The sequence below is a fragment of the Pelophylax lessonae genome, assembly GCF_965119305.1.
Source record: "Pelophylax lessonae genome assembly, chromosome: 4".
NCBI classification, from domain to species: Eukaryota; Metazoa; Chordata; class Amphibia; order Anura; family Ranidae; genus Pelophylax; species Pelophylax lessonae.
In genome coordinates this window covers 124979355-125267712 of record NC_138771.1, presented here as the reverse complement: position 1 = coordinate 125267712, position 288358 = coordinate 124979355, and the positions used below count along the sequence as shown (strand labels likewise).

Genomic DNA, 288358 nt, shown 5'->3' with positions numbered 1-288358 from the left:
ACCTGACCACGGCTTCTTTTGGGAGCCTTGACCTTTGAACGGCTTGCCCTTATAGTGCGCCCGACAAGCCCGAAAGGACCCCGGAGAGGGCCGAAAAGAATCATGCTTCTTACCAGGAGCCACCATAGCCTTGTGGGATTGGGGCAAGAGCGTGCTCTTACCACCCGTGACCCCCTTTATCAGTGTATCCAAGGATTCTCCAAAAAGGCGAGATCCATCATAGGGCAGATTGGTCCACAGACCAACAATGCAACCAAACCAGGCGGCGAGACAATACCGCCACACTGTGTACACGTGCAGCCAATGGTACTATATCCACGTCCGCATCACACAAATACATGACACCCTGATGGATTTGATCCACCATATCCAATGTCGCCGGTGAGGCCGAATCAGCCACCAGGACGCGTCTAAGCACCTGCGTCCAACTCGCGACAGCCTGGGCTGCCAGAAGAGAAGCAAATAGAGCTTTTAGCATAGAACCCGCAATAGAATAAGTATGACGGGCAAAAGACTCCAGCCTCCTGTCCATGGCATCCCGGAACACCGGGGCATCCTCTGCAGGAATCGCAGCGGACTTATTCAAAACCGCTACCGCGTGATCCACCGGAGGCGGTACACACCACCTCTCATCAGAAGCGGGCGTGAAAGGATAACGCAGCTGAACCTACTTGGCACAGCAAAAAGCTTGCGTATAGTGCGCCATTGTCCCTTAACAGCGCGCTGAAAATCATCAGTGCAGGGAAAGACCTGCGATGTCTGGCGTCTTTTCTGAGTCCCCCAAGCTGCCAGGGCAGCAGGAGGACATGGCTCATCCTGCAAACGCAGTTCAATAGAAGCAACCAATTCATCCATGAGTGCAAGCTCTTCAGACGAGCCAGGGGGAGAATTATCAACCCCTTTAACCTCAGCCTCCACCTCGGACCCCACAAGATCCCGGGAGGAACGGGACCCCGATAAGGAGACCCCAGCCATAGAAGCCCCATCACCATCACCCTCTGAACCAGAGGAAATTGAAAACTCCGGGCCGTTTTGTGGATTGAGCAGCCATAAGCATTTTCACCTGAGCAGCAAGGTTAGCCACAACCTCAGCCAAATCCCCCCCTGGGGGAGGAAAACAGCAGTCCCTTGGCCTCCCACCAAGTGGCAGGAGATTTGCTTCCCTGAGAATCCATTGCCCCCAAACAATATGCTGGAGAATAAAGGGTTAACTGCCCCTTTAACAAGCGCGGCGAGCGCAGCCCACCACACTCACACACTAGTACAAGAAGACCCCCACAGGGATAAAAAGCTCAACTCAGGCAAGGAAATAGGGATAGAGAGGATAAAAACCTGGATAGACCACTGCTGCTGCCTCGATCGGTGCGCCCAGGGAAAAGGAATGATGCAACTCAGGGCGCTCTATCAAAGCCTATGGAAGGCTACAAGAAAATGGCCGCCTGCAGTGTTAACATGCGGCCGGAGCGAGCGCAGCCAAAATGGCACAGTTTGGCGCCGAAAACGCCGCTCCTCCACCTCAGTGAAGTGAAAAAAACACACCACAGTATAGTAAAACATGGCGGACCGCCGCAGCGGTCGCTGTAATGTGCCCCAAACACGATATAATCATGCCCCACAGCACACAGCCTTTCACACATTCACAGTCTGACACAGATAGTGCAGCACAGCCCCCCCTCCTTGCAGCCCACAGCATGCAGCCAGAGAGATAGGGACCTTAACAGTGTGAACACAGGCAGGGTTACACAGTCCAAGACTGACACCCCCCAAACAGACAGGTCCCCACACAAATACACTTACCTCCTAGATGGCGTGGGGAACCCGCACAGGCGAACAAGCCACTGCACATGTGACAGGGAGAGTCGCATCCAGGACGCAGCAAAACTGGGGTTAAGAAACCGCACAGCGTCCAGTGAGGTAGCCACCTCACCATAGCATCCCTGCACCGAACAGGGATGGGTCGTTCATTGTGCCAGGAGCGTTACTTGACTGAACGCTTGAAGGCAGGCTGGGAAGCCACTGACCCACAACCTGCGACCAGGGGGATCAGCCCGAGACCCAGCCCGCACGAATCCTCTTCATCAGAAGAACTAACTAATGCTGACAAAAATAACAGCTAAGTAAAGAGAAAAAAAACAAAAATCAAAAAAGAATAGAGAAAGGCTGAGACAAAATGCCCCAGCATAGAGACATCCAGCTACTCCTGACAAGCTAGACATTGAAACTGAGGTATGAAACAGGAAGCAGGAGGGTATAGACTGAGGGGACCACCCCCTGGGGTGTGGATATGTTAAAAGCTTTAATATTGACATTCTGTTGCCTAGCTACTCCTACGGAGCAAAGTCTAATACCCCATTGTGACGAATATGAAGATGGCGGCAACTGTCGGAGGACGTAAGAGAAAAATGTGTTCCATGCTTGTCGGCGGTTTTAATTCCGGGAATAGAAAAAAACTAGCAGGCAGAAGTTTTCGGGGGAATGGTCGTTACAACCTGAGATCTTTGAATTGATCTGCCAACACTGGGGGGTCCCGGATGTAGATCTGTAGGCACCCAGGTTCAACAACAAGTTGAAAAAGATTGTGTCCAGGAACAGGAACCCACTCACAGTAGGAGTGGATGCCTTGGTGACTCCTTGGGAAGAGTATTCCCTGATCTATGTTTTTCTTCCGGGTCAGCTGCTGCTGAGTCTTCAAGAGAGGGTAAATCAGTAATCCTGGTGGCTCCAGCATGGCTCAGGAGGTTTTGGTACGCACAAATTCTAAAGTTTGGAAGGCCTTGGGTTCTTCCACTGCATTCGGAACTACTCTCTCAGGGTTTGATATTCCACCCTGCTTTACAGTCTCTAATTTTTAACGCCTGGATCTTGAAGGAGCAGGGTATATCTGGCCCTGCGAACTCTTCCCTGATAAACGCTAGAGGCATTTATTACAGAGTCTGGAAGTCTTACATTTCTTGGTGTGAGGCCAGGAAATGGCATCCCCGTAATTATATTGGTAGAGTTCTAGCCTTCTTCCAAGTAGGGGAAGAAAGCAGCTACTGCATTTGACCTGCTATACATTACATTCTTTTGCGTACAGTCCTATTAAGGTGTACTGGAACTGCAGGTTGAACACAGCCCTTTCTTGTGCATTTCACATTTGAATGCACATGTTTGAGTAGTGTTACGCTTGAATGGAAAAAGCTACATTGAACAAGACCACCCATCTACACAATCCTTCAATTCATATGAAACAGTTTCTACCATTATAGTCAATGGCACAATTCATGTGCCTAACGGTTAGTGACAAGGTCTTGCTGTATATTTGCGTAAAACAAGGCATCTCACCTTATCCTCATTGTAAGCAGTGCTAAATTCTGAACTGACAAACAGTATGTTCTCTGGTTTCAGATCTGTGTGAGTCAGCTTGTTGTCATGTAGAACTGCAAAATAAAAAAACATATACACATTTTCAAACATAGCTAAGTAAATTGAATTCATCTTAGAACAATACCAGTGCTTATCTTGAAACCGTCTTTAAAGAAAACTTGTGATGAGAGGAATATGTGGATTAAAATTTCTGATCAATCCTTGTACAAATGCTATTCGTTGTGCTGCAATACTAAGTATATTCAAAGCAAGTATTTTATTGAAAACTTACATTTCACCGCGTTGCAAACCTGGTAGGCTATGTGCCGAATCTGACAGAGTGGATATGGCAGAAAGTCGTTTTCCTTCTGGAAATCAAATGTGCTTTTCCCCAGCAGCTCAAATGCAATACACATGTGTCCATGGTACTCAAACCAATCCCGCATTAACACGCACATGCTGGGGGCAGAGAGACAAAGTAAGGCAATGCATAAAATTAAGAACAGGTGCAGTAGTGGACCTAGCTGCCTACAAACTATGATTGTCATTTTATAACAAACACTTCAAAGGTTAGTGTGAAGCGTAATTCCACCTTTGCAACCAATTTGAGATAACTTGAGATACTTGATTTTCCACATTTCCCCTCATAGCACAGTGATCTCCAAAATGCGACCGGGGGCCAGGTGTGGCCCTTCGCTTGCCTTTATCAGACCCTTGGGACACTATTTCTTCTACAACAATAATGGGGCATAATTTATGTCACTGATAACAATATGGCACTATCTCTACCATGACCCCAATAGGGCACTATGACTCCCACTATTCTTGCCACTTATACTGAGGCATTCTTTACTCCCATTGATGCCAGAACTTTTTCTCCTCACACTGGCCACAGTCCAGCCCCCTCAAAGAACTGTAAACTGGCCCTTTGAGAGTTTGGAGACCCTTCACATAGCATAAAATAAGCAAACCTATATACAGCCCCCCACACTTTATTTGCTGAAAAATCCTATTTAGCTTGGCTCTTCGATGAAATGTTTAGGAGGTTGAAGAGATATGTTTAAAATTATTTACCCAGTGTACTGTGCTGGCAAATCATCAGTTATACACTAGGTGTGAACACGTCTGAATATATTGCCCTGACAGATATCAAGGCCCTAATGGTACACTGTATGGTAATGTACTTCAAATTGTCCCTAAAGTGTCACCATTGAACTTAAGGTGTAATCTGAATATTAAGACTTTATATAATAAAATGTGCCTGCTTATATTCTTTTTTACCTTGGTTGGCTTTACTTTGTCCAAGCACCAGCTAAAAGTATCAGGACACTTGCCTACTCATCCTCAACTGCACACTTGGAAAATGGGAGAGTCAGACAACTAGCAGGGTTCAAATGATCAATTGTCTTAGCAATGGAATTTTCCATAACATTATCCTGAGGGATTCCAGAGATTACTTGTAAAGCTCACCTTCAGTTACAATTCTTATTTACTTTCTGAATAGATTGGAGAAGGATTAGAATGTGAAACCAAAACAAAAAATGAGGGGAAATGGGAGGAATCATGAGGACAGAAAGGCCCACCTTAAAGAGGTTGCACCCTTTCCCCACCCAAATCCCAAAAAGCATTTAAGAAATATTTTCTCATCACCTTCTGCTCCGACGCTTGCCAGCACTGCAGCCCTGAAAGGCATTTTAGGAAGTTGATATTTCTGGGAGTGTCGGAGGTCATCCTTACACTAATCTCTACAACACTGCAAAACTCAGCATGGGTCAAAGGAAAAAATAATGGCAAGGGGACTGTATCAGACACTACGAGTGTTGACAGCCGAGAGGCTTTTCCAAGGATGCAGTGCTGGAATGGAGGAGAAGTAGGAGAAATGCGCTGCTGGAGACACCAGTATACACCTGAAATAACAGATTAAAGATAATGGCTGATAAACTATAAGGAGAATGTTCCAATAGGATTTAAAATGCATCACCTAAAACAGAGAATGGATTACAAATAGGAAGGTTTGGAGCCACCTTAGGTTTGAGATGGATCTTGTAGTTTAGTTAATCTGTAGATTTATGGCCAAAAAGCCTTTATTCATAATGCACTGCATAGCCCTTGTCTGTGTGTTAACATGGGTCAATAAATCGATACAAGACAGCCCTCTCAAAAACATACAGATACAGAATACTTTATTAACCCCAAAGGGAAATTGTTGCGAGACAGAGACAAGATCACAACAATGAACAGAACAAGATACAAAAACAATAAAATTACCAACAGCGGCCATTAGCACCAAATAAAACAAATTAAAACTACACTACAAATAAAACCATCTACACAAAAATAAAATACAACATAGAATAAATAACAGATTAAATTAACAAAAAAAATCTAATTACCAAATGCAATATTACACCACTTGCTAGAACATTTCCCCAAATATTAATTACCAAAAACCAACATGCTATAAAAACTTAAAATCCTGATCACAAACCAGAATTAAATCTTCACCTCCAGCCCTCCCAGAGAAGAATTATATAGCTTGATGGCCACAGGCAAAAATTATTTCCTGTGTCGCATCGGTGTTGTAAAAAATCACTGATGGTACTTCACAGACTGTACAGCATATTGTGGAGTGGGTGGGAGTTGTCAAAGGTTGAACATACCTTGAACAACATTCTGCTCTCCAAAAAACTGTTGTTAACCACCTCCTTCTCAACTCTTTTCTGACACTTCACTCCTACATGTAAAAATCGTTTTTGCTAGAAAATTACTTAGAATCCCCAAACATTATACAGGCGGTCCCCGGGTTACAAACATCTGACATAAAAACGACTTCTACTTACAAACGGAGGGAGACAACAGGAAGTGAGAGGAAATCTACCCCTAGGAAGAGAAATTCACTCCTGTAAGTCATCATGGGAAAAAGGTGTCTCCAGAGAAGCTTCATCACCAATCCTCATTTCCACAACTTAAAATTTTCAAAATCCAATTGTCACAGGGACAGAAAGTGCGGTTAAATCTTCTAAACGGGCACAGGCAGGAAATTAAACATTACAGGGGTGGTAACCCTTCTCTATGCTATCCAAAAAAGATGTAAAAATTATTTTTTTGGCTGGAACTACACTTGAAAAATGTACCTGTTCCGACTTACAAATTCAACTGAACAAACCTACAGACCCTCATCTTGTTTGTAACCCGGGGACTACCTGTTATATATATATATATATATATATATATATACATACATATACACACACACACACATATACATACATACACACACACACACACACACACACACACACACACACATATATACACACACACACACACACACACACACACATACACAGTACAGACCAAAAGTTTGGACCCACCTTCTCAAAGAGTTTTCTTTATTTTCATGACTGAATGAAAATTGTAGAGTCACACTTCAAGAGGTAGTCACCTGAAATGGTTTTCACTTCACAGGTGTTCCCTGTTAGGTTTAATAAGTGTGATTTCTTGCCTTATAAATGGGGTTGGGACCATCAGTTGTGTTATGCAGAAGTCAGGTGGATACACAGCTGATAATCCTACTGAATAGACTGTTAGAATCAGGGCTGTCTTTAACACAGGGCAAAAGGGGCAGCTGCCCTGGGTCTAGTCATTGTTGTGGGGCCCAAAGCAGCTGCCCCTTGAGCCCCCAAATAGTTGATAAGTGGATTCAAGAGGGCCCAAGAAAATTTTTGCCCAGGGTCCAATCAAGAATAAAGACGGCCCTGGTTAGAATTTGTATTATAGCAAGAAAAAAGCAGCCAAGTACAGGAAAACGAGTGGCAGAAGAGACTTGTTTGGGCTAAAGAACACAAGGAATGGACATTAGACCAGTGGAAATCTGTGCTTTGGTCTGATGAGTCCAAATTTGAGATCTTTGGTTCCAACCACCGTGTCTTTGTGTGACGCAGAAAAGGTGAACGGATGGAGTCTACATGCCTGTTTCCCACCGTGAAGCATGGAGGAGGAGGTGTGATGGTGTGGGGGTGCTTTGCTGGTGAAACTGTTGGGGATTTATTCAAAATTGAAGGCATACTGAACCAGCATGGCTACCACAGCATCTTGCAGCGGCATGCTATTGCATCCGGTTTGCGTTTAGTTGGACCATCATTTATTTTTCAACAGGACAATGACCCCAAACACACCTCCAGGCTGTGTAAGGGCTATTTGACCAAGAAGGAGAGTGATGGGGTGCTGCGCCAGATGACCTGGCCTCCACAGTCACCGGACCTGAACCCAATCCAGATGGTTTGGGGTGAGCTGGACCGCAGAGTGAAGGCAAAAGGGCCAACAAGTGCTAAGCATCTCTGGGAACTCCTTCAGGACTGTTGGTAGACCATTTCAGGTGACTACCTCTTAAAGCTCATCAAGAGAATGCCAAGAGTGTGCAAAGCAGTAATCAAAGCAAAAGGTGGCTACTTTGAAGAACCTAGAATATGACATTTTCAGTTGTTTCACACTTTTTTGTTATGTATATTTCCACGTGTTAATTCATAGATAGATTATATATATATATATCTCTATCACACACACATACAGTGCCTTGCGAAAGTATTCGGCCCCCTTGAACTTTGCGACCTTTTGCCACATTTCAGGCTTCGAACATAAAGATATAAAACAAATTTTTTTGTGAAGACTCAACAAATGGGACACAATCATGAAGTGGAACAAAATTTATTGGATATTTCAAACTAACAAATAAAAAACTGAAAAATTGGGCGTGCAAAATTATTCAGCCCCTTTACTTCAGTGCAGCAAACTCTCCCCAGAAGTTCTGCGAGGATCTCTGAATGATCCAATGTTGACCTAAATGACTAATGATGATAAATAGAATCCACCTGTGTGTAATCAAGACTCCGTATAAATGCACCTGCACTGTGATAGTCTCAGAGGTCCGTTTAAAGCGCAGAGAGCATCATGAAGAACAAGGAACACACCAGACAGGTCTGAGATACTGTTGTGGAGAAGTTTAAAGCCGGATTTGGATACAAAACTATTTCCCAAGCTTTAAACATCCCAAGGAGCACTGTGCAAGCGATAATATTGAAATGGGAGTATCAGACCACTGCAAATCTACGAAGACCTGGCCGTCCCTCTAAACTTTCAGCTCATACAAGGAGAAGACTGATCAGAGATGCAGCCAAGAGGCCCATGATCACTCTGGATGAACTGCAGAGATCTACAGCTGAGGTGGGAGACTCTGTCCATAGGACAACAATCAGTCGTATACTGCACAAATCTGGCCCTTATGGAAGAGTGGCAAGAAGAAAGCCATTTCTTAAAGATATCCATAAAAAAAGTGTAGTTTAAAGTTTGTCACAAGCCACCTGGGAGACACACCAAACATGTGTAAGAAGGGGCTCTGGTCAGATGAAACCAAAATCAAACTTTTTGGCAACAATGCAAAACGTTATGTTTGGCGTAAAAGCAACACAGCTCATCACCCTGAACACACCATCCCCACTGTCAAACATGGTGGTGGCAGCATCATGGTTTGGGCCTGCTTTTCTTCAGCAGGGACAGGGAAGATGGTTAAAATTGATGGGAAGATGGATGGAGCCAAATACAGGACCATTCTGGAAGAAAACCTGATGGAGTCTGCAAAAGACCTGAGACTGGGACGGAGATTTGTCTTCCAACAAGACAATGATCCAAAACATAAAGCAACATCTACAATGGAATGGTTCACAAATAAACATAGCCAGGTGTTAGAATGGCCAAGTCAAAGTCCAGACCTGAATCCAAACAAGAATCTGTGGAAAGAACTGAAAACTGCTGTTCCATCCAACCTTACTGAGCTTGAGCTGTTTTGCAAGGAGGAATGGGCAAAAATCTCGATGTGCAAAACGGATAGACACATACCCCAAGCGACTTACAGCTGTAATCGCAGCAAAAGGTCGCGCTACAAATATTAACTTAAGGGGGCTGAATAATAATTTTGCACGCCCAATTTTTCAGTTTTTTATTTGTTAAAAAAGTTTGAAATATCCAATAAATTTCGTTCCACTTCATGATTGTGTCCCACTTATTGATTCTTCACAAAAAAATTATAGTTCTATATCTTTATGTTTGAAGCCTGAAATGTGGCAAAAGGTCGCAAAGTTCAAGGGGGCTGAATACTTTCGCAAGGCACTGTACATACATATATACACACTATATTATATATATATATATATATATATACACATACTTATATATTTTATTTAGCAGAGAACCTATAGAATATAATGGTGTGTGTTGCAATTTTTTATGTCACATGGTATTTGCGCAGATAGATACCCAACATGTCACGCTTTAAAATTGCATCTGCCCGTGGAATGGCGGCAAACTACGGCTCTTAAAAATCTCCATAGGCGATGCTTTAAACACCTTTACAGGTTACCAGTTTAAAGTTGCACAGAAGGTCAGGTGCTAGAATTATTGCTCTCACTTTGACGTTCGTGACAATACCTCACGTGTGGTGCGATCACCATTTACATATGCGTGCGGGAGTAACGTATGAATTCGCATTTGTGTGCAAGCATGGTGGGACGGTGTGTGTTAAAAAACGATTTTTGACATACTGTAAAATTAATTTCTCGGATGTTCATTGATGGACACAGATCCTGTCACCCCTCTGGAGTTATAATTCTCCTAACACTGCTTGTAGCAAAACTGAGTGACTATAGCAGGGAGGAGTATACCCCCTGGGACTGCCCATGGGTGTAACCAGAAGGTTTTTTTCTGCCTAGTGTCCTACTCCTTTAGGGGGCAGTATAACCCAATGGTCAAGAATGACAAGATCTGTGTCCGTCGAACTCAGAGAAATGGATTTTACGGTATGTACAAAAATCTAATTTTCGCTTTCGTTCGATGGACACAGCGCTCCATAAATCATGCAATAGGGGATCCTGTGAGCACTAATCACTGAGTGTGAAAAAGTGAATATATTATAGAAAGTGCTGCGCAGTGTGCCTAAAGGTGAACATGAAATTGTGAACTGAGAAATAAAATAAATCATAGATGGGACAAAAATGTCAAACAATGCAAATTTGTGCTCAATCGCTAAAGCATATATGAAAACAATTGTGAAGGGTTCCTTCCAAAAATTGTGAACGAAGTGAAATATATAGATAAATGAATAAACTTAATTATTAAAACATAGATGGGACAATAGTAAATCAAACAATGCAACTTCATGCGATTAGGCGCTAGACATATGCCGGTTTTCGGTAATTCGATATATCGCGGTATTGCATAGCCACGGTATTGTTATTGTGGCATTTTTAAAATACCGAGTTTCTCTGTCAAGTCTGCCTGACTTGTGAATTGATACATTTCAGTGAGCTGGATGACTCATTCACTCACACAGCTAATGCCTATCAGCATTAAAGTCTCCTAACTATAAACAAAAATGATTACATTTGTATCTTTTCCTTCCCTCTGCCAGGGAGAAAGGAAGTTTAACCTCTTAAAGACTGGATCTTTTTCTGACACTTGTTGCTTGCAAGTTAAAATCAGTTTTTTTTTTTGCTAGAAAAGTACTTAGAACCCCCAAACATTTTATATATTTTTTTAGCAGAGACCCTACAGAATAAAATGGCGATTGTTGTAATATTTTATGTCACACTGTATTTGCGCAGCAGTCTTTCAAACGCAATGATTAGACTTTAATGAATAAAAAAAAAAAAAAAAAAACGTAACAGTAAAGTTATCCCAATTATTTTTTTTTGTTACACAGAGAATCGTGAGAGAATCGTGATCTTTATTCCAAGCTAAAAAATCGCGATTCTCATTTTGGCCAGAATCGTGCAGGTCTAATATACACACACACACACACACACGCATAGCAGCCCACATTACATTATTATATAGCCATCAAGCAGTGTCTGGCCTACCTGGTGATGACTGGTCCTGGCGCTCTGATCCGATGGCCTGGTCTTTAAAGGGGCAAATCCTTGCGATCCAGAAGTGGTTAAACCTACAGGAGGACCGGTGTTTTTATCTATTAATGACTTTACTATTGCTTTAGGCCTGGTTCACATGTATGCGGGTTGGTGGTTCACATGTATGCGGGTTGGCGGCCCACATTTGCACAGGCATAGCAGCCCATTGATTTGAACGGGCTGCTATGCCCTCATTTTCCACAGAAAAAAGGTGCATGCAGCATTTTTTTAAAATTCAGTGGCCTTGAAATCCATCCTGCTTTTGCACCATGCGACTAACCTGCAGTTCCTGCTCTGGCAAGCTTTCTGCATTTTTTGTATACGTGGGCACGGCATTTAAAAATAAACAGTTTGCGTGTGCAGCAACGGCAGGTAAGTCGCATGGTGCAAAAGGATGGATTTCATGGCCACTGCATATTTTTAAATTCTGCATGCACCTTTTTTCAGCTGAAAACGCAGGCATAGCAGCTCAAGCCCATTCACATCAATGGGCTGCTATGCCTGTGCAAATGTGGGCCCCCAACCCGCATACATGTGAACCGCCAACCCGCATACATGTGAACCACCAACCCGCATACATGTGAACCAGGCCTAAAGCAATAGTAAAGTCATTAATAGATAAAAACACCGGTCCTCCTGTAGGTTTAACCAATTAATGACTTTACTATTGCTTTAGGCCTGGTTCACATGTATGCGGGTTGGGGGCCCACATTTGCACAGGCATAGCAGCCCATTGATGTGAATGGGCTTGAGCTGCTATGCCTGCGTTTTCAGCTGAAAAAAGGTGCATGCAGAATTTAAAAAAAATGCAGGGGCCATGAAATCCATCCTTCTTTTGCACCATGCGACTTACCTGCCGTTGCTGCACACGCAAACTGTTTTTAAATGCCGTGCCCACGTATACAAAAAATGCAGAAAGCTTGCCAGAGCAGGAACTGCAGGTTAGTCGCATGGTGCAAAAGCAGGATGGATTTCAAGGCCACTGAATTTAAAAAAAAATACTGCATGCACCTTTTTTCTGCGGAAAATTAGGGCATAGCAGCCCGCTCAAATCAATGGGCTGCTATGCCTGTGCAAATGTGGGCCGCCAACCCGCATACATGTGAACCGCCAACCCGCATACATGTGAACCAGGCCTAAAGCAATAGTAATGTAATTTATAAACAACACCTCCTTCAGGTTTAACCACTTCTTGACCACAAGGATTTGCCCTCTTAATGACCAGGCCATCGGATCGGAGCCGAGCGCCAGGACCAGTTATCACCAGTTAGGCCAGACACTGCTTGATGACCTATTTTAGGCCTGGTTCACAGAGTCTGTACTGACTGACTATATAATAATGTGCAAAAGTGAACCAAAGCCCCTAAATTCAGCAATGAAATTGAAGTGAGGTGGAAATTTAATAATTTAAATTTAATAATAGAATACCGTGATAATACCGTATACCGTGGCAAAACCTTAATCAATTAATCGCAGCATGAAAATCTGATACCGTCACAAGCCTATTAGGCGCTAAATCACTGCAGCATATATGAAATCAAATGTGAAGAGTCCTTTCCAAAAATGACTAATCAAGACTGTCCCAATCACCAGTGATGGATTGTGATACAAAAATATAATAGCGGCTTGTCAAGTGAGTCACCTCCACTCTCGTGACCCCCAAAGGGTGGGTACTTACCTCACTGAATGTGACCTTGCAATTAAGCTTGGTCCAAATATACAGATATACCCTCTCAGGGTTGTGATGTACAATCTCCTTTGTTCCTTGTTCGAACCAGACTCCCAATATTAGGTGTATAACATCAGCTGTTCTCTCGTGTAGGAGATAAAACAGACATCCATAGTGCAAACATCTTATGAAAACGACTTTATTAAAATAATGAATTCCACTCACATGCTATGGGTGCTAGAGTGCACCACTATTCATGCAGAGTAAGTTCAAATGGCATAGGATGACGGATGGCCGAGCATGCACCCGTTTCTGTACGATCCAATGCTCGTCTGGCCCCTCCCCTACAATTGACGACAAGGGACTACGTGCCTTCCTTAGGGGGATCCCCCATGCCATTTGAACATACTCTCCATGAATAGAGTGGTGCACTCTAGCAACCATAGCATGTGAGTGGAATTCATTATTTTAATAAAGTCATTTTTATCAGATGTTATTTGCACTATGAATGCATGTTTTTTTCCCCTAAACAAGCGAACAGCTGATGTTATACACCCCATATTGGGAGTCTGGTTTCGAACAAGAACAAAGGAGATTGTACATGACAACCCGTGAGGGTATATCTGCATATTTGGACCAAGCTTAATTGCAAGGTCACATTCAGTGAGGTGAGCACCCACCCTTTGGGGGTCAGGAGAGTAGAAGCGATGCACTTGACAAGCCGCTATTATATGTTCGAATCACAATCCATCACTGGTGATTGGGGCTATTCATTTTTGGAAAGGACTCTTCAAATTTGATTCCATATATGCTTCAGTGATTTAGCACCTAATCGCATGAAGTTGCACTGTTTAATTTACTATTGTCCCATCTAGGTTTTATTACATTTAGTTATTCATTTATTTATCTACATAGTTCACAATTTTTGGAAGGAACCCTTCACAATTGTTCAATTATGATTTAACGATTAAGCACTTATCGCACAAATAAACAAAAAAGTAAACAAAAAAAGGTGTCTCTGCGCTATGGATGTGATGATCAAACCCAAAGTGCTTCTGCTCAAAAAATTCTAATATTTTAAATAGCAAAGGTGACAGTTTATTGGCCAGTCTCAGATATGGCTTTTTCTTTGACACTCTTGACTAGAAGGCCGGCATCCTGGAGTCGCCCATTTACTGTGGACGTTGAGACTGGTGTTTTGCGGGTACCATTTTTTTTCAAAATTCTTTATTAAGAAAGAAACATACAAGCATACCACATACCAACAACAGGTACGACCAAATTACAGGTATAGTGAGCTGATAAATTATAGACAATTCAGACAGCATTTCAAAAGGTACCAACATAGCACTAAATCTATAGAGCACATCAAATGCATAATGTAAACCCTCCGTGAAGCCAACGGCCTAACATTTTAGAGCTGAATAGTGAACAGATAAATTCTTAGGACACATTCAGGGAGACCCCCCCCCACCGGCATCCATCTCATGGCCGGCTACCGGGGAAGGGAGGCCCCCCCAAAGCGCCCCGGCAGACACCAGAGGGCTCACTGGCGGTACGTCCCTCAGTGGGGTGTCGCACTGCATCATTCCAGGAAACTGACTAAACAACCCGATTAGGAGCCAATAATATAATAGCCAATTCCTAGAAGCGGTAAAGAGGCTGAAGAAATAAATGGATTTTTGTAAAATCTTACCGTAAAATCCTTTTCTCTTAGCTCATTGACAGACGTAGTCCTCGGTGATACACCACCTTCGGGTTATGTTGCCTCCACAGGAGCAGGACTAGACAGGAAATTAAAAAGCTCTGGCCACACCCTAGGGGCAGTCCCAGAGGGTATATCCTCTCTCTCTCTGCCTCAGCAAATCAGTTATGTGAAAAAGCAGTCTTTAGAGATTTTAACCCAACCCAACTCAAAAACAGAGGGGGCGGGGACTACGTCTGTCAATGAGCTAAGAGAAAAGGATTTTACGGTAAGATTTTACAAAAATCCATTTTTCTCTAGCGCTCATTGACAGACGTAGTCCTCGGTGATACACCACCTTCGGGACGTCCAAGAGCAGTATCACAAATGAGGGGTGGGAAAATGGAAATCAAATCCCAATCTAGAAGGCCCAACCGGTGCCAACTAGAAGTTTACAATGCTCATCCTTAATGATGAGACTCAACAAAAAAGTGAAAAAAAAAAAAAAAAAAAATTTTTCTAACAGAAAAAAACCCTCGAGGTAGACCACCGGTCTCCTCAAATTGCGGCCTGCAAAACCTTGCGGCCAAATGAGGCATCCGCCGATGCAGTCACATCAATTTTATAGAATTTTGTAAAGGTATGTACCGACGACCAGGTGGCCGCCTTACATACCTGGACCACTGACGCCTGATGGCGAAAGGCCCAGGAAGTACTGAGCGCTCGAGTGGAGTGCGCCCTAACAGGGAACGGAGGACTCTGACCCTTAATAGAATAAAGCCTGTACCACCGTTTGTCTAATCCATTTGGCAATGGTCGCGGCAGATGCAGGCAAACCCTTTCTGGGGCCATCCGTGATCACAAAAAGTGAATCCGTCTTACGGAATGATTCCGTAGCTTTCAGGTCTACCCTGATTGCCCGAACCACATCTAAGGAATGCAACGCATGTTCCCGATGATGCTTGGGCTGAGGACACAAGGAAGGTAGTACAATATCTTCATTCAGATGAAAATCTGAAACCACCTTAGGAAGAAAAGATGGCTTAGGATGAAGTACTACCTTATCCCTATGAATCACTAGGTATGGGGACTGGCATGATAATGCAGCCAGTTCTGACACCCTGCGAGCAGAAGTAATAGCCACCAAGAAGGCCACCTTCTGGGATAAAGTAAGCAAGGGAATCTCCCTGATGTTTTCAAAGGGAGGTTTCTGTAGAACCGACAAAACCAAATTAAGATCCCAGGGCGGTAAGGGCGCGCGGACTGGAGGAGCCAGGTGCCGCACCCCCTGGATGAAATTCCGCACCAAGGACTTGGTAGCTAAAGGTTTCTGAAAGAAGATTGCTAATGCTGAAACTTGACCCTTGATGGTGCTCAAGGCTAGCTTCTGCTCAACCCCTTGTTGCAAAAAGGCCAATATTCGAGTCACCGAATAGGTACGTGGAGGAAATCCTAAAGATTCGCACCACGCAATATAAGTGTTCCATGTGTGATAATAGACCTTGCTGGAAGTCGCTTTCCTTGCTTTAATAAGGGTAGGAATGACTGAAGTAGACAAACCTCTGTCCTTCAGTACTTGGGTCTCAATGGCCAGGCCATTAAACCCAGCGACTGTAAAGCATGATGGTAAATTGGTCCTTGAGACCACAGACACTCCCTGAGACGAAGTTCCCACGGAACGTCTGCGACTAGCATGTCCAAGTCGGCCAGGCCGGCTTGAGGAGGCCAGCCTAGAATTTCTAGGACCACTGGCGCTGATAGAATCTGAACCAGGCGTCCCTAGAGGTATCTGGCCCCGACCATCCGAGAAAGTCTGGTCGTTTTCTGTTCCCACACATTTATCAGATACCTGATTGATATCAGGAAGGGTGATCTTTTCTGGTTGAACCTCAGGGACCGAAGTCACCCGACTAGAGGCTACTTGGCCTTTCTGGTCAACCAGATCCGATTCCTGTGAGGTATAGGGACTAATCTTAGGAAAAGGTAAAGGAAAAGATCTATTCAGGGAACGGTAACTACCGCTTCCTGTAGTACTTAAATGTTGGAAGGGAAGAATCGCACCGGTAGTAGTGGTTGAAGCTCGATCTAATGTCCTGAATACCGGTGAAAACGTCCCCCCACCCTGAAACCGGGTGGGGGCGCACCTTCAGGCTGTGTACTCCTTTGCTTCGGGTTTGGCTGGGTTGGTCCTCTGCTTGTCCGACCAGCCCTTCTTGAACCCTCCTGGAGGAGTCTTGCCTTTCCCGCTAGTACCAGCCGGGCGCCCTTTATGGGCGGTAAAGAAAGGTCCTCGCTTGTTGCGAGGTCCCTTAGCTTTAGCAGCCTGTGGCAAAAAAGTGCTCTTGCCCCCAGTGGCATCCTTGATGATTTCATCTAGGTTGGCCCCAAATAGACGATTCCCCTGAAAAGGGAGATTTGTCAAGGCCTTTTTGGAACCTAGGTCAGCTGACCAGCATTTTAACCACAGCACACGTCTGAGGATCACCGCTGACATAGATGCATGCCCTAATAAGGGAGTAGTGTCCAAGGCTGCGTCACAGATAAACTGTAGCCCTTGTATAATCTGTTCCATCAAATCAGATGTCTCCTGGGGAATATCTTTTCCCCTAAGGTCTTGGCGTACCATTTTCGCCCATTCCGTAAGTGTCTGGGAAACTAGACCAATAACAATTACTGGTCTAAATGCTGACCCTATCAGAGAGAAGATGGTGCGGGACTCTGCTTCCATCTTTTGATCCACCAGATCCTTAAAGGACGAAGTGTCCTCCACTGGGATAACCCGTGGCTTTATTCAGCCTGGAAATAGGTGGATCCACCACTGGTGGTACCGTCCATTTCTTAATGATGGATTCCTCAAACGGATAGCGTCTAGCAATACGCTTGGAAATAGTAAAGGTACGTTTAGAATGCTCCCATTCTCCTTTAATCTGATTACCGAAACATTTGGGTACAGGAAAAACCTTCACCGTTTTGATGGGCTTATTAGTACCAAAAGGAATCTCTGTTTCAGTTGCCTCTGCCGGTAAAGCCTCAAGTTTTAAGGTTTCCTGCACTGCCACAACTAGTGCGTCCACCAATGCTTCTTCCTGAATTATAGCAGGAGAAGAAGCGTCCTCCTCACTGTCTGAGGGGGCTTTACCTGGGATAACAGCCTTTGCAGAGGAACCTGCAACTGCAGTGACCATCTCTGAATCAGAGTCAGAGGTGTCAGATAGTATAGGGGTAGGCGGGGGTCGCTTCCTTGACCCCCGTCCCTGACAGGCCGCCTCCACCCGAGCCACCATAGACTCCAAAATTGCTGTAAATGACTCTACACTCTGTGCACCGGCGGGTCCCGTGGCCCCCTCGAGGGAAACAGGTGGGGGAATATGTGTGGCAGGGTCCATGATAATTCCAGTCACTTCCTGGATAATATAATTCAAAAATAAAAAACTTTTTTTTTTTTTTTTTTCCCAGACCCCCAGCGCCACAAAAAGCCCCTTAGTGTTACCTGCTAGGGATCCCTATCGATCGAGAGAGAGAGAGAGAGAGAGATAGACCCCCAGGCTCACCACTTGATGCTCAGAGTTTAACTGCAACAGGTTACAGCGCTGTCTTGACAAACAGGAAGTCTTTTGGCTGGCTGCCCAGGAAGAAAGGAGGCGGCTCCGCCCCTCTGCACGCCTTCCGGCGCCTCCCCTAGCTCCACGAGGTGTTTGGATCACCTCAAACATGGCCGCCCCCATGCTGGAAACACGAGGCTACGCCAAAATGGCGGCTCGTGCGATCCAGCAAAAAAAATGGCGGCGGCCTGTACTGAATAGCGGTGTGCTGCAGGGCACACAACACTCTCTCTGCATGGGGATTTGGCGTGGTTGGCGGTACCGGCCCTGGCGGACCGCATGGCCATTCGGGAGGTCTGCTAATAGCTGGAGATCTGATTAGGAAGGCAGTCTACATGTCCGTGGCTTCTGACTGGTAGGTAGCTTATTCTTATCACCGTAAGATTCCCAGAATGCCACAGATTATAATCTTTTTAACATGTATACAATTAGATTGTTAGCTCCCAAACCAAGCCTCCTGGCTTTTTGCACATAAAATCACACTCAAAGTAGGAGGATCTGTGTCATTTATAGGATAGAGAGGGACTCTATCTTACCATACAGAGAGGGGCCCGCGTTCACCACAAGACCCGTCAGGGGAAAAGGGGGAACATACTACTCACCATACCGGAACCAGGCGGGCACCAACTCCTGACAGTACCCCTCTCCACCGGGGCGGGAGGGCTGTCGACCGATATGGACGCCGTGACTCATGGTCTTTGGCGTTTCAGCGAGACGTTTAACTCGCGGGGTCAGTCCTTTAATGGGACTTTGTCGCGGCCGACCCAGCGCGGAGCTATGGCCTGCACGCGCTCGTAGGCTGAACTGGGGTGACAACCGGATCTCAACATCCAGCCCGTCGCCCAGTTCAGCTTTCTTGCTTGAAGATCTCACAGGAACACTGGAGAAAAAAAGCTGTCTAAAAAATCCTTTAAGAAAAAAATCTTGCCAGGACCTAAGATCCCAGCAAGGTATCTAGGTCCTTACTCCTAACTAGACAGAAAATAACTGATTTGCTGAGGCAGAGAGAGAGAGGATATACCCTCTGGGACTGCCCCTAGGGTGTGGCCAGAGCTTTTTAATTTCCTGTCTAGTCCTGCTCCTGTGGAGGCAACATAACCCGAAGGTGGTGTATCACCGAGGACTACGTCTGTCAATGAGCGCTAGAGAAATATAGATTGTATGCCTAGAGTCGAGGGAAAGAAGGAGGAGAAATAGAAAAAGAAAAAGAAAAAGAAAAAGAAAAAGAAAAAGAAAAAGAAAAAGAAAAAGAAAAAGAAAAAGAAGAAGAAGAAGAAGGGGGGGGGGGGGGCGGCCAACCCCCGCCCCGCGATCATCAGCGGGGGGGTAAGCAACTCCGTGTATTCTGAAGTATACTTAAATTCATGCCAGTAGAACCAGCGTTTCAGGAACTTGTCTCGTGTACCGTGCTCAGTGGCTACTAGATCTTCCATATCATTGAGGCAGGAAACCTTGCGGAGCCACATAGCTACCGTAGGAGGCTGCGTCTGCTTCCAGGAGCGGGGGGATGCAGCTTTTAGCCGCCGTGAACAGAAGCGGCAGAATTGATTTCCGATAGGACGCCCTCGGATATTCATGATGATGAAGGAGGAAGAGGGCTGGGTCCAGGGTCAGGGGATGGTCTTTTTTTTTTTTTTGGGCAATGCGTAGGACCTCCGTCCAGGATTGTAGACGCGGACATGACCAGAAAACGTGTAGGTAGGTTCCAACCTCTTCCCCACACCTCCAACAAACATCTGGGCAGGTCGGAAACATTCGATGAAGTCTAACTGGGGTATAGTGCCAGCGGGTTAAACACTTATAACCCACCTCCTGATACCGCGAGCAGCGGGAGGTCTGGTACGTGAAGAATAATATCCTCTCGACCTGATGGTCCGTGAAAGATACGTTCAAGTCCCTTTCCCATTTGGCAATAAATGGGGGACGGAAAGATTCGTCCGGTGAGGCCAAAGCCCGGTAGACCAGGGAGACCGTGTGGCGTAGAGGTGAGGTGTCAGAGCACAAATCTTCGAAATACGTGAGCCTTCTCGAAAACAGACGCCGAAGGAAGAGCTTGTAGAAAATGAGCAAGCTGGATCCGTTGCCAAAAGGACAGAGAGGTAAAGGGTGCCGTGGAGTTCATATGGGAGCACGAAATCCAAGCCCCAGCCCTCACAAAGTGTCGAACCTGGTGAACCCCGGCGGTCCTCAGAGATCTAAAACCGGGCTGATCTACCCCGGGCAGGAAGTCCGGGCTATCAATCACCGGGAGGAGAGGCGAAGAAAAGGACGCCAACTGGCCGTTGTGGCACAGACGCCTTCCCACTGCCAGCGTGGAGCCTATGGTCGGGTGGGCATCCAATTCCCTGGGTACAGGGTCTGGGCTCCAAAGGGCGGATTCTAGGGGAGTCCCTACGGACAAACGTTCCAGGCGGACCCACTGCTTCATGGGACCATGGCGGTACCAGTCGACAATGCGAGATAGATGACATGCCTTAATAGTAGAGGACTGCATCTGGCATTGCCATTCCCCCACTTAATTTAGGCATCCGGAGCACCCGACGCGCCAAGCGGGGGGAACCCTTAAGCCACAGGAACTCCCGAAACACCCGGTTCACCCTTCTGAGGAAGGAGGACGGGACCTTGATGGGCAGTGCTTGGAGCACATACAAGAGGCGGGGCATGATGTTCATCTTTATAATATTGCAGCGTCCAAACCAGAAAAAAGTCCCTTGGCGCCACCCTTCTAGATCCTGCTTGATACGAGTCAAAAGAGGTGGGAAATTACATTCGAAGACTTTCTCTGGGCAACTCGGGAGAGATATCCCCAGGTACTTGATATGAGACAGGCCCCATTTAAAAGGAAAGTCAGCCCTAAGAGCCGACAAAGAAGCTGGCAGACCAACCGCTAGCGCCTTAGATTTCGATTGGTTGATTTTATAAAATGACAATTACTCAAAACCGAAATTCTCGCAAGAGATTCGGAAGGGAAGTGAGAGGTTGTGTCAGGAAGAAAAGTAGATCGTCCGCGTATGCCGCCACTTTAGGTGACTCACTGGCACTCACCGACAGTCCGGCTACGTCCGCATTCGCCCTCACCGTCCTCAAAAAAGGTTCTAGAGCGAGAACAAAAATCAACGGGGAAAGGGGGCACCCCGGTCGAGTGCCATTTGTTATGTCGAGGGAGTCCGACAGAGACCCGTTAACCTTCACCCTAGCCGAAGGCCTGGAGTAGATGGCCTTGATCCAGGATAACTGGCGCTCTCCCAGGCCCACATGCTCCATGGTAGCCAAAAGAAAAGTCCCAGCTCACCCGATCGGACGCCTTTTCGGCGTCCGTCAAAAGGACCAGCATAGGGATTCGGCGGCTACTAGCATAATGGATGAGATCAATCGCCTTAGCGGTATTGTCCCGAGCCTCACGGGCAGTAACAAAACCCACTTGATCATCGTGGATCAAGCTTTGCGGGTACCATTTAATGAAGCTGCCAGTTGAGGACCTGTGAGGCGTCTATTTCTCAAACTAGAGACTAATGTACTTGTCCTCTTGCTTAGTTATGCACAGGGGGCCTCCCACTTCTCTTTTTATTCTGCTTAGAGCCCCTTTGTGCTGTTCTCTGAAGAGGGTAGTACACACCGTTGTAGGAAATCTTCAGTGTCTTGGCAATTTCTCGCATGGAATAGCCTTCATTTCTCCGAACAAGGATAGACTGTCGAGCTTCAGAAGAAAGTTCTCTTTTCTGGCCATTTTGAGAGTATAATCGAACCCACAAATGCTGATGCTCTAGATCAGTGGTTCTCAACACCAGTCCTCAGGACCCACTAACAGGCCAGATTTTAAGTACTTGGGGAGATGCAGACTAGAGTACTGCAATCACTGAGCAGCAAATTATATCACCTGTGATGTATTTCAGTTATCTTGCAAACCTGGCCTGTTAGTGGGTCCTGAGGACTGGAGTTGAGAACCACTGCTCTAGATACTCAACTAGCTCAAAGGAAGGCCAATTTTATAGCTTCTCTAATCAGCACAACAGTTTTCAGCAATGCAAACATAATTGCACAAGGGTTTTGTAATCATCAATTAGCCTTTTAAACACGATTAGCTAACACAATGTATCATTAGAACACAGGAGTGATGGTTGCTGGAAATGGGCCTCTGTGCACCTATGTAGATATTCCATTAAAAATCAGCCGTTTCCAGCTAGAATAGTCATTTACTACATTAACAATGTCTAGACTGTATTTCTGATTAATTTAATGTTATCTTCATTGAAAAAAAAAATGTGCTTTTCTTTCACAAATAAGGACATTTCTAAGTGACCCCCAAACCTTTGAACGGAGATATATATATATATATATATATATATATATATATATATATATATATATATATATATATACACACATATACACACATATACATACACACATATACATGCATACATACACACACACACACATACATACATACATATATATATACACACACATACACACTAACAATTTTTTTTCCCACATTTTTTGTAATAACTTTATTGCTATGTTGTTCATCCCTTGTGACAGCATGGGCCATGAAAGGTCCTCTTTATGGAGAGATTTGGGGTCTATTAGACTCCAAATCACTGCTCTGGCCCCCCATACAGCCGATCAGACACGTATCTGTCAGATCGGGTGCTTTCCTGGCCACTAGCGGCCAGGCAAACAAAGGGGCAGAACTGGAAGGGACAAATTATTGGTCACTGTTGGTTTCCAAGGTTACATAGAGGGGGGAACGTCATTAGTTCTGCTCTCTCTGTACAGGGCAGCCATTGCTCCTGACCTCCACGATGGGACTGAAGAGCCCGGGAGAGGGGGCTGGAGGGGGGTGGAGCCCCTTTCTGCCACTCACAGAAGTGATCTAGTGGCTAATTAGCTACTCAGATCACAACTGCATTATAGAGAATCGTCGGGCGAAAAGAATGGTACCGGGATGTCTGTAGGTGCAGATATCATCCCAGTATATCCACTGAAATCCAAGGACATACAAGAACTTCCTGGGGGGGGGGGGGGGGGAGGGGCGGGGGAGTGGTTACAGACTCCAATTCCAATCCAAAAACATCACTGGCCTTGCAAATCAGTTTATTGAGTCACCCTAAGCCTGCTTCCCCAGCATGCCACTGCATACAGGAGAATGCTGACCACCACAGACTCATAAAACATCTTCAGCATCCTTGGGCAGATGTTGAAGGACCTCAGTCTCCTCAAAAAGTAGAAGTGGCTCTGGCCCTTCCTATAGAGCACCTCAGTGTCCTTGCTTCAGTCCAGCTTATTATCTATGTGCAACCCCAGATACTTGTAACTCTACTTCCTCCGCATCCACCCTTGAATGGAGATTGGGATCACTGGTGGCTTCCGCTTTCTGAAATCCACAACCAGCTCCTTTGTCACATTTAGATACAGATGATTATCCTCACACCATGTGACAAAGTTCTCCCAACACAGTTCTATACCCTTTCTCATCCCTGATACATCACACTACCACAGAGTCATTAGAAAACTTGTGGCGATGGCAAGACTGTCTGGTAGCTGAAATCTGTGGTATAGACAGTAAAAAGAAAGGGATAGAGAACTGTCCACTATGGAACCCCAATATTGATGATCACTCTGACACACTGTCTTGCAAGTGCACATACTGCGGTCTTCCTGTCAGGTAATCTACAATCCATGACACAAGGGAAAACATCAACCCGTATTGCTGTTCGCTTCTTGCCCAATAGATCTGGCCTGATTGTATCAAAAGCACTAGAGAAGTAAAAAAACACGACCCTCAGTGCTTGCTGGCTTATCCAGGTGTGCATACATGCGATTTAGCATGAAAATGATAGCATCCTCAACCCCCAGTCTTGGCTGGTATGCAAACACCAAGGGGGTCAAAACATTTACTAACCATGGGTCATAACTGATCTAAAACAAGTCGCTCTAAGGTCTTCATGAAGTGGGAGGTCAAAGCCACTGGTCTATAATCCTTGGAGCCACAAGGATGTGGTATCTTTGGCACAGGGACAAGATAGGACGTCTTCCACAACACAGGAACCTTTTGTAGACTCCGGCTCAGGTTAAAGACCAGCTGAAGGACACTCCCCCCAGCTGGTCTGCACATGCCCTAAGCAGCCAGGGGCCAATTCCATCATGGCCTGCTGATTTTCCTGCCTTAAGTCTCCTCAACTTTATACTCGCCTGATCAGCTGTAAAATAAATTGATGCACTTTCCTGTAAAAGGAGCAGAGTTTTTCTTATAAAATGAACCAACGGAAAAGATATCCAAGAGGGGGGGGGGTTTAAAACATGGATTCCCAGCAACAAAATGGTCTGTGTTGGAACTGGTCAGAGTGAACTGACAAATCTGTCCGGAGGGGTGCCTTAATATACAGTGGATTGCAGTGTGCTGCACTACATACCCTTGTGTATCCCCCCCTGTGTTCAGTTCCCCAGACCCAACTTTCCTTCTTCGGTCTCTTTATTTTTGGCATATCAGCAGCAAGCTTGCTTGCTAGACTCAGTGCCACCCTTTTGAAGCTTTTTTTTTTCTACATTTTTAAAATAATTTTCTAGAGTCCTTTCTTCTTTTATTTTTGGATAGGTTTAATGGGTGGTCAGTCTATTAGGATTTATTATTATTTATGCTTTTTATATCTTCACTATATATTACACACACACACAAATAAATTATATATATATATATATATATATATATATATATATATATATATATATATATATATATATATATATATTTATTTTTTTTTTTTTTTCCAAAGATATATCCATTTAATTTCGTCTAGTCTGGGCCTTTAAAGAGGTAAAGCCATACAATTTTTTTTTTTTTTTTTGCAACCTGTAAGAGAAACACATAACGAGGTAGTATGCATCGCATACTAGCTCATTCTGAAATACCTTAGAACGAGCCCCCGCTGTGCCGCCCGCTTACCTGTATGACGGGCGACATGTCCAGTCGCCCGTCTTCCGGGATCGCACCATCTGATTGACTGGAGCCGCGGTGACGTCACTCCCGCACACGCGTGCAGGAGCCGACAGTCAGGGCACGGGGCTCTGAAGAAACGGCACTAGCGGCCGTTCCTTCAGAGCGCATGCGCCAGTGACGTCACTGGCTGCATGTAAGGTAAATATCTCCTAAACAGTACATTTTTAGGAGATATTTACAGTACCTATAGGTAAGCCTTAATATAGGCTTACCTATAGTTAAAAGTGTCAGAGGAGGGTTTACTTCCTCTTTAAGTCTGAGCTGTGCAGCAAATACTTGTTGCCGATCAGTTGTTAGACCTGCCCTTTGTACAGAGTATGACATTGCATTGCTGTACAATAACTTGCGTGCTTTAAAAAGTTCATAACATTCCCCAACCCATCGCTATAGTGTCAATAAAAGATAGGCATTTCAGTCACTTTACAAAAAAATACTACAATGAGCAGGCCTAACATGAGGGGAAAAATGGTGACCAACACACTCATATCACAGATGATTCACAAGCCAACAAAACATTTTCTACACGGATATCCTCCCAAGCCCTGAGCAGCCAGTTGTCTGCCAGCATTACTAAGGTGCCCTTCCTCTCGGAGGCTGTTCACGGACATTGAGCTGTTCCATGACACCACATACAGCTTTAACATATATCCACACTTTATGGGATTTGTGCATCTTCAAGAAAGTTCTCAAAGCATAATAAAAAGGCCTTCCTTCCTGTACATTCTGTTTTGTACCATTGGTACATTCACCCTTTGACAGAACCTGGCTTCCTTTGCCTCATTTATTTTACAATCGCTTATTAGCCCGACAAAAAAGGAACACATTGAATATCAATTTTTGACTGTAAATTTATTTTAAAATTCCAGATTATAGATTTTGGGCCCTTTCACACGGACGTTCCGCATGTCCGTATATCATCCTATTTTTTTGCGGATGATATACGGACATTTTCATCCTCTCAGTTCTGTTCCGTTTTTTGGAACGGAACAGAACCCTATTTTTGTTCTGTTTAAAAAACAGAACAGATGCAAAATCGGATGTCAGCGGTGTCATCCGCTGACATCCGCAATGCCCATAGACTTACATTAGGTCCGTATATCATCCGCAAACGGATGGGATGATATACGGACATAAGGAGTGGATGACACGTGTCATCCGCTCCGTGAAAAAAAAAAAAGCACCGGAGTGGAAGAAAAAAACCGAACGGCCGTGTGAAAGAGGCCTTTCTGAATGCAGAGGTCTGCAGAATAAAATTGCAGTAATTTTTTTGACATACAATATTTGCAAAACGGTTTATCAAATCTACATTCTCAGAATACACCAACGTGATTTTACTGCACAAAAACAATTGGAAGCCCAATTATTTCATAAAAAAAAAAAAAAAGGATGATGCCATGTCCAGTAAATAGATAATGGTACCCAATTATCAATGGGTGACCCTTTAAAGGACTACCACTTAATAGTATAGCATCATGGACCAAAAATGGATTTCTCTCACTCCGGTGTGCCCAGCGATACCCAATGTGTTGGCCAATCATTTACATACATGCAAGTTTTATTTGTCTGTGTCTAAACACGGGTTACAGAGGTGCTTTTAGTTTTTTTAGTAATAATTTTACACTTTTTTTTTTCCACTTAACACTGATGGCCCCTCTGATCACTCTGGGCAGGCGACAGGCACTTTTTTAGGTGCATGATACCCGTAGGTCGCGTTAAAGTGATCAGGTGGGGCTACAACTGCCCAGATCACTTTTTATAGTAAAGTCAAGAGCTGACTGATAAAATCTAATCAAGCTTGTTTAACCTCTTCAGAAAATAGTTTAAAAATAGATTGGAAGCCTAAACAAAATCACCATTCGGTATTCTAAGCAGATTTTTTAAATTAAAAGGTCTTCACAAGATTGTAAAAAATTCTTACTATTTATTTTCTTGGTCTTGCTCTCGAATCTTCTTTAAGACATTAATCTCTAGCAAAGCTGCCTCCCTGTACTTTTTCACATTACGTATTATTTTAAGAGCCACAGGAGTTTTGCCTCTGAGAAATACAAAAACAGTAAGCAGAATTACCAACAGAACATTCTGACATCTACAGTACTGTGTAAAAGTTTTAGGCAGGTGTGAAGAAATGCTGTAAAGTATGAATCCTTTCAGAAAAACATTACAAAAAACAATTTTAAATGGTTTATTTTTATGAATTTTAAAAATGCAAAGTGAGAAAACAAGGAAAATCAAATCAATTAGTGGGACTACCCTTTGGCTTCAAACCAGCATCAATTCTTACACTTCCACAAAATCAGGGAATTTGTAAGATCAGAGTAATGGTCTATGATTAACCAACTACACCAAGCAGGTGCTAATGGTCATCAATTTCAAATGTAGGTTGAAACGCAATCATTAACTAAAACAAATAGCTGTGTAGGAGGCCTAATACGGATTAAGGAACATCCAAACTCTGCTATTAAGGGGAGGTTGTGAAAGTTTCAAGTCACAGGTCATACGCCATGGCAAGACTGAAAACCGCAACAAGACGCAAGGTAGGTATACTGTATCAGCAAGGTTTCTACCAGGCAAAGATTTCAGTATGTGCTGTTCTAGGGGCGTGGCGTCTGAGTTCTAAGATGGAGGCTTAGAGAGCTCCGCCAGATCGGCTGTTTTCCCCGGCAACACAAGAGCACTTCTACCCCGCAATTAGCAGCAGTAACAGAGGGAGAGGCTCGGGCGACAGTCCAGCATACCGGAGGAAAGAGCCGTCCATTCAGCGGGTGTGTGTGAAAGTGACCTGGTGGCTACACTGCTAATGGATTGTTTCCATATGACAGACAACACTTGGCTTGTCAGGTTTATACACAGTAAGTGAGATGCTTTCTTTTAGGCCTTGTTTCACATGGAGCTCTCAAGGTGTTCCATATCTAGGCATCATCCTCACGGCTTCAGCAGTCTCTCTAATATGCACCAACTATACACCTCTTATTCCATAAGATTAAAAACCATCTCCAACTCATCTCACAGACGGAACTCTCCTGGGTAGGTAGACTTCTGGACTTTAAAATGTTAATTTTACCTCAGATCATATACTACTCTTTAGGGTGCTGCCTATCCTAGTCCCCCAGTCTTACCTCAAATCCCTAACCGGCTTGCTAAACCACTTCATATGGAAGGGTAAGAAACCAAGATGTGCTTAAGCGAACCTAGGCAAACACAAATCCTGTGGGAGTTATGGGAATGATAGACTTACACGATTACCATTGGGCTGCGCTCTTCGATCAATTAAAATTGGTTCCCAAAAGACGTAGAACCACTATGGTTGGATATTGAGTTTGATATCACCTACACCTGATCTCACCTCGTTCCTAATATTTGAAATGTGGAGACTGTGGGATACTACCTCACTGTCGCCACCTATGGCAGCATCGTTGCCAGCATGGAGATACATACTGAAACATTCACAAAACACCAACACGTAGGGAAATACCCCCCATTCCATTGTTAAAAACTATAATACCCTTTTCTGTACACTAAACCACTTCAATTTAAAAACCTACTTAATCTACAAAATGTCCTTTGTGGTGATAAGATCAAACAGTTTAAGGAAGAATTAAGACTTCTGAAAAAGACCAGATTCATCTGTATACGTACTTTACACTTCTTGCCCAAACATCCCATTCCTACACTACCTATCTCACCGGAAGCATGGAACACTCTCCACTCACAAACACCTTTAAGAAAAGGGATATCTATCTTTTATAATATACTACAGGATAAGGCCAATATGAAAAAATTCCACCACTGCTAAAATGGGAGATGGAATTGCACAAATCTTATTCCTTAAAACAGTGGCAAAATGCTATCCAATCAACATAAATTCTCTAAATGTAACAATCACTGGGAAATGATGCTTAAAATCACACACAGATGGCACTATACACCATATAAACTAGCAACATTTTCCCCTAACAAATCCTCTAATTGCTGGCGCAATTGCGGACAAGTGGGCAACCTACTTCATATTATACATATCTGACAAGCTTCTGGAGTCAAGTCTTCCAATTGATCAACAACTTTCTTGCTTGCTTTCTTCGTTCACCTAACCCAGGTCTTGCCATCCTAAACCTAGCAATAGACAGGTACCCAACTCAAATGAGACAAGTAGTAACCCACATATTACTTGCAGCACGCAACACTATCCTCAAAAAATGGAATTCCCAGGATTCTCCTAATTTATCAGAGGTTATAAACATCGTAAACCTCAACTAAAAGGTACGAAACATTACTAGCAATCATTTCACTGAGATGCAACACATTTGACAAATACTGGTTCTGCTGGTCTACAAAAAGTGAAAGAATATCATAATATAACAATATCAGGCTACATTCACTTCACTTATGCATCCATCATATCCATATCCCCTCTATATGGTGTACCAAACCCTTTACACAGTTCTCTCTCCTTCTCTCCCTTTCTTCTTCTTCTCTTCCCTTAACATTTTAACTCCTCTTTCCTTCCTCCCCCCTCTTCCTTGTCTCAATATGTGGCTTAGAACAAGTGAACCTTTATATGGATTACGTTGTCTTCCGCTCACATCACAGTCTGACCCCTAAAGGGGTGATGGAATGTAGAGCAACAATTTACGTACCATGTAGCACAAATTTGTAAAAAAAAAAAAAAAAAAAACTATGTTACTGTTATTTACTTAGGAACAAGGTTCATCTTGAATGTTCTTGTTCGAATTTGTATTCTTTTTTTATTTTCTTTATTATTTTTCAAAAAATAAAAATGTACAGGTACAAAACCAATACAAAAACATCTCATTACAGGTCATTATATTGGCTTTTTTTAAATATCCCCTCCCCCCCCTTATTTCTAGCCCTCCCTCCCTATCCCCTCTCAAACCTTAACATTTCCCTTTTCCCCAATCCATTTGGTATATTCCCTTTTTTTTTTTTTTTTAACTCCGACCATTCTTCCCAGTTATTTTCCAACTCTACTGGTTCATCTTCCCTCCATTCTTTTAGATATTCTAAGGATCTTATTTTTTCAACTCTTTTAACCCAATCTCCTACTGACGGGGCTTCCTCTCTCTGCCAGAATAATGGAATCAGACCCTTTGCAGCATTCATTAAATGGGGAATCAATGAGGCTTTATATTGTTTTACTGAACTCTTAGTTCCATGGAATAGACAATACCAGGGTTCTTCCGGTATCTCTATCTTCGTAATTTTTTTTAATTTGGGCTAGGACCTCCTACCAATATTTTTTTATTTTCGGGCAATCCCACCATAGATGGGTCATAGTGCCAACCTCTAAGCATCCCCTCCAGCAGCATTTAGATTTCTCGGCTTGGTAGTTATGAACTTTATCTGGGGTGTTATACCATCTTGCGATGTACTTATAATTCATTTCCGCTGTGTTTGAGTCTACTGTGGAACCGTGTATTAATCTAAAGCTCTTTGTTAGTTGAAAATCTTTGTTTTGTGCTCCTATTTCCCTCTCCCATTTTTCGATGAAGGGGGGCACCACCGGCAACGCCAAAATCCACCAATACTTTATATATATTTGAGATGTTATTTTCATATTTATCAGAGGCGCAGATCCGCTCAAAAGGGAGTAGATCGTCCTCTGTTATTAAAGGTTTTGGTAGGGAAGTCACAAAATGGCCCAACTGGTAGTACACCTCCACTCATCAATATTCCATTTCTTTTGTTTTAGTTCACCCATTGTGTACAACCTATCCTTGTCCATAATGTCTTTCAATTGTGCATCTTCTTTTATCCAGTTTCCTCCTATTCCTACTTGTCCTAGTGGAAAATAGCTAGTGTTTTTTAAAGAAATCGGTGGTGAATTATATTTCCATTTCTCTTTTTTGTGAATCAAGTCCCAAATTCTGAGAGCTTGGTGTGTGATCATATGTGTGTTTGGATTTAATTTCCTGTAGTGCGGTGGGATCCAAATTATTTTTCCTAATTGTGAACAGCTTATTGTGCATTCTATTCTTACCCAACTCTTCACTTCTTTTTTCCCCATTCTATCACTCATGTGAGGAGCGTCGCTTCGTAGTATTTTTTAAAATCTGGTACCGCTAGGCCCCCTTGTTTTTTACCTTTTATTAATGCTGCATATTGTATTCTAGGTTTGCTTTTTCTCCAGATGAATTTCATTATCAAAGATTTTAAGGCCCTAAAGTAGACTTTGGGAATTGATATTGGTAGCATTTGAAACTTATAAGCTATTTTTGGTAGAATTGCCATTTTTATGATGTTTATCCTTCCTATCCATGATAGCGGCCTATATGAGATTCTATTTAGTTCTGATTTTATTTCATTTATCAGTGGGATGTAATTGACTTTATAAAGTCTATCAGGGTTTGTCGTTAATGTGATTCAGAGGTATTTTAGACCTGGTCTTTTCCATTTAAAAAGGGAATTCTACTTTTAGCCTCTCTTCATCCTGTTTATGTTGATATTCAATATTTCTGACTTAGCTGGTTTAATTTTTAAATTGGAAAGTAGTTCTCCATAGTTTTTTAGAATTGTTATCACATTTGGTAGAGATATCCTGGGTCTAGAGATGTATAGCAAAACATCATCCGCAAAAGCGGCAACTTTGTGTTCCACCTCGCCCACCTCCACTCCTCTAACGTCTGGGCTTTCCCTTATTGTTAACAGGGGTTCTAGTGAGAGTACAAACAACAGGGGGGAAAGTGGGCATCCCTGCCTGGTTCCATTTGACATCCCAAATGGCTCACGTTTATCCTCACCTTGGCGGTAGGATGGCTATATAATGTTCTTATACAGGCCATCATTCTTACTCCAATTCCTAATTCCTCCATCGTTTTTAACATAAATTCCCAACTGACTGTCACATGCTTTTTCAGCATCGATCGACAGTATCAGTCCCTGGGATCCACTCTTAGCCATCCGTTGCGTCAATCGGATTGTTCTTACCCAGTTATCTCTAACCTGTCTTCCAGGAATAAAACCTACCTGGTCGCCATGTACCCATTCTTTCATCAGATTCCTCATCCTTGTTGCCAATATTTTTGCGAAAAGCTTTACGTCAATATTTAAGAGCGAGATGGGTCTATAGCTAGAGCACACGATAGGATCTTTTTCTTTCTTCAGGTGTACCGTGATTGATGCTAGGAAGGCCTCTTTTCTCAAGTCATACGACTGCCCTCGTCCATTGAAATAATCCCTTAATTTGGGTATCAGTAGTTCTTTGAACTTTTTATAGTAGTTCACTATAAACCCATCTGGCCCTGGGCTCTTCCCAGCAGTCATTGTTTTTAATGCTTTTCCCATCTCTTCTTCAGTAATTCGATTTTCTAGATAATCTAGTTTATCTTGTTGTAATTTTGGAAGTTTTGTCTCTCTTAAATCCTGCTAAATTTTTTCAGAATTAACTTTTATTCTTCTCTACCCCCTCCTCAGCTTTGATGTTATAAAGAGTACTCCAGAAACACTTTTGTATTCCTTTTATACTGAATTCAATAAAAAAATAACTGGAAGAAACCAGTGGGACTCAGGTACACCCCATCTACTGTCCAGAGAAGTCTGGCCAGAAGTAGTCTTTATGGAAGAATTGTGGCCAAATGTGGAAACTAGGCTAAGAAGTGACCTAACTATGCACAAAAGCATAGAAACTGGGGGTGCAGAAAAATGCTCTGGACCGAGGAGTCAAAATTTGAAATATTTGGCTGTAGCAGGAGGCTATTTGTTTGCCGAAGGGCTGGAGAGCGGTACAGTAATAAGTGTCCGCAGAAAACAAGCATGGTGTAGGTTCCTTGCAGAAATGCAGCCCCAAACTTTCAGAGTTGAAGGTTTGGTCAGGATCAATGGCGTCTTCAATTTTCAGAAATGCAGGCAGACACTTATCCATCCAGCAGGAAGACCCCACACATACAACCAATGTCATTAAAAACTATCTTCAGTGTAAAGAACAAGGTGTTGTGGAGTGATGGTTTGGCCCTCACGGAGCCCTGATCTAAATATTTTGTCTGTCTAGGATTACATGAAGAGATAAGGGTTTGAAGCAGCTTATATCCACTGAAGATCTGTGGTTAGTTCTCAAAGATGTTTGGAACAAGCTACCTGCCGAGTTCCTTTAAAAACTGTGCAGGTGTACCTAGAAGAACTGATGCTGGTTTAAAGGCAAAGGGCGGTCACACCAAATATTGATTTAATTTTGATTTCTCTTCTGTTCATTTACAAAATTAACTATTTACACTATTTCTGAAAGCATTAGTGAAAAAAATTGACAAAAAAAAAAGTTGAGATCTTTCTGAACAAACCTGTCACGGTCCAGGCACTCTACCACTTTACCAAATGTTCCCTCTCCCAGATTTCCAACAATTTCATCTGGAAGACATAATCAATTATGGATTTCAAACAAAGTAGTAAAAATTAGGTGCTGCAGCAGACCAGACACCTTCTTCACTGCTAGGCAGATTTGCAGAGTCCATCTATTCCATTACTATAAACTGCTGCTGGAAGCATTTACCAACTATTAACTGGCATGCTACTGAAGACCCAAGAAATACAAACTATTACTTTCTCCCCAAAAAAAAGTAGACTTGGAAAAAACACCTCTTTATGTAGGGTGATAGGAAAGGAAAAAGCAAATGCTTGTTGTCTCTATTGCCTTTCAACAAGGGTGGAAATTGTTGTACAAAATCTTCCGCATTTGTACTGTCTGTGTAATGCTTTTTGATAAAACTAACTTAAGTGATTAATGGGAGGCAGGAGACTATTTCCCCAAACAAAGTCATGTATAAGCAAAATTTTTGATATCCAAGGTACCTATAAATTTTAACATACACACACCTTCCCCTTTGTGATATCTGGTGACTATTTGTTTGTGGAAATAGTCTCCTGCCTCCCGCCACTTCAATTATGGATGTTGGTACCGTCTAACAGACTATTTATTCGGAGGCTCACTCATTTTCTAACTTAAATAAAAGCAACTGCTATTGATTACAAATGAATGCATACTGATGCCCTTTCAGTTTGAGATTTTTATTGCTGTCTGTACCCCTATTATGGAGATTCACCCTCTCTATTTGGTTCTGTTTACCATTTTCATTGAAAGTGAAAGTAAAAGTAAAAGTAAAAGAAAATCCCAAATTTTGGGTTGTCCCCAGAAAAGTAATAAAAGGGGGAATATTCCAATGGGGACACTAGTGCTGGTGACTTGGGGGTCCCCCAAAGAATTTCCTTAACTTGAAGGGATTTCTTCTCACTCTCGGCTTGGCTATGGGACAGGAAGTGAAGGTAAATCTCCCCAATGGGACAAAGATGAGGCAAAAATAAACTTTACAGGGGTTATAACCCTCCCTTACTCTACGCAAAATGGAGGGGGGGGGGGGGGGGACTCTGAGGTCTAAAAAGGTGAAGGCTAACCTTAAGCCCTATAGTACCTGCATTAGTCCCAAAATTATAGTCACTGAATAAGATAACCAATATATCTGCTCCGTAGCAGGAGCTCTGCACAGTAGTGAAGGGAATGGTCTGTTTCAAACATATACTGTGCAACAGGCTCTCCATATGCATTAGTCCACCCTGTAGTTCTATAATAGGGAGAGAAACAAAGGGTACAGCTGGGGAGAGTAGAAGGGATAAAGATTTTACGGAAGAGGAGTCAGTACATCTCTCCAGGATGCGATCTCCAGTCCGGCACAACAGGTGCCCTTCTTTGTCATCTTCTACATTCTGGCTGCTCTTAGCACTTCGCTGGCTCTTCTGTAGACCCAACAGCCACAAGGTGTAGTGTCCATTTCCGTTAGAAACCGGGAAGGTGGTTACAATTAGAAGACACAGGTCCAAGTCGGTGTAGATTGAGGAGGTGTGCAGTCATATAAAAACATAGAATGATAGGGGATATTGCAAAGGGAGACGTGCAGGTTAGAGACGGCTCAACACTGAAGCCGATCTGAATTAAAAAGAATAAAAAGTAAAATCTACACAAACTAACCTTTTTTAAAAAATAAATAAATATAAAAGATAAATATACGTGTGTAAATACTGGGACTGACATGCATTACAAGATTTAAAAACTAAATTACACATAACAAAAAAAAGGAAAATGCAAGTGTTAATCCTCAAAATACAGTGCCTGTTTAGCAGTTTCAGGAAATCTCACCTGAACACACCATAGCTCAGGAATTAGGAACAGTAGCATGATTTTGCCGAGCTCGTTGGTGCCCATGCAAACTAAAAATATACCCAGTGAGCAACTGTCTTCTTTGTACAGGTAAAAGGCAGTGCTGATAGCGGATTCTGCTATAGCACAATATTTAAATAATTAAAAATCAGCAATTTTCAATTACTTGTTACTAAATAGCCTTAATGAGATTCTAAAACATGATCTAATTGCACTGTTCCTCATGATGAAATTATGGAAGTATATATTAGTAGTAACTACTTGCTACAAACAGAATTTTTAACTCTAAAATTCACAAAAAAGATTAGTGATTGCATATCACTCACCCATGTCCTCTATACTCACTCACCCATGTCCTCTATACTCACCGAGGAGGAGTAGCTGCCTGACCTAGAGCGGCGTCTGCGAGAGGCTCCATGATGAGGTTTTCCAGTCTTTGTTTTCCCTACTGCATAAGACTGTCTAAAGTAATTTTCACTTTGAGATGACCGACTGCCAGTGACACTAACTTCTCTGGATCCTGTCTTGTAAGACTTCCTCCAACAAGTTTCCCTCCTGAAGATGAAAAAAAATGACCTAGTCACATATGTACCTTCAGAGAAATTACAATCCAATTAGAAAACAGCAGCTGAAATGATAAAACGCAGACAATAAGCTTCTTAGAAGAGAAAGTGGTTAAAATGCTATCCAGTGACGACACAGCAAACCGGTCTGTCTTTTTGTAAAAGCTAATAAAAATTGGTAACAAATAAAATGCCGGCACCTAGGTCCTGCATGTACCTTTAACATCTTCATGAGTCAGAGGTGCTCTGGTATACAAATTCAAATTTTTCCTTAATGAAGTTAAGCTCTATCCTCCCACATCTCACTACTGGTTCATCACTTTGATGGATGGATTCATTGATGAAGAGTGAGGTTACAGAGGTTAAAAAGGCACTGAAACAATTTTATAAAAAAAAAAAAAAAAAAAAAAGATTCTGTGGAGGGCAGAAAAAGAACGGCTCTCATTGTTAAGAAATATAAGCGCTTCCAAGGATGACTCTCCTGCTTTTATATTCAGAGGCTCGCTGGTAGTGAAGCCAGTTTCCAGCTACCCTAGTGACTGCTAAAAAGGTAACTAGCTTTACTGATGGTGGAGCTACAATTTCCTTGATACATGGAATTCCTGGCTGCAATATGAATGCAGTCAATAGATTTAACAGAATCCATCTCCTCTCTACTACATTACCCTCTCATCCACTCCCTCCACTCATTGCTCCCTTTTAAAATTTAGTATAAGTGCCCTCTCTCATTTTGATATTCTCTTTCTTATCCAGCTTACTTACAGTAGACTTCTTACCTTTGCACCCAAAAGGAAGTTCTGATTAAGGCCTCCCCCCCTCTACCACATTCGGCATGTAATTTTTATAAGGGGGGGGGGGGGTGCAGGTACCTAGTTCTGACAGGTACCCACTCCTGCTTAGTATAGACCCCCCCCCCCTCTACACACGCAGCTTTGTGGGACAATTCACAGGTCCCAGAAGACTGCAGGACCATTTACAAAGAGCAGCACGGCCCATGTATGTGCAGCCAGCCTCTCAAACTAAAGATGCCAGAGCCAGGAAACCAGAGACTAGTGAAAAACTAGCCTGGGTGAGGATGGCACTGGACCCCTGGGAAGGGGAGTGTCCTTTGAATAAAAGTCAGCAGCTACAGCATTTGTAGCTGCTAATTTTTTTTTCTACAGTGAAGAACTGCTTTAATATCTTGCTCAGTTTCCACACTTGTTTTCAGCTCAACTGAATAAAAAATGTCCTATTTTGCTGGCCTTGTTCCCATAACACGTCATTAGGCTTAAAGTGGAAGTAAACCGTTTTTGAACTTGTACCCACAGGTAAGCCTAGTGACATCCCTGTCATGTGCTCTGAAGAGACGGCATACTTATGGTGGCCAATCAAAATGCAAAGGAAGCGAAGACCAGGTGAAAATGGAAGCCATGTCAGCGGTGACAGCTCACCGCTGGAGGGCTTTATTCTAAGGCAAGTCCTTCATAATACATACTAGCATATTATGCATTTACCTTGCAGGTAAAAGAAAAACAATAGGCTGATGTTTACTGCTTTAATACATGGTCTTCTTATAATGAATATAGCTATTCTATTACCACAAATAATCAAATTAGTATTGAGTTTATGAATCAGACAAACATTTGCATGCTTTAGATTACAGGATTGTTTTTCTTTATTACGCCATTTTCTCTAACCCTGTATAGGAATGTGGAATTTAGATGTGTCACCTTTTACAACATACTATTTACATAGTTTACTGAGCATAGTAATCAAATACTCAAAATAATTAGTTCCATCCCAGGAATATGTAAAGCAGTGGTGTTCTAAACTCCAAGCTAAAACCTTCTATTTATTGCCCAGGAACAAACTATGCTATTCTGGCCATACGTGAGTGTCAGGGTAAAAGCGCAAGGTCACAACCGATTGAAAAGCTGAGCCACCATCCTTAAATTGGTAAACCTTTGTATATCGAAGGACTATTATGAAGAGAAACACTGTGTACCCCCTGGAACGTGACCTATGTGGTGATCTCCGATGCTCTGGATGTCTATGTCTATCGTTGTGTTCCCAGCTGGGGGACCGTCTCCTTCGTTTCCATTCACGAATCTCTTCAGGACCCTGGAACCTTCTCTTGTGATACATCTGTCAGAAAGCACATTAGGAAAATACACAAAAATGGAAATATATTTGTATTTTGCTCAAAAATAAATTAAAAAAATGGATTTTTGTAAGAGCTTACCATAAAATCCTTTTCTCTGATGTTCATTGACAGACACAGCTCCTAATCTTCATAACCGTTGGGTTATACTGCCTCCTACAAGAGTAGGACACTAGGCAGAAAAAGAATCTGGCTACATTTATGGCCAGTCCTAGGGGATATACTCCCCCCTCCCTGCTATAGGTACTCAGTTTTGTTACAAGCAGTGTCAGAAGAATTACAACTCCACAGAGGGGTGGGTGCTGCGACCGTCAATGAACATCAGAGAAATAGATTTTACGGAAATTCAAAAATCTAATTTTCTCTTTCATTCCATTGACGGACACAGCTCCTTATCTTCATAGCCATTGGGACGTCTGAAAGCAGTGTTAAACATGAGGGGTGGGAACAGCAAGAAAATTCCCCAGGCTAAACAGTAGCCAACCAGGCAACAGAAGCTCAACCAAAACAACTAGAGCCCACCTGGAAAAAAAAAAAAAAAAAAAACACAAACAATACACAGTGAAAGAAAATCAAGTCCTCTAAACAGAAGACTGCAAAACCTTTTGGCCAAAAGAAGCATCCGCAGATGCCAACACATCCACTTTACAGACCTTTGTGAAGTCTGACTTGCAAACCTGCTTCACTGACACCTGACGACAGAAGGCGCAGGAGGCACTGAGCGCCTGGGTAGAGTGCACCTTACAGGGAAAGGGGGAACTTTACTCTTGATTGAATAGGCCTGAATCACCATATGTCTAATTCATCTGGAAATGGTCGCAGAGGAAGCAGACAACCCTTTCCGAGGCCCACCTATTAGAACAAATAGTGAATCCGATTTCCTAAAAGACTCCGTAGCTGCCAGGTACACCCCACTTGCCGGACCACATCCAAGGCATGCAAGGCAATTTCCTTTGGATGTTTCGGCCTGGGACACAGGGAAGGCAACAATGTTTTCATTCAAATGAAAACCAGAGACAACCTTTGGGAGGAAAGACAGGGGCGAGGAACCACCTTCTCTCTGTGAAATACCAAGTAAGGTGGACGGGATAACGCCGCCAATTCAGACACCCTGCGCGCAGAGGCGATAGCCACCAAAAATGCCACCTTCCGAGACAGCGTAAGCAAGGGAATCTCCTGAAGATTCTCAAAAGGAGACTTCTAGAGGACGGAAAGCACAAAATTTAGGTCCCAAGGCAGCAACGGGGTCAGCACTGGAAGAGCCAAATGTTAGACACCCTGAAGAAAGGTATGCACCAGGGAGTGTGTGGCCAAGGGTCGTTGGAATTAGACCGCCAAAGCCTGACACCTGGCCCTTGATAGTACTTAAGGCCAATTTCTGTTAAACCCCCACTCCGTTGAAGGAAGGTCAAAATCCGAGCCACCGAGGAGCGAGTATGGACCCCAAGAGACTCACACCACGCAATGTACGTCTTCCATGTACGATGGTAGATCTTCCTAGACGTAGATTACCAAGCTCTTAGCAGCGTTGGAATCACTGACTCAATGCCAAGCCGTCAAAGCCAGCGACTGTAAAGCAGGATGAAAGATTGATCTTTAGCACAGCAGATCCTCCCTGAGAGGAAGCTTCCGAGGAACGTCGGCGACCAGCCGCACCAGATCAGCATACCAAGCCCGGCGAGGCCAGTCCAGAGCCACTAAGAGGACTGGAATCCCTTCTTCCTCGTTCCTGCATAGAAGTCTTGGCAGAAGCTTGAGAGAAGAGGGAAGGCGTAAATCAGACGATACTGACCCCACGGGGCCACCAGCGCGTAGGTGGCATCCACCAGAGGATCCCTTGACCGAGCCACAAACCTCTGCACCTTTCTCAGACAAAAATAGTTACCGCTGCATGTATCAGAATCCCAAATACTTCACCTTGCAAACTGGTGCTGGCTCTGCAACACAGCAGAGAAAGGAAAAGTTTTGGATGGCTGCACTCCAATGCAAACACCTTTATTGACATAAGTCCATACAGCATAAAAGCATAGGAGACACTTAACAGCGGGTCTCCTATGCTTTTATGCTGTATGGACTTATCGCGTCACTAAAAAGGTGTCTGCATTGGAGTGCGGCCATCCAAACTCTGCACCTTTCTGTTGAGCCCAGACGCCAACAGATCCACCTCCGGAATGCCCCACCGGGAAGACAACTGATGAAACCCCTCCGGATGAAGGGACCACTCCCCTTGGTCCAACGCCTGCCGACTGAGGTAATCCACCTGCCAGTTTTCTACCCAGGGAATGTGTACGGCAGAGAGGGCTGGAACGAACCGTAGAATGTCAGCTACCTCCCGAGCCGCCAGGACACTTTTTGTGCCCCTTGGTGATTGACATAAGTCACAGCTGTGATAATATCCAATTAAATGCGCACTGGACATCCCTGTGGATGATCTGTCCAATGGTCCAGGCACAGTCTGATCGCTCAGAGTTCCAAGACATTGATCGGTAATCTGGACTATTCCAGTGTCCGGATTCCTTGAGCAGAATTTTGGCTGAGCACTCCTCCCCAGCCGGACAGGCTGGCATCTGTGGTGACCACCGTCCAGCCGAAGCCACCAAATTTAAGGACTCCTTTGTTCCACGGCACAGCCGGATCTGATTGCCCAGAGTGTTGTCCCATTACACCAGAATTTCCCTTTGCAGGGACCTCATATGGAACTGTGCAAACAGAACGGCCTAAAAAAGGTAGACACCATCAAGTCCAGCACCCGTATGCAAGTCCGGAGGGATGACCATCTGTTGGACAGTAGGAGAACTTTGCAGCCTGCAATTTCTGGAGTTTGTCCAGAGGAAGGAGCACTCTGGCTAAGGCTGAGTCCAGAGTCAGACCCAGATAGTCCAGTTTTGTGGACGGAACCAGAGAAGACTTCTGAAAATTCAGAATCCAGTCAAACTCCCTCAGAGTTCGTATGGGGATTTCCAGGTTTTCCACCAGAGCAGTAGGGGACTCCGCTCACAGAGGGAGGTCGTCCAAGTAGCCCAGTACCGCGATCCGCCGTTGGCGTAACAACGCTAGCACCGGGGATAACATTTTTGTGAAGACTTGAGGAGCAGAGGCGAGACCAAAGGGTAATGCCACAAACTGATAATGCTTCCTCTCCCATGGCAAAGCGAAAGAAGCCCTGGTGACTGGCACATATTGGAATGTGAAGGTAAGCATCCTTGATGTCGATAGATGCAAGAAAATCCCCCTGATTCAGGGATGCCACCACCGTGTGAATGGACTCCACCCTGAACTTCTGCACCTGCACAAAGCAGTTCAGCGCCTTAAGATCCAGGATTGGACGCACCTTGCCTTCCTTTCTGAGAACTGTAAACAGGTTTGAGTAAAAACCCTGAAAACTTTCTGAAGTCGGAACCGGGACAATCACCCCCTGAAGCAACAGGTCTTGTACAGCCCCAACCAGACCCTGTAAATGGTCCGGGGACAGGCATAAGTTTGAAGGAAAGAAACTTGCTGGGTGACAAAAGTGAAATTCGATCTTGTAGTCGGACCAAACAGTTTTTTGGATCCATTTGTCTCGTACCAGGGAAATCCACAGGTCTGGGAACCAACAAAGACGTCCCCCCAACCCTGACACAGGTAAGGGCGTACCTTCATGCCGAAGGAGCCTTGTCCACGGGTCTAGAGAAGCCCACTCTCAGCTTGCCAGACCAGGTTCATTTGGATCCTCCAGAAGAGGCCCTGAAAGGCTTTGAGTCCTTGTCAGTCAACCCAGAGGGATGACAAAAAAAAAAAAAAACGGATCCTTAAAGGCTGGGGACTCTTCAACTGGAATCATGGTTGCCTTGTTCAATCTGGTAACCGGAGGGTCCACCACCGGTGAACGGTCCACTTCTTAATAAGGTACTTCTCATAGCGGTAATGCCTAGTAAATCGCTTAGGGACCCCAAGGGGACGCTTCGGTTGTCCTCACTCTTTAGCGACAATTCTGTTAAAATAGGATGGGAAAGGAAACACCTTTGCCACTCTGGATGGCTTGTGAGTGCCAAAGGGAACCTGCGCCTCCATCGCAGCTGTGTCCTCCACCTTCAAGGTCTCACGCACAGATTCAATCAATGCTTCCATCATCGCCTTTTTGTGCACGGTTGCAGATGTGGAGGAATTATCCTCACTATCTGAGGAATGCAGGCGAGTGGTCGCAGACCCAGCAGGGTGACCCACTTCCGTGGCATCCAATCAGATTCAGCATCTGATGAGACAGATGAGGCAGGGAGCGCTTTTTGCTAACCCTTCGCCGAAAACCACCTCCACCCGTGACACAATGGACTCCAGGACCACCTTCAAGGTCTCACGCACAGATTCAGTGCTTCCACCAGCGCCTTTTTGTGCACAGCTACAGGAGTGGAGGAATCATCCTCACTATCTGAGAACTCAGGACGGGCCCCGTCCGTGGCGGCTAGATCAAATTCAGAAGCCGAGGAGACAGATGAAGCAGGGGAAAGCGGGGGGGGGGGGGGGGGGACGCTTTTTTCTACCCTGCCGCCCAAAAGCCATCTCCACCCGGGACACAAAGGACTCCAGGACCACCGTCAGTGTATCAATGGAAGGACCCCGAAGCCTCAGAGGGAGTCAGGTGGAGAGATGTGCTACAAAGACTCAATGAGTTACAAGGGGGACCCCACAAAAAAAAGTTTAACAGTGCAAAGGGACAACTCCCACCGCACTGGCAGCACCACCCAGACGAAACAGGCACCTGCAGCCACCAGGATAATCTGCGCTCCCCGTGCGGCGATCAAGAAGTGAAAATATCCAGGAGTCAGCACCAGGGGATGAGGAGGGGCTCCCACTGCTGAAATCTCCTCCCACAGGGCTCCACTGTCATGGCCACCGCTATTTTCAATGGCAAACCACCGCAAAATGGCCGCCGGACTACACAAACCTGGACACCGTGCATAGAAAAAGGCTACCACAAAATGGCAGCCCCGCGCGGCCACAGGAGGGATCCCTAGGCCTCAAGGACAGACCCATGCAGGACAGGGCCTGGCAGGTACAACCCCCCCCCCTCCCCCGCACAGTTAATTGTCTGGCCCCCCCCTTTGCCTTCACAGCACCCTGACCCCACCCTGGGAGATGGACCAGACCAACCACACAGCCCCAGCATAAGTGGGGTGTAGGGTGGGAGACAGATAAAGGGGGGGTGCCTGATGGAAAGGAGGGGAACCCAGGGGTCCGTCTGTCCCAAGGAGGGGCCCATGAAGTTCACCCAAAAACCCTCCTGGGGGAAAGGGGGCAGCTACTCACCATACCCGGAACCAGGCGGGCACCACTCCAGACAGAACCCCTCACCATCTAAATGGAGGTGCTGTCAGCCAGGAGAAATGCTGTGACTCAAGCCGAGACCCAATGGTATGCGACCTCGCAAGGCGTTAACTCGCATGGTAGCGCCCCCCCCACCCCACCCCCGCTCCCTGTCAGGTGGTGGCAGGGCGAAGCTGAGGTCTGCTCATGCTCGCCAGACTGGGGCGACCACTGGATCTAGATTATCCAGCCCGTCGCCCAGTCTGGCAGTTGATTGTAGATCTCGCAGGAAAAAAAATAAACCAGGAGTAAATAAAATTTTTTTTACAGGAACAGAGATCCCAGCAAGAAACTATGTCCTTACTCCTGACTAGTGCCTATAGCAGGGAGTATAACCCCTGGGACTACCCATAGGCAAAGCCAGAATCTTTTTCTGCCTAGTGTCCAACTCCTGTAGGGGGGCAGTATAACCCAATGGTTATGAAGATGATGATCATCAGAGAAATTGATTTTCCGGTAAGTCAAAAATCCCATTTTCTCTTTCATTCATTGACAGACACAGCTCCCCGATCTTCTTGAGCATTGGGATGTCCCAAAGCAGTGTCAAACATGAGGTGTCGGAACAGCAAGAAAAAATTCCCCAGGCTAAACAGTAGCCAACCAGGCAACATTAGCTCAACCAAAACAACTGGAGCCCACCTGAAAAACCTTACACCCACTAAGAGGGAACCCCCTAAACAGCAGCCTTCAAAACCTTGCGGCCAAAAGAGGCATCCGCAGATGCCAACACATCCACTTTATAAAAATTGTGAAAGTGTGCACCGACGACCAAGTAGGTGCCTAGCACACCTGCGTTACTGACGCCTAATGAAGGAAGGCCCAAGAAGCACTAAGCGCCCGCGTAGAGTGCGCCTTCACAGGGAGGGAGGAACTTGACCCTCAATCAAATAAGCCTGAGTCACTGTCTGTCTAATCCATCTAGAAATCAAATAGTGAGTCGGACTTCCTAAAAGACTCGAATAGCCCAAACCACATCCAGGGAATGCAACGCATATTTCTTAGGATGTTTTGGCCTGAGACACAGGGAAGGCAACACAATGTCCTCATTCAGATGCAAATCAGACAACTTTTGGAAGGAACTACGGACAGGGTCGAAGAACCACTTTATCCATGTTGGTCACCAGATAAGGTCATCAAGACAACGCCGCCAATTTCAACACCCTGCACGCAGAGGTGAGTCACCAAAAAGGCCACCTTCTGAGACCACATAAGCAGGAAAATCTCCCAAAAGTTCTAAAAGGGAAGCTTCTGGATAGCTGAAAGCACCAAGGTGAGATCCCAAGGCAGTAGTGGGGACCGCACTGATTGAGTCAAATGTCGAACCCCCTGAACAAAAGTACGCACCAGGGAGTGCGTGGGCAAGGGTCCTTGAAAAAAGACCGCCAAGGCCGACACCTGACCCTTAATGGTGCTCAACCCCCCCATTGAAGGAAGGTCAAGACCCAAGCCACCGAAAAAGAACGAGTGTGAACACCAAGCGAACAAAATGTACGCTTTCCACGTACGATGGCAGATCTTCCTAGGAGTAGACTTCCTAGCCTTCAGTAGTGTGGAAATCACAGACCCAGAAAAACCTCTATCCATCAGCACCTGGCTTTCAACAGGCCAGCAACTGTAAAGCAGGATGGAAGATTGGTCCTTGGGACAGCAGATCCTCCCTGAGAGGTAGTGTTGGGTGTTGGCGACCAGCCATACCAGGTCGGCGTACCAAGACCGACTAGGCCAATCCGGGGCCACTAGAATGGACGGAATTTCTTCTGCCTCGATCATGCGCAAGAGTTATCGGCAGAAGCTTGAAAGGAGGAAAGGCATAAATCAGGAGATACTGGCCCCAGGGGGTCACCAGCGCCTCTGGGGTGTCTGCTAGAGGATCCCGTGACTGTGCCACAAACCTGTTCACCTTCCTGTTGAGCCTTCCTGTTGAGCCGAGACACCAACAGATCCACCTGCGGGGTGCCCCAACTGGGGACAAAGCTTATTAAACCTCCGGGTGAAGGGACCACTCTCCTTGGTCCAATGTCTGCCGACTGAGATAATCCGCCTGCGAACTTTCCAACCCTGGAACGTGTATGGCAGAGAGGGCCGGAACAAATTAATCTGCCCACCGAAGAATGCCGGCTACCCCCAGAGCTGCCAATACCCTACTTGTTCCACCCTGGTGATTGACATAAGCCATGGCATTGTCAGCTTGGATTGGCACTGGACACCCCTGAAGGCGATCCGTCCAGTCATTCAGGCACAGCCTGAATGCTCTGAGTTCCAGGACATTGATCGGCTTTGGACACTTGTCCCATTTGGCCAAGATCTCTCTTTGCAGGGACCTCGTATGGAACTATGCAAAAGGGACTGCCTTTAAGGTAGAAACCAATCAGGCCCAGCACCCTCATGCAAATCCAGAGGGACGACCAACTACTGGACAGCAAGAGATGAAGTACAGCATGCAACTCCTGGAGTTTGTCCAGAGGAAGGAACACTGACTAGAGCAGAGTCAGACCCAGATAGTCCACTTTTTAGGAAGGAACCAGAGCAGACTTGTGAAAATTCAGAAGCCAGACAAACTCACTCAGGGTCCGTATAGTTATGTCCACGTTATCCATCAGAGCAGTAGGAAACACTGCTCACAAGAGAAGGTAGCCCAGCACTGCGAAACCTTGCTGACGTAACAATGCCAGTACCCCAGCCAACAACCTATGTGAAGACCCGAGGAGCAGAGGCGAGACTAAAGGGTAATGCCACAAACGTATAATGCTCCTCTCCCACGGCAAAGCGGAGGAAGCGCTGGCGACATACATATTGGAATGTGTAAGCAAGCGTTCTTGATGTGATGTCGATAAAGACAAGGAAATCTCCCTAACGCCAGGATGCCACCACTGTGCGAACAAACTCCATTCTGAGCTTCTGTACCCGCACAAAGCAGTTCAGGACCTTGAGATCCGGAAATGGACGCACCTTGCCTTCGTTCTTCAGGACCATGAACAGGTTTGAATGAAACCTCTGAAAATGTTTCGGAGTTGGAACCGGAACAATTACCCCTTGAAGTAACAGGTCTTGCACCACTTGCAATCGGCCCAGGGACAAACGCACATAAGAACCTCTCCGGAGGTCAGAACGAAACTCAATCTTGTAGCTGAACTGTATCATCACTTTGTGGACCCACTTGTCTTGCACCATGGAGGTCCACGGGTCCGGAAACCAGCAAAGACATCCCCTCACCCCAGGCACGGCTGAGGGCGCACCTTTATGCAGAAGGAGCCTCGTCTGTAGGTCTGGAGAAACCCGCTTTAGACTTGTCATACCAAGTTCACTTGGATCCTACTGAAGAGATCTTTAAAGGCTTTGAACTCTTTTCAGCAGACCCTGAGGGACTAAAAACCTTCCTGTGAGCGGAAAAGGACGGGCCACATCTACAACGTGGCGATCTTGAAAAGAAAGGTCAGTTCAGGCTTTTTTTTTTTTTTTTTTTTTTTTAAAAGGGACTGGTCCGCAGACCAACATTTAAGCCACAAAACACGGCTAAGGACCACTGCCGAAACAGTCGAGAAATCAGGGGAGCCACATCCAAAGAGGCATCACAGATAAACTGCAGCCCCTGGACCAACTGATCAGCCAGCTCTGCAAAGGCATGGAGGAGCTGCTCATCCTCCAGGTCACGGCATAAAAGCTTAGCCCACTCGGTCAGTTTGTGACACCAGGGCAATGGTGAAGACCGGCCTCAGTGCAGAGCCAGCCACAGTGAACATACTGCGGGCCACAGCCTCTGCCTTTCTGTCAACCGGCCTTAAAAGCCGGCGATTCTTCTACCGCAATCATGGTTGCCCTATTCAACCTGGAAACCGGGGCATCCGCCAGCGGTGGAACAGTCCACTTCTTAGGGAGGGACTCTTCAAATGGGTACCTCATTGCGAAATGCTTGGGGACCACAAAGGGGCGATTTGGACATTCCCACTCTTTTGCAACAAATCTGTCAAAATAGGAAGGAAGCGGAAACACCTTTGCCGCTCTAGACGGCTTGTGAGTGTCAAAGGGAACCAGTGCCTCCACTGCGGCTTCAGCTGCGCCCTCCATTTTTTTTAAAAGTCTCATGCACAGACACAATCCGTGCGTCCACCAGTGCCTTTTCGTGTGCGGCTACAGGAGTGGAGGAATCATCACCATCTGAGAACTCAGGGCGGACCCCGTCCGTGTTGGCCAGATTCAATTCAGATCCGGAAGAGACAGATGCAGGGGAAGGCGAGGGCGCTTTTTACTACCACCTCCATCCAGGAGACAAAGGACTCGAGGACCGCCATTAGTGCATCAATGGATGGTTGGGAGCCGGAGGGCCTCGCAGGCTCTGAGAGGGGGTAAGTTGGAGAAATGTGCTCCAAGAACCCCATGAGGAATAAGAGTACCCTACAAAAAAAAAAAACACTGCTAAGGGACACCCCCACCGTGCTAACACCACACGGTCTCCAGCCACAGAGCCCCCCCCCCCCCCCGATCCTGCAGCAGAGAGGGAGAAAACCCCACCAGGCAGTCACCGGCAGCAACAGGATCAAAGCACTCCACGTGCAGCGTCAAGGAATGAAAGAGGCCCAGGAGCCAGCACCAGGGGACAAGGAGGGGCTCCCACAGCTATAATGGATGCCCCAGAAGGCTCCACAGTAATGGCCACCATTCAATTCCGGACTAACAAAATGGCAAGAGCCCCCCCCCCCGGCCGATCGCCCGCGGTGCACCCCCCCCCCCCCCACATGGCCAGTACAGCACCCTGCCCCAGGAGGTAGCCAGACCACCATACAACCCCAGTATAGGTGGAGGGGGGATGGGGGGGGGGAAATAGATGGCCCACAGGACCATCAGAAACAGGGGGGGGGCCTAACAAGGAGGGGAACCCGGGGTTCCAACCGTCCCAGGGAGGGGCCTGCGTCCACCCCAAAACCCTCCGGGGAGGAGAGATAGCTTCTCACCATACCAGGAACCAAGCGGGCACCACTCCAGACAGACCCTCCTCGCCATCAAAATGGAGGGGGGGGGGGGGGGGGGAGGGCTGTCGGCCAGGAGGAACACTGCAACGCAGGCCAAGGCCTGGTTGTATGCGACCTCGCAAGATGTTTAACTCGCAGGTCAGCCCCCATCAGGTGGGGCTATGTCGCGGCCGACCTAGCGTGGAACTGAGGTCTGCATGCGCTCCCTGGCCAGATTGGGGTGACCACTGAATCTAGATTATCCAGCCCGTTGCCCAGTCCGGCAGTTGATTGTAGATCTCACAGGAAAAAAAAATATCTAAAAGCAAAAATGTTGCCAGGACCAGAGATCCCAGCAAGGAACTAGGTCCTTACTCCTGATTAGGTAGAAAAAAAACTGAGTACCTACAGCAGAGGGGGATTATACCTCCTGGGACTGCCCATAGGCGTAGTCAAGTTCTTTTTCTGCCTAGTGTCCTACTCCTGTAGGGGGCAGAATAACCCAATGGTCAAATATGATCAGCAGCTGTGTCCGTCAACAAAGAGAAAAAAAAAAACTGTACAGGAATTACAGCAGTCAATGACTTACATTAGGCTTACCATTTTCTATTCTAAAACATTTTGTTGTTCAGGTTGCCAATTATGATGCACTATTCATAATAGGACTACTAAGCACAGTCTAAATGCCAACCAATGCTGATAAATTTTGAAAGCTCATTACCGCATTTAAAATGGCCATTATGAATCTTCTTCAAATACATAAACATTTATGCAGTTCACTAGAATGCAACATACGTCCTACACTGCTGACTTTAGGAAAATTTAGGAAAATAAATTTTCCTAAATGACTGAATAAAAGCTCAGCTTCAGGCCAAAACTGTTTTTTAGTTTTGTACAGAGGAGGGGGAAGGGTTAGAACCTTGAACAAATTTATAATGCATTATTTGCCACTGTTGGGGTAGATGACAGATTCTGCCCCCCACCCTTTGGCTGGAGTTAAGTGCCAATACCAGTTAAAACCCATCTCCGGGCAAAAAAAAAAAAAAGTTTTCCCATGCAGTGGGGCTTTGCCTGCACTGCACAGGTCAACTGCTTGTTTTGTCTAGATGTCAGAAGAAAGCTTATACTCACCCGATCCTTTGTTCCACCTGCAAAATGGCGCTCCCCCACTTTTACTGGTCTATGGTGCCTACTCTGGGATGGATGGCGTCAGGAACAGTTTACAACTCAAGGCCGCTGTTTGCTGGGGGTGCCAGACCAGTCTTGTGCTGGGAGAGTCAAAGGATTAGATAGAAAAATCTCCTTGTTCCGCTACCTAGACAAAAACATGCAGTTAACCTGTGCATTGCCCTACTGCATGGGAATACTTTTTTTTACCCGGAGATGGGCTTTAACGTTTAGAAACATACAGCAGTGGAGTTTTTAGGTCCATGGAAGGAAGAGATGAAAGATTCTCTAATTCTTCAAAATAACATTGACTCTATAGGAAGGCCTTAAATATATAAAATGTACACGCAGAGGTATCTGCAGTGACATAGAATAGGTAGAGTGTCTAGAATGATAATTTCTGAAGCACAATTTAGGGCTCAACAACAAAATTCATGGTGTATGTGCTTTCAGGTGGCATTAAAAATAAATGGTGATGCACATAAACACAATTGAGTGATTTTTTTTTCTTCCTTATGACCCATTTAAAATGGATAGGCTACTATAATGTATAATACTTCTGTTATTGCAGCATGTTAGGTTGTAAACAGCAGAGGCAAAAAAAAAAAAAAAAAAAAAATCTCTTTACGTCCAATTAAGCCCCGGTTCACACTTATGCGAGTGCGGGAAGGCTGCGAATCCGCAGCCTGTTCCCGCATCGCACATGCACCCCCGGCAGTTCACACTGCTATATGCGATACGCTGGGGGTGTCAATGTAATCTTAACGACACCCCCAGTTTGATCGCATATCGCAGTGTGATCGTGAAGTTCGCACAGGATCGGATCGCACAAGTGTGAACCGCTGTGCGATCCGATCCTGATGCCGCTGAAAAAAAAAAAAAAGGGTCCCTGTGCGTGTTTGGTGCGGCTGCGGTGCGAATTTAGCCATACAAACTGTATGGCTAAACTCGCACCGCACAGCCGATCGCATGTAATGTCGGAGCAGTGCGCTCCGACATTACATGCGAACCCCGCACACGCACAAGTGTGAACCGGGGCTAAATCATATCTTGATTCTGTTGGGTTAGCCAAGTTACCCCGAGCAAACGTCCTACATCCCAATTCCCTCTAACTAACATTGGATTTAAATATTCTGTAGGCTTGGTAACCATGGCATAATTCTAAACAAATTTTTGATATTTTGCAAAAAATAGAATACAGCTCACATCCTATTATGTGTCATACGCTGCTGAACAAAACAATGAAATTAAATTAAAATACTCAACTGTTCTCACGGTAGAATAAAAAGGAATCTGAACTTCATTCCTCAGCTTGTGTGTTGGTATTTTTTAAATCAACAAATCTAGAAGAGGGAAAAACAGAAGAGATAGGTGAGTAATTTAAATCCACTGAGAGCAAGTTACTGAACACTCCTCTCTCTCCCACTTACACAGTCTTACTTATGATAAAGTATTAGTGTGTCCTTATATGGGAATTAAGAGGGTCATCCACTGCACATTGTAAATCTGAATTCAACGACAACTCAGGATACATGCCCTGTAAACCTAGCAAAGTGTTCAGTGTAAAGGAAGGGGCCTCTTAAAAACAGACTAACAGATCTCAAACATATGTTGGGGTGGTTCATGAAAATAAGAACTATAAATGGCTAGGATAAAACGAACAGGAATTAACTCAGTTAAAGTAGATATAAACTTCCGGAAAAAATATATATATTTTTCAAATCAGGGTATTTACCCTCACTTGGAGTGAAAGCAAATATTTCTATTTCGTCTATTGATAGACACAGCCATATCATTAGAACAAGCATAAAATTGAATGCACCACCTGGAAGAGTAGGACACTAGGTATAACTCAGATCAGAACACATCCCCCTGGCAAGATCCACCCCCTTAACCCCCACCCCATTGGCAACACACATAATCAGTGTTTTTGTCGAAAGCTTAGGAATTAGGTTCTAGAAAACTTTTCCGCGGTTTTCATTTTCAGGAGCATGCACAATACTTAAATTATTTTTTTCATTTTGAGTGTACAGTTACATGCACTGCCTTCCAATGCACTGTGGAAAAATGCAGCATGTCTGCATTTTTCAAACCACACACTGCACAAACATTACGTCAAAGGGGCACATAAGCAATTGTTTTCTTTGTGGCCTTGCGTTTGCTCAGATGCGGGGGTAAAAAAAAAAAAAACTAAGTCACAGCACAGTGTGCATGGGCTTTTACTTTACCCATTCTATTCTACTATTCTTAGGAAAGAATCATTCAATACCTCCTTCCTTTGCTACTTCTAGCAGTAGTAAATTTTAAAAAGATAAAAAAAAAAAAAAAAAACAATTACCTTAGAATGAAGCCCCCCCCCCCCCCCCCCCAGAGGTGTGCCGTCACTGCTGACAGGGCTTCCATCTTTACCGAGTCTATCTTTCAGGTTCGCTAGCTCAGGCTGAGCAGCCAAGCCACAATAATGTCACTTCTGCGCATGAGAGCCATGGCCACAGCACAGTGCTCTGAAGGGAGGACATGGTGTCCCTTCAGAGCGCATTTCCTGGTGACATCCAACGGCTGCAGAAGTAGTGAATTTTTTCTAGATATTCCTTGCAACTAAAGGTAAGCTTACCTATAGGGACAAGTGAGCAAGCACTTAAAAATCTCTATAGGCGACGCTTTAAAATTTTTTACAGGTTACCAGTTTAGAGTTACAGTGGAGGTCTTGGGCTAGAATTGTTGCTCTCTAACGTTCGCGGCGATACCACACATATATGGATTGAACGTCATTTACATATGTACATGTGACGCCCGCATGCGTTCAATACAGTGCAGTATTGAAAACTGCCAGGCCTCCGAGAGTCAGAGAATGCCGGGGACCATTTCAGATACAGCATATCCTTCACACCAGGGCTCGACAAACCCCGGGCGCCAGGTCGCATTTGCGACTAGAATTAGGGACCTGGCGCCTGGGGTGCCCTGCAGGAGGTGTCCTGTCCCTTATGCGCCCCCACCTCCTTCCGGAGTGCACGGACTTCGCGCCGTCCGAAAATTGAGGCCCCGGCTTTTCGGCCTTCTTCTGTGAGATGAGAGAGGCTGGGGAACTGGCGCCCTCTTGTGGTGGCCGGGAGTAATGACTGTTTCCAATGCCTGAAATGCATTCCCATCTCCTTCCTAAGAGGAGATGAGGGAAATTTTTGCAGGCTTCATCTTCCTGTCCAGTTACCTTTGCTTAAAGTTAAGTGGATAGGGAGTGTGGTCATTATTAATTTATCTTTTAAATAAAAAAAATTAAAAAAAATGTATTTTTCTTTTTTCAATTATTATAAAAAAAATTATACATATATATATATAAAAAAAAAAAAAAAAAAAAAAAAAATTTCCCCTCATCGCCATGCCACAGCCGAAGGCCCCTTTCACACGGGCTGTCTGATCAGGTCCGCCTGTCAGTTTTTTAGGCAGACCTGATCGGACCCTTCATTCTCCTCTATGGAGCGGTAATCTGCCGCCATCTGATCCTGTCCGCCAAAAACAGACGGATGGTGGTTCTATTTTCTATCCACCCCATGGATCGGATCAGATGGCATCGGATGGAAAGAGACAGACAGTCTGTTTCCATCCAATTGCGCTATAGAGGAGAGTGGGGTTCTAGTCGTATTTATGTGTAAATTTAGTATCCGTTTTATTAAATAAAGCTTGGTTGTTAGTTTAAAAAAAAAAAAAAAAAAACTGGCTCCTAACTTTTTTAGCTGGCTCCTAGATTTCAGGCAAATTTGTCAAGCCCTGCTTCACACTATGAACCCTTAAAGTGGTTGTAAACCCTCACACATACATACATACCCAGTGAAGTGAACAGCCTCAGATAATACACAGATAAAACAAATCTTCCTACATAAGTTTTACTTGTTTATCTACAGCCCTCTCTTCCCTACAGTGTTAAAATACTTAAATTTGTTAGTATCACAGAGGGGGCGGCCAGGCTGCAGTTAGAATGTGAGAGCTGATTGGAGGAAAGGAACATGCCTTCCCTCCACACAGCAGAAAAAGTGTTCTAAATAGACAAGCTGAGTGCTGAGCTCCCTCCCTGAAATGTTTATCTCATGTGTCAGGAAAACTCAGAAGTGACTCATGCTGATAAAAGAGGAACGAAGCAGCAGAGACAAAAGACACCTAGAGCTCTGGAGAGAGATACGTAAACACTGTAGATATATGTGCTTTGCTCAGATTTCATGATTGAGGTTTACAACCCCTTTAAATCACTTCCCACAAACAGACATACCTGTACATCGGATTGAAGCTGTTGTACCGGGGTGATGCCTGCAGCTGCAACCATCACCCCAGTACGTTTTTTTTTTTTTTTTTTGGAGCCGGCGGTCGTGTTTCTGGAGAGAACAACCGATGCAACTCAGCAGCCGTTCGGCTGTTATCCCAGAAAGTGGGAGGAGACACCCCTCCCGCCGTCTTCCATTGCTCTGCCTTGGTCTCCTGCACGTCTGCCGGCTGTTTGGAGTCCTGAAGGAAGCCGGATTCGGCTTCGTCCGGGTCTCCGATCATGAGTCTTCATCCGATCAGATCCGATTTAAAAAAGTGATAGTATTCAAAAAGGCAGATTTGGGCATTTCGAATACTTTGAAGTGCAGTGGAGGGGTCTGGGGTTCATAAAGAGTACCTGTCACTGCCTATTATGGTCACAAGGGATGTTTACATTTCTTGTGACGGCAATAAAAGTGATCCGTTTTTTTTTTTTTTTAAAGTAAAAATAAATACATTTTTAAAGCGCACCCGTCCCTGTGAGCTCACGCATGAAAGAAAAAAGCATATGCAAGTCGCGTCCGCAAATGAAAACGGTGTTCAAATCACACTCGAGGTATCGCCGCGATCATCAGAGCAAGAGCAATAATTCTAGTAAAAGATCTCCTCTAACTCTAAACTTGTAACCGTTAAACTTTTTTAAAGCATCGCCTATGGAGATTGTTTAAATACCATAGTTTGTCGCCATTCCAGGAGTGTGCGCAATTTTAAACTAACAGGATAGGTATCCATTTACTCGGTGAGACATCTTTCACAATATACAAAAAAATTGGGTTGTTACTATTTAGGTTTTTTTTAAATTCAGTGAAGTGTATTTCTTCCAAAATAATTGCGTTTTTTTCAGTCTTTGAGATATATATATATATATATATATATATATATATATATATATATATATATATATATATATATATATATATATTGCAGTCAATTGAGGTGAAGAGCACTCAGCTGTAAATTAGAGCGTAGCAATCAGACCATATATAACAAAATAAATAAAAAGCCAAAAGGGGATTGCTGCACAAAAAAATCTTTTATTGGAAAAATCCAATTAAACAGACATATCCAAAAGTCAGTCAGAACATGTCCATAATTACAGTTTCGGGCTCAACCGTTAGCGCCCTTCCTCAGATCAGAACATATCTGTTCACAAAGTCTATTCTCATGGTTTAAATACTACATGTTAATTGGAACCACCTGTCACATCAAATTATATTATTCAATCAGTAACATGTTAATTATTCAGCAGGGAAGGAAATATTTTATATAATGTTTGGGGGTTCTAAGTAATTTTCTAGCAAAAAAAAAAATTAATGATTTTAACTTGTAAACGTGTCAGTAATAGGCTTGGTCCTTAGGTGGTTAAAGGGGTTGTAAAGGCAGAAGGTTTTTTTTTTTTATCTTAAAGCAGGCTATGCATTAAGAAAAATGCCTTCTGTGTGCAGCAGCCCCCTTAGGCCCCTCCAATACTGACCTAAGCCCCATCTCGATCCAGGGTGTCCACAGGTGCGTCAGCTGCCCGGGACTCTCTCTCCTGATTGGCTGAGACAGCAGCAGCGCCATTGGCTCCCACTGCTATTTAACTTGATTAGCCAATGGAGGAGAGAGAGGACACAGGGCCAAACAGCAGCTCTGTATCTGAATGGATACATGGATCTGCAGCTTGGCTCAGGTACCCCCATAGCAAGCTGCTTGCTGTGGGGGGGGGGGGCACCCAACAGGAGGAAGGGGCCAGGAGCTCCAGCCAGGTACCTAAGAGGAGGATCCGGGCTGCCTTGTGCAAAACCACTACACAGAGGTGGTAAGTAGAATATGTTTGTTATTTTAATAGAAAAAAAAAATAAAGCTTTACAATCCCTTTAGGCAAGTCATGTCCAAAGTCCGGCCCGTCCTTTAGTTTTATATGGCCCCCTGAGCTGTATGGGGGAATGTAGTGCCTACTGCCACCGCCTTTCTGCATTGTTCTTCAGAAAAGGGTGGACCCGGGGCGCAGAGCAGTGCGCCCTGAGCCCACCAATTGTGTGACAATAGCAAACATTCATTCGCTATTGTCACACGGATCCGCCTCCTGATCCTCCTCATGGCAAATCAGGAAGCGGGTCCGAGACCCGTTTCCTGATTGGCCGAAAGGCGAACAATTGCCATTGGCCAAGGAGGAGGACGACTCGGGAGACGCGGAGGATTGAGGAGAAGCCGCCGCTGCATCAGGTAAGCGCATGCTGGTCTCTCGGCACGCTGTGGGCACTCTGCATTGAAAGGGGGCACGCTGTGGGCACTCTGCATTGAAAGGGGGCACGCTGTGGGCACTCTGCATTGAAAGGGGGCACGCTGTGGGCTAAAGATCACTAACACAGGACTGCTTATGCTCAGTTAGGAAGCCCATCTATAACCCCTGTACACCGACCGCACTAACCGATATGTGCAGCAGCAAGAAGTTGGTCTTAAAAACCCACAAGCTGTACATATGCATCGCTGGACAGGCAATGCTTATGTGCTGGGAGCACGCAGGGACCAAGCTGCTGAAAACTGCTCTCAGTCCAGAGTAAAACATCTGTAGCCGACAGGCAGGACCAGCTTCTGATCATGTGACCATAGTGGCAGCCAATCACTGTGGTCACATGATTGCTGATCCTTCCCTGCTCCCCTGAGCATAAAAATTAAGGAACACCAGGGCGGTGGGAAGGGGTTTACACCAAAGTCTAAAAATATACGTATAATAAGTAAGCATACTCCTCAGAATATGATGCAAAACAGACTGTATTGTTAATCAAAATATAGTACAAAAAGTTCAGAAATGTATCAAACATGATAGATTTGGTGAAAAAAAAAAAAAAAAAAAAAAATTCTACTGGCCTTCTGTAACAGAACTAGGACCAGCAAAAAAGGCCAACTTCTGGGAAAACGTAAGCAGGGGAACCACCCGAAATTTTCAAAGGGAGATTCCTGGATAACTGACAACACAGCAGTAATGGAAACTGCACTGGAGGAACCAAGTGTTGAGCTCCCTGGATAAAAGGTACGCACCAAGAAAAGTGTGGCCAATAGACATTGAAAAAAAAAACGCCAAGACCGAAACCTGGTCCTTGATGGTACTCAAGGCCAGGCGCTGCTCAGCCCCCCCATTGGAGGAAAGCCAAGATCTGAGCCACAGAAAAAGAGCGAGGGAGAACCCCAAAAAACTTAACACCACGCAATGTACGTCTTCCAAATACGATGACAGATCTTCCCAGAGGTAGATTTTATAACCTTTAACAGCGTAGGAATCACTGATTCAGACGCACCTTTATCCTTCAGCACCTTGCTTTCAACAGCCAAGCCGTTAAAACCAGCAACTGTAAAGCAAGATGGAAGACTGGTCATTGAGACAGCAGATCTTCCCTGGAGAGAAAGTCTCCAAAGAGCATCGGTGACCAGCCGTACCAGATCGGCGTACCAAGAGCGGAATCCCTTGCCGCCTCGATCCTGCACAGGAGAGGGGGAAAAGGCAAAAAAAAAAAAAAAAAAAATCAGACGATACTGACGCCACTAATGCATCTACGGTATCGGCCAGGGAATCCCAAGACCATGCCACAAACCTCTGTACCTTCCATGGAATGTGTACCACTGAGAGGGCTGAAACGTTCATTCTGCCCACCTTAGAATGCCGGCTACTTCCCGATCCGCCAGGACACTTCCTGTGCCCCCATGATGACTGACATAGGCCACGGCTGTGGCCTGGTCCAATTTATTTTGTACCGGACACCCCTGAAGACAAATGGTCCAATGATCTAGACAAGGTCTGATCGCTCAGAGTTCCAGTACATTGATCCCCCTGAGCACAAGCTGTGCAGAGAAGGCCTCCCCACTCGGAATGGCTGGCATCCATGGTGACAACCGCCCAGTGAAGGGGGTGGGGGGGGAGAAGGATTTCCCTGTCGAAGTGCCAGAGAACAAAGCCACTTCTAGAGACTGGATTCTTGTCCCAGGTCACCAGTCTTTTTGCAGAGATCTTGTGTGAAACTGTGAAAACAGAATGGCCTCGAAGGTAGACGCCATCCGGCCCAGCACCAGCAGGCAAGCCTGGAGGGATGACAGTCTGCTGGACAACAGAAGCTGAATTGCTTCCTACAATATCTGGAGTTTTTCAAGAGGAAGCAATACTCTGGCTGAGGCCGAATACACCCTCATAGTCCAATTTTGTGGACAGAACCAGAGCAGACTTCTGAAGGTTCAGAATCCAACCAAACTCCCTCAGAGATCGCAGAGTAATCTCCAAGGTGTCCATCAGAGCAGCCGGAGACTCCGCTCGCAGATCGTCCAGGTACCCCAGTACCATGATCCCCCGCTAACGAAACAATGCTAGCACCAGGGCCAACACTTTGTGAAGACCTGAGGAGTGGAGGCAAGACCTAAGGTAAACACTACAAACTAATATTTCTCCTCGCCCACAGCAAAGCGGAGGACACGCTGGTGACCGGCACATATTGGAATGTGAAAGTAGGCGTCCTTGATGTCGATAGAAGCAAGAAAATCCCCAGATGTAGGGACACCACTACTGTGCGAATGGACTCCATTCGGAACTTCTGTACCCGCACAAAGCACTTTAGCGCCTTGAGGTCCAGAATTGGACGTACCTTGCCTTCCGTCCAGGGAAATGTAAACAGGTTTGAGTAAAACCCCTGAATACATTCTTTAGTCGGAACCGGGAGAATCACCCCATGAAGTAACAAGTCTTGCACTGCCCCAAAGTGACCCTGTAAGTGATCTGCGGACAAGTGCAGGTTGAAAGGGAAGAACCTTTCTGCAGGAAAAGACTGAAATGTGATCTTGTAGCTGGACTGAATGACTTTGTGGACCCACTTGACCTGTACCAGAGAGAGGTCCACAGATCCGGAAATCAGCAAAGACATTCCCCCACCCCAGATACAAGTGAGGGCGCCTCTTCATGCAGGAAGCCTTGTCCGCGGGCCTGGAAGAGCCCCTCGTGGCTTGCCAGACCAGGTCCTCTTGGAACCTCCGGGGAAGGTTCTTAAGGACTTTTATCCCTAGAGACAAAAAAGCCTCTTATGAGCCAAGAAGAATGGCCCACGTCTACAATGGGGCTCCTTGCTCTCAGTAGCCTGCGGAAGAAGATTACTCCTCCCCCCGTGAGACCCTTAATGATGTCATCCAAGGAAGCTCCAAACAAAGGGGCGATCAGATAAGGCCTTCTTAGAAGTCTGGTCCGCAGACCAGCATGGTCATCCAGATAAGACGCCGAAGGACCACTGCTGATACAGACAGCCTAAAATCAAAGGAGCTGCTCCGCAAAGGCAGGGGGAGAGCCTTCACTCTCCTATCAACTGGATCTTTAAAAAAGCCAAGGACTCCTCAACCGAAATTAAGGTAGCTTTATTTAACCTGGAAATCGGCGAGTACACTACAGGTGGGACTGTCCACTTTTTAAGCAGGGAATCCTTATAAGGATACTGCATAGCAAAATGCTTAGGGACCACAAGAGTGTGTTTTGAACAACCCCACTGTTATATGACAATGTTGTCAAAGTAAGCAGGAAAGGGGAACACCCCCGCCACAGTGGAGGACCTGTGGTGCCAAAAGAGACCGGCGCCCCCAACGCAGCATCTCCATGTTTAAATTTCACTCTAACACAATCAGTGCATCCACCAGCGCCTTCCATGCACAGCTAGAGAAGCAGAGGAAACATCCCCCACTGTCTGAGCACTCAGTTTGTGCAGACGCAGACTCAGTAGGGTGACTCGTGTCCGCAAGATTCAGGACAGATGAGGCAAGGGAGGGTGGTGTACGCTATATAATAAAAGGACACCCAGAAAAACAATCAGGGGAGGGCCGCCGACTGCAATCCTGCAAAGGGGGGGGGGGGGGTGCTGACCCAGGGTCCACGAATGGATCACCCCTACTGGACCCTGCGTTAAAAAAAAAAAAAAAAAAGGGGGGGGGGTTCACCCTTCAAGCCCCTCCAGAGGCCTCCATAGAGGCTCAAATAATAGGAAATAAAGATAGGAAAAAATCCATTTAAAAAAGGAAAGAAAATTGCCAGGACAGGAGATCCCAGCAAGAACTAGGTCCTTACTGCTAACCAGGCAGAAAAGTGCCTATAGCTGGATGTGGATGTATGCTAGTGATCAACCGATAGATATTTTGGTCATCGGATATCGATATCGGCCCATATTTTCGGACATATAAAAAAAAAAAATTTATTCTAAAAAGGTACTCCTTGTGGAGGGATCTGGGGGTCTAAAAGACCCCAAACCCCTCCTCGGCACTGAAAAGCATTCAAAACGCCAAGTTCGGCTGTTTTGAATGCTGTCCGGGAATGTGTACAGCAGAGAGGGCTGGAATGAACCGTCCTGTCCACCTTAGAATGCCGCCTACCTCCAGAGCTGCCAGGACACTTCTTGTGCTCCCTTGGTGATTGACATAAGCCATGGCCGTGGCATTGTCCGATTGAATGCACACTGGATAACCCTGAAAACTCTCCCACAGCAAAGCGAAAAAAAAACTCTGGTGACTGGCACATATTGGAATGTGAAGGTAGGCATCCTTGAAATCGATAGAGGCGAGGAAATCCCCCTCACACAGGGGATGCCACCACAATGCAAATTGACTCCATTCTGAACTTCTGTACCCGCACAAAGCAGTTTAGCGCCTCGAGGTCCAGGATTGGAAGCACTTTGCCTTCCTTCCTGGAAACTAAACAGATTTGAGTAAAAACCGTGAAAATGTTCAGAGGTCGGAACCGGGACAATCACCCCTTGAAGGAACAGACCTTACAAGCGGTCTGGGGACAGGCACAAGTTGGAAAGAAAAAAACCTTGCCAGGGGACAAGAACGAAACTATCTTGTAGCCAGAGAAAATGACTTTGTGGACCCACTTGTCTTGCACCGGGGAAGTCCACGAGTCCGAAAAACAGCGAAGACCCCCCCCCCCCCCCACACAGCTGAGGGCGCACCGTCATGCAGAATGAGCCTTGTCCCAGGGTCTAGAGAAGCCCGATCTATGCTGGCAAGCCAGCGTACCAGACCACGTTCATTTGGATCCTCCTGAAGAGGTCCTGAAAGGCTTTGAGCCCTTGTCAGTTGACTGTGAGGGACAAAAAAAAAAAAAAAAAAAATCTGAGCTGAGAAGGAAGGCCCCCGTCTATGGCAAGGTTCCTTGCCCTTAGTAGCCTGCAGAAGAAAGGTACACCTCCCCCTGTGAGACCTTTAATGATGTCATCCAGGGTAGCTCCAAACTGGCGATCTCCTTGGAAAGGAAGATCAGTCAACGCCTTTTTTGAAGTCTGATCTGCAGACCAGCACTTGAGCCAAAAAAAAAAAAAAAACACACACACACCGAAGGACCACTGCCAAAACAGAGGCGAGCCATTAGGGGAGCTGCATCCGAAGAGGCATCACTGATAAACTGCAGCCTCTGGACCAGCTGGTCCACCAGCTCGGCAAAAGGGGGGGGGGGATCAGTTCCCCCTCCAGGTCACGGTGTAGGAGCTTAATCCACTTGGTCAGAGTTTGCGACACTAGGGCAATGATGAATACCGGCCTCATTGCCAAACCAGCCAGAGTGTAAATAGTGTGGGCCATAGTCAGGGTCTCACGCACAGATACAATCAGTGCACCGACCAGCGCCTTTTCGTGCGCGGTCCAAGACCTGAAGGAATCATCCTTCCTATCAGAAGATTCCAGGCGCCTGGTTGCAGACCCAGCAGCGTGACACACAACCGCGGCGACCGAATCAGATTCAGGATCTGACGAGACAGAGGAAGGCAGAGGGGTGCTTTTTGCTAGCCTGTCGCACGAAAGCCACCTCCACCTGGGACACAAGAGACTCCAGGACCACCATCAGTGCATGGATAGATGGATGGTTAGGACCCAGGGGGGCCCCACAGCCTCACAGAGGGGATAAGGTGGGGAAATGTGCTCCAAAGACTCCATGAGTCACCAGGGGGACCCCAGTCACCAGGCACAAAGCAATCCTCAGCAGAGAGGGAAGAGGACCCCACCAGACACACCACCCACAGAAACAGGCACCTGCAGCCACCAGGAGAATCTGAACTACACGTGCAGTGATCAGGAAGTAAAATCGTCCAGGAGTCAGCACCAGGGGATTAGCAGGGTCTCCCACCGCCAAAAATCGCTGCCCACAGGGCTCCACTGTCATGGCAGCAGCTTTTTCTAATGGCAAACCACAAGAAAATGGCCGCCATGAATAGAAACACAGGGTACAACAAAATGGCGGTCCTGCATGGCACCACGAGGCTTACAGGGACCCAGGAGGGAGACCAGGCCTCAAGGACAGATGCAGGCAGGATGGGGAGCCCTGACAGGAGCCGCCACATCCCAGACCCGCCTCCCCACAATCGATTGTCCGGTCCACGACGGCGCACTCCCCGGCCCCCTTCGCAAGTTAGTGCCCTGCCTGCATCCCAGAATAGCCCCAGAGTGGAGGAGGGGGGGGATGAGGGACTTGGCAGGGAGGTGTGTGCCTGCGAAAGGAGGGAAACCCGGGGGTCTGCCCGTCCCAGGGAGGGGCCCACGTCCACCCCAAAACCCTCTGGGGGGGGGGGGGGGGACGACAACACAGCTACTTACTATACCAGGAGCCAGACGGGCACCGATCCAGACAGAACCCCTCTCCATCGAAATGGGGTGCTGTAGTCCAGAAGGAACGCTGCGACACGGGCCGAGACCCAGTCGTATGCGACCTCCCAAGGCGTTTAACTCGCAGGTCAGCCCCCCTGTCAGGTGGGGCTATGTCGTGGCCGACCTTGAGTGGAACGGAGGTGTGCGCCCTCTTGCTGACCAGACCAGGAGGACCACTGGATATAGATTATCCAGCTTGGCGCCCAGTCCAGCAGTTGATTGTAGATCTCACAGGAAAAACCCAGAAGAAAAAAAAATTCTATCTAAAAATTTTTGCCAGGACCAGAGATCCCAGCAAGGAACTAGGTTCTTAGCCCTGACTAGGCAGAAAAAAAAACTGAGTGGCTATAGCAGAGAGAGGGAGTATACCCTCTGGGACTGCTCATGGGTGTAGCCAGAATTCTGCCTAGTGTCCTACTCCCGTAGGGTGCAGTGTAACTCAATAGTTATGAATATCAGGAGCTACGTCTGTTAATAAACGAAAGAGAAATGTATACTTTTAAATTCTATGTATGTCTTCACACTAGTCTGCTGTGCTTCCGTTGTGGTGTTAAAAATTCTGCTTGCTGCATTTTTGTTTAGAAAAAAAAAAAAAAAACACACCAAAAACACATCCGTGTTCCATTTTTGATGCTGTTTTCAGTCACATGACCTATAAAAACACACCATAACTACAGTAAAATCATGGTACAACTGGGGCAAAATCGCAGTGAAATCAGCACCATTTTCGGCTGCCGAAATTTCGATGCATCCCTAGTACCTGTGAATGTGGTTTCATATTAAGATACAAAACTAGAACAAACAACTTGATTCATAGCATACAATTATAGAATGACAATGGATAGAATAATCAGGCAGAAAGATAAAGTCCCATCATATTATATTGCCCAAACTTTAAAAGAAAGTCAAATGTTTGAATGCCATTCGTCCAGTCATCTCTCTATGACGCGCTGAAGTTTGGCTTCAGCGCAGTGTACCTGCAGTTTTTGTGCAGGTAACCTGCGGTTTCCTGTAGACCCATCATAGGGCTGGGCGATAAAACGATACCGATATGTATCGCGATAGTGACATTTTCGATAGCAATAAGACTTTGAACGATAAGTCCGCTCCGACGGGTTTAAGCTTTAAAAATCAGTTTAAGCAGATCCTTTAACGTAGGGATCCTCAAACTACGGCCCTCCAGCTGTTGTGGAACTACACATCCCATGAGGCATTGTAAAACTGACATTCGCAGACATGACTAGGCATGACTGGAATTATAGTTCCTGAACAACTGGAGGGCCATAGTTTGAAGACCCTTGCTTTAAAAGAAGGTAAGTCCAGGCAAAACCTGCTCTGTGCCACATACTAAACCTAATTTATTTAACCCTGTAAAGCAAAGATCGCTGTACTCACCTATTCTGCACCAAGTCCGCTCTTTATCGACAGAAGTTCTGTGAAGGAGAGGACCGACAGCGGATGTGAAATGAATGGGAAGTGACATCACCCATAGACTTACTATGGGAGCTTCCATTGTCGAGTGCCTCTCACGCACTCGCCTCCACGCTGAAGCCCCCGCTGACAGCCCAGCGTAAAACTGGATCGGATGCAGAATAGGCAATAGGATTTTTGCTTTTCAGGGTTAGATACATTAGGCTTAGAATGTGGCACAGAGCAGGTTTAGCGTTAGTTAGGTTTTGCCTGGACATTTCTTTAAAGGTCTTGCAAGTTACAAGGTGGGCCCTACTTGTTTTTCCAGCACATCCCACAGATGCTTGTTTGGATTGAGAGCAACACCTCACATCTATTGTGTTCTTCAAGACATTTTATCAGGCCAAGCCATCTTCTTCCATTGTTCTGTAGTCTGGATCCGATGCTCACGTGCCCAACGTAGGCATTTTTGGCTGTGTACACAGGTCAGAATGGGCACTCTGACCGGTCTGCAGTTACATACACAAATAACTGTGATGCACTGTGTGTTCTGACACCTTGCTACTGGAAACAGCATTAGCTTTTTAAGAAGTTTAATAACTTCAGTACTGGGCACTTTCACCCCCTTCCTGCCGAGGCCAATTTTTTAGCATTTTAAATGACAATTGCCCAGTCATGCAACACTGTACCCAAATGAATTTTTTTTTTTTTTTAAGACCGAGCTTTCTTTTGGTGGTAATGTTTTTCTTAGCCTGTGGGAAAATGCTGCTGACCGGCTCTCCTTTCAGAAGAAAGCCAAAAACCGGTGTAACGTGAGAATTACCTACCCCGTGAGAAAAACCTACCCCTCGTCACTTCCGGCCAGGAACAGCTGAGCAGCGCAGCAGTGCGCATGCTCAGAGCCCCGGATACCTAATGGAAGAGCTGAGGATCAGACTAGTGCGCATGCGCACTAGTCTGAAACGATCTCGGTGTCCGTTAAAAAAACCTACCGACGCGGCGGTGACAAAAAATAGCTGTGCTGCACTATGAGTCATCTCCGCTCCTGTCCCGGTCACTTCCCTGATCTTGGCTAGTAAATATAAAAGCGGCTGGCGGCTCCGTGATTTATCTTTTCATACAGCCGCCGCCGCTTTTATATTTAGTAGCCGAGAGCAGGGAAGTGACCGGGACAGGAGCGGAGATGACTCATAGTGCAGCACAGCTGTTTTAATGTAACTGCTCGCGTTACACAGACTGCCGTGAACCGGAAGTGACGAGGGTAGGTTTTTCTCACGGGTAGGTAATTCTCACGGAACACCGGCATTTCTTTGTTTACATGTGATCAGCTGTGATTTGACACTCATTTTCATCTCATTTGGCCCTGCCCCTTGCTCTCTAATCACTGGCTCTTGCTGCAGTGTTTTAGCCAATGAGCAGCTAAAGAGCTCTGGCTCTTGTGCACATCACTGGATCGGGCTCAGGTACATATTTAGAGGGAGCTATATGCAGAAGGTTTTTACATTATTTCATAGAATCCAGTAAGGTAAAGAACATTCTGCCTTTACAAAAACTTTAATAGAAAGTCAAATGTTTGAATGCCATTCGTCCAGTCATCGCTCTATGACGCGCTTAAGTTTGGCTTCAGCGCAGTGTACCTGCAGTTTTGTGCATGTAACCTGCAGTTTCCTGTAGACTTTAATCAGACCGTGTCCTAGGAGCGTTTTCTGAAAGCGTAATAAAGATGCAGCATGTTTAATTAAGTGCATTTCAGAAAACGCAGGAAAGACGTGGGTCATAATAGATGTCGATGGGTAACCTGCTTGGAAACTGGGAGTACGCCAATACACAGCAGCCCGGGTGTACCACCCTGAAAAAAAAAACAAATAACAAATGGCTGCACGTGACAATGACAACAGTTCAAAAGAAAACACGAAACCAATTCCTCCTGTATGAGGAGATAACAGGGAGGGAGGGGGGGAGTGGAGGAGTTCATAGAGGACAGGAAGTCAGAGGAGCCTCCACACCACCAATACACAACGCTGAGCTACCGGCTCCATATCTCCATACTGAATCACTTAAACCACACAGAGAGTCATACTACCACACGGAGAGCCATAGTTATAGAACCACACGGAGAGCCATAGTCCTCCAGACTGCTAGAGTTTCTCATGGATAGGTAATTCTCACGGAACACCGGCTCCGGCCATTCACAGCCTCCTTCTCGTACTCACCTGAGGTGAAGGGGGAGGTGCACACACCACCGCACCGGCTGCGCTCTCCTCAAACATGACCCGCTCACTCTCTCACCCGAACCGCCAGCGGCCAGCACTGCCACTACGTGACACCGATCTACGATAGCCCCGCCCCGTTGCGCTCTGAGTCTCGGCGGACACTCCCGCTCTGATTGGTTGGACAGGTTCGGCCAAGGAGCACGTGACGTGTACTGGAAGCCAAAATAAGGAAGACGCGCACATGGCGGGAAAGGAGAATGACTCACCTCCGCCGTACAAGGCCGGTTATAGGCGGTGTGTGTGGGGACCGCATTTTTCAAAATGTACGCGAGAGAAGAAGGTGTAAACAGATGGCGCTGCACCAAGGACTACCAATCCCTCTGCTCCAACAATCACCCCCCCCCCACTTCCGTCCATCCAACACATCCCCCTCACCGCCCTCCATCCACCAAATCCCCCTTAATCCACCACATCGCCTTCCATCCACCACATCCCCCCTCAATCCACCAAATCCCCCTCACTTCCCTCCATCCAGCACATCCCCGTCACCGCCCTCCATCCACCACATCCCCCTTAATCCACCACATCGCCTTCCATCCACCACATCCCCCCTCAATCCACCAAATCCCCCTCACCGCCCTCCCCTCCCTCCACCACATCCCCCTCCATCCACCAAATCCCCCCCCACCGCCCTCCATCCACCACATCCCCCTCACCGCCCTCCATCCACCACATCCCCCTCACCGCCCTCCATCCACCACATCCCCCTCACCGCCCTCCATCCACCAAATCCCCCTCACTCCCCTCCATCTACCACATCCCCCTCACCGCCCTCCATCCACCAAATCCCCCTCACTCCCCTCCATCTACCACATCCCCCTCAATCCACCAAATCCCCCTCACCGCCCTCCATCCACCACATCCCCCTCACCGCCCTCCATCCACCACATCCCCCTCACCGCCCTCCATCCACCACATCCCCCTCACCGCCCTCCATCCACCTCCCTGCCTTCCATCCACCACATCCCCCTCCCTCCACCAAATCCCCCTCACCGCCCTCCCCTCCATCCACCACATCCCCCTCGCTCCCCTTCACCCACCACATCCCCCTCTCTCCCCTCCCTCCACCACGTCCCCCTCAATCCACCAAATCCCCCTCACCGCCCTCCCCTCCCTCCACCACATCCCCCTCGCTCCCCTCCCTCCACCACATCCCCCTCAATCCACCAAATCCCCCTCACCGCCCTCCATCCACCACATCCCCCTCACCGCCCTCCATCCACCAAATCCCCCTCACTCCCCTCCATCTACCACATCCCCCTCAATCCACCACATCCCCCTCAGTCCTCTCCATCCACCACATCCCCCTCACCGCCCTCCATCCACCACATCCCCCTCACCGCCCTCCATCCACCTCCCTGCCTTCCATCCACCAAATCCCCCTCACTCCCCTCCATCCATCACATCCCCCTCACTCCCCTCCATCCACCACATCCCCCTCACTCCCCTCCATCCACCACATCCCCCTCACCGCCCTCCATCCACCTCCCTGCCTTCCATCCACCAAATCCCCCTCACTCCCCTCCATCCATCACATCCCCCTCGCTCCCCTCCATCCATTACATCCCCCTCGCTCCTCTCCATCCATTACATCCCCCTCCGCTCCCCTCCATCCACCACATCCCCTCCATCCATCACATCCTCACTCCCCTCCATCCATCACACCCCCCTCGCTCCCCTCCATCCATCACATCCCCCTCGCTCCCCTCCATCCACCACATCTCCCTCGCTCCCCTCCATCCACCACATCCCCCTCGCTCCCCTCCATCCATTACATCCCCCTCGCTCCCCTCCATCCATTACATCCCCCTCGCTCCCCTCCATCCACTACATCCCCCTCGCTCCCCTCCATTCACCACATCCCCATCACTCCCCTCCAGCCACAACATCCCCTCCAGCCACAACATCCCCTCCATCCACCACATCCCCCTCACTCCCCTCCATCCACCACATCCCCCTCAATCCACCAAATCCCCCTCACCGCCCTCCATCCACCACATCCCCCTCACCGCCCTCCATCCACCAAATCCCCCTCACTCCCCTCCATCTACCACATCCCCCTTAATTCACCAAATCCCCCTCACTCCTCTCCATCCACCACATCCCCCTCACCGCCCTCTATCCACCACATCCCCCTCACCGCCCTCCATCCACCACATCCCCCTCATGGCCCTCCATCCACCACATCCCCCTCATGGCCCTCCATCCACCACATCCCCCTCACCGCCCTCCATCCACCACATCCCCCTCACCGCCCTCCATCCACCACATCCCCCCTCACCGCCCTCCATCCACCACATCCCCCCTCACCGCCCTCCATCCACCACATCCCCCTCGCTCCCCTCCATCCACCACATCCCCCTCAATCCACCAAATCCCCCTCACCGCCCTCCATCCACCACATCCCCCTCCCCGCCCTCCATCCACCAAATCCCCCTCACTCCCCTCCATCTACCACATCCCCCTCAATCCACCACATCCCCCTCAGTCCTCTCCATCCACCACATCCCCCTCACCGCCCTCCATCCACCACATCCCCCTCACCGCCCTCCATCCACCACATCCCCCTCACCGCCCTCCATCCACCACATCGCCCTCACTGCCCTCCATCCACCTCCCTGCCTTCCATCCACCAAATCCCCCTCACTCCCCTCCATCCATCACATCCCCCTCACTGCCCTCCATCCACCACATCCCCCTCACCGCCCTCCATCCACCAAATCCCCCTCACTCCCCTCCATCCACCAAATCCCCCTCACTCCCCTCCATCCACCACATCCCCTTCGCTCCCCTTCATCCACCACATCCCCTCCCTCCATCACATCCCCCTTGCTCCCCTCCATCCATCACATCCCCCTCGCTCCCCTCCATCCACCACATCCCCCTCGCTCCCCTCCATCCACCACACCCCCCTCGCTCCCCTCCGTCCACCACATCCCCCTCGCTCCTCTCCATTCACCACATCCCCATCACTCCCCTCCAGCCACCCATCCCCTCCATCCACCACATCCCCCTCACTCCCCTCCATCCACCACATCCCCCCTCACTCCCCTCCATCCACCACATCCCCCCTCACTCCCCTCCATCCACCACATCCCCCTCACTCCCCTCCCTCCACCACATCCCCCTCACTCCCCTCCATCCACCACATCCCCCGCAATCCTCCAAATCCCCCTCACCGTCCTCCATCCACCACATCCCCCTCACCGCCCTCCATCCACCAAATCCCCCTCACTCCCCTCCATCTACCACATCCCCCTCAATTCACCAAATCCCCCTCACTCCTCTCCATCCACCACATCCCCCTCACCGCCCTCTATCCACCACATTCCCCTCACCGCCCTCCATCCACCACATCCCCCTCACCGCCCTCCATCCACCTCACCGCCTTCCATCCACCAAATCCCCCTCACTCCCCTGCATCCATCACATCCCCCTCACCGCCCTCCATCCACCACATCCCCCTCACTCCCCTCCATCCACCACATCCCCCTCACTCCCCTCCATCCACCAAATTACCCTCACTCCCCTCCATCCACCACATCCCCCTCACTCCCCTCCATCCACCACATCCCCCTCGCTCTTCTTCATCCACCACATCCCCCTCGCTCTTCTTCATCCACCACATCCCCCTCGCTCCCCTTCAACCACCACATCCCCCTCGCTCCCCTCCATCCACCGAATCCCCCTCGCTCCCCTCCATCCACCACATCCCCCTCGCTCCCCTCCATCCACCACATCCCCCTCGCTCCCCTCCATCCACCACATCCCCCTCGCTCCCCTCCATCCATCACATCCCCCTCCGCTCCCCTCCATCCACCACATCCCCTCCATCCATCACATCCTCACTCCCCTCCATCCATCACACCCCCCTCGCTCCCCTCCATCCATCACATCCCCCTCGCTCCCCTCCATCCATCACATCCCCCTCGCTCCCCTCCATCCATCACATCCCCCTCGCTCCCCTCCATCCATCACATCCCCCTCGCTCCCCTCCATCCATCACATCCCCCTCGCTCCCCTCCATCCACCACATCCCCCTCGCTCCCCTCCATCCACCACATCTCCCTCGCTCCTCTCCATCCACCACATCCCCCTCGCTCCCCTCCATCTACCACATCCCCCTCGCTCCCCTCCATCCACTACATCCCCCTCGCTCCCCTCCATCCACTACATCCCCCTCGCTCCCCTCCATCCACTACATCCCCCTCGCTCCCCTCCATCCACTACATCCCCCTCGCTCCCCTCCATCCACTACATCCCCCTCGCTCCCCTCCATCCATTACATCCCACTCGCTCCCCTCCATCCATTACATCCCCCTCGTTCCCCTCCATCCATCACATCCCCTCCGCTCCCCTCCATCCATCACATCCCCCTCCGCTCCCCTCCATCCATCACATCCCCTTCCGCTCCCCTCCATCCATCACATCCCCCTCCACTCCCCTCCATCCATCACATCCCCCTCCGCTCCCCTCCATCCCCCTCGCTCCCCTCCATCGATCACATCCCCCTTGCTCCCCTCCATCCATCACATCCCCCTCGCTCCCGTCCATCCATCACATCCCCCTCGCTCCCCTCCATCCACCACATTCCCCTCCATCCACCACATCCCCCTCGCTCCCCTCCATCCACCACATCCCCCTCGCTCCTCTCCATTCACCACATCCCCCTCGCTCCTCTCCATTCACCACATCCCCATCACTCCCCTCCAGCCACAACATCCCCTCCCTCCTCTCCATCCACCACATCCCCCTTACTCCCCTACATCCACCACATCCCCCTCACTTCCTCCATTCCTATCACTTCCCTCCATCCATCACATCCCTATCACTTCCCTCCAACCACCACATCCCCCTTACTCCCCTTCATCCACCTCACTCCCCTCTCCATCCACCACAGCCCCCTCCATTCACCACACCGCCCTCACTCCCCTCCATTCACCACACCCCCCTCACTCCCCTTCATTCACCACACCCCCCTCCATTCACCATATCCCCATCACTCCCCTCCAACCACAAAATCCTGCACACAGACTCGAACATCGGGTGTTCGTGCGTTTGCTGAACACACAAACAAACGTGGCTGTTCGCAGGGTATTCCCCCGCCATAATGCATTGCACAATTGCAGTGCATTAAGTGCTTGTGATTGGCCAAAGCATGCACGTTGATCTGTACGCTTTGGCATATCACAGCACAATGTCCTGTCAGCCACGATTGGCCAAAGGCAGGGTGCCTTTAGCCAATCATGGCTCCGGCTAAGTCCACGCCCCACACTATATAAGGCTGCTTAACATGTAGTGTGTTAAAGGACGAGATAGGAGTGAGATTAGGCAGGTAGTTAGTGGATTGTGCGTTTTATATATTAATAGATAAGCCAGTGTAGTATATATACATATATTAGCTATTGCAGGATATATCAGATAGTGCAATATGTATATATATATATATATATATATATTGTTTTTTTTCCACAGTATCTCACAAAAGTGAGTACACCCCTCACGTTTTTTGTAACTATTTTATTATATCTTTTCATGTGACAACACTGAAGAAATGACACTTTGCTAAAATGTAAAGTAGTGAGTGTACAGCTTGTATAACAGTGTAAATTTGCTGTCCCCTAAAAACAACTCAACACAGCCATTAAAGTATAAACCACTGGCAACCAAAGTGAATACACCCCTAAGTGACAATGTCCAAATTGGGCCCAAAGTGTCAATATTTCGTGTGGCCACCATTATTTTCCAGCACTGCCTTAACCCTCTTGGGCATGAAGTTCACCAGAGCTTCACAGGTTGCCACTGGGGTCCTTTTCCACTCCTTCATGATGACATCACGGAGCTGGTTGATGTTAGAGACCTTGCGCTCATCCACCTTCCGTTTGAGGATGTCCCACAGATGCTCAATAGGGTTTAGGTCTGGAGACATGCTTGGCCAGTCCATCATCTTTACCCTTAGCTTCTTTAGCAAGGCAGTGGTCGTCTTGGAGGTGTGTTTGGGGTCGTTATGTTGGAATACTGCCCTCCGGCCCAGAGGGGATCATACTCTGCTTCAGTATTTCATAGTACATGTTGGCATTCATGGTTCCCTCAATAAACTGTAGCTCCCCAGTGCGGGCAGCACTCATGCAGCCCCAGACCATGACACTCCCGCCACCATGTTTGACTGTAGGCAAGACACACTTGTCTTTGTACTCCTAACCTGGTTGCCACCACACATGTTTGACACCATCTGAACCAAATAAGTTTATCTTGGTCTCATCAGACCACAGGACATGGTTCTAGTAATCCATGTGCTTAGTCTAATTGTCTTCAGCAAACTGTTTGCGGGCTTTCTTATGCATCATGTTTAGAAGAGGCTTCCTTCTGGGATGACAGCCATGCAGACCAATTTGATGCAGTGTCTGGCGTATGGTCTGAGAACTGACAGGTTGACCCCCCACCCCTTCAACCTCTGCAGAAATGCTGGCAGCACTCATATGTCTTTTTCCCAAAGACAATCTCTGGATATGATGCTGAGCAACATGAACTCAACTTCTTTGGTCGACCATGGCGAGGCCTGTTTTTAGTGGAACCTGTCCTGTTAAGCTGCTGTATGGTCTTGGCCACCTTGCTGCAGCTCAGTTTCAGGGTCTTGGCAATCTTATAGCTTAGGCCATCTTTATGTAGAGCAACAATTATTTTTTTAGATCCTCAGAGAGTTCTTTGCCATGAGGAGCCATGTTCACCTTCCGCTGACCAGTATTAGAGAGTGAGAGCGATAACACCAAATTTAACACACCTGCTCCCCATTCACACCTGAGACCTTGTAATACTAACAAGTCACATGACACCCGGTGAGGGAAAATGGCTAATTGGGCCCAATTTGGACATTTTAAACAACTTGGACATTTTAAACAACTTTTGTTGCCAGTGGTTTAGACATTAATGCCTGTATGTTGAGTTATTTTGAGGGAACAGCAAATTTACACTGTTATACAAGCTGTACACTCACTATTCTACATTGTAGGAAAGTGTCATTTCTTCAGTGTTGTCACATGAAAAGATATAATAAAATATGGTATATGCAAAAATATGAGGGGTGTACTCACTCTGGTGATATACTGTGTGTGTGTATATATATATATATATATATATATATATATATATATATATATACAAATCCAAAAAAGTTGGGACACTGTACAGATTTTGAGTAAAAAAGGAATGGACTAATTTACAAATCTCATAAACTTATATTTTATTCACAATATAATATAGATAACATATCAAATGTTGAAAGTGAGACATTTTGAAATATCATGCCAAATATTGGCTCATTTTGGATTTCATGAGAGCTACACATTCCAAAAAAGTTGGGACAGGTAGCAATAAGAGGCCGGAAAAGTTAAATGTACATATAAGGAACAGCTAGAGGACCAATTGGCAACATGATTGGGTAAAAAAGAGACTCTCAGAGTGGCAGTGTCTCTCAGAAGTCAAGATGGGCAGAGGAACACCAATTCCCCAAATGCTGCGGCGAAAAATAGTGGAGCAATATCAGAAGGAAGTTTCTCAGAGAAAAATTTGAAAGAGTTTGGAGTTATCATCATCTACAGTACATAATATTATCCAAAGATTCAGAGAATCTGGAACAATCTCTGTGCGTAAGGGTCAAGGCCAGAAAACCATACTAGATGCCCGTGATCTTCGAGCCCTTAGACGGCACTGCATCACATACAGGAATGCTACTGTAATGGAAATCACAACATGGGCTCAGGAATACTTCCAGAAAACATTGTCGGTGAACACAATCCACCGTGCCATTCGCCGTTGCCGTCTAAAACGTGATAGGCCAAAAAAGAAGCCATATCTAAACATGATCCAGAAGCGCAGGCATTTTCTCTGGGCCAAGGCTCATTTAAAATGGACTGTGGCAAAGTGGAAAACTGTTCTGTGATCAGACAAATCAAAATTTGAAGTTCTTTTTGGAAAACTGGGACGCCATGTCATCCGGACTAAAGAGGACAAGGACAACCCAAGTTGTAATCAGCGCTCAGTTCAGAAACCTGCATCTCTGATGGTATGGGGTTGCATGAGTGCGTGTGACATGGGCAGCTTACACATCTGGAAAGGCACCATCAATGCTGAAAGGTATATCCCAAGTTCTAGAACACAGGTGTCAAACTGGCGGTGCTCCAGCTGTTGCGGAACTACAAATCCCATGGGGCTTTGCAGTTACAAGTATGACTCCCATAGGCAGAGGCATGATGTGATTTGTAGTTCTGCAACAGCTGGAGGGCCGCCAGTTTGACACCCCTGTTCTAGAACAACATATGCTCCCATCCAGACGTTGTCTCTTTCAGGGAAGACCTTGCATTTTCCAACATGACAATGCCAGACCAAATACTGCATCAATTACAACATCATGGCTCAGTTTAAACATTTGATATGTCATCTATGTTGTATTCTGAATAAAATATTGAAATTTGAAACTATATTTCAGCTATTGCAGGATATATCAGCTTGTGCAGTATATTTGTATCAGCTATTGCAGGATACATCAGATAGTGCTGTATATATGTGTATGTATCAGCTATAGCAGGATATATCAGTAGTGCAGTATATATATATATATATATATATATATATATTATTATTATATAGTATTTATATAGCGCCGACAGTTTACGCAGCGCTTTACAACTTGAGGGTAGACAGTACAAATACAATACACTTTAATACAGTAGGAATCAGAGGACCCTGCTTGTTAGAGCTTACAATCTAAGAGGGACAGTCAAGAGATACAAGAGGTAATAACTGTGGGGGATGGGCTGTGGAGAAAATAAGAGTACAGTTGTTAGGTGGTTGCCAGATAGGTTTCTCTGAAGAGATGTGTTTTCAGGGATCGTCTGAAAGTAGACAAAGTTGGAGATAGTCGGACAGATGGGGGTAGAGCATTCCAGAGGATGGGAGAAGCTCGGGAGAAGTCCTGGAGGCGAGCATGGGAAGTGGTTACAAGGGAGCTAGAGAGCAGGAGGTCCTGGGAGGAACGAAGAGAACGAGTTGGTTGGTATTTTGAGACCAGATTAGTGATGTAGCTGGGTGCCAAGTTATGGATGGCTTTGTAGGTTATGGTTAGTAACTTGAATTTAATTCGTTGGTTGAGTGTCAGCCAATGGAGGGATTGGCAAAGAGGGGTAGCAGACACAGAGCGGTTTGCAAGGTGGATGAGCCTGGCAGCAGCGTTCATGATGGACTGAAGGGGGGATAGTCTTTTTAAAGGTAAGCCAATGAGAATGGAGTTGCCGTAATCGAGACGAGAGATGACCAGGGAATAGATTAGAAGCTTTGTGGCATCATTGATTAGGAAGGGACGTATCTTGGAGATGTTGCGGAGGTTGAGGCGGCAAGCTTTGGACAGTGACTGGATGTGTGGCTGAAAGGATAGTTCAGAGTCCAGGATTACACCTAGGACCTTGGCATGGGTGACCGGGTTGATAGTTGTGCCGTTGATGTTGACAGAGAAATCAGGGGAAGAGGACCGTGGGGGAGGAAATACCATGAGCTCGGTTTTGGATAGGTTGAGTTTGAGGAAGTGATGCGACATCCAGGCTGATATGTCTGTTAGTAAGCTGGTGGTGCGTGAGGAGACTGAAGGAGTGAGCTGAGGGGTGGAGAGATAGATTTGGGTGTCATCAGCGTAGAGATGATATTGAAAGCCATGGGAGGCAATCAGCTGACCCAGGGAGGAGGTGTAGATTGAGAAAAGGAGTGGTCCAAGGACAGAACCTTGGGGAACCCCGACAGAGAAAGGAAGAGGAGAGGAGGTAGTAGAGTTGTAAGTAGCACTGCAGGTGCGTTGGGATAGGTAGGATGAGAACCAGTGAAGAATACGGTCACGGAGGCCAAAGGAATGGAGTTTTTTGAGGAGGAGGAGGGGGTGGTCTACTGTGTCAAAGGCAGCAGAGAGGTCCAGGAGGAGTAGTACAGAATAGTGTCCATTGGTGTTAGCAGTTAGTAGGTCGTTTGTGAGTTTAAGCAGAGCAGTTACAGTGGAATGTTGAGGGCGAAATCCAGACTGAAGGGGATCAAGAGGATTGTTCTTAGTCAGATGGTCACTCAGTTGGTTGTAGACCAATCGTTCAAGGAGTTTGGAGGAGAAGGGGAGTAAGGAGATGGGGCATAGATTGTAAAGGTTGGTGGGGTCCAGTGAGGGCTTTTTAAGGATGGGAGTGACTAGCGCGTGTTTTAGAGAATTAGGGAAGATGCCAGAAGAGAGCGAGAGGTTGAAGATGTGAGTCAGAGAGCGCAGAATAGAGTCAGAGGGTGAGCGTAGCATGTGCGAGGGAGCAGGATCCAGAGGGCAGGTGGTTAGATGGGTGATAGATAAAAGTACAGCAACCACTATCCAGCATCCCATTGCAGAAATATAAGAAGTCAATTGTGCCCCATGTACTGTCTGCAGCGAGGTCATGCATCCCACTCTATTGGAAGACTACACGATCCCCCTCCATTGGGGACTGTATGCGCAGACTGGAGGACATCAACAAGATGGAGGACCTAACCCTCACGGCGCTTCATAAGCGAGACAGATACGAAAAGACTTGGGGTTACTGGAATGTGTTTCTCATCTCTGATAGGGGGAAAGCTCTGATGTGCCCTTGAGATTCCACCCAACTGTCGCTCTTAACTGGGGGGGCCTGTCCCGGCGCGGCGCCCACCATCTCCCTGCCCCCTCCCCGTCTATTCCTCCCCCCCTCTTCCCTCTCTTTTCTTTTTTCCCCTTGTTCTTTCTTTTTCTGTATTTCTTTATCACATCCCCCCTCCCTCTCCTCCTTCTCTGCCCTCCACTGGCTTTTCGCCGACATACTGTACGGCTGTTCTACCTTTCATTATGTCTCCTCTAACCATTGAGTGGCGCCATGTGTGCTCCGTCTGTGGGGGCTTGTTTGCTCCCCATACGGTGCCACGTGCATATGACCTTACTGGCTACGGACTGCCATACTCTTCACTGTATTGACTGTTATCTGTTGTTTACGTTGACTGACCCACCGTAGTGGGGCACACTGTGGATGTTTTTTCTTCTGTGGTCTTCTTATGCCTACGAAAGTTTCAATTATGCAATTGCCTTCTTCATGATACTGCCTTTTCTGACGCACCGCCATGCATTGTGAGAAGTTTGTATACTGTGGTTGTTTCATGTGTGACATGTTGTCATCCCTTTTTTGTGTATCTTAATAAACTTCATATTTGAAAAAGTACAGCAACTTCGTTAATACTAGTAGGGTGGAACGAGGGAAGTAATGATTGTACCTGTGGATATGTCGAATGGGACATCAACGCATTCATTAAAAATTCATGAATGCGTTTTTATAGGACCACATATTTTACCTGCTTCTTTAATTTTATTTTTATATTAGGGAATATGAATATGTTTACCCTTTAGAATTATTTTTAATTTAATTTATTTTTATTTTTAATTTATTTTTTAGTCTCTTTTTGGTCGCTCTTTGTATGAATATATGTACATTTCATGTGTTTTATAGTGTCTGGTTTTAACCTAATGTTTTTTTATGTTATGCATTGCTTTGTGAGGGAGTTGTGTGTTTCTCAACCTGTGGTTTGTGCTGCAACCACTAGATGGAGCCTTGGTCTCTGATGCGTTGTGGGTGCACAGCATGTTTAAATTGTGGTTGATTCCATGTAACATAACCCTGATGATGGATTGAGACATCGTTATCTCTTACCACTGTATCATTGTACGTTATAGTGGTGATCGCGTAAAAAGGTCGTAATACCTTTTTACTTTTCTATCTCTGCATCCGGTCGTTGGAGCGCAAGCTGACCACTTCCGGGTGTAGTTGTAAGCCAATGTGTCCGCCTAATTCTGACCGCTATATATGTAGCGTCGTCACCGTGGGACCACACCCCCTTGACGACGTCAATCTCTGACGAAATGCGTCGGGTGGAGCCTACGACGACGCACGCCACACGCGGAGGAGACACGACGGCCATCTTTCCGGTGGGATGCAGCGGCTTCTTACCATCAGAGGAGAGTGACACACAACGCCCAGTACTAGCGGTGATCTTGTAAGTTATTTTTATTGTCTTTGGGCCAAATAAATTGTACAAACAGGCTACACTATGTGGAGGTGTTCTGCTTCTTATTTTTTTGGGCTCTTTGATGAGGATATGAGGATCGCTTGCTAAATGCTGAGGAAATTGAGTGAATGATCCTTTTTTGCTTTGCTGGGAATAAGGAAGTGGAGGAGCCTATCTGCCTGTGACATACACGTTATATGACCTTTGTGATGAGGGTCATGTACATTCGGTAAGAGTCAGTGTGTACTGGTGTTTGGTGGTGGTTCTTTTCCCACTAAGGATTTTCACTCCTACCCGTACAAGGATCTTCACTTATATTGGCCACTTTGGGACGGTGGTTTTCTCTCCTGATTTTATATGAACATTATGTGCAAACATTTTTTTGATTAGCGCCACATTTATATATAACCTGTGGATATGTGTTGGTAAGTGGGGGAGGTTTCTGCACATTGGAGATCTCCTCGCTAATTGTATCTATCTTATTTTTGAAGTGATTGGCGATCTCCGGGGCAGTGAGCTAGTTAGAGGGGGGAGTTGGTGGAGGACAGAGTAGAGAGTTAAAAGTAGAGAAGAGATGACGAGGACTAGAGGAGAATGTTTGGATGAGCGTGGTAAAATAGGTTTGCTTGGCAGTGAGGAGGCAGGAATAATATTTTAGAAGGGCAGATTCATATTTGTTGAAGTCATCCAGGGACTTAGTCTTATGCCACAGGCGCTCAAGAGCGCGGCTACATTTTCTGAGACTTCGGGTGTTGTCTGTTTGCCAGGGTTGTAGGCGTCGGGCTGAATTCTGTGTGTAGTGAGGGTAGCAAGCTTGTCTAGGGAGGATGACAGCGAGCTGTTATAGATGGAAGTGGCTAGGTTGGGGCATGACAAGGGTGATATTTTGTCACATAGATGGTCAGTGGCAGAGTAGAGCATAGAAGGGTTGAGGTGGCGAAGGTTTCTACGGGTAACTGTTAGGCGGTTGGAGGGAGAGGAGGTGGAAGACAGGGAGAGTGCGAAACTAATAAGGTGGTGATCAGAGAGTGGGAGAGGTTTGTTGGAGAGGTTGCAGGGAGTGCATAGACAGGAGAAGACAAGGTCAAGGGTGTTGCCAGTGGAGTGTGCAGAGTTTGAAGTGCATATCACTTGTAGAAAAAATCACATAGAGAAAGAAGCCTTAGGAAAGATGCCCAGCAATGTGCTAACCCCGCAATGTGCTTCCCCTTAAGGGTGCACTAAATTTATACTTGTATATGGGTGTGGGGTGGAAATTGGTTAATTAATCCAGAGTACATATAAGGATGTCTAACAGAGTGGATCTTTCACTTCTAAAGTCAGACTGAAAAGGGGCCTAATCGTAAAGCATTATTTGACACTTCAGAACAACATAAACATCAAGGTAATGCACACGGGGCAACAGATGAAAAAGGGCATATACCAAAAGCACAGATACACACAGAGAGTAAACAGGTTCCAGTTGCAGTTATGGAAGGAGTAATGTACCTCCAGCCATCAAATACGCTACGTTCTTTGCTGTCATTTAAACCCATGTGAGCTAATTTTTGGAGCCTATACAGGCTGACACTTACTTCTGTATACTATGTGAATCCCTAATGTACCTCTAGCCATCAAATACTCTGTTCTTTGCTGTCAGTTAAACCCATGTGGGTTAATTTTTGGGGCCTATACCAGGTAGTGCAGTATATATACATATATCAGCTATTGCAGGATATATCAGATAGTGCAGTATATATACATATATCAGCTATTGCAGGATATATTGGATAGTGCAGTATATATCAGCCATTGTGGTGTATATATCAGCCATTGCAGTGTATATATCAGCCATTGCAGTGTAGTGGAGGGCTGATTTTTATGTTACACAGTGTAGTTTAGTACTGTGCTGTGATTGTAGTGGGGCCACTGAAGTGTATTGTATACAACACGTCAGTGTCACCCCACTGATCCCCTTTTTTATTTCATTGATATATATATTTTTTTCTTTTCAACTTTTTTTTTTTTTTAGCAGCATCAGGTTCTGATGCTGCAATATTAGTACTCCCTCTTCTTTCTCGCAGGTGCTAGTGCATCCTGCGTCAGCAGCAATTTTTTTTTTTTTTGCACAGCAGCACTATTATTATTAAGGGCATAATTGCTGCCCCCTTGTGCATCTCAGACGCTATTCCTTCTGCTCCAGAAGTGGGTGTTTTTGTTGGTGGCGCAGCAGCACTAATAATATTAAGGGCATAATTGCTGTACCCCCTTGTGCATCTCAGGGACTATTACTTCTGCCTCAGCAAGGGTTTTCTTTTTTTTTGGCTTTATTTATTTTTTCTCTATCAATAAAACAAATATAATGAAACGGTTTATAGTGCACCAAGCACAAAAGTATTGCACCCAAGCACCATATTCCCTTTCCACACTCTCACTCTATACTAAAAAGTTATAAACCCCCCCCCCCCCCAAAAAAAAATAAAAGACAATAATAAAACAGTGTACAATGCACTAATCACAAATATGTAGCACCCAAGCATCATATTTCAATCCCACATTCTATAATAAACAGTTAGAAAAAGCCCCACCAAAATCCATATCATGTCCAAAAGGCCAACAAGGAGAGGCAGACGCTCACAGGCTACTATGCTCTGTGTCCTAAATGAAAAGTGGTGGTCACAGACATGGTGCATTCTCTGCAGGCGGGGCACGCTTGTCTTTTTTTTTCCGGTGCTGGCCGTGTTATTGAGCCACAACATGCAGAAGAGTTGGTGGAGTGGATAACTAAGCCGTACTCATCTTCCTCGTCCTCTGTCACACAGGCTCATACTAGATTGTGTGACAGTATCTGTGGCAGTCATTGCTATACCATCATCCCTCTCAGTGCAGGTTTTTGAGAAGACATGAGGTATAGTAGGGGTAGAGATCCCAGATGAGGAGCAAGGTAAAGTATGCTTTTTTTTTATGATGTTGTTCTTTCAGATGCTGTTGCCAATGGACTGCATGGCAGGTCGTCATATGTCTTGTCAAGCATGTGGTGCCCAAGTGGCTGGTGTTCTGGCCATGCTTGATCTGCTTCGGACAAAGATTGCAAACAGCAACGCTGCAGTCTACTGCGCGTGTGGAAAAAAGCCCACACCAATAAACTTTTGGAAGTCAGCAGGGAGTTAGCAGCGCTCTGCGCCTGTGGAGCTCTGTAGTGTGATGTAATAGGGTGGCTGCCCTTAAGGTGGCCCCTGGAGCACATCCTGCCTCTTTGGAGTTGTGCCACCTCCTCCTCCTCACTTTCCTCCTCTATTCTCTCAGGCATCCAAGTACAGTCAGTGACCTCATCATCCCCTTCCTCCTCGTCACTAGAGCAAACTTGGCAATATGCTGCAGCTGTGGCAACATGACTGCTAGTTTCTTGTTCGTCATTTTCACCCCCTCTCTCTAGGGTCACGTTATTGCATTCCTCAACCTAGGAACTACCATCAGAGCATTCAAATTGCTGCGCATCCTCCAGCATCATGTAATTGACACTATGATCAAATAATTCAGGTGACTCCTCCGTGCATGATGGTGAGGCTATGGAAGTAGTAGCTGTAGACAAGGAGCGCGTGGAACAGGTCAGAAAAGTCTGTGGCCATTTTCGGTGGTCATACAATGCCAGTGCTCAGCTATCTGACATTCAACGGGAATTCAGCCTGCCCACCAACCACCTCATTTGTGATATCAGGTGGAACTCCACATTGGCAATTCCTCATGCAGCAGAATGCCATCAATGAGTACCTGTGTGAGTATGGCACAAGGACAGCCTCAGGGGAGGTTGGCTTCTTTTTGCCACGCCAGTGGCTGCTGATAAAGGATGCATGCACTGCCTTGTCACCATTTGAGGAGGCTGCAAGGATTGTGAGCCGCGACGATGAATGCATCAGTGACACTGTCCCTCTAGTCTTCCTGCTGAAGCACATGCTTCATGGAATCATGGACAGGGCATTTGAGGCAGAACAGCGGGAGGAAGAGGAGGACTTCCTTTCTTCACAAGGCCCCCTTTATGCAGATAAAATAGGACCACAAAACACACAGGAGGAGGAGGAGGATTGTGACAGCATAAATGTAGAGGATAACATACAGCAGTCTTCAAGGCATGGTATTCATTCCCCAGAAACCCCAGGAGTTATATATGGCTGGGGAGAGGTTGTTCCTGACAATGTCATCCTTAGTGACCCAGAGGACTCAGAATCTCATGCCTCCTCAAACTTACGCTGCATGGGCTCCCTGATTTTGCAAAGCCTGCGAAAGGACCAGGGTATTTGTGGTATCAAGGAGAGGGATAATTACTGGTTGGCAACCCTTCTTGATCCACGTTACAAGGGTAAAGTTGCAGACCTCATCCTGCCTTTGCAGAGGGAGCGGAGGATGAAACATCTTGAGGACACCTTGAGGAGAAATTTGTGTAACACCTTTTCCAGACACTAGGAGGTTAACATTCTCTGGACATGTTTCTGAGGCATCATTCAGCCACAAGAGGAGCGGTGAAGAAGGTGGCTGCTAACTGATGCCTTTAAACAATTATTTAGTCCTCAGTGCCCAGGGCTGTTAGGTTTAAGCAACCATTGGCAGCGTCCCCATCATATGGTGCAGGATTATCTAGGGGCAAGAGCAGACTTGGAGACCTTTGAAACTGAGCATCCACTGGGTTACTGGGTCTTGAGGATGGACCACTGGCCAGAACTTGCTCAACATGCAATAAAGCTACTGGCCTGTCCTGCTTTCAGTGTGCTTTCCGAACGGACATTCGGTGCTACTGTAGGTTTTGTGATGTATAAAACAGTGCGTCTGTCCACAGACTCTGTTGACCAGCTGACATTTATCAAAATGAATCAGTCCTGGATCAACAGCAGCTATCAAACCCATGATGCTGATGTAACTGATTGCATTTTCTAGGGGTCTGGCATCCCTTGAAGACTGCATATTCTGCCTATCCTATTCCTGAATTTTGATTATGCTAGCTTCCAACAATGTTTTTGGTTTAAGGCACCACCAACACCCATGGCCCAATTTATCTGCACCTGTAGGACAAGTAAATGTGATTTCAATTTTGTATGTAATTTGAACAGCAGGGCCTGTTCCTGTGCCCAGCAAGAGTAACTGCGAGGGTTTGCGGTGTTCAGGCACCACCAACAACCAAGGCCCAATTTATTGCACCTGTATGACAAGTACATGCGATTTGAATTTTGTATCTAATTTTTAACAGCAGGGCCCGTTCCTGCACCCAGCAAGAGTAACTGCGAGGGGTTGCGGTGTTCAGGCACCACCAACAACCCAGGCCCAATTTTTCTGCACCTGTATGACAAGTACATGCGATTTGAATTTTGTATCAAAGTTTTAACAGCAGGGCTCGTTCCTGCACCCTGTGCGTTTTTTTTTTTTTTTTTATAATTTTGGCGTACCAGATCCGAATCCATACCAGACTCGATGGGACTTGGGGGGACTCTACGCCGTTTTTTTCATTTTTTTTATCTGTATTGCCAGGAGCCAACAATACATTACAGCCACGAGGAGGTTTAGATTACATTTTTTCCTTTAGGAATGTTAGTATTGCTGCAGCAGGCTACATACATCGTACAAATGCTCCACTTTACAGGCACATTAAGGGGACCCCCCAGGCACAATATTGAAATTAATTTTTATTTTTTATTGTTTAACTTTAAGCATCATTAAAATCACTGCTCCTGTAAAAACGATCTTTTTTAAAAAATTATTTTGCATTGGTACATGTCCCCCAGAGCAGTACCCGGACCCCCATACACTTTTTTTGGGCAATAACTTGCATTTAAGCCTTTAAAATGGGGACTTTTGATTTTTCAGGTTCAAGTCCCATAGACTTTAATGGAGTTCGAATGTTCGAACAAACTTTTCCCCCATTCTGGTGTGAACCGAACAGGGGGGTGTTCGGCCCATCCCTAACCATTTTGTTCTGAATGCGATATCAGCCACTATATGGCTGAAATCGCATGTGCTGTGCACAGAAATGTGGTGTGAATCACATGCGATGTCTGCAATCGCACCAGTGTGAACCCTGCCTCACTTCTGCATACAAACCAATCTGTTTCCCGATTTTATTGCCTAAGCTTAATTGAATAAGCTTAGGTTAGAAGCTGATTGGTTTCTATGCAGATGTGAGCCTGATTTCGCACACTCTCCAGCTTATCCTCTTCAGTATTAAGTGCACAGCAGGTGAGTACCTGTTTTTAACAATGCTCCCATCTGCCACAGCAGAGGACAAAGGTATGGTGGGAGAGAAGGAGATTTAAACCAAATATTCCCTCCATTATCATGGGGAATGTGACATTTGGCGATTGGGGAGCTAATGGAATTAGTTCAGAGTCAACATAAGTTTAGTTAGTGTAGCATTATGTGTTTTTCGGAAACATGGCTGCACAGAGATGTTCCCAAACACAATGTTTGTAGTTTCCAGATTGTTAGAGTGGAGAGGGTCTGCACAAGCAGTGGTAAGAGGAAGGGAGGGGGTATTGGTATTTTTGTAAACCGTAGATGGTGCAGCCCTGGTCACATAACTAATGAAAGTGTTTGCTGCCCAGATGTAGAATTATTGGTTGTAGGGCTTTGGCCTTATTACTTGCTTAGGGAGATTCTTATATTTTCCAAAGTTGGAAAAATTTTAACCCAAAGTCCAAGAGGAGCTATATTCTCTTTAGATGTATTGCTCAAAGGCATTTTATGCCAGAAATAGGAGGATTTTTCTCTAATAATTTCCGTAAATTGAAAAAAATAGAAGACATTTCTGTATCTTTACGTTCCTTATGGGCAAATTCATTGTAAAAATTGGACATAAGTGAGTCCTAATTCTTACCAGAATAATTTGTCATCTTAGTGAATATCAAACAATCAGAAAAAACTATCAAAAAGAACCCAAGTAATGGTATAAAGAAAAAAGAAGGGGAATGGGTGTCTTCTACCCTAATATGAATAAGGGATGGTACTACCAAAGATACTTGGATAAGTGGCCTGCATCCCGTAATTGTTGAACAACAAAGAAAAAAACCCCTAGGGGGTGGGACTTTTAAGGGCACAAAATGGTACAAGGTGTAAAACAATAGAAAAATATTTAATTCATATAGATAGAATAAACACAGTAAAAAGTCATGCGAATTACAACAAACTAAGAGCGGTTGTACATAGATAACCCAATAATCTGTTTAGTAACAGTGGAGAAACACCCTTTAATGGGTCTTTAACCTGAGGCTGAGTCTCCGAAAGGTTGCTGTGTTGTGGAAGACATCCTGTCTTGTCTCTGTGTCAAAGATACCATGTCCTTGTGGCTCAAAGGATTATAGACTAGTGGCTTTGACCTCCCACATCATGAGGACCTTGGAGAGACTTGTCTTATATCAGTTATAACCAATGGTTAGTAAATGTTTAGACCCCTTGCAGTTTGCATACTAGCCAAGACTGGGGGTTGAGGATGCTATGTTTTTCATGCTAAATTGCATGTACAGTATACACGCCTGGATAAGCCAGAAAGCACTATGAGGGTCATGTTTTTTTTACTTCTCCAGTCCTTTTGATACTATCAGGCCTGATCTCTTGGGCAAGAAGCTAGCAGCAATACAGGTTGATGTTTCCCTTGTCATGGATTGTAGACTATCTGACAGGAAGACCACAGTATTTGCATTTGTAAGACTGTGTGTCAGGTAGGGTGATCATCAATATTGGGTTTCCACAGGGGACAGTTCTTTCTCCCTTTCTTTTTACTATCTATACCACTGATTTCAGCTACCAGACCGTCTTGCCATCTTCAGACGTTTTCTGATGACTCTGTGGTAGTGGAATGTATCAGAGATGGGGAAGAGACTGACTATAGGACTGTGGTGGAGAACTTTCTCACATGGTGTGGGGATAATCATCTGTAACTAAATGTGACAAATAGTTACATAGTAGTTGAGGTTGAATAAAGACAATAGTCCATCCAGTTCAACCTGTGTAGATGCGTGTGGACGTATTAATTTCCCATACCCCTGAATGTTGTGATCTTTGAGATGTACGTCCAAGAGTCTTTTAAAAGTAGCCATACTCCTCGCAGTTACCACCATTTGTGGAAGAGAGTTCCACAATCTTATTGCCCTTACTGTAAAAACCTCTTACATAGCCTGAGGTTAAATCACTTCTCCTCTAATCGCCTTGTGTGGCCACATGTCCTCTTACATTCCTTGCGACTGAATAGTTTTTTTATGCTGAGGTCACCATTGAAGTATTCGTAGATCGCTATCATGTCCCCTCTCAGGTGTTTCTTCTCCAGGGAGAATAAATCAAGCAGTTGTAAACGCTCCTCATGATTAAGGCCCTCCAATCCCCTAATCAGTTTAGTTGCCCTTCTCTGGACTCTCTCCAGTTCCAACACAACCTTTCTGAGTGTGAAATAATTTAAAAGACCGACACTGGTTCACCCTCAGCCAGCAATCACTGCCACATCCCTAATGCAACACTAGTATAAAAAGGTGTTAAATGACTGTATCCTACAGTCATAGAACCACCGAAAAATAGGACTTTAAAGGCAGTGATATGTCTGGCATAAAACAGATAATCAAAACAAATACAGTTAAAAATATAAGTTTTATTGAATAACAAAATGATCAAACATGAGTCATAGATGCAAAAGGGAGCATCAAATATTAAAATAGTGTACATAAATTACACATGATTAGGATACTCTGAACCAAGAGATACAATAATAGGGTCACCAGGGTCCGCCAATGTAGTGGGCTTCATCGGGGACCAAGGATAATAGTGACCTCTTAAATGGCTCTAGACAATAACATAAATAACATAGCATTAAAAAAGGGTAATCTTAACATACAGCATCGCATATCTACAAAGAATATACAAAATACTGTATTCACATGTCAACATATAGGTACATATTCATGTCATTACAGACTTACCACTGATTTAAATATTGAGATATCTATTCCTAGACAGCGACAGGGATCATAGCACACATGTGCAGCAAAGGTGGACCAACCCAAGTCATACAAGACAAGGGATATCGTGTCCTCAACAACTGGTAGATACTGGACCGGACTGGGTAGGCAGCAGACCAAATATACCATAAGGGACAGATATGGAGAGGAGGTCTCAACCTCTAAATGAAGCAAAGGAAAATATCATAATGTAATATGCCGGAGGTGACCTATAGAGGCCGGTCATGGCCGCGTCACTTCCGGCGGGACCGGACTACTTAAGGGCTGGCAGCGGCGCAGGACGGTCAGGACACGACTACCTGACGCTGCAGGACATTGGACACATCGACTTCCCCAGGTTTAACAACCTCTTTGGTAAGCTTCCTTATGCACTGGATTACCTATTTGACTACGTTTTCACGGATGGGTTTTCTCACATCCCCTCCGGGGATCAATTCGGGTATCTCTTGCACCATCACCCTGGTTCTATTATATCATGATTACTCTGGCATATCTTATCACTTTCACCTTGATTATATTCCAATTTTGATTCGTTCACAATTCTCCGGCACTTTTCTAGACCGGTCTTTTCACAACCTTTTCTTATTTCATGAATTGTGGTTTGTAGTCACATTGAGTGGGTCATCTGATCCATCCTCTTTTAGGTTTTCCCACACTGGGCAACAATTTTGGCGATCATTAAGCCTCAATATATTTTTGAGTTACTGGGTGGTTTTGTCTTTTCTTTTCTGTTTTCGCTTTCACAACTCTCTTTTTTGAGTCACATATATTACTATTCTATTATGGCAATCTCTAGGCAATTAGCCGGCATATTACATTATGATATTTTCCTTTGCTTCATTTAGAGGTTGAGACCTCCTCTCCATATCTGTCCCTTATGGTATATTTGGTCTGCTTCCTACCCAGTCCGGTCCAGTATCTACCAGTTGTTGAGGACACGATATCTCTTGTCTTGTATGACTTGGGTTGGTCCACCTTTGCTGCACGTGTGTGCTATGATCCCTGTCGCTGTCTAGGAATAGATATCTCAATATTTGAATCAGTGGTAAGTCTGTAATGACATGAATATGTACCTATATGTTGACATGTGAATACAGTATTTTGTATATTCTTTGTATATATGCGATGCTGTATGTTAAGATTACCCTTTTTTAATGCTATGTTATTTATGTTATTGTCTAAAGCCATTTAAGAGGTCACTATTATCCTTGGTCCCCGATGAAGCCCACTACATTGGCGAAACATGTCGGACCCTGGTGACCCTATTATTGTATCTCTTGGTTCAGAGTATCCTAATCATGTGTAATTTATGTACACTATTTTAATATTTGATGCTCCCTTTTGCATCTATGACTCATGTTTGATCATTTTGTTATTCAATAAAGCTTATATTTTTAACTGTATTTGTTTTGATTATCTGTTTTATGCCAGACATATCACTGCCTTTAAAGTCCTATTTTTTGGTGGTTCTATGACTGTAGGATACAGTCATTTAACACCTTTTTATACAAACTTTCTGAGTATTGGCGACCAGAACTTGACAGAGTACTCCAGATGTGGCCGGACCATGGTTTTATAAAGTGGTAGGATTATAAATAATAAATATAAATCCCCTTCCTTATGCATGCTAATATTCTGGTGGCTTTGGCAGCAGCAGCAGCTTGACATTGCATGCTATTGCTTAGTCTATCTTCTACTAAGACTCCCAGATCTTTCTCCGTTCTTGATTCCCCCAGAGGTTCCCCCCCAAAGCGTATTTTGCATTTATGTTTTTAGTCCCCATGTGCAGTACCTTACATTTCTCCACATTAGGCCTCATTTGCCAAGTAGTTGCCCACTCTGTTATTTTGTTCAGGTCATTGTGCAAGATTTCTCTATCTTGATGAGGAGTTATTGCCCTGCTTATTTTTGTGTTATCCGCAAAAACTGAGATTGAGCTAATGATCCCGTCCTCGGTGCTATTTATGAATAAATTGAACAAAATTGGTCCCGGGATTGAGCCTTGGGGGACCCCACTTACCATTCCAGACCAGTCTGAGTACGCGTTATTTATCACCACCCTTTAGACACGCCCCTTTAACCAGTTTGGTTGATGCCTGCAGACCTTAGTTTGTAGATTAGGCGTTTGTGGGGAACTGTATCGAATGCCTTAGCAAAATCCAGATACACCACATCCACAGGTCTCCCCCTATCTAGCTCACAGCTCACCTCCTCGTAGAATGTTAACAGATTGGTTTGACAAGAATGTCCTTTTGTAAACCTGCGCTGATTACTACTGATGATACTGTTGACATTAGCAAATTCTTGAATATAGTCCCTTATCATCCCTTCCATTTTACATACTATTGACGTCCAACTGACCGTCCTATAATTTCCCGGGATATGCCTCAGCCCTTTTTTGAATATTGGTATCACGTTGGCTTTCCTCCAGTCACTTGGTACAGCTCCTGTCAAAATACTATCTGCAAAGATCAGGAACAGCGGTCTAGATCTAACCTTACTGAGTTCTTTGAGTACTGGATGACCTGGTTGTAGATTTCAGAAAGAGCAAGCCACCAGTGACCCAAATCTCAATCCGAGGAGTGGATGTTGAAATAGTAGAGAGTTACAAGTATTTGGGGGTGCACATAGATAATAGATAGAGATCCTTCAACATCTGCCAGAGGATGCTGAAGATGTTTTTTTGAGTCTGTGGTGGCCAGCATTCTCCTGTATGCAGTGGCATGCTGGGGAAGCAGACTTTAGGGTGTCCGACTCGAAAAAATGATTTGCAAGGCCAGTGATGTTGTTGTATTGGAACTGGAGTCTTTAACAACAGTGTTGGAGAGGAGAATGTTGTTCAAGGTACATGCAGGCTTGGACAACTCCTCCCACGCACTCCACAATATGCTGATCAGTCTGCGGAGTACCATCAGTGATAGAGTGTTACAGCCATTATGCACCACAGAGCGACACAGGAAATCACTTTTGCCTGTGGCCTTCAAGTTATATAATTCTTCTCTGTGAGGGCTGGAGGTGAAGATTTAATTCTGATTTATGATCATTATTTCATGTTGTTTTTATAGTATGTTGGTATTATGTTAATTATTTTTTGGGGGAATCAGAATGCCCTCCTCAGAGCGTCCCTTACATCAAGTGTCCCCATCCGAGTGTCCCCTTACATCAGGTGTCACCGTTAGAGTTCCCAATTTTAAGAGGTGTCCCTATCAGAATTATCCCTTACATGAGGTGTCCCTATCAGAGTGTTGAGGAAAGTGGCTGCCAAACAAGCTGCTGACTAAGCCCGTGCTTTGAATTCACTCTGGAAAAATACCATTGTAGCCTGTAGGTCCAGTTTACTTCTGGTTTGTTAACTCTGTTGTCAGCCAAGACTTGATGAAGAGGGCATTTAGACTTCCAAAATGGGTTGGCTACTTTTTGAATTGTACTCTGACCTTTAATGGAATAAAGTTGTATCTGAATCTCTTAGCAGTGGTGAGGCGCTTCATTATTAACTCCTTGTGTCCCCATCAGAGTGTCCCCTTACATCAGGTGTCCCCATCAGAGTGCCCCCTTAAATCAGATGTCCCCATTAGTGTGCCCCCTTGCATTAGGTGTTCCCATAAGAGTGGCCCCTTACATCAGGTGCTCCCATCAGAGTGCCCCCTTACATCAGGTATCCCCATCAGAGTGCCCCCTTACATCAGGTGTCCCCATCAGAGTCCTCTTACATCAGGTGTCCCCCATCAGAGTCCCCTTGCATCAGCTGTCCCTCATCATAGTGCCCCTTTATATCAGGTGTGCCCATCAAAGTACCCCCTTACATAACATGTCCCCATCAGAGTCCCACTTGCATCAGGGTCCCCATCAGAGTCCCCCTTACATCAGGTGTCCCCATCAAAGTGCCCCCTTACATCAGGTGTCCCCATCAGAGTCCTCTTACATCAGGTGTCCCTCATCATAGTGCCCCTTTACACCAGGTGTGCCCATCAAAGTACTCCCTTACATATGGTGTCCCCATCAGAGTCCCACTTGCATCAGGGTACCCATCAGAGTCCCCCTTGCATCAGGTGTCCCTATCAGAGTGCCCCTTACATCAGGTGTCCCCATCAGAGTGCCCCCTTACATCAGGGGTCCTCATAAAAGTACCCCCTTAAATCAAGTGTCGCCATCTGAGTCCTCTTACATCAGGTGTCCTCATCAGAGTCCTCTTACATCAGGTGTGCCCATCAGAGTGCCCCTTGCATCAGGTGTCCCTAATCATAGTGCCTCTTTAAAACAGGCATGCCCATTAAAGTACCCCCTTACATCAGGTGTCCCCATCGGAGTCCCCCTTGCACCAGATGTCACTATCAGAGTCCCCCTTGCACCAGATGTCACTATCCGAGTCCTCCTTACAACGAGTGTTCCCATTAGAGTTCCCCTTTTATCAGGTTTCCCCATCAGAGTAACCCCTTACATCAGGTGCCCCGTCAAAGTACCCCCTTACATCAGATGTCCTTGTCAGAATCCCACTTACATCAGGTGTCCCCATCAGAGTCCTCTTGCATCAGGTGTCCCCACCAGAGCCCCCCTTGTATCAGATGTTACTATCAGAGTCCTCCTTACATTGGGTGTTCCCATCAGAGTTCCCCTTGCATCAGGTGGCCCCCCATCAGAGTCCTCCTTACATGAGATGTCACTATTACAATTTCCCCTTACAAAAGTGGTGTCTCCATCAGAGCAACCCCTTACATCAGTTGCCCCCATCAGAGCCCCCCCCCCCCCCGCCTTACATCAGGTGTCCCCATTAGAGTCCTCCTTAAATCAGGTAAACCCATTAGAGTCCCCCTTACATGAGGTTTACCCATCAAAGTGCCCCCTTACAAGAGGTGTCCGCCATCAGGGTCCCCCATACGTCAGGTGTCTCCATCAGAGTCTCCCTATTGATCAGTAGAGCTCATCAGTGTCCAGTGTATCTGACTGATATGTCCCCGTAGCTGGGCAGTCAGGGAGTGGGAACTGTGGGGAGAAGGGTGGTGCTGGGGGCAGGGCACACATGATATCATTGGTTGCTAGTATGCCAGTGTTCCTAGCAACCAATGACTGCTGCTCAGTGGGAAGCTAAGCGCTGTAGACTGGTAATTGCAGGGTCTCTACACTTACTTTTAAAACCAATCTTTAGTGGGACCACAAGAGGGCGCAGAAGCAACTATACATAGAGATGTCTACATGTATGGCTGATTAGCCATAACCAGTCTGTAACCCAAAAAGTAGACAACCCCACAACATAAGATTTTCAGATTTGCAGATCACAACAGATAAATGTCACCATAATGTGTATAATCATTACACCTAACCACGTGTCTACTGGAATAATGTTTTCATTGCTTTGTACATATGTTAAAATCTGCATTGTTTGCTAGAAATGTCTGTAAACCCCTCAAGTATATACGAGGAGGGGGGGGGGGGGGCAAGTCAAACTGGAATTTTAATTTTACAGGTATAAAAAGGGATGCTAGCGTGGCAGTACTACACGCAGTAGTGAGTGCGGTGCTGTATCTTGGCCTAGGCCAACAAGGCCCAGGCCTAGGGCAGCACTTTGCAGGGGGGCAGCAAAAAAGCTGCCCCCCGCATGAAAAAAAAAACAGCATCCTTCTGGCCCCCTCACGAAAAGAGTATCCACCGGCTTGCACTACACTTTTAGTATAGTGCCAGTTCTATCAAATAAGTCTGGCACCCCCATAAAGCGGTCACACTGCTATCTGCCGGTATGATAATACTGGCCGGTGAGGACATTCGGACAGACCGCAGGCTGCCAAACACACTTAATACAACTGGCCCGACTGCTAATAAGTGTGCCACTGCAGCCTAATGCTCCGCCTACGCTCCTCTGCCACCAGGTTTGGCAGGCATCATGTCAATAATATAATTTAATTTCTTTACACATCCTTGTCTTTGAGCGAGCTTATTGAATTGCATCATATACAATTAGGACTTTTAATTGTAGCTAGGTTACTCTGCTTTGCTTGGTGTCTCTCATATGCCTTACAGACCCTGATTCTTTTGGTATGCCAAAACCAGCATGCATCCCTTTGAATAATTTCAGACCAGGCTCAGAGCAGTTGATGCAACTTTAATAAAGTGCTTCATAATACAGTCCAACATGAACAGTTAAAATAATAAGGTCCCTTTCTACCTCTAACTAGCTGCCCAGGTATACCTCAAAAAGGTAGTAGTCCATTTTGGTGTTCTCCATGTCTTGATCACTTTCCGGAACCCCAGTGCCCCAACGGACTACAAGACACAGCAGTCCTTCTCTGCACGATTCACAGCATGTCTTGCCTCGTAAGTTGGCAAAAGGTCCCGAACCCCACATTTTCCTATATTTATATCACTGGTGAATAGGCTGGATCCAAAAAACCCGGGAACTGAAGCAGACACATTTACCTCATTCCCCCCTCAGCTTTGCTCAGCCACTAACTATCTAATGCACCTGTAGAGAACCTGCCTACATGCATTTTTGAGATCAGGTACTGATGTTAGATGAGAAAACCTGCTCCTCAATCCAAAGCCAGGGTTCTATGCAGGCCACTGAAGTTCCTCCATACTAGGAAGTCCCAGCTCTCACCAGCAGAGGGCACATAGAGAGCTTGTGTAACTTTACAATAATTCCAGTTAATACTACTGAGGCTTTAAATAGTCAGCACTTCATTCTGGTTTCAAAATCTTTATTATTTTTCTTTTTTAATAGTATGAGCTTTATTGAAAACTAAGAGAGTACATTTCACAATGCAGTTGATAAAGTAGAGCCAACAGTCCTAAGGGTTAACAATCAGTACAGTGTATGGGGTAAACATCTGAAACAGTAATCCTAAAGGCAAGGTCAGCAAAGCTGAAGTCAAGGATCACATAAGCATAAATAACATTCTCCTGCATCAGACCACAGGGTACAATAGTGAAAGATTCCCAATTACTACATTCTCCCATATTTATATCACTGGTGATTAGGCTGGATCCAAAAAACCCGGCAACTGAAGCAGACACATTTAACTCATTTCCCCTCAGTCTTGCTCAAGCCACTAACTATCTAATGCACTTGTAGGAAGCCTGCCTTCATGCAATTTTGAGGCCAGGTACTGATGTTAGATGAGAAAACCGACTCCTCAATCTAAAGCCAGGGTTTATGCAGGCCACTGGAGTACCTCCATACTAGGAAGTCCCAGCTTTCACCAGCAGAGGGCACAGCTTGTGTAACTTTACAATAACCCCAGTTAAAGTGGAGTTCCAGTAGTTTTTAGGTTTATTAACCACTTGCTAACCGCCATACACAGATCTGTGGCAGGGCGGCTCGGCTGCACATAATCACGTAGATCCATGTGGCTTCGGCAGCGCACGTGCCACGGGATCGGCGCTCCCACTGTGATAAGACACAGCGGGAGCCAGACCACGGGAGGAGCGGGCATGATCGCCCCTGGCCTCCCACGATCTTCACAAAAACTTACAGGAGAGCCGCCTGCCTATGTAAACAAAGCGGGCAGCTCTTCTGTCACACAGACACAGAGAGATCGTGTGTTGCAGCTAAGCTGCAACACCGATCTTTCTGAGCCTGTCTCAGAGTCCCCCCCCCCCCCCCCCACAGTTAGTAAGCACAAATAGGCATATATTTAACCCTTTAATGACCCCAGTATTAACCCCTTCCCTGCCAGTTTCATTTATACAGTAACAGTGCATATTATTTAGCACTGATTAATGTATTAATGTCACTGGTCCCCAAAAAGTGTAAAAAATGTCAGTTAGGGGTCTGATCTGTCCGCCTCAATGTCGCAGTCCTGCTAAAAATCGCTGATTGCCGCCATTACTAATAAAAACAAAAAAAAATAAATAAAAAGTCCAAAAATCTATCCCGTAGTTTTTAAACGCTATAACTTTTGCGCAAACCAATTAAAATACGCTTTTTGGGATTTTTTTTACCAAAAATATGTAGCAGAATACAAATTGGCCTAAACTGATAAAAAAATTAGATTTTTAAAAAAATGTTTATTGGGAATGTTTTATAGGAGAAAATTAAATATATAGTGTTTTTTCAAAATTGTCGCTCTTTTTTTGTTTATAGCGCAAAAACTGCAGAGCTGATCAAATACCACCAAAATAAAGCTCTATTTGTGGGGAAAAAAAGGACATCAATTGTATTTGGGTACAGCGTCGCACGACCGCGCAATTGTTAGTTAAAGTAATGCAGTGCCGAATCGCAAAAAATGGCCTGGTCATTAAGGGGGTAAAACCTTCTGGAGCTGAAGTGGTTAAAAGACAACAGCTACACTTTTTTAATAAACACTCACCTGTCCCACGATCCAGCGATGCAGCTGCCCAAAGCCTCGCTCCTCTCTCTCGCCTCTCCCCAGTACCGGGATCACAAGTGTGGGCACCCGGCTGTGACAGCCTGTGGCTTCACAGCTTGGTGCGCACTGCGCATGCGCGAGTCACACTTTGCTTCTTCAGTGGCCGGGCAATCTTCTGGGACCTGTGAAGTGTCCCAGAAGATTGCAGGAAGTAAGAGGGAGAGGATAACTGCCTAAATGGAAGTGAGAGTGGGTACCTGTCAAAACTAGATACCTGCTCCCCCCCCCCCCCCAAAAAAAAATGACATGCCAAATGTGGAATGTAAGGGGGTGAGGAGTGCTTAAAGCGGACGTTCCACTTTTAGGTAGATATTAAAAGCCGGCACGCGATCGCTCCTTCTAATAAAGTTTTATTTTGCACTGAAGCAGCTAGTTACAACATCTTGCAAATGCTAACCCGTTTCGGCCTAAGCCTTCCTCATAAATAATACTACTGCAGCTTTAAAAAGTCAGCATTTTATTCTGGTTTCAACATCCTAATTTTTCTTTTTCTTTTTTAACAGTATGAGTTTTATTGAAAACTAAGAGAGTACGGCCAACAATCAGCCTGTGTGTATGTCAGCCAGTGCATGCTGGAAAACTAGCAGCCAACCGTCTCTTGATCAGCGCTCTTAGTCAATGGCTGAGAGTGCTGCTCGGGGTGTTCTTGGGAAAGGGGGGGGGGGCAGGCAACCCTCTGTCAGAACAAAACAACTCAGCGGGGGAGATCACTGTACTAACGTCGGATCACTAGTACATCGGCTATGACCGGAGCTGACAGACTCATAGTTTGTACCATGCTTTAGGTCTTGCATAAGTAAGTTTACAAGCAAGGCCGATTTCCACTTAGGAAGGATTTCCCTTTAAGCATAAAAAGAGGCAAAGAGGAAAAATAACTTGACATAGCTGCCAAGCTCTGCCCCATCCAGCACCCCCAAAAGGAATATCCTGGGATCCAAAGGTAGATACAAATCATAGTTATCATTAATAGCAGTCAAAACAGACTCCCAATAGGCCTTGAGTTTGGGGCAGGTCCATACCATGTGATAAAAGGTACCTTCAGCCTCCTGGCATCTAAGTCTGGTATATATATATATATATATACACCGGACTAGTGTATAATAGGCTCTATGAAGGAATTTGACCTGAATAAATCTGTCCCTGGCTGAGACCATACTGGTGACATAGGGGGCTGAACAAGCATCCCAATCTTCCTCAGTCAGATCAAAGATATCAGCCTGCCATTTGGAAAACAACTTAGTTGAGTAAGCAACAGAAAGACAAAGGTAGATTGATAACAAGGGCTTCCCCAGAGATCTGGAGGTCAAGAGATGCTCCAAGGGGTCAGATTGGAGGGTGACAGCTTCAGGGAATTGCGTATTGACCGCATGTCTGAGTTGCAGATAGCGGAAAAGCATATGTTTAGGAAGATTCAATTTGGTCTTAAGATCTGCAAAACTGCGCATTCTTCCAATAGATACGACATGCTTAAGCCCCACTATTCCTATGGCAGCCCATAACTGGGATCAGGCAGGCCCACCAGATGTAGCAAAGTGGGGTTGGCCTAAAGGGGGACATGGGGAGAGATCACATGTGATTTGCGATACTGTGACCTCGCTTGCAGCCACACTTTGATGGTAGTTGTCAGACAAGTGAGTGCCAGGCTCACCTGTAGGCACAGGAAGACTAGGTTGCTGAGAGTGGCAAAAGAGCCAACTATAGCTGCCTCCAGCGTAACAGCAGGGTTATCCATTGGCTGCAAGAACCACCATCGAACCATAACCAAATTTTTTTTTTCCATGCTAGGGAAGGCTGTTTGCCCAGGAAAATTGATCTGCTTATTTATGAACTGCTAACAAAAAAAAAAAACATAGTTATGACTAAAGGGTGAATACCCATACTGTCTGTGCCACCGTTTTATCCTTTTTTAGGTCCCTGAGAAATACTGGTATAAGACTCAAGCCAAAATCAGAAATCCTTACATGCAGTGACATTAGCAATCAGTGAATGTTTTTTTCCCTAAAGGGGTGTATAAGCTGGGGGATTGAGTGTTGTTTTTTTTTGTTTTTTTTTTGGGGGGGGGGGGGGGCACAAGACTTCCATAGCTGAAATTAAGCATTTAAAAGGAGAGTTATCCACACAGAGGAGGTTCAAATACTGCCATTACAACCCTTTAGAAAAACAAAATCACAATAAAAGTTGATTGGTGAAAGCAACTAAAAAGACTAGAGGTCATCAATGCTTAGTTGCTCAAGCCAAATTTAGAGCATTGTCTGCATGTATTGGATAACTTGACAATAATTCTATGACTTATTTGCATATCTAAATAAAAAAACATTTTTGCAATTATTTTATTTTAATACTGCAATTGTATTTTGTGTAATTGTAATTACAATGTTAAACCAATGCCCCCTGCCACCACCAGGCTGTAGGGCCTTATCCTGGAGGCTTATTTTGTTAAATGAAGCCTCAAGTCTGCATATGATAACTATGTTATGGCTGATAGTGATCCCATGGTTAGGAAGAACTTTTAATGATGCCCTATATTTATTGGGGACCTGAGCTATTAGTGGCAGCCAGGTTAGAGAGCTAGCAGAAAAGGGTCAGCTGCTAGCTCTCACAAGGCAGGGAATTATTAAAGTGTATCTGTAGGCAAAACTGTTTTTTTTTTAGTTTTGAACAGAGAGAATAAGGGTTAGACCCTCTGTCAACTTTCTATTACTATTCTCTTTGGGGACAGTCACCCCTCTACTATAGTCTCCAAGAAAGAAAATGAGTGAAAATTGTACATTTTAGATTTGTTCCCAAAACATGAGTTAAGTTATGAACTTTCAAGGGGGCACATATTCGTATATTTCCCTTCACTTTGGAAGATTCCCTCTAGCATCTTGTTGCGACAGGAAGTTAAGGGAAATTTCTCCAATGATACACAGACAGCAAAAAAATAAACTGGAATAGGTTTTAACTCTTTTCTACTCTATCCAAAACTAAAAAAGGTTTGGGCTATGCATACACTTTCACAAATCCCCAGCAAGGAACCTTGTGCCAAAGTCCATTAATATCAGTACTGCAGGAAGGTTAAAAGACCTGTAATGTTTTTATGATCGCAGAGTTCAGAATGTTTTGCATGTCCCCCTTGTATATAGTATTGTCAAGGAGCGTTCAGAATGTTTTATACTTACCCAATCCTCCATTACAGCAGTAAAGGGCGCACCCCCACGATCCACTGGTGGACTCTTCCTGACATCTTCATGTCCAGAGCAGGTCTATAGCCGTGATGTCATCATAAACAGTCCACCACGGAAGACTAATCCATGCAGTGCGGGCACAGCCCAACTGCTAATAAGAAGGCTAAGCTCAAGGCAGCCAAGTCTAAGAATGCCGCTTCTAAGAAGAAATAAGCCAGAGCTCCTTTTATCTACATATTTTCTCATTTCATCTTCTTTCAAAAACCCACTCTCTATCTATCTATCTATCTATCTATCTATCTATCTATCTATCTATCTATCTATCTATCTATCTATCTATCTATCTATCTATCTATCTATCTATCTATCTATCTATCTATCTATCTATCTATCTATCTATCTATCTATCTATCTATCTATCTATCTATCTATCTATCTATCTATCTATCTATCTATCTATCTATCTATCTTATCTATCCTATCTATCTTACAAGATGACTACCAATTCCTGATGGTTCAGACAAGTTTGTAAATTTCATTGAAAATGTCATTGTGGTGTGTCACTCATGGGTTAAATAGTTTGATAGCCACTGGGTTAAACTATTCCCTTTCATTTATATATATTAAATCGCACTGTGGTATGCTATGGCCATTAGCTTGTTTTATTTTAAACAATGGCCTCTCCACTGACTTTACAAGTGATAAGAATGGCTACCCCCCACAGCACATTTCTCACCTGCATCCTTTCTCTGCTACAAGAGTTTCCTCATCAACTTGTAAGTTCATAATGCTGAGTCAGAGGTTTGGATTAACCCATAAAGTCCTGAGAATATCAGGAGTAAATGTAAGCGTGGCACTGGGTTATAGGGAAGGAGACCGGCGACTTCCAGATCTCCTTCTGCAGCACACGGGAGACATCAGGGGTCTATTTTGACTCCTAAAATCGCAATCAAGAGATTGACTCAATTAACTTATGATAGAGGTTTAAATCAACTGGCAACTGGTGAGTGGAACCACAATACCCAGTTAAGGACTAGGGAACCCAATATCCCCTGAATTGTGTTGGATGCTGAAGATTTTTTTTTTTCAATGTTAATAAAAATTACCTTTCCTTTTCAATCTGCAGCGCTGTCATTTTCTGTAAAATTCAATGTAATATTACAACCTGCAGGCGATTGTCTGTTGTGAATATATAATTTTCTGTTTGTTTTATTGACTTACTGATTTTCCAAGAAGTCTGCACTAAGATGCAAATTAGATTTTGGGAATCCCCTGCAACAAAAATGTAATTTTTGGTGAGATACTCCCAATGCAGACCCTGCAACTTCCCTCATTAGAACCCTGCAAGTGCAGCAGCTGATTATAAAATCCTTGTATTATACATAGTTCACCAAAAGGGGAATGTTTTTTTCTCAACAAAAATGGGGGTACTCTTTATTTAAACTTTTTTGGAGCAAATTCAATGTTTGTTTGTTTTTTTTACCAGTTAAAGCCAAACTCCAGGAAATCAGAAAATGTGTTCTTGCAGTGAGTTTGGGCCAGCACTGCAAAGGTTTAAGTCTTGGGGAAAGACAAATACGTTTATTACCTGATTCTCCTCTCTCCCGGCTGATGGTGCCCCCATGTTCTGGTGGTGAACTATCCCTAGGTGTCATTATATCCAATATAGGACTATGGTTTCTGTATCAGTCTTGACGTTAGGACCTTAGAATGCTAAAACATGGGGGAAAAGAAACTGCAAGCATGGTTAAAGCAAGTACATTTTATTACTGTGCTCCCTATTTAAACAGTCAACCCTTAAAGTGCAGGGGCAGTCCACTGCAAGGAGGCATTTTTAAGTTTTCCAGGGGTGGGCTTTAAATAATTGAACTATTTATTTTCTGCAAAGGTCAATATACAGCTAAGGACCAATTTACCTTAAATAAAAAAAAAAAAAAAAAGAAAATGGCCAAGGTCCCTAAAAAGTGACACCACTTATGCTAAGAAATAAACATTCCTCTCTGGGTGATCTATGACTTACATTGCAAGTGTAGCACTAAGCCCGAAGGAGCCGCTGGATATTGATCGGATACTTTTTTTCAGTAATTGCCCCGCAGGCTGGCAAACAATCGCAGTCACCCTGGCTCAATAACAAGTCCAGGGGTGTTCTTTTGTGTGTTTTTATTTTTGGGGTAACTTGGATAGGGATAGGGAGTTTGAGTGGGATACTCCAAAAAGAACTACAGTATGTACAGAGGACAGAAAACTTCCTTCTGTAGAGCTGAAGCAAAAGCAAACTGTGGATTTGACTTTGTAGTAGAAGCAGTTAAAAGCACAAAAGCTTCTTTCTTTGAGCGATCAGTGCAGAGTCCCTTCACAAAGAACTAGATAGACTGAGCAATTCAGGACACCAGTCTATGTCCCCTTTACACAAACACACAGCTGACTCCCTAGCACCAGATTGGGTGACAGCAGCCCAAAAGTCTCAAAGATTTCTCACAGCAGTCTGTACTGACAAAATGTCCTTGGAAAGCTAGTTGCCTCCTTCTACCATCCATGCGACAACTGTGATACAAGCACAAGGGCGCACCGGCCTAGTGCATTATCCTTTAAGCTGGTTTATTAAAATAGAGGCTCTGAAGAAGACGCGCTACCTCGAAACGCGTAAGCCTGTACAGCTTCGGGGGACGATCCAATCCGATCTCGATGCTGAGGATTTTATACTTTGTTTGATGTGCTTTTTATCAAGAACTCGTTTGTGATTATTTTTAATATTATTTTAATAAACCACCTTAAAGGGCCGGTGCGCCCTTGTGTTTGTCTATCGTTTTACAGTGTTCCCAGACCACCCTGGTCTAGTGAGGGGCTGCAAGGCTGAAGCATTATAAGGTTGCCGAGTTATCTGTTCTCAGCTACAAGTCGAGCTGGATAGAGGATTGCACCACTCAGAGCACAGGGAATAGGTGCTGAGCACCGACAGTGTACCTACTTGCTAACTGTGATACTTCAGCATCCAGGCCCTTCAGCTAACCCAGCTGAGGTCTCATGAACAGCAAGTACGTAGCAGAGCTGCCTAGAGGGCAGCAAGCCCTCCAGGCTGGACTTCTCCTTTGCAGGATAAAATCCAGAAGCTCTGTGTCTCAGAGCATTTATACAGACCCCCAGCAGCCATTAGGGCCACTTTCCCTGGGATTGGCCAGAGCTGTATAAATATTCATGGTGCTCTTTGCATTGTTCCACACCTGTGTTTTAGAGAGATTCACAGTTCTCCAGAAAACAGAGGAAATAATGAAACCTGCAGCAGCTTAAACACTGATTAGACCTAACTAATATCATGCAGCTGCATTGATTACAGAAAGCTAGATTTAAATTTGCCTAACCCAGAAATTGCAGCCACACACTGATTACAGTAGGACAAGTTAAAGCGTTTGTAACCCTAAAAAAAAAAAAAAAAAAAAAAAGATTTGGTTCCTTTAAGGCACGAATAACAGTACAGTGCTTGTGCTGTGCAATTCTTCTCTTCCTAACCGGTAATAAACCTGGTTGATCCTGTCAGCTCCTGTGTCCCCCTGCCTCTGCTGACCACGATAATCATGGTTTCTGAGCCCTGATTACTGTGGACAGCTTACGTAATCCGCAGGTCTCATCTTTCCTCTGACAGTCTCTCCCCCCTTCCTCTCTGTGTCACGTACCTGGAGATGGAGCCTGACATGGAGAGGAAGGCGATCACTTACACCTCCGGCCTGGTACCCCTGATAATGTAAACAGGAGGCACAGATGCTTGGAGTGGCACATGTGCCTAAAAGTTCAGATGGGGAAGGCTGCAGATGTGAGGTCCATGCGTACTTGGATGCAGGCTGGATCTTGAAGCAGGGCAGCAGGTAATTGGCAGGCTGGCGGGTGACAGACAGCAGGTACTTGGCAGACTGGCTGGTCACAGGCAGCAGATGCTTAGCAGGCTGGCGGGTCACAGGCAGCAGACACTTGGGAGGCTGGCAGGAAGCAGACAGCAGGAATAAGGATGGCCAGTTACACAGCGGGGTCAGGCAAGCCAGGTCGGTATCTAGCAGGCACATCGGGAACAGAGCAGAAGGCAGCAGAGTTGTCAGGTTCAGGCTGGAGTTGGCAATGGCAGCCAGGCAATCAGACAGCAGGATAAGGTGGAGACGTTGTCGAAGAGCAAGCCAGGGGTCGGTTCAGGCAGAGTACAAGCATGGTCAGACAGATCAGGACAGCAACAGAGTTTAAACACCAGGAACAGCAAACAGGAAGCAGAACTCTGTAGACCATAAAGCAAGGTCCTAGAGCAGCAGAGGTGCTTATATAGGCCATTTGGCACCACTTAGTGGTGGGCGTGGACGATGAACAGGAATTCTCTGTCCATAGGTTTGGCTGATAAGCGTTCTCCGTTGGCTAACAAACATTCTCTGTCTCCACATAACTATGTGCCTGGGCTTACTTCTTCTTCCCTGAAACTCTGTCAACATGAGAGCTTTTCCTCCCTGTCCTCCCCCCTCCTCCTGCTGCTATTCAGCTGCACATATCAATGTATCCTATGCAGATGTGCTGCCATTAACGAAAGTGTAAGTGTTTGTCAGAAATTAAATGGCTAAATACTGTTTCTGACACCACAGCAGGTGCGCCGTAATGGGATCCCCCTGTGCTGGTTGGCCCCGATCTATGGAAAGGGGCAGAGATTTCCTCTGCTGGCCCACTGACGTCACAGGGGAATTTTGGCCCTTCCCGCTTCTCTCTATAGATCAAGGCTTTCCAGCACAGGGGGATCACGTGACCGGACTGCTGCGGTGTCAGAAACGGTATTTATAATTTTCATTTCTAACAAACACTTACACTTTCATTAATGGCAGCATATCTGCATGGGATACATGTAAAATCACATGGTGACTTTACAAACACTTTAAACTAGCAACAAAAACACAGCTCTACTGAACACAGTGAGTTAGAACTAAATCTACCTTATCCCAACACCTACCTAGACAAGGCTTTTTAACAAACTTTGATGAAGATTCCCGCTGAGCTATTGTATTCTGACAGTGGAGACATCTAAGGAATGGTAAGCTGCAATATACCTTGTATTATACAAAAGTGAGTACACCCCTCACATTTTGGTAAATATTTTATTATATCTTTTCATGTGACAACACTGAGGAAATGACAGTTTGCTACAATGTAGTGAGTGTACAGCTTATATAACAGTGTAAATTTGCTGTCATCTCAAAATAACTCAACACACAGCCATTAATGTATAAACTGCTGGCAACAAAAGTGTGTACATCCCTAAGTGAAAATGTCCAAATTGGGCCCAATTGGCAATTCTTTCTCCCCGGTGTCATGTGACTACAAGGTCTCGAGTGTGAATGGGGAGCAGGTGTGTTAAATTTGGTGTTATCGCTCTCACTCTCTCATACTGGTCACTGGAAGTTTAACATGGCACCTCATGGCAAAGAACTCTCTGAGGATCTGAAAAAAAGATTTGTTGCTCTACATAAAGATAGCTTAGGCTATAAGAGGATTGCCAAGACCCTGAAACTGAGCTGCAGCACAGTGGCCAAGACCATACAGGGGTTTAACAGGACAGTTTCCACTCAGAACAGGCCTCGCTATGGTCAACCAAAGGGGTTGAGTGCACATGCTCAGCGTCATATCCAGAGCTTATCTTTGGGAAATAGACGTATGAGTGTTGCCAGAATTGCTGCAGAGGTTGAATGGGTGGGGGGTCAGCCTGTCAGGGCTTAGACTACACGCCGCACACTGTATGAAATTGGTCTGCATGGTTGTCGTCCCAGAAGGAAGCTTCTTCTAAAGATAATGCACAAGAAAACCCTCAAACAGTTTGCTGAAGACAAGCAGACTAAAGATATGGATTACTGGGACCATGTCCTGTGGTCTGATGAGACCAAGATAAACTAATTTGGTTCAGATGGTATTAGGCGTGTGTGGCGGCAACCAGGTGAGGAGTAAAAAGACAAGTGTGTCTTGCCTATAGTCAAGCATGGTGGTGGGAGTGTCATGGTCTGGGGCTGGATGAGTGTTGCCGGCACTGAGGAGCTACAGTTCATTGAGGGAACCATGAATGCCAGCATATACTGTGACATACTGAAGCAGAGAATGATCCTCTCCCTTCGTAGACTCAACCGCAGGGCAGTATTCCAACATGATAACGACCCCAAACACATCTCCAAGATGACCACTGCCTTGATGAAGAAGCTGAGGGTAAAGGTGATGGACTGGCCAAGCATGTCTCTAGACCTAAACCCTATTGAGCATCTGTGAGGCATCCTCAAATGGAAGGTGGAGGAGCGCAAGGTCTCTAACATCCACCAGTTCCATGATGTCATCATGGAGGAGTGAAAGAGGACTCCAGTGGCAACCCGTGAAGCTCTGGTGAACTCCATGACCAAGAGGGTTAAGGCAGTGATGGAAAATAATAGTGGCCACACACAAAATTGACACTTTGGGCCCAAAATATTGACACTTTTGTTGCCAGCGGTTTAGACATTAATGGCTGTGTGTTGAGTTATTTTGAGGGGACAGCAAATTTACACTGTTGCACAGGTTGTACACTCACTACTTTACATTGTAGCAAAGTGTAATTTCTTCAGTGTTGTCACATGAAAAGATATAATAAAATATTTACAAAAATGTGAGGGGTGTACTCACTTTTGTGAGATACTTTATTTGTATTATATTTGTGTTTTGAGTTTTAATACTACTCTGTTAGTTAAAAAAAAAAACAATACCCTTTATATATGTAGCAATATTTACAGGCATTCGGCCTGATGTGGGTCTGCCATGGTCACTGGTAACACCAACAGCACCTTTAAGCTGATTGCCCAAGTGTGAGATCTGAGACAATGAACAGTCTGGCATCTTTGGTTTGTTTTGTTTATTTTATATGGGGATGGGAGAAGGGAATGAGTGGGATACTCCTCTGGTTCAACTAGGTACAAATTGGGACACTTGAGAAAAGATGCTTTTCAGCACTGACTTGACGCCGGCTGGATGCCGACCAATGCTTGCTGGCTCTTAAAATCACTGACTTGCTGAACTGTATTGAAAACTGACTTCTGATACACTGGTTAGCTCAAAAGTCCTTGACTGTACTGAAGTGAAGACTAACTTCTGACGCTCTGGTTAGCTCAAAAGTTTTTGATACTGCTCCCTTCGGTCCTTCCTGACTGAGGTAGCCTTTTGTAATACTGCTGCAACTCTTAACACTGCACACACTGCACTGTACACTCTGCACTTCAGCTCCGCTGGTTCTCGGCACACCGGATCCTCTCTGCAGCTCAGCCTTGTACCCCCTCAGGCAAGCCGCCTGGAATACCCAATCCTTCCTGTCAGGAGGAGAGACAGCTGTACCCTCCCTCCTGGGACTCTGCTTCCCACCAAAGATAACCTGTCATGTGCTCCCCACTGAGTTATACCCCCTCCCAGAATGCTCTGTGGCAGAATCTGCCCTTCCAGGATGGATACAAGCCCTGGTGTGCTATTGGTTAGGTTTCCTCCACTGCCAAATGAGAGCCCTCATTGGGACACAGTGGAGGGTGCTACATCTACCTTGGAGGGAGCTATATCTACTAACAGCCCAGACAAAAACTTTAGCTTACCTTGCATATAAAGATTTTCGTAGTCCTATCCAGTGGCGGCCCGTGCATAGGGGGCGCCAGGGCGCCGCCCCCCCTACCCCTAAAAAAAAAAAAAAAAAAAAAAAGAAAAAAAAAAAAAAACAAAACGAACAAAAAAAAAAAATTGGGTTCGCCGGCCTGAACCAAAGGAACTGGTGGCTGGGGGGGGGGGGGGGTGGGGTTACGTCCCAGAAGAGGCGCCGATTGGCTGCCTTCTGGGGGGGTAGGGGGGTATCCTGGGCGCAAGTCTTTGCGGTTGAACACCCCCCCTTTCTGATATCCTGGCTGTGATTGGTCCAGTCTACAGCCTGGACCAATCATCATCCAGGATATCGCTGACGTCGCAATGGGGGCGGTGCCGGTGCGTGCGTCAGTCACTCACCGTCACCGCCGCTCAGAGAAGAGGAGAGGCCGCCCGCCGGTTCCCGCCGCCGAGACGACGAGGGAGAAGGACCCGCCGCAGAAGAGGAGGAAGAAGCTGAGCCGCCGCCAGGTAAGTTTGAACGGAGCAGGCCGCCCGCCGGTTCCCGCCGCCGAGACGAGGGAGAAGGACCCGCCGCAGAAGAGGAAGAAGCTGAGCCGCCCCGCCGCCAGGTAAGTTTGAAGGGAGCACGCACGCTGGCACTCTGCAATCATTGGGGGACAATGCTGGCGCTCTGCAATCATTGGGGGACAATGCTGGCACTCTGCAATCATTGGGGGGCAATGCTGGCACTCTGCAATCATTGGGGTACAATGCTGTGGCGCTCTGCAATCATTGGGGGACAATGCTGGCGCTCTGCAATCATTGGGGGACAATGCTGGCACTCTGCAATCATTGGGGGGCAATGCTGGCACTCTGCAATCATTGGGGTACAATGCTGTGGCGCTCTGCAATCATTGGGGGACAATGCTGTGGCGCTCTGCGATCATTGGGGGACAAAGCTGGCGCTCTGCAATCATTGGGGGACAAAGCTGTGGTGCTCTGCAATCATTGGGGGACAATGCTGTGGCGCTCTGCAATCTTTGGGGGACAATGCTGTGGCACTCTGCAATCATTGGGGGACAATGCTGTGGCGCTCTGCAATCATTGGGGGACAATGCTGTGGCGCTCTGCAATCATTGGGGGACAATGCTGGCACTCTGCAATCATTGGGGGACAAAGCTGTGGCGCTCTGCAATCATTGGGGGACAATGCTGTGGCACTCTGCAATCATTGGGGGACAATGCTGTGGCGCTCTGCAATCATTGGGGGACAATTCTGTGGCGCTCTGCAATCATTGGGGGACAATGCTGTGGCGCTCTGCAATCATTGGGGGACAATGCTGGCACTCTGCAATCATTGGGGGACAAAGCTGTGGCGCTCTGCAATCATTGGGGGACAATGCTGTGGCACTCTGCAATCATTGGGGGACAATTATGTGGCGCTCTGCAATCATTGGGGGACAATGCTGTGGCGCTCTGCAATCATTGGGGGACAATGCTGGCACTCTGCAATCATTGGGGGACAATGCTGTGGCGCTCTGCAATCATTGGGGGACAATGCTGTGGTGCTCTGCAATCATTGGGGGACAAACCTGGCGCTCTGCAATCATTGGGGGACAAAGCTGTGGCGCTCTGCAATCATTGGGGGACAATGCTGTGGCGCTCTGCAATCATTGGGGGACAATGCTGTGGCGCTCTGCAATCATTGGGGGACAATGCTGTGGTGCTCTGCAATCATTGGGGGACAATTCTGTGGCGCTCTGCAATCATTGGGGGACAATGCTGTGGCGCTCTGCAATCATTGGGGGACAATGCTGGCACTCTGCAATCATTGGGGGACAAAGCTGTGGCGCTCTGCAATCATTGGGGGACAATGCTGTGGCACTCTGCAATCATTGGGGGACAATTCTGTGGCGCTCTGCAATCATTGGGGGACAATGCTGTGGCGCTCTGCAATCATTGGGGGACAATGCTGGCACTCTGCAATCATTGGGGGACAATGCTGTGGCGCTCTGCAATCATTGGGGGACAATGCTGTGGCGCTCTGCAATCATTGGGGGACAATGCTGGCGCTCTGCAATCATTGGGGAGAATGCTGTGGCACTCTGCAATCATTGGGGGACAAAGCTGTGGCGCTCTGCAATCATTGGGGGACAATGCTGTGGCGCTCTGCAATCATTGGGGGACAATGCTGTGGCGCTCTGCAATCATTGGGGGACAAAGCTGGCGCTCTGCAATCATTGGGGGACAATGCTGTGGCGCTCTGCAATCATTGGGGGACAATGCTGTGGCACTCTGCAATCATTGGGGGACAATGCTGTGGCGCTCTGCAATCATTGGGGGACAATGCTGGCACTCTGCAATCATTGGGGGACAAAGCTGTGGCGCTCTGCAATCATTGGGGGACAATGCTGTGGCACTCTGCAATCATTGGGGGAAAAAGCTGTGGCACTCTGCAATCATTGGGGGACAAAGCTGTGGCACTCTGCAATCATTGGGGGACAATGCTGTGGCGCTCTGCAATCATTGGGGGACAATGCTGTGGCGCTCTGCAATCATTGGGGGACAAAGCTGTGGCGCTCTGCAATCATTGGGGGACAATGCTGGCGCTCTGCAATCATTGGGGGACAATGCTGTGGCACTCTGCAATCATTGGGGGACAAAGCTGTGGCGCTCTGCAATCATTGGGGGACAATGCTGTGGCGCTCTGCAATCATTGGGGGACAATGCTGTGGCGCTCTGCAATCATTGGGGGACAATGCTGTGGCGCTCTGCAGTGATTGGGGACAATGCTGTGGCGCTCTGCATTGATGGGGGCACGGAACAGTTGCATTGAAGGGGGCACGCACGCTGAACTCTGCACAGTGTTTATTGCATTGAAGGGGGCACAGCACAGTTGCATTGAAGGGGGCATGCATGCTGAACTCTGCATTGTGGGGGCACAGCACAGTGTTCATTGCATTGAAGGGGGCACAGCACAGTTGCATTGAAGGGGGCATGCACGCTGAACTCTGCATTGTTGGGGCACAGCACAGAGTTCATTGCATTGAAGGGGGCACAGTGTTTATTGCATTGAAGGGGGCACAGCACAGTGTTTATTGCATTGAAGGGGGCACAGCACAGTGTTTATTGCATTGAAGGGGGCACAGCACAGTGTTTATTGCATTGAAGGGGGCACAGCACAGTGTTCATTGCATTGTGGGGGCACAGCACAGTGTTCATTGCATTGAAGGGGGCACAGCACAGTGTTTATTGCATTGAAGGGGGCACAGCACAGTGTTTATTGCATTGAAGGGGGCACAGCACAGTGTTGCATTGAAGGGGGCATGCACGCTGAACTCTGCATTGTTGGGGCACAGCACAGTGTTCATTGCATTGAAGGGGGCATAGCACAGTGTTTATTGCATTGAAGGGGGCACAGCACAGTGTTTATTGCATTGAAGGGGGCACAGCACATTGTTCATTGCATTGAAGGGGGCACAGCACAGTTGCATTGAAGGGGGCATGCACGCTGAACTCTGCATTGTGGGGGCACAGCATAGTGTTTATTGCATTGAAGGGGGCATAGCACAGTGTTTATTGCATTGAAGGGGGCACAGCACAATGTTCATTGCATTGAAGGGGGCACGCACGCTGAACTCTGCATTGAAGGGGGCATGTACACTGGTCTCTGCATTGAAAGGGGGCATGTACGCTGGTCACTGCATTGAAAGGGGGCATATACCATCTCCTGTACCATGACCTGTGACATGCCTATACCATATCTGTGCCATGCCTATACCATCACCTGTGCCATGCCTGTACCATCACCTATGCCATGCCTATACCATCACCTGTGCCATGCCTGTACCATCACCTATGCCATGCCTATACCATCACCTGTGCCATGCCTGTACCATCACCTATGCCATGCCTATACCATCACCTGTGCCATGCCTGTACCATGACTTCAAAGTCACGCAATGTTTTACTGCGTTTTTTGACGCGAAGCAATACCTATTACATTTTTCTTTTTGCGCCCCCCCAAAAATTTTGAGCACCAGCCGCCACTGGTCCTATCACTGACTCACAAGCAGAAATAATTTGGTTAATTAGCAACCCTACCAAATATTAAAATGTCAAATGTTATGCTTCGGGTAATATTAAGCTGTAAGGCCCCTTTCACACAAGGCAGGCTCAGTTTAGATCTGCAGGGGATCTGCTGATTCCCTGCTGATCAGAGCTCAATAGGCCGTCGGGCGTAAACAGACACTGCTGTCCAATCCGATCTGCCTTAATGGAAGGAGACAGGTCCCCTTCCGTTTTTTTAACAGACCATATTGTACTGGTAATAGGATGGTGTAAATGAACACAAGTCCATTTACACCCGCCGGTCCATAGGTGTGAATGGGGGGTCCAAGCAGGTCCGCCTGAAAAACTGACAGGCGAACCTGATCAGACCCTTCATGTGAAAGAGGCCTTAATGATTACACAGGGAGGTAATGCCTATACATTTGCTGATTCAAACAAATATTTTAAAGAGTAACTCCACTTTTGTTGGGAAAAAAAACGATCCATACACATTAGAAAGGATTTTAAAAAACTTTGTTACAGATTCCTCCAGTTTGTTATTAAAAAATCCCTGTGTGTTTGTCTGTGTCCATGTGGAAAGTGAATCTGTAAGGGAGTGGTTTCATAATTATCAACCTGCTGCTGCACCTGCAGGGCTCTAATGAGGAAAATTGCGGGGTCTGCATCCCTTTGGACGTGATTTCCTAGTGGGAGTATCTCATCAAAAATTACATTTTGTTGTAGGGATGCCTGAAATCTGACTTAGTATCTTAGTGTAGAAATGTGGGAAAATCAGTAAGCCAATCACACAAGCAGGAAATTATGTTTCTGGGGGGCGTCCTGTGCGCAGAACTCCTCCAGGTAGCCATGTTGCATTGCATTTTACAGAAAATTACAGAGCTGCAGATCGAAAAGGAAAGGTCATTTTTAATAACATTCAATTACAGTATGACTTGAGTCGCAATTGTATACGCTATATTATTTTTTTTGTTTGCTTTTTTTCCCCCACGAAAGTGAAGTTAACCTTTATACCAATTGCCATAGACATTAGAGGGCTGTTGGATGTGCAGGAACAATCCGACCCCCTCTTTTAACCGGTTGCCGACCGCCGCACGACTATATACTGCGGCGGTCAGCCCCGGCCAGGCAGAGTGACGTATCGGTACATCACTCGCCTGTCACTGACTTGTGAGCCAATTGCGGGCGGGCACGCGCCTGCCCCGGCTCGTTCACTGACAAGTCAGTGCATGTGACCGGCGGACCCGATTGTCCGCCGGTCACTTACGATCGCTCCAGTGAAGGGAGAAAGGCGGAGCGGCTTATGTAAACAAGCCGCCCGTCATTCTCCCTGGTGTAAAAATGAAGATCAGACGGTTCTACTATGTAGGACCGTTGATCTTTGTTTTTACACCAATAGCCATGTCCCTTTATAGTTAGAAACACGCCCCTAGGACACACTTAACCCCTCCCTCTCCAATACAGTTAACCCCTTCCCTGCCAGTGTCATTTTTGCAGTAACAGTGCATAGGTATAGCACTGATTACTGCAGTAATGTCACTGGTAACCCAAAAAGTGTCAAAAATGTCAGTCAAGGGTCCAATCTGTCCGCCGCAATGTCGCAGTACCGAAAAAAAAAATCGCAGATCGCCGCCATTACGCGTTAAAAAAAACACCAAAAATGACAAAAATCTTTCCCTTTGTTAGTAAACGCGATAACTTTTGCGCAGACCAATCAAAATACGCTTTTTGCGATTTTTTTTACCAAACATATGTAGCATAAAACAAATTGGCCGAAAATGTTAGAAAATTTTGATTTTTACATTTTTTTTGGGGGGGAATTTCATATAAAAAAATGTGAAAAATATTGTTATTTTTGCAAAATTGACGCATTTTTTTGTTTATAGCGCATGATCAAAAGATCGCACTGGTGATCAAATACCACCAAAAGAAAGCTCTGTTTGTGGGAAAAAAAGGACGTCAAATTCGTTTAGGTACAGCGTCGCACGACCGCGCAATTGTCCGTTAAAGTCACGCAGTAAAAAAATCGCAAAAGACCCCCTGGTCTTTTAGCAGCCAAATCCTCCGGGGCTTAAGTGGTTAAAGAGGCATGTCTTTAAAACCCTACATATTGCTCCGCTGCCCTAACACATTTATTTCAATTTAAATAGGAGATAGTGAGTGGCACAAGAAGATCCTGATGTCCACAGGTACACTATGGCAGAACAGTAGCAATAGAGATGCATTTTCATTTTTGACAATGACTTATGCCTTTGAGCTGCTTAACTCTGTAAACAACCCAGAGCTTCCTCCACAGAATACATGGGACAAATACCATGACCTAGAAGTGATTAGACATGAAGAGCCCTGTAAGAGTTTTCCAATTGTAAGAAAGATCTTAGGGTGGAGAGTGTAACTACAGCAAGTGACAGTTGCCTGGTTTCACAATCTGAACTGGTTAATCAAAAAAAGGGAGCAGCTCCAGTCTTGTTGCATTATGTAACCATAGAAGCAAGTCCAAGCTTTCTTTCCTTTTCATTAGGCTTCAAGATCTAGGTGGGCTGACAGAGGTGCCAGATAAAATAACCCATGGCATGTACAGCTTTAGCATAAGGTAAGATTTTCTAGCTGGTTTACGGAACTCTGTTGAATGCAAAGTACTTATATGATGATTTTACAAATTAGATTTAGTTCATGCATTGTATATAAATAAAGGAATATTATTAGGCAATGAAATGAATTGTGTTCATGCTTGAATCTATCCATTTTCAGTCTTTATATGTCATACTACAAGCATTTGTATCAAATACAGTATACTTATGTGTACTCTATCTTATGTAATATTTGAATACATTTTTTTTTTTTGCTTACTATAGACATTTAGGGGCAGTTGTAGGGACACAGTGCTAACACTGTCGATTTTTTGAAACAAATATTGATATAAACATGCACACTCAGATCATCTAAATCTTGGCATATACAATTTTTATGAACTGAAAATATCCAATGTGGTCAATCGCTAGTTCTCCTGATATCAGTCAGCCAGATGTATCAGAAAAAAGACCATTGCCCATCTATGTAGGCACCTTTTACTAAAAAAGTGCTTATGTTTAATAAATAAAATAGGCATTACATTTAGGTTATGACACATTTTCATATTTACACACAATTATTATTTTAGTTTTTTCTACTTGAAGCCTAAGTTTAGTTTTTTTTTTTTATTCAACACAAAAGGATGGTATTTACAATGAATGATACGTTTTCTTGTGGTTGCTCTCTAACGCTAGGTTCACATATATGCCGGTGCGGAAATGCGTGTAAATCACATATAAAACCACAGGCAAACCACGCTGCTATTTGGCCATTAATTCTTAATGGCACCCCACGCATCTGAAAATGCAGTGTGTTTTCTGGGGCGTGAAATAGCATAGTCCAAAGCACCATACGATTTTCCTGCAGCTGCGATTTTAAAAAGGAGCAGCGACCTTTTCCCTGTGTTTCCCACAGGTACAACAGCATGGCCTGTTGTGCCTGCACAAATGCAACCTGCACCAATTGCATAGGTGTGAACCTAGTCTTTGCTCCCCCCCCCCCCCCATACCTTCACAGCAGTAATCTTCCAGTACTGTGGGGGTTAGAGAAAGCTACTGCACCTGTCATAGGCACTCTTAAAGGCACTTGTCTGTGTTTACAAGGGACAGCTTTGCTTTTAGTGGCTCCCGCATCTAGCAGATCTCTGCACATACTCTGCGAGATAGAGCTGCCTACACAGGAAAGTACTAGAGTCAGGGCAGGTAGGATAAAGAGATGCGAGGAAGCTTTGGTGGGGCCTTTGGGGTTGCACACTGTGCATAGTGCACCCCTAAACGCTGCACTCTTTACACAGCACAACCTTGAACTCTGCATTCCGTACGTAACGTTTCCTGAGCTCTGAACTCTGTACATAATGCACCCCTGAACTACACACTCTCTACATAACGCACTCCTGAACTCTGCACTCTGTGCATAGCGTAATCCTAAACTCTGCACTCTGTATGTAACACAATTCTGAACCCTGCACTCTTTACATATCACACCCCAGATACAACCAGCCCTTTGAGGGCAACTATACTGCTGATGTGGCCCACGATGAACTTGAGTTTGACACCCCTGATGGTCACTGACGTAAAAGAATTGGGTGGATTTACTAAAGGCAAATAGATACCTTCCAAGTGCAGTTGCTCCAGATCTTAGTAAATGAGGTAAAGTTTTTTTTTTTTTTTTTGCAAAGAACACCTAATCACATGCAAGGAAAGTTAAAAAATAAAACATAAAATTTTTTCTTGCACATGATTGGATAATGGAAGTCAGCAGAGTGACTGCACTTGTAAAGTGCATAGTCTGTTTGCTTTTAGTAAATCAACCTCAACTATGGCAATAAGGACCTCTGACTTTTTTCTGGCTTTCTTCACCAACATACTGTACTTGTTCCAGGTCAGTGATTTCAAAAGTTGTCAGCAGAACAGTCAAGCAAATATCTTTTTCAGAAGGAGGTCATCAATGGCAGCCCCCATTTTATCTTTTGGCAGGTTTCTTTTATTCAAATCACAATTTGTTTAATCAAAATGGACACACTAAAAATGTCCTTGTATCAAAAAAGGACCTAATTTTACCTTTATACATTACATTTATTAAACATGATGCAAATTAGATGCACTATTTGCTATACCACAAAGTATTACATTGGACAATAATATAAATAAACTCTCTAACGCAATTTCCTTTTGTATTACTCTTGTTTTGGTTGGCTCATAATGCAGGATGCAACACTAAAGGACTTAATTGCATAACATAGAGTAAAGCACCCTTAAAAAAAACTATTCTTAAAGTTTACTTTACATATAAATGACATGTCTACATTACATTTGATTTTGCTTCAATATTTGAATAGACATTCCTGTACAAAAATGACATTCACTGTTAGAAATTTGTTTGCTTGAAAACATTTTTCCATCCTGCTCCTTCAAATTTTCTCAGCACTGCGGTTGACATCAAATGTTGATTTGCCCCCAATAACGATTAGAAAATCAAAGTAATTTTCTTAAAACAAAGATTTGTGAATGTAATTCTACTAGCATATGGTCGGCTTAAGATCCAGTGTTTTCTGGTTACCTGGAGCATTATGGGTGTGCCATGTCAATAGACACTACAAAGAGTCTATTGTTTTCAGTTATTGTCTGTGGGATGTCCAACAAGATAGGAAGAACAGCAAGACAGCCATTATGGCTGCTATGTAAATATATCATTACAAACTATGCAGAGAAACAAAATTAACAAGATGCGTTAACACACTTTGGGGTTGATTTATTAACCACTTGCAGACCGCCGCAAGTACATATGCTGCGGCGGTCAGCCCCTCACAGGCAAAGTGACGTATATATACGTCACTAGCCTGTGAGGCTCTGGGGAGCGAGCGCGCGCCGCCGGAGGCGCGCTCCCGCGCGGTCACGGACCCCCCCCCCCCCGCGCGTGTGACCGGCGGACCCGATGTCCGCCGGTTACTCTGCGATCGTCGGTGGAGAGGGAGAAAGTCAGGCAGCTAGTGTAAACAAGCCGCCTGTCATTCTCCCCTGAGTAGAAACATTGATCATATGGTTCTACTATGTAGGACCGTTGATCATTGTTCCTACAGCTCAAGCCACAGCCAATCACAGTTAGAATCACGCCCCTAGGGACACACACCACCCCTCCCTCTCAAATAAAGTTAACCCCTTCACTGCCAGTGTAATTTTACAGTAACAGTGCACATGTATAGCACTGATTACTGTAGAAATGTCACTGGTAACCCCAAAAGTGTCAAAAATGTCAGTCAAGGGTCTGATCTGTCCGCCGCAATGTCGCAGCACCGCAAAAAAATCGCAGATCGCCGCCATTAAAAAAAAATGATAAATAAAAATAAAACAACAAAAATGACAAAAATCTTTCCCTTTGTTAGTAAACGCGATAACTTTTGCGCAAACCAATCAAAATACGCTTTTTGCGATTTTTTTTTTTTACCAAACATATGTAGCATAAAACAAATTGGCTGAAAATGTTAAACAATTTTGATTTTTACATTTTTTTGGGGATAATTTCATATAAAAAAATGTGAAAAATATTGTTATTTTTGCAAAATTGACACTATTTTTTTGTTTATAGCGCATGGGGAAAAAAAGGACGTCAAATTAGTTCAGGTACGGCGTCGCACGACCGCGCAATTGTCCATTAAAGTCACGCAGTGCCGAATCGCAAAATACCCCCTGGTCAGGAAGGGGGTAAAATCTTCCGGGGCTTAAGTGGTTAAAGGCAAATCCACTGTGTACTGCAAGTGCACTGCAAGTGCACTGCAAGTGCACTTGGAACTGCACTTGAAAATTCAGTCGCTATAGATCTGAAAAAAGGGGAAGCTCTGCTGATTTCTATCATCCAATCACGTGCAAGAAAAAATGCTGTTTTTTATTTTCCTTGCATGTCCCCCTCAGATCTACAGCGACTGTACTTCCAAGTTCACGGTAGATTTGCCTTTAGTACATACCCCCCCCCCCCGATTAGGTAAAAGTTACATTAAGATGATCTGTTTAACATATATGTCTAAAAACATTTAAAAAACTATCATAACTCTTAACAAAGAGGGTAACAGAAGGAGCAAGATAAGAAAACTATGTTCACATTAAAAAAAGAAAAAAAGAAATAAACTATGCAAAAAACGCATAAGAACCCCAAAGCATGAAAAGAGCAGGAACTGTCATAAAGGGACAAAAATAAGCAACCTATTGCCAGAGACATGAAATAACGAGGTGTTCAACTCAATAAACCTGTTTATACTGTCAGTGCCAGATTTATAAAGGGGGGAAAGGGGAAATTGCCCCAGGCCCCCTTCCAGAGGGGTCCCCAGACTTCCTTTAAAAAAAATAAAATAAAAAATAAAAATGAAACCTATTGTCCCCTGAGACTTCAATAGTGTGACTTTTTCCAGTTTGCAACCTTTGCCATGCTCCAGTCATATCTCACTCCATCCCAAAAGGCAGTTTTATTACATGATAAAGGGCTTGCTGATACTTTTCTAGGTGTTAATGTGGCTCTTAGAATATATATATGAGGATGATGGTTACTAGTTGTTCGGGAGAAAGGTCATTTAGCAAATTGGCTTTGATAAAGAAATATCTGGGAAGCACGGTGACCCAGGAAAGATGAAAGCCTAGTACACACTATGAGTTTTTTGTTCAACCCAGCGGGTTGAAGTAGAAAAAAAAGACTGCTCCAGTCGGAGCCGCTGTACTAACATTCCGATATTACTACAGCGATCACCCCTGCTGAGCTATTGTGTTTTGATAAGGGGACGGTCCCCAGCCAGAACTCTCCGGTCAGCGCACAAGCCATTAGCGGGAGCTGGTCAGCTCCTGGTTATCCAGAATGCACGTCCTACAGAAGGACAGAAGGTCTGTCGGACCGGCTGCCATACACAGGGGATGAATGTCGTCATTTAGTGCTCTGTGCCTACTCACTGTTGAGAGCAGTGTCCTCGCGATAATACAGTTTGACGAGTTAGTTAAAAATCTTGCAGATGGTAAGTGCAGGAAAACAAACTTTTAGGAAATATTGTAGTGTGATGCATAACTGTGACATATGATTTGCCAGTTCCAACCACCTGTGTAATGTGTAACAGCAGAGATGTCTCATTTCACTGAAATTTTGTAAGCAGGTGCATCACCTGTTGCTGTTTTGGTAGAAAAATGTGTGGAGAAGAAGAGGCAAACATTTTGCATTCAACTAAAGATTTGGGATTTTGCCCTTTTCTCCCTATAATTGTAGTGGCAGTAGAAGGGGTCATAGAGCATAAGGGGACCTCCCTGATCAGCATTTCCGAATCAAGGAATTCCTCTCCTGTGGAAATCTGCAGTGTGTGAGGACATGGCAGGGATCCAAGGAAGTGCTACCAGGTGGTGGAAAACACATGCAAAATGTATCATATATGCATTTTCATGCACTTTTGTTGAATTTTATGGCCCTATAAATGCATAAAACTGGATCAAGAATCGTCTCTGAGCTTTTTTCGAATTTGTGCAGCATCGCAGCACACAGATTTGAACAGGCTCTATCAATAACATTGCTATGTGATGTCCAAGCATTTTTGCATGTTACAACAAGTATTAAAATGCAAATGTTTTAACCAGGCCTAAAATGGTGGGCAGAATGATGACTGACTGTACACATCAAAAAACTAGTAAACTTGAACTAGGCTGTCTTACCATTTTGATATTTATTGAATGCCAATATGAAACAGGTGTATGGAGCATATGGAACCAACACAGGAATCTTTGTTTACACATTTCAAAAATATTTAGATTTCATATATATACATGTAGCAGGTTTTCCAGGCCTGTGGCCTGATGTGGGTCTGCCATCGGTACCGGTTACCTCTCCAGCCCATGTGAGCTGCAACCCTGGGTGTGAGCACTGAGACATCGACAACTCCGGCATCTTTGTTTGTTGTTTTATTTGATTTAAAGGGGATGGGAAAAGGGAATGAGTGGGATACTCCTTTAGGCTTCAACTACTGTATATACACTTGGGACTTTGTTCCTGAAAAATGCCTGTTGGCGCTTCCTTGAGTTGACGCCAGCCGGCTCCAGCCAATGCTCACTAACTCTGAGAGCACTCTGTCAGAAGTGCTGAATCCTCAACTTGAAGTCCAGAAGATCCAGGACTGTGAATTGTAGAACTGCTGACACTGCTGTACTGCAAAGTCACTGAATACTTCCCTCCTGCCTTGCACTGGCTTGAGGTAGTATGTTGTAGGATTCTGAAAAGCTGCAACTTCCAACTGGCTCACTCTGTACAATTCAGGCCCAACTGCAGGTGCCCCCTTTAACCTTGAACTCTTCAGGGTCCACTGACTATGTACCCCCTCTGTCACTTCAGGGTCCTCAACCTAGGCACCCCCTTTCACCACTAGCTGACACTGGATCCCCGAACCTCCACCGGAGTGGTCCTCTCTAGCTTCAGGCAGACCCCCAGGGGCAATCCTCAGTAATGTGTAGGCTTTCCTGAGACTGAACCCCTCTCTCTCTCCACAGGTTCTCGGTACACTGGATCCCCTCAGCTTAGCTCATCACTCTCTGGATCTGCAGGCAACACCCCAAGATCCTCTTCCTCAGACAGGAAGAAAGACAGCCGTTCTCTCCCTCCTCCTCCCTCCTGGGACTCTGCTCCCACCAAAGACATTGTTTCATGCACCACCCCCAAACTTATACCCACTTCCAGAATCCTTTGCAGCATAATCTGCCTTCTGGGGTAGTTACAAGCCTGGATGTGTCCCCTGATTGGGTTTCCTCTACTGCCCTATGAGAAGCCTCTCACAGGAGCCAGTGGGGAGACTCCCCCTTCAGCAGGCACACCTGGAAACCATGACACCCTTACTAAACAAATCACAGCCCTGCTGTTAGGCAGACAAAGGCACACTATACGTTTACCTAGCACCTACCTGTAGGGTGCTACATACATTTTTTAAATATATACTATTTTTAACAATATAAGTGTAAGTCCACCTTAAGCAAAAATCATGGTTAGTATGTTTAATAATCCTTTAAATAGTGATAGTGTCAAATAGCTATATTATATAGTCACATTTTTGATCTTCATTATTTTTCTTATTTTTACAGGTTCTTTATTTTGCATCTTAGACTTGTACACCTGAGCCAAGCACAATGGTCATAAAAGTTGCCTAGTCATCTCTGCACTATTTTTGGCTATCTTGTATTTTGTAACTTTGTAACAAATGTCGTACCGGGTCAGCAATGGATTCGTCAGTTTGCCTTCACGTTATGGTTCCATAGAGAACTTTCAGCACCATCTGGATAATGGAAGGAGGTCTCCTCGGTGGACCTCTAAAGACCTAAGCAGCTGCAGGCATGGGTTGGATTCATCAAGACTCTTTGGTCTCTCAGAGCTGGAAAAGAACATTGCGGTGAGACATAATATATATTATTGTTTTTGTTTTTTGTCTAAGGCCCCATTCATGTCTGGGTATTTTTTTTAAAGTTTGAAGCTCAAAGCTCCGAAACTCTCAACTAATAAAATGTATGTAATTAATTGGTGGCCATTTCACATATAAGAGTTCAGGCGCCTGTAGCTCAACTCCTGATGCTCCAAAAGCTAAGTCAGATACTTTTGAGGCAGATTTTTGCATTTTGGCCCCATAGACTTCATAGGGAATATCTGTAAACATTTTTAACCTGTAAGAAATAATCTCTTCCTCTTGATGCCTGCAAATGAAAAGAAAACTGGCCGCACACCGCAATTGTAATCCATTAAAACTTCCTTTATTCTTCAAGCATGGGACAATAGCGCAGGATAGGTTACAGTTGACATGTTTCACACATAGAGTGCTTAGTCATAATCCCTTGATACTTTCCATTGGTTAAAACAAAAATGCCTGAATCTTGAATACACATGTAAAATGCTATAAATAAGCTTCCCAAATGCTCATATACAGTATGCATGTAAAAACACTCAAAATGCACAAATAAAATGCCTCAAAATTGCTGCTCAGGTGCAGTTTTCAGGTGTTTTAATTTCTGCATTTTTGCATGTGTATGAGAGTATTTTAGAAACATATTACAAATATGTTATATGTGTATTCAAGCTACAGGCATTTTTGTTTTAGCCAATGGAAAGCATTGAGGGGAAGAGACCAGTTCTCATAGGCTTAAAAAACCTGAAACACCTGAAAAATGCTCAATTCAAGCATTTACAGACTTTCCCATCAAAGTCTATGGAGCCATAATGACCAAATCTGCATCAAAAGTAGCTTATGTAGCTTTTGGAGTGTCAGGCATCGAGCTACAAGAGCCTGAGTTCTCATAGGTGAACAGTCACTATTAAAATACATGGTACTTCAAATGTTGAGTATTTTTATTGTAGTATATGGAATATTCATATCTAAACAAACTGCTGAAGATGAGACATATTTAGGACAGTGATACTGTTTTCTTGTGTGTTATGTTTTCTGAATACTTTTAATGCAGAGGAGCTAATGTATTCTCATCATGCACAATAGGAGAGCAGTTGATCCCAAATACAAGCTACTTAAAGTGAACTAAACCCATAACAGTAAAATCAGTCTGTATATGTAGTAAAACATGCTTGTTATGCTCACTGTGGAATCTGTTACGAGGGGTTAATCCTGCACATTGTGTAAAAAGTATTTTTGAACCTGTCTCTTCTCTGATCCTCCCCTTATTCTACGGTCCCCAATTAATCCCCTGATAGAACACAGCCTTGGGGTCCCTCTGCACATGCACAGTTTGGTGTGTGTTGCTAGAGAGTTTTTTTTTTATTGGGAAGATGCATGTGATCGACACAGCGCCAATCAGCACTGTCCAGACAGAGGGTCAGGGGTCCTGCAACCTCATGGGACAATCAGAGGATAATGAAAACTCCTCCTACAGGCTTTAACCAGTGCTCAGCCGGACACTGATAGAAGTCATAAGACTGCTATGTACTGTGGATGAGAAAAGGTATTTAGCAGTTTATATTCACTAAAATAATTGCATTTCCATGTTCTGTGTACTGTGGAAGACCAGATATAGTGAATGCAGGTTCACATTTTAACCACGCAACCTCTGGAAGGTTTCACCCCCTTCCTGACCGGAGCATTTTTTTGCAATTTGGCACCGTGCTGCTTTAACTGGTAATTGCAACACTGTACCCAAACAAAATTTGTGTCCTTTTTTTCCACAAATAGCTTTCTTTTGGTGGTATTTGATCACCACTGGGGTTTTTTATTTTTTGCGATACAAATAAAAAAAGACTTAAAACTTGGGAAAAAAAAAGATACTTTCTACTTTTTGTTATAAAAAATATCTAATAAACTTAATTTTGTCATACATTTAGGCTATAATTTATTCAGCTACATGTCTTTGTTATAAAAATGTTGTATATTTAGCGTATATTTATTGGTTTGCAGAAAGGTTATAGCGTCTACAAACGATGGTATATTTACTGGAATTTACGTAGCTTTTACTTTCTGACTGCCTATTTCATTTCTATAGGTGCTAAAATGGCAGGCAGTACAAACCCCCCCAAAGTACCCCTTTTTGGAAGGTAGACACCCCAAGGAATGTTCTGAGAGGCATGTTAAGACCATTGAATATTTCATTTTTTTGTCACAAGTGATTGAAAAATGACAAAAAAAAAATTACACCCCAAAATACATTCTGCTGCATTTCCTGAGTATGTAGATACCCCATATGTAAGACTTTTTGGCAGTCTAGCTGCATGCAGGACTCCAAAAACCAATCACTGCCTTCTGACCTCCTAAGGGCGTAAATTGCTAATTTCCCTTCCTCACTACCTTTTACAGTTTTGGAGGCCATGAGATGCCAAGATAGCACAAACCTCCCCCCCCCCCCCCCCCACCAAATGACCTCTTTTCAGGAAAGTAGACACCCCAAGGTATTTGCTAAGAGGCATGGTGAGTAGGTTGCAGATCTCATTTGTTGCCACAATTTTTTAGATATTAGGAAAGAAAAGGAAATTTTATTTTTTCCTTTTCTTTTTTAAATTTTCAAAACTTTGTGACAAAAAGTGAGATTTGCAAAATACTCAACATGCCTCTCAGCAAATAGCTTAGGGTGTCTACTTTCCGAAAAGGGTTAATTTGGAGGGGTTTTGTGCTATCTTGGCATTTCATGGCCTCCAAAATTGTGATAGGTAGTGAGGAAGTGAAATGAGCAATTAGGCGGTGATTGGTTTTCGAGGTCCTGTAAGCGGCTAGACTGCCAAAAGGTCTCACACATGGGATATCCCCATACTCAGGAGAAGCAGCAGAATGTATTTTGGGGTGTCATTTCACATATACCCATGGCATGTGCTAGAAATATATCATTTAAATGACAACTTTGTATAAAAAAAAAAACAAAAAAAAACCCACAAAAACAATTTTTGTCATATCCCTGAAACTTGTGGAAAAATATAAAAAAATTCCATGAACTCAGCATGCCTCTTAGTAAATAGCTTGGGGAGCCTACTTTCCAAAAGGGGGTAATTTGGGGGGTGTTTGAACTGTCCTGGCATTTTATGCCCAACGTTAGAAGCTTATGCCACACATCACCCACTCTTCTAACCACCTGAAGACCAAGCCTTTTCTGATACTTTTTGTTTACATGAAAAAAATATATATTTTTTTTTTTGCTAGAAAATTACTTTGAACCCCCAAACATTATATATTTTTTTAAAGCAGAGGCCCTACAGAAAAAAAACTATTGGTGTTGAAATTTTTTTTTTTTCACGCAGTATTTGCGCAGCGATTTTCCAAACGCAATTCTTTTGGGAAAAAAACAACACTTTTTTAAATTTTAATGTAGAGAAACACAATATATTGCCCATATATATGTTGTTTGGTAACATAAAAAAGATGATCTTATGCAGAGTACATTGATACCAAAGGTGACTTGCTTTAAAAATTGCGCACACCTGTGCAGTGGCGACAAACTACGTACATTTTTAAAAGCCTTTAAAGGTTACCACTTTAGATTTACAGAGGAGGTCTACTGCTAGAATTAATGCCCACAATCTGATGTTCGTGGTGATACCTCACGTACATGGTACAATTGCTGTTTACATATAACACAAGACCAAGTTTGCGTTCACTTTTGCATGCGAGAACGGGGAGACAGGGGTGCTTTAATTTTTTTCTTTTTCTTTTAGTTTTTTTAATTATTTATTTTGATTTTTTATATTATTTTTGTATTGTCCCTTTTATTTTATTTTTTTTAATCACTTTATTGTTATCGCAGGGAATGTTAATATCCCCTATGATAGCAATAGGTAGTGACAGGTACTCTTTTTTGAAAAATTAGGGGTCTATTAGACTCTAGATCTTTCCTCTGCCCTTAAATCATCTGACCACACCAAGATCGCTGTGATAAGATGCTTTCCCAGTTTCAAAATGGCGCTGTTTATATCTGGCAAAACCGAAGTGATGAAATAGAGATGATTGGAATCATTCTGGTCTCTAATCAGCTCTATGGTCAGCTGACGGAACCAACAGCTGCATTTTTGGGTTCCCTGGTGGGACAGGAGAGCCAGAGAAAACCGTAGAAGGCAACGCGGGGGGGCGACAGATATCCCCTCCCACTGCTTGTAAAAGCAGTCTAGCAGCTAATTACCTGCTAGGATTGCTTTTACATAAAAGCTGACTGCCAGCTGAAAAGACCAAGACCAACCTGAAGGCATCAACCTGGTATAACCACTCAAAGTCCAGGGACGTACCAGTAAGTTGCTGGTCCTTGTTGGGCATATATTGTAAAATTATTTTCTTTCATGCAGTCTGTGGAAAGAAAGAAAAAAGAGAACCTAACAGATTCTGCCATTCACATTAATCATTGTGGAATAAGAAATCTCTGCTGAAAAAAGTGTGTGGTATGCCCACCATTAGAATACCGCCCTGCATCTACCCACTTCTAATGATGGGCATACACGCAATGTTCAGAAAAAAAAGAACCTAACAGGTTCCTCCATTCACATCGATCGATGTGGATGAAGAAATCTCTGCCAAGAAAAGTGAAAAAAATATATGCCGAAGCATAGGGGCGATCTGCCCTCTGTTCCCCCTAGGCCCATATATGCTCTTTTTTTAACTGCGGTGGTGAAATCACCTCCTACAGCACTGTAGTCACTGATTTATGTATGCTGAAAGCAAACCCTGTTGCAGTCAGAATAAACAGATCAGTGCTGCAGCTGAATCTCGTACCTACAAAGCAAACAATGGTTAACAATTAAATACAGTAACAATAAAACATTAACTCAATAAAACAAAAACTTTTTTTTAATTGCAATCTGTGCCAAAAAAAGAGTAACTAATATATGGCGAAGCATAGGGGCAATCCGCCCTCTGACCACCCCAGCCCCTATGCTTCGGAATAGATATGCTTTTTTTTCACCTGTGGTGGTGAAATCACCTCCTACAGCTCTGGAATCACTGATTTATATATGATTTATATATTGTGAGAGCAAACCCTGTTGCTGTCAGAATAAACAGATCAGTGCTGCAGCTGAATGGCGTACCTGCAAAGCAAACAATAGTTAACAATAAAACACGGTAACAATAAAACATTACAATATAACAGTATAGTATACAGTACAGTAAAACAGTAGAATGACATACCTGCACAGCAAACAAGGGTTAACAATAAATCACAGTAACAATAAATCATTACAGTATAGCAGTATAGTATAAAATATAATAAAACAGTAAGAACAATAAAATAAAACAACAATTTTTGGCTTTTTATTTATTTATTTATTTATTTTTCAATTTTTTTGTAACTATAAAAAACTTTAAATCTTCCAGGCTAGGGTCTCTCAAAATACGATAACCATCTAACATCTTTTGAGACCCCTGTGTAAATGTGTGCCCTAGACTGTGCCGTGCTGTACCCATGCTCTTTGGGTAGGGGTACCAGGGAGGACACCTGTAAAATGCCTCTTATGCAGCTGGCTCATTGTATCTGAATTGGGATATTGGGCCACAGCACCTTCTGGATATAAAAGGGCTGTTAAAATTTCTTTCTGGAATTTTAGGAAGGATCCACTTCTTCCTGATGCTTTGTTTAGTACTTAAGCGTTGAACAGAGCCAAATTGAATAATTACACAGACACTTTTTCGTACCAGCATCTGGCCTTACAGGCAACCAAGTACGGCCCCATTATCTGGTCGTTAAAGTCCACCCCTCCCATTTTAGGGTTGTAGTCATGGACATAGAGGGGCTTCTCAACAACACCAGTCACCATTACAGTTTGGACTGCCGTGTCTGCGTGAATGGAAGACAGGACGAAATTGTTTGTCCTTCCACCTCACTGCGAGCAATTCATTACACCTCAAGCAGGCTCTCTCTCCCCGTCTAAGTGGGGCATTTACAAGTTGTTGGGGGAGGCCCTGCAGATTAGATTGCATGGTGCCATATGCACCAATTATATATTCAAAGAGGTGTCTGAAAATGGCACGCTTGTGTAAAAATTGTCCACATACAAGTGGTACCCCTTTCGGAATAGGGTGACACCAAGTCCCAAACAATCTTGCCATTGCTCCCTATGTAGTATGGGCAATCACAAATCCAAATCCAATCTTTTCCTTTGTAAATCTGGAAACTACATGTATAGCCTCTTGCTATACATTTGGCTGGGGAGAAACTGGCTGGGGAGAAACTGTTGAAAACAAGGCAGCCAGAAAATGTTATCAGGGACACATCTACGCAGAAAGCTTGTTGGGCATATACAAGGCTGCAAATTTTGGTTGAAGTGATTTACGAGGGGCCGAATTTTGTGGAGCTGATCATATCCAGGTTCACCCTGAGGACGACAGAGTTCATTGTCGTTTAAGTGCATAAACCGCAATATTTGTTTGTATCTAGTCTTGGCCATGGCAGCAGAGAACATGGGCATATGATAAATTGGGTCAGCAGACCAATATGACCGCAACTCATTCTTTATAGTAACGCCCATGTTGAGGGATAGGCCCAGAAAAGTCTTAAATTCGGAAACATTGATATGTTTTCATGCAAATTGTCTAGCAAGGGTAAAATTTAGGTCTGCGGCAATAAATTGATCAGCATATAAATTGCTTTGCTGCACAATAGATCTGTACAGATCTTCAGTGAAAAACAGCTAAAAAAAAAACAAGGGGCTGTAAATCTACTGTTTTCACTTGAATTCCGAGTTGGCCAGTGATTGGGGGAAGTACTGGCACTGCAGAATCTGTGGGCTGGCAATCAGGATTTGCAAGCGCATCAGGAAGGGCACTATTGGCTCTACAGGCCTGTGTTTGAATTCTTGGTGGCTGCGGGGCACCAGCTTGAACTGCGCTTTTGGGACTTGCAACGTCACCAAGTGTTACTGCAGTGCTGGTTTGCCTACGACCAGGGTGTACTAGGCCACTGGTGCTTATTAGTTCACCAGAAGGTAATCCTGTAATCCTGTAGACCTCTTCACTAGTGTACCTTTCGTTTGACATTTTGGCTAATAAATATATAGGTACCTAGCGTGACTCACAGGCAAAAAAGCACCTGGTTGAACCGCTACAAAAAATTAAAAGGCTAGTGCTAGCAGATATCAGGCCTGACTCTGCTAACACTGCAGTTTTGTGTGCTGTGTATCAGAAGTGACAGTGATCTACTGGCACTGCACTTGTTTGGGGGGGGGGGGGGCAGAGGGGCTAATTGCAGGTGCTGGCAGCTGTCGGGGATGATCCTGCTAACGCTGCATTTATGGGAACACTATACTAATGGGGACACTAGTATAGTTCTGATCTGATCAGAGATATTGACTATACTAATAATGGATGTGTAAAGTGTGTGTGTGTGTGCGTGTTAGTGTTACCCGTGACACTAATACAGTGATCAGAAAAAAAATCTGTACACTGTACTAATGACACTGTGACAGGGATTGAAAGGGTTAATGGGGGTGATCAGGGGATTAAAACTTTATTAGGGAATATATGTCGGGTACCCTGACCCTATCTGGGAATGACGCTAACTGTCACTAGCACTATCTAGTGTCACCAGTGACATGAATACAGTGATCAGTAAAATAACAATACATAGTACTTAAGGCTCGTACACACTTAACAAAAATCGGACTAAATATCGTCCTATTTTTCTAGCTCTTGCTCTAATGTTACACTAAATTTCTCATCCGATTTCTTTATTTTCTTGGGACGTTTGATCGCAGAGTGTGATGTAAGTACGTATGACCCCGAGCCCGAGGTGATCATGCGCGGTCTTACGTATTCGATTTTTCGTATACGTATTGCATACACATTGAATGAAAATTGGATGTGCTGAGGACGGAAGATGAAAATTTTGGAGTTTGTCCCTCTGTAAAGTGTGTATCCCACTTTAGTGACACCATGACAGGGAGTGAAAGGGCTAACTGAGGAGGGGGGGGGGGGGGTTGAATGTGCCTAACTATTTGGACTGGTGTCCGTGTAGTGCTTATTATTGCATGCTAGCAATGCAGAACAGGAAATACACTGCTTAGAAGTCAGTGAAATCACAATATTAAATAGCAGTCATATGCATAGTGGTTCCTTGAAGGAATCATCCGCAAAAACTGCAGCTGGTATACAAACTACACAGAGCATGGGACGTTAAATAAGCTGCCCAGGAAAACATATATAGTCAAAAAGTCAAAAACAACAGAACTAAAAGGCTAATCACACTTTCTTAAACATATAATGTTTTTTTAATTTATCAAAATAATTCAGTTATTAAACAAAAGTATAAAATACATGAGTTGTTTTTAAAACAAGCAAATATTTGAGTAAGCACAATGTAATAATTGTGTGAACCGCATCAACCTCTGCATGTGCTACTGTCCCCTGGTGATTATTGTTGCGCATTTTGGGATGTTGCAATAAATGGACTCACATTGTCTTGGTGTGCAGCCATTTCTTCTTCACAGTTGTATCCCACGGAGGCTGGCCAAGGCTAGCACCCTTGTGTGGAGCTCAATCTACTTAATGATCTCACCTGGAGCAGCACACCTCTTGTTTGCATCAAAACAAGTAATATAGAGAAAAACGTCCTGTCAAAAATGTGTTGTATCTGCCCCCTTCATGGATTATCTGCTTGTTCAGGACAAGGGCATGTTATACATGTCTTCAAGATCATAACTCCTTCCAAGGAGACAAATCAGCACATTGATTTACTATAAAGCAATTAGTGTAACATTATGACAGTAAATAAATATTTAGTATCCATCAAACATAATTCATAACAAATAAATTATTCTATTCTATTTTTCCCCTTCACCATGATGTTCTTGACAATTGTGAAGGTATCACATTTTTTTTTTTTAAAGATTATGACACAGGGGTTTATTAACTAAAGCTGGAGAGTGCAAAATCAGGCTCTTTTATGCATAGAAACCAATCAGCTTCCAGGTTTTATTGCCAAAGCTTAATTGACCATGTTGAATTCAGAAGCTGATTGGTTTCCATGCAGAAGTGAGCCTGTATTTGAACTCTCCAGCTTTAGTAAATAAACCCCACATTGTTGGGTGATTTTTTTTTTGTAATGAACAACCAGCACTGCCAGGGGCAGTGCCATGTCCAATACACCCTGCAGGGTTGCTTGTGTGATCCATTTGCCAGGGCTGTGTGTGTACAAGCAGCTGCAGGTAGACTCACACAGCCGCAGAGCTGGAGTCAGATTTTACTATAATGAATGAACAATTAGTGCTGCTTGTAGTAAATGAACAGTCATCTTAGAGAGGGTGTGGGTCTTAGTGATGGCTGTACCTACACCCACAGAAACACCCATAATTTGGGCTTAAGAATGGGGTGGGGCTATAGTAAAAAAAAAAAAAAAATGGGGGTTTTAATCCCCAACAGAGCTTCTTATTCGAAGGGGACCAAGTGAAATATGTATTTTGTCCCTTTCGGCATTGAAGTGTAACTAAAGACAAAACATTTTTTTTTTTTTCATTTTGGATAGAGCAAGTAAGGGTTATTTTCTATTTTGCTATCTGTGTCCCATTGGGGGGGGATCTCCCTTCACTTCCTATCCCATAGCCAAATCGGGAAGTGAGGGGAAATGTCTCAAAAGTAAGGGCATCAGACCTAGTCTCTACTTTGGAAGATTTCTCCTCTATTAGTGTTCTGATCTCAACCAAAAATTTGTGATTTTCTTTTACTTTTACTTTTGATGATAATGGTAAACAGGCCAAATAGAGACGGTGAATCTCCCTAACTAGGACACAAACAGCAACAAAAACTTACAGGTGTTCTAGTCCCTTTCCACTCTACCTAAAACTAAAAAAAAAAGAAAAAAAAAACATTTGCCTTTAGTTACAAAAAAATGTTGAAAAGAAAGTTTTAATGAGAGTTCTTTTTTAAGACAGCTGACCAGTATATTGTATGTTTCTGAAGACTACTATTGCAGCATGTGGTAAATGGTATATTTATAGTGTTGTTAAGGTCGTTTTTTAAGCATTCAATAACTTGTCTTTGTATTATATTGCCTGAATAATTCCCAAAAAGGCAGCTGGACACATGGAACCAGAAAACTGGACGGGACAGTGGAGAGATTACACTAGAGGGCCTATGAGTCCACGGCATACAGACAGAGCAAGATCTGTGAGTCCCCTGCGGGGCATCCACTCTTTAGAATGTTACAGGTACAGTGTACAATTAAACAAACATCTACGCTGTAAATAGAGAGATTACATGTGTACAGTAAAAGCATTCTTGTAATTCTTCAGTTATGTTTATTAAAGTTATTGACTGATGATCTCCAAAGTCCAATCCTTACAGCCACAAAGTGACAGCATAACAACGATTCCAAAAAATTGTGAACGCTCATATGGAATATCTGAAAAGTCATTCATCAGAACATTCTTTTATGCCATCATTTTCTCAACTAATGCTTAAAAAGCCCTTAAAATGTCATCCAGGCATGCTATTTTATGGAAACTCAGATGTATTAAACAGGTTACATTACAATATGCTCACTTTTCTTTTTTCCCAAACCAAAACTGCATTACAGTTAGAATTGTTTGTTCCAGAACAATTTCATCTTGCTCCATTACATTTTCTCATCACTATGGTTGAAAATGAATGCCACTGTGACCCCACTAACTATTAGAAAATCAAATAAACTTTCTGAAAAATACATTTTTCAAATTAAATAATGCCGGCATATGGCTAGCTTTAGACCAGGCAAATATTGTTTTTTTTCAGACAGTCACTATTGTTTCAGAGAGATAAGGTGCTCAGTGCATAAATATGCATGACTCCAATCCAACATGTTTGTATTGGTGTATGTATTTACTCAAAAATGAAGGTGGCTTGTTTGTCCAAACTTAAGTTGCTGATTTGTGTTCATGGTCCATTCATATCTATGGTCACCACCACTATTCTATTCCATAAAATGCAAATTAGACTAGTCATCTCTGTTTTTGTGAAACAGAATAAAAAAAGGCTTAATTTGTCCCACAGTCCCCAAAAAAATATTTCACAATAGCTACAAAGTTTCTATTAAACCACGATAAAGGTCTACTATATATACTACAATAATGAGGATGTAAATATTCAATATCTACATATTCAATTTATTAAAAGCCACACATATAGCCATTTATTCTAGTAACATAAGGTGCGCAAACAAAAAGAAGTGTCTCCAGCAGCAACCGAAACTCTAACCTGAATAGAGTAAACGTGTAATGTGCAATAAATGGGTGCGCTAGATATGAACAGTGTGTACTTACCAAAAGGAAAACACTGTAAAGGATTACCTAGTAAATTGATGCATAATACAAAAATTATAATACACTGTACACAATGTGAACATAAATGTGAACAATAAAGACAAATGAGTCCAAATAAAAAGTCCAAATAAAAGGCTGTGATCTTCTTAAAGGTGAAAGGGCAAGTATTTCACAAATCAGATGGGGAGTGATATTATTCTCCAGACTACCAGGCAGTAAACTTTCTTGCGAATTCTGCTCTGACTCCTGTTGCTGTAGGGAGGTAAATCTCTTTCATGCCTCTTACCAAATACCTTGGAATGTATGCAGAAAGTTTACTGCCTGGTAGTCTGGAGAATAACATCACTCCCCATCCGATTTGTGAAATACTTGCCTCTTTTAAGAGTTTTCATATACTACACATCGGGTGGAAGAGTGAATGGTTGGGATCCCTTTTCTATTTACTACACTGGCTGGTGTCATATTTCCAAGTGTATGATAATTTTGAGTTGGTAAGGGCATTACCTCTCTTTTCTTCACACGTGGGTGTCAAGAGGGACTTTATGTGTGCACATCCTCTTCCTCACCCCTTTCACCTTTAAGAAGATCACAGCCTTTTATTTGGACTTTTTATTTGGACTCATTTGTCTTTATTGTTCACATTTATGTTCACATTGTGTACAGTATATTATAATTTTTGTATTATGCATCAATTTACTAGGTAATCCTTTACAGTGTTTTCCTTTTGGTTAGTACACACTGTTTATATCTAGCGCACCCATTTATTGCACATATTCTAGTAACATAACTGATATTTGTCAGCGTCACCTGCGGGACCAGGTGACGGGGAGCGCACCGCAGAGGTTGTGAACCCAACGACTGATTGCTGAGAGTCAATGGCTCAGAGAAGCAGCTACACAGGGTCGCAGCCACGGTCCTGGACAGGGAGCTAGAGCATGGGCCCAGGGCGTGAAATCTAAGAGCCAGTGCCTCTGATGGTGAGGATGGACTTGGCTGCAGCTGACTCCTGGTCAAGGCCCCCAGGGTCTCCCAGCTCACGCTTACATCTGGCTGTGGTGGATGGAAGGGAAACAAGGGATATTCGGGAGAATAAGCCAAAGTTTGGGACAACAAGTGGACAGGGATGGTCAGAAGGATGAGCCAAAGGTCAGGGCATCAAGCAGACAGGGATGGTCAGATGAACAAGCCAAAGTCGGTACATGGAGATCAGATGTAGCGCACACGGCAAGAACCACTCAGGGAAGCCTTCACACAATTGTTGCTTGAGCAAAGATGGCTTGCAGTGCGCGGATTATTAGTGTTTCTTGTGAGAGGCTGGGGTGGAGCCATGCTGACAGAAGATTAGTTAAACACACAGGTGTGAGAGCACGGTCCCTAAAGCTGATGCACAGAGCAGAGAGGTAAGCAGACAGTCAGGGCATGAAACATTACTGCAGAGTCATGACAATATTTCGATGAATATATCACTCCAAATATACCCTGTAGAGGCATATAGAGATACTTCAGTCTCTCAGCATAAAAGCAATATTAGCATGACAGGTTCACAACATCCTTGAAATTATTGCAAAAGTAAATATAATTATTTAAATCTAAAAGAAATGATCCCACTTATTCTGTCTAATATGGTTAGCTAATTACTCTTGGATTGGTAGGACATCTTGGGGCAGGTAACACGGCTCACTGTACTTGCAAGAGGGGTGCAGCTAGAGAGAGATATAAACCCCATAATATCACTTATTTAACTGGTTGGCTTTATACAATATATATGAAATATTTACTTTTTGGTTAATGTACTTTAAATAGTGGGGCTGGCTATGTCCAAGGTTGCTTATCATTGTGGTTTTGTTAAGATTTATTGAATGCAGTTTTCTAAACGTTTTTATTTTTTTTTATTTTGTGTAATATATTTTTGGGTCAGTGGGACAAATTAAACTTCTATTTTTCTTTATCTCGAGTTCACATTGTACTGGTTGAAGTTGTCCCCAAGACCAAATCATTATTAATAAATAAATAGTTTTTAGTATTTCATTATATTAACATTAAATCTTATTTATTCCAGTGCAGCACTCTGTAATTTAAACCATAACCATATTATATATCACATTAAACCACTACAATTGTGTTAACACCCCTTCACATTAATATTCATTTTACAAATTACTGTCAAAACAATTACGATGTGACATGAGTCCCATCAATACAAATCTTTGTAATAAACACAATCCTTAACCACTTCCGGACCTCCTGCTGCAGTTTTGTGTCGGTATTTTGACGTTAAATACCGAGTTTATGGCAGCAGATAGCTGCTATAACCCCGATGTTATCTTACAGGGCGGGCGGTCCTCTTTCACATAAAAGTGGTCCCAGCTGCGGGATCACTTTTATGGGCGGTGGGGGAGGTGTCTTTTTGACCCCAGATCTCACATTAAAGAGAGGACCTGTCCTTGCTTTTTTCTATTGAAATTAATGTTTACATTCCTTGTAATAGGAATAAAAGTGATCAAAAATTTTTTTTTAAAGGCAGTGTAAAAAAAAATAAAATAAAAGGTAAAAAAATAAGAAAAAAATGTTTTAAAGTGCCCCGTCCCTCCGAACTTGCTCGCAGAAGCGAACGCATACACAAGTCGCACCCACATATGTAATCGGTGTTCAAACCACACATGTGAGGTATCGACACTATCATTAGAGTAATGCCCCATACACACGTGCAGATTATCTGCAGACTTTTGTCTGCAGACTTACCTTTTCTATGTAGTGCAAGGGCCTGCCGGATTGCATACAAATTGAAAGTGTTTAGGTTTGACCTCATATTATATGGTTTTGGTAAGTCTGCAGACAAAAGTCTGCAGATAATCTGCACGTGTGTATGGGGCATGAGAGCAATAATTTGAGCCCTTGACCCCCATTGTAAGGCTCCATGTACACGGGACGTTGTAAATGGCCGTTTAGGAGCAGTTGGGCGTTTTTTTCAGAAGCCCCTGAACCCACCTCTATGTTATCTTATCTGTCCATGTACACAGTGTCGTTTACATTTGCAGGCAGTTGAGTTCAGGGACGTTTTTTGGAACGCAATTATTTGCGTTCGAACGTGTGTTTCCCCCGCGTTTCAAATGCAAAAACGGGACCGAACGCGACCGAACGTGAAGAAGTACGTTCAGCCATGTTATACGTTTTTTTTTTCTTCCATTCAAAATCAATGGTTCCCTATGGGAGCCTATTGATTTGAATGGAAGGTGCACCGCAAGTCGGATCAGGATGATCCAACTTGCGGTGCGACTTGCGCTGTGAGAATCTTGAGGGGGAACTCCACGCCAAAAATGGGAATAAAAACTGTGTGGGGTCCCCCCCCAGGTTCCAAACCAGGCCCTTCGGGTCTGGTATGGAATTTGAGGGTAGCCCCACGCCGAAAAAAACGGAGTGGGGTCCCCCCCAAAATCAATACCAGACCCTTATCCGAGCATGCAGCCCGGTAGGGCAGGAAAAGAGGGGGGGGATGAGCGAGCGGCCCACCCCCCCCTGGACCATACCAGGCCACATGCCCTCAACATGTGGAGGTGTTGGTGCTTTGGGGCAGGGGGGAGCTCTGCACCCCCCACCTCAAAGCACCTTGCCCCCATGTTGATGAGGACAAGGGCCTCATCCCCTCAACCCTGGCTGGTGGTTGTGGGGGTCTGCAGGCAGGGGGCTTCTCGGTATCTGGAAGCCCCCTCTAATAAGGGTGGCCCCCCAGATCCCTGAACCCCTCCCTATGTGAATGGGTATGGGGTACACTGTACCCCTACCCATTCACCCCATAAAAGGCAGTGTATGCAAATAACGACAGGAGACATTTTGGAAAGTTTATTAAAAATCTTCATCCGGTCTTCTCCGCTCTGGTCTTCTCCCTCTCCGCTCTTTTCCCCTTCCGCTCTTCTGGTCTTCTGCTCTTTTGCTGTCCGCTCTTCTGCTCTTTTGCCCTTGGCTCTTCTTCTTCCTCCGGTCCTCCTCAGACGATGTCTCCGGATACCGAGAAGCCCCCTGCCCACAGAACCCCACAACCACCGGCCAGGGTTGTGGGGATGAGGCCCTTGTCCTCATCAACATAGGGGCAAGGTGCTTTGTGGTGGGGGGTGCAGAGCTCCCCCTGCCCCAAAGCACCAACACCCCCCCATGTTGAGGGCATGTGGCCTGGTATGGTCCAGGGGGGGTGGGGCCGCTCGCTCATCCCCTCCCCCTTCCTGCCCTACCGGGCTGCATGCTTGGATAAGGGTCTGGTATGGATTTTGGGGGGGACCCCATGCCATTTTTTCGGCGTGGGGCTACCCTCAAATTCCATACCAGACCCGAAGGGCTGGTTTGGAACCTGGGGGGGGGGGACCCCCACGCAGTTTTTAATCCCATTTTTGGGGTGGAGTTCCCCCTCAAGATTCTCACAGCGCAAGTCACACCGCAAGTCGGATCAGGATGATCCAACTTGCGGTGCGCCTTCCATTCAAATCAATAGGCTACCATAGGGAACTATTGATTTTGAATGGAGGCAGAAAAAACGCTGCTAAAAGCAACGTGGCCAAACGTGCAATAACGCCAATGGAAAAAGCTACTGAAAGCACGTTTAACAGCTGCTTTTTCCTGGCGTCAGAACTAGCTTTGCAGGACGTTATTTCTAACGTCCCGTGTACATGGAGCCTAACTCTAAACTGGTAACCTGTAGAAATTTTTAAAGCATCGCCTATGGAGATTTTTAAGTGCCAATGTTTGTTGCCATTCCACGAGCATGGGCAATTTTGAAGCATGACATGTTGGGTATTTATTTACATTCTAGAAAAAAATTGGGCTAACTTTACTGTTGTGTAAAAAAGTGTATTTTTTCCCCAAAAAATTGCGTTGGTAAGACCACTGCACAAATACGGTGTGACATAAAGTATTGCAACGATCTCTATTTTATTCTCTAGGGTATCTGCTAAAAAAAAAATATATATATATATATATAAAAAATGTTTGGGGGTTCTAAGTCATTTTCTAGCAAAAAATTCTGATTTTAACTCGTAAACAGCAAGTGTCAGAAATAAGCCCGATCCTTAAGTGGTTAAAAATCTTCCTTATTCTTTATTCTGCTTCCCGTTAATCACTCTAAACAAAAACTCCTCTTGTACACCTCCACTCTATGGCATCAATATTGCTGTTACAGGCTCCCAGCATGTGTAGTGAAGCAACTACACTTCCCAGCTCACCTCTCTGTCTGATGTTGCATTGTCACGTCACCAAATTCTGCCCTACGCATTACCTCATAAAGGTTTAACCACTTCTGGACTGGAAGGTTTTACCCCCTATTGAACAGGCCATTTTTTGCGATATGGCACTGCATTACATTAACTGACGATTGCGTGGTTGTGTCCTTTTTTCCCACAAATAGAGCTTTCTTTTGATGGTAATTGATCACCTCTGCGATTTTAATTTTTTTTTACGCTATAAACAATAAAAGAGTGACAATTCTAAAAAAAATTATATATATATATATATATATATATATATATATATATTATTCTTTCTGCTATAAAACATTCCCAATAGAAAAAATTTAAAAAAACTAATTTTTTCATCATTTTAGGCCAATATGAATTCTGCTACATATTTTTGGTAAAAAAAAAATCCAAATAAGCGTATATTGATTGGTTTGCACAAAAGTTATCGCGTCTATAAACTAGGGGAAAGATTTTTGTCTTATTTATTTTTACTAGCAATGGCAGCGATCAGCGATTTTTAGTGGGACTGCGACATTGCGGCGGACAGATCGGGCACCTGACATTTTTGACACTTTTGTGGGGACCAGTGACATTACTACAGTAATCAGCGTTAAAAATATACACTGTTACTGTACTAATGACACTGGCAGGGAAGTGGTTAACAGGGGCGATCAAAGAGTTAAATGTGTCCCTAGGGGGTGCTTTCTAACTGTGTGGGGAATGGGCTTGCTGTATGAACACAGAAACCTGTGTTCCTAAATAGGAGGAACACAGGATCCCTGTGTTCATTACTGACAGAACAGCGGTCTGCTGTGTTTACATCGACAGACAGCCGTTCTGTCTCCATGGGGAGCAATCGCCGGTGCCCGGCAGACATTGCGGCCGCCGGACTCGCTGATTGGCTCCACCTGCGAGCACCCCCACTAGCTGTCTGAAACGACGTGCAGGTACTACCTTTTGCAGGACAGAGCCAACCTGCCGCAGTATAAGTACGGCGGCTGGTTGGCAAGTGGTTAATAACAGAACAATGCTCTGAAATGAACCAGATTAAGTTTTGGTTTAGTGTGGGAAATGCATATTGGTGCTGGCTTAGCTTATTTAGAATACACATAGAGCACATATTAGCAGCACAGAAGTAATATTTATATTATATTGACATAGTATTACTACAGTACATAGACATAGTATTATATGTTATTAATATATATTACGTACATTGAAATAGTAGTACAATTTAATAATATTTATATTATATTAACATAGTATTACAAACCTCATTACCATTGTCAGTCAGCACTGTTCTTTTCTAGTCATGTGTTTTTAATTGTGACAATGTAGACAATTATGACCGATACACACGATCTGAAAATGGTACGAAAAATACTGCTTATGAAGCAATCGTACGATAATCTGATCAGTACACAGCTTTTGAGAGCCGATCACGATAGTTCATCCAATATTATCCAATCAGAGAAGCACAAAAACGTTCCTCGTACTATATCAGATCATACGATTTTCATTTAATCAGTACAGTTGTCATTTGAAAATACAATACACATACAATACAACACATAACATCCCTTCCGAATTTTTATTCTGTCATATGAGCATTTTCGTAAAAAAAAAAAAAAAAAACATATGATCATTCGTCCGATAATCTCATCTTGTGTACCAAACATTATGTTCTAATATGAACATTATCTCTACATACCCTGAGCCCCCGTTCACACTGGTGCAGCTTTGAATCACAATACTTCAGCAGGATTTCAAAGCCCCATATCAGTTGCACTGCCTGATTTGATAGCGGCTTGCGACTTTATACAACAGAAATCTATGCAAGTCGCAATGAAATCGGCAAAAAGTAGTGCGGGAACCTTTTTCACAGTCGCTGCGACATGAGTCACGGCAATTTGATTGGTTGCGTTGCCTGCAATCGGGTGCGACTTGTCATTGGCTTTGGAACTGTTAAAGCGCATGACAAAACGCACCAGTGTAAACAGGGGCTGACTGCAACATTTCCTTTATTTCTTTAATGTTGGTTTCTTAAAAGGTTGCTTTACTAGAAAATGTTTTTACTTTGACTGTTTTTTAGTAGATATATATCTACTAGTAGGTTTCAGATGACCTTTATAATGTGTGAGTGGCTTCATATTTTCAGTAAGCCTTCATCTAATTTAATAATTTTTATAAAATTGTGCTTTATATAATTTTTTTTTTTTTTATCTGACTCTAATTGCAGCAAGCTGCCAATTAATACACCTCCCACTTCGAGGAGAAATTCTCTGTCTCGCCTCTCCACATCGTCCCCAGAGGAATCTGCCCTGGAGCTGTCCTTGTCCCGTAGAGGATGGAGTGGATCAGAAATGGACCTCAGGGCATCTCTCTCAGAAAGTGCCCAGAAACGCACAGATCTTGTGCAACGTTTGAGGGAGGCTCAAGGGAAACTGGAGGAGCAATCAGAGGAAATCAGAAAGCGGGATAAAGAGCTGGAATTTAGCCGGGCCAAAACAGAGCTACTTGCCCTTAAGCAGAAAGTAAGAAAAGTGGTATCTACAAGATATTAGTCATAACAAGCACAAACACAGGCCACGACTTGTGCAGATTAAACCATTTTAGGCTAATTTTCCAATAAATGTCATAGGTGGGAGATTCAGATAATTGCTGCCAATCAGCTTTCATTCAGATATCAATCAGGAACATGGTATATCCAATGGCAAACCTACCTGTATATGTGGTTATCATAGGATCACCAACATCATCCTGCGCAGTACAGCAATTCAAATATCTCATGAAAGAAATATTAGGTGGAGTGCAAAGGTTTATTGTGTTTTTTTATATACATTTTCCTTTTGTACTAGATTTTTACTTTCTAGTCAGCTAAATCAGTCAACTTTATGATTCAGTGCCATGTGATCAAATCCAAAACTGGACTGAAATGTCTTATAAGCCCAGTATGCAACATGATCTTTTTAAAGCTATCTGGAGGTGCCTAAAGCTGGCCACACAGGTTACCAGCAACCAATAACCCTAAAGAAGATTGTAGCTCTCTAATGCAGAAAGAAAGGCCCATCTGATGTTCTTTTTACATAGACATTTGCATAGCCACTTGCTGACTGCAATACATATACTCATCGCCCACTTTAATAAGGTACACCTGTTAAGTTGCTTGGTAACACAAATGGCTAATCAGCCAATCACATGGCAGCAACTCAATACATTTAGGCATGTAGACGTGGTGAACACGACTTGCTGAAGTTCAAAATGAGCATCAGAATGGAAGACAGGGAAGAAAGGGGATTTAAGTGCCTCTGAAGGGGGCATGGTTGGTGGTGCCCGATGGGCTGGTTTATATATTTCTTGAATTGCTGATCTACTGGGATTTTCACACACAACCCCCTCTAGGGTTTACAAAGAATGGTCCAAAAAAGAGAAAATATCCAGTGAGTGGGAGTTGTGTGCACAAAAATGCCTTGTTGATGTTAGAGGTCAGAGCAGAATAGGCAGACTGGTTTGAGATGATAGAAAGACAACAGTAACTGAAATAACCACTCATTACCGCCAAGGTATGCAGAAAAACATATCTGAACGCACAACACATCGAACCTTGAAAGAGATGGGCTACAGCAGCAGCAGACCACACCAGGAGCCTGTCCTGTCAGCTAGGAACAGGAAACCGAGGCTACAATTTGCACAGGCTCACCAAAACTGGACAATAGAAGATTGGCAAAAAGGCTGCCTGGTCTGATGAGTCTTGATTTCATATGCAAAATTCAGCTGGTATTGTCAGAATTTGGCGTAACAACATGAAAGCATGAATCCATCCTGCCTTGTATCAATGGTTCAGGCTGGTGGTGGTAGTGTAATGGTGTGGGGGGAGTTTTCTTGACACACTTTGGGCCCCTTAATACCAATTGAGCATCGTTTAAATGCCACGGCCTACCTGAGTATTGTTGCTGACCATGTCCATCCCTTTTTACCATCTTTTGATGGCTACTTCCAGCAGGATAATGCACCGTGTCACAAAGCTAAAATCATCTCAAACTGGTTTCTAGATCATCACAATAAATTCACTGTACTCCAACAGCCTCCACCAGATCTCAATCCAATAGAGCACCTTTGGGATGTGGTGGAATAGGGGATTTGCATCATGGATGTTCAGCCGACAAATCTTCAGCAACCACGTCATGCCATCATGTTAACATGGCCCAAAACATCTGAGGAATGTTTTCAACACCTTGTTGAATCTTTGGCACAAAGAATTAATGCAGTCTGAAGGCAAAAGGGGGTCCAACCCACTACTAGAAAGGTGTACCTAAAAAGTGCCGGTGAACGTATGTTGCTGTTTGCAAGTGTTTTTTCTTTTCAGCAGGAAGCTGGCTTTCTCATGAAATCGGTCTGAACGGCTCATTCACCACTGGATCGCTTTCTGAAGCGGCTGGTGTTTCTCTGGATTAACAGCTTTCATCGATGCGCCTGAGAAATGACCCAACAGTGCAGCTGGCTTGTCACAGAGGCCAGATTGTCTCTGATCGCCTCTATGGCCTGGGAGGACCAGAGAGATGTCATGACGTCACTTCTGGTCTAGGGTGAAAGTAAACTATTTTTTTTTTTTTTACAGCAGAAGATGAAATATTTTTTTTTTTTTTTTTTAATCTCTTGCTTTTAAAGGTAAAGAAGATATTTGGGGTCTTTTTGACCCCAGATTTCTCCATAAAGAGGACATGTCATCCTTATTTATATTACAAGGGATGTAAACATTCTTTGTAATAGGAAAAAACTGATAAAAAAGCAAATGTAAAGCTCTCCCATACCTCTGTGCTCGCGTGCAGAAACGAATGCATACATAAGCCGTGCACACAAATGTAAACGATGTTTGCACCACACGTCTGAGGTACCACCGCCAACAATATAGCGAGAGCAATAATTCTAGTGCTAGACCTCCTCTGTAACTCTAAACAGGTAAAAAAAAACACTGCGCAAATACTGTGTAGCATAAAATTTCAATGATTGCCAATTTTTTCCCTAGGGTCTCTGCTAAAATAAATAAATAAATATATATATGTATATATATATATATATATATATATATATATATATATATATATATATATATATATATATATATATATATATATACATATATATATATATATATATATATATATATATATATATATATATAATGTTTGGGGGTTAGAAGTCATTTGGTAGCAAAAAGTACTGATTTAAAGTTGTAAACAAAATGTTCCAGAAAAGACTTGCTCTTCAAGTTGATAGTATGGTTTTTTGTAAAGCTAAAGGACATTATTCAGAGAATGTACAATTCGATTTTTACCTGCATAACCAGTTTAAGCTGAGTGGTCAGTTCTAGCATTGTCTTTATGTGCTATTTATCATAGCTATGGTAATTTGTAGCTCTCATTGACTTTCTTTGCTGAAAATACCAGTCATTATGGTGCATAACAAATATTATAGCTTAGTGAATTGAGTAAATGTTTTGCTCAAGTACCTCCTGGTTTACGAGATGTCAGTAATAGACTTTAAACCAAGGCTACCTACAGCACTTGCTAAATGATAATTCAACAACTGAAAAATGCAGTATAAATTAATAAATATCATGTGACTTGTTCAAATCATAATGGAGGTGATGTGTGCAATAAATAAATAATTACTGCAATATGAAATCAATATATATACATCAGCTTAATCAAATGGGCTGAGAATAAATTAATCAATACAATATTGCAATGTAATAAATAATAAATAGTGATGAATAATTAATATTGTATACTGTAGTGCCTGAATATAAGTGCAAGTGTCCCAAATGGGTTAATTCAAGTCCATAAAAGTGACTGTAGTGACCAAAGTTCAAAAAAATGTTCCTTGTGCAAATTTGCTCATCCTATATAATCAAGGTGCTCAGTGTGGATCTTATCCAATCTGCCTTGTGACATGTATGTGGCACAGGTTCCTCTCCACCGTGGTATGGATAAAGTTGGGTCATTATGGCCCATGGCTAAATGGCATCCCTAATAGTCAGTTCCTATGTTTAAAGAGGAACTGTACCCTTAGAGAGGATTTCCTGAAAGAAGCAGATGTCATTAGATCCAGGTTTCTGATTTTCACTCAACTAAAAGGGTTTTATCCGTGTAGGAGATGTGCTGTATGCTCTATTAACGCTCTTAGAAACAGGAAACACACTACCTTTCAATCAAACGTTACTTCAAAAGTTTACGATATTGATGCCCTCCTGACATGTACCACCAACAACGTGGTTTATGTTATCACGTGCCCTTGCGGCCTACATTATATTGTCTGCACTGTGTGTGCCTTTCATGTACGCATGAAAGAGCACATCGCAAACATCAAAAAGGGCTTTCCAAAGCATAATTTGTCAAAACATTATAACCAGTGCCATGGGAGGAACCCGGCTGGAACCTCCTTCATGGCCATTGAGCAATATTGTCCTCATTGGAGGGGAGATAATATTAGGAGAAGCATTTCCCGTTTAGAAATTAAATGGATTTATCAGTTTAAATCATATAGACCTTTTGACCTAAACGTTGACTAGGACGTTAATTCTTTTATTAGCAATAGTTAATTTGTATATGTGTTTATTTTATTTTGTAGTGGTGTGGTTGTGTTTCTTGGCAGTCTTGTGGCCGACCCCAGGGAATGGAGAGCACCAGCGTTAGTTCAGTCTTTTTCTATATATTGTTCTTTATATTTGGCATTTTTTTACATTTTATTAATATATATATTTTTTATAATAATTTTTTATGTGTGTTTAAGCTCACATAATAAGTGGGATGCTGGCACACATAATTATATGATGTGTGTTAGAATGCACATATGTATTTAATTGATTTTCTTGTCATTTTGGGAAATCAATTCATGTTTATACAAGATACGCTATTACATGGCAATTTTGTATTTGATTTTTACTGTTTACCATTTGTTTTTCCTATTAATCTGGATTGTGTGTTTTAGTCCCTTTAAATGCATCTATCTCATAGACTCCCCCCTCCCCCCCCCCGTTTCGTGGCACCGAGTGGTAGTCCTTGATGCCTGATGGGTTGCAGGCATTGTTTGCCTTGCTGTGGGAGGGATAAAGATGGATCTTGTAGCTTTATGTGATCCACGGTACACTAAGATGCGGCTTCCAGGTCCTCTGTTTACCACGGGTGGAACGCATATGGCGTCCGTATGGAACTCAATGACGCGTCTTCTGGTTTGCTGTTCGGAAAGTAACGGCCCTGAAGCGCGAACGGAGCGGGTGTTTTTACACTGCTCCCAACACAGTGTCACCTCGTTTTTCGGTTTAATTATCAGGGACTGCTATGTGTGTCAATATGGATGCCCTGTATTAACGTATTTTGCTTCTTCCTGCTAAAAACTTCCGACCTTTGACCTCCACCCATTTCCGGCCATAGCCCTTATATATGATGGGTTTGCGTCGTGTGGCCTCGCCCCTGATGACGTCAGATATAGCGAAACGCGTTGGATGGAGGTGAGCCACACGACGCTGGTGCTGTGTATCATAGGAAGTCGGCCATTTTTCTGGTTGGAAACAATTCCACATCACATCTATACCATGTTATCATGCTCTGTCTGCTTTAAGGAAATATATCTGTGAGATCCATCAACTGAACATTCTGGCTTATGCTATGTTGAAGGCGCAGTTACCCATTTACATCTGGTAAGAGGCTGTCTATGTGGTTTCTTTTGGTGGTGGATCTACTGGACCTTTCCCACAAAATCTATTTTGTCTTTTATATGAACAAGCGCTGTAGGTAGCCTTGGTTTAAAGGCTATTACTGACATCTCGTAATTCTTACTCTATAGCTGCTGCTTTTAAATTTCATAATTTTCAAATCACCTTCATATATTAATATATACCATCTGGCGCGGGGAATATACCCTTGGTATATTTTGTAAACACCTCCTGGTTTAGCTTTTCTTTTATGAAGTACCCCTTGCCATATGTTTTATAACCTTATGCTTCTATTTTTTAATGACTGCTAAAAAATTATTTTTTTAGGGGTTAATAACATGCCTAGAATACATGAAATGCACATACAATTTTTAGGGAAATTGTTGAAATAAATTATTTTTTAACAGGGTCGCTTTAAACTCAAATTCTTCATCCTTTACTTTGTAGTGTAGATCTAAATGCAATTTGTTGTTTAAAGAGAGTGGAGTGGAATGGTTGATAAAGCACTATGTTTTCATGTACTTTATTGTGATTTTCACACCTATATTTTATTGGCTAGCAACTTGAGGCCTCAATTTCTCAGTTAGAAAAGGAGAAAGGTTGGCTGGAAGTATCTCGTTTTGAAGATAAGAAACAACGAGGAGAACTGCAAGACAGGTGAGTTTTTCATTAAAACTGTATGTTCAGCATCTTTTTGTATATTATACTAACTTACAAAGTTATATTTTTTATATTATGAAATGATATTATAAAGATATAGATAGGATAATTATATTTAGCCATATTTTTGAAACTGGCCTGATCATTTAAAAATGTATACTACATACCATATATAACAAACACATCGTTGCTGGAGGTCAGAATACAGTGAACAATTCAGAATCTAGAGATTCTTTAGCAGTGCACTGAACTGCATTAAAATGTTTTGGTGTTTGGAATTTGTGAACATGTTTATTCAGGTTAATCCAGTAAAAATTCTTAATGTAGCATTTACAGTACATTTTAGGTATCAGTGCTAAATTTGACATTGTTTTATGACAAATATTTTTATTGCCAGGATTATTAATTTGGAGATGGAAGTAATGTTGGCAAAATCTAGCTTAGAAAATTTCAACTACTCCAATGAGCTCATGAATCAGAAAACCTCAATGGTAAGATTTTTTTAAAAAAATCCAGATACCGATTTTATCATTTTTTTTTGCATAGACACAGTGTAGCAATGTCTCCTGAACTTGTCCACAGCAATGGGCTGAGCTAACTTTTTGGACTGCTTTAAGCTATTGGCCATGTATCCAGAGCATAGGAGCAGTAAAGTGGGCACCTAATCCACAAATGTATTTTCCTACATGTTTATTAAAACTTTGTGTATGAAAGAGACCAAAAAGGCTGACAACATATTTGTGCGAGTGTGTGTGTATAACCTGTTCAATCATCGCTCATGCAGGGACACATGGAAGGGCCATCAGTGGCCAGTGACACACAGGACATTTCGTTTAAAAAAAATGGGAGGCTGCCACAACCCAAAATATACTATCTTACACCAGCAAAAAATCAGCGAATCACTAGTTACTACAATGAAATGTCTTAAAGCTAGCCTTGGAACTGGGTATGGTGGGTGTGAAATCTGGAGAGATCTATTCTGGAGAATTAATAGAAGAATATCTGGCATGACACACAGGGGTTGATTTACTAAAACCAGAGAGTAAAAAATCTAATGCAGATGTCCATGGATGCATGGTTGCCAATCAGCTTCTAACTTCAGCTTATTCAATTAAGCTTTGACAAAAAAGAAAAACAGGAAGCTGATTGATTTCTATGCAGAGCTGCACTAAATTTTGCACTCTCCAGTTTTAGTAAATCAACCCTACAGTGCAAACAGCCACATGCAGTGCAAGCATTGCTCAGGTATGCAAGTGTAGGACTACCACAGTGAAATGCCCATTTTTTAGTTAATGGGGAAAACACCACTCTTTGTTATTGGAAAGGCAATCCAGGATAACAATTATCTGGCATAAAAGTACAAGCAGCAGCTTTTCAGTTTAAGAGATAATGATCTAGCAATATAGAGAGTAACATCCTACTTTCTTAGGATATTAAAGAAAAAAACACAATAGTTTTTCTAAATTTAAAGACAGCAACTACAAATACTGTAGCTGCTGACTTTAATAAGCAGGTACTTACCAGCCCAGGGATCCAGCATTGTCTTGACCCAGGCCAGTTCTTTGCTGGTCTTTGGGTTACAAGCGCCATTATGTTGACTGTGGGAATCTGGCGGACTCCCGACTGTTGTCAAGCCACTGTACTTCCACCAGTCCTGCAGTCTTCTTGGACCTGTGACAGGTCCCAGATGGTTGTGGGGAGGGGGAGGGGGAGGGGGAGGGGGGGGAGGGGAACTAGGCAAGAAAAGCAGAAGTGGGAACTATCATAAAAAGGTAAATGTACTAAAAAAAAAAAAAAAAAAAACAACTTCCAGTAGTGGTAGAGGAGGGGTGAGATAAGCAAAACTTACACTTTTTAGTGAAGTTCTGCTTAAAGTTAAACTAGGCTGTACCAGCAGGTACAAAGGTATGGCCACTAAAGGGAGCTGGTCCTCTTGTAACTAGTCCTTCTGTATGTGGCAGTATACCCACAGATTATGAATATACAATGCGGTTTCCCTCAATGAACATTTCCTGCATCAAAATAATTATTGACATATTATTACAAAGAAATTGCATGCATTGCACACACTACAGTATATTCTAAACAAAAGCATTATTCAGTACCTTATAGTTTTCAGTACTTTAAAGGATATCACCAGATGACCGAAGCTGGTCATGATTTTAATATTATTTGTATTGAGATTTATTCACAATTTAATACACAGATTGGGTCATGAGATTTAGTCTATCTACAATTAAGGAATAAGTTAAAGCTTAATCTGTGTAGGGAAATGAAGAGGTGAATCGGGAATTGAAGACAGCCAGGGAAAATCTAATTTACTTTCGAAATCGAGTCAAAATCCTTGAGGCAGAGAAGAACCAAGCTGTGGAAGAGCTAAGAAAACGCAGAGAGGTAAACAGATATTCTAATGCATGTTACTGCTTACATACTATCATGAGCACCTTAAAGTGGATGTACACCCTCACATATACCCAGTGAAGTGAACAGCCTCAGATGATACACAGAGAGGAGACAAATATTCCTACATAGTTTTTCCTTGTATATCTACTGTCTTCAGCTTTTTTATACTCTTAAGAAAGTGCACATCGTGTTACAAATTTTTCTTCCTATTTCACCAGTGGGAGGGGAGTCTAGTTATACACTGTGTGAGCTGATTTGAGGAAAGCCCCCTCCACATAGGCAGAGGAACGAAGAAACTTGCAGAGCTGTGCTGTGAATAGACAAGATCTCTGCTCATCTGTCTCTAAGTCCTTTCCCCAACACTCATTTTCAGCTGCTTTTATCTCCTGTGTCGGAGAGGTTGTCAGAGGTTATCACTCTGATAACAAAGGAATGGAGCAGCAGAAAGACACAGGACTAAGAGCCTTGGAGAGAGATAAGTAAACACTAAAGATTTATGTGTCCAGGTCAAATTTCATGAATGAGTTTTACATCCACTTTTAATTTCCTATTTAAAATTTAAGCAGACCCTATATTTTATCCACAGTGACTATTGAAGACATGAGCAAGACAAATCAACTGCAGAAGGGTGCATATTGTGATTTTAGTTTACATTGGCATAGACAAGTAAATATATCCACCACAGACAGAATCTAATTGGAATGGTAACTGAAATATTGCTGCAATTCATTTATTGCACTCTTTTATTGATAGTCCCTTTACTGGATGTTGTTGGGGAAAAACGAGAGTGCTCGGATTTAGGACTCCTTTCTATACTTATTGTAAAAGAGGAATATAGGAAAGAAAATGGAGTCCATCCTGCATAGTGATTAAGTATTCAAAATAATAATATAGAAGGTTAAATAGTTTAGAAGTGATAAATGGTGGTGTTATATTTCAAATAAAATGCTTACTTTGAATTTAGTATTCAAACTAAAGAACAAATATGGCTGCCAGGCCTGAAAGGGTTCTGTTCTAGGTGGTGGATGGGCTCAATGTTTGGCATACCTTTGCCATTTAGTCTGAAAGTGTTCACCTCCCTTCCCTGGGGAACACACACTGTGTTTAGCTCCCTGGAGAACTGGCTACCTGACCATAGAAGCATAGGCACCAAGTGCAAAGCTGTCAAATCACCCAGGAAACTCACCCACTTTTGAGGATCCTCTCTCAGGTCTTAAGACATTGAAGCAAAGCTTTCAAATCTCAGGAGGGTGATTTGCATCAACAGACTGCATGGGATAGGAGGTGATGTCACCAGACGGGAGGGGGAAGTGGGTGGAGCCGAATATCTACCAGGTGCCAGAAACTTCAAGCTCCGTCTTTGTCTCTTCTCCTCTCTGCATGTTCCTGTAGAGGGGAAGGGTGGGTTGCTGAGACAGAAGGAGCAGTGGTGGAGTATGGAGGAGTATGCTGTTGTAGGGCAGAGTTGCTGGGTGGTAGAAAGGTGCAATGTATGGAGTGTGGGGTTTCAGTGTCAGGGAGGTTCAAAGACAGGGATGAAAGGGATGCTGGGTGGCAAGGAGGTGTGGAGTGCCAGGTCGACTGGGTTCTTCATAGACCTGAATACAAGAGCTATCTACCTGTACGTCAGCAGAAAAGCTTATGTGACTGAGCACCATTCAATGTTGTGCAGGCTCCTGAATGCAATGTCTGCTAAAGCAACTGCAAATGAGTTTAGTTGGCTTGGGGACATTAGAATTAGGTTATCTAAAAGTAGGCCCACTTCAGACCTATGCTTTGTGGTAATGTATGTTTTACATCACATTGCCTCAAGCGATGGCCACATATGGCACTCCTTGTGGTGTGTAAGTACTGGTGCTGTTTCTTTAGAATGGCAACAAAATCCATAAGTACATTAGGTGACAATAAACCTGCACTGCAGAGCACATGCCATGCATTGTTGTTAAAAAAAAAGGTGCAGATCTGTTTTTTTTTTCCTAGATTGGCCATGCATTGGCAGCCAATTCTTAATGAACTGACTGCCTGGGTGCAAGAAATTTTGATGTGCAAAATACTGCAACACTAATGTGTATGCAGTAATGCACTGCATTGCATTGACATGGTGTGAAAAGGACCTTAATATTTTGATCAGCTCTGTGGCGTGCATAACCTGCAAATAGGTTGTTAGTGATAGCTGATGGGTATCTGCAGAGGTCACTGAAGATTAAAGGAGATCATCATCACTTTCAGTAAAGCCGAGTCTGCTCTGAGGGTAGTATAGTATGAACAATGTGATGCTACTATCCGCCAGATCTCGGCCCCATTTTTGCTCATCCCAAAGACACTATCACACATGCAGGTATCACTGACATTTAAAAGTTGACTAGTTCCTTGAAAAACAGCAGAAACCAGCAAAAAGCACATCCAGTGTCCAGGCAGCAGGTGAGTTTGAGTTGCAATGAGACACAGCCTTCTAATTTCTCAGCCCATCAGCTCATAAAACCAGTCTCACCACTGGACCCCCATCTCCACCCTAATCCCCACTCTCATTACTTCACTTCTTCTTCTGCATGCCCCCACTTCACTTTCCATTGCACTGAGGGTCATCACCACTGTACAATGTGCATTTTTGTGCTCGCCCCCACTGCAGAAATGCTCTCCATCGTATAAAGTCCATTTTACATTTATTTCTGTAAAGCAGAAAGCCCCCTTTAAAAAAATAGAATTTTGTTATTATGGTGTTTTCAGTATGTCCACGTACGTTGGCATACATTTGTATTTCACCTTACAATATTGTGTTGCTAATTATTTCTGGTGTTTTGTGAAAATGACCATTGCTTATTTCATACTTAACTTTTAGTACTGTGAGTTTGCCACTGATGCTTTTTTTTGGTACAGAGCTTCTAATGGTGAGAGCTATGCACTACTCTAAGCCCTCCTTACACTATCCTTCCTATCAACCCAGATAGTAATGTGCCGCTAGCACTAAAACTTCCAAATGTAAACTTAAAGCATTTGTTACCCCAACATTTAATATTCCTGATATGTGCCTGCTGTACCATGTACTTGTATGAGAAAGTATCCTGTTCTCTTTGTATTGCTTCCTTTATGTGAAATCTCTGGTGTTCCTGTCAGTCCCTCTGCTTCCCTATTAAAAACTGACCACACTAACCAGGATAGCTCACCGTGGTCAGTTCTCTAGGTAGCTCTAGTGTGCTCTCCTCCAATGATCAGACTTGTCCTGACACGCCATTGCTGCACAGCCGATCACTGGGAAGCTCGGTATGTTGCTGGTTCTCTTCCCCCCAGCTCTTATGCAGCTGAGAACAGAGGGAATGTGATCACATACTTTGTATAATGTATTTTTATATCTATACAAAAACGTTTTGCCTTTCATTTCTATTTTAAACTGAATGGGTTGTTTTACAAGGCAATCATTTACAATCACTTTAACCTTTTTGTTTGCAAATTCACCTGCCAGAATCCTGACACTTGAATCCACTGTGTCTAGTTAATGTGTCATTAATCAGTGATAATATCTATTATTTATACATACATGCTGTATTACAGAAATGCATTTTTCATTTTTTTGGCCACTGGGCAGATTTAAAAAACACATTGTGCTAAAAAACAATGAACAAAATGATATGAAACAACCTGGTAATCTCTAAGTGAAGTGACTGCATGGTGTTCAGAAAATCCACCTGTGCTGTCAAAGGTTTAATAGTTCAATCTCACTATTGCTGTTTCTCACTATTGCTGTTTAAAGGGGAGTCATTTGGCTCTCAGCCAAACAAATGAAGCAAACCAGAGGGTGACTGACACTCTTAGGACACATCAGAACCTACAAGAAGAGCTTTCTGACCTTCAACTGAACTTCAACAACATTAATCTGGTATGGATACTGGAGATACTGGACTAAGAGTATTGAATGTTGTCATGTGACCCCAATCTGTGTTTTCCAATGTTGTGAAGCTCTTGTTTTTAACAGGAGAAAGAGCTTCTGTCTTCAAAAGTACTGAGGTTAGAAGAAAAGGTTTCAGATCTGACCCTAAGGCTTAAAATTGCTCAGTCTGACAAAGAGAGATATATGCAGGTAAGCATGGTAGCCGTTTGGAATAGATGTGTTGCCTTTTTTTCTTCATACTTACTGATTTGTAAATGACCATGTGTACAGGAGAAACTTGAGCTCCACCGACGCACACAGGAGCTGTCTCTAGAACTAGAGAGGTCTCAGAGAGGACGTGAAGGGTTTAATGACCAGGTCAGTGATCTCCATATTGAACTCGTTGGTGCAAAGGCCCAAGCTAACCGACAAGATCAAGAAAAGGTGCAAATGAAGGAAGAACTGGTGATGCTGAAACAAGTAAGACCTTTTAAACACTTTCCTATATACATTTAGTACTCTTTCCTCATTACCAGAGTTTACTTTTTTTTAAAGTATATATAAAGTGTTACTAAACCCTCAACAGGAAAATCAGTCTGTATATGCAGTAAAGCATGGTTGTTATACTCCCCATGGAACCTAAGGCGTTAATCCTCTGCATTGTGTAAAAAAGCTGTTTGATCCTGTCTTCTCTTATCCTCCCCTTCTTCAGCAGTCCCCAGACCATCTCCTGATAGAAAAGATTTTTGGGTGGGGGACGGGGGGGGGGGGGGGGGGGACGGGGAGTGCATATGCTCAGTTTGGTGTGTATTTCTAGAGAGTTGTTGTTTTTTTTTTCTTGGGAGAGTGCATGTGATCGGCACAGGGCAAATTAGCACTGTCTGGACAGAGGGTCAGGGTTCCTGCAGCCTCATAGGACAGTCAGTGTAGTATGAAAACTCCTTCTACAAGCTTTAAACAGACACTGATAGGAGTCACAAGACTGCTCTACCTGCTGATGAAAAAAGGTATTTAGTAGTTTATATAAGGGTATTGCTGCGCTTTAGGCAAATAAAAAATCAGAAACAAGTCGAAAAGCAGCTACCACAGATCTCATTTCTAGACATGGATCAATAAAGAATATATATATATATAGAATATAAGTGTAGCGCTAATCAAAATAGTATGGTGTAAGTCCACATATAGGGGAAAGTCCACAAACTGGAAGTGTCCACTCCACTCAAAATTGTGCAAAGGTGAAAAGTCCACAACCACCACCAAGCTAGAAGACATACCTCCTCTTACCAGATGACGTGGACCCTCATTACAAAGGTCATGTCCAGCATTCACATGTATGATCACATCAACACTCCTCCCAGGATGACAGGTGCGATCCCCTCCGTAGAAGCAAATGCCCAGGTTAGATAAAACAAAAGTATCCTCATAGCGTATTATGAAAGTGTATGTTTATTGTACGCAAAAAAATAGTACTGCTTACATGATGGTCGAGTGTTCAAGGCAGAGTGGAAGTTCCCTGTAAGCTGCGGTCCACTTCCATGTATACCGCCAACAAGATGGCCGCCATGTCTCCTTGTGGTGGCTAGCATCGCCGTAGGCTCCTTCAAGGGGTGACAACGTCAGCCTATGATGAAACGCGTCGGGAGGAGCCTAAGGCGACACTAGCCACCACGAGGAGACACGGCGGCCATCTTGTTGGCGGTATACACGGAAGCGGACCGCAGCTTACAGGGAACTTCCACTCTGCCTTGAACACTCGACCATCATGTAAGCAGTACTATTTTTTTTGCGTACAATAAACATACACTTACATAATACGCTATGAGGATACTTTTGTTTTATCTAACCTGGGCATTTGCTTCTACGGAGGGGCTCGCACCTGTCATCCTGGGAGGAGTGTTGATGTGATCATACATGTGAATGCTGGACATGACCTTTGTAATGAGGGTCCATGTCATCTGGTAAGAGGCGGTGTGTCTTCCAGCTTGGTGGTGGTTGTGGACTTTTCACCTTTGCACAATTTTGAGTGGAGTGGACACTTCCAGTTTGTGGACTTTCTCCTATTTAGTAGTTTATATTTACTAAAATATTTGCATTTCCATGTTCTGAATACTGGGGGAGACCAGATATAGTGAATGCAGGGTACTTGGTTTAGTAACACTTTAACATACCATTACTATTATTTGTTATATACACATTATAGTATTGCCCTCTGTTTTGGCAGGTCAATGAGAAATTGACAGAGGAGTTAGGGCAAACACAACAAACTTTGCAGAATACTCTGGAGCAATTGCACCAGACCCAGGCAGAGCACAAGATTGTCGGCAATCTCTCTGCCGCACTGGAAGCTGAACGCAAACAACTCCTAGAAGAGAAGCAGCTTCTAATGGCTGCTGTGGAAAATGATGAAGAAAGCCAAAGCGTCCAGGACCTCAGGTAAACAGTTGTGTCCCATTAGTTTGCAACCTCTAACAATCCTTTTTTTTGTTTCGTATATTTTCTTTCACTTTTTTTTTATTACTGTGACATTTATGGACACATTTAGCTGCTTACAGTTTATTGTTAGGCTCAGTTCACACTGCTGCGATGGCAAAGTCGTTCGACTTTGCCAGCGACTTTTCCCTGTTAATTCCTTCTGTCTTGATCCGACTTGGATGCTATTTAGGAGCTTGTACAAGGGCTGAAATCCCACCCAAGTCAGACCAAAATAGTGCAGTAACCGTTTCTAAACTAGGAACGACTTGTGTAGTATCAGTTAAGATGGCTCTCATAGGGAAACATTGAATCTGACATGTCATGTGACCTGGAGTCTCACAAGTCAGATCCCATGTCATAGCAGTTTGAACTGAGCCCAAAATCTTATCAATTTAACCTGTCCTGTTATTTATACTAATTGGGGCTCTCTGGTGCAGCATGCTATGCTTGTTTCAGAATTCTCTGCAGTTGATCATGGACTCCAGCTGCTCCTTGGTGGAGCATTTGTAAAACAAATGAAATGCAATAATGCAATAACAAGATTTTTTTAGGGTCAGTAAAAGAAACTCCCTCTAGTCTGGCATGCTTGTAATTGTCAACTATCATGGGGACATCAATGCAGTATAAGAAGGCTGTTCAAAATAAAGCTGGCCACACATGGCTAGGCGTTTCTTTGAACGCTTGCATGAAAATTATGATAAATAGTTCATCAGAACATTTTTTCCCATCATTGAGTAAACAAATTTAATTTGAAAGCTCTTAAAATTTTGGCTAGACCTGCTATTTGAACTGAATCCCAGACCTAATAAACAGGTTTCATTAAAATATGTACAACATTTTGCAAACAAAAAACACATTTATAGTTAGGATTTCATTTGTTTGGAAAAAAGTTACCAAAATGAACTTTGCCCATAATGACCCCACTAACGATTGGATAATCAAATGGTCTCAAAAATTAGCATTTTTGCACAGAATTCTACTGATATATGGCAAGCTTTAATGCCGGTTCACACTACTCCGACTTGTCAAGCGACTCGGTCGCCTGACAAGTCGTGCTCCATTCTGTGCAATGGGAACCGTTCTAATAGGAGCGACTCAAGTCGCTCCGACTTAGAAAAAGGTTCCTGCACTACTTTTGGCCGAAGTCGGAGCGACTTGCATTGACTTCCATTATGTGAATTCAGTGCAAGCCGCGCCGAAGTCGCGGTGCACGGCGACTTATTCAAGTCGCCCCGAAGTCGTGTCGCCATAGTGTGAACCGACTCTTAGTGTGAGCAGATTCTCTTCTTTGTGTCTTTCAAGATAATGAAACTTAATATCATTGCTCTGACCACAAAGAGAATCCTTATGTCCAAATTGTGCCTTTGCGGTAATTCAGAATTTACCTTTAGCCCATGTCTGTAGGTGAGGACGTACAACATAGGTCGACCAAGAAAAAGCTTTCTCAAAAAAAATATCTTTTGCCTTCCCACCACAGGGCAGACCAACGTCTACCAGATGAATTTTCTTCAAAAATGTATTGAGTTAAAAGTTGGTAGCAACACAAATAATAAGGATTGCACTTGTAAAGCGGTATTAAACCCAAAAGCAAATGTTTATTATATTGCAGCTTACCAATTCTTAGATATAATGGCTGCATTCTTTTTTTCTTTTTATGGCTTTCTTTCTTCAATTTTCATCTGATGATCCAGCCAGTAAAGCTTTAGCTGGAGTTCGGCTTCAATTTGTTAGTGTCTAAATCTGCTACATCATCCAACACTCCACTCCCTCCAGACTGACAATGATGCTGTCCAAAGGTGCCCCGTGTACCCCTTCCTCCAGACTGGGGATCACTCTAAAACAGGAGGTGTGTTACTGTCCAGATCACCAGGTGAAAACAGAGGGGAAAAAAGCCTAAAAAAAGAAAACAAATGGAGGCACCACATCTAATGATTAATACAGGGAGTGCAGAATTATTAGGCAAATTAGTATTTTTGAGGGTTAATTTTATTATTGAACAACAACCATGTTCTCAATGAACCCAAAAAACTCATTAATATCAAAGCTGACTATTTTTGGAAGTAGTTTTTAGTTTGTTTTTAGTTTTAGCTATTTTAGGGGGATATCTGTGTGTGCAGGTGACTATTACTGTGCATAATTATTAAGCAACTTAACAAAAATCAAATATACAGTATACCCATTTCAATTATTTTTTTTACCAGTGAAACCAATATAACATCTCAACATTCACAAATATACATTTCTGACATTCAAAAACAAAACAAAAACAAATCAGTGACCAATATAGCCACCTTTCTTTGCAAGGACACTCAAAAGCCTGCCATCCATGGATTCTGTCAGTGTTTTGATCTGTTCACCATCAACATTGCGTGCAGCAGCAACCACAGCCTCCCAGACACTGTTCAGAGAGGTGTACTGTTTTCCCTCCTTGTAAATCTCACATTTGATGATGGACCATGGGGTTCAGATCAGGTGAACAAGGAGGCCATGTCATTAGCTTTTATTCTTTTATACCCTTTCTTGCCAGCCACGCTGTGGAGTACTTGGACACGTAAGATGGAGCATTGTCCTGCATGAAAATCATGTTTTTCTTGAAGGATGCAGACTTCTTCCTGTACCACTGCTTGAAGAAGGTGTCTTCCAGAAACTGGCAGTAGGACTGGGAGTTGAGCTTGACTCCATCCTCAACCCGAAAAGGCCCCACAAGCTCATCTTTGATGATACCAGCCCAAACCAGTACTCCACCTCCACCTTGCTGGCAGCTGAGTCGGACTGGAGCTCTCTGCCCTTTACCAATCCAGCCACGGGCCCATCCATCTGGCCCATCAAGACTCACTCTCATTTCATCAGTCCATAAAACCTTTGAAAAATCAGTCTTGAGATATTTCTTGGCCCAGTCTTGACGTTTCAGCTTGTGTGTCTTGTTCAGTGGTGGTCGTCTTTCAGCATTTCTTACCTTGGCCATGTCTCTGAGTATTGCACACCTTGTGCTTTTGGGCACTCCAGTGATGTTGCAGCTCTGAAATATGGCCAAACTGGTGGTAAGTGGCATCTTGGCAGCTGCACGCTTGACTTTTCTCAGTTCATGGGCTGTTATTTTGCGCCTTGGTTTTTCCACACGCTTCTTGCGACCCTGTTGACTATTATTAATGAAATGCTTGATTGTTCGATGATCACGCTTCAGAAGCTTTGCAATTTTAAGAGTGCTGCATCCCTCTGCAAGATATCTCACTATTTTTGACTTTTCTGAGCCTGTCAAGTCCTTCTTTTGACCCATTTTGCCCAAGGAAAGGAAGTTGCCTAATAATTATGCACACCTGATATAGGGTGTTGATGTCATTAGACCACACCCCTTCTCATTACAGAGATGCACATCACCTAATATGCTTAATTGGTAGTAGGTTTTCGAGCCTATACAGCTTGGAGTAAGACAACATGCATAAAGAGGATGATGTGGTCAAAATACTCATTTGCCTAATAATTCTGCACTCCCTGTAGGCTGTAATGTAAAACAAAACCCAAAACATTTTTCGTTTTGGGTTTAATACTGCTTTAAAGTGGTTGTAAAGGCGCAACTTTTTTTTTTTAATTCATGCATCCTGTGCATGAAGGTAAAAACCTTCTGTGTCCAGCAGTCTCTCCTAACACTTACCTAAGCCCCCTCTCGATCCAGCGATATCCATGAGTCTCCGGGAACTCGCATTCCTGATTGGCTTTCGGCAGCAGTGGGAGCCATTGGTTCCTGCTGCTGTCAATCACAGAACTGTGGTCAGGAGCGCACCTGCTTGGGTGCCCCCCAGAGAAAGCTGCTTGCTATGGGGGCACCTAACAGGAGGGAGGAGCCAGGAGCACGTGGGACCCGAGAAGAAGATCCAGCGATGTCCACGAGAGCCTTGCCTCTCCAGAGACTCACATTCCTGATTGGTTTTCGGCAGCTGCAAGAGCCATTGGTTCCCACTGCTGTCAATCACAGCCAGTTAGCCAATCAGCAGAAAGAGGGGGTGGGGCCAAGCCAGGGCTCCATGTGTGAATGAAAACACAGAGCCCCGGGTTGGGAGTGTGCCTGCTTGGGTGCCCCCAGAGCAAGCTGCTTGCTAAGGGGGCACCTGGTAGGAGGGAGGAGCTTGGGACCCAGGAAGAGGAGGGTCTGGGCTGCTCTGTGCAAAACCATTGCACAGAGCAGGTAAGAATAACATGTCTGTTATTAAAAAAAAAACTAAATTATATTAAATGAAAAAAAAAAAAAAGGCTTTATTATCACTTTAAGCATATTAGTTACTACACAGTATGTGTGTGATTAGTTGCTATACATTACTAGTTACCTTATTTATACACAGGTAAACCATAGTGGTAATTTATATCCTTATTTGAGTCCTGCAACCACTTCCATATCTTTAGCACTATATTGTAAAGACAGTTGGGAACAGTAATGTTATTTCCTGTATCCTGAACTCTACTGTACTTGTGTTTCATAGCAAGTTAGAAATTCTGCTAATATCTTATAGAGACATTTATGACATTTTTGCTTTGTTACACTGATATCAGTCATGACCAAGGTTTTAAAACCCAGATCTTCCAACCTGGCTTTAAACAACTATATGTAACTTTAGAGCTTCCCAAGAACACCTACAGGAAGAAAGAGACAAGCTGCACACTCGTTGCCGTGAACTGGAGGCAGCTCTGGAACAAGCACATGAACAATTAGGGTCCCAAATCCAAGAGCAGCAGCAGGTCACCCTATATTGGAAGGAAAGATGGCAACAGACAGCAGTAAATTTGAAGAATGTAGAGGAGCTACTGGAGCAAGAAAGAACACAGTATCAGAAAGCTGCAGAAAAGGTGTGGGAATGTTCTGGGAACATATGTTATGATATAATCCTACTAAAATTGTTTTACCATTGTTTTTTTTATTAGGTTAGAACATGATATGTTTTTTAGAATGCAATTAATTTATTAGGACCATTATCTTTTAGGAATATAGTGCTAACAATAAATCTGGTAACGCATTTGGGAATTTGGTTGCTCTGTAGAAATAAATTCAACCTTTGGAAATTCCATTCTACACGGAACATAAATACACTGGATAGTTTTATTAGTGTATTGGTAATGTTTGAGGCATCAGAAAGAAAAAAAAAACCAGTTGTACAGTTGAAATAAAAAATGGGCATTGATTATGAAAGACAGTTAGCTTATTCTATATTAGACTTCTATTGGTAATTTTTTAATCGGGCATTGAGCTATTATTTTAATTTGTCAAATATGTGGGGAATTTATACCATTTGTGAGCCACATTTCAAGTTTGTATTTTTATCAGGATCAAGAACCATTCCAGGTCTTTTGGCTTTTAGTGTGTCTTTCTTAAATGCTCTTCAATAAGTGCTAAACCCCATCTTCTCTTTCCCAACCAAATGTCTCCTAATGGTCCTAGTCACTAAAGAGCAAATGAGTTTGCGCATCCTTTTTTGGCCAGGTTTTGCACACTAACAATTTCTTCAATTTACCCAGTACATTAAATTTTTGCATTTTGATGATATAAGAAGCATTTTTTTTTCAAGTACAAAATGGATGCTCAATAAAAATGTGAATTTTGCAAATTAGCACACACAAGTTCGTTTCAGGTTGTAAAGTGAGCATTTAGCGTGAAATTGAGACAGCTCGGTTTCTCTTGCCAAAAGCTGATGATATTTAGGTGCTAAAACATAGGATGGAACCTTTTTCGGAAGTTTAGAAAGCTTAAATATTTTTCAGGGGGTGTTATAATGTATTTGAGATACAAAGTGGTCTATGCAGCATGGACATACAGTGCATATAAAAAGTCTACACACCCCTGTTAAAATGTCAGGTTTCTGTGATGTGAAAAAAGGAGACAAAGATAAATAATTTCAGAACTTTTTCTATCTTTAATGTGACCAACAAACTGTACAATTCAGTTGAACAACAAACTGAAATCTTTTACGTGGAGGAAAGTAAAAATAAAAAAACTAAAATAATAAAATAATATAGTCTTTTTGGGTAGGAGTCTGTCAGCATGGCACATCTTGACTTGACAATATTTGCCCATTCTTCTTTGCAAAAACACTCCAAATATGTCAGATTGCGAGGGCATCCCCTGTGCACAGCCCTCTTCAGATCACCCCACAGATTTTCAATCAGATTCAGGTCTGGGCTCTGACTAGGCCATTCCAAAACTTAAATCTTTTTCTGCCTAAGCCATTCCTTTGTTGATTTGAATGTATGCTTTGGGTCATTGTCATGCTGAAAGATGAAGTTCCTCATAGTAGAAGCCTGAAGGTTTTGTGCCAATATTGACTGGTATTTGGAACTGTTTAGAACTCCCCCTACACTGACCAAGGCCCCTGTTCCAGCTTAATAAAAACAGCCCCAGAGCATGATGCTGCCACAATGCTTCACTGTGCGTATTAGTGTTTTTTTTTTTGGTGCTGTGCAGTGTTGTTTTTTTTGTTTCATAAAAGTTTATTGCAAAGGAAAGTTGTACAAAGAACGAAAGCACAAGCTAAAGAAATTAAACAAAAACAGTGGAAGAAATCTCAAAAAGCTCTCAAGCAGCTCACTATGGGGTTGATTTACTAAAACAGGAGAGTTGTCAAAGCTTAATTGAACAAGCTGAAGTTAGAAGCTTATGAGCTACCATGTACAGCTGAACCAGATTTTGCACTCTCCAGCTTTAGCAAATCAACCCCTAAATGTCTTAAAATCTCAATTTAAAAGCGTCTAAGGGCTCTTTCACACGGGCGGTCCGATCAGATCCGCCTGTCAGTTTTTTAGGCGGATCTGATCGGATCCTCCATGCAGCTCTATGGGGCAGCGGGTGTCAGCGGAGTTCACCTCCGCTGACACCCGCTGCCATCCGCATCCGATCCTGTGCTGAAATCTGGACGGATGGAAACCCTATTTTTCCATCCGTTCAGTAATCGGAGCGGAGCGGATCTGATGAGAGCGGACAAGCGGTCCGCTCTCCTCCGATCCCCCATAGAGGGCAGCGGGTGCTGAGACACCTCCCTCTCCGCTCTGCAAGCGAAGACGGAGCTGTCATCCGCCCGGCTCAGCGGGGATCGCGGATCGATCCCCGCTGAGCAACACGGATCCGCCTGCGGAGGCGGACCGTTGAAAGAAGCCTAAAGGATAAGATCAATCAAATAAAATACCAAAGGTAAGTCTGGGGCTAATAAATCCAAAGGTGTCCCAAACAGATGCAAGTGAATTATATAAAACAATTAATAGAATTAACTAGACTTGTTTATCAGATAATCCGAATTTAAAACTAGATGTGTGTCTGTCTTCAATCCAATCATTTAAAATCAAATAATTAGCAGCAAAAATCGCATCATGCGATTCAAATCGCAGGATCAACTGTTTTCAATAAATACTGATCTAATAATCTCTTAATCCATCACAGAAAGTATAAACCAAATAATTACAATAAACAGCAAAATCGCATCAGGCGATTCAAATCGCAGGATCAGCCGTTTTCAATAAATATTGATCTAATAATCTCCTAATCCATCACAGAAAGTATACATTTCAAAAGTAGGTGCATAGCAATGAACATGAATAGTAAACCAACTAGTAATTCATATATAAGGTGCAATTTGAGTGTAGCGAATTCATAAATACAAAAAATAAATAAAACCTGCTCAATGATGTGAATATATGGATAAATATAAATAAGATATAAATATATATATAAAAACTCCATAAAGTGTATATACCAATAGATAAAAAAATAGATGAATAAGGTGAATAAATAATAGTCCTTGTGCAATTAATAGTCCATGTGCAATATAGTGATCAAGTGAAGTTCATATGTGCACATAAAATCAAGTGACAAAAGGTGATTTTTCTCTTAAAAAACAATTGTGCAATTCCAGTGATGTGATCCGGAGTGAGCAGGAATAATTTGAGTGCAATGGCCGCTCACCTCACTGCACCATTAAAGGCGCTTTTGCTGATATCTAACCCTTAGATAGGGATGCTGGGTCTCTCCGGTGGCTTGTGGACTTATATTCCAATTCGGGTATCTCTGACCTCTACTACTTGTTTGGCTTCCACCTCTCCCAGGAACGCTCCAAGGGTCCCAGTACACTCAAAAAAATATATTGGTACCAATAGTGAAGTATGTCTTCAACTTACTTTATTATGAAAAAAGCAGGGAAACATCCACATTTACAATCAAAGATACGAGCAGTTACAAGCAGCCGCAATATTGCGGTGTAGATCCTCTGGGTACTTCCGGCTACGGCCGTAAAACTGGAAGTCGACGTCACCTGATGCCTCCCGACGCGTTGCGTCACAGATCACGTGACTTTCTCAAGGGATCCCTTTTCATAATAAAGTAAGTTGAAGACATACTTCACTATTGGTACCAATATATTTTTCGTAGAATTTTTGTAATTTTAGTAACCTGTTGGTTTTTAAAATGAGAGAAGCATAAAACAGAAAAGAAAAAAAGAGGATCATTAGTCCAATACTCTTATCGTGTGTACGAGGCTTATGGCAGGTCACAGATTATGCAATTTTATTTTCTTTCAACCACAAGTGGAAAGAAAGAAAGGAAAGAGCTCAATTCTCCCATCAACACTGACTGAATTCCTTCTGCAGCGCTTCTGTGTTCTGCAGATGGGGAGTGTGGGGAGCCTTCCCTGCCAGCAGAACACAATATTTAGTGTTGCCGGCTATAGCAGTCGGCAGTCGGCACCAATCGTTCGGGAGAAACCCGACAGGCTGGTTGTACACAAGTCAATTGATCGATCAACTTGTGTACAGCCAGGGAGCTCATACAGGGATCGAAATACGCAAGGTCCCTGATGAACCGGCCGAATTTCGATTCATGTATGGTCAGTATGTCCTAGTTATCTGCATTCTCTTCAGGATCAGTTCCATATTTCTTGGTACTCTCTGTATTCTACTTTTGGTCACTTTAAAGGTGTCCCTTCCAGGGCAACCTGAAAGTCTGGGCTCTCAAGTTATTTTGTTATTGCACAATTGCAGTTGACTTTGTAAGGATATTTAATACAATTATATAATGTGTCCAATATAGTAGTCATTCCATTATTTTACATATATTTACTTTAGTCATTTACTAAACTGTACTGAATGGATATCTGATTATACAATATTAAGTTGTTCTATGAATTTCGCATTTGAAAGTAAGAAAGTAAGAAAGCAATAGGGTTGAAAACACCTGCCTGCCATATTTATCCAGTACTGAAAACTTTGAATCAGAATGGTGACTTTCTATATTGTTTCTCATTCTGTTTTCTGTCTAGAACACAGAGTTACTGCAGGACTGTGAAATGCTTCAGGCTGACACAGAGGAGTTGTCAGAGCTTAAAGCAACAGTGAACAGGTTAGTTAGAGAAAATTGCAAACAAGTAGACCTAAATTTGTTTTTTTTTAAGTGACTGACTGTTATAAAAAAAATCTACAGTACTCCATTGTTCTACATGTTGGCTATTTTTTCTGCATTTTATTATCTATCTGCCCTGAAGTATAAACCGTTGTGAGAGAATAATTGTGAATCCTCCGCATTTTGAATAGCATTCATTCAAAATCAGATCTGATCATGGTAACGTATAAAGTAGCTATTATTTAACAAAGAACGCGCATATTTTACACTGTCATTATTTATAAAATAAAGGTAATTGATGGACACAATTTGTCAACCATTTTTATATATATATATATATATATATATATATATATATCTTCTTTTAAATAATTATTTTTTATTAGTTTTTCAAAGTGGAAGTGAAAAACAGGTAACAAACAGTGGACATCACACAAGGCCAACAGCCCAGTACATAGAGAACAAAAAAAAAAAAATCAAGAAGGCTCATTAAGTGTTTCAACACAGCAGTTTTAGAGGGTGCTTATAGAGTAATTGTAAAAATAACGTGTTGGGACTCTGAACAGCCAATTATTAAAATTCCCACAGTCGAGCCCAACCGGGCGAGACATCTAGTAACAAGTCAACTCACAGTGGTTAGGTCCAACTTTCATCAAAGAGCCCTGGTCAACCATTATATTATGTAACTAGGAGAACCTCTTTTCTTGATATTTTTGGAGCTGCTTGGCAGATCTGCCCAGATGTTAGGAAATATTATGGGGTTTGTTACTTAAACTGGAGAATGCAAGATCTGGTGCAGCTCTGCATGGTCAGCTTCCAGGTTTTTTTCCCCAAAGCTTAAAGGATAGGTTATTCTTTGGGAACATGTTACATGTTCCCGATTTTAGGGTGGAACATGTAACATGTTCCCCAGTGCTGAAGCCGCTGATCAGCCTGCTGATCGCTGGTGCAATGCTTTCCAGACTCCTGCAACAAAAAATATATATAGTTACAGTTTTAGTAAATCAACCCCAATGGCTATTCCCAAAATACAAAGCTACTTCGGTTCATGTATACATTTGAAAAAAACAGTTGAGAAATCCATACTATAAAATTGTGTACGTTTGGACCACTTTGCTATTGATATGTTCCTCTGCTTTGGATCACTGTCTTGTTGTATTACCTAATATCTTATGTGTATTAGGTCACTAAAGCATCGCCTTTGTAGTTTGTATGAATTCTACTTGTGCACAGTATTTTTTTTATAGTAGACCAATAAAGGTAAATAAATTGTACAGAACATTAGTTGTCATCAGTTGTTATCTATTTAAGAATAGTACTCTGAGGGGTTGATTTACTCAGGCTCCATTCACATCTTGGCGTTCCAGATCGCAGGCAGAATCGCCGCGATCTTGAATCATGGCAAATCACGGGACATCCATGCGATTCCCGTCACTTCAAATGGCACCCCAAACATGGCGCAATTTTGGGATTTAATGCAAATTTTCAACTGACAATTCGCAGGACAATCTCGCCACGATTTTGTTTGCACGATTTTACGTGATTAAAACCCAAATAGTACAGTATTAGTGTCAGAAATCTAAAAATAAATATTTTATTTCTGTTCAGAACTATGTGTTATATTTTTCTGAATTGTACATGCACTATCTCAATTTTTTTTTAGATTAAAAGAGGAGAACAACAGGCTGTCCCAGCAAATGACAGAAGTAGAACAAAGCCGTCACCTACAACACCTTCAAAACTCAATAGTAAGTTGGAAATAAGCTTTTCTTTTACTTTTGACCCTTTGAAACAGCATGCTATGCTTTTGTATTAGGATAGGATGAAGTAGGTCTTGAAAACAGACATGCAATGGGGTTGATTTACTAAAACTAGAGGGTGCAAAATCTGTGCAGCTCTGCATAAAAACCAATCAGCTTCCAGGGGTTTTTTTTGTCAAAGCCTAATTGAACAAGCTAAAGTTAGAAGATCTCCACCAGATTTTGCACTCTCAAGTTTTAGTAAACCAACCCCTTTGTGTATGTATATTCCTAATAAAAAATATTTTAATGAGAAATAGAGAGAAAGAGAAAGAGAAAAAGAAGAGAAATCAGAATCTGTTCTTAGAATTCCTGTTGCTTAGTTGAACCTGTTGTATTTGAATTTATGTACTGTGTGCAGCTTAAAAGGGAAGTATGGGGTTATGTTTTTTCCTTACCTAGGTGAATCCAGCATCGGTCCCCCGACGCTTCTAAGACTAAGAACCAAGCGATCAAACACCACAGATCACTCGGTTCTCACAGCTCCCGGAGCAGAAAGCTGCTACTGTCAGTCACCACTCTGTGCTCTGCCCACCCTGTGCGCACTGGAGTGCTAGGCTATGGAGAGGACAGGAGTGGCTGGCTTAGGCTTTCAGCAGCTTGCTCCATTGTCCCAATCTTGCCTGAGCCTGGACTGGCTCTGTGACGTCTAGCCCGCTGTCTGCTGAAATGGGTCACAGGAGTGCAGAAAAAACTGCACTCCTGTGATCCACAGAAGTACAGCCAAACAAGCTTTGGCTGTACTTCTCCTTTAAGATATGTATGCAGCAGTTTTACCCTATTTTTGTTTGGTTGTTTAATGTATATTTTTTAAAAAAAAAAATAAGTGGTAAAGAGTTGTTCTGCTAATTAAGTTATACATTTACCTCTGCAGCATGAAAATAATGAAGGAATGACAACGCAACTAAAAGACTTGTATAAAGAGCTCCAGCAAGCTCAGTGAGTAAACACTTGGAACAACTTTGGTCTAGAGTAATTCTGAATATCAGCTAAAGCAAACTTCCATTTTTCTGCTAAACTGAATATTTTGAGACAGGACAGTTAATACAAAGTGTGAATAATATAAATATTTATATATATATATATATATATATATATATATATATATATATATATATATATATATATATATAATTTTTTTTTTTTTTTTTTGCTTGCTAGTGTTTGCAGTGCTATGTGTGCTTACTGTATGCTGGATGGTGTTGGGAGGACATTTTTATAGATAACATTGTGTTCATTGAATTTTATAATATGTAACCTTAAGCACACTGTAGTATAGCATAATACTGTCATAAAGTGCTGCACAAACTGTTGGCACTATATACATCCTGTATATTAAAAATAATAGTGCACTGGTGGTCCAAGTAACTAAAATAACACTATAGGATTATATCGGAAATAGCCTCCTTTATTATGTTACCTATGGAGTTTTATGATTTCTTACCACAGCCAAAAAAATTTAGTAGAGTAATATTTGCATACTGAGACTTGTAGTCCACCGAATTGTGGACTACAAGTCTCAGCATGCTAATAGTGGAAGATAAGGTACTCCAACTTCATACTTCACCTATCTGTCTCTATTTGCATACTGAGACTTGTAGTCCACCGAATTGTGACATATGGGTGGACTACAAGTCTCAGCATGCTAATAGTGGAAGATAAGGTACTCCAACTTCACACTTCACCAATCTGTCTCTATTTGCATACTGAGACTTGTAGTCCACCGAATTGTGACATATGGGTGGACTACAAGTCTCAGCATGATAAACCCACCCTCGCATCCCCCCAACAGCTATACTTACCACGTAGGCGACGTTGCTTCGAATTCATTGTAGACCAGTTTGGTGTGACCTCAATGAAAATTTCATCACACAGTCAACTTTTGGTTATTCTGTCACTGTATTCTGTGCAGTTCTTATCCCATAGCCCAGGCCTGGCATGAACGAGCTGGATTAAGCGTTCATGGGAGACGTCTCGAGCCATTGCAGTGGTGGATGACACAACTTCAGATTAAAAACTGTACTTGTTCATGTACTGGGGTGTGGTGTGGATGTCACTTCCTGGACAAATAGACCACTATCTGGGTCAAAGGTTACATGTAAATACTGTATTTTTTGGGGAAAAAAAAAAAACGGATCTGAGCGGAGCGGATGTGAGCAGATGTCATCCGCTGACATCCGTTTTGCATCCGTTCCGTTTATTAAACTGATGAAAAAATAGGGTTCTCCTCCATCCGAAAAAACGGACATTAACGGAACGGACGAAAAACGGATGTCAGCGGATGTACATCCGCTGACATCCGTTAGCCCATTGGCATGCATTATGTCCGTTTTTCATCCGCAAACGGATGCGGTGAAAAACGGACATAAGGAACGTCCGTGTGAAAGCACCCTAACTGAATTTCTGTTTGAAAAATATCCAAAAACGTGTGAGTGATTCTTATGATGGGTCCTGTAATTTTCTTGCCCTATCATGGCAGGAATTGCTTTGAATGGTATAGGGTTGACTGCATAACACTTCAAATCATGAAGGCAAGCAAATATTATTATTATCTGCGGTCACTCTCATACCATGATGTTTTTCTCTTTTTTGTTGAAAATGTTATTATGTTACATTTTTAGTACAATAATAGCTATATATAACTTTAGTAAAACATTGCAGATGGTATGTTAACATGGCAATGAATAGTGCCCAGTCTCACTGTATTGTAATTGACACACCCAGGTCTGCTCTCCTGAAATGTTTATTTTCTGATTGTGTCTTGGAATGTAGAACCTGTTTATAGATGAATAAGTTATAGCAAAACTTATGTCACATTTTTTCCACAGTGACAAGATAAAAGTACTGGAGAGAGAAAAGTCAGATAAAGAATTAGAAATGAGAAAACTAAAGGTAAGCTGTTGTATACTTTATGGCTTTACATTTTAACATCAAGCTAACATTATTCGCTACATTTAATTCAAAAGGACAATGTAATCATAAAGTGAGTGCATGTAATGGAAAGATGTGTAAACAGCTGGAGGAAGTAAGAGTAAATCAGAGGCTGCACTACTTCAAGGGTTGATTTGTTGCATGTAGTATAAAATGTATGTAGTACAAACAAAACATTGTATGCAAAGGCTTTAAGCCTAGTACACACTAGTAGTTTCTTTTCGTTCAACCCAGCAGGGCTGAACAAAAAAATTTTTGTACAGGTATCTCCCCTGCTGTGCTATTGTGTTCTAACAGGGGGACTGCCCCCCAACCAGAACACTCCGTTCTGCCCTCTCAGCCATTGGCTGAGAGCGCTGATCAAGAGCTGATCGGGAGCTGATTGGCAGACCTTTTTCTGTCATGCCTCTTCTGTCGGACCAACTCCAGTACACACGTGCCGAATGTCTGCCAGTTTCTATTGAACGGGCCAATGCCGTCTGACATTTCGGATCGTGTGTACTAGGCTTTAGTTACAACCTTTCCTCCAGAGACTGATATTCTTATAATATATGTAGACTTCTATGGTCCATCTAAGCCTGGTAGACACAATGAGATTATCAGAGGAATGAACGTCCGTTTTTTTTTTTTGCATGCTAACCTCCATATCGAAAATCAATAGGATACTTAAGTATGGAAATTATTTTATGTTAGAATAAAAATTCAGAAGTGATGTAATTTATTTGTATTGTATTTTCAAATGACAATTGTACAATCTGGTATTGTACGAGAAACATTTTCATATTTGTCCCTTCGGATAGTTTCGCGCGAAAGCTGTGCACTAGTGATCAGATTATCAATTTTTTGTACAATATTCTGGTCGTGTGTAAGGGCCTTAAGATCTTTCTTGTCACCTAGCACTTTTGGCAAGATTGGACAATGTTCATCAAAATTTAGGTAACATGCAATTGCAACCTGAAATGTCTTTCTTGAGTTTAAATGATATATTTGTAAGAATATGAAGAAATGTAATGGTACTGTACCACTCACCTATTTAAGCAGAGTGACAATGGATCGGTTCTTCGAATTGAGCTAGATGCCTGTAGGCAGCAGCTGGAACTGGAGAGAAACCGTCGGGAGCTGCTACAAAGTAGAGTAGGAGAACTGGAGTCCAAACTGTCAGAAGAAAGGAAAAGCCAGGTACAGATCCAAAAGCTTTATTCAACATCCACAAAATGTTTAGTAGAGTGAAGCTTTGAATTGTACACTATGTTGATAATTTACACTTTGTAGGGAATTCATTTTAGGATTCACAGGATAGGAACAGCATAAAGTGCACTGGATGGGTGCAGTGTGACGTGCATTGTGCACTGGGTGGGTGCAATGCAACATGCAGTGCTCACTGGATGGGCATAGAGGGATGTGCACTGGGTGGGTGCAGTGTTACATGCTGTGTGCACCGTATGGGTGTAGAGCACACTGGATGGTTGTAGTGAGATGTTCAGTGCGCACTGTATGGGTGCAGCACGATGTGCAGTGCACGCTTGATGAGTGCAGTGCAATGTGCAGTGCACAATGAATGGGTGTAGTCACTTTGATGCCTTTTTTAAATATACGAACCACATTGGCCTTATGCCTTACATACAGTATATACATCCATATACAGATACAGTACATACACACATACATACATACACCCACATACATACAAACAAAGTACACAAACATACATATGCATATGCACACGCATACACCCAAGCACACATACACCTACATACTGTGCACACACACACACATAAACAATATACTATACAAGGCTAAGAACAGCAGATCTGCAAATCGTCAGCAGAGTGAAAGCAAACTGTATTGTGCAGAACAATTTCTCAACTAGGATGCCGCAGCACCCCTGATAAACTCAGACAGTGCCACAGGAAGCTGCAGCACCCCAGCTGAGAAAGGCTTTGTTAGGATAATTGGAAGAAAAGCAAACAAGGTGGGGAGGGGGGGGGGAGGCTTGTGTAACATAAATGGGGGAGATAAGCAAGGAATGGGGGTGTTAGGAAACATGGGGTCCAAACCTCACAGATATTGGGAGGGTACATCTACATAGCTTGAGGTGTCCTGGATTCAGGAGAGCACCAGGCGATAGATGTATTCTTCTGTAAATTTAAATTTACACTAAAACAACCACCATCAACAGAAGTCTTGCTCTGTACTTTTAATAACACAGAATGCTGATTCTGACCCTTATTAGAAATCATGATTGGAGGGCCTGGAGTAAATAAACAATCCTGGGGAGCATGTTCATTTTAATAAAATTGCATCGTCTGATTCAGGGAAAAGTTCACAATGACCAACAATTGACATATTCTTTTTTTTTTTGGAAAATGTAAGATGAAAAGGTATGAAGAATTCCCTGTAAAGAATATCCCTATGTATTTAATGGCAAAAGTGCCGAGGCTTCTCAAAGGCACCTGATCCTAGAGTCCAAGAGTTTAGCACCTCTGATTTCTGGTATTTATATTTGATATGCTGTAAGTTTGGAGTTCCTTAATGAGAGTGGGAAGGAATACTCTGGATCTAATGATAAAAACAAGAGCAGGTCATCTGCATATGCTGCAACTTTATGATGCTTTTGACCTATCCTTCAATGTCAACATTTGCCCTGATTTTACACAAGAATGGTTTGAGCATAAGAACTAGGATTAACAGTGAGAGGGGGCACCCTTGGTGGGGTCCATTGTTTTTGAAAAACGAGTCTGAAGGAATGGCAACTGCCTTGACACAGGCAGATGGGAGAGAATACAGAGCCATGATACAGGACAACATAATGTTTGAGGCCCTCCTCCATAAAGGTCTATTCGACTCAGATAAAGACCTTCTCCACATCAGAAGACACCAGTGTGAGGTGAAGGCTCCTTGACCGAGCCAAGTGGATAATAGGGCTTTTGTAGTGTTTTTCCAAGCTTCCCTAGATGATATGAAACCCACCTGGACTGGATGTATTAATCACAGGAAATGGGGAAAGAGCCAGGATGCCAGAATAAAAGTTTAGAGTAAGGTTTTAGGTCAAAAGAGAGATTGGCCTGTAGCTGGAGCATATGTTAGGATGCTTGCCTTCTATTAGGAGGACAGTGACATTAGGACCCAGTATATCTAAGAGAAGGGGACTTTCTGGTTTAAGTGAAATAAATGTGAACAATTAGGTTTTAGCTACAGTATATGATCCTGTAGTACTGAAGTACTGAATTTGTCTTAGCATCCAAGATAGCCTCTGCAAGTTCTTCAGTAGTTAGGTGGCCTTTTAGTTGGGTCTGAACTCCAGTGTCAATTTAGGGAGACCTTAGGTAGAAATATAGGAGTGAATCTGATCAAGTCAAACCATGTCAGAAGAATGCCTGGCTGGAATGGGGAAAATTTAAAAGTTCAAAAAACGTGCAATGGCATTCTGTCAAGGTGGCTTTCGCTTTTCCTATATACAAAGTTCTGATGGAATCTCTGGTCCACTGCAATCTAATTCCTACCACTTCTAAACCCATACGTCTGTGAGGGAGTTTGAGCATTTAAAATATCGGGTAAAAGATTATGTACAGTATCTGAACTGCTTTAGCTTTCTTCAGTTTAGAACCATGGCTTATCAATATACCTCTAATAAAAGGTTTGTGTCATGTTTTTGTCAAAGTATGCAGTAATAAGAGAACTTTAGACACCAGTGTCTCTTGCTAGCATGTGCCAAAGGGAGCTGGAGTCCCAGCGAAAACGGGGCATGTTCAGAGATTGTGAAATTATTATTGGATGAATAAGGGAGGAGGGTCAAATCCCTGTGTTTCACTGATAAGAAGTTGATGTATGTGAGAATACAATGTGTAGTACCTAGTGGAGGTATGATGGATCCTCCATACATCACAAAGCAAAAACTGGTGGAAGAGGTGTTAGAGTGGAATAGAAGGGAAGAGTGTTGAGATGTGTCGAACAACGGCTTAAGGATAAAATTAAAATCTCCCTATAAAATGAGAATCACCTCAGTGAACTCCTATAGGTGCTCTAGCATGTGGGTCAGGAAGGAGGCCTGATCTGTATTGGGGGCATAAACTATGGCTAAGGTGACCTGTTGGGAGGCTATGCGACATTTTGCAAATAACCTTCTGCCCTCTCCATCACACCACTGCTCCTGAAATTTCCAAAAGACATATTTGGAGATCTCAGTGCTCACACCTTTAGATCTGGTGCCAGCTAAGGTCCCATGGTAGGCCAGAGGGTAATTCCTATCTGTCAAGTTAGGGATCATGTCCAAGCAGAAGTGGGTTTCCTGCAGGAAAACGAAGTGGGCTTTCAGACTGTGGAGATAGTGAAGTAGCATGGCACACCAGTAGTGCCTTTATGTTAAGAGAGGTAAGTAAAAGAATTGACATCTTAATGCAGGGGATACAGTAGATGCTGTTCTTGGGATTAGTGTGAAAACATGGGAGAAAGAGGCAAAGGGAGGGGGGGGATAAGGTAGGAGTAGGACAAGTAGAGGGTAAAAGTATTATGCAAGGATACACCTCAGGTATGAGGTCATAGTAATAGAGGTCAAATACGGGAGGGGAAAAAAGAGGTGGGTTCTCTAAAGAACAGAAAAGCTGCAATTTCTTTTTTTTATGTTTTGCTATGTGAATGAGGACATGTAACAGTAGGTGTTTTCCCAGTTTGGCAGAAAAAATGGAAGTACACTTTTTTAACACTTACAATCAAAACTAATGTTTTTACATTAGTGGAAAAAGAGTAAAAAATAATATGCTGCTTAGGTAGGCAGTATTTGAATGGTCACAGTTTTGGATAAAAAAAAAAACAATCTGTCCTTTACCTAAATACTTTAGAAATGCAGCTGCTTTCATAAGCTGTTGTTCATCATTGGTATAATGTGTTATGTAATATATATTTATGTGTATATTGTATGTATATAATATATATTTGTTTCTTAGGATTGGCTTAGTGGGGAGGGAAGCCCAAATTCTGTTGATCTTTCAAAGAGGTATGTACGTAAGTAACTGGTAAAACATTATTAATCATTGAATGGTATTACTATTACTGTATTATTACGTAATGAATCCTCTTTGTTAAGGTTTTTAAGTCAAAGAGTGTAATGATATAAGCTATACTTTTAAGTTCACTTATGCAACCAGTTATACTAACATGGACACTGAAAATGTAATTGGATGGATCTGGAGAAGACATAGCCTATGGTGAATAAGATGTGCTATCTCTTAGGTTGAGTGTGGGTGATGTCAGGGCAGAAATACAGAACTTACAGCAGCAACTGGAAAAGGAGAAAGAAACAAAGAAGCAAAAAGATGAATTGATATTTACCCTGAAAGAGGTAGGAACTAGCCATTAAAGTTTACTTTGAAAATATGTAAAAGTAAAATAGCTCATATGGGGAATCTAAAAGTAGCTCTTCTGGGCACCTTCTATGGGTCTAAGGCTCAGATTTAGTTTTGAATATTATTCAGAATACTATTATATTTTACATGATTAACTATGCTTTTTTTTTTTTTCTCAAGAGAAAGAAGCTTTATTGACATAATTCATTTGTAAATCTTTAATATTGTAATTGCTACTTGTATTTCTTTTTAAATGTATTAATAATTTAATTTAACTATTCGTTTTCTGAAAATGTCTACTTATAACTACAATTATTACTAAACATATGATCTCTACCTACATTCAGGAGTTGGAAGATCTGAAATGTAAGAAGCCTGGAGACATCAAGGTGAATGTGTAGCAAAAACAATGAAGCAAATCGTTTTGCCTTTGGCTCCTTTCACACATAACAGACCATTCGTCAGTTTTCATCCATTCATTGACGGATGAAAAACAGACATCAATGCATTCCTATGGAAAAACAGATGACAATGGATGATCATTTATTTACATCCGCTTTCATAAACATCTGTTTTTTGAATGGATGAAAGCCCTATTTTTCATCCCTTAAAAAAACAGATCGGATGAAAAACAGATGACAACGGATGAAAAAACGGATCTCACAGGATGAAAAACTGATGTGAAACTGATGTTGACTGAAAAAACTGATAACGAAAAAACGTGGCTGAGACTGAACCGATGAAATGAATGGTCTGTATGTGTGAAAGGGCCCTCAATATATTAATCAGCTATGATATTTACATTTAAAGTGTTACTAAACCCACACCAGTCAAATCAGTCTGTATATGCAGTAAAGCATGCTTGTTATACTCACTGTGGAACCTAAGGGGTTAATCCTCTGCATTGTGTAAAAAGGCTGTTTGATCCTTTCCTCCTTCCACTGCCCCCCATATATTTCCGGATATTACAGAGTCAGGAGACAGACTTCACATGCTCAGTCTGGTGTGTATTGCTAGAGAGTTTTTTTTTTCTTGGGAGGGTGCATGTGATCAGCGCTGTCCAGATAGAGGGTCGGGGTCCTGCATCCTGATAGGACAGTCAGTGCAGAATGAAAACTCCTCCTACAAGCTGTAACCAGATAGAAGTCACAAGACTGTTATATACTGCTGATGAGAAAAATTGGATTTTTGTACTTACCGTAAAATCCATTTCTCTTAGTTCATCGATGGACACAGCGCTCCATGAATCATAACTAGTGGGTTATATTGCCTTCTCCAGGAGTAGTAAAACCCCTCACTCTTCGCTAGGTAATCAGTTTTGTAGCAAGCAGTATTATAAGTATCAGAACTCCAAAGAGAGGTGGGTGCTTTGTCTGTCGATGAACTCATAGAAATGGATTTTACGATAAGTACAAAAATCCCATTTTCTCTTTCGTTCATCGACTGACACAGCGCTCCATACATTATAACCAGTGGGATTTTCAAAAGCAGTGCCAAAAGGAAAATGAGGGGTGGGGAAAATAACCCAAGGCTAAACATAACAGCCCTTAACCTGGACACAGGAGTCTTAACCTTAACAGGAGCCCCGCCTGAAAAATAAAGGTTTAAAGAAAAAACACTCCTCAAGAAGGAACAGCCTCTTTTAAACAGCAGCCTGCAAAACTTGGCAGCCAAAAGAAGCATCCACAGATGCCAAAGTATCTACCTAATAGAATTTTGTGAAGGTATGCATGGACGACCAAGATCTCCTTGATGCTCGCCAAAGAAGTCCCAGGGGCCGGAAACCAGCGAAGATGTCTCCCCACCCCAATAACGTGTGAGGGCAGACCTTAATGCTGACCTTGCAAACTTGCGATATTGAAGCCTGATGACAGAAGGCCCAAGAAGCACTCAGCGCCCGAGTAGAATGTGCCGTGACAGGGAAAGGTGGAACCCGACCTTTAATTGAATAGGCCTTAGTCACTGTCTGTCTAATCCATCTGGAGATCATAGCCGAAGAAGCGGCCAACCCTATTCTTGGTTCGTCCGTAACCACAAAAAGCGAGTCTGACCTCCGAAAAGACTCAGTAACTGCCAGATACACCTGAATTGCATGAACCACATCCAAGGTATGCAAAGCAAATTCCTTGGGATGAGCCGGCTTGAGACACAAGGAAGGCAACACAATGTCCTCATTCAAATGGAAGTCAGAGACAACTTTGGGCAGGATTGATGAACAGGGACGAAGAACCACTTTATCCCTATGGACCACTAAATAGGGACTGCAACAGGATAATGCCACCAGTTCCAATACCCTGTGGGCCGAGGTAATAGCCACCAAGAATGTCACTTTCTGGGATAAAGTAGGCAAGGCAATTCCTGGAATATTCTCAAATGTAGGTTTCTGGCGAACCGAAAACACAACATTTAAATCCCATGGCGGCAAAAGAGACCATACAGGTGGAACCACAAGTCGAACCCCCAGAATGAAGGTACGAACTAAAGAGTGCGTGGCTAGGGGTCGCTAGAAGAAGATTGCCAAGGCAGACACCCGGCCCTTGATGGTGCTCAAGGTCAACTTCTGATCAAAGCCCTGTGGAAGAAAGGTTAAGATCCGAGCCACAGAAAAGGATCGAGGATGAGCGCCAATTGATTCACCCCAAGAAATGTACGCTTTTCACATACGATGGTATATCTTGCTGGAAGATGACTTCCTCGCCTTCACTATAGTAGGGATCACTGATCCAGACAGACCTCTATTCCTCAGTACCTGGCTTTCAACAGCTAAGCTATTAAAACCAGTGACTGTAAAGCAGGATGATAGATCAGCCCTTGGGACAACTGGTCTTCTCTGAGAGGAAGCCCCCAAGGGACATTTATGGCAACCAGGATGATTGGAAGATCCTCGCTCTTGATTCCTCGCAGGAACTGAGGAAGAAGCCTTAGCTGAGAATAATACTAGCCTTACCGTGGCCCTTGGATGCCTGCGGCGTCTGTCAGAGGACCCCATGATCTTGTCACGAACCTCGGTATCCTCCTGGGGAGCTGAACCTGCTAAAAAGCTGCATGTATGACTGTGCAAACAGAACTGTCTTGAAGGTGGATACCAACAGACTAAGAACCTTTATGCAAAATGGGAGAGAACTATCTGTGTGACAGCAGTCGGTGAATCACGGCAGGTGGTCCCTGAAGTTTGTGCAGAGGAAGGATGATCCTGGTCATGAATAGAATCAGAAACAAAAATCGGCGCAAAAAGTGCTAAACTTCAATATTATAAAGTGATAAGTGCCTAATCAATGTAGGAATTAAATAATAATATTAAATACAAAAGTGCACAAGGCTGATTTCATAAATAAATAAATATACAAATCTTATGTGTGTGTGTGTGATCATCCTGTATTGTGACAACACATGCCTATCTTAAATGGAATGTGCAAACTATGCTGATTTATAGCACTCTAATATGTGCTAACAAGTTCAAAAAATACTGTGTGACAGTATATAAATACACTGAAAAAAATTAATAACAATCCATAAATACTAATGCAAATGTGCTGAAAAAAGTAATAACAGTGCATGGATGCTAAATCATAAATTAAAATCATAAATATAACATTTCAGATCATTAGTAAAAAAAAGTCCCAAGAAAGAGTCCAATAAGGTGCAACAGAAAAAATGTGCAGAAAGTGTCAGCTCTGATTACTCTTCAAAAACAATGTGCGCCGTGAAGCACCCTTTGTGCTGCTTCCACCAGTCTCCCTAAACTAACTCACCAGATGGAGTAGCTGGTAAGGTTATAAACCAGCAGTAAAGCTATTTAGAATGTACAAGTTGATGTTCTAATTCACTGAATCCTCCTCAGACAGACATCCATATAACCTCAGACAGGGGTATATCATATGTGCAGGAGAAAGTAAAAAGCCAACATAGCGCGATTCCGTATGATATAAAAGACTTTTATTAAATAAAATGTAACTCACATTTGATAAGTGTCATCCCAACACTAAGGAATATGGCATAGGTACAGTTTCGTAGAGACAATATAGCTAAAACTTGTGTAAATAATCCGTCTCCGGCTGCTGCGTCCCTAGCCGTCAGATAGAGATTGACATGCCCAGTGTCTGCCAACGTCCTAGTCCCGCCCAACTAATTTCGTCATTGTGACGTCTTCACGGAGAAATAGAATCAGAACTAGGTAAATCAATTCCCTGGACAGGGATAGGGGAGACCGTAGGTAGTTAAGACATCACCTGAACCTTTGCAGGAATTAAATCCTCACAAGGAGACTCAGGACCTAAAAAAACCTGAAAAGGACAACTTTTCCCCCCCTTTCTGGGTACCCCCAAAAGAAACATTTCGCAGATCTCCTTGACGCTCACCAAAGAAGTCCCAGGGGCCAGAAACCAGCGAAGATGTCTCCCCACCCCAATAATGTGTGAGGGCAGACCTTTATGCTGAAGGAGTCTTGTCTGCTGGTCTGGGGAAGCCAGCTCTAGTCTTACCAGACCAAGGTTGCTTGGAACCTCCCGGGGAAGATTTAAAATATCTATTTCCCTTATTCTCAGTCCCAGAAGCACAAAATAATTTTGTATGGGCTGAGAAGGAGGGCCGCAATCTGCAGCAAGGCTCCTTCCCTTTCCTTGACTGTGGCAGGAAGGTACTCTTCCCCCCCTGATACCCTTAATTATATCATCCAGGGTAGCCCCAAACAAGTGATCGCCTTGAAAGGGCAGATCAAAAAGAGCTTTCTTAGAGGCTTGTTCTAGGAACCAATTCTTAAGCCACAGTATGCGCCTAATCACCACCGCTGAAACAGAAAGCTTGGACAGCACAGGAGCTGTATCCAAAGCTGCATCACAAATAAACTGCAGCCCATGGACCAACTGGTCTGCTAAATTAACATAAGCAGCGGGGACCTGCTCACCCCCCCAGGCCCTGGTGCAAAAACTTAGCCCATTCAGTTAGGGTCTGAGACACCAGGGCTGAGGCAAAGCCTGGCCGCAATGCCGAACCAGCCATAGTAAACAAGCTGCGTGTCACAGCCTCCGCTTTCTTGTCAGCCGGGTCCTTAAAGGACAGGGATTCCTCTACTGGGATCATGGTTGCTTTATTCAACCTGGAAACAGGAGGGTCCACCACTGGTGGACTAATCTACTTTTTTTAAAAGGGGCCCCTCAAAAGGGTAACGTACAGCAAAGCGTTTGGGGACCTCATAGGGTAATTTTGGTTGTTCCCATTCCTTACAGGAAAACCTGTCAAAATAAGGCACATAAGGAAACGCCTTTGGAGTACGATGCGACTTGTGCGCACCAAACGACAAAGCCACATTTGTGGCTACATCAGCCACATCCTCCATTTTTAAAGTCTCACGCACTGCAGTGATAACTGCGTCTACCAGCACTTTTTCATTTGCTGCCGCGACCATGGAGGAATCATCTTCACTATCGGATGGATCAGGGGGTGTGTTATTAAGTCCCCCTGGACAGGCCACATCCACGGCGGCATCGGTTTAGAATCAGATGAAACAGCCTGAGCAAGGGAAGGCGGGGAATGCTTCCTCCTGGGCCTTTGCCCACTCGCCACTTAAACCCGGGACACTAAGGACTGCAGGACCACCGTCAGTGCAACCATGGGAAGCTAGGGTTCTGAGGGACCTGCCACCTCCATAAGGGGGTCAGTGGGGGAGATGTGACCCTGAGGCCTAAGGCTCCATAAAGTAAGGAAGACATCACAGTAAAAAAAATCTTTTAGCACCACTAAAGGATCCCCTCAAGGCTCAGGGTACCAATCAGCAGAGAGAGAGAGAGAGAGAGAGAGATTATAGGGACCCCCAAAGACTCACCCTACTGACCGGAGGAGCACCGAGAATTTGAACCCAGCATCATCATGGACGCTATCCCTGTTCATATGTCCCGGGCACAGGAAGAGGAAACTAAGGTGGAAGAGGAAGAGGAGGAGCTTCAGTATCCCCATGAAGATTCAGTTGTCTCCAGCATCTCCCAGACTAAGGGAAAATGGCCCCCATGAAATCACCTGGCTACAGGTGATGGCCGCCACCATCAGCTACAAACACTGAAGCATGCTGCCAGGATCTTTCCTGCACCCTCTGCAACGCTGCACCCACTGCAAGGGGACACCCTCCTGAAGGTAGGACACATGTTTAGGGGAGACTCTGCTGTGCACTCTGCACCGGTCTCTGCACTGGAACCCTCCTGCACTATTCCTCCACTGCAAACAGCAGGGCATGCACCTAGGGGTCTCCTACACTGGGACCCCTCCAGACTACCAGGGCGGGACACACGCTATCCCAGGACCCTTACAGAGTGTGGATAGTGGGGGAGACCCCAGGGGTCTCTGCTGCATTCTCTGCCCTGGGACCCCCACCAGAATCTAGGTCCAGACATGGGGGGAATGGGAGTGGGGGAAGCCCAGTTCAGTGAGGGATTTAAGGATGGGAGGAGGGAACCTGCAGGCAGGTCCAGCCATCCCTGGAGGTTACCAGCATCCACCCCAAAGAAAACCACCAAAAGGGGAGAGGGAGGACTAATCCAGTGTGTAGCTGTGGTCTGCACGCGCTTGCTGGCTGGGCTGGGTGGACCACTGGATCTAGATTATCCAGCCCGTCACCTAGCCCAGCAGTTGATTGTAGATCTCCTGAGAGAAAAACAAAAAAGATGTAAGGAAGGAGAAAATTGCTAGGACCATAGATCCCAGTCGGGAACCTAGGTCCTTACTCCTGACTAGACAGATTAAAACTGATTACCTTAAGCAGAGAGGGGGGGTTATATACCAGCTGAGGGTGTAGTCCATGGGCATAGCCAGGTGTTTTTTGTTCTGCCTAGTCCTACTCCTGTAGGAGGCAATATAACCCACCAGTTATGATTTATGGAGCGCTGTGTCCGTCGATGAACAAAAGGGAAAAGTGTTTAGCAGTTTATATTTATTAAAATAATTGTATTTCAATGTTCTGTGTACTGTGGGAGACCAGATATAGCGAATGCAGGGTCCTGGGTTCAGTAACACTTTAACCATACAAATGGGTTTGTGGCATTTCCCTCAAAAATAATCCAAGCCCGGATTTATTGTCTTTTCATCCTACATGCCATGTCAGCTAAAGGAGGAAATTTGTACAAATTCCACATGGAAACTTTTTACATTGGAACATTATATCATCGTGATATGCAGGACTTTTCTATATATAGTGCCCTGTATACATAAGCCATTTGTTCTGGAATATATGGCTCTTTGCCCAGGTTGGGAGTTAATCAGAAACTGAAATAATACAGAAGTTGATGGGAATGATAACTCTTAGACCCTAGCATTGGACAGCAGATCAACCTACTGGGTTGGACATATTCTACACATCCTGTAGTCGACGGTGATTTCAAAAAAAGGTTTACTGCTATGATTCACAATAAGATACATAATGATCAAAAGATACACGTATGTACTATATGTGAGTTATTAGAACAAAATATATTTTAGCAGTCAGAAGACTATCTATATAACTTTGTTTAATGTTCTGCTTTGCTGTTTCCATATACAGTATGTCAGTTTTACTTGTTTGTGGATTAAGTAAAAACGTTCTTATCTAGGCAATGTTGTTGATCTTTGACTGTGATTTGTTCAGATGTCCTTGGAAGAAGTGGATTCTGAATTAGTTATGGTTAAAGAAGAGCTACAGAAGGTTTGGGATATGTTAAAGTCAAAGGACACAGAACTGGAAGAGCAGTATCAAGAACTGGAATCTGCTAGGGACCAGGTATGAAAATAAAAATACACACTAATTATTAGGCTGATAAGTGATTTGAGGACAATGAAACATCAGGTTTTACATCTTACCAATTTAGCGTGGTCAGAAAATCTTAAGGAGGACTGTTGACTGACCATAGGTATATTTAGGGTTTTATAGAATACCCCATCAGTTGGCACAAACCAGAAACACATGTTTTGTTTGAGCAAAATTGTATTAACTAAATGTAAAAATAATTTTGTACTCATAGTAAGCTAGGAAAGCATGAAAGTGAATAGAACATTTTGAGTGAGGATAAATATCATACAGTATTACATGTGGGATTTATCTGTGCAGAGCTGATTGTATATCTAGATGTCAACCGGATACATATAATACTATTATGAAAAGAAAATTATTCTTTATGTGGAACTATAGCTGGCTTTTCTCCTGAGATAGTCCTCTAATGTTAGTCAGGGCCATGCTGGCCACTTGTGCTGTTGAATGACTCTTTATGGCTTTTTTCTTTCTCTTTATTTTATTTTTTTGTGTTGTCACTTTACAAGTGTCATGTTTATATTATATTTCAAACTTTAATAAAAAAAAAAATTCCAAAAAAAAAAAGTGAATGAGTTATCAAGATCTCAATAAAGTGGAACTTTGCCCATAATACCATTAGAATAAATATTGTTCTTTAGCAAGGAACATACATTCCAATGAATGAAAATTATGAAAATTGTGTGCTGTAAATTGCCTCCAGCATTACTCCCATTTCTTCTTGCTGGTGGCTGCAATTTTGCTGAAGCCCAGAGCCCTTAAGCAGCAGAAAATCTTTAGGCTATCAGAAGATCAGCCTCTAGTAACTCTGATTTTAGGCACAGTGCCAAAAAAAAGAGAGCAACTGAGCATGCGCAGATTAGGGTGAGACAGTGTATTGCTGAATTTTATATAGTATAGGCTCCTATTTTTTTTTTGTTTTACATAGCAATACCTGCAAAAAGGGCCGGCCTAAAGTGATCTAGAAGTACCTAATTTTCTGACTAACGTTCCACTTTAATCAATAAAATCAATAAAAAATCTGTCATATACATTTAATTAAATATCTGTCTGGAAAGGAGATTTTCTAGGTAAATGATGACCCTGTGCTCTCTTTCTCTTCATAGTACACAGAATGCAGCACCGAGAGGGTCAGACTGGAGCAGCTTGTCACCTCCCTACAGAAACAAATGGAGGAAAAGTAAGTTGCTCAGATATTTGTAATTTAAAGAGAACGAGTTCCAATTTAGCTTATGCAAGATTCTAAATCTTTAAATTAAAATCAGTAATAAACCCAAAATCAAAAATGAATATATTTCAGCTAACCGATAAATGTGGTGGCCGCATTTCTTTATTTTCACCCAGTGATCTGGCCAATAAAAAACTTCCTGTCCGAGGGTGTCCACTTTAAATGGAGGGACAACGGAGCTATAGCCGCTAGCAGTAAACATTGTGTTCTGGCAGCAGGGAAGGCTCCCCGTCAGAAGAACACAATAGTGCTTATCAGGCAGTATACAACAAAGGTGATCACTGCTACAGATAGAGCCACTTCATAATACCTTTGTTCAAAATGGAGTGATGAAAGGGTGCCGGTGTAACGTTAGAATTCCATACCTCGTTAGAATTCCATACCGTCGTCACTTCCTGTCTGAAACAGCTGAGCAGCGCAGCAGTGCGCATGCTCAGAGCCCCGGAAACATCATTGAAGAGCAAAGAATTTGAGAAGTGCGCATGCTCGGAGGGAATGAACTTCTCACAGCACTGTGTGTAATTTTTTGCTTGCGGCGGTTAAATAAAAACACTTCGGCTGCAACATCAATCATCTCCTCTCCTGTCCCTGTCACTTCCCTGATCTCGCCTAATAAATATAACAGCGGCGGCGGGTGTATGAGATGTAAATGACGGCGATCGCGGCTCCGTGATCCGCTGTTATATTTATTACCCGAGATCAGGGAAGTGACAGGGGAAAGAGCGGACATGAGCCATGATGCAGAGGAGCTGTTTTAATGTAACCGCCGCAAGTTTAAGTACCGTGAGAAATCCATACCCTCCGTAGGTGCACCGGAAGTGACGAGGGTATGGTTTTCTCACGGGTATGGTTTTTTCACGGAACACCGGCTCAAAATGCACAATGCATAGCAGTGAAGGAAGAAGTCTGGAAAGCCGCACTCAATTAACTCTTGTTTATTTCAAAGAAAAATCCATACAGAATGGGTACAGGATAAAAAGGCTGACATGTTTCACACTAAATCAGTGCTTAATCATAGCCAGAGTGGCTATGATTAAGCACTGATTTAGTGTGAAACAAGTAAGCCCTTTTATCCTGGGCCAGTGCTGTATGGATTTTTCTTTGAAATAAACAAGAGTTAATTGGAGTGCGGCCTTCCAGACGTCTTCCTTTTCTGCTTATCAGGCAGTGTTGATGGGGGAATCAAGTGATTATCTGTCCTGCAACTCGTGGTTGCAGGAAAGAAACTTGCATCAACTATGGTTTTTAGAGAGACTTGACTAAGAATATAAAGATAAACACCTGCCAACACTTTTCAAGCAGTTACAGATTTCTTCCTTCTAAATAGATTAAAAAAAATGTTAACCATTGTAAGAACTCCGTCAGTTTTAAATGGTTTGTCTCAATCCCCTGACTGCCATTGAGGTATTTCAGAAAACTACGTATACAGTACCTCTCAGGGCTGGACTCCTCCTACTTAATGAGCAGCTCTTTTCTTTTAGCGCTTAGAAGCTGCTCAGCTATCAGTTATCCACTTGCCGACCAGCCGCCGCAGTTTTACAGTGGCAGGTCGGTTCTATTACGCAAAATGACGTACCTGTACGTGACTTCATGTAACAGCTAGTGGAGGCGTGCGCGCCGCCGGAGGCACGCACATGTGCTGATTGGTCAGAGGGGGAGTGATCAGTGGGTCTGGCGGATGTGATGATCGCCGGCCACCCGCAATTGCTCCCCATGGAGACAGAATGGCGATCTGCCGATGTAAACAAGACAGACCGCTGTTCTGTCAGAGATGAACACAAGGATCCTAAGTTCCTCCTATTTAATAACACAGGTCACTGTGTTCATCCAGGGAGTACAACCCCCATTCAGTTAGAAAGCACTCCCTAGGAGCACACTTAACCCTTTGATCGCCCCTTGTGTTAACCCCTTCCCTGCCAGTGTCATAAGTACAGTAACAGCGCATATTGTTAGCACTGAAAACTGAATCTGTGTCACTGGTCTCCTCAAAAGTGTTGAAAGTGTGAAGTTATATTGTTGCATAGTTACATAGTAGGTGAGGTTGAATAAAGACAATAGTCCATCCAGTTCAACCTGTGTAGGTGTGTGTGGCCGTAATCACCTCCAATACCCCTGAATGTTTTGATCCTTGAGGTGTACATCCAAGAGTCTTTTAAAAGTAGCCATACTCCCCACAGTAACTACCATTTGTGGTAGAGAATTCCACAGTCTAGTAGCCCTTACTGTAAAGAACCCCCTGTGTAGCCTAAAGTTAAAACGCTTCTCCTCTAATCGCATTGTATGGCCTCATGTCCTCATGCATTCCTTGTGACTGAATAGTTTTTTTCTATGTTGATATCACAGTTGAGATATTTATAAACCGCTATCATGTCCCCTCTCAGGCGTCTCCTCTCCAGGAAAAATAAATCAAGCGCTTGCAAGCGCTCTTTAAAATTAGGGTCCTCCAAACCCCTAATCAGTTTAGTTAACCTTCTCTGGACTCTTTCCAGCTCCAACACATCCCTTCTGAGGACTGGCGACCAGAACTGGACAGAATACTCCAGATGTGGTCGGACCAGTGTTTTATAAAGTGGTAGGATTATAGTTTTATCTCTGGAAAACATCCCCTTCTTTATGCATGCTAATATTCTGCCGGCTTTGGCAGCTGCAGCTTGACATTGCATTCTATTGCTAAGTCTATCTTCTACTAAGACCCCCAGATCTTTCTCTATTTTTGATTCCCCCAGAGGTTCCCCCCCTAAAGTGTATTGTGCTTTTATGTTTTTTGTCCCCAAATGCATTACCTTACACTTCTCCACATTAAACCTCATTTGCCATGTAGTTGCCCACTCTGCGATTTTGTTCAGGTCATTCTGTAAGATTTCTGCCACACTATGTGAAGGTATTGCCCTGCTTAATTTTGTGTCATCTGCAAAAACTGAAATTGAGCTACTGATCCCGTCCTCAATGCTATTTATAAATAAATTGAACAAGATTGGTTCCAAGTGTCCGATCTGTCTGCCGCAATGTCATAGTCCTGCTAAAAATTGCTGATCGCCACCATTACTAGTAAAAAATAAATAAATAAATAAAAAAGACATAAATCTATCCCCTAGTTTGTAGATGCGATAAGTTTTGCGCAAACCAATCAATATACACTTATTGGGATTTTTTTTTACCAAAAATATGTGGCAGAATACATATTGACCTAAATTGATGAAAAAATTAGATTTTTTTATTGGGAATGTTTTATAGCAGGAAGTAAAAATATATATATATATATATATATATCTTTTCAGATTTATCGCTCTTTTTTAGTTTATAGCGCAAAAAATAAAAAAAATACAGAGGTGATCAAATACCACCAAAAGAAAGCTTTATTTGTGGGAAAAAAAGGAAATCAATTTTATTTTGGTACAGCTTTGGACGACTGCGCAACTGTCAGTTAAAATAACGCAGTGCCATATCACAAAATTGACCTTTTCATTAAGGGGTAAAACCTTTAGGTCCTTAGGTGGTTAATTACCAGTCACTCCTTGTTACCACAGTGACTCACCAGGTTACCATTTACCTGCCTCATTAGTTCAGCCTAGAGCCAGCCCCTTTTTGCTATTTAAGCAGTTTAGCTCATTTCATCCTTGCCCTTGCGTGGTCTGTGCTCTCTAAGTGTGGTCCTTCATGTGCTCCTGTGTATGACTTTGCCTGACTGACTTCCCTTCTGGTTCCTGTTTCCAATTTTTGCTCCTGACTACGCTGGCTTCTGTTTTCCTGACCCCGGCTAGTCTGATTACCCGCTCTGGCATCCAAACCCTGGCTTCTGCTTCTTGACAACGTTCAACGTTATGTGCCATGAGATTAAGTTGATGATACTGGAGTTAATCTGTTTAGCCCCTTAAAATCCTTAAAAAAGAAAACTACAGCTACCAAATCTAAGGATTGATAAGCTGCAATAAATGTTTAGTTTTGTGTTTATTATTACTTTAAATAATGGCAGGTAAATAGACAGGTGTACATGTGAAGGATTTATATTTACCCACTTAAAGGAGTTGTAAAGGCAGAAGGTTTATTTTTTATCTTAATGCATTCTATGCATTAACCACTTGCCGACCACTGCACGACTATCTACGTCGGCGGTCAGCCCCTCACAGGCAAAGTGACGTAGGGCTACGTCGCTTGCTTGTGAGGGTCTAGGGAGCGAGTGCGCGCCCCCGGAGGCGCGCTCCCGCTCCCGCGTGGTCACGATGTCCGCCGGCCACTCTGCGATCAGCGGGGGAGAGGGAGAAAGTCAGGCGGCTTGTGTAAACAAGCCACCTGTCATTCTCCTCGGTGTAAAAACACTGATCACACGGATCTATATGTAGATCCGTTGATCAGTGTCCTTACTGCTCAAGCCACAGCCAATCACAGTAGAAAGCACGACCCTAGGGACACACACAGCCCCTCCCTCTCAAATAAAGTTAACCCCTTCACTACCAGTGTATTTTTACAGTAACAGTGCATATGTATAGCACTGATTACTGCAGTAATGTCACTGGTAACCCCAAAAGTGTCAAAAATGTCAGTCAAGGGTCCGATCTGTCCGCCGCAATGTCGCAGTACCGCAAAAAAAATCGCAGATCGCCGCCATTACGCGTTAAAAAAAAAAACAACAAAAATGACAAAAATCTTTCCCTTTGTTAGTAAACGCGATAACTTTTACGCAAACCAATCAAAATACGCTTTTTGCGATTTTTTTTTTTACCAAACATAGGTAGCATAAAACAAATTGGCCGAAAATGTTAAAAAATTTTGATTTTTACATTTTTTTTGGGGGGAATTTCATATAAAAAAAAGTGAAAAATATTGCTATTTTTGCAAAATGTACGCTCTTTTTTTGTTTATAGCGCATGATCAAAAAATCGCACAGCTGATCAAATACCACCAAAAGAAAGCTCTGTTTGTGGGAAAAAAGGGACGCCAAATTCGTTTAGGTACAGCGTCGCACGACCGCGCAATTGTCCATTAAAGTCACGCAGTCCCGAATCGCAAAATACCCCCTGGTCAGGAAGGGGGTAAAATCTTCCGGGGCTTAAGTGGTTAAGATAAAAGGCCTTCTGTGTGCAGCAGCCCCCCTAACACTTACGTGAGGTCCCTCTCTGTCCAGCAATGTCCACAAGTGTCTCAGCCAATTGAGATTCTCCTTCCTGATTGGCTGAGACACAGCAGTGGCGCCATTGGCTCCCGCTGCTGTCAAAGTCAGCTAGCATCAATCAGGGGAAAAAGGGGACAGGGCCGGGTCAGGGCTCCGTGTCTGATTGGACACAGGGAGCTGTGACTCAGCTCGGGTGCCCCCATAGCAAGCTATATAAAACTGTGGGTACCCTGCGCTTGTGGATAAAGTGCTAAATAAGTGCTAATCAGTGTACTGATTTTATAAAGCTGCTAGCTGCAGTGAAAAAGTGCTGGTGCTCTTTTGATATGTGAAACAGTGATTGCAGCGCTGCTTATAATTGTATAAATAAATAAATATGTAAATCAAATCACAAACTTCAAAGAAAATGCATTAAATAATATATAATAAATGTCCATTAATCCATCATTGCGATGTGGAAAATCCTTTCATTTGTGATCATACAAGTGCTTGAATGTGAAATCCGTGCTTTATTCTGGGTTTCCCCCTTTGGTTATCTACTCACCGCCAAGTAGCTGATTTTAGGCATAAAGGAGCTGCTATGCTATAACTTCTCCACTTGCAGTACGGTCTCTTGCTGTGAATGAAGATCCATCCCCGATTTCCTCATAAGAAAAAGCCGATCATAGTGAAGATCGTTTTTGTAAAGCATTTATTCAAGAAATCTTAGGGGTATATACTCACAAACAACTTTAAAAACATGCAGAATATGTACAGAGCGGCACGGCGGCTAGCTGCTCCCGCAGCAGACAGTTCCCCGGCCGGAGGTCATGTGGTACTCGCTCGACCAATCGCTAGACGCGTTTCGCTGTAAGACACAGCGTCATCTGTAGCTACAGATCATGTACATATTCTGCATGTTTTTAAAGTTGTTTGTGAGTATATACCCCTAAGATTTCTTGAATAAATGCTTTACAAAAACGATCTTCACTATGATCGGCTTTTTCTTATGAGGAAATCGGGGATGGATCTTCATTCACAGCAAGAGACCGTACTGCAAGTGGAGAAGTTATAGCATAGCAGCTCCTTTATGCCTAAAATCAGCTACTTGGCGGTGAGTAGATAACCAAAGGGGGAAACCCCGAATAAAGCACGGATTTCACATTCAAGCACTTGTATGATCACAAATGAAAGGATTTTCCACATCGCAATGATGGATTAATGGACATTTATTATATATTATTTAATGCATTTTCTTTGAGGTTTGTGATTTGATTTACATATTTATTTATCTATACAATTATAAGCAGCGCTGCAATCACTGTTTCACCCATAGCAAGCTGCTTGCTGTGAGGGCACTGAACAGGAGGGAGGGGCCAAGATAACAGACGAGGGACCCGAGAAGGGGAGGATGCAGGCTGCTCTGTGCAAAACCACTGCAGCAGAGCAGGTAAGTATAATGTTATAGAAAAAAAAACAAGACTTTACAATCACTTTAATTACCTTTTAATCACGTTGTCTGAGCATTACTCGTCTTGAGATTTAGGGTTCACCTGAAATCTGATGGTTACTGTCTAATGAATATCTTGACCTCACATGCCATCTACCAATTTCTGAGGTTGCATTACAGACTCAGAACATAAAAATGTTAAAGTTAAAGGAGAAGTATAGACTTGTGATAACAAAACATTTGACCTCATCTAGATGGATGCATCATCTATCCAATGCTGCATCTGTCCCCTGCCACCTCTAAGACTAAGAACCGAGTGATCAAAGTCCGCTGATCACTCCGTTCTCAGCCTTCACAAGCACTGGGCTGCGAAGGGGGCAGAAGCGGCTGGCTCAGTCCCTCACCATCTCGCTGAGAGGCTGAGTCAGCCTCCGGTCCAGGCATGTGGGTGGAGAACGAAGTGCACTCCTGTGATCCCTGGGAGAAGTGCAGCCAAAATAGCTTTGGTTATACTTCTACTTTATTCCTCAACTCTATTCAAAAATGTATGGGGGGTTGTGATATTGGGAACCATCTACAAACCTCTGTCACGTTTTAAATTCTGTGTTCCCATTAAAGAGATTTTTGTGTCAGATTTTAAATGTGCCCCTATAGAGTAGGTTTCCCCTCTCTGCTCTGTCCGACATGTTTGTACCATCTGAACAAAACGTAAAGAGAAATCTCACTTATGGGGACACCGACAGCATTATTATATTGACTGAAGCAAAAACAGTGCACATTTTTTTCATTAATAAAATATAAAGAAACTATAGTAAAAGGCTGATAATTAATGTTTTATTTTTGACCTTTTTGCAGTGAGTGGTTTAATGATGTATAGGCTGATAATCAAAGCTTGTTCATTCTTTCTTATGTAGGGAACAGTCAATAAAGCATCTGCAGCAAATTAGGGAGATGGAGAAAACAGAGATGGATATTGAGAGGTCTTCCCTGGAATTAAAGGTGATCATTCAAATAATGTGTTTGCAATTGTGCTGAACTAGTTGTTATTTAGCTGTATAATATATAGCATAAGCAATATGACCACAACCATCTACTGTTATATGGTCCGGTTATTTACTGTAATTTGAAAATGTATGTAAAATAAATGATGTGACTGATACAAGTAACTGCAGTCCAGAAAGTACAAACAAATGTGGGGTTCCAGTGGGTCAACCTATGGCAAAATATAGATGTTAAAAAATTGTGACATGATATTTCTGTCAATGGCGCACATTGCAATACATGGAAAATAATAATAATAAGTGCAATCATGGTTTCAAATTGGAGGTCTCTTAAGGGGTTCTTATCCCCACCCATCAAGAAATGTAAATAACAATCTGTATATTATACTGTATGTGTAACTTGCTAACAGTCTAAATCATGAATTCTGAAATTCAGTTGGCGGAAATGCAACAACAGCATGGAAAAATGTCCTCTAATAACCTTGTGCAAGGAGCCCAGACCGGAGTGAAAAGCTGGAGTCCAAGAGTAGCCCAGCCTCCTGCAAGTTCACATAAATGTTCCCGCTGTGAAGTCTTCCTTCAGCAGGTGGAAAAAGCAATTAAAGGTAAGCCCGTCCTATGAGGGTGCCCATTCCAGACACTTTACAGAGTGCAAGATTTCACCAATGATAATAATATAAAGGGTGATGAATCCCTTTTCTGTTTGCAAAGGAAATTAAAGTATAACTAGAGGCAAAACGTTTTATTTTATTTTTTTTTTGACAGAGGGGAAATAGATTAGAACACCTGTTTTTATTGCTGTATGTGTCCTGTTGTGGAGATTCACCCTATGTGTCCGGTTTACCATTATCTTTGAATGTGAAACCAAATTTTAGGTTGTCCCCAGAAAAGTAAAAGAGGGGAAATCTTACAATGGGCACACTAGTTCTGGCGACCTGAGGGTCTCCAAGAGATTCCCTAATTTGTAGGAATTTCCTCTCACTTCCTGTTTGGTAATGGGGCAGGAAATGAAGGTAACTCTCCCCAATGAGACAAATAGGGCAACAAAAAAAAAAAAAAAGAAAAAGAAAAAACCTTACAGGGGTTATAACCCTTCTTTATTCTATCCAAAAAAAAAAAAAAATAAATAAAAAAAAAAAAGGTTTTGACTAAAGTTCTACTTTAGGCTGTCACTGCATCCGTGGCCACATTTGTCACAACTATACACTTGTTAAATAAAGGATAATACAGTGATGCTTCAAATTATCTATTTTATTTTTATGAGGTCAGAACCCCCCTTTTGCTAATGTCTTTACTTGTGTTTGCTCTATTCCTACCCCCTCTGCTTTTCTTTTTGCCCACATCTGCTACTATGCCTTGGTTATGGTTATAAAATGTTTGTTAGTGCCATATCCAAAATACCAGTAAACCTGTAAGAGGAAGCAACACCCTATAACCAATGGTAAACATATTTAATTGTTAAATGACATCTTGTACAGTTTATTTCCAATTATTAGGTTTACTATATATAAAGTATGGTAAAATATGTAGTCAATAATATGTTCATTACAATGTGGTTAGATAAAACTTATTACTTGTGTTTTTAATCAGGATGTCAGGAGCGCAATGTGGAATTACAAGAAGAGAAAAACCAAACTCTTGTCTGTCTTTACCAACTGCAAGATGTTCTAAAGGTGACCACTGTCAAATGATAATATACCAATCAAATCTGTTTAAAGACATAGGAGATGTGGGGGTCAGTTTCAGAACGTAATCAATATTGAACACATTAGCATGGTATGATTTTATTCCTATTTTTAGAATCATGCAAAACTCAAAAAATATAGCAGTGTACCATCACAAATTTGTTTATACAATATTCAGAGACCATGACATTGCATCACCACATACCACAGATGTAGCTCTGCACGTTGTAGCATAATGTTTTACAGCCTAGGCTTCATTGATCATATATATGCATAAATCAGGTAGAAACCAACTATTGGTGCTTTTTGTTATGCTTATGGGTGGAATTATGTCATTGGTGGCTATAACTCTAATGATACATAATGTCTTAGTCATATTTATCTGATTCTTCTTGTCATACCTTATATCCTGAAATATTTGAATGAAAAAGTATTGAAAGTGAAAACATAAATATTTGTTGTCAAATGATTCCCTTGAACAAAACTTGTTACAATGTTGGACAATTCAAACTCAGCATGTGACGAAAGCATGAAAGTCAGTGAAAATCATACAAACCCGATTCCAAAAAAGTTGGGTCACTGTACAAATTATGAATAAAAACAGAATGCAATGATGTGGAAGTTTCAAATTTCAATATTTTATTCAGAATACAACATAGATGACATAATAAATGTTTAAACTTAGAAAATGTATAATTTTAAGGGAAAAATAAGTTGATTTTAAATTTCATGGCATCAACACATCTCAAAAGTTGGGACAAGGCCATGTTTACCACTGTGTGTCATCCCCTCTTCTTTTTATAACAGTCTGCAAACGTCTGGGGACTGAGGAGACAAGTTGCTCAAGTTTAGGTATAGGAATGTTGTCCCATTCTTGTCTAGTACAGGCTTCTAGTTGCTCAACTGTCTTAGGTCTTCTTTGTCGCATCTTCCTCTTTATGATGCGCCAAATGTTTTCTATGGGTGAAAGATCTGGACTGCAGGCTGGCCATTTCAGTACCCAGATCCTTCTTCTACGCAGCCATGATGTTGTAATTGATGCAGTATGTGGTCTGGCATTGTCATGTTGGAAAATGCAAGGTATTCCCTGTAAGAGACGACGTCTGGATGGGAGCATATGTTGTTCTAGAACTTGGATATACCTGTCAGCATTGATGGTGCCTTTCCAGATGTGTAAGCTGCCCATGCCATACGCACTCATGCAACCCCATACCATCAGAGATGCAGGCTTCTGAACTGAGCGCTGATAACAACTTGGATTGTCCTTGTCCTCTTCAGTCCGGATGACACGGCATCCCAGTTTTCCAAAAAGAACTTCATATTTTGATTCGTCTGACCACAGAACAGTTTTTCACTTTGCCACAGTCCATTTTAAATGAGCCTTGGCCCAGAGAAAACGCCTGCGCTTCTGGATCATGTATAGATATGGCTTCTTTTTTGGCCTATATAGTTTTAGCCGGCAACAGCGAATGGCACGGTGGATTGTGTTCACCGACAATGTTTTCTGGAAGTATTCCTCAACCCATGTTGTGATTTCCATTACAGTAGCATTGCTGTATATGATGCAGTGCCGTCTAAGGGCCAAAGATCACGGGCATCCAGTATGGTTTTCTGGCCTTGACCCATATGCACAGAGAATGTTCCAGATTCTCTAAATCTTTGGATGATATTATGCACTGTAGATGATGATATCTCGCAGGTAGGAGTCCAGGACAATCTGGGCTCTAGCGATCACAGGATGATCACATTTAGTATAAATAACAATATAACAAGGCAAGTGGGGAACATAAGAACCCTAAACTTCAGAAGGGCAAACTTTCCAAAATTGTACTCATTGATGGAAAGGGTAAACTGGGACCAAACCCTGGGATCCCTGACCACAGAGGAAAAATGGGAATGCTTTAGGAACATATTAGGCAAAGGCATCTTGCAGTGCATTCCTATGGGAAATAAATTTAGAAGAGACAAAGCCAAACCTGGCTGGCTAAACCGTAGCGTCAAAAAACTTATTAGGGGAAAAAAATTGGCCTTCAAGAAGTATAAATCAGAGGGCACAGTATCGGCTTTCGAGCAATACAAGGAGGCAAATAAGAAAAGTAAACAAGAAATCAAGATGGCTAAAATCAACTTTGAGATACAAATAGCGGAGGATAGTAAAAAAAACCCAAAGAAATTCTTTAAATATATCAACAGCAAAAAAACTAGGGCAGAGCATATTGCACACATAATTAACAATGATGGGAGGATGGTTACAGAGGACACTGAAAAAGCAACCGTGCTGAATGCTTTTTTCTCGTCAGTCTTTACACAGGAAACGGAGGGGTACACTGACCATGACTGTTTGGTTAGTAGTAATACACAGGACTTGCCACTATGGCTAACAGAGGGTGAAATCAGGGAAAGGCTGGATAAACTCAACACAAACAAATCACCAGGCCCGGATGGCGTACATCCGAGAGTACTCAAGGAACTCAGTAAGGTTATATCCAGACCACTGTTCCTGATCTTTGCTGACAGTATTAGGACAGGAGATGTACCAGGGGATTGGAAGAAAGCTAACGTGATTCCGATATTCAAAAAGGGCCAGAGGCATATCCCGGGAAATTATAGGCCTGTCAGTTTGACATCAATAGTATGTAAACTTCTGGAGGGGATGATAAGGGACTATATCGTAGAGTTTGCTAAAGACAACAACATCATCAGCAGTAATCAGCACGGGTTTACAAATGGGCGTTCTTGTCAAACCAGTCTATTAACATTTTATGAGGAGGTGAGCTGTGAGCTAGATAGGGGGAGACCAGTGGATGTGGTGTACTTGGATTTCGCTAAGGCGTTTGATACAGTTCCCCACAAGCGCTTAATTTATAAAATAAGATCTGCAGGTATCGACAGCAGGGTTTGCTTTTGGATACGGAATTGGCTTAAAGGGCGTGTCCAAAGAGTGGTAATAAACAGCGCATACTCAGACTGGTCTGAGGTAGTAAGCGGGGTGCCCCAGGGCTCAGTCCTGGGACCAACCTTGTTCAATTCATTCATAAACAACATTGAGGTCGGGATCAGTAGTTCGATATCAGTTTTTGCAGATGACACAAAATTGGCCAGAGCAATAACTGCACAGCATGAAGCAGATATCCTACAGAATGACCTGGACAAAATTACAGAGTGGGCACGGACATGGCAAATGAGGTTTAACCACTTGCCGACTGCCTAACGCCGATCTACGTCGGCAGTCAGCCCCTCACAGGCAAAGTGACGTAGGGCTACGTCACTAGCTTGTGAGGGTCTAGGGAGCGAGCGCGCGCCCCCGGAGGCGCGCTCCCGCTCCCGCGTGGTCACGGACCCCCCCGCGCGTGTGACCGGCGGACCCGATGTCCGCCGGTCACTCGGCGATCGGCGGGGGAGAGGGAGAATGTCAGGCAGCCTGTGTAAACAAGCTGCCTGTCATTCTCCTTGCTGTTAGGATACTGATCACTCGGATCTAGTATGTAGATCCGTTGATCAGTGTCCATACAGCTCAAGCCCCAGCCAATCACAGTAGAAAGCACGCCCCTAGGGACACACACAGCCCCTCCCTCCCAAATAAAGTTAACCCCTTCACTACCAGTGCATTTTTACAGTAACAGTGCATATATATAGCACTGATTACTGTAGAAATGTCACTGGTAACCCCAAAAGTGTCAAAAATGTCAGTCAAGGGTCCGATCTGTCCGCCCCAATGTTGCAGTACCGCAAAAAAAATCGCAGATCGCCGCCATTACACGTTAAAAAAAAAAACAACAAAAATGACAGAAATCTTTCCCTTTGTTAGTAAACGCGATAACTTTTGCGCAAACTAATCAAAATACGCTTTTTGCGATTTTTTTTACCAAACATAGGTAGCATAAAACAAATTGGCCGAAAAAGTGTAAAAATTTTGATTTTTAAATTTTTTTTTTGGGGAATTTCATATAAAAAAATTTGAAAAATATTGCTATTTTTGCAAAATTGACGCTCTTTTTTTGTTTATTGCGCGTGAACAAAAAATCGCACAGGTGATCAAATACCACCAAAAGAAAGCTCTGTTTGTGGGAAAAAAAGGACGCCAAATTCGTCTAGGTACAGCGTCGCACGACCGCGCAATTGTCCGTTAAAGTCATGCAGTGCCGAATCGCAAAATACCCCCTGGTCGGAATGGGGGTAAAATCTTCTGGGGGTTAAGTGGTTAACGCGGAGAAGTGTAAGGTTTTGCACTTGGGGACTAAAAACATAAAAGCACAATACACGTTAGGAGGGGAACCCTTGGGGGAATCAAAAATGGAGAAGGATCTGGGAGTCTTGGTTGATGATAGATTAGGCAACAGCATGCAATGTCAAGCGGCAGCTGCCAAAGCCAGCAGAATATTGGCATGCATAAAGAAAGGGATGTATTCCAGAGATAAGACTATAATCCTTCCACTTTATAAAACTCTGGTCCGACCGCATCTGGAGTATTCTGTCCAGTTCTGGTCGCCAGTCCTCAGGAGGGATGTGTTGGAGCTGGAGAAAGTCCAGAGAAGGGCAACTAAACTAATTAGGGGATTGGAGGACCTTGACTATGAAGAGCGTCTACAATCGCTCAATTTATTCTCCCTGGAGAAGAGACGTCTGAGGGGGGACATGATAGCAATTTATAAATATCTTAATGGGGATCCCAGCTTAGAAAAAAAGCTGTTCAGTAGAAGGGATTGCATGAGGACTCGAGGGCATACAATGCGATTAGAGGAGAAGCGTTTTAACCTCAGGCAACGTGGGGGGTTCTTTACTGTTAGGGCTACAAGATTGTGGAATTCTCTACCACAAGAGGTGGTTTCTGCGGGTAGTATGGTGGCTTTCAAAAGACTCTTAGACTTACATCTCAAGGATCAGAACATTCAGGGGTATGTGAGATGATTACAGCCACACACACCTACACAGGTTGAACTGGATGGACTATTGTCTTTATTCAACCTCACCTACTATGTAACTATGTAACTATGTAACTTCAAACTCTTTCTAATTTTTCTCTGAGAAACTCCTTTCTGATATTGCTCCACTATTTTTCACAGCAGCATTAGGGGAATTGGTGATCCTCGGCCCATCTTGACTTCTGAGAGACACTGCCACTCTGAGAGGCTCTTTTTATACCCAATCATGTTGCTAATTGACCTAATAGGTTGCAAATTGGTCCTCCAGCTGTTCCTTATATGTACATTTAACTTTTCCGGCCTCTTATTGCTACCTGACCCAACTTTTTTGGAATATGTAGCTCTCATGAAATCCAAAATGAGCCAATATTTGGCATGACATTTCAATGTCTCACTTTCAACATTTGATATGTTATTCATATTATATTGTGAATAAAATATAAGTTTATGAGATTTGTAAATTAGTCCATTCCTTTTTTACTCACAATTTGTAGAGTGTCCCAACTTTTTTGGAATTGGGTTTCTACATCAAAACAATCAGTAGATCCACAGATATATACAGGTGCATCTCACAAAATTAGAATTTTATCAAAAAGTTAATTTATTTCAGTCATTCAATTCAAAAAGTGAAACTCATATATTTTATATAGATGCGTTACACACAGAGTGATATAGTTCAAGCATTTCTTTCTTTTCATTTTTATGAATATGGCTTACAGCTAGTGAAAACCCAAAATTTATTATCTCAGAAAATTTGAATTTTACATAAGACCAAAAAAAAAATGTTTTTAATACAAAAATGTTGGCTTACTGAAAAGTACTGTATTTTCCGGCATATAAGACGACCCCCCCTAATTTTCAAGTTAAAACATAGGTTTTGGGCTATACTCGCCGTATAAGACTATCCCCCTTCTGAAGCAAGGCAACACCATTGAAAAACATCAGATTTCTCATAGATCTCCAAGGTACCCTAGTACTGTAATACATGTAATCTCTCATAATATCTCCAAGGTACCCTAAGTATAAGTATTACCAGTAGATGTAATCTCAAGACGCTGGCTGTGTGGGAATCCTGTACCGGTATACCGTATGTACCGTAGCTTCGGCTACATACAGTATACCGCGCTGAGCCAATCACAGTGAGTGATGTATTCTATTATTGAATGCAAAGCCTGCTCGGATTGGCAGAGTCAGAGAGGCGGGCTGATGTTACTCCGCCAATCCGAGCAGGCTTTGCATTCAATAATAGAAAACATCGCTCTCCCTGATTGGCTTAGCGCGGTGCACTGTATGTAGCCGAAGCTACGGTACATACGGTATACCGGTACAGGATTCCCACACAGCCAGCGTCTTGAGAGATTACATCTACCGGTAATACTTATACTTAGGTTACCTTGGAGATATTATACTCGGCGGATAAGACGACCCCCCATTTTTGGGGGATTATTTTGAGGTTCAAAAGTAGTCTTATACGCCAGAAAATACAGTATGTCCATGTACAGTATAGTACTATGCACTCAGTACTTGGTCGGGGCTCCTTTTGCTTGAATTACTGCTTTAATGTGGCATGGCATGGTGGCGATCAGCCTGTGGCACTGCTGAGGTGTTATGAAAGCCCAGATTGCTTTGATGGCGGCCTTCAGCTCGTCTACATTGTTGGGTCTGGTGTCCCTCATCTTTCTCTTGACAATACCCCACAATTCTCTACAGGGTTTAGGTCAGGGGGGTTTTCTGACCAATCAAGCACAGTGATACCATAATTATTAAACCAGATATTGGTACTTTTGGCAGTGTGGGAAAGTGCCAAGTCCTGCTGGAAAATGAAATCAGCCTTTCCATAAAGCTGGTGAGCAGAGGGGAGCATAAAGTGCTCTAGAATTTCCTGGTAGAAGACTTTGCTGACTTTAGACTTGATAAAACACAGTGGACAAACATCAGATGACATAGCTCCCCAAATCATCACTGAATTCGGAACATTTTGCATTCAATTTGGAAATTAAGGTCCCAGAGTCTGGAGGAAGAGTGGAGAGGCACAGAATCCAAGTTGCATGAGGTCCAGTGTGAAGTTTCCACAGTCTGTTATGATTTGGGGAGCCATGTTATCTGCTGTATTGGTCCACTTTTTTTTTATGAGGTACAAAGTCAGCGCAGCCCTCTACCTGGAAATTCTAGAACACTTCATGTTTCCCTCTGCTGACCAGCTTTATGGAGATTCTGATTTCATTTTCCAGCCGGAATTGGCACCTTCCCACACTGCCAAAAGTACAATACCTGGTTTAATGATCATGGTATCACTGTGCTTGATTGCCCAGCAAACTCACCTGACCTAAACCCCATAGAAAATCTGTGGGGTATTATCAAGAGGAAGATGATACCAGACCCAACAATGCAGACGAGCTGAAAGCAACTATCAAAGAAACCTTGGCTTCCATAACACCTAAGCAGTGCCACAGGCTGATCGCCTACATGCCACGCTGCATTGATGCAGTAATTCATGCAAAAGGAGCAACAACCAAGTATTGATATAGTGCATACTATATCATTCATAGACTTACTTTTCAGTAGGCCAACATTTCTGTATTAAAAATCCTTTTTTTTATTGGTCTTATGCAGGGCCGGACTGGCCTACTGGTATACTGGGAAATTTCCCGGTAGGCCGGCAAGTCCCCCCAGCCCTGGGGCTGCTAACACCTGAAAAAAAAATGTCCGCGGCCGGCCCAACATGCGCACTGCGCATGCGCCGCTGACGCTCGGGAAAGCCCGTAAGTGTTCGCCTATTCCCGTGCAGACAGTGCATGTGCGGTGACGTGTTGGCGCCGGGCGGCGCCATTTTTAAATGTAAAGCGTCTTTTGTCCAAAAGGTAAGCGAGACTTCTCCTCAGGAGATGCAGTGCATCTCTTGTACCATGTCCACAGCACTGCATCTCCTGCACTATGCCTGCAGCTCTGCATCTCTTGTACCATGTCCACAGCCCTGCATCTCTTGTACCATGTCCACAGTTCTGCATCTCTTGTACCATGTCCACAGCCCTGCATCTCCAGTACCATGTCCGTAGCCCCTGCACCAAGCCGGCAACCCTGCATCTCCTGTACTATGCCCACAGCCCTGCATCTCCTGTACCATGTCTGCAGCACCTGCACCATGCCCACAGGCCCTGCATCTCTTGAACCATGCCCACAGCCCCTGCATCTCCTGCACTATGCCAGCAGCCCCTGCATCTCCTGCACTATGCCCGCAGCCCCTGCATCTCCTGCACCATGTCCGCAGCCCTTGCATCTCCTGCACTATGCCCAGAGCCCCTGCATCCCCTGCACAATGCCTGCATCTGCTGCACCATGTCCGCAGCCCCTGCATCTCCTGCACCATGTCCTCAGCCCCTGCATCTCCTGCACCATGTCCGCAGCCCCTACATATTCTGCACCATGTCCGCAGCCCCTGCATCTCGTGCACCATGTCCGCAGCCCCTGCATCTCGTGCACCATGTCCGCAGCCCCTGCATCTCGTGCACCATGTCCACAGCCCCTGCATCTCCTGTACCATGCCCGCAGCCCCTGCATCTCCTGTACCATATTCGCAGCCCCTGCATCTCCTGTACCATGTCCGCAGCCTCTGACATCTCCTGTACCATGCCCACACAGCCTCTGCATCTCCTGTACCATGTTCGCACTTTTACCACTTTTAACCGGAATTTGCTTATACAGTGCCTTGCAAAAGTATTCGGCCCCCTTGAACTTTGCAACCTTTTGCCACATTTCAGGCTTCAAACATAAAGATATAAAACTGTAATTTTTTGTGAAGAATCAACAACAAGTGGAACACAATCATGAAGTGGAACGAAATTTATTGGATATTTCAAACTTTGTTAACAAATAAAAAAAACTGAAAAATTGGGTGTGCAAAATGATTCAGCCCCTTTACTTTCAGTGCAGCAAACTCTCTCCAGAAGTTCAGTGAGGATCTCTGAATGATCCAATGTTGACCTAAATGACTAATGATGATAAATAGAAACCACCTGTGTGTAATCAAGTGTCCGTATAAATGCACCTGCACTGTGATAGTCTCAGAGGTCCGTTTAAAGCGCAGAGAGCATCATGAAGAACAAGGAACACACCAGGCAGGTCAGAGATACTGTTGTGGAGAAGTTTAAAGCCGTATTTGGATACAAAAAGATTTCCCAAGCTTTAAACATCCGAAGGAGCACTGTGCAAGCGATATTATTGAAATGGAAGGAGTATCAGACCACTGCAAATCTACGAAGACCTGGCCGTCCCTCTAAACTTTCAGCTCATACAAGGAGAAGACTGATCAGAGATGAGCCAAGAGGCCCATGATCACTTTGGATGAACTGCAGAGATCTACAGCTGAGGTGGGAGACTCTGTCCATAGGACAACAATCAGTCGTACACTGCACAAATCTGGCTTTTATGGAAGAAGAAAGCCATTTCTTAAAGATATCCATAAAAAGTGTTGTTTAAAGTTTGCCACAATCCACCTGGCAGACACACCAAACATGCGGAAGAAGGTGCTCTGCTCAGATGAAACCAAAATCGAACTTTTTGGCAACAATGCAAAACGTTATGTTTGGCGTAAAAGCAACACAGCTCATCACCCTGAACACACCATCCCCACTGTCAAACATGGTGGTGGCAGCATCATGGTTTGGGCCTGCTTTTCTTCAGCAGGGACAGGGAAGATGGTTAAAATTGATGGGAAGATGGATGGAGCCAAATACAGGACCATTCTGGAAGAAAACCTGATGGAGTCTGCAAAAGACCTGAGACTGGGACGGAGATTTGTCTTCCAACCAGACAATGATCCAAAACATAAAGCAAAATCTACAATGGAATGATTCACAAATAAACATATCCAGGTGTTAGAATGGCCAAGTCAAAGTCCAGACCTGAATCCAATCAAGAATCTGTGGAAAGAACTGAAAACTGCTGTTCACAAACGCTCTCCATCCAACCTCACTGAGCTCGAGCTGTTTTGCAAGGAGGAATGGGCAAAAATTTCAGTCTCTCGATGTGCAAAACTGATAGAGACTAGGGATGATCGAACTTTTGAAAAGTTCGGTTCGGCCAGAACATCCGAACTTCCCGAAAGTTCGGCCCAGATTTCAGAACCCCATTGAAATCAATGGGACCCGAACTTCGGTAATCAAAAAACACCATTTTTAAGCCCTAAAACCCAATAAATGCCCCTAAAAAGTCCCTAGGGTTCTGGGTCATGCCCCATTAACTATTAATCACACAAAAAAAGTTCTTAAAATTGTCATTTTTGATAAAAAAGCCAATTAATGAAAAAAAAAGAGAGAGATTTTTTGATTTTGACTTTGGATTTCTGGGGGGGTCTAAAAAGTGTACATGTGAAGTTTCAGCTCTGTAGCATGTCCAGAACCATGACAAAAAAAAAGATAATTTTTCAGTAGAACAGGGATGTGGGACCCTCCTTTTACACCTATATGATCTTTTTTTTCTGGTTCTGGACATGCTACAGAGCTGAAACTTCACAGGTACACCTTTTAGACCCCCCAGACACAAAATCACACAAAAAAAGTTCTTAAAAATTGTCATTTTTGATAAAAAAAAGCCAATTATTGAAAAATTTAAAAAAAAAAAGATTTTTTTTATTTTTACTTTGGATTTCGTATCTGGGGGGGTCTAAAAAGGTGTACCTGTGAAGTTTCAGCTCTGTAGCATGTCCAGAACCATAAAAAAAAGGATTGTTTGTATTAGAACACTTTCAGCTCAGGGGGTTGGCTTCTCTTCTCGGTTTTCACACCTTGCCGGTTTAAAAGCAGGCATTTTTTTGGGATCTTTGCAGTCAGGAAAAACATCTGAACTTGTGTATAGTGGTACTGTGCACAAGTTCAGATGTTTTGCCTGCCTCCAAAAACCCCCCAAAAATGCCAGCAAAAACACACCTGGGCATTTTTTTTTGACGCTAGCGTTTTTTTTGGCATTTTTTGGGGTTCTTTTGAGGCAGGCAAAACATCTGAACTTGTGTATAGTGGTATATATACACACATAATTATATGTATATAGACACCTAGCCATATATAGGTGTGATAGTAGCAGAAATATATTACTGTAAATGATTTAATTAGCGTAAGCATATATTTCTGCTACTATCACACCTATATATGTCTAGGTGTGTATATATATATATGTATGTGTGTATATACACCACTATACACAAGTTAAGATGTTTTGCCTGCCTCCAAAACCCCCCAAAAAATGCCAGCAAAAACACACCTGGGCATTTTTTTTTTGACGCTAGCCTTTTTTTGGCATTTTTGGGGTTCTTTTGAGGCAGGCAAAACATCTGAACTTGTGTATAGTGGTATATATACACACATAATTATATGTATATAGACACCTAGCCATTTATAGGTGTGATAGTAGCAGAAATATATTACTGTAAATGATTTCATTAGCGCAAGCATATATTTCTGCTACTATCACACCTATATATGTCTAGGGGTATATATACAGACATATATGTGTATATATACCCCCTATACACATGTTCAGATGTCATGTCTGACATCAAACATGTCCTCAAAAAAGCACTGGCAGTGGCAGCCCCTGCAGCATGAAAAATGCTTGGCTGGTGAGAAGCCATATTCCTGTTCCGAAGCAACTCAGAGAAATGATGATTTCTCTATAGCGGCCACCCTGCTATGGAAGGGTTTTGTCACCCTTCCATAGCAGTCACTGTCAGTTAACCCTATACTACACTACGGTCCCCTTACACTTAACACTTTCCCTACAGAAACTAAATTTTTGAAGCTAACTTAAGTGTAAAGGAGCACTCTAACTACACTAGATATCCCTTTCCTCACACTAAAAATAGCTAAATGACACTTTGTAACACATTAGAACAGAACAGCATTCCACTCTACAAGAATGCTAGGAATTTGGCGGGGGCGATCTTATATACTGGGGGGCGTATTCACTAATGATTGGTCTAGGAACCCCCTGGTCACTCCAATCACATTCCTAGCATTCTCCTGCCCCCTCAATTGGCTTTTGCTAATGGTTCTGGTCCAATCACGGGCTTTTAAAGCCCATTTCCTGAAGCATTGCATTTTGGTCGGTTCTGGTTGCCGAATTCCGAACTTTTTGGGCAAAAAGTTCTAAATTCGGTCGAACCTCGAACACCCAATGTTCGGGCCGAACCGATGGTGGACCCGAACCGTTCGATCATCCCTAATAGAGACATACTCCAAGCGACTTACAACTGTAATCGCAGCAAAAGGTGGCGCTACAAAGTATTAACTTAAGGGGGTTGAATAATTTTGCATGCCCAATTTTTCAGTTTTTTATTTGTTAAAAAAGTTTAAAATATCCAATAAATGTCTTTCCACTTCATGATTGGGTCCCACTTGTTGTCGATTCTTCACAAAAAAATTACCGTTTTATATCTTTATGTTTGAAGCCTGAAATGTGGCAAAAGGTCGAAAAGTTCAAGGGGGCCGAATACTTTCGCAAGGCACTGTATATATATATAAAATAAAGGTGCATGATAGTGACAATCAAAACAGAAGTACTAAAACACACTAGCAGCGCTAAAATTCATGAATAATAAATGAAGTGCAGTCCATTGGGATAATGTCCATATGTTCATATAATCATGCAATGTGCCTAGAAGCCGTGAATAGATATATTGCACTGGACCCTCCACCGCACCAACGTGCTCCCCCTAATGAGAGACACTCACCAGAAATCTGGTCATACAGGGACTTGTAATGCCAGCCTATCTCAGGCTCAGAAAAACGATATCCACAGGAATTTCCCAGGACAAACGGCCCTCGATCAGTCTCAATCGGATCAATTCATGTGGCCGACCCACAGGAGATTCCAATTACATCAGGGGTAGTACATGTGAAAATAATAGCTCACATAGGGCAATATTGCATGGCTAAAATCAGACTTTATTACCCACAACAGGATCCCCAATAGCTGATGCACTTACAATATATAAAACAAAGCAAGCTTGTCATATAATGGATGAGGCATAAACCTGCGTGTAGAGGCCAATCCCCGTGATGTCAGTTCGCCGCCGGTACCAGGCTGTAGCGAGCATCGGGTTCAGCATCAGACGCCTGGTCCAACCTCGTGACCACTTCTAGACGATGCTCGCTACAGCCTGGTACCGGCGGCGAACTGACATCACGGGGATTGGCCTCTACACGCAGGTTTATGCCTCATCCATTATATGACAAGCTTGCTTTGTTTTATATATTGTAAGTGCATCAGCTATTGGGGATCCTGTTGTGGGTAATAAAGTCTGATTTTAGCCATGCAATATTGCCCTATGTGAGCTATTATTTTCACATGTACTACCCCTGATGTAATTGGAATCTCCTGTGGGTCGGCCACATGAATTGATCCGATTGAGACTGATCGAGGGCCGTTTGTCCTGGGAAATTCCTGTGGATATCGTTTTTCTGAGCCTGAGATAGGCTGGCATTACAAGTCCCTGTATGACCAGATTTCTGGTGAGTGTCTCTCATTAGGGGGAGCACGTTGGTGCGGTGGAGGGTCCAGTGCAATATATCTATTCACGGCTTCTAGGCACATTGCATGATTATATGAACATATGGACATTATCCCAATGGACTGCACTTCATTTATTATTCATGAATTTTAGCGCTGCTAGTGTGTTTTAGTACTTCTGTTTTGATTGTCACTATCATGCACCTTTATTTTATGCGGTTATATTTATAGCAGCAGCTTTTAGATATATCATTTGTTTTAGCATTTTATATATCACTCTATATACTACAGGTACCTGGTAATTAGCGCCGGTTGAGTAAGTAATTGTAGTCCCCACTTGTGTCCGTTTCACTTGCTCCTTTTGGATAGCACTGTATATATATATATATATATATATATATATATATATATATATATATATATATATATATATACTATATACAGTATATATATATATATATATATATATATATATATATATATATATATATATATAGATATACACTATATGCTTTCATATCTGTCTTATCTATATATAATACACTCTTCAAATGTATTTTATGAACAAAAAAATAATGGCGCTATGCTGTTCGGTCAGTATAATAATGCTATGGGGCCAGGGCCGGACTGGGAATAAAATTCAGCCCTGGAAAAAATGTCATACCAGCCCCATAGCATTATTATACCGGCCCAAAAGTATAGCCCATTATTTCCTTGTTCATAAAAGGGAAAACCATGCATTTTAAAGCAAATTTGAAGAGTGTATTATACATAGATAAGATAGATATGAAAGCATATAGGGCTTTATATATAAAAGAGCAAATTCTAGTTAAAAGTGGTAAAAGTGCGGACATGGTAAAGGAGATGTCATAGGCTGTGTGGACATGGTACAGGACATGTCAGGGGCTGTGTGGACATGGTACAGGACATGTCAGGGGCTGTGTGGAAATGGTACAGGACATGCCAGGGGCTGTGTGGACATGGTACAGGACATGTCAGGGGCTGTGCGGACATGGTATAGGAGATGTCAGGGGGTATGGAGACATGGTATAGGAGATGTCAGGGGCTGTGCGGACATGGTACAGGAGATGTCATAGGCTGTGCCGACATGGTATAGGAGATGTCAGCGGCTGTGGAGACATGGTACAGGAGATGTCAGGGGCTGTGTGGACATGGTACAGGAGATGTCAGAGGCTGTGGAGACATGGTACAGGAGATGTCAGGAGCTGTGGAGACATGGTACAGGAGATGTCAGGGGCTGTGTGGACATGGTACAGGAGATGTCAGAGGCTGTGGAGACATGGTGCAGGAGATGTCAGGGGCTGTGGAGACATGGTGCAGGAGATGTCATAGGCTGTGCGGACATGGTACAGGAGATGTCAGAGGCTGTGCGGACATGGTACAGGAGATGTCAGAGGCTGTGCGGACATGGTACAGGAGATGTCAGAGGATGTGCGGACATGGTACAGGAGATGTCAGAGGCTGTGCGGACATGGTACAGGAGATGTCAGAGGCTGTGCGGACATGGTACAGGAGATGTCAGAGGCTGTGCGGACATGGTACAGGAGATGTCAGAGGCTGTGCGGACATGGTACAGGAGATGTCAGGGGCTGTGCGGACATGGTACAGGAGATGTCAGAGGTTGCAGACATGGTACAGGAGATGTCAGGGGCTGTGGAGACATGGTACAGGAGATGTCAGGGGCTGTGGAGACATGGTATAGGAGATGTCAGGGGCTGTGGAGACATGGTATAGGAGATGTCAGGGGCTGTGGAGACATGGTATAGGAGATGTCAGGGGCTGTGGAGACATGGTGCAGGAGATGTCAGGGGCTGTGGAGACATGGTACAGGAGATGTCAGAGGCTGTGCGTACATGGTACAGGAGATGTCAGAGGCTGTGCGGACATGGTACAGGAGATGTCAGAGGCTGTGCGGACATGGTACAGGATATGTCAGAGGCTGTGCGGACATGGTACAGGAGATGTCAGAGGCTGTGCGGACATGGTACAGGAGATGTCAGGGGCTGTGCGGACATGGTACAGGAGATGTCAGAGGTTGCAGACATGATGAGGGGGGTGGGATGAGTGGCAGCAGGGGTGGTGGTGAGGGGGGTGGAATCAGTGGAAGCGGTGGTGATGGTGAGGGGGGTGGGATAAGTGGCAGCAGGGGTGGTGGGATCGGTGGGAGCGGTGGTGGTGAGGGGGATGGGATCAGTGGCATCAGGGGTGGTGGTGAGGGGGTTGGGATCGTGGCAGCAGGGGTGGTGATGAGGGGGGTGGGATCAGTGGCAGCGGTGGTGGTGATGAGGGGGGTGGGATCGGTGGCAGTGGTGGTGAGGGGGGTGGGAATCGGTGGCAGTGGTGGCGATGGTGAGGGGGGTGGGAATCGGTGGTGGTGGTGGTGAGGGGGGTGGGAATCGGTGGCAGTGGTGGTGGTGGTGAGGGGGGTGGGAATCGGTGGCAGTGGTGGTGAGGGGGGTGGGAATAGGTGGCAGTGGTGGTGAGGGGGGTGGGAATAGGTGGCAGTGGTGGTGGTGGTGAGGGGGGTGGGAATCGGTGGCAGTGGTGGCGGTGATGAGGGGGGTGGGAATCGGTGGCAGTGGTGGCGGTGATGAGGGGGTGGGAATCGGTGGCAGTGGTTGTGGTGGTGAGGGGGGTGGGAATCGGTGGCAGTGGTGGTGAGGGGGGTGGGAATCGGTGGCAGTGGTGGTGAGGGGGGTGGGAATCGGTGGCAGTGGTGGCGGTGGTGAGGGGGGTGGGAATCGGTGGCAGTGGTGGTGGTGGTGGTGAGGGGGGTGGGAATCGGTGGCAGTGGTGGTGGTGGTGAGGGGGGTGGGAATAGGTGGCAGTGGTGGTGAGGGGGGTGGGAATAGGTGGCAGTGGTGGTGAGGGGGGTGGGAATAGGTGGCAGTGGTGGTGAGGGGGGTGGGAATCGGTGGCAGTGGTGGTGAGGGGGGTGGGAATCGTGGCAGTGGTGGTGAGGGGGGTGGGAATCGGTGGCAGTGGTGGTGTTGAGGGGAGATTGGTGGCAGTGGTGATGGGGGGTGCCATCCTCCCCACCGCCACTGCTTCCCCCCCATCCTATTAGGGAGAAGATCTGTGGTGGTCTGGTGGAGGTCGGAGGATGGGATCAATAATTGCACTGCAGTCTGCTAATTTTTTAGTACTAACTTGGTCAGACAGTCGGACTCGATTCCCCGGGTGCTGGGGTGCTGGGCTGGCGTCCGTGTAGTGGGTCCCTCGGCGCCGTCACCGTGACCGTCCGTCTTGCTGACAGTCACATGATCCACCGCCGGCCGGCGCCGCGCAGCCGCTCCCGCCAGATCTGACGTCATGCCGCTCATAGCGGCTGACATAGTACAGACTTCACCAGGGATACAGCGGCCATCACAGCGTGGCCGCGGGGCGGTCCCAATATCGGCCGCATCTTAAAGCGGCCACAATAGCGGCCGCGTCTTAAAGCGGCCACAATAGCGGCCACGTCTTAAAGCGGCCACAATTTTAAAGCGGCCCCAGGGCCGGCGACCCACCGGGAAATTTCCCGGTATCCCGGTAGGCCAGTCCGGCCCTGTATGGGGCTGGTATGAAATTATTTCCAGGGCTGAAGTTCATTCCCAGTCCGGCCCTGGTCTTATGTAGTATTCAAATTTTCTGAGATACTGAATTTTGGGTTTTCACTAGCTGTAAGCCATAATCATCAAAATGCTTGAAATGTATCACGCTGTGTGTAACGCATCTATATAAAAAATATATGAAGTTCACTTTATGAATTTAATTACTGAAGTAAATGACCTTTTTGATGATATTCTAATTTTATAAGATGCACCTTTATAGCTGAAGTCTTATGCAATTCAATAATCTATTCCCCCTTTCCCAAGCCTGCCCATTGGGCCCTCCCTTCCCATGCCTCCCTATTGTACCTGTTATGTGATGGCCACCTCCCTAACCAATTTGGAGGCTACATGAGCCGTATGGGCCAAAGCAATTTAACAGGAAATGTCAGGATTTGTATATACACGTTGGCTGCTCTGCTGATGACATCTAGTTTTCAAAGGTAATACATGTTTATTCATTAATCTCTTTGTTTTTTATATGCTCTGTTAAAAAATGTTCAGGGGTGTGATAGGTTTACCTTAAATTCGATGTAGACACAAGGATGGTAATATTTGGGAATATTCCATACACGATAAGATTTTTTTTCCTCCATGCATATACGTAAGCACATAAAAATTCACGTGAGAATACTACATTCTCATGAAATGTACACTTGAATCACAGTCTAATTTGTATGGATAACTTACACTATTTTGTTTTGTCAGCTGACTATTTTCTGTTATCTCAATAGAATCTCTCAAAGCAAACTAAAATAAATGAACAGGTAGTCCAAAATCTTGAAGTGGACAATGAGGTTCTTAAACAGCAGCACAGACTGGTAACTGAACAGGTAAGAATTTCCAAAGCCACACTAAGATGCTTATCATGAAATATAACTGCTATACTTAAAGCAGGAAATCTGTTTAAGGCTTTACTAGTGCCATTACATGTCAAACAATAATTATAAGTCTAAATACAGACAAAGTTAATCCTCAAGAAAATATATTTTTTAACGTTTAATACCACTTGGAGTTTAAAGCTGAACTCCAGGACTTAGAAATGTTCTCTTGCAGAAGGGCCCCCGTGCTGCGAGGATGAAATGCTTGTTTAGTATAGGGGTACATCAGTAAGGAGTGATAATTACCTTATTACTTACTTTAGCAGGATCCGCCCAGCCACGAGACTGTTCCAGGACTGCCATCTCTTGAGGGTGCTTCAGGCCTCAATTGCATGCTTGCCTCCTCTACCTATCCATTATACTGCAAGTGCTTCCATTGTGGAGGCTCTCAAAATTTAGAGTTTGGACTACAGAAAATTGGGTTCCTTGACAGGACCTGTACCTTACGCATGTTTTTGCAAATGTGTGCACACTAAACCCGTTTTTAACGCATATTGTTAGGATAATTTGGTTGGTTGCAGGCTAGATGGTAAGTTGAGCTTGGAAATTTCTTTGGTTTTGTTTGACATGCGTCACCCTTCCATGGCTCCTTGCTGTAGAAGGCAGTGGCCACTTGTTTGTAGTATTAATAACCTTGCACTGCATATGGTAACGCCGAGGGAACACCCACAGCACATAACTTCAGGCAGAGGTAATGGAACATGGGATAGGATAGGTAATAAACCTTATCTCTGTATCCCTAGAATTTAACCCTTGCGGTGCCAGGGGTGTGGGCTGACAAAAAGGGTAGATTTTGTCTAATTCTCAGAGTTCAGCTCTAAGGCCTCATGCACACTGGGTGTTTGTCAAGCACTTCTGAATGCCTTTCTTCTGGCTGGAGAAAAGCAGCATTAAAGCAGAAGTACAGCCTAATACCTTAACCACTTCTAGACCGCAGCTTTATGTCGCTACTTTGACGTTAAATACCGGGGGCAGATAGCTGCCATTACCCCGGTATTTTTTTTATTGGGCAAGCGGTTCTCTTTGTCATAAAAATGGTCCCAGCGGCGGATTTGCCGCAGGATCAGTTTTATGGTCGGCGGGAGAGGTGCCTCCTCCCCCTCCCGTCGCTTCCCAGTTGTTTTCCTTGCTTACCGGAGCTGTCAGTAGCGGAGAAAACGATCTGGTCCTTTCCCCACCTAGGCAGGAAGTTGAGTGAGGGCAAGCTGACTCTATGGCCTTGGAGGACCGGAGAGACATCATACATCGCTTCCTCCCAAGGGCCTTAAAGGGCCCATTTTTTTCATGAAAAAAATTTACATTTTTTTTTTCTTGTTTAGTGTAAATGTGAGATCTGAGGTCTTTTTTCACCCCAGATCTCACATTAAAGAGGACCTGTCCCACTTATTTCTATTACAAGGGATGTTTACAAAAAAGGACAGTGTAAAAATAAAAAATAAAAGGTAAAATAAATAAGAAATAAATAGAAAAAAAATAATTTAAAGCGCCCTGTCCCCTGAGCTCACGCGTAGAAGCGAACGCATATGCAAGTCGAGCCCACATATGTAAACAGTGTTCAAACCACACATGTGAGGTATCACCACGATCATTAGAGCGAGAGCAATAATTCTAGACCTCCAATGTAACTCTAAACTGGTTATCTGTGGAAAATTTTAAAGAGTCGCTTATGGAGATTTTCAAGTATCAATGTTTGTTGCCATTCCACGAGCGTGCGTAATTTTGAAGCATGTTGGGTATCTGTTTACTCGGCGTAACATTATCTTTCACATTACAGAAAAAATTGCACTAACTTTACTGTTTAGTTTTTTTTTTAATGCAGTGAAATATATTTTTTCCCAAAAAATGGCATTTGAAAGGCCGCTGCGCAAATACCGCATGACAAAAAATAATGCAACGGCCGCCATTTTATTCTCCAGAGTCTTTGCTAATAATATATAATGTTTAGGGGTTCCAAGTGATTTACTAACAAAAAATACTGATTTTAACTTGTAAACAACAAGTGTCAGAAATAGGGCTGGTCCTTAAGTGGTTAAAAAAAAACAATATTTTTTTCTTTCTGCTATAAAACAAGGCCAATGTCTATTTTTTTCATAATTTTAGGCTAAAATGTATTTTGCCACATATTTTTGGTAAAAAAAATCCCAATAAGTGTATATTGATTGGTTTGCACAAAAGTTATAGCGTCTTCAAACAATGCAATATTTTTATAGACTTTTTATTCATTTATTTTTTTTACTAGTAATGGTGGCAATCAGCAATTTTTAGCAGGACTGTGACGTTACGGCAGACAAATCAGACATCTAACTGATCCTTTTGACACTTTTTGGGGACCAGTGACACTCAAACAGTGATCACTGTTAAAAAATATGCACTGTCACTGCACTAATGACACTGGCAGGGAAGGGGTTAACATCAGGGGCGATCAAAGGGTTAAGTGTGTCCCTAGGGGGTGCCTACTACCTCTGGGGGGGTTGCACTGATTGGGGGAAGACAGAGATCTGGGTACCTGCTTAGCGGGGGCCAGTCTGTGGTTCCGTATTTTAATGGACACACAGGGAGCTGCGGCCCTGCTCGGGTGCCCCCATAACAAGCTGCTTGCTGTGGGGGCACTCGTCAGGTGGGAAGGGCCAGGGAGGGACCCGATAAGAGCAGGATCTGAGCTGCTCTGTGCAAAACCATTGCACAGAGCAGGTAAGCATCACATGTTTGTTATTTTTAAGCAAAAAAAAAAAAAAACAAGACTTTAGTATCACTGTTGCAGCAGTTGATGGATAGTATTAAGTGCTTATTGAATGCATGTGCTTGTTGATTAAAAATTGCTCATGAATAGATGTGCACCTGTATGTCTTTATGTAAAAACAGAGCTTTTATGCATGTCATTTGTTTTTCAGTTTTGTATGAATAGTAGGGTGGCACTGATAACGGTATCAGTGCTGATGCTAAGCTTTTGCACAAGTACTCGTACTCGTACTCGTGCAAATGCTTCGATACCCAAACTGATACCATTGTGTTTCGACTTTAACCCATACAAAATGAATTGGATTAAATTGCACTGCAAATAATCGGTATATATACTCACTGGTAAAAAAAACTATATTGTGCAACCCTAATAAAGAGATTTAAAAAAATGCTTGACAGAAATGTAATATGTAATATATCATAAATCTGTCATCATCGAGAAAAGAGTAACTAAACATTAGCTGCCATATATCAGCTCTCTTTATTATATTGTTCATTTCTATTTTGTCTCTATTTGAGCAGCTCAAGGGATTGTTCAAAGAAAAGAAAAGCTTGGAAAGTGCATATAAGCAAATCCCTAAAGATGAGAAGCCAGCAGATGACTGGACAGTGAAATCCAGATTAGTGAAGGTAATTTATATACTAAAGTTAACCTCATTCAATTTTTTTTTTTCTTTAAGCGAGAATGCAGTTAACATTAAGGGTGGCCACAACATTTGGCCATGGAGACAGTAGAGATATATAGCCACTTTAACAGAATAGCCTGGGATCAAACTGGTAACACAGTACTGAACATTAAAGTCCCCTTCATCCCTTCATGCCGACGTAACGCAAATATAATGCAGCTGCAGGCATCACTCTGGTACCATTTTTTAGAGCCGACGGTCGGCTTTCTTGTAATAACAACCAATGCGGTTAATCAGCGCTTGGCTGTCATTACAAGCAGCGGGAGAGGATGCCCCCCCCCTTCTGTCATTCCCCCCGGGTCTCCTGTCCCAATCGGCTTTTATTGGGTTTCAGATCTAGTAACCCAGAAGCGACATCACAACATCACCTCCGGTGTTCTGTCGAAGACTCCAACCCGTCAAAATCTCCAACTACGTCGTCACTTCCGGTCACTCTCCAGCAGATTACGATGACTTCACTGTTTTCTCATTAGAACAAGAGCAAAAATTATAGCACTAGACCCCCTCTGTAACTCTAAACTGGTAACCATTAAAAATTTTGAAAGCGTTGGCCTATAGAGATTTTTAAGTACCGTAGTTTGTCGCCATTCGGCAAGTGTGTGCAATCTGAAAGCATGACATGTTAGGTATCTATTTACTCGGTGTAACATCATCTTTCACATTATACAAAAGCTGAGTTTACTGTTTTGTTTTTTAAAAATGCACTTAAAAGACTACTGCGCAAATACACTGTGACATAAAATAATACGACCACCCATTTTATTATCTAGGGTCACTGCTAAAAAAATATATATATATATATATATATATATATATATCTACACCCCTCACATTTTTTGTAAATATTTTTTGATATCTTTTCATGTGACAACACTGAAGAAATGACAATTTGCTACAATGTAAAGTAGTGAGTATACAGCTTGTATAACAGTGTAAATTTTAATTTGCTGTCCCTTCAAAATAACTCAACACACAGCCATTAATGTCTAAACCTCTGGCAACAAAAGTGAGTACACCCCTAAGTGATTAGCCATTTTCCATCCCTCTGTGTCATCTGATTCGTTAGTGTTACAAGGTCCCAGATGTGAATGGGGAGCAGGTGTGTTAAAAGAACTCTAAAAAGGAGGATCTAAAAAAAGAATTGTTGTTCTACATAAATATGGCCTAGGCTATAAGAAGATTGCCAAGACCCTGAAACTGAGCTGCAGCACGGTGGCCAAGACCATTCAGCGGTTTAACAGGACAGGTTGCACTCAGAACAGGCCTCACCAACCATGGTCGACTATAGAAGTTGAGTGCATGTGCTCAGTGTCATATCCAGAGGTTATCTTTGGGAAATAGACATATGAGTGCTGCCAGCATTGCTGCAGAGGCTGAAGGGGTGGGGGGTCAGCCTGTCAGTGCTCAGACCATACCCCGCACACTGCATCAAATTGTTCTGCATGGCTGTCATCCCAGAAGGAAGACTCTTCTAAAGATGATGCTCAAGAAAGTCCGCAAACAGTTTGCTGAAGACAAGCAGACTAAGGATATGGATTTCTGGAGCCATGTCCTCTAGTCTGATGAGACCAAGATAAACGTATTTGGTTCAGATGGTGTCAAGCGTGTGTGGTGACAACCAGGTGAGGAGTAAAAAGACAAGTTTGTCTTGCCTACAGTCAAGCATGGTGGTGTGAATGTCATGGTCTGGGACTGCAGGAGTGCTACCAGGAACTACAGTTCATTGAGTAGACAATGAATGCCAACATGTACTGTGACATACTGAAGCAGAGCATGATCTCCTCTCTTCAGAGACTGGGCCACAGGGCAGTATTCCAACATGATAACGACCCCAAACACACCTCCAAGACGACCACTGCCTTGCTAAAGAAGCTGAGGGTAAAGTTGATGGACTGGCTAAGCATGTCTGCAGACCTAAACCCTATTGAGCATCTGTGGGGCATCCTCAAATGGGAGTTAGAGGAGTGCAAGATCTCTAACATCCACCAGCTCTGTGATGTCGTCATGGAGGAATGGAAGAGGACTGCAGTGGCAACCTGTGAAGCTCTGATGAGCTCCATGCCCAAGATGGTTAAGGCAGTGCTGGAAAATAATGGTTGCCCCACACAATATTGACGCTTTGGGCCCAATTTGGACTTTTTCACTTAGGGGTGTATTCAGTTTTGTTGCCAGCGGTTTAGACATTAATAGCTGTGTGTTGAGCTTTTTTGAGAGGACAGCAAATTTTCCACAAGCTGTACACTCACTACTTTACATTGTAGCAAAGTGCAATTTCTTCAGTGTTGTCACATGAAAAGATTTAATGGAATCTTTACAAAAATGTGAGGTGTGTACTCACTTTTGTGAGATACTGTATATACACTGAACAAAATTTAAAATGCAACTTTTGTTTTTGCCCCCATTTTTCATGAGCTGAACTCAAAGATCTAAAACTTTTTCTATGTACAAAAAAGGCCTATTTCTCTCAAAAAGTGTTCACAAATCTGTTTAAATCTGTGTTAGTTAGCATTTCTCCTTTGCTGAGATAATCCATCACCGTCATAGGTGTGGCATATTAGAAGCCTGATTAGACAGTGAGATTATTGCACAGGTGTGCCTTAGGCTGGCCACAATAAAGGCCACTCTAAAATGTGCAGTTTTACTGTATGGGGGGGGTCCATTTGCCTCACGCAGTGCAACACATCTCCTTCGCATAGAGTTGATCAGGTTGTTGATTGTGGCCTGAGGAATGTTGGTCCACTCCTCTTCAATAGCTTTGCGAAGTTGCTGGATATTGGCAGGACCTGGAACACGCTGTCGTATACGTCAATCCACAGCATCCCAAACATGCTCAATGGGTGACATGTCCGGTGAGTATGCTGGCCATGCAAGAACTGAGATGTTTTCAGCTTCCAGGAATTGTATAGAGATCCTTGCAACATGGGGCCATGCATTATCATGCTGCAACATGAGGTGATGGTTGTGGATGAATGGCAAAACAATGGGCCTCAGGATCTTGTCACAGTATTTCTGTGCATTCAAAATGCCATCAATACAATGCACCTGTATTCATTGTTCATAACATACGCCTGCCCATACCATAACCCCACCGCCACTATGGGCCACTCGATCCACAACGTTGACATCAGCAAACCGCTCACCCATACTATGCCATACACGCTATCTGCCATGTACAATGAAAACCGGGATTCATCCGTGAAGAGAACTCCTCTCCAAAGTGTCAGATGCCATCGAATGTGAGCATTTGCCCACTCAAGTCAGTTACAATGACGAACTGCAGTCAGGTTGAGTCCCCAATGAGGACAACGAGCAGGCAGATGAGCTTCTCTGAGACGGTTTCTGACAGTTTGTGCAGAAATTCTTTGGTTATGCAAACTGATTGTTACAGCAGCTGTCCGGGTGGCTGGTCTCAGACGATCTTGGAGGTGAAGATGCTGGATGTGGAGGTCCTGGGCTGCTTTGGTTACACGTGGTCTGCGGTTGTGGGGCCGATTTGATGTACTGCCAAATTCTCTGAAACGCCTTTGAAGATGGCTAATGGTAGAGAAATGAACATTCAATTACCTGGCAACACCTCTGGTGGACATTCCTGCAGTCAGCATGCCATTTGCACGCTCCCTTAAAACTTGCAACATCTGTGGCATTGTGATAAAACTGCCATAAAGGCCAAAGAGTTCAATCTTTGTTTCATCAGACCAGATCATTTAGTTTTTCTGAGAGTCCTTCAGGTGCCTTTTGGCAAACTCCAGGTGGGCTGTCATGTGCCTTTTACTGAGGAGCGATTTCCACCTGGCCACTAAACCATACAGGCCTGATTGGTGGAGTGCTGCAGAGATGGTTGTTCTCCTGGAAGGTCCTCCTCTATCCACAGAGAAATGCTGGAACTCTGTCAGAGTGACCATCAGGTTCTTGGTCACCTCCCTGACTAAGGCCCTTCTCTCCCGATCGCTCTGTTTGGCCGGACGGCCCACTCTAGGAGGAGTCCTGCTGGTTCCAAACTTCTTCCATTTACTGATGATGGAGGCCACTGTGCTCTTTGGGACCGTTAATGCTGTAGAAATTATTCTGTACCCTTCCCCAGATCTGTGCCTCAATATACTCCTGTCTTGGAGGTCTACAGCCAATTTTATGGACTTCATGGCTTGGTTTGTGCTCTGACATGCACTGTTAACTGTATGACATGACCTTATATATACAGGTGTGTGCCTGTCGAAATCATGTCCATTCAACAGAGTTTACCACAGGTGCACTCCAATCAAGTTGTGGAAACATCTCAAGGATGATCAATGAAAACAGGATGCACCTGACCTCAATTTTGAGTGTCGTGGCAAAAGCTGTGAATACTTATGTACATGTGATTTTTTTTTTTTTTATACATTTTGCAAAGATTTCAAACAAACTTCTTTCATGTTGTCATTATGGGGCACTGTTTGTAGAAATAACAAAATGTGAAAAAAGTGAAGCACTGTGAATACTTTTCAGATGCACTGTGTGTATATATACAGTGTATGTATGAATGTGTGTATATGTATATATATATATATATATCTATTAGTGATCGACCAATGTCGCTTTTTTAATACCGATACCAATATTTTGGTCATCAGATATCGGTATTATTTTCAGACATTAAAACATTTTTTTTCACATTTTTTTTTTTTTTTACATTTTTTTTTTTTTGACATTTTTTTTTTTTAGGTTCTCCTTGTGGAGGGATCTGGGGGTCCCCTCCTCGGCACTGAAAAGCATTAAAAACACCAAGTTTGTCTGTTTTGAATGCTGTCAGTTTTTTTAATTCTGCGCCAGTACCCGGAAGTGACATCACTTCCGGGATTTTTACAAGGAGACCCGATCAGAGCCGAATGCGGCTTTGATCAGGTCTTCTCTTTGGCAGCGGCGGCGGTAGAGGTAGGATGCCCAGGTCTCCCGGTGGGATGGGAGACCTGGGCGAGCCGCGGAAGGCAGCGGGAGGGGGGGATGTCCCCTCCCGCTCCTTGTAATGACAGCCGAGCGGCTTCTCAGTCACATCGGTTGTAATTACAAGTCAGCCGACCATCGGCTATGGACACCGGTACCGGGGTGATGCCTCTAGCTGCAGGCATCACTCCGGTACATGCACTTTCCCTAAATATCGGCAATATCGGCAAACCCAAACGCCAATACAGATATATCGGGGAAAGTGCATATCGGCACCCGATATATTGGTGTTGCCGATAATCGGTCGATCTCTAATATATATGTATATGTGTGTATATATGTATTATATGCAGTGGGACATGTACACTGGTCACTGCATTGGGGACATGTACACTGGTCACTGCATTGGAGGCACGCACGCTGATCTCTGCATTGGGGACATGTACACTGGTCACTGCATTGGGGACATGTATGCTGGTCACTGCATTGGAAGCACGCACGCTGATCTCTGCATTGGGGACATGTATGCTGGTCACTGCATTGGGAACATGTACGCTGGTCACTGCATTGGCGGCACGCACGCTGATCTCTGCATTGGGGACATGTACACTGGTCACTGCATTGGGGACATGTACGCTGGTCACTGCATTGGAAGCACGCACACTGATCTCTGCATTGGGGACATGTACACTGGTCACTGCATTGGGGACATGTATGCAGGTCACTGCATTGGAAGCACGCACGCTGATCTCTGCATTGGGGACATGTATGCTGGTCACTGCAATGGGGACATGTACGCTGGTCACTGCATTGGAAGCACGCACGCTGATCTCTGCATTGGGGACATGTACGCTGGTCACTGCATTGGGGACATGTACACTGGTCACTGCATTGCGGACATGTACGCTGGTCACTGCATTGGAGGCACGCACGCTGATCTCTGCATTGGGGACATGTACACTGGTCACTGCATTGGGGACATGTACGCTGGTCACTGCATTGGAAGCACGCACACTGATCTCTGCATTGGGGACATGTACACTGGTCACTGCATTGGGGACATGTATGCAGGTCACTGCATTGGAAGCACGCACACTGATCTCTGCATTGGGGACATGTATGCTGGTCACTGCATTGGGGACATGTACGCTGGTCACTGCATTGGAAGCACGCACGCTGATCTCTGCATTGGGGACATGTATGCTGGTCACTGCATTGGGGACATGTATGCAGGTCACTGCATTGGAAGCACGCACGCTGATCTCTGCATTGGGGACATGTATGCTGGTCACTGCATTGGGGACATGTACGCTGGTCACTGCATTGGAAGCACGCACGCTGATCTCTGCATTGGGGACATGTACGCTGGTCACTGCATTGGGGACATGTACACTGGTCACTGCATTGCGGACATGTACGTTGGTCACTGCATTGGCGGCACGCACGCTGATCTCTGCATTGGGGACATGTACACTGGTCACTGCATTGGGGACATTTACGCTGGTCACTGCATTGGAAGCACGCACACTGATCTCTGCATTGGGGACATGTACACTGGTCACTGCATTGGGGACATGTATGCAGGTCACTGCATTGGAAGCACGCACGCTGATCTCTGCATTGGGGACATGTACGCTGGTCACTGCATTGGGGACATGTACACTGGTCACTGCATTGCGGACATGTACGCTGGTCACTGCATTGGAGGCACGCACGCTGATCTCTGCATTGGGGACATGTACACTGGTCACTGCATTGGGGACATGTACGCTGGTCACTGCATTGGGGACATGTACGCTGGTCACTGCAGTGGAAGCACGCAGACTGATCTCTGCATTGGGAACATGTACACTGGTCACTGCATTGGGGACATGTACACTGGTCACTGCATTGGGGACATGTACGCTGGTCACTGCATTGGAGGCACGCACGCTGATCTCTGCATTGGGGACATGTACACTGGTCACTGCATTGGGGACATGTATGCTGGTCACTGCATTGGAAGCACGCACACTAATCTCTGCATTGGGGACATGTATGCTGGTCACTGCATTGGGGACATGTATGCTGGTCACTGCATTGGAGGCACACACACTGATCTCTGCATTGGGGACATGTATGCTGGTCACTGCATTGGGGACATGAACGCTGGTCACTGCATTGGAAGCACGTACGCTGATCTCTGCATTGGGGACATGTATGCTGGTCACTGCATTGGGGACATGTACGCTGGTCACTGCATTGGAAGCATGCACGCTGATCTCTGCATTGGGGACATGTATGCTGGTCACTGCATTGGGGACATGTGCGCTGGTCACTGCATTGGAAGCACACACGCTGATCTCTGCATTGGGGACATGTACGCTGGTCACTGCATTGGGGACATGTACACTGGTCACTGCATTGGGGACATGTACGCTGGTCACTGCATTGGAAGCACGCACACTGATTTCTGCATTGGGGACATGTACACTGGTCACCAGAGGCGGCTCTAGGCTTTGTGAGGCCTAAGGCAAAACTTGGACATGAGGCCCCACTCACGCCCACAATGAGAAAAATAATTCAAGTGATAAAAATTAACTGTATAAATTGCATATACTAAGAGCCTTAACCTTTGTACTATGAATTCACAGTTTCTAAAATTTTGTCTAACCAATTCTTCTTTAATCAAAGATCATTAAACATCAGGTATGTATGTATATATATATATATATATATATATATATATATATATATATATATATATATATATATATATATATATGTCTGCTCTTACATCACAGTCCCCAGCATTTCCCTATAGGTCATGATTCCCTGGGTCCCTCCTTACATCAGAGTTCAGTGTCCCCCCTTACATAAGAGTTCTCCTTTAAATCAGATTCCCCCCAGCATCTCCTCCTTACATCAGAGTCCACAGAATTCCTCTTAAAATTCGAGTCCCCCTCTTAAATCAAATTTCACAGAGCCCCCTTTACATCAGGGTCTCCAGAGTTTCCCCCTTACACTGTAAGAGGGAACTCTGAAGACTCTGAAGTAAGGAGAGTTCTGGGAACCCTGATTTGAGGGGGAATGCTGGGGACTCAGGTGTAAAAGGGAACTCTGTGGTCACCAAAGCTCCCCCTTGCATCAGAGTTTCCAGAGACCCCCTTAAACTTCCCTTCCTCAGTCCGCCACAGTCTAGGGCACGACAAGTCCCACTGCAGAAAGCTGTAATACCTGAGTCCCCACAGAGGGCACTGTAAATTTCAGTATAGTGCACTGCCATTCCTCCCTGAGGAATGGAAGCCTGCTATGCTTGGACTTGCACTGCTCTCTGTAGGGGACTGAGGAACTACTGCCTGCTATGCTAAGACTTGTAGTGCCCTCTGTGGGGACTAAGGCATGGCAGCCTGCTATTCTGGAACTTGTAGTGCCCTCTGTGAGGGACTGAGGATTCCTCAGTCCTCCACATTCTAGGGCACTATAAGTCCCAGCATAGTGGGCTGTCATTCTTCAGTCCCTCACAGCTGGGGGGAAAAACAACATAGTTAAACATCTAAAGGACAACTCCAACGAAAACTACTAATAATGTACAGAGTGCATATGCTATATAATGTCACAGCCCCGCTACCCCTCTCCCCCAGCCACCCAGGGACCCCTCTCCTTTTCCTCCAGCCACCCAGGGGCCCCTCTCCTTCTCCTCCTCCAGCCACCCAGGGGCCCTCTCCTTCTCCTCCTCTAGCCACCCAGGGGGCCCTCTCCTTCTCCCCCAGCCACCCAGGGGCCCCTCTCCTTTTCCTCCAGCCACCCAGGGGCCCCTCTCCTTCTCCTCTTCCAGCCACCCAGGGGCCCTCTCCTTCTCCTCCTCTAGCCACCCAGGGGCCCTCTTTCTCCTCCCTTAGCCACCCAGGTGACCTCTCCTTCTCCTTCAGCCACCCAGGGGCCCTCTCCTCTTCCCCTAGCCACCCAGGGGCCCTCTCCTCTTCCCCTAGCCACCCAGGAGCCCTCTCCTCTTCCCCTAGCCACCCAGGGGTCCTCTCCTCTTCCCCTAGCCACCCAGGGGTTCTCTCCTTTTCCCATAGCCACCCAGGGGCCCTCTCCTTTTCCCATAGCCACCCAGGGGCCCTCTCCTTTTCCCATAGCCACCCAGGGGCCCTCTCCTTTTCCCCTAGCCACCCAGGGGCCCTCTCCTTTTCCCCTAGCCACCCAGGGGCCCTCTCCTTTTCCCCTAGCCACCCAGGGGCCCTCTCCTTTTCCCCTAGCCACCCAGGGGCCCTCTCCTTTTCCCCTAGCCACCCAGGGGCCCTCTCCTTTTCCCCTAGCCACCCAGGGGCCCTCTCCTTATCTTCCAGCCACCCTCTCCTCCCCCAGCCACCCAGGGCCTTCTTCTCCTCCTCCTCCACCAACCATTCTAAGACTCTTCCAACTTCCCTGGGGCTACTCACCCCCTTTGCGTAGTAGACACCACAAATCTATGACCAGCCTGCAGAGTGACAAGTCGGGCCTGGTTACCTGTATGTTCACAGGCCAGGGCAGACCTCTCCTCCCAGAGCAACAACCGATGATAGCAGAGTGAGCTGACCGGGCAGTCACTTCCTACTGATGCAGGTACAGGCTCCCACCGATTCCTCCACATCTTAGGATTACATGATCAGACGGCCAATCCCCAGTCAGAGAAGGCGGGGTAAGTGTCAGCGGACAACAGACACCTGGCAGCCGCAGTGAAGGGACTGCGGCACACTGCTGCAATTTTATTATCTGAGGATTTAAAACAATCTTACTTGGGAGATTTCCCTGACTGCGCCCTTTTAAATGTTGCCACTCCGCCACTGGCCACGAGGCCCCTGTAGGTGCGAGGCCTTAGGCGACCGCCTAATTTGCCTAATTAGAGAGCCGCCTATGCTGGTCACTGTATTGGGGACATGTATGCTGGTCACTGCATTGGAAGCACGCACACTGATCTCTGCATTGGGGACATGTATGCTGGTCACTGCATTGGGGACATGTACGCTGGTCACTGCATTGGAAGCACGCACGCTGGTCTCTGCTTTGGGGACATGTATGCTGGTCACTGCATTGGGGGCATGTACGCTGGTCACTGCATTGGGGGCATGTATGCTGGTCACTGCATTGAAAGGGGACATGTATACTGGTCACTACATTGAAAGGGGGCATATATACCGGTCACTGCATTGAAGGGGCATGTACTGTGGGATTACTGCTAGGGGGCCTGTACTGTGGGGTTTGTGCTAGGGGGCCTGTACTGTGGGGTTTGTGCTATGGGGTCTGTACTGTGGGATTAGTGCTAGGGGGTCTGTACTGTGGGGTTTGTGCTAGGGGGCCTGTACTGTGGGATTAGTACTAGGGGGTCTGTACTGTGGGATTAGTGCTAGGGGGTCTGTACTCTGGGATTAGTGCTAGGGGGTCTGTACTGTGGGGTTTGTGCTAGGAGGTCTGTACTGTGGGATTAGTGCTAGGGGGTCTGTACACTGGGATTAGTGCTAGGGGGCCTGTACTGTGGGATTAGTGCTAGAGGGTCTGTACTGTGGGGTTTGTGCTAGGTGGCCTGTACTGTGGGGTTTGTGCTAGGGGTCCTGTACTGTGGGGTTTGTACTGTGGGATTAGTGCTAGGGGGTCTGTACTGTGGGTTTTGTGCTAGGGGGCCTGTACTGTGGGATTAGTGCTAGGGGGTCTGTACTGTGGGATTACTGCTAGGGGGTCTGTACTCTGGGATTAGTGCTAGGGGGTCTGTACTGTGGGGTTTGTGCTAGGGGGTCTGTACTGTGGGATTAGTGCTAGGGGGTCACTACATTGAAAGGGGGCATATATACCGGTCACTGCATTGAAGGGGCATGTACTGTGGGGTTTGTGCTAGGGGGCCTGTACTGTGGGGTTTGTGCTAGGGGGCCTGTACTGTGGGGTTTGTGCTATGGGGTCTGTACTGTGGGATTAGTGCTAGGGGGTCTGTACTGTGGGGTTTGTGCTAGGGGGCCTGTACTGTGGGATTAGTACTAGGGGGTCTGTACTGTGGGATTAGTGCTAGGGGGTCTGTACTCTGGGATTAGTGCTAGGGGGTCTGTACTGTGGGGTTTGTGCTAGGAGGTCTGTACTGTGGGATTAGTGCTAGGGGGTCTGTACACTGGGATTAGTGCTAGGGGGCCTGTACTGTGGGATTAGTGCTAGAGGGTCTGTACTGTGGGGTTTGTGCTAGGTGGCCTGTACTGTGGGGTTTGTGCTAGGGGTCCTGTACTGTGGGGTTTGTACTGTGGGATTAGTGCTAGGGGGTCTGTACTGTGGGTTTTGTGCTAGGGGGCCTGTACTGTGGGATTAGTGCTAGGGGGTCTGTACTGTGGGATTACTGCTAGGGGGTCTGTACTCTGGGATTAGTGCTAGGGGGTCTGTACTGTGGGGTTTGTGCTAGGGGGTCTGTACTGTGGGATTAGTGCTAGGGGGTCTGTACTCTGGGATTAGTGCTAGGGGGCCTGTACTGTGGGGTTTGTGCTAGGAGGTCGGTACTGTGGGGTTTGTGCTTGAGGGGTTTGTGCTAGGGGGTCTGTACTGTGGGGTTTGTGCGACTCTTAGTCAGTGTATCCCATAATAGGATGTCTCTCACAGTATATCCCATAATAGGGCCCCTGCTCCCTATTATGGGATATACTAGTACTGATGGACCCCTTAATATGTAATATATTGGGAGAATTTGTTCACGCAAGCAAAATACAGGGGACAAAATGGGTGGAGTCTATAAGGGGTGGGGCTTCTGAGAAATGGGAGGGGTCAAAATGGAAGGGCGGGGTCTTGCGCCCCACCATCTTAAAACTTCACCAGCCGCCACTGATTATATGTATTATGCAATCCCTAATTCTCACTCTCATGTTTGCATCCTCTCTCCTAATACTTTCTCTCCTTTACCCCTCTTCTCCGCCCCACAGCTTGTATATATCACCCTCACTCCTATCCTCACCTTTATACTGCACTCATCAACTCCTGCTGATTCTGAACCCACACACCAATAAAACCTACAGGACACTGAGATGTGTCCCCCCTCATAAATCATACTCCCATATCACCTCCCTCACCCTTCTGCTTCTCCTAACCTCTGGAGATATTTCCCCAAATCCTGGACCCCCATCATTTACCTTTGGCAAACATACCCATCACCCCCTATCCTCTGACACCAGCCGAAATCCACACAATCTGGTTTCTATTCCTCTTCTGCCTAGAGCCAACCTCCCCTTCTCCTGCGCCCTCTGGAATGCCCGCTCTGTTTGCAACAAACTCACCTCTGTCCATGACCTATTTATCACAAACTCCTTCAACCTGCTTGCAATTACTGAGACCTGGCTTCAAGAATCGGACTCCTTCTCCTGCTGCCCTCTCCCATGGTGGCCTCCTGTGGACTCACTCTCCCAGGCCTAGTGGACGGAAAGGAGGTGGGATTGAAATTCTGCTTTCCCCTCAAAGCACTTTTCAGGTTCTTCATCCACCCCCTTCTCTGTCTCTTTCCTCATTTGAAGCTCACTGTATTCGTCTATTTTCTCCAGTTTCGTTGAGAATTGCTGTGATCTATTGGCCTCCTGGACCAGTATCAGGCTTCCTTGATGACTTCTCTGCCTGGCTACCCTACTTTCTCTCTTCTGAAATTCCCACAATCATTTTTGGAGACTTCAACATCCCTGTTAATGTTACACTCCTGCTACTTCTAAACTTTTGAGCTTAACCTCCTCTTTTGACCTAAAACAATGGACACATGCTTCTACGCACTCTAATGGCAACAGCCTTGACCTCATGTTCTCCTACCTATGCACCCCTCGCAACCTCTCCAACATTCCATTCCCTCTCTCTGATCACCACCTCATTAGTTTCAGTCTCTCCTTGTCCTCCTCCTTACCTTCCAACTACCGAACAATTACCCGTAGAAAACATCGCCATCTTAACCCTTCACTTCTTTTTTTCTGCTACAGATTGTCTCTTCAACACAATCTCATCCCTTTCCTGCCCCAACATGGCCACTTCTGTCTACAACAGTTCACTGTCATCTACCCTGGATGCTTTGGTCCCCCTCACTACACACAGAATCAGTCCCCGACCGCTACAACCCTGGCAGACAGACAATACCAGAAGCCTCAAAAAACGTAGTCGTGCTCTTGAGCGTCTGTGGCGTAAGACTAAGTCACAGCAAGATTTCAGCCAATATAAATCTGCCCTCCAAAAATACAGTTCCTGCCTCCACACTGCCAAACAGACCTACTTTATCACAGTCACCGTCAACTCTTTTCTACCTTCAACGCTCTACTTCGTCCTCCATTGCTTCCACCCACTAACTTACTCACTGCCCAAGAGATTGCCAATCACTTCAAAAATAAGATTGATACAATTCGTGAAGAGATCTTTACACTACAGATATCTCCCTCACCTTACACACCTTTTCCTCCTGCACAATCAATACTTCCCTTGTTTAACCCAACTACTGTAGAGGAAGTCACTAAAAATTTTTTTAATGCCCACCTAACTTCCTGCCCCCTGGACACTGTTCCTTCTCAAATACTACGGTCACCCTCTGACTCTATCCTACACTCTTTAACTCATATCTTCAACCTCTCCTTCTCCACTGACATCTTTCCCAACTCTCTAAAACATGCGCTAGTAACTCCAATACCAAAGAAAGCCTCACTAGACCCCACCAATCTTAATAACTTAAGACCCATCTCCTTACTCCCTTTTGCTTCCAAACTCCTTGAACGTTTAGTCTACAACCGCCTGAGCAAGCACCTCATTGAGAATAACCTCCTTGATCCCCTTTAGTCTGGATTTCGCCGGGAACACTCCACAGAAACTTCTCTCCTAAAACTTACAAATGACTTGCTAACAGCTAAAAACAATGGTTACTACTCAATACTCTTACTCTTGGACCTCTCTGTTGCCTTTGATACTGTTAACCACCCCCTCCTTCTCAAAAAACTCAGTTTGCTTGGTCTCTGTGGCTGTGCTCTCCATTGGTTCGAATCTTACCTATCTCACCGCACCTGCAGTGTCACAATTCCACTTACTCCCCTGCAACTCCTCTTACTGTTGGGGTCCCCCAAGGTTCTGTCCTTGGATCGCTACTATTCTCAATCTATACCTCCTCCCTGGGTCAGCTAATAGCCTCCCATGGCTTCCACTGACATTTCTATGCTGATGACACCCAAATCTACCTCTCTACCCCTCAGCTCACCCCATCAGTCTCCTCCCTCATCACTGATCTACTAACAGACATATCAGCCTGGATGTCTCACCACTTCCTAAAACTGAATCTATCTAAAACCGAGCTCATAATATTTCCTCCTCCACGTGCCCCTTCCCCGGTATTCTCTGTCAAGATCAATGGAACAACTATCAGTCCTTCCACACATGCCAGGGTGCTAGGGGTAACCCTGGACTCTGCACTGTCCTTTCAGGCTCACATCCAATCCCTATCAAAATCATGCCGCCTTAACCTCCGCAACATCGCTAGAATACGGCCCTTTTTAACCATGACACCACCAAGCTTTTAATTCATGCCCTGGTTATCTCTCGCCTCGACTATTGCAACTCCCTCCTCATTGGATTACCTTTAAATAGATTATCCCCCCTTCAATTCATAATGAATGCTCCTGCAAGACTTATCCCCATTACCAACCGTTTAGTGTCCTCCACCCCTCTCTGCCAATCCCTTCACTGGCTTCCACTCACCCAACGAATAAAATTCAAAGTGCTAACAATAGTTTACAAAGCCATCCACAACTCTGCCCCCAGCTACATCACTAACCTGATCTCAAAATATCAACCAAGCCGCTCTCTTCGGTCCTCCAAATACCTCCTGCTCTCTAGCTCCCTTGTCACCTCTTCCCATGCTCGCCTCCAGGATTTCTCCAGAGCTTCCCCCATTCTTTGGAACTCTCTACCCCAATCTGTCCGACTGTCTCCTAATCTATCCATCTTTAGACGATCCCTGAAAACCCTTCTCTTTAAAGAAGCCTACCCGGCTACTAACTAATAACACTGTTTCACTTGCTCCATCAGCTCATCCCCCACAGCTATTGCCTTTTGTATCACTTGACCCTCCCTTTTAGATTGTAAGCTCTAACGAGCAGGGCCCTCTGTTCCTTTTGTTCCAAATTGTATTGTAACTGTAATGTCTGCCTTCATTTTGTTAAGCGCTGCACAAACTGTTGGCGCTATATAAATCCTGTATAATAATAAAATAATAATAATTATATATATATATATATATATATATATATATATATATATATATATATATATATATATATATATATATATATTGCTAAAAAAAAAAACAAACGAAACACTTTAGTTTACGCTGGATATCTATACTGATTTGGACTGGGTAATGTGTTAGGAACGAAAGGATGCCACATCGTTTGATAGAAATAAAAATTATCAACCTACAGAGGGCTGAATTCAAAGACACCCTGAAAATACAAAGTGAAAAAATGATGCAGCAGGCTAGTCCATTTTGCGGAAATTTCAGCAAATTTCAGTTGTTTTTATGGCCATCGCGTGCTTGTATGCATGCCTGACAACGTCTCTAATGAGATGGATGGTGTCCTGAAGTATTTCTTCCCAGATCTGGACCAGGGCATCACTGAGCTTCTAAACAGAGTGAGGTGCAACCTGGTGGCTCTGGATGAACTGAAATATATTGTCCCAGAGGTGTTCTATTGGATTTAGGTCAGGCGAGTGTGGGGGCCATACTCTAGGAACTGGCTGCATACTCTCGCCACATGAAGCTGGGCATTGTAGTGCACCAGGAGGAACCCAGGACCCACTGCATCAGCATAGGTTCTGACAATGGGTCCAAGGATTTCATCCCGATACCTAATGGCAGTCAGGGTGCCATTGTCTAGCATGTAGAGGTCTGTGCTTCCCTCCATGGATATGCCTCCCCAGACCATCACTGACCCACTACCAAAACGGTCATGCTGAACGATGTTACAGGCAGCATAATGTTCTCCGTGGCTTCTCCAGACCCTTTCGTGTCTTTCACATGCTCAGGTGAACCTGCTCTCATCTGTGAAAATCACAGGGAGCCAGTGGCAGACCTACCAATTCTGGTGTTTAATGGCAAATGCCAATCAAGCTCCATGGTGCCGAGCAGTGAGCATAGGGCCCACTAGAGGTCATCAGGCCCTCAGGCCACCCTCATGAAGTCTGTTTCTGATTGTTTGGTCACAGACATTCACACCAGTGGCCTGCTGGGGGTCACTTTGTAGGGCTCTGACAGTGATCATCCTGTTTCTCCTTGCACAAAGGAGCAGATACTGGTCCTGCTGATGGGTTAAGGACCTTCTACGGCCCTGTCCAGCTCTCCTAGAGTAATTGCCTACCTCTTGGAATCTCCTCCATGCTCTTAAGACTGTGCTCGGAGACACAGCAAGCCTTCTGCCAATAGCACGTATTGATGTGCCATCCTGGAGGAGTTTGACTGCCTATCCATTTTCTATAGGGTCCAGGTATTCCCTTTGCTACCAGTAGTGATACTGAACCTAGCCAAATGTGAAACTAGTGAAAAACAGTAAGAAATGATGTGTAGGGAAAGAAATGTCTGTGGCCTCCATTTGTGAAACCATTCCTGTTTTGGAGGTCGTCTCATTGTTGCCCATCTAGTGCACCTGCTGGTAATTTCATTAACACCAAAGCAGCTGAAACTGATTAACAAACCCTCTGCTACTTACCTGATCAGATCAATATCCCAGGAGTTTTATTGACTATACTCTAATTAAAAAGTGTTCCTGTGTATATATAAAAAATGTTTGGGGGGGGGGGGTTCTAAGTAATTTTTTAGTAAAAATACTGATTTTAACTTGTAAGCAACAATGTCAGAAAAGGCTTAGTCTCCAAGGAGTTAAACATGGAACATTATGACTTTATATCTGTCAGTATATGAAGGAAGGGGTTTGTTTAATGAATTACAGGGTATGAATTCGTTTGGAAGTGGGACTTTAATTAGAGGGTCATTCGTTGTTAGACTTGTTTGATATCACTGAGTCCCCGTTCACACTGGGGCGACCTGTCAGGCGACCTGGTCGCCTGACAGGTCGCCGTAGGTCGCTCGCCATAGAGAAGCTATGGACCCGTTCTAATAGGAGCGACACAAGTCGCTCCGACTTAGAAAAAGGGTCCGGAGCTTCTTGGGGGCGACCCGGAGCGACCTGCATAGACTTCAATGTTATGAGGTCCGTGCTGGTCGCTCCGAGGACGCGATGCGAGCAGCGCGCCGCGACCTATGAGGTCGCCCCGGCAAGTCGGATTATCCCAGTGTGAACGGGGCCTGAGTGTATTGAAAACATTGTGCTATTTATTGATTGATGTGTAATAGATAAGGGTTGAATAAAGGATTTCCAAATCTCAAAGAATGTATGTACCTGTGTTTTTTGTTTTTTTTGTAAGGAGGTCATCTCCATCCGTTCCATACAAAATAAATAAAGCAGCAAGAGGTATTTAATAAAAGAAGGACTAGAATCACTCATGTCTTTTTAGTTGCTACAGTTTGTATCACATGGAAAAATCTGTTCAACTATAGTTCCACTGTCATTTATGACTGAGTGTTGTAGTTACCATAATAGCACTGGTGGGCCAGTGTCTAAGGCAGCAGGGTTAGAGGGGAGCACCAATTCTGAAAGTGTACAGTCATTTTCCTAGCAAGATTAATAATGTCCCTTTCCTTGAGCATTTGGGATAGGCTGTCGGGCAGACATACATTTAAGTCCCCCCATGCTCCATTGGCACCCCTGATGGGCAATCCCTCGTTCCTACCGGGTCTGAACCCCTTGGTATTTGAATGGTGGACAAACAAAGGGTTTCTCAGGTTGGCTGATTTGTGTGATCACCGGGGACTGTTTACCAGAGCCCAGTTAAAGGAGAAATATTCCCTCCCTGAGGGAGAGTACTATCGCTACGCTCAGATTTCTTATTTCGCAGCCTCCCTTAAGCGTAAGAGTGACATCAATACCTCCACACAAATGGAGTATCTCTGTCGTACGCTAGATAAACAAAAAAGCTATATATCCACCATCTATAATATACTACATGACGATGACACTAAATTATCATACATGCTACGCTGGGAGGAGGATTTGAATGAGAACTTAGACCGAGCTGATTGGAATTCTTTGGCACAGTTTAATTCTAGATCCATACTTAATACTTCCTTGAAGGTGTTTCTATGTTGTTTCTATGTTGGTACATGGTCCTGGTCAGGCTGGCGGCAGCGGTTCGCACTGCATCCCCCAACTGTTTCCGGGGATGCGGACAAGCGGGGCACTGTTCTCCACATCTGGTGGACTTGCTCGAAGGTTAGAGGGGGCATTAAAACACACCAAACGCCTTATAGCCTTTGTGTTCATGGCCGCTAAGATTGCTATAGCCCGTTCGTGGCGCACCCCTGTAGTGCCATTCGAGCTACTCAAGGCCAAACTGACCTGGATCATAATAAACGAACGGATGGTAGCGCTATTGAATGATAAGATGCAAATGTTTGACAAGACCTGGGACCCCTGGATTTATTTAGCCGGCCCCCCTTAGGGGGGGATCGGGCGATGTGGTCCCCTTAGATAGTGAGTTCTGTGGGGCCTACCCCACTGGGGGGTGCTGGACCTGGATGACGACCCTTCCCTTCCAGTCGCTATTGTTCTCTTCCCCCCTCCCCCCATTCCTTTCCTGCTACCTTTCTCTAATTTTCCATATTATCTGGACCTTTCTTTTCTGTCTTGCCTCTTCTTTCTTCCTTTCTCATTTCTTTTTTCTCTTTTCTTCTCCCTTTCAGTGCACTGATAGCTGGATACTGCCTCCCCTAGTTGAGTGTTATGTATTGGGGTCGGGGGCTGCCTCCTCCCGGGGGCGCAGTGTGTTCCCGTAGGGGCGCCGGGGGGGGGGGGGTCGGGCCCGGACCGCCTGACCTTTAGTGTTATAGAGCGGGGGCACTGTGTCCACCTTGATATGGTAGATGCCTTGCTGATTCTATTGCTAATGTTTTCTATTTTTCTGATTCCTGATTTTGCAGATATCTGTATATGCATCTTCATACCTCATGTTCTACATACGATGTACCGCTTTATAACTGTATGGTTGAGCCGAGTTGGCTCATTTTGCCCTGTTATGCCTTTTATAAAAACTCAATAAAAACCATTGAAAATTAAAGTAGTTTCAGGGATGCAACCCACGCATAATGATATTAAAAAAAGGTAACAGTTATAGAGTCAAACACATCTCAATTCTATAAAAGCTGATGCTGAAGGAAAATAAAGCTTACGTGATTTTGAATAACCCATCCTCAGTAGTGGCTGTAACTAAAAACAGGCTGGTCTACAACATGTCAGAGCTTCTTTACAGATATGGTCAGAGATGCAGGCCTTGTACTGGGGGCTTGCATTCCTTAACCCAGCCTTTTTAAACAAGGGTTCATCAGGGGTGCCTGGGCAAAACACCTAAAAATTGTTCCCAAATGTCCAAAAAATTTGGGAGGAAATGTACAAGGTCATAGATAAACACCTTTTTTCCAAGAGAGGCGCCACATTCAGGGAAAGGTAATGCCTATGAAGAGGCAACATGAATTTCTTGTGTTGCAGTATGCCAGCCTTTTTCAACCAGGGTTCCACGGCATCCTGAGGTGCCATCTGAGTTCTTTAGAGGTGTCAAAAACTGCCCCAAAATTGTGGAGAAAGATGGGGAGAAACTGAGGGAGAAGAGAAAAATTAGGAATAGTATTCAGTAATAGTGTGCAAAGGTGAAGGAATAAATCACCTCTAACTTTGCGTGTCCTACATGTGTTAAAACTGCTGCAATATGTAATACTAATTATTATTATAGTTTAGTGTTTTATATTTTAGAATGGGGTGCCTCCAGATAGTGCAGAATGTTAAAGGGTGCCTTAACTGAAGAAAATGTTGAAAAGCACTGCCTTAACCAGATGAGCTGTCTGATCACAAACTTTCTCAGATTCTACAGTCTCACAAAAAGGTTTTCTAACGTGTCTCTGTGGCATAGTTGATCATCCAATTTTCTATAGAGGAAAGAGAACAAAGCTATCCACCATGCATGTAGCTAGAATATCTCTTCTTGTCTTGTTGAGAAGGAGGCAATACGAGAACAAGCAGATGTCTTTACTTTTGTTTTATACTGTATGTATTTACAGTCCTAGGATCTGATTTCTTTCAGAATGTGCTAAATTCTGTCAAAGCACACAAAGAGCATCAGGAGAATGTTGTCAAGGAGAAAATGCAACAGGAAGAACAGCAAAATCTGCATGGGGAATCAGAGGAAAAAGATGTCAAGAAATTACAGACAGAATTGAAAGAGAAAACGGAAAAAGTACATTACATTGTTTTGTCTTTTTTGTCTATACTATATGGACTGTAGCAATAGGGCTTATTCACATATGTATTAGGCCCTGTATACAATGAAGAGCTGTGTGTTTATGTTTTTGTACTTGTAGCAAGGTGCATGCAGGCAGCCCATATTGATGAATAGAGGCACATTGCCGTATGGCCTCACGTACACAGCTATCATGCAGCTCACCGCAAGCACAAAAACATAAACACATGGCTTCTCAAAGAAATCAATAAAATCGTGAAAAAACCCTGTGCTATCTTCCCAATTAGACACAAGCTGCCAACACTACAATCGACATGGTAAATTGTGCATAAGTATACAATAAAAGTGCAGTGCTAAAATAATATATATACAATGAAGTATACATATATAAAAGTGAAAACATATGGCCATAAAATCATCTATCAAATATATATGGAAAATTCAATGGATAAGTCCATAATTCCTAAAATGTGTAGAGAAGACTGGAAACCAGGTGAAAAACCGAAGTGCTCTAATTTCAGTGGTCATCAGTGAGATGGAACCCGCCACCTATAATGGAGGTATAGGCTCTCACCAGAGAACATGGACCCAGGTACTGTATAGTAAGTGGGTCATACAGGCAAGATGATTCTCGTAGGTATATGGATTATGATGAAAGGGAATCTTCCATCATGCTGTATAATCACACATCTGGATATGATAGTTATGTCTCCAGGTTTTAGATCAGTATGTAAAACAAGCCAAAAGTTACGCACATAGTGCTATAGTTACTATAGTTATTACCAATTCACAGTCTGAAGGACAGCTAACTTTTAGAATGCGGCAAGGCCGCTGCTTCACTTTGCCACTAAGTGAAGATACTTTAAATGCTCCTGTGTAAATATTCTCTTCAGGGTTCTGAAACTGGCACCCCCTTTTCTCCCAATGCCTGTGTGCTGACACCCGTCTGCTGACCCTAGCTTCTGGAGTGGTCCCCTTCCTGGCAGACCCCTGGGCAAGTTCCTCTGTACTCACAGACACTGTTTTTCCAGAGTCACGGTTGCCTCCAAACTCCACTTGTCAGCATCCACTGGACCTCTGGGTTCAGCCACACCTTCAGGTTCACCAGGCCAACTGCCTGTGACCACCTTTAACAACTGCAGAAGGAGAGACAGCCATACCCTCCCTCTGGGACTTGGCTTCCCGCCCAAAGACCCCCTGCCACATGTGCCCTTGGCTTTTATAGCCTATCCCAGGATGCACCACTGTCTGTGCCAACCCACCTTTCACAACTGCAGAAGTAGAGACAGCCGTACCCTCCCTCTGGGACTTGGCTTCCCGCCCAAAGTCCCTCCGCCACTTGGCTTTTATAGCCTATCCAAGGATGCAGCACCACTGTCTGTGCCAACCCACTGGGACAGCTACAAAAGCCTGTGTGTCACTGGCTAGGTTTCCTCCACTGTCCAACAGGCCTCCCTCAGGCCAGATGAATCACACATGGACACATGCAACAGGCATAACTAATAATCAGGCTCCCCTGATAAGCAGACAGAGCAAACTATATTTCACCTGCCTAGCACCTATCTAGGGGGGTGCTACATGGACTTATTCATTTCATTTTCCATACATATTCGATAGATGATGTTATGACCATATTTTTTTTCACTTTTATATATGTATACTTCATTTTATATATATTATTTTAGCACTGCACTTTTATTGTAAACATTGCGCCTCACACTGTGCAGGACTGAACTCCCTACTACTCCAAAAAAAAAAAAAAAAACACATTTCACAATATACCTTATTTTCTGGTCCTTTGGGCAGCTTTTTTAACATCAACATTTTAAATATGTAACATTTAAATCCTAGCTATGTGTTTATTTTTCATCCCTTTTGCAAAATAATTATATTGCAATATTAGGAAGAGTACAATTTCTTTATTTTTTATTTTGTTTTCATATTTCAGAAGTAAACAATACAGGATTAGTCAAAATTAACCTGTTCAATCAATTTTTATTAATATTTTATTCTGTTTTTTAGATATCCACAATGTCTTCTGAAATCAAAATGTTGCGAGAAAAAAATGAATCTCTAATGAAAGGTTTGTACAAGCTTTAGCTTTGCTGGGGAAAAAAAAAAGACGTAGGAGGCCGGGAGCAGCCAAAATAGACTAGTGGCACGATCACATGAATCAGGAAGTGGACGGCTTTGAGTATATCTTTTGCTGCAAACAGTTATGTGTATGCATCGCTAAGTTCCAAAACACTTACCTCCAGATTCTGCTTTTACAATGGCGTTTCTCTTAAAGCAAAACTGTTTTTTAAGAGACCCTGTCGCCAGACCATTCACTTCAACAAAAGTCCATAAGATTTTACAGAATGTGCACTTTACTTTGAACCGTCACTCATGTGTCATGCTATAGTACCCCCCCCCCCCCCCTCACTATTACAGCGGTAGCTACAATAAAGTTATGTAGGGAGGTGAGAGGAGGAATGGAGAACCTGGGCCATCAAAGAGAGTAAAAACACACTCCCAAAAAGATGAGAGGGCTATGATGTGTAGGAAAGGAGGGGACTGTGCTAGGAAATTGACTCTCCTGGAGTAGTCACATTTTCAGTCAACTTCAAAAGCATAATGCAAGTGAATACAAAATAACCACTTAAAGTGATTGTAAAGTCTTGTTTTTTTTTTTTTTTTTTCAATAAAAATACCAACATGTTATACTTACCTGCTCTGTGCAATTGGTTTTGCACAGAGAATCCCTGATCTTCCTCTTCTCTGGTCCCTCTTTGGCTTTGCTGGCCCCTCCCTCCTGACGAGTGCCCCCACAGCAAGCACCTTGCTATGGGGGTACCCAAGCTGAATCACAGCTCCGTGTATCCATTCAGACACGGAGCAGTGGTTCGCCCCCGCCCCCTCTCTCTCCTGATTGGCTAGCTGACTTTGATTGACAGCAGCCGAAACCAATGGCGGAAGGGAATCCCGGATGGCTGAAACAGTCGTGGACATCGCTGGATCAAGATGGGGCACACATAAGCATCAGGGGGGGCTGCGGGCAACTGCTGCACACAGAAGGTTTTTTATCTTAATTCATAGAATGCATTAATTCATAGAATGCTAGCAGAGAAAGAAAGGTGACAGGCCAACCATGTATATAAAATATAAACCGTTGTAGTGTGGTACAGCACTCAAAAACAAACAGATGTCCTGTGTAAAGTGGCAAATAGTGCTAAATATGAATATGCAACATTCAAATAATTCAGATAGTGCCAAGGTATCTATCATTTTGCTAGCAGCAACACTGAAGTACCATATCGTTTTTCTCTTGCATGATTTCCACTGTATACTAAATAGCTCTGGCACTATATGAACGGATTCATACCAGGCCACATGCCTTCAACATGAGGGGGTGCTATGTTGATGGGGACAAGGGTAACTTTCCTATAACCCTGGGTTATGGTTGTGCAGGTCTGTTGGCAGGGGGCTTATCGGAGTCTGGAAGAACCCTTTACCAAAAGGGCCCCAGATCTCACCCCCCCCCCCCCCTAAGCAAATGAGTACCTACCTATTCACCAAAAAAGTGTCAAAAAGTAATAAAACCACATATACAGTGTTTGACATTTCCTTTATTAAAAAATAAAAAAACAATGTCCTCTGATGTAAATCTATTGTCAATCACAATGCCCGCCACACCTCCGACCCGAAAAAGAAAAAAAAAATTGCTCCGTCCACGCAAAGGCAAACTGCCGAATGGATGGCTTGCTGTTTGACAGTTCTAATATAGGTAAGGGCGGGGCCACCTGGTGAAGTCACCAGTTGGCACCAGCTCCCATGCGACGTCACCGACTTTTTCATTTACGGGTCTGCGGTGCGGTGGCGTCCTGATTGACGATGAATCTACATTGGGGGACACTGTTTTTTTATTATTTAATAAAGGAATTGTCAAAAACTCACTATTTGTATTACTTTGGGTAGGGGTACTACATGGGTACACATGGGTAGGGGTACTATGTACCCCATACTCATTCACATGGGGGGCAGGGGTCTGGGGGCCCCCTTGTTAAAGGGGGCTTCAAGATTTTGATTAGCCCCCTGCCCGCAGACCCCCACAACCGCAGACCAGGGTTGTTGGGAATTGACCCTTGTGCCCATCAACATCAACCCCCCTTCCCCTTGTTCCAAAGCACCCACCCTCCCCCCTTGTTGAGGGCATATGGCCTGGTATGGTTAAGAGGCAATCGTTCGACCCTCCCTTTCCTGGCCTGCCAGGTTGCATGCCCACATAAGGGTCTGGTATGCATTTTGGAGTTGACCCCACGCCATTTTTTAAAAAATTTTGAGTGTTTTTTTTTTAATACTATTTTTACCGGCAAATTTTATTGACAGCTGATGACTCATCGGTTGTTAGGAACGCTGCTGACGGCTTCCTGGGCCTGCTTCTTAATGAACAGCTTTTACTGTGCCCTGATTGGGAAAAGCTTTGCCCAATCAGGGCGCAGAATGCACTGTGCAGCGTGTACTACCGCCGAACACCCTGCCAATCTGGGTGTTCCCTGAATGGGGCGAACAGCCAATGTTTGGCCGGAACTCAAGTCATACAATTGCCTTGTACAACTTTCCTTTAGATTTACTAAAACCTTATAATATGAGGTCAAACCTAAACACTTTAAATTTTTATGCAACCAGGAAGGCCCTTGTACTACATACTTGAAGGTAAATCTAAAGTAAATTGAAGAAGAAAATTGTATAATCTATGGCCAGCCTTAGAGCTTCAGGTCAGTAACCTAAAACAAATATGTAAATTAGGAGTTCAGACTTATTTTGGGTCAGTGATTTAGAAAGATGTACTGGAAATGTTATAGTTTGTCCTTTCCTATCCTAATACTGATTAGTGGCTCCAAATTAATAACTACTGCAGTAGGCAATAGACACAAAAGAACCAAACATTATTAGTGCTGTGTGCACAATGAGTGCAATGTGTATTACATAAGCAAAGCATACAAAATGGAATACAATTTTATACAGAATTTATAATTTATTTCACAGCAGACTATCTAGACAGCTAGCATTTTCAGAATGAGGTCCACAAAGGCAGGCACCATATTTCTATTGGTTCTCACAGTGTGCCATTGGGTGGCACTGTGGTGTAGTGGTTAGCACTTTCATCTAGTAGCAAAAGGATCACTGGTTCAAATCTCAATCACAACATTATCTGCCTGGAGTTTGCATCTTCTCCCTGTGCCTGCATGGGTTTCCTCCCACACTCCAAAGAAATGCTCATAGGTTAATTGGATCCTGTCTAAATTTGCCCTAGTATGTGTGTGTATGAATGTGAGTTAGGGACCTTAGATTGTAAGCTCCTTGAGGGTAGGGACTGATGTGAATGTATATGTAAAGCACCAGTGCTATAGAAGTACCTGAAATAAATAAAATACGTTTGTTTTTGTTTATAACAATACTGATGTTGGTCTTTTAAATAGTACTAATACAACTTGATTGATAAAATTTGAGTACATAGAATAATATGTTTGCATAAAATTGATTTTGGTGAATTTTAGCCAGGCACTTGTTTGGTGTATTTGCACTTACATTGGTTAAGACAATGTGTATTGGCATTATGAAAGTTTTGTTTTCAAGCATTACTGCTTTGTCTGATGATTTTGGTCATTTTCTTTGCAGCTAAGCTGCGTTTCCAGCAACAGGTTCAGCAGATAAGGAGCATATCCCACCCAGGATGTGAAAAAGAGCCAAGAGACCCCAATGTACCACGCTTATCTAGAGATAGCAAAGGCTCTCATAAAGAGAACGAACTTGAATCAAACAGCCAAGGATCATCATCACCAGTGGCTGGAACTCCAACCCCAGAGGGATCCTGGGCAGGTTCTCAACAAAGCTCCAGATCTCCAACTCCTATAAACTCAAATAATACAACAGCTTCACCACAGAGACTTAACTTTCCTGGAACTATGGGCAGGAGCTGGAGGAATTCCATGGAAGGATCTTTACTAAGTCCAAGGAGTAATGCTGACAGTGAGGGTCCCCCCACTCCCAGAGCTTCCACGCTGCTCTCCCCAAGGCCCTATCAGCCTTGGAATAGTAAAACATTGCAAAAATTTGGAGAATCCTAACATCGCATAGACAATTAACTTATTCATAAATTTGCACATATTACAATTTGAGAGATATGCTTCCATTCATAACCCAGATACCTATTTTACTTACAAAAATATTCATACGATTTACCTTAAAAGTTTATTTTGTTTCCCAGTATAGCTGAAACAATCCCCCAAGACTTGTTTATTTTAAACTCTCTGAGCAGGGACATGGTAATTGAATCCTGTATGCTATATAATCGTAAAGCACTAATAAGAAAAGTAAATGCTGCAATATTTGAATGTGTATTTATATAATTACAGTGAGGCAGAGTGCAACTATGTGGTCAGTGTTATAAGCTATTTATGGCCATTCCTATGTCAGCCAGTATTAGCAGCAAGTGTTGCAACTGATCTAAGAATTGCATGTGAACACTGGACTGTGTAGGGTAAATGCATGCATGCACAAGAGCTGGAAGTGCCTTATATTGCTTACAGAGATTTTGCTATACTTTGGAAAATGTTTTGCATTTTGTGGAGAAAACACAATTATCTTCTCTAAGAGACATTTTTAACAGTTATTGAAATTGGGGAAAAAAGAAGACCACTGCTATCACTAGGATATACCTATCTACTTATCTATCTCTATCTGTCTATAAGGATACCTGCCAGGTTGCTTACTTACACTTTATTATAAAACAAATCAATCAAGCAAGCAATACTAAAAATACAATAATCTGACAGCCAGTTGCAACATAAATGTACTCACTTGGCTAAGCTATATTTATTTATGGATGTTAGTAATAAGCAGAGTAATTTCTGCTGAACTGATTGCGTAGCAAAATTACAGATTTCACTGGAGTTGAGAATTTTCAATTTTGCTCATTGAGATTTGCTTGACAAAAGTTTTTTTCTTTATTTAGAAGGTGTGGGCTTTTGGGGTGTATTTAGAACAGATTAGATTTTTTTCACAAAGTGTTATGTATACAGTATTTGTGTTTTTGTGGTGTGTATTTGATTGTTTTTTGTGTACTGTTTTTTTTTTTTATTTAACTTTTTAAATTGTCTGTTTTCCTTTCTGTAAAAGAATAAGGGTAATGGGGTTTTAAGACTAACACAATGCCAGGATAGCTAAAAGCAGCTTCCATGACCCTTAGGTGCCATTTAAAGACCATTGCACTCAGAAAAACTATCAAAATTTACTTTAATTTCACCTTCTTCATTGACCCCAATGCATGTCGCCAACATTTCTTAGGGAGATTAAAACTTTCAGTTAAACCACACTGTGCTTGAGTGCTTCCATCCGTACACTGCTTTCTCCAGTCTTGAACATAGATATCAGACCTTGTAGCCGCATAACATAAAAGACTAGCCGACAATAGCTTGCATGAGACCTGGAACGTTTATATGACAAACTCCCACAGAATATATACTACACAGGAGGACACCCCCCCCCCTGATCATATTACCCTAACAATACAAACTGTAGCCAGAAACATAATTAACATGTCCTAATTAACTAGTCAGTTAACTCAGCCTGGATGACTAGACTATTTGGCCCCCTACAACAGTGAATACAAAGGACACATTATTACAAGTATAAACACATCCCACTAGGGTTTGCTAGCAGAGACAATAGGTGTTCCAATTAACATGTAACCATGGCAACCACATCTAAGAAATGCCTTGATTAATAAAGGATTGCAGATGGCATGGCAACGGTCTACAACTGGCAATATGGCAAAGCTCATACAATGTCCCATTTGAAGTAATCCAAACCACATTCTCAGTGTCCATCATTTTCTAATAGACACAGGGTGACTTACACATAAGAGAGGCATGGGAAGCTGAAACAAGGGTTTCTCAACCTCTCCAAGGGAAGCTGAGTTCCACGGGCCCCCCACTCAAAATGACTCACGTCACACCGCCAAACACCCCAAACATCAGCTTGTCAAAGAAACAATAGCAAATACTACAATGGCAGCCAGCACTATTTCCTTAAGATCTCTTAGCCAGGAATTTGCATCTGACTGTAGATTGTTGCCTGATACAGCTGCAAACAGCTGAAAAAAGAATTTTTCTCATTTCTTTTTAGAAGAATGGGCAAGGGTTACATCTTCTGACTTTTTGTTGCTGCATATGCCATCCAGCCCCTTGATAGCTGCACCCTCAGTTTCTTTTATAGGCATCAAAGAGGCAAAAAGTAAGGGGAAATCCCCTCAGTGGGGTCACAGATAGACACAGAAACCTGAGAGAACTTAAGCCTAAATGCAGTCAAAATCACACACAGAAAAATTAGCACAAGGAACACAACTTGCAGTTAGTAGTACTGCCCTTGTGTTGATTCCTCTTCTGTTAGTGAAAATCTTTCTCTGTCCTGTCCCCCGCCATAATTTTCTGGTGCAGTCGGGGGTTAAATCAACTAAGGAGCTGATGAAACTTGTCAGACATGGCTTGGGGGCAACCAGGCTGTTTGAGTAATTAGACAAGGATTGAGCAGCTGGCCTTTGGCTCTGTTATGCATGCTGACCTAGCAATCCCAGCAGAACCCATCTAACCTGTAATATGTACAGAAGTGCCATATGTTTATCATGTTTGTGAGTATGTTTTCTCTTGAATAAATATCTTGGGTTTTATAAAATTATTGCAGTTTATAGTTTATTTCATTTTTAACAACCTTCGTCTGCAACGTGGGGAGGAGAGAGGGGAAGGGCAATGTGTTACAGAGAGCAGTCCGACCTACTGATTGTCTCAATTAAAAGAGCAAGTTATGCTGATCCCTAAAAGGAGAGACATATTGAGCTGGTGATTTATTGTCGTTGAGAAGTGGTGGAGGGACACTGAATCACTGGATTTACACTAAGTGTATGCAATTGACCCTTTTGAAGTGGATTGAAACGTGTATGGACACTATCACTGGGAGAATTTGAACTAAGAGTTTTATATGAGTTATATTACATAGTTATATAGTTAATTTGGTTGAAAAAAAAAACACTAGTCCATCCATTTCAACCAACATAGAAAAAAAAACACACGCATGCAAACACGCACGCACACACACACACACGCACGCACACACGCACACACGCACACACACAAATAGAAAACCTCCATATACACTATCCTATACCCACAGTTGATCCAGAGGAAGGCAAAAAAAAAGAAAACAATAAAGCATGATCCAATTTGCTCCAGTGGAGGAAAGAATTCCTTTCTGATCCCTCAAGACTCAGTTGGATTTTTCCTGGATCAACTTTGCCTATGAATATTACTATCCAGTTAAATGATGCATTTAGGAAAGAATCCAGAACTTTTTAAAAAAAATCTACTGAGCTGGCTAGAACCAGCTCATGAAGGAGTCTTTTCCACATCTCTTACTTTGAAGAAGTCTTTCCTTATTTGGAGATTAAATCTCTTTTCCTCCAGATGTAAAGAGTGCCCCCTTGTCCTCTGCGATGACCTTAAAGCGGAGTTCCACCCTAAAATGAAAGTTCCGTCCATATTCTTGCTCCGGGTCACCTGAAAAACAAATGGATAATCGCAATTTTTTTTTTTTTTTTACTTACATTGTTTAGAAGATAATATACTTACCTTACTTCCTCTTCTTCCCCTTGGCGGCCACGGCGAGTCGTCAATTCCTGGCTTGCAATGATTCCTGGGAGCTGAACGTCATCGCTCCCAGGAATCAATGCGCCTGCACCGTCCCCAACGTCAGTTCCGGTGCAGGCGCCGTCATACTATCACGTACCTGATCTGAGGCCGAGGTGCTGAGAGGGCTTCCCTTGTGGCTAAGTGCAAGGCACCCCTGGAGGTGGAGACGGGGAATGCTGTGCCCAAAGGAACAGGGGTCGCCAGCTGTGGCAAGCTCCGGTGAAGAGGTGACTGCTGTGGTAGTAGACACGTAGTGCATGCTGAAATGCAGGATGCCTTGAAGGTGACTGGAGGAGGTAGCCAGGCGTGCGACAAGAGCGAGGTCAAGATCAAGCCAAGGGGTCAAACACAGTTCATCAAGCAGTAGAGGAGTCCGTAGGAGCAAGCCGGGGGTCATACACGGGAACAGCAGACTGAAGCAGAGTAGGCAAACAAGCCGATGGTCGGAGCCAGGAGGAGAGACAAGACAGGTGAGACAAGCCGGGTCGGTAACAGGAAATCCAAGTAAACAGGAACAGGAACACAGGAAGCAGGAAACAGGAAGCTGAAGATCATCCAGCAACTAATGGCTGGAGCAGGCTGGTTTAAATAGGCCACTGGGCGTCGCTGCATTAGTGTGGGCAGAAGATCCAGCTCTCTTGTGGGAAGTTCCCTGACACATACCTTGCTAAACAGCTTCTGGGCATGCCCAGAAACTGTGCAGGGATGACGCTGCAGCCCCGGAAGTGACGGCAGGGCCGGCGCAGTGCATCGTGGGACCGAAGAGGATGGAAGAGGACGCAGAAGAGGATTGCGCTGGCTTCAAGCTGCCCACACCTGAGATGGCAGCGCTGGAGAAGACATTTTCAAGGTAAGTATTTCTTCTTGCAGGTAAGTGCAACCCGGGACAGTTCAGGGGCTATCCGTTGTGGAATGCACTAGCCCTGAATGTCCCGGGGGTATATTTATGTATTTTTTAAGCGGACATATTATGTGTTCAAGAAACTCATTTTGCAGCCTTCAAAAGTCCTACGTGCTCCAATCACAACTTCCCCCATGTTTTTCTCTCTTGCACAAGTGATAAAACAAAAGGAGTTTTGATTGCCGTACGAGATACAGTCAGTTTTCATCTCCATAGTTCCACCATTGATGAAAATGGAAGATTCATCATACTAACATGCGACATTAATTCCAAGCCATATACGATTTTGCTCCCTTTATGCTCCTAACGTCCACCAGATTCGATTTTTAAACAAGCTTTTCAAAAAAATACAACGTATTAAATACGGTAACATTCTCCTTTGCGTACCTGACCCACTCCTGGATGCTTCCAAAGGTCCTTCCAAGGGACACCACGAAATTGGTAGTCTGATCCACAAGGAAGACTTATTTGATGTCTGGAGATGTCACCATTCCAACGAGAGAGACTACACCTTCTTTTCCCCCAGATACAACTCGTACTCTCGGATAGACCTGTTCCTAACGGACAAATGGCTGCTCCAAAAGATTTCACAGTCACGTATATTTGATATCTCTTGGTCCGACCATGCACCCATCTTGATGTCCGTTTTTGATGGCCCAGAGGGTGGCAACCCCAACCTAGTTTGGCGATGCAACACAAAATTGTTACAAAATCCTGAATGTACTAAGAAGCTATCTGCTAATCTCACTGAATATTTTCGTTTTAACACCCCCTCTACTTCTGATGTATTTACTTTATGGAATGCTGTTAAGGCGTACATTAGGGGAATGTTGTTGCAACAGGGGGCTAAACTTAGGAGATGCTATAACTCTCGTCTTGAATCGCTCTTAGGTGCCATTCATACTCTAGATCAACAAAACAAACTGACACTGTCTACGTCGCATGCACAAACCCTTCTGCGACTAAGGGGGGAACTCCGTATCCATCTTATGCAGAAATACGACGTGCACCTTAGACGGTTATAACTCACAACGTATGCTAATGCCAACAGAGCTGGCAAGTATTTGGCTAACCGCTTGAAATCCGCCAGAATAAATACCTCATACACCCCTTGTCTAAACAAAAAATTCATAACCCCTAAGATATCACGGACCAGTTTGCTGATTATTATAGTGCCCTTTATAATTTAAAAGACGACACCTCCATGTCTCATCCTGTTGAATCCCAAATTTCCGATTTTCTGGCTAAACTTAACCTCCCTTCCTTGACCCCAGATCAATTACGAGTATTGAATGACCCTATTTCCGTGCAAGAAATCAGTAGAGTTATAGTGTCTCTCCCACAGGGTAAATCCCCAGGTCCTGATGGACTACCTAATGAGTACTATAAATCTTTTTCCATGCTCCTTACCCCCTATTTATCTTCGGTGTTTGCCAAACCGGGAAAAGACCCAACCATACCGGCTAATTTCAGACCCATATCCCTCTTAAACTCAGACGTCAAAATCTATGCAAAAATTATCGCCCTTAGATTATCAGACATCATCCCACTTTTGATTAAAAATGACCAACAAGGTTTTGTTAAGGGGAGGCAGCCTTTGGACGCAACAAGAAGAATTTTAAATGTGTTACATTGTGCAGAAACCCACCGAACGCCTTCTCAGTTGTTATCCCTTGACGCAGAGAAGGTGTTCGATAGGGTGGGATGGCAATACATGAACATGGTGCTTTCTCCTTTTGGGTTTTGTGGAAGGATCAAATCTGCTATAATGGCCTTATACCCCTGCCCCTCTGCTAGAGTGTACACGTCTGGCCTACTTTCTAAACTTTTCAAAATTTCCAATGGCACCCGACAGGGATGTCCACTTTCACCTACCATCTTCGACCTCATGATCGAGCCACTGGCCGAGTCCACTCGCAAACATCCCTCGATATCTGGATTCCAGGTCGGGGATGAGGATCATGTGGTCAGCCTTTTTGCTGACGATGTGATCCTCCTCCTGACCGAACCAGAAAAGTCCCTGCCTGCATTGACCAGTCTGCTGGATTCCTTTAGCCTTATATCATACTACAAAATTAATTATTCTAAATCCCTCATTCTTGACTTGGGAAAAACTCCTTGATTAAAACTAAACCTTTAGTCTTCTTACCCATTCACATTGGCGAAGGACGGTATCCCTTATTTGGGGATCACAGTGATTCCCAAATTACGTCTAATGGCCCGTGCAAATTATGAACCCCTGATAAATAACATTCACTCACAACTGAACAACATGACACGTTCCACCATTTCATGGGTGGGTAGAATAGCTGCATGCAAGATGTCTATCCTTCTGCAGATTCTGTATTTCTTTAGAGTTCTCCCTCTTCCTATTCCAAAAAAATATATTAGGACCCTTATAAAATCGCTGACCCAGTTTATTTAGTCATGCAAAAAACCAAGATGCGCAAGGAAAAACCTTATCTCCCACAAAAAAGTGGGAGGTATGGGACTTCCAGATCTTAATGACTACAGGTTAGCAGTCATCATAGACCAACTGGGTTACTGGTTTCAGACATCTGACAGGCCTCGTTGGGTTGAGATGGAGATGTCATTATGCAATGTTCCGGACCTGGCTTCCGTACTGTATATGGATTGTCTGGTGTCTGGCAACACTTCCTCTCTCTCTCTCCGCCCATGGAACCCTCCATATTAGCTTTGCGCCACCTCCTGACCAACGCCAAAGAGGAACCCCCTATTGATGTCCCCCCCCCCCCCCCCATACCAATACAAACATTGGAATCCAGAATACCTTTTCTATACACAAAGCCTTTACTTAATCACAAAATTAAATATATTCAGGACTTTTATTCCGATGGTGTTCCCCGCAAGTGGCCAGATAAGCAACGCCATTTCTCCCTTCCCCCCAAATTATATTTTATTTGTTTTCGCATTTCACAATATTTGTCAAAACACCCCCTACCTTCATTATGTGTCTTTCCTTCTATCCGGGCTTTTCTCACGGCTCCAACACATAAGAAAGGTGGAATCTCTCTTGTCTATCATGCTCTCCAATATAAGTCAGAATTTCAATTATCCGTAGCCATTCAAAAATGGAACACAGACTTGGACACACCATACTCACTGACAGACTGGCAACGGGCTGTTCAGTCCAACTATCATTTTTCTAAATGTGTAGGACACTGGGAAACAATGCTTAAACTGCTTCACAGTTGGCACTATACGCCATATAAACTTTCTAAGTTCTCGCCCTATCATTCTGACCAGTGTTGGAGACAATGTGGACAGGTGGGTAATCTGACTCATATTATGTGGGATTGCCCATGTTTAACGGGATATTGGAAATTAGTCTTTCAAATTATTTCTTCATTAACAGGGGTTATACAAAAACCCTCCATAGGCTTGGCTCTACTCAACCTTGGGATTGATAAGTTCCCATTATCCATGCGACAAGTTGTATGCCACATTTTATTAGCGGCTCGCCACAATATATTAATCAACTGGGGTACTCAAAATTCACTTAACTTATCTGATGTCAAATTAGCGGTCAATCGCAATCACTTGTTTGAGCGATTACTTGCAATTAACCAAGGCTCTTGTGCAGTCTTTGACGAAAGGTGGAAGATCTGGGTTACTTTTAGGCAAGGATTCTGGCAGGGTTCAGGAGCTGTGTGTTCGCTGTGGATCGCTTAATATAGCCCGTTGTTGCAGTGCGGCGGTATCACACGTCCATCCGCTCTGGATGCTGGCTCCGCCCCCCTATCTGGGTTACTTTTAGAGGGTAGAATTAATTGATTGCTTAGTTCATTATTCGGGAGACTATATCTTATCATGGTGCGAATTGGTTGGGAGACCGCCGCTCCCTCACCTCCCGTACAGTTAGTACCCATTGGGGGTGGGGGGGGGGTGATGGGAAGACGGAGGACTGACCAGAGCACTGCCTGCCATTCCAAGGGTCTACTCTATATCGGCAAGGTAATAATAAAATGTTTTCCATACTCACGTTTAACTGAGATAAATATACGGACTGTAGGGAGATACTGTATTGTACTTGATAACCTTATCCTGTGTATTAATGCCTGATGCACTAAAATGGAATTGTTCTTTTGATTTTGTTTGTGTGTATTGTGTGTGTTGGCTGTCTTGTAATGACAACCGATGCGGCTGAGAAGCCGCTCGGCTGTCATTCCAAGGAGCGGGTGGGGACGTTCCCCCCCCCCTCCTGCTGCCTTCCGCGGCTCACCCAGATCTCCTGTCCCACCGGTAGACCCGGGCATCCTACCTTCGCCGCCGCACCGCCGCCGTCTGACCGAGTCTCCATTTCTTTAAATTCGGCGGCGCCGAGTACCCGAAGTGATGTCATGTCATCTTCCGGGTACTGGCGGCGCCGAATTAAAAAACTTACAGCATTCAAAACAGCCAAACTTGGCGTTTTGAATGCTTTAAGTGCAGAGGAGGGGTTTGGGGTCTTTTAGACCCCCAGATCCCTCCACCACAGTACCTGTATTTTAATGTTCGAAAATCGGCCGATACCGATATCCGATGACTAAAATATGGGTATCGGTATCGGCGGTAAAAAAACGATATCAGTCCATCACTACTTTGTACTACATAGTTGAAGGTAAGTTCCAAGAAAATTGTACAGAAAACTGTAAGAAAATTGTATAATGCCTTAGGCTGGCCACAATAAAAGGCCACTCTAAAATGTGCAGTTTTATCACACAGCACAATACCACAGATGTCGCAAGTTTTGAGGGAGTGTGCAATGCAGGAATGTCCACCAGTGCTGTTGCCCATTCATTTCTCTACCATAGGCCATCTCCAAAGGCGTTTCAGAGAATTTGGCAGTACATCCAACCGGCCTCACATCCGCAGACCACGTGTAACCACACCAGCCCAGGACCTCCACATCCAGTATCTTCACCTCCAAGATTGTCCGAGACCAGCCACCCGGACAGCTGCTGCAACAATTTGGTTTGCACAACCAAAGAATTTCTGCACAAACTGTCAGAAACTGTCTCAGGGAAGCTCATTTGAATGCTCGTCATCATCATCGGGGTCTCAACCTGTCTGCAGTTCATCGTCGTAAACGACGTGAGTGGGCAAATGCTCACATTTGATGGCGTCTGGCACTTTGGATAGGTGTCCTGTTCACGGATGAATCCGGTTTTCATTGTACAGGGCAGATGGCAGACGGCGTTGGTTGGGTGAGCGGTTTGCTGATGTCAACATTGCGGATAAGTGGCCCATAGTGGCGGTGGGGTTATGGTATGGGGAGGCTTATGTTATGGACAACGAACACAGGGGCATTTTATTGATGGCATTTTGAATGCACAGAAATACTGTGACGAGATCCTGAGGCCCATTGTTGTGCCATTCATCCACGACCATCACCTCATGTTGCAGCATGATAATGCATGGCCCCATTTTGCAAGGATCTGTACACAATTCTTGGAAGCTAAAAACATCCCAGTTCTTATGGCCAGCATACTCACCGGCAATGTCACCTATTGAGCATGTTTGGGATGTTCTGGATTGGCGTATATGACAGTGTGTTCCAGGTCCTGTCAATATCCAGCAACTTTGCACAGCCATTGAAGAGGAGTGGACCAATATTCCACAGGCCACAATCAACAACCTGATCAACTCTATGCGAAGGAGATGTGTTGCACTAGGTGAAGCGAATGGTGGTCACACCAGATACTGACTAGTTTTCGGACCCCCCACCCCCAATACAGTAAAACTGCACATTTTAGAGTGGCCTTTATTGTGGCCAGCCTAAGTCACACCTGTGCAATAATCATGTTGTCTAATCAGCATCTTGATATGCCACACATGTGGATGGATTATCTCGGCAAAGGAGAAGTGCTCACTAACACAGATTTAGACAGATTTGTGAACAATATTTGAGAGAAATAAGCCTTTTGTGTACATAGAAAAAGTCTTAGATCTTTGAGTTCAGCTCATGAAAAATGGGGGTAAAAACAAAAGTGTTGCGTTTATAATTTTGTTGTGTGTGTGTATATATATATATATATATATATATATATATATATATATACTGTATACCCACACATTACAAATTAAATGTGACAAATTCATATAAGCATATAAAATAACAAATATGACAATAATATAATAATGTAGTAAACATAATAAATAACATAATAACATAATAAAATATGTAAAACCACCACCAGTCCATTATTGTGAATGTACAAAGAAGATTTCTTTCTTCTTCCCCCACCATAAATGTGTTAAAATAAATAACATCCCCTGGTGCTGATACCCAAACAAAAGCTGCTCACCTTCTATTTGGACCCATGAAAAAGTCAGCTGGCAGTCTCTTAAAATTGCAGATGGTGATGTCACAAAGACCTGCCCAACGCATACTCGTTTCGTCACTTTGATTTCCCAAGGGGCTCATGGGAAATTATCATCACCACGTGTACATATCTTCCCTCTGCATGAAAATGGTGTTAGAATCTCTCTCTCTCAGATTTCTTTTTTGTTGCTGTCTAAGTTCCCCACTTCAGAGATTTACCCTCTCTATTTGTCCTGTCAACCACTGCAATGAGGACTGAAAGTGAAGGGAACATCCAAAGAACTGATATTGAAACAAGAATAGAGGGTAAATCTTCAAATGGGAACATTTGTTATGGTGACAATTGCCTAAGAGCAGATTTACCCACTTTTGGTAAATCTCTCAATGGGACATAGGCAAAAAAAAAAAAAAAAAAAAAACTTGAGAAGAATTTCTATTATTCCATACTTGCAATGAAAGAAAGTTTTGAATTCAGATAAACCTTAGCCAATTCAGCTCTTGTACCAATATACCCCTTATTGACCAGATCAATGTTTGCATTTTCAATATGGACTTGTTTATTCAGTATTAAACAAAAAGACATAAAAAAAAATGACCAGTAGTGTTTAAAGAAAAAATAAAAGTTGCTTTACTGGAAATAAAACATACTCTATAATTTGCCTCATTTAAAATTACACTAAAATGACGATTCTCATGCAAAGCATGCTACAAAGCACCCTTTTTTTCCAATTTTCTAAATTTTTTATGCAACACTGAAAAAACAAACAAAATGAAGTAAAACAAAAAAATGTAAATGTTACAGACTCTCTTGACTCTTTGTTTGAACTTGTGACATGTACTGACAATGACTGAACAATGACTGAACATGCCAGCTCAGTGTTTTGGAACATCTACTTGTAGTCCACGTCAAGAGAGCTGTATTGTTCATTTAGGCACAAGAGACTCCATCTTGTTTGCAATGTTGAAATGTGCTCTGTAACCTTCAGTTAAAACATAGACACAACTTCTACTAGAAGCTCTCTCTATCTCTCTCCCCTTTGCAAGGTTTTAGTTTTGCAACTGTTATGACAATATTTATGCGTGTTGGTTTTTCTTAACATCTCACACCACACCTTTCTTCTGTAAAAAATAAAATGTAATAATACATTTCGTCAGAATGGATACTTTAAACAAGTGATTGCATCCTGTAAATCTGTTCCTGAAATTGCAGAGTTAACTTTTATAGAAATTTCCGTAACATCATGCCGAGTCAGATACCAGGAGCAGCAGAGTGTCCAGAAGGAACCATGTTCTAATCGGGACCATCGGAAACCCAGACATCTAAATGCCGGCCAGGTAAGCTTTCCCTAAGCTTGCATTTATTTTCTGCTTTTCCTCTGTGTCCTGTCGGTTCTCAAGGAAACCAGACCCACTCTCGGACCTTTCTGGTTGGGTAACGTGTGTGTGTGAATGTGTTTGTGTCCCCCTTCATGGGCTGGACTGTGTGTGGATAGGGAGAATGCTCTGCATTTCACTATGTTGACGTCTTTTGGGCGATCTGGGTCAGAGGCACATGGTAGGGTCAGATAAAACCCACGGAGAAGAGTCGAGGACGGTCTCTTGAGTGTTTTGTCTATTGTCATAAGCCCCTTCTATCCACATATATAAGTGGAGACTACTTTTGTAAATCTGCAGATTTGCTGTACTATTTGTTTTAGAAGCAAGACAGTATAGGCACAAATAGAGAAGAGAAAATACTAGTCAGTCATTATGGGCATTAAATTAAGATAGGGAATGAAGGGTAAAAGACCCTGAGAAAATACCCAGCACAAGATGAGCACTAAAGAATATATGAACCGAAGGTATGGTTCTGCCTATATTAAGCCCCTAGAAAAATGGGTAGAATGGACAAAAGGAACAGCTAAACCTTTAAAAACTGAAGGGACTTTGGATTTAAAAGCATGGAAAACTTTTCTGCACGATTATGGCCCCCTACTGTGCAGTCATGGAACATGAAGGATTGCTTGCACATATGAGACAGAAGCAAAATTAGCAAATTAACCTGGCTTAATGGAGATGTTGGAAAAGTACTGCCCAAATTTACTACATCTGGCTTGAAGGCTCTGTAGAGGAGGACCCTACACCCTATGTGTCTGCCAGTCTGGCTTCAGGAGATCCATCCACAAAAGCACAAGAACAAGATTACATGAAACACACAAAAGATCAGCTGTGCAATTTAGTAGACAGCAGAGGTTTAACAGCCCAATATCAACTGTCTAAATGGAATTTGGCTCATATCTTGGAAACATATGGTTGAAATAAATCAAAAGGCACATATGTAAAACTAGATGCCTCTGAGCTTGGCTCTGGCCAAAGAAGGAGATATAGAGCCTGAACTTCGAGAGCAAACCATAATTTCCAAATTGTGGCAGCAAGGTGAAGTGAAATGAAAGGGAGAAGCAACCTGTTCCAGTTTATTTTGTCAGAATCCAATTTGTTTTTGAAGGAAATTATGTTGACAGCAAGTCTGAAATTAAATGGCAGGTACCTTTTAGTTCCCAAGAAATGAGAGCCATATAAGAGTATATATACAGTACTTATACAGGCATATGCTGAAAATCATCGTCACTGAGAGACTAGTTAGAGGGTCATGAATGGGCATCATGACTGCTGAATGGTATACAGCCTAAACCATTAACAGGCCTGCCTCCATATATTTACAGTGGATTGTTTGGAAGCACATTACCTGGCTTTGTGTGGTATATTCCCCATTCTTTATTGAGGTGGACTCTATGATTGAGTCGGACAAGTGGGTCCTTAGGGGAGTTAAATGAACTATAGCACATGAGCCTGATTATCTTGTTTCCCCTGGATCTATGAACCAGGAAGAGGAAATAAACTTTCACTAAAGACAAGATGGAATAATTGCTACTGATGTATGGGGGTTCTCTACTACCTACATTGTCACAAGTTAGCCTATAGTTTTGTCTGTATATTCTTACCTCCTTGCAGCAATGCTTCTGTCTTGGCTCCCTTCACATGTGGTGTTTGGGCTTCTATGGGCGTCGCCTGCTCCACTGTGGGTTATATCCTGTTTCTGTCAATTACTTCCTGGGTCACCTCCCTGTTTGCTTCCTTATATATACACAGGCTCAGTGCACTGTTCCTTGCTTGAGCAACAACCCTGTTCTCTGAGCTCCCATCCGTGTATCCCTTGGCTATTGTATCTGATCTCCTGTGTACCGACCCGGCTTTGTTTCTCCGTCTACGTTTGTCTGCTGCCTGTCCTGACCTCGGCTTGTCTCTTGGATCTCCTTATAGTCTCCTGTTTACCCTGCACACGCCAGCGGTCTCCACATTCTCAGCTGGGCCTACCTGGGGGCCGCGACCTGGTTCCAGTCTGCTGCAAGTCCATCCCCACCATCAGGGGCAAGGGTGAAGAAGTAGGCTGGGGCTTAGACTCCGCGCCCTGGGGAATCCTGAGCTGGGGATCTATAAGGGCTCACTACCACAGACCCCTGACATACATAGGAGAATTAATATAGACAAAATTCGACACTCATAGTCACTATTTAACTTTAGGGACTGTGATTCTCCCTACCTGTCATCTAATCTTCGTTTACAGCAAGAAATATCGGTATTGCTCGGTCTCTCTGGCCCTGACGAAGCCTGATGCGAAACGTGTTGGCTCATTGGGACCCACAAACCGAATATCATCTAAAGACTTCTTGCACCAACATCAGCTTGAAGCATGTATTGTTCCCACTATAGGGAAATATTTCTGTGCTGTGGTTTTTAACATCTGTTTTGCATAGAAGGGATGTTTTATATGTGCCTTTACACATCCCTGCATGTATACTAATTTTGTTTTTAATACATTTAATAAATTAATTTAATTTTAATGTGTTGATCCTCTGGTCTTCCTTCTCCCAATCAGCATAGAAACCCCTACTTTATCTCTAGATAGTTGTAGTTGAAAGAAAAGTTGTTCATGGCAAGACCTGAGGCAGGCAATATGTCTATTCAAAACCTCCTGCCTATTATCTATAGAAAACAGGATAAACAAGAAAGAGAGCAAACCCAAAATGATGTACATGTGGAAGCAGAGGCAATTTCAGAAATCATGGCAATTGGGGACCAATCATATGCTACAATTCTAATGGACACATAAGGACACATAGCCAAATTCTGTCACCTTCCTGTAGAGGACTTACCTCCAGGATTATTATGTAAAAAGGTTATCTCTGGTGTTTGCCTGACCAGGACCTCTACTGATTTGGTTGAGTCCAAGCTACTTAAACTCAGGCTCGGACAGCAAAAAAATTGTCTACACTAAACACTAAAGTGTTAGTTTCAGACACAGTTCCTACCAATCTTTTAGTAGAATAAACAAGTACCAGTCTGCTTTTTTTTACAATCAAATGATGTGCTACTTTAAATCCGGCTACTCTTCTTCCTATAACTGATGAGGAAGATGCAACAACAGAGTTTTTCTCATTATTGTATGGCTCTGATGAAGATATAAAGTCCTCTGTCACACCAGCAAAAGGTGAACCTTTATTAGATTGTGACACACACTTATTTTTAGATGGTTACAGATTTTACACTGATGGGGGGTTTGCTGTAACCGCTACAGACACTATTTTACATCAAGAAGCATTGAAACCCCAGACGTCAGCATGGGAAGTTGAGTTATGTGCGGTAGTCAAAGCATGTGAACTCCTAGAAAATCAAAGGGGAAATGTTTATACTGACAGCAGAAATGCTTTTGGAATAGCTCATGATTCTGAGCCCATTTGGAAAGCACAGAACTTTCTGACTATTGCAGGGAAGCCAGTGAGGCATGCAAAACTCATAGAGCAGCTTTTTGAGGCCTTTCAGAAACCAGCAGATGTTGCCATCTTAAAGGTAAAAGGACATGCAAGGGGAAATTACATGACAGCCAGAGGAAATGCTTTAGCAAACCAAGCGGCAGGTATCGGAGAAAGATTCCCTTTATCAATGAGCAGTACCTGTGGAGCGCTGAGAACAGGTGGGATCTACGCAGGAGTTTGCACCTAGTTTTAGCACAACTGGCACACGGCGTCAGTCATCTTGCTAATGGCGCATTAGTGGCACTTACTGGTTTCTATTTTTTTTTTTTTAACAACACAAAATGTTTCTTTATTGAAGCAAAGGCATGGTACACATTCAATAAAATGGAAATAAGCAAAGCAATATGATATACTTTGACAATGGGAAAAGAAATAGGCATATTCCACATAACAGAAATAATCGTAGATACAAAGTAGTAAGAAGTCTAAAACAACAATGTCTATTGACAAAAACGTAAAGGGATAGCATAGGAGGGCGTTCCAGCCACACTGCGAAGTGCACAGCTGTGTGGGGAGGAGTACATTACACATACGCAGTGTAAGTATAATTTCTCTTTTAGCATAATAGAACAGGTAAGAAATTTGTATCTAGGCCTCTGCTTGTCATCCTGGATACCTAGCAACAGCAGCTCAGGAGTTATTGGGAGAGCCAGCTGAAGACGATGACTTTTAAGTTCAACCACCTCTCTCTAGAAGCCGGACACTCCGGGACATCCCCAGAACTAATGAAGATAGGTACATATTGCTTTCCCACAACGTGTACACTCTGGCGACCTCAGGGGAAATAGTCTATGCAGTCTCTGCGGCTTGTAATAAACCCTATGTAAGAATTGAATCTGTATTACCTTATTACGTGAGGATATTAACAATATAACACAAGACAATTCTCCCAGTCCTCTTTGTCGAGTTTAGGCAAGTCAGTTTTCTAGAAGTCCCATAGTTTGTCCATCTTGGGAGAGTCGGTAGAGAGCAAGTCCAGATAAAGGGCAGAAAAGGGATTAGATAGGGATTTTTGAGCCAAAAGTTCCTCAGTAGGATCTATTTTCAAGTTGGGGGATGGGAAATTGGGCTCATGCGGCATGGCGCAATTGGAGATACCGAAAGAGCATCTATCCTGGTAGTTTAAATTTGAGAAAGGGAGTATCTGCCGAAAAAACATTCTTTTAGGATCCTAATTCGATGTTTAGCCCAATGCTGGGGGTCAGGAACAGAATGAAAATGCAGGAGATTAGGATTACCCTACAGTGGGTTAAATGGGGACCACGTATTTGCCATAAGGAATCTTCTCCTGGCCATTATCCAAACCCTGAGTGTGGTCCTCATAGTAAGCGGCATGACAGAGTAAGCCCCACTTCCCCGATAGTTTAAATTCTCCAGCTCTTGGAGAGAACACAGAGTGGCAGCCTGGAGGCATACTGCAGCATTAGCAGGAGATTGTGTAAACCATCACAGGGTTGTTTAGGGTGATTAAAACTACCACCCAGTAATAGATCCAGGGATCTGGTAGTGCCAGGCCACCACACAGCACAGAGAGAACTAAAGTCGATCTCACCAGTCTGGGAGTGGCAACCCCCCATTTGAAAGACCCCATACATTGTTGTTCTTCATTGAAAAAGAAGTTGGGTATCCAGGTAGGGCAGTTCCGGAAGACATAAAGGAATTTGGGGAGGAAAATTATTTTAAGGAGGCTAGTATGCCCCAGGAAGGTTCAAGGGCAAGGTTGCCCACGATGCACACTTAGCATGTAGTTGAGATAGCAGGGGGTCGGGTTCTGCCAGACCTGGATACCCAAGTACAGGGCCGCTGATAGGGGGGGACCACCAGCCCTCTTGTAGGGGGCCCGAGCACACAGGGGGGCCCACACAGAGAGGGGGATTAGTGATGGACAACAAATACAGAAATCTTCCTCCAGCACCTGAATCTGATCTGTCTCTCTCCCTGCTATCAGCTTTTATCTGTTGAAAAAGAGACAGTCGTCCCTCACTAATCCCCTCCCTTGTGTGGGTCCCCCTCTCAGCACTGAGTCTGTTATCTCTGCTCAGGAGTTTATTTGTAACTTTGTTTCTCCCTCTCTGTCTCTCTAATCACTGAGCTCCAACTGCCCAGCCTGTATATTTTTCTCATCTCATCTTCATTTTTATTTAGTGCAGGTTCACATTTGTGCGATCACAGAGATCTCATGTAATTCGGAGCGCACTGCTCCATAAATTACATGCAATGTCTGTGCGGTGCAAATTCAGCCATACAGTCTGTATGGCTGAATTCACACCGCAATCAAACTGAAACACGCACATGCCCCTTTTTTTGGTCCGCAGCAGAATCGGATTGCATGGTGGTTCACACTAGTGCAATCCGATTCTGTGCGAACTTTCAGATCGCACTACAATATGCGATCTGATCTGGGGGTGTCGTTAACTTTGAATAGACACCCCCAGCGTATCGCATATGGCAGTGTGAACTGCCTGTTGTGCGGATGCGATGCAGGAACATGCTGTATATTCGCAGCGTTCCCGCATCACATAAATGTGAACCGGCACTTGTATTCCCACAGAGGCAATAAAATTACAATGGATAATAAAAAATTATTCTTAAGTTTAATGAATGATCTTAAAAACAAAAACTATCAAATAACTTGAAAACAAACTAATGGCAGTATGTATAAAACTGATGAAAACGCTCCATCATAACGGCACACATGGCATAGCTTGCTACATGAAGGTTACACATACCTAACCTGAGCCAGTGCTGGTAAAGAAAAGTGTATTACAAGTCATCAGTGTGAAAGGGGCCTTCAGTAATTAAGGTATAGTGTGCCCCCTTTCAATGCAGAGAGACCAGCGTGCCCCCTTTCAATGCAGTGACCAGCGTACATGCCCCCTTAGAATGTAGTGACCAGCATACATGCCCCCTTAGAATGCAGTGACCAGCATACATGCCCCCTTAGAATGCAGTGACCAGCGTACATGCCCCCTTAGAATGCAGTGACCAGCGTAAAGGCCCCATTAGAATGCAGTGACCAGCATACAGGCCCACTTAGAATGCAGTGACCAGCATACAGGCCCCCTTAGAATGCAGTGACCAGCGTACATGCCCCCTTAGAATGCAGTGACCAGTGTACATGCCCCCTTAGAATGCAGTGACCAGCGTACATGCCCCCTTAGAATGCAGTGACCAGCATAGAGGCCCCCTTAGAATGCAGTGACCAGCATACAGGCCCCCTCAGAATGCAGTGACCAGCATACATGCCCCCTTAGAATGCAATGACCAGCATACAGGCCCCCTTAGAATGCAGTGACCAGCATACAGGCCCCCTTAGAATGCAGTGACCAGCATACATGCCCCCTTAGAATGTAGTGACCAGCATACAGGCCCCCTTAGAATGCAGTGACCAGCATACATGCCCCCTTAGAATGCAGTGACCAGTATACATGCCCTCTTAGAATGCAATGACCAGCGTACATGCCCCCTTAGAATGTAGTGAGCAGCGTACATGCCCTCTTAGAATGTAGTGACCAGCATACAGGCCCCCTTAGAATGCAGTGACCAGCGTACATGCCCCCTTAGAATGTAGTGACCAGCATACAGGCCCCCTTAGAATGCAGTGACCAGCATACATGCCCCCTTAAAAATGCAGTGACCAGTATACATGCCCTCTTAGAATGCAATGACCAGCGTACATGCCCCCTTAGAATGTAGTGACCAGCATACAGGCCCTCTTAGAATGTAGTGACCAGCATACAGGCCCCCTTAGAATGCAGTGACCAGCGTACATGCCCCCTTAGAATGCAGTGACCAGCGTACATGCCCCCTTAGAATGCAGTGACCAGCGTACATGCCCCCTTAGAATGCAGTGACCAGCGTACATGCCCCCTTAGAATGCAGTGACCAGCGTACATGCCCCCTTAGAATGTAGTGACCAGCATACAGGCCCCCTTAGAATGCAGTGACCAGCGTACAGGCCCCCTTCAATGCAGTGTGCCCCCCCCCCTGGGCGGGGATGGGGATGATGGAGTTGCATTGTGAAAATGGATGAGGATGATTCTGGGTGGGGATGAGAGTTACTAAGTGAAGAGGCTCTCCACAGTGTAATTCTTTTCCCCACTCAGAATCATCCCCAGCCATTTTTACAATGCAACTCCATCATGTCTGGAGTCTGTCTGTGTCCCATCAGGAGTCCAAACAAAAGAACAGGTGGACCAGCAGCAGGCTGCAGCGCCAGCACATCACACATTCAAAGTTTAGTGACTTTTACCCTCCAAGCTGATCTTCATTCTGCTCAATGTACCTGCGAGGGCTGGGGACATTTCCTCCTGCATAATGATAACCACACCCCCATGCTGAGTGCTGGCCAATCAGCTACTTGCCAGGATCTACCCGCGGCCACTCGGAAGAGAAGAAAGCCTGTATGCAGGGATTTATTCTCCTTCTCTCCTCCTCAGTCAGACGGCGGCGGCGGTGGGGGCGGGGGGCGTGCGGCGACGATCCTGCTGATGATTAGAACACCCCCACCAAACAAAGGCACAAACAGTATTATCCCATATCCCCCCCCCCCCCCGTGGCGGGGGGAGGGGGGGTCAGGTGCAGGTGGCGGTCGTGGTGAAGTTCAGAAGATAATATTCTTAAAGTGTATGGGAAGCAGTCCCCGCCGGGCCCCTCTAGAGGCTCGGGCCCCTTACACCAGTACTGCCTGTACCCCCCTGATGGCGGCCCTGACCACCACCGCCTCTGACATAGAATCTAGAAGGGCGCCAAAATCGAGGAACTGAGCAAATAGAGAGCAAATGGGAGAAATCAGATCCTGATCTTGTAAGTAGAATTGGGAAGGAAGTCCGTTCACCCCAGGAGTCCTCCTGACTCTGTCATAGCTAACTGAACCTCCTCCAGTGTAAGTTCCTGGTCTAGGCTAGAACTAGTCTCCAAGTCCAGGGTAGGAAAGTTGATCCTATCTAGGTAGGTGTGTAATTCTGAAATGGTATAGGTTGCACGGGAGGAGTATAAGTGTCTATAATACTAAAGGAATCTGTCTTTTATGTCACAGAGTGATCTTAATAATTCCCCCACATAGTTTCTAATACCACTAATATGTATGACAGCAAATTTTCCTTTAGCCAACCAAGCCAACAGCCTTTCATTTTTGTTGCCGTGCTTAAACACTCTCTGCAAAGTATTTAATAATGACTTCTGAGTCATCTCCATCCAGAGTAGGGATGCCTATCTAAGAGCATGTTGCCAGGCCCCATAGGTGTTAGAGTCTGGGTTGTTTTCATATGCAGCTTCCTGTAGAGAAACCATCTCCACTAACCTATCCAGAGACTGAGCAGAATCTTTATGTGCGGCAGTAAAACGGGATATGTATTCTCCTCAGGACCAGGCCTTGAAGGCATCCCATGCTACAAGTGGTGTGGTAGACTCAGCATTAGTTAACCAATAGTGGCAGACACCCTCCTGTATGGCCTCCTGAACAGCGGGATCCTCTATCTAATATCTGGACAGTCTCCATAGCCGCTCCCCGGGGGGGGGGGGGGTCCAATAATAACGTTACCATCAGTGGGGTGTGGTCTGAAATACCTCTAACACTCTATATAGTTTGGATCGGGCAGTATAGGCTAGATCTATGCGTGATAGTGTTCTGAAGGCTGCTGCATGGCAAGTGAACTCTCTAAGGGTGGGGTGAAAATGTCACCAGATGTCTACAAGGTCGAATGCATTCACCCACTGAGCCAGACCAGTAGACCACCGGGAAGCAGAATAAAGCCTGTCTAGATCTGGGGAGGGGGTCAAGTTTAAATCTCCCATTAAAAGTACATCCTCAACACTATAATCAAGAACAATTTGCATAATAGTAGTAAGTATAGAAACATCCGCCAGAGGTGGTAGGTAGAAGCCCACTAAAATTAACGGATAATCCTCTATTAAAACATTCCTAATAATGTAACAGCCTCCCCGGTTAAACTTGATGTTCAGAAGCAAAAAAGGAAGCGATCTATGCATCAAGACATTGACTCCCCTGGAGTAACTGGAGTATGTTCAGGGCCGGTGCTACCTGTAAGGGGACCCAGGCAGTCGCCTAGGGCGCCAACTCAGCAGGGGGCGCCAGCATCCTACCTGATGCACCCTGGTCCCGGAATCAGTATGGACCGGCGGGTGCGGGCGGCGCCCCTCCTATTGTGCTGTACCTGTGCGGCGGCGCCCACGGCTGCCTGGGCGCTTTTGAGCTTAGTGTGTGAGTCTCAGGGCTGACACTGGGAAATCTTCGTAGCGGTGGTGCCGCGCATGCGCATTAGGTTTCCCCTGCCGATGACATCAGCCTGCGGAGGAGATGGGGCGGGGGAGACCTAATGCGCAAGTCAGGAAGTTTGACTCAGCGCCGGGGTAGGGAAATCTGATAGAACACCGGCATTTGTCCAGACAGGATGTCGTCATGAGAGTCCGTGGGAATGCTGGTCGCTTGGAAACCGGGGAGCTGCTTGTGTTGCTAAGGAGCACTGCTGCCGCCTGTCCGGGGAATCTGAGGCCTGCAACTCGGAGATCTGAGGAGACACGGACGCCAGCAACAAGCCCCTGAGAATCCCCCCACACATGGCTGTGTATGCGGAGGAGCACCAGGTGTTCCAGATCATCGAGGTGAGGGGGCTGTGGGGTCACATGACTGACATAGAACTACAACTTTCAGCGAGCCCCGAGCACAGCACACACCTCAGGGGGGGGGGGGGTCCACTATGTTCTGATAAAGACTTCACTATTATAAATAGTTATAGGAGACTTACTCACTGTCTGAAGGGGTTTTAACCCCTCCACCACCGCTATCCATCATAGGTTTTCCCTGCACCACTGCTATCCTTCATCTTAGGCTCCCCTCCACCACCGCTATCCTCCATCATAGGTTTTCCTGCACTACTGCTATCCTCCATCATAGGCTTTCCTCCAGCACAGCTATCCTTCATCATAGGCTCTCCTCCAGCACCGCCATCCTCCATCATAGGCTCTCCTCCAGCACTGCTATCCATCATAGGCTCTCCTCCCGCACCGCTATCCTCCATCATAGGCTCTCCTCCAGCACCGCTATCCTCCATCATAGGCTCTCCTCCAGCACCGCTATCCTTCATCATAGGCTCTCCTCCAGCACCGCTATCCTCCATCATAGGCTCTCCTCCAGCACCGCTATCCTCCATCATAAGCTCTCCTCCAGCACTGCTATCCTTCATCATAGGCTCTCCTCCAGCACCGCTATCCTTCATCATAGGCTCTCCTCCTGCACCGCTATCCTCTATCATAGGCTCTCCTCCAGCAACGCTATCCTTCATCATAGGCTCTCCTCCACCACCGCTATTTTTCCCCATAGACTCTCCTCCAGCACCTCTATCCTTCATCATAGACTCTCCTATGGATAGTGGTGCTGGAGGAGAGCCTATGATGAAGGATAAAGGTGGAGGAGGAGAGCCTATGATGGATAGCGGTGGGGGAGGAGAGCCTCTGATGAAGGATAAAGACAATCTTGCTGCCGAATACAAACAGGGAGCACAGGATTTTCCCCCACATTCACTAAACTAAGGGAAAAGGCTATTGCAAAGTGAAAAGTCTATTTTTCTTATCCGAGAGGTAACAATATTTTTTCCCCCTAATAACAACACACAGTATATGATTAAAGAAAGAAAAATTCCCCTTCATATTGTAACTCTCTTTTAACATCGTGGGCTGAGCATATGGGGGGGGGGGGGCGGCAATTTTTATTTTGCCTAGGGCGCCAAAAATCCTTGCACCGGCCCTGAGTATGTTGCGTGATAGTGGAAACCTATCCAGGTGCCTTTGAGGCCCAAAATGCGTGAGCCTAGAACGGGCATCACTAAATGGCGGCCCGCGGGCCGTCTCCGGCCCGCGCTGCTGCTCCATCAGGACCGCCGCCATCAGCTGCTGGATTTCTTCCCTGTCTCTGCTGCTGTCATTAGCAGAGCAGGGCGGATGGCAGGAGGCGGGACTGAGACTGGGGGCGGGACCGGCATTGAATGGAGGGAGGCAGCTGCCTGAATTAGCATTTCAGGCTGGAGGTGATTGGCTGCTGGGAGGCGGAAGGTGATTGGCTGCTGGGAGGCGGGAGGTGATTGGCTGCTGGGAAGCGGAAGGTGATTGGCTGCTGGGAGGCGGGAGGTGATTGGCTGGGAGGCACACAGTCGGCTGCCTCTATGCATGCAGCGCTGCTGTTCCTCTGTCTTCCTCGAGATTGTCCCGCCTCCTGCTCTCCGCTCTGTGTAAGGTAGGAGAGTGAAGGGAGGACAGGGCTGTGAAGTTTGATTGGGGAGCAGGGGTCATGTGCAGGGGGGGGGTAGTGTGGTGTTTCATGTAAAGGGGAGCAATGCTGTGGGGGTGATATGTTAAGAGGGTAGTGGTCTGTGTTGATGTAAAGGGGGCAGTGCTATGGGGGTGTGTGTTAACAGGGCAGTGCTGTGTATGTGTGTGAGGGTGATGCAAAGGGGCAGGTCTGTGGGGGTGATATAAGGGGGCAGTGCTGTGTGTGTGTGGGGGGGGGGGGTGGGGGGGTGATGTAAAGAGAGACAGTGCTGTTGGGGGGATATGCAAGAGGGACAGTGCTGATGGGGGGATATATGAAGGGGACAGTGCTGATGGGTGGATATATGAAGGGGACAGTGCTGATGGGGGGATATATGAAGGGGACAGTGCTGATGGGGGGATATATGAAGGGGACAGTGCTGATGGGTGGATATATGAAGGGGACAGTGCTGATGGGGGGGATATATGAAGGGGACAGTGCTGATGGGGGGATATATGAAGGGGACAGTGCTGATGGGTGGATATATGAAGGGGACAGTCCTGATGGGGGGATATATGAAGGGGACAGTGCTGATGGGTGGATATATGAAGGGGACAGTGCTGATGGGGGGATATATGAAGGGGACAGTGCTGATGGGGGGATATATGAAGGGGACAGTGCTGATGGGGGGATATATGAAGGGGACAGTGCTGATGGGGGGATATATGAAGGGGACAGTGCTGATGGGGGAATATATGAAGGGGGCAGTGCTGATGGGTGGATATATGAAGGGGACAGTGCTGATGGGGGGATATATGAAGGGGACAGTGCTGATGGGGGATATATGAAGGGGACAGTGCTGATGGGGGGATATATGAAGGGGACAGTGCTGATGGGGGAATATATGAAGGGGGCAGTGCTTTGTGTGTGTGTGGGGGGTGGTGATGTGAAGGGGGACAGTGCTGTGTGTGTGTGGGGGGGGGGGGTGGTGATGTGAAGGGGGACAGTGCTGTGTGTGTGTGTGGGGGGGGGGGGACAGTGGTGATGTGAAGGGGGACAGTGCTGTGTGTGTGGGGGGGGGGGGACAGTGGTGATGTGAAGGGGGACAGTGCTGTGAGTGGTGATGTAAAGGGGGATAAGCAGCTGCACAGAAAACGTGCAGGGTACAATTGACTCTTAAATGCAATGAAATACAAGGTGCGGTTTCCCACACATGGAAATTGCATGGTACATACGCGCCATGCAGTTTCAATGCGACAGCGTTTTTAAAAAGGTGCCAGGGCCTTTTCCCAGCAGAAAACACAGACACAACAGCCCATTCAAATGAATGGGCTGTCGTGCCTGCACACCTGGGCTGTGATGTAAAGAATCCGAGTCATCACGCAAAAATGCAATCTGGACCTCTGCTGGAAGAAAATTTTGCTAATCGGACCTCCATGAATTTTAATTCAATACCCCTGGCCTAGAAGGTGAGTTTCCTGGAGTATACAAATCTGAGGAGTATATCTTCTAAGATAATTGAACACTAGGAACCTCTTAACTGCATAGTTAATCCCTTGCATGTTCCAAGAAACTATGGAAACTGTAGTCATGTGGGGCATGTACTCCAGCCCTCCAGGGAGAATCAGGCATGAGATGCAACCCACATTGAGCAACTGAAATCTCACTCCCAACATGTATCCGCTTTACATCAACATTCCTTGTATTGAAAAATAGTCCAAAGGAACAAACCAGTAGTAAAGTAAATTGAACCACAAAAAACAACGAACAAAAATGAAAACTTAGGTCAGCAACTGCTGACGTCCTATTCCCCAAACCCCGCAGGACTCACATAATGTGAGACTGTTTAACAGAAAAAAACATGGAGGCGTGTATGTAAATGTGGAGTGTCAACTAACTCATGTCAGTTTGCATTTCGGTAGTTCCACAGGTAATCAAAAGAAGGGAGGGGTCAGTATATGCATGGTTCCCTACAGGAGATGCTGGAAATGGTAGGATATAACCTGGGTCAGGGTAATCACCTGGACTAAGCCAGGGGCACAAAACCTATAAGGGCAATGTAGTTACAGTTAAGCATAACTAACAGACCTCCCAACAGTTAACTTAAAAATAGAGGGTAAAGCATCCTGAAAGGGAAAACAGCAATAAGGGGACAGTCATAACCTTTAAGGCAACATCCAGGTGATTGCAGGTCAGCAAATTCTCCAGCCCTGTGGGGGTAGGAACTCCAACCAGTTCGCCGCATCCTTTGGGGCAGTGGCGGCTGGTGAATGATAATTTGAGGGGGGCGGCAAATCCACCACCACCCCCCCCCCCGTGGGACGGCTGGCCAGGCAGCCGGCAGTCAAATCCACCCCCCACAGCCTCCTCCTTCCATGAGTGGCTGTGAGTCTCCTCCGGCCGTGCGCCTCCTCCCTCTTCCTGGTCAATGGCGAATAAATTTGCTTCTCTTTTAAGCCAATTGGGAAAGGGGACTCACAACCCGCTTCCTGATTGGCTGGGAGGAGAATCAGTGTGATAATAGCGAATGTTCATTTGCTATTGTCATACAACTTTTTTGAAGCCTATTAGAGCCTCTGGCTCTATTTAGGTGCTTAAAAAAAAAAAAAAAAACCCTATTAGAATCCATGCATCCGGCACCCTGCATGTAAATTAGAGGGCCGGATGCATGGATGGGGGGCCACACTCCTGAGCCCCCAATGGACGGGCCACCACTGCTTTGGGGAGCTAAAGAAGCGGACTATTTCTCCATCCTCAACCCGCAGCTTCACTGGGAAAAGAACACTGTACTTGATCCCCTTGGTGCGTAGGACAACATTAACCGAGTTGAAAGACCGGCCGAGTTTCTGAGTCTCCACTGAGTAATCCTGGAGCATCATCAAATGATTCTTTTGGTATGTGACTGTCAGGATGCACATGTCAGCAAACTAGAAAACTCCTCTGGACGAACCTTTGGGCATAATCTAAAACATATTCCCTTTCGAGCACATAAGAATTAAGCACTGGCTAATAAATATGCTCATGCGTGAACTCACTTGCACGCACACTTGCCGTTGCGCATTTTCGTGCGCGCTTGCGCACACCTGTGACAGATACTGGTGCCAAACAGGCTATTTAAACTCAGCTAGTACTCAAGGTCAGTGATGCTTTGTCTTCAGCCTTCTTGTGTATCTGTGATCCTGTGAACCTGCATCCTGCTTCCAGTTGCTGACCCGGCTTGTCTTGACCTTCCTCTGAACTCCACCTGCATCGACCTCAGCTTGACCCCTGACTTCTGCTTCTGCTGGCTCTTTTGGCTCCCATTCCACTGATCAGTTCCAGACCCAGCCTGTCTCCTGACCACGTTCCTGTCTATACCCTGTACCTAATCCATCCCGTCTGTGTATGACCCAGGCCTATCTGAATTTGGTAATCTGCTTGCTGTTGCCAGCACCTGCTGTCTGCCTACTTACCTGCTTGCTGAAGCCATCTGGTGACTTCACCTGCCCTGCTTCTGGCAAGACTTACAGGCACTCCTGCCACTCTGTACTCCTGCGCCTCCTGTCTACACTATCTGGGCCCCGAGTCAGAGGTGTAAGAGAGGCCTTCCTCATCATATCAAGCTCTGCTACCAGGTACATGATAGTGAACTTACCTGCAGATCTAGCGGCCCTTAGTATTTCATTGCGGTCTCTAAAGTTAAGAAGCCGGAGAATTAAAGTGCGTGGGGGGGCCTTGTGGTCCTGGTTGTGGCGGCATACAGTGAGCCCTTTCAACAGTGAAATAGGGGGACAGCTGTGCAGCTGGCAAGAGGGAACGCAGGAATTCCTCAACAAAACCGGTGGGATTCTTGCCTTCAGCCCCCTCCGCTAAGCCAATGATGGATGTTATGCCTTTTAATTCCTCACAACCAATGATGGTATTCCTTCGACATCTGTTTTCAGTGTCTTCAGCTCGGCATTCCAGCATCTTCACCTTGGACTGCAGATCGCCGCAGTATGCTCCGTGTCTTCTACATGGCCCACTCGCACCTGTTACAGTCAGGCAGAAACTGACCTTAGCCAGGTTCTGACGGATAAGGCCAATGTCCAGCTATACAGTCTCAATTTTGTTGGTGAGGGCAGCTTGGCACGAAGCTATGGCATCCATAACTGCTGGGATTCCTGGGGCTGATGTGGGGGGCTCATCCGAACCATCTTCTGGGAAACAATCATTCTGAGACACCATATTTATGTGTGGCTGCCGACTCGTTCCAGCCCAGGATTCGGGGCTGCCTGTAGTGGCTATTTCCGGGGTAAAACAAAGTTTCTTACCCCCTTTCCCGCAGCCAGAGAATTTGTAAGGCATTCGCAGCCCGTACACCAGCGCAAGAGTCCTCGGTAACCCAGGTAAGAATTAATAGCAGAGATCACTCCAGCAGAGCTCCAGGAAAGACGTCCAGTCGCTCCGCCATCTTGGAAATGTACTGGTTGCTATTTGATAGCACCTGGATTTAGTGCATTTGCAGACAGATTTTGTGCTTTATGTCTCACTTGTGCTCTGACCTTTCAGGGAGGCCTGTCCATGTTTCCAAAAAACATTCTTCTAAGCCAGATTTCCCTCCCAAATAATTCAAATAGAATACATTCAGATGCCCAATATAGGCACCTATGATTTTGCTCTAGTGTGCGTTGACATGTTGACCATGACAGGTTGGCTGGATGCCTGGCCTGTAGCTAAAGCAAATGCATAAACAGCAGCAAAGAAACATTTTAATGAAATACAGGTGAAGAAGGGGGAGACAACCAGCGCTATGGATATAAAAACTCCGAGATATAGAATATTTAGGTTGCAGCCACCAACCAACCCCTAATAATAAGGGGTCAGATGTAATGTATGTTGGGGAGATAGTTGGAAAACGGCGCTACCTTTAGTGTGTAGAGTAAGAATGAACCATATGCAGTTCTGTGCAATCCAAAAAGTGCTAGTGCAACAATAAATATGTGCAAGAATGGTGCTCATATAAAATATATAAAATGTATAAAAACTGGCCGGTTATTAAAACACAAGTGAGCTGGTGCAAATATTTAATATTGTGACAAGATATGGTACAAATATTAATAAGTATTGGTGATATACATAAAAATGGTCAAACCCAATTTCTATCGGGTTTGACCATTTTTATGTATATCACCAATACTTATTAATATTTGTACCATATCTTGTCACAATATTAAATATTTGCACCAGCTCCCTTGTGCTTTACCAATACCACTATATTCTGTACAAACTACTCCTAAACAACCACTTGAGCTGTCCCTCTATGAGATTTTATTTGGGAATTTACATTTTAATTGGTGAGTTACTGCTTTGGCTGTTTGCAAAGATACAGTATGACCAGGTCAAAGCTGGTGGTAACTTCTCAATATAACATATACCTGTAACATTAGCAGGGAGCCAGGCTTTAGCTTTATCTCCACCTATAAAATTGAATCCTCTACATATAGATTTCTGCTCCCAAAAAACTACAAACCAGATTCCAAAAAAGTTGGGACGCTGTACAAATTGTGTATAAAAACAGAATGCAATGATGTTGAAGTTTCAAATTTCAAGATTTTATTCAGAATACAACATAGATGACAGAACAGTTTTCCACTTTGCCACAGTCCATTTTAATGAGCCTTGGCCCAGAGAAAATGCCTGCGCTTCTGGATCATGGTTAGCTATGGCTTCTTTTTTGGCCTATAGAGTTTTAGCCGGCAATGGCGAATGGCACGGTGGATTGTGTTCACTGACAATGTTTTCTGGAAGTATTCCTGAGCCCATGTTGTGATTTCCATTACAGTAGCATTCCTGTATGTGATGCAGTGCCGTCTAAGGGCCCGAAGATCGCCGCAGCATTGGGGGAATTGGTGATCCTCTGCCCATCCTGACTTCTGAGAGACACTGCCACTCTGAGAGGCTCTTTTTATACACAATCATGTTGCCAATTGATCTAATAAGTTGCAAATTGGTCCTCCAGCTGTTCCTTATATGTACATTTAACTTTTCATGCCTCTTATTGTTACATGTGCCAACTTTTTTGGAATGTGTAGCTCTCATGAAATCAAAAATGAGCCAATATTTGCATGACATTTCAAAAAATCTCACTTTCAACTTTTGATATGTTATCTATATTATATTGTAAATAAAAAATAAGTTTATGAGATTTGTAAATTAGTCCATTCCTTTTTTACTCACAATTTGTACAGTGTCCCAACTTCTTTGGAATTGGGTTTGTAGATGCAATAACATGGAATCCCAGGTAATCTGATTCCTCCTGTATTGAATTGTATTATAACTGTACTGTTTGCCCTCATGTTGTAAAGTGCTGCGCAAACTGTTGGTATTATATATATCTTGTGTGATGATAATAATAACCAATATTTCTACATATGTAAAACTGTGATCAATTTGTACCATAAAGGGTTCTATTTAGTTCAGGATCTGAGTTATAATAATTCTGAGCATAGTTTCCTCCATAAACTGAAATGTTTGCCCCAGTGCAATCTTATTTGTCCAACTGTGTACATTTTAAGGTAAATGGCCATGTAATGTTTTTAAACCATCAAAGTTACTGATCTGTGTTCCTTAAAGAGGAAGTAAACCCTCCTCAGGAAGTTGTACCTATAGGTAAGCCTATATTAAGGCTTACCTATAGGTACTGTAAATATCTCCTAAACATGTACCGTTTAGGAGATATTTACCTTTAATGCAGCCAGTGACGTCACTGGCGCATGCGCTCTGAAGGAACGGCAGATCGTGCCGTTCCTTCAGAGCCCCGTGCCGTGACCGTCGGCTCCCGCGCGCGTGCGCGGGAGTGACGTCACCGCGGCTCCGGCCAATCAGATGGCCGGATGCCGCGATCCCGGAAGACGGGCGACTATACATGTCGCCCGTCATACAGGTAAGCGGACGGCACGGCGGGGGCTCGTTCTAAGGTAAGTATTTCATAATGAGCTAGTATGCGATGCATACTAGCTCATTATGGGTTTCTCTTTCAGGTTGTAAAGAAGAGAAAAAAAAAATTTCTTGGTGTACAACCTCTTTAACTGTGGAGACTATGTATGAGCCATTTATTCTTTTCCTGTTTCGATCAGTAAAGTTTAGAGGCATTGTTATCATGGGTATTGTTCCCGTTTAAGGATGTAAGTGAGAACAATAATGACAGCGCTGTATATGGATGTATCCAAATAAATACTTTTACAATCCGTAAAAGTGCTTAAATCATAAATCCTACTGTGTGAAAGAAAAATTATTACTAAATTGATATTGTATCAAAAAATGTTTTGCTTATCCGAGTGTGTAATAAAAAGTGTTCTGGTGCTTTCATAAATACCCACATATAAATGTGTCAAACTGATTCAACAAACAAATAACAAATGTAACAAAAAGATGTTACAATGTTCCCAAGAAATACCCACAAGTGCAAACATCAATCATTAGTGTTCATAATCCATTGAAACTATTCCTTTGAAATAATATGAATAAAGTGTCCACAAATAGTGCCAAATTAATCAGAAAAAAAAAAAAAAAAATTGTGTGTTCTTCTTGTCTTCTTATATTAATGCCACATCAAGAAAAAATGTGTTCCACCCAGGGCCGGCCCTACCGTGGGTCCCGGTGGGACCATGGGACCCAGGCGGCACTTAGAGAGGGGCGGCCCCCGGCCCCCTCTTCTCTTCTTCTGCTTTTGCTTAAAAAAAAAAAAAGTCCGCCGGCGCCGGTGTTCTATCGCTATTTGCTATAGTAGTATGGGCGGAAGAGGAGCGGAAAGCGCCAGTAAGGGTGGAAGAGTTCTGATAAGTGCCGGAAGTGACAACAGAGTGTCAACATGCAAGGCAGCTCATCACAGGCAGAACACTGCCGGTGTTCCGTGAAAAAACCATACCCGTGAGAAAACCATACCCTCGTCACTTCCGGAGGGTATGGATTTCTCACGGCAGTGTGTTTAACGTTATACTTGCCGCCGTTACATTAAAACAGCTCCTCTACACTATGAGTGATCTCCGCTCCTCTCCCTGTCACTTCCCTGATCTGGGGTAATAAATATAAAAGCGGATCACGGAGCCGACATTTACATCTCATACACCCGCCGCCGCTTTCATATTTATTAGCCCACATCAGGAAAGTTACAAGGATAGGAGCGGAGATGTCTCATAGTGCAGCCGCGCTGTTTTATGTAACCGCCGCAAGTTTAACATTACTTTCACTACCGTAATTATTTCATACCTTCTGAGCATGCGCACTTGTCATCTTCTCTGCTCTTCCATGATGTTTCCGGCTCTCTGAGCATGCGCACTCCTTCGCTGCTCAGCTGTTTCTCACAGGAAGTGACGAGGGTATGGTTTCTTCACAGGGTATGGTTTTTTAACGTTACACCGGGCGGAGGAAAATTCAGGTAGGACAGATGGCGGGAGATGATCGGGGGGTGTGTGCGGCGAATGTGGTCGGTCTTGGGGTGGTGGAGGGCGCTGCCCCTCACAGACATACAGCTGGTGGGGGCCCGGGAGAGCCCTGTGTGCTGCACCCCATGATATGACCCCGTGTGTATGGAGGGCTCCCAGTCTGTCCCTGTCAGCTGGCGGCTCTGTGTGTGGAGTAGTTCCACATTGTACCGTGTGCCACTGCTTCTCATACACAATCATAGCAACCCCTCCCCCTCCTTTCCACGGAGGATTACATTCACACCCTTCACTTGGACCGTGACATTGTACAGACACAGGGACAGCTCCTCCTTAACCTGTAAAGAAAACTTATAGTGATATAATGCAAGGGTTGTGTTTCTGTCCATCCAGTGCTGAAATTTACCCATCTCTGCCGCACACCACGATCCCTTTTGGAGACCTGATTTTTTTTTTTCTGCAGTTCAGTAATGCAGGTCATGTCCCTCCCCCAGCCTATGATTGGACAGCGAAAGGAGTAGCAGTACACTGATGAGCTTGCCTCCTCCTCTCCGCATGCTCCTTGTGCCGCAGGACACCTGATTGGTTCCTTCTGTGGCTTTTCTCTCCTCTACCATGCCCGCAGCCCCGCATTCTCTTGCACCATGCCCGCAGACCCGCATTCTCCTCTACCATGCCCGCAGCACTACATTCTCTTGCACCATGCCCGCAGCCCCGCATTCTCCTGCACCATGCCCACAGCCCTGCATTCTCATGCACCATGCCCGCAGCCCTGCATTCTCCTGTACCATGCCCGCAGCCCCACATTCTCCTGTACCATGCCCGCAGCCCCGAATTCTCCTGTACCATGCCTGCAGCCCTGCATTCTCATGCACCATGCCCACAGCCCTGCATTCTCATGCACCATGCCCGCAGCCCTGCATTCTCCTGTACCATGCCCGCAGCCCTGCATTCTCCTCTACCATGCCCGCAGCCCTGCATTCTCCTGTACCATGCCTGCAGCCCTGCATTCTCCTGCACCATGCCCACAGCCCTGCATTCTCATGCACCATGCCCGCAGCCCTGCATTCTCATGCACCATGCCCGCAGCCCTGCATTCTCATGCACCATGCCCGCAGCCCTGCATTCTTCTGCACCATGCCCACAGCCCTGCATTCTCATGCACCATGCCCACAGCCCTGCATTCTCCTGTACCATGCCCACAGCCCTGCATTCTCCTGTACCATGCCCGCAGCCCTGCATTCTCCTGTATCATGCCTACAGCCCTGCATTCTCCTGTACCATGCCTACAGCCCTGCATTCTTCTGTACCATGCCCGCAGCACTGCATTTTCCTGTACCATGCCCGCATCCCTGCAGGGCACTGTGGCACTATAGACAGTAGAAAGCCTTGTGCGCTCATCTGCCCAGTGTCTACTGCTCTGTCCTGCTCCTGCCGTCACTCCGTACACACTCACACTCCTCAGACTGCTTTCATAGTCCTAAAGAATGTGGGAACCTCTTGGAGGGGGTGAATTTTTTTTTTTTTTGGGGGGGGGGCAGTATTTCATTCTCGGACCCAGGCAGCACAATGTCTTGGGCCAGCCCTGGTTCCACCACCTCTTTTAATGAATCCAATCACCAGATGGAATGGCTGGTAATGTGATAATCCAGTCTGCAAGCCTTTATGGGGAGTGACAGTCTGCAGCCCTCTGGATCAATCTTTTAGGACTCTCCTTTCCTGTCGCATCATGGCAGCACACACTGGGTTGTGACTCCGCCCCTCACAACCTGATAGGACTGGTTAGCTATAAGATCTATAGAGGGACCCCTCACAGTATTCTCCTTTTTTTCTCACCGAAGAAGGACTGGATGGATAGCTGGACCCCCTTACTGCCTTCACCCCAGCCAGGTTGGCCTCTCCTGGGTGGAAGTTTCGGCCTGTACAGTCTCTAAATTAGCTTTATGGAGGGAGCCCAACTCTGGTGGTCTCAGGGGCCTATATTGCCGGGTGCCAAACGAGCCTTAAATAGCCTTAAAATCCATCCTCAGCCTACAAGGTAAGGGGCGCTGTGTTGGTAAGTAGTGAAGAGATTAAAAGAGAGCTCTGCCACTAAAATACTATACTATTCAAAGTTCAAACAGCCCTATCAGGTCTATAAGATCATTCAACTCCAGAAGGAGGGAGCGCTCATCTTCAAGGTATAGACACTCCAGGAGAAGTCTGTCAAGATCTTCTTCCCCTTATCACTCACATAGAAAGTCATCCTCAACCCACCGATCACATGGCTCTAGCCGCCATCCGCCAGCCAATGCTTGCTGGGTGTGCGGGGCCACAGCACTTCCAGACAAGTTGGTGTGTCGCACGTGCTTTGAAGAAGCAACCAGGGAGAAGGAGGCGGATGCCAGAGAAGTGTCTAATATCATCAAGGAATCTGTAAAAGAATCCATTTTACAGGTATCAGCTACAGAGAGTTATCCGACGAAGGGGAATTTCAGACAGCCTCTGGCTTCGATTTTGCCCTGATGGATCCATTTGCAAAATCTGTTAAGGAGGCGATCGGTTGGGAGGAGTCAAAGAAAGCACCCCACAAACTGCACAAATACTTCCCAAATTTGAAGAAAGAGCCAGATACCTTCCTGTTCATTGATGAACTCGAAGATTTGATCAAAGATGAGTGTCAAAAACTCAGGCTAGCAAAACTATATCCACTAAGAGAGCTCAATGTAAATCCTCTAATCTCGGCACCAGTAGTAGACATGTCCTTAATGCATCTAGCTAGGCACGTGACCCTGCCAATTGAGGACGCGGTAAGTTTTAAAGATATGCTCGATCGCAGAATTGACCTTGAACTTAAGAAAGCTTACTCATCGGCAGGTGGCTCTTGCAGACCAGCCATCACACTGGCAGCAGTAGGAAAGGCAATACCTGTTTGGACGTCCAAAGTTGAAAAACGACTTCTTGCGGGAACAGAGCAAGAAAAAATAGTCACCGCTCTTCAAGAACTCACCCTAGCGGGAGACTTTGTGGCGGAAGCATCAGTGGATATGATAAGATCTTCGTCGAGAACCACGCTAGCCTCGGTCATGGCGCGAAGAGCATTATGGCTAAAACCATGGGTCGCAGATGCGGCTTCAAAAACAAACTGGTGTAAAATACCTTATGATGGAACAAATCTGTTTGGATCAAAACTTGATTCATTCCCTCCGACAAAAGACCGAAATAGCAGAGAAAAATATAGGGAGGCGAGATCGTACAGACCAGAAAAAGAGTTTAGGCGTAATTGGAGGAACCCTCAAACTTTCTTTCTGAGGTTAAAGAAGCCAACATCATCCATTGCAGGGGATCAACAGAAATCCTTTTGAAGGTGTGCCCGCCCAGCCTGTGACAGTTGGTGCCAGACTGAAGCTATTTACACAGGTTTGGGCGGCCCACATAAAAGACCAGTGGACGTTATCCACTATCCAGATGGGTCACAGGTGGACATTCAAGTATCGGATACTCAGGGATCACTTCTGAACCACCAGACCTCCGACTTCCGACCAAATATGTCCAGGAACTACTATTCAAACAAGCGATAGTAGAGGTCCCTCGCAATCAAAGAGGGAAAGGATTTTATTCTCTGTTTTTTTAATAAAAAAGAAGACGGGAGATTTGCGACCGGTTCTGGATGTAAAAAAAACTCAACAACAAAATCATTGTGGATCCCTTCAAGATGGAAAGTCTCCAGGCGATCTTGCTGACAATAAACATAGGAGATTGGATGCTTTCAGTCGATTTGTACGACACCTATTTGCACATTCCCATCCATCCTCATCCTGCATTCCAAAAACATCTTTGCTTCACGATAAATTAACATAATTTTCAATTCCAAAGCCTTCCTTTCAGAATATCAACTGCACCCAGAACCTTTACAAAAATTCTGTTATCATTGGTAGCCGCCCATCTAAGGGAGAGGGGATTGAGGATATATCATTATCTTGACGACATTCTGCTCCTTGTCCACAACCGCCAGACACTCCTCCTACATCGAGAAATTCTAATATGCACACTCCAGCAGTTTGGTTGGTTAATAAACTGGGAAAAAAGCAACCTCAAATCAACTCAAAAAATGATTTTCCTAGGAGCAGAATTGGATACTGCCTCCAACAGGGTGGAAGTTCCTCAGGAGAAGATAGTTCTCCTAACACGCAATATGAAAAAATTGAAAAAATTGTTAGCGGCCACTTATCTACCGGCAAGGGCATGTCTGAGCTTTTTGGGTTCCATGTCAGCCACCTAGCTAGTTGGTTCTGTGCCGCTGGAAAATATACTGCCTTCAAATCTGTCAAATATACTTGTGCCCAATCCAGGATGTGGCGTACTTCCTTCATCAGTGTGTGGCTCCTGGTGCCACCTTGCCTTTGTATGTAAGTTACCGCCACTTTGTTGACCAAGTGTAACAGTACACTCCTTCCCCGCAGTGTTGGGCTGAACGCCAATAGGGCTTAAAAGGCAGCCCTGAGTTCCAACACATTGGAGACTATTCCCTGCGGGCAGAAATGCCATCAGCCCTGGACCGCCTGATCCCGATAATGGGCTACCCACCCCTGTGAACTGGCATCTGACGTAACAAGAGGTTGTGACGGTACTAATCGTCACTATGAGTGAAAGACAGATAAGTAATGGTTTGGATTGCTTCAATATTTGTCAGCAAAATCTTCATATAGAAATATGAAGATTTAATACCACCTTACACAGTGTATTCAATGCTTGGCTGTGAGAGAGACACAAAGACTGTCATTCGCAGACTTCCCTATTGGAAGGGAATGTGTATTGTGATAAAGTTTACCTGTCTGTTCCATTGTTACATGTTAATGACCTCACATTGTTCTGTCCAGATGGCTAGATAATTAGTTTAGTCCCTGTATACACTTTCATCTGTATATGCTACTGTAATCAGCCAGAGGGGAGGGATTGTGTACACTGTAAGAGAGTGTAAAACTCTGTTCCTATTGGATTGTGAATGTTACGTCCATTCTTCAACAAGGTCCACCTGGGTGGTAACCTTGTGGGTGAAAACTGTATATAAGTCTTGTTCAATAAAGGTGTTCTAGAGTTAGTTCACCCTCAATCTGAGTCCTGTCTCTTATTGGGGGAATATGCTGCAAGGGATTGCTATGGTTTTCCATACTCCCTTAGATAATCACTAAGCTCTTGTAAGAGCTTGTGTAAGAGCTTGTTCTGCTGCCCTCTTTGGGGAAAGAGAGGTTCACCCACAGGAACCTGGAGCCTTGTCGTAGGTCCAGGGTCGGTAGGAGACGGCGAGACCCTAACCTAGCTGCGGCGGTTCGTGGGGATTTGAAGTGGTTACAGTGTCTGGTGGAGTGCTTGGAGCCCTCGGGAAGCACTAGGAGCATCTGTCAACGGAGGTACCCAGTCAGGGGTGTCCTGTTCCGTTACAGAGGTACTATGTGTAGATGATGTTTGAGGTAAATTCGAGTCAACCGCCTTGCTGATAATTATTGGTTGGAGAATTTCTGTGCCATTCCACTGTGTCAAAAAGGAATTTTAAAAATGTCCTTGTGTGCCATTGAGCCCATGGTCCAATGTACTCTTGGTCCATTTGTGAATTGGACTTAAGAGCTTTTTAAATTATATTTACTGGCACATTTTTCATTTTGAGGTAAATATCGCATAAAATATTTTTTTTTGTGAACTGGACTTTATTAACTGCATGCGATAGTTTATGCCAATGAGTCACGTAACTGTGTTATCGCAAACGTTAGTAAATTCACCCCATTATGAGTTTCATCTGAACCAGACTGTTTTACAGAGCAGGCATTGGCTTTCAGGTGTTTAGAAGGTTTCTATACCGCAAAGCAAAAGCCTGTTTTTTTTGCCCATGAGACTGAGGCTGGGGAAAGAAGGTCTCTTGTCTCAAGGCTTTAGCATCCTCCCCTGAATTGTAACATTAAAGTGATTTTAAAATCTATTTTTATATTAAAATAATAAACAGGGCTATACGGTATATTTTTCCCGCACAGTGCAATCGCACAGAGCAGCCCCTACCTCATTTTCTGGGGTCTCCTGATAATGATGTTGGCTCTTCTTCTTCTGTGCCTCCCCACATATTAACCCGCTTGCTATGGGGGCAGATGTGCAGGTTTGCTCTTGATCTAGGCTCTGTGCAAGAATTGCAGCCAGCACAGCGCTGGGTTGATACAAGAGTCATTTAAGTGTTAAGGAGGTAAGGGAACACACAGTGGAAATTTTTTTTTTTTTTACTGTAGGCTCGGTTCACACCTAAGTCATTCTGCAAGCTGCATTTGCGCGGGGATGCAGCCCATTCATTTGAATGGGACGATGTGCCTGTGCTTCATGCAGGAAAAAGATTCTTGCACTTTTCTGAAAATGTAGTCTGTGTTTTCAGATGCATAGAGGTGGCATTAGGAATGAATGGTAGCTCCATGCATCTGCAAAGGAACATTGCAGTTTGGCTGCAGGTGATCACATAAGCAGCAACTGCAACCTGTCATCCCTGTTATTAATTCTACATGCAATCAGGGACGGACTGGTCTACCGGGAAATTTTCTGGTAGGCCGGCAACTCCCCCTGCCCTGAGGCTGCTTGAAGGCCAGTGGCATCCGTAAAAAAATGGCTGGGCCAGCCTGTCATGTCAACTGTGCATGCTCCACCGCCGCTCAGGAAAGCCCGTAAATGCTCGGCCATTCTCAGATAGACAGCGCATGCGCAGTGATGTGATGGTGTTGGGTGGCGCCATTTTTAAATGTAATGCGCCTCACCGATCGGTAAGTAAGACCCCTCTGCAGCCCCTGCATCTCCTGTACCATGCCCTCAGCCTCTGCCTCTCCTGTACCATGTCCGCAGCCTCTGCCTCCCCTGTACCATGCCAGCAGCCTCTGCCTCTCCTTTACCATGTCCGCAGCCTCTGAAATCTCCTGTACTATGCCAGCACTCTATGCATCTCCTGTACCACAGCCTCTGCAACTCCTGTACCATGTCCGCAGCCCCTGCGTCTCCTGTACCATGCCCGCAGGCTCTGACATCTCCTGTACCATGTCCACAGCCTCTGGATCTCCTGTACTATGCCCACAGCCCCTGCCTGCATCTCCTGTAAAATACCCGCTGCCTCTGCATCTCCTGTACCATGCCAGCAACCTCTGCATCTCCTGTACTTTGTCCGCAGCCTCTTCATCTCCAGTCCATGTCCGCAGCCTCTGACATCTCCTGTACCATGCCAGCAGCCTCTGCATCTCCTGTACCATGCCCTCAGCCTCTGCATCTCCTGTACCGTATCCGCACAGCCTCTGCATCTCCTGTAGCATGCTCACAGCCTCTGACATCTCCTGTACCATTTCCACATCTTCTGACATGTCCTCCTGTACCATGCCAGCAGCCCCTGCATCTCCTGTACCATGCCTGCAGCCCCTGCATCTTCATTACCATGTCTGCAGCCCCTGCATCACCCGTACTATGCCCACAGCCCCTGCATCTCCTGTACCATGTCCGCAGCCTCTGACATGTCCTCCTGTACCATGTCCACACAGCCTATGACCACCTCCTGTACCATGTACGCACTTCTACCACTTTTAACCAGAATTTGCTCTTACATTTAGGTCCATAAATATTGGGACATTGAAACAATTCTTTTTGGCTCTATACACCACCACAATGGATTTGAAATGAAACAAACAAGATGTCCTTTAACTGCAGACTTTCAGCTTTAATTTGAGGGTATTTACATCTAAATCAGGTGAACGGTGTAGGAATTACAACAGTTTGTATATGTGTCTCCCACTTTTTAATGGACCAAAAGTAATGGGACAATTGGCTGCTCAGCTGTTCCATGGCCAGGTGTGTGTTATTCCCTCATTATCCCATTTACAAGGAGCAGATAAAAGGTCCAGAGTTCATTTCAAGTGTGCTATTTGCATTTGGAATCTGTTGCTGTCAACTCTCAATATGAGATCCAAAGAGCTGTCACTATCAGTGAAGCAAGCCATCATTAGGCTGAAAAAACAAAACAAATCCATCAGAGAGATAGAAAAAACAATAGGTGTGGCCAAATCAACTGTTTGGAATATCCTTAAAAAGAAAGAACGCACCGGTGAGCTCAGCAACACCAAAAGACCCCCGAAGACCACGGAAAACAACTGTGGTGGATGACCGAAGAATTCTTTCCCTGGTGAAGAAAACACCCTTCACAACAGTTGGCCAGATCAAGAACACTCTCCAGGAGGTAGGTGTATGTGTGTCAAAGTCAACAATCAAGAGAAGACTTCACCAGAGTGAATACATAGGGTTCACCACAAGATGTTAACCATTGGTGAGCCTCAAAAACAGGAAGGCAAGATTAGAGTTTGCCAAACAACATCTAAAAAAGCCTTCACAGTTCTGGAACAACTTCCTATGGACAGATGAGACCAAGATCAACTTGTACCAGAGTGATGGGAAGAGAAGAGTATGGAGAAGGAAAGGAACTGCTAATGATCCAAAGCATACCACCTCATCAGTGAAGCATGGTGGTGGTAGTGTCATGGCGTGGGCATGTATGGCTGCCAATGGAACTGGTTCTCTTGTATTTATTGATGATGTGACTGCTGACAAAAGCAGCAGGATGAATTCTGAAGTGTTTTGGGAAATATTATCTGATCATATTCAGCCAAATGCTTCAGAACTCATTGGACGGCGCTTCACAGTGTAGATGGACAATGACCCGAAGCATACTGTGAAAGTAACAAAATATTTTTTGAAGGGAAAGAAGTGGAATGTTATGCAATGGCCAAGTCAATCACCTGACCTGAGTCCGATTGAGCATGCATTTCACTTGCTGAAGAAAAAACTGAAGGGAAAATGCCCCATGAACAAGCAGGAACTGAAGACAGTTGCAGTAGAGGCCTGGCAGAGCATCACCAGGGATGAAACCCAGCATCTGGTGATGTCTATGCGTTCCAGATTTCAGACTGTAATTGACTGCAAAGGATTTGCAACCAAGTATTAAAAAGTGAAAGTTTGATTTATGATTGTTAATCTGTCCCATTACTTTTGGTCCCTTAAAAAGTGGGAGGCACATATACAAACTGTTGTAATTCCTACACCGTTCACCTAATTTGGATGTAAATACCCTCAAATTAGAGCTGAAAGTCTGCAGTTAAAGCACATCTTGTTTGTTTCATTTAAAATCCATTGTGGTGGTGTATAGAGCCAAAAAGATTAGAATTGTGTAGATGTCCCAATATTTGTCTTAGCTATATATAATGCACTCTTCAAATGTGCTTTAAAATGCATGGTTTTCCCTATTATTAATAAGAAAATAATGAGGTTATGCTATTTGGCTGGTATAATAATGCTATGGGGCTGGTATAAAATTATTTCCAGGGCTGAAGTTTATTCCCAGTCCGGCCCTGTGTGCAATCCACTTTTACCATTTACACATTACAGAGACTGCTCACACACTGCAAAGGGCTGGTTGTTAGAATAAATAAATTCAATTATTATAACATAAGTGCAAATGTCCAATTTGCCGCACATGATCAAATTTTATAACTATAACAAAATTCATAAAATAACTATGAAGATTATATTTAAAATATGCAAGGATGGAGTCAGATACACAAAAAAGTTCTTTAACTAATCTTATATTGGTCACAGTAATTATGCAGTCAAGATATTTCAGCAGCTTAGTTAATAGCTGTGATAAGGAATGCCTTATATTAAAATATCAATTGAATATGTTCACTTTACCCACATGCACTGAAATAAAACAGCACAGGCCAGCTTACAGAATTATGCAGACTAGGATAGAGCAATGTGAAGATACTGATATGTGTCATCTAGTGTGTTCAAGCTTTGTCATTGCAAGGCAAGACCATACCTGGATAATAGTTTTTAAAAATTATAATTTTGGAAGATACCCCTCACTTCTTAAGTTATATGAATTCATCAAAGGCGATGTATGTGATTTTTTTTTTTTACACAATACTTTCCTAGGTGGGTGTAGTATCAGTCCGATGCTGCATCTGTCTCCACACTGGCTCTAACACTGAGAACCAAGCGATCTAACACTGCTGATTGCTCAGGTCTCAGGGCTCTGTGAGGATAGAGCTAGTGACTGTCAGTAACCGCTCTCTACTATGCCCCCTCCTTACTCACTGGATCACTGAGCTATGGAGGGGGCAGAAACGCCCAGCTCAGGCTCTCAGCGGCTCTCTGAGAGGCTGAGCTGGGTGTCGGTCCAGGCATGTGGGCGGATCCCGAATCCATTGTCGCTATCTGGCAGGAGCCTGGACTGGCAATGTGATATCATTGACTTCAGGGTCTGCTGAAAATGGGTCACAGGAGTGCAGAACAAACTGCACTCTTGTGATCCATAGGTTTGGCATAGCTTTGGCTGTAATTCTCCTTTGAAGTACTGCACAACACCAATGTGGCTACAGAGCTGGACCATAGACTGGAAGTGTGTTCTTCAGTTTCTATGGTTACTACTAACATTTAACATCAATACTGTAGTCAAGAATGATCTCATAGTATTGAAGAAGATAGTCAAGATTTGACTACAATGTTTAATAATGTCTGCATAGAAGAAATGAAACCTCCAAATGGTAGATTTAAACAAAATAATTCTATAGAACACATGGGACTCCACATAGCCATGAATTTTTCTGTTGATAATACAAAAGGTAAAAAGCAAAGTTATGTGAAGTTTTGTTCATTATGAATTTTTAAACTTTTGCATTATTAAACTGTAATGTGATCATCTAAATTATAGCAAAATAGAAAAAAAAATTCTTATTAAACAAAAGACAGAGCATTTAAGTCATGCATGGAGAAAACAAACCCATTCTAATGCTTAATCATTGTGGAACAAAAATAATGGCCTTTTACTACTTTACTGCCTTACAGAAAAACTTTCAAAGGTCTTTCAATAACATTCACCCCAATGAATTCTAGGAAGTTCCGTTGCAGAAAGTCAACGTAATCTAAAATTTGTCATATTGAACATGAAAATGATCTCAATCACAGAATAAATGAACATCACAATGGTTTGTGCAAAGAATATTTTGTTTTTTAGTATGGCCAAATCAGAACCCTGTCTCAATTTTAGATAACTGCTGTGATGTTCTAGGAGTATGGCTATTAAAAGCAAAATATTCACAAACTGTTCACAACAATTCACAAAAGTTTTGTACAAAAGGTTTTACTAGTTGCTAGATATAAAGGTTCATAGTATTTTAGGGTTAATATCTCATTTAAAGTAGAACTAAGCGCAACATTATACAATTTACAAGCAGGAAGACCAGGGCTGCTGATAGAAATCGTGGGGCCCCATAAAGACTACCTGACAGGGCCCCCCCAAGAAAATATTAAAGTTATATTTCGAAAAATATACAATAAAATCATTATTAGCAGACACAAATACAACATAACTCACAGAATTCCTGCTAAATCTAAAAGATGAAACTGAGTTGATAAATAAATATCTGCGTGTGAATGAGGTGTTGGGGCTCATGCACAGGGGTGCTGTGGTCTGTACAGTGTGAATCAGTGGTTCAATTATGTGGCCACCTGGAGAAATACAAAACCTCTTGCATGTTTAACTATTATTAGATTTCAAAATTATTAAAAATGTATTGTACACGCAAACAAAATTTTTTTTTTTTTTTTTAATGAGACATCAATACCAAGCAAAATCAGACAGACTGAGGCAAATTAGCAGCTTTGGTCTCTTCATACTTTAAAGTGACATCAAAAAGCACTGCAATATGTACAAAGAAGCCATACCATCTACCTCTCTATGTTGACATGGTCCCATCAGATACCATCTGCCTACAGGTGTAGCCCTTCTTTTGAAGTGAAAGGCAGAGAACAGCTTTGACAAATGGTGTTATCCCCCTAGTTTGCTGCAAGAGCATGAAGTAGGGCTGCGCATCTTCACTTACCTTACGATTCGATTCGAATACGATTATTAGGGTCACGATTCGATACGATTCGATTCCGCGATGCATCACGATGCATCACGATTAATGCCCATGGCTATTTTATCTGTTCTTAAAACAAACAAAAAAAAACTCCCTGCATGTAGCAAAGTCCAAACACAGCAGACAACAACTTAAAAAGCTCAAGGCTCCCCCCTAAACACTACAGAAGAGGGTCAGAGGCCACAGACACACTACAAGAGAGGGTCAGAGGCCACAGACACACTACAAGAGAGGGTCAGAGGCCACAGACAAACTACAGGAGAGGGTCAGAGACCACAGAAACACTACAGGAGAGGGTCAGAGACCGCAGACACACTACAGGAGAGGGTCAGAGACCGCAGACACACTACAGGAGAGGGTCAGAGACCGCAGACACACTACAGGAGAGGGTCAGAGACCGCAGACACACTACAGGAGAGGGTCAGAGACCGCAGACACACTACAGGAGAGGGTCAGAGACTGCAGACCTGATACAGGAGAAGATCAGAGACTGTAGACATGATACAGAAGAAGGTCAGAGACTGCAGACATGATACAGGAGAAGGTCAGAGACTGCAGACATGATACAGGAGAAGGTCAGAGACTGCAGACATGATACAGGAGATGGTCAGAGACTGCAGACATGATACCGGAGACGGTTAGAGACTGCAGACATGGTACAGGAGATGGTATCAAGAGCAAATATCAAAGCTCTAAACAAGTAGTTAATTTTCTGGCTAATTTGGAGAAAATATCCCCAAACCTAAGTGATCAACTCAGGCATGGCAGTCTCTAGCTCATAATCCAATGTACTTTTCCTTGATTCTAGACATCTATGTAAAGTACTCCACTGGTAATAGATTTAGTTTGGTAATGGATGTAGTCCCAGAAGTAATCAACAAAGCTGCAAGGCAATCTAATCTAGTTACAAGTAGAAACTTTGCAAATTTCCCCAATTAAATCACAAGAATTCTGAAAGGTTTAAACAGGTTGCCTTTCATGATATAGGTTTCATACTCAGTTACTTGGACTCCACATAGCAGCAGTGCACTCCTAATTCAAGTTGTCAGAAGAATTCCAATGACAGAATTCAGCCATGAATTGCAGATTACTCAGGGATTGTAATAGCAATGCACTCCTATTCCAGCTGTCAGGGAAATTCCACTGACACAAAATCCAGCCATAAAATGCAGTTTGCTCAGAGAGTTGAGGCAGTCTCTTTGGAGTAGGGTTCAATGTGTAAATCAGCCTTATATATTGTTAGTGGGTTTCCCCATCAGCTAAGCAAGAGTCCTTTTAGGCTTTAAAATGAATTCCTTCCACCCATCAATAGATTCCCCAAAGAACGATTGTCCCATCAGCTAAGCAAGAGCCCTTTTAGGCTTTAAAATTAACTCCTTACCCCCATCAGTAGTTTCCTCAAAGAGCGATCGTCGGTCAGCTTTCCAAGGGATTTTTTCAAAGGGAGCGCTTCACCGCTGCGGGAGGAGCCTTTCCAGCCATTTGCATGGTGTCCGTAACTTGGTGGTTGTAGCCGAAAGCAAGCAGAGCTGTTGCGCAGGAGAGCTAGGCTGGAAGCGGACGCCTACATGCGTCTTATCCAGCAATGACAGAAGAGGGAGGGAGGGGGAGGAGCCAGAAGAGGGAGGGATGGGGAGGAGCCAGAAATCGATTATTGGAGGGGTCCGCATTGATGCAGAATCGCGGGTGGCCGCATCGCGATGCATCGATGCGCCGATTATTTTCAACAGCCCTAGCATGAAGGTTGTAGCTGGGCCCCCCCGGACATCAACTGGGCACAAGAACAAGCAGGATAGGAGTTGGCGCATCACACATACCTACATAGCATCAAGGGGTATGCAGTTCATGTATAGTCATTAGTCTGGTGTAGTTGATGGTTGAAATAGATGACACTCAGGGCCAGCTCAGCTGCAGAGAGAAGTCAGCTCTGAAAGTGGAAATAAAAACAAAAAGCAGAGCGCCTCTAAGTGTTATCAGTTTAATGAAAAGGTTAAGGCAGGTACAGGAAAACTGCTTACATTTAAAACAGCATAAAATAGCTCATCGGTTTGGTGGTCTGCAGGAACACAGGGGTCAACGGCTGGATGTTGTGGTTCCAAGAGGTGGTGCAGGGGACGGTGAAGGAGGGAGATGCCTGGAGGGCCAAGAGACCAGATAGTAGGATGGCCGGTGGCTTCAGGAAGGTGTTCTGTTCCTCAGGGAGACGCCTGGTGAGCCGAGGGACCATTTGGTAGGAAGGCCGGCAGCTTCAGAAGGGCGCCCTGCTCCTCAATACATCCGGTGCAGACAGACAGGGGAGCCCAGCGTGACAGTTCCAGCAGCCAAACGCACAGCAATGTTTGCACTGGGCTAAGTAATTTTAGCATCAAATTGTCAATGAATTGAAAAAAGTGGGGGTCAATAAATCTAGGTTCCTACTGCACCACCAATGCCTTTTTAAGAATCAGCCTCTTACATGCATTTTAAAAAATTGAACACCTAAAAACCTTGAAACTTTTGGAATTAGTCTGCCTTGGCCCATTCAGTTGTTATTTTGAATACATGACCATCACTAGGAACATGTGTAATATATGGGGCATATATTTATATTCAGCATCTCTAAAAAGAAACACTGATCTAAACATAGTAACTGTGCAAAGCACTATCTGTGCAGTCAGATTGAAATAACATCATTAGAGAAGTAACAGGTTTTGAAGAAGCACGATTTTAGTGTAAAAGGCATCAACCTCAGTGTCCGTGTTCTATGCCCTGGCGACAGTCCTTTTACTGTTTCAATAAACATCATTGGATTGGGGGTGGTGTGCAGCCGTATTCCTTTTTCTCTCACCATTGCTGCAGAAGCGAGCCGGGGCTAACACCCAACACATCCAATACATTTGGATCAAACTCACCTGGAGTGGCGTTTGCTCTCTCTTCTCACAACAGGCTGTAATTGCTGGCCTCTTTCTAAAAAAACTGGTGTAGCAAGGTTTCCAGGCCTGTGGCCTGAAGTGGGTCTGCCATCAGTACCAGTACTCTCTCCAGCCCATGTGAGCTGTGACCCTGGGTGTGACAACTGAAGCAGCGACAACTCCGGCATTTTTGTTTGTGGTTTTTATTTAGTTTAAAGGGGATGGGAGAAGGTAATGAGTGGGATACTCCTTAAGGCTTGAACTAATTACATGTGGGACTTTACTCCTGAAAAATGCACGTTGGCGCTTCCTTGACGCCAGCCGGCGCCAGCCAACGCTCTCTAGCACTGTAAATTTGCTGTAGAACACAGAAGTGCTGAATCCTCGACTATTAGTCCAGAAGATCCAGGACTGAGAACTGTAGAACTCCTGACACTGTTGTGCTGTGGAAGTCACTGAATACTGTCCCCCCACTTTGACTAGCCTGAGGTAGTATGAATTAGAACTCTGTATAGCTGTACTTGCAACTAACACACTCTGTACAATTCAGGGCCCAATCGCAGGTGCCCCCTTTAACTTGAACTCTTCAGGGTCCACTGACTATGTACCCCCTCTGTAGCTTCAGGGTCCTCAACCTAGGTACCCCCATTCCAACTAGCTGGCACTGGATCCTAGAACCTTTTTCGGAGTGGTCTCCTCTAACTTCTGCAGACCCCCAAGGGCAATCCTCAGTACTTACGACCTGTGTAGGCTTTTCTGGGAAAGGACCCCTCTCTCTCTCCGCAGGCTCTTGGCACACCGGATCCCCTCAGCTTACTCAGCACGCTCTGGACACTCAGGCGACACCCCGAGACATCCACCTTCCTCAGACAGGAGGAGAGACAGCCGCACTCTCCTTCCTGGGACTCTGCTCCTGCCAAAGACTTCGTGTCATGTGCCACCCACAAACGTATACCCACTCCCAGAATCCTTTGGAGCACAATCTGCCTCCTGGGGTAGTTACAAACCTGGATGTGTCCCCTGATTGGGTTTCCTCCACCGCCCTATGAGAAGCCTCTCACAGGAGCCAGTGGGGAGACTCCCCCTTCAGCAGGCACACCTGGAAACCATGATACCCTAACTATTAAATCACAGCCGTGCTGTTAGGCAGACAAGGCCCACTATATCTATACCTAGCACCTACCTGTAGGGTGCTACACTGGTTTTCTGGCTTTATTACTTTTGAGTCACATACTGGGAACAAGCATGATGTAAATTAGGCCCCCTTCACACGAGCAGACCGATCGGGTCCACCTGTCAGTTTTTCATGCAGGCCCGATCGGACCACCCATTGTTCTCTATGGAGCAGCGGATATTAGCAGACATGTGTCCGCTGACACCTGCCAGGCATCCGATCCCATAAAATTTGCAGTGGATCAAATGACAGGCAGATGGAAATAGACATGCAATCTGTTTCCATCCAATTTCCCCATAGAGGAGAGCGGGCTGTGTCTGCATCCATTCTGTATAGCGGAGCGGACACGGACCTGTCATCTGTCTGCTCAGCGGGGATCAAGGGATTGCGCTTGGACAGATCCGCTCCATCTAGAATGGGCCCTAATGTCGGAATACTTCTTATCTCTATAATTGTTTCAGGTCCATCACTCAGAAATAATTGACCTGCATGAAATTCAGAGAACGATAATTCTCAAAACAGGAGGCTAGCAGTGAAAGTCTACAGAATTTCTTCAGGGCAAGTGTACTTTTTAAGCTTCA

At 44.1% G+C, this 288358-nt stretch overlaps 2 protein-coding genes across 3 annotated transcripts in view; one reads left to right on the top strand and one right to left on the bottom strand.

Annotated features, from left to right (window-relative positions):
• The window catches only part of CLK3 (CDC like kinase 3), a 123069-nt gene extending 56786 nt beyond the window's left edge, over positions 1 to 66283 (bottom strand). The window contains exons 1-9 of the mRNA XM_082252841.1: positions 66130 to 66283; positions 50843 to 50919; positions 37965 to 38104; positions 35783 to 35969; positions 34900 to 34993; positions 33547 to 33613; positions 27177 to 27293; positions 3638 to 3804; positions 3325 to 3419 (exon numbers count right to left, since the gene is read on the bottom strand). Coding sequence (XP_082108967.1) covers positions 3325 to 3419; positions 3638 to 3804; positions 27177 to 27293; positions 33547 to 33613; positions 34900 to 34993; positions 35783 to 35969; positions 37965 to 38104 — 867 coding nt within the window. The 5' untranslated portion in view covers positions 50843 to 50919; positions 66130 to 66283. The remainder of the gene's footprint in view (positions 1 to 3324; positions 3420 to 3637; positions 3805 to 27176; positions 27294 to 33546; positions 33614 to 34899; positions 34994 to 35782; positions 35970 to 37964; positions 38105 to 50842; positions 50920 to 66129) is intronic.
• A 46652-nt stretch (positions 66284 to 112935) lies between these two features.
• On the top strand, positions 112936 to 239755 carry LOC309552066 (uncharacterized protein). Of its 2 annotated transcripts, none has more exons than XM_082252834.1 (30): positions 112936 to 113019; positions 120086 to 120390; positions 130465 to 130601; positions 139152 to 139446; positions 145186 to 145283; positions 145684 to 145777; positions 147555 to 147680; positions 151438 to 151563; positions 151660 to 151764; positions 151846 to 152034; positions 153776 to 153987; positions 158637 to 158865; positions 163314 to 163393; positions 165057 to 165141; positions 166067 to 166131; positions 168021 to 168084; positions 169165 to 169302; positions 173067 to 173116; positions 173353 to 173461; positions 173813 to 173854; positions 181075 to 181206; positions 182340 to 182413; positions 189915 to 189999; positions 190438 to 190606; positions 191592 to 191674; positions 209456 to 209554; positions 212864 to 212971; positions 233125 to 233277; positions 235303 to 235363; positions 238942 to 239755. In XM_082252834.1, the coding sequence occupies exons 2-30, from the start codon at positions 120202 to 120204 to the stop codon at positions 239388 to 239390; spliced, it is 3846 nt and encodes a 1281-aa protein (XP_082108960.1). In that variant the 5' UTR covers positions 112936 to 113019; positions 120086 to 120201; the 3' UTR covers positions 239391 to 239755. The 2 variants fall into 2 exon arrangements, with proteins under 2 accessions (XP_082108960.1, XP_082108959.1); XM_082252833.1 differs by having other exon boundaries at positions 169162 to 169302.
• Positions 239756 to 288358: the final 48603 nt, after the last annotated feature.

Coding starts and splice junctions, on each gene's coding strand:
- LOC309552066 (XM_082252833.1), top strand. CDS start 120,202: ATGTCGTACCGGGTCAGCAATGGATTCGTCAGTTTGCCTTCACGTTAT. Junction 120,391..130,464: donor AGCTGGAAAAGAACATTGCG/GTGAGACATAAT, acceptor ATTCCCAAAAAG/GCAGCTGGACACATGGAACC. Junction 145,778..147,554: donor TGAATCAGAAAACCTCAATG/GTAAGATTTTTT, acceptor TAATCTGTGTAG/GGAAATGAAGAGGTGAATCG.